General features: G+C 39.6%; 2 protein-coding genes across 5 annotated transcripts; one reads left to right on the top strand and one right to left on the bottom strand.

The window, feature by feature from the left end:
- The first annotated feature begins 25,004 nt into the window (after positions 1-25,004).
- Positions 25,005-165,484, top strand: LOC126281181 (cytoplasmic FMR1-interacting protein). Of its 4 annotated transcripts, none has more exons than XM_049979874.1 (23): positions 25,005-25,142; positions 38,011-38,248; positions 57,673-57,852; positions 57,941-58,122; positions 58,209-58,539; positions 58,647-58,850; positions 65,845-66,036; positions 66,121-66,335; positions 77,529-77,659; positions 79,342-79,512; positions 84,695-84,777; positions 87,581-87,649; positions 113,712-113,785; positions 121,590-121,763; positions 124,015-124,246; positions 129,623-129,822; positions 129,907-130,040; positions 134,271-134,462; positions 148,575-148,778; positions 148,863-148,957; positions 158,907-159,145; positions 162,188-162,335; positions 164,950-165,484. In XM_049979874.1, exons 2-23 carry the CDS (start codon positions 38,039-38,041, stop codon positions 165,157-165,159), a joined length of 3,870 nt encoding a protein of 1,289 aa, XP_049835831.1. In that variant the 5' UTR covers positions 25,005-25,142; positions 38,011-38,038; the 3' UTR covers positions 165,160-165,484. The 4 variants fall into 4 exon arrangements, with proteins under 4 accessions (XP_049835831.1, XP_049835833.1, XP_049835832.1 ...); XM_049979875.1 differs by having other exon boundaries at positions 25,026-25,097; XM_049979876.1 differs by lacking the exon at positions 87,581-87,649 and having other exon boundaries at positions 25,019-25,142.
- Positions 165,485-190,040: 24,556 nt separating this feature from the next.
- Positions 190,041-248,210, bottom strand: LOC126281180 (WD repeat-containing protein 55 homolog). Its single transcript, XM_049979873.1, has 7 exons — positions 248,062-248,210; positions 227,745-228,087; positions 211,348-211,530; positions 211,185-211,258; positions 190,758-190,918; positions 190,458-190,672; positions 190,041-190,377 (listed from the first exon to the last, which is right to left on the bottom strand). The coding sequence occupies exons 1-7, from the start codon at positions 248,069-248,071 to the stop codon at positions 190,119-190,121; spliced, it is 1,245 nt and encodes a 414-aa protein (XP_049835830.1). The 5' UTR covers positions 248,072-248,210; the 3' UTR covers positions 190,041-190,118.
- Positions 248,211-268,233: the final 20,023 nt, after the last annotated feature.

Here is a 268,233-nt window from a genome sequence, read left to right as displayed (position 1 = left end):
GGAGCACTGTACGATTCCAAATAGAACAAGAAGTATTACTGCTGTGAATGCATCCAAAATCCATCTAACACGGAAAACTTAAACTCATATCGCAACTCTTATGCACTGATCCATTTGTAATTACACAAGTCCCTCATTCACAATCATGTAGAGCAGGTTACCCTATAAGTGGAAAGGACAAGGGCCTGTCTTCACACGAGGATCTAAAGGAATCTGCACACTGAATAGGTCTGACAAAAGGCTAAACCAACTCATGAACTTATTGTGCTTAAGAATAGTGAAAACATTTCACTATAAATTTTGAAAGATGTTCACTTAGTTTTAGAATAAGTTTCTCTCTTGTTATTTACATGCATGTAAACAGAAATAATATAAGTCATTGGTTATTTAAGAGTTTGATCAGTGACAAAAGTATGTTGTGAAATAAGTAATAAATTGAATTTAATTTCTGTGATGCAAATTCACTACTAAAATTCATACACCTCCCAACTGCAAACTGACAAATGTTGTGGGGAGAAACAAATAGTGTAGCATTATGACGAGAGCCAAACCACAAGTGCAGTAGAAATTTGCATCATACAACAGTGACTTTGGCACATGTGCAAAGACAAAACAAATCCAACATGTTGCTTAACATGCCCGACACTCTGCTCACGTTAGTATCTATACATCAAATAGAATATACCCAAAAGATTATGAATATAATTGGTTACTAAAATAAGTACTAAGATCTGCACTATAAGAATAAAATTAATATAAAAAAAGAGAAACTACAAGAAGATGTCTACAGACTAGATTACTATTTACAATATATACACAAAAATGCACATTATGGCTATACACAAAATAAACTATGCACTATAGTATAGGAACTCTATGTACACGATGAAAGGGAGAGTAATTCTTGGGATATGCTTATGTTCTGAATAAGCTATGAGACGGGGTAGTGACATTGCACCTAGTCTATAAAGATATCTATTAGTTTCATGTGCTCTCATTGAATCTATATGGAAGAGACAGAAAAGGTAAGTCGAAATGACAGAAAGGCTATTAATATTTGCCTTTTCACAAAAAAGGGTTAAATTCTGAGAACCAACCAGAAAAATAATGAGCGAAAATTATTCGCATACTGAATAGAAATAAATATATGCTGTAAGTGTAAATGCTTTATTGGTTGGCCTTGGAGCAACTACATACTTAGTTTACAAGTTAATATTAAGTTTTTTCCAAGGGAATGATGCAAGGACATGTCCCTATAATGAGAAGAAAGAGAATTTAGGTAGCTGGCTCCAAAAGAAATGGGCCACATCGCAATATGAGTAATTATTTAAATATAAATATGTGTGTTAATGTTACATGTTAATATAATTAAGTGAAATGTTGAAACGAAGTCGAGTTACTGTACTACCACAGGGTAAAAATAAAGGGTCAGACTGTATTTTGAAGAATGCATGCAACAAATATGAATGCTGAATACAAGCCTTCCAGAAACAGCTACACGTGGTCTCGGCTTATCTGAATGTCCTTCCAAGAATATTTCTTTTGACACAACCTTCATGCCAAGTTATTTACACATATACATATTATAGTACATATGAGATATGTCGCACAGAGAAAAGTATAAATGAAATACAATGAAGTACAATCGTTACAGGTACGTTTAAGCAAATGACATTTATAAACTTGTGTGAGACAATGATGTTAGAATTTTATCTATAGCGATGCAAAGTTAAGTAATTAGTTAGTGGCAAAACACAAAGAAGCAATCACAGAGAATCAGTTATTGTGTGATGCATAAACGATGGATTTCAGCAGGAGATGATAAATGCTTCTTTCCATTCCCTATCATAACGCCTCATAGATTTGTAGACTGCCTCCTAGTAGAACTGAGAGAGATGTGATTATGTGTAATTATGCTTGCTTATGTTGGAAAGGCGAATGTGAAGTTCTGTATTCCCTTCGATAGTGATCTGGAATTACAAACGCTTGGGTTAAATGAGATGATGGTAGTTCATGCATATCATTAGACTGCAAATATGCATATTCTTTTTCAGACCTGATATGTAACATGTTTTGCAATTTATTCATGTAAACAAAGTTTATATCATGAGTTTAAAATTTAAAGGAAGTATAAGCTCATTATAAAAGTTATAAATATAAATGATTTATTAATAAAGAGGGTTAATATGAAATAGCTGATCACTGAAATGTTGTCTTATGAATTTTGAAGGTGAAAACGACTTTTTCAATGTTACTTACTTGTATTTAACTGTTGCTATGCAAACCTTGAAAATAATGTGACTAATTTATATATAAACTTGAGTATAAGTGAAAGATATTAGACATTGCATGTCAGCGAATATTAAGGTGACTTTAATGAGTATTTAGAAGGAGCAAATTTACATCATGTTTTAATGTTTTCTGTACATCATGCAAAATTTTATGCTCTTGTACAAATATGTGTAAAGAAAACTGTATGTGAAAACGGTGTTTAACATATGTTAAATGAAAAGGGACTTCAAGAAAAACTGTCCACGTTTCATATACACTGAAGAGCCTAAGAAACTGGGACACCTGCCTAATATCGTGCAGGGCCACTGACAGCATGCAGAAATGCCGCAGCACGATGTGCCATTGACTTGATTAATGTCTGAAGTAATGCTGGAGGGAAATGACACCACTAATCCTGCACGGCTGTCTATAAATCGGTAACAGTACGAGGTTGTGGAGATCTCGTCTGAGGAGCATGTTGGAAGGCATCCATATTTGTTCATGTCTTGGGAGTTTAGTGCCCAGCCAAATTGTTTAAAATCAGAAGAGTGTTCCTAGAGCCATTATGTAGCAATTCAGGACGTGTGGGGTATCGTGTTGTCCTGCTGGAATTACTCAAGTGCGTCAGAATTCTCAATTAACATGAATCAATGCAGGTGATCAGGCAGGATTCTTATGTACTTGTCACCGGTCAGAGTCATATCTAGAAGTATTAGGGCTCCAACTACACACACTCCACACCATTTCATAGTCTCCACCAGCTTCAACAGTCCTCTGCTGACATGAAGGATCCATGGATTAATGAGGTTGTCTTCATACCCATACACGTCCATCCTCCTGATACAATTTGAAACGAGACTCGTCCGATGAGGCAACATGCTTCCAGTCATCAACAGTCCATTGTCAGTGTTGACGGGCCCAGACGAAGCGTAACGCTTTGAGTTGTGCAGTTATCAAGGGTACACGAGTGGCCTTGGGCTTCAAAAGCCCATATCGATGATGTTCGCATTCTGACAATTGTTGGCGTCCCAACATTCAAACCTGCAGCAATTTGCGGAAGGGTTGCACTTCTGTCACATTGAATGATTCTCTTCACTCGTCATTGGCCCATTTCTTGCAGGATCTTTTTCTGGCTGCAGCAATGTCAGAGATTTGATGTTTTACCGGATTCCTGATATTCACAGTACATTCGTTAAGTGGCCACTACTTCTGAGTCAATTATCTCTTCAATTGGCCTCACAAGGGCTGAGTGCTCCACGCTTGCCAACAGCGTTTAGCAGACCCAGTCGGTCACATACCCAAGTGATAGCCCAGCCCGATAACACCTAACTTTGGTGATCTGATGGGAACCAGTGCTATTACTGCGACCAGGCTGTTGACTATAGCACTGAAGTACGATGGTTGGAACTTAAATAGTCGCAACTATTTATTCGCAACCAATACAAAAGAGTTACATGTTTGCACCTGTTACTGTCCTTCAAAGTAGTCACCAGCATTGTGTAGAATCCGTTGCCAGCGATGTGGAAGACGTAGTATACCGTTAGCGGAGCCTGTTCTGTTGATGATGCGAATGGAGAGGTCTACTGCCTGTCGCATCTCTGGAACAGTTCTGAAGCGAAAGCCACGAAGTGGTTCCTTCATCTTAGGAATCAAATCAAAGTTACAAGAACTTAAGTCCGGGGAGTATGGTGGATGGTACAGTACTTCCTAGTCCCATAGACTTAACAGAGCAACGACAGCTTGCACTGTATGCGCCGGCGCATTGTTGTGCAAAATGATGGGTGGGCTGCACAGGAAGTGTCGCCGCTGCTTTCACAAAGCTGGTCGCTGGCAATGTTCCAAAAACGAACAGTAATGCTGTGTCCATTAACAGTCTCCTATGGAGGAATGTAATGCGTGAGGACAACAACATCACAATTGCACACGAGAATCACCATAACTCACACCATACTGGGGCTCTGACGCACTTTTGACTTTCGCGGCGACCCATAATGACAACATTCGTTGGATCGGCGTTTCAGTTTTGGCTTGTACAATGTGGCTCATGTCTCATCCAGTGTTACAATACGGCGTAAGAAAGCCTCTCCTTCGTGCTCATAGCGCTCCAAGTGAGTCTGAGCGGCGTCGTAGTACCCCCATTTCTGCAGTTCCGTCAAGTCATGCAGAACCCATCATGATGCAATTTTTCGCATGCCCAGCCGTTCCTTCAGGATGAGATGCACAGTCGTATGTGCTAATTCGTTTTCATGGGCAAGCTCACGAATCGTATGGGGTCGATCACTGTCCACTAGTGGGGCAACAGCATGCTCTTCTTCTTCAGATACGCTAGGACGACCTGCCCAAAACATGTCTGACACAGTTTACTGACCTTCGTTGAAGACTTTTACCCAATATGCAACTGTTGTGCAAGGCAATACTGATTCCCTGCACGCCTCTTGAAGACCTTGATGACACTGTCGTGCTGTAAGACCTCTGGCACATTCAATCTTGATCCAGCTCTGTTGTTCCTCTTTCGAAATCGTACTGACACCGTTACATTAGACCGCTCACTCACAAGTGACTGTGTTTCCCTCGATTGTGCACACGCTAGTGATGTGGGACAGGCGAGTCCATTTGCTCGGAGGTAAGGTAGGTATGTCAACAACGTGTGCTATCAGCGACAATAGTAGATTCCACTGCATAGTGCATCCACAGCAGAGTTGGTTCTATTTAAGTTCCAACCTATGAATGAAGATTAATATAAGGAAGATACAGTAAAATTTGTCAAATCACAATGAATATGATGGCTAGGACATGTGGGGAGAATGGTGAAAGATACACAAAAAGACAAATGCATGCAGCCTAGACAAAAAGGAAGACCAAGAAAAAGGTGGATCGATGATGTAACTGAAGTTCTCACCAGCATGTGAGTCCAAAGGTGGAAGAGAACAGCAAAAAAGCCAAGAAGTACGGAGGGAAGTAGTCGAAGAAGGAAAGGCTTACCAGGGCTGTAGCACTGCATTAGAAGAAGGTATTGGCTATGTTCTGTTATTTAAAACATAAATATTTTTTCGTTTTCAGCTATCTGGTCTCGTTTATGGGAGTGATGAGCAGAGGGTGATTGGCTGACCTCTTTTCACAGCCTTCTATTCCCTGACGTTACCGACTGGCGTGCCGCCGCTTGACTTTATGCCAATTGCACACTGACTGGACCTCGCTCCAGAACGACAACGCAACAGCAATGGCCTCTATGTGAAGAGGACATAAGCGCCGCGACCGACTGGTGACGGCCCACTTCAGTAGCAGCTTCAAGATTAGCAGCTTGGACAGAAGCGTCAACTCTAGTCACTTTGCTTGTACTCTCTATGCAGCACAGACTTTCGCCCTCTGCTTGCGACACACATGGAATCCTGTTCCCGTTTCGTACCCAGAGCCTGGCTACCACAATTTTATTTTGTCATGGGCTTTTATGTTTTGATGGCGCCTTAATTCTACCTTGTCTTTTCTTTACAGGGGTGTGTTTACATGATTTAACTGTGTCTCTTATAGTGTTTTTTCAATTCAGAGTTTTCAGGTGAGAGTTTAAGAAATTTTCTTTGCTTGTATGCCTATTTTTATTGCTTTTGTTGTCTGTCTATTGCATTTGCCTTTTTCAAAATGATCAACCCACCTCTCCCGCTCCCTGCTCAAGTGCTACAGCTGCAAGCGATAGATGCAATGCAACTAACAACGATGTTTCAGTTTTAGAAACTGCAGATCGCCACTCTTCTAAATACAGTACAGCAATTGCTGGCGAACCAAACACCTAATACAGCGCAACAGGCAACAACTGTAGCTCCGAGTATCATACCGCCTTTTCACCAATGTAACAAAAAAGAAGAGGAATGGCTCGAGTGGTTGCAACAGTATGAAGCCCACATCATTGCTCACAAAGTATCAGGTACTGTGAAACTACATTACTTTTTGTTAGTGGTAGGAAGCTCTGTCTTTCGCCTCATTCAGAAATTGTTCTCTAACGCCACTCTGAGTGAACTTTCCTATGATCAGGTTGTAGATTCTCTAACTAACTATTTTCACCAACAAGTGAATGTGGTGGCAACTAGGTACCAATTCTTTCATTGCAAGAAAATGACAGAGCAAACTCATCGCAAAAGGGTAACATATTTGCAGGATATGACGAGGGAATGCGAATTCAGATGTGTTTGTGGTACTTTATATTCTGATGTGATGTGTGTTACGATCGTGTACAATGTAACTGAATTCAGACTTAGAGAACAGATTTTGAAACAGTCATATCCATCATTTCAGCACGTAGTGCAAATTCTAGTTCAATGAGATTCAGGTGCCATAGTGGGCGATAAATCTGAGCAGCCACCAATTTGTCGGATTGAGTCGGCCCTTTCTTATGACTGGCCCACTAGGCAGCAACAGCACACACGCACCTCGCCACATAAACAGTTCTCTCAACAGGCGAACGGAATTAAGCCATGCCCTTGATGCTATTCACAGCACAAACGCCAAGATTGCCCATCCAGACAAGCACAGTGCTACGCTTGTGGCAAGAACGGTCACGTAGAATCCATTTGTTTGCAATGAACAAACATAAGAATTCTGCACACTCAAAAAATTCTAGTCACAAGGCACATCAAATCAATGTAGGGTATTCAAAACCGGCTGCTGGCATTAGCAAAACTAGCAAGCGAACTGTTTCTTCAGTGCTACGCCAGTCCAACAAAGCTTTTGGTCATTTGCATATTAGTGGGAAAATGTGTGAAATTTCATTTGGACATGGGTGCCTCTGTTACATTGCTGAGTCATAACACATGAACTCATAGGCTCCCCACACCTGTCTAAAATAAGCATATGGTGTCGATTTTAAGTCTACTGCCAACCCACAAACTGTGATTGATACTTATCCATTACCACGTCCAGAGGATCTCATGCTCAGATTAGGCACTGATCGCTGCTGTTCAAAAATTGATTTCTGTGACACGAATCTTCAGATATCACTGGATGAAGAATCTCAAAACAGTGTGTGTTGTGAACACTCATTTGGGTTTATTTAAACATTTGCGTTTGCCTTTTGGCAGTACTTCTGAACCCACCATTTTCCAACAGTATTTGGAACAGCTGACTGCTCAACTACCAAACTGTTCAAACTATTTGACGACATTGTCTTACCAGGATATACACCTGAAGAACACCTTGCAAATTTGCGTGCTTTGTTTCATGTGTTATCTGATGCAGTACTGAAATGTAGACTGGACAAGTGTGATTTTTTAAAACCTCAGTTGTAATACCTTGGTCATGTCATGTTATGTCATAAACATCCTCTAGAATAACATTTGTTAACCATACATGATCTGCCAGTTCCTCGCAGTGTCAAAGAATTGCAGTCAGTCTTAGGGAAAACGAACTACACTCCTGGAAATTGAAATAAGAACACCGTAAATTCATTGTCCCAGGAAGGGGAAACTTTATTGACACATTCCTGGGGTCAGATACATCACATGATCACACTGACAGAACCACAGGCACATAGACACAGGCAACAGAGCATGCAAAATGTCGGCACTAGTACAGTGTATATCCACCTTTCGCAGCAATGCAGGCTGCTATTCTCCCATGGAGACGATCGTAGAGATGCTGGATGTAGTCCTGTGGAACGGCTTGCCATGCCATTTCCACCTCGCGCCTCAGTTGGACCAGCGTTCGTGCTGGACGTGCAGATCGCGTGAGACGACGCTTCATCCAGTCCCAAACATGCTCAATGGGGGACAGATCCGAAGATCTTGCTGGCCAGGGTAGTTGACCTACATCTTCTAGAGCACGTTGGGTGGCACGGGATACATGCGGACGTGCATTGTTCTGTTGGAACAGCAAGTTCCCTTGCCGGTCTAGGAATGGTAGAACGATGGGTTCGATGACGGTTTGGATGTACCGTGCACTATTCAGTGTCCCCTCGACGATCACCAGAGGTGTACGGCCAGTGTAGGAGATCGCTCCCCACACCATGATGCCGGGTGTTGGCCCTGTGTGCCTCGGTCGTATGCAGTCCTGATTGTGGCGCTCACCTGCACGGCGCCAAACACGCATACGACCATCATTGGCACCAAGGCAGAAGCGACTCTCATCGCTGAAGACGACACGTCTCCATTCGTCCCTCCATTCACGCCTGTCGCGACACCACTGTAGCCCAGCTTCATGGAGACGGTTGCGAATGGTCCTCGCCGGTATCCCAGGAGCAACAGTGTCCCTAATTTGCTGGGAAGTGGCGGTGCGGTCCCCTACGGCACTGCGTAGGATCCTACGGTCTTGGCGTGCATCCGTGCGTCGCTGCGGTCCGGTCCCAGGTCGATGGGCACGTGCACCTTCCGCCGACCACTGTCGACAACATCGATGTACTGTGGAGACCTCACGCCCCACGTGTTGAGCAATTCGGCGGTATGTCCACCCGGCCTCCCGCATGCCCACTATACGCCCTCGCTCAAAGTCCGTCAACTGCAATTACGGTTCACGTCCACGCTGTCGCGGCATGCTACCAGTGTTAAAGACTGCGATGGGGCTCCGTATGCCACGGCAAACTGGCTGACACTGACGGCGGCGGTGCACAAATGCTGCGCAGCTAGCGCCATTCGACGGCCAACACCGCGGTTCCTGGTGTGTCCGCTGTGCCATGCGTGTGATCATTGTTTGTACAGCCCTCTCGCAGTGTCCGGAGCAAGTATGGTGGGTCTGACACACTGGTGTCAATGTGTTCTTTTTTCCATTTCCAGGAGTGTATTATATTCGGTTCAAACCGAATGCTGCACAAATTGCAGCTCCATTGTATCGTTTGTGCTGCAAGAATTTCCCCTTTGTTTGAATAGATGAGAGTAAAGTAGCTGTTAAAAACTTAAAGATGCATTTCTCAGTCATCTATGCATAATTCACTTTTATCCTTACAAAGCGGTTGTGTTGCAAGTTGACGATTCTTCTTTCAATTTGGTGCAGTGCTTCCACTCAGAATTGGTTATGAAGACAGGCCTATTGCTTTCGTATCAAAAGTGTTTTCCAAAGCTCAGTGTAACTGTTCGCAAACAGAGAAAGAGGAATTGGCTGTTGTGTATGGTGTCACCAAATTCCACCATTATTTTTATGGAAGAAAATTCTACTTAGTAACGGATCACAAGCCATTGCATCCTTGTTTCATTCGATGAAGTCGGTTATTCTACAAACTACACAAAAATTGCAAAGATGGGCTTTGTTTTTTTTTTTTTCTTCTCAATACCAGTAGAAGATTGAGTACCTCCCGATAGCTCAACATTGTAATGTTAACGCACTTTCGCATCCTCGGATTAGCTCTGATATAGAATTTGACGCTTCTGCTGCATATTGTTGTCACATCGATGCTCAGGATTCTGAACTGCTTCAGTCCTTTCCTCTGAACTATAGGAAAATTACACAGGCCACGGGAGATGATTCAGATTGGAACATTGTGCTAAAATACATCCGCACATCTTGGCCCCGCTCAATGCATAGCGTAAAGAACTCTAAACTGTGCCGATATCTTGGCCGCTGCCATATCCTCACTGTACAGCGAGGTGTGATTCTTGTTGAAAATGACAGTCAGTAGTCACGTGTGTTGATCCCCAAAGCTTTGCAAAAAGAACTGTTGCATTTACTTCACCAAGGACATTGGGGGATTGTTTGCACGAAACAGTTGGCGCGTCGACACTGTCCTTGCCAGGGTATGGACACCCAAAAAGAACAGATGAGGTCACTGTGTCAGGCATGTGCTGAAAATCAGTTCTCTCCGTCACACAAATTCTCTGCTTGGCCTAAGTCGCAGTCACCACGGCAAAATGTGCACATAGACTTTGAGGGAGCTTTTTATAACATTCATTGATTAATTGTGGTAGACTCTTATATCAAGTTTCCTTTTACTGTGCCAATGAATTCGACAATGTCACGTAGCACAGTGCAGGCATTGGCCTCTAGTTTTTGCCTCGAAGGTTTGCCTGAAATCATAGTGTTGGATAACGGCCCTCAGATCATGTCAAATGAATTTGAAACCGTCTGTGAACGCAGTGGTAAACAGCATCTAACTAAAGAAAATTCCTAGCAGATTAAAACTGTGTGCTGAACCGAGACTCGAACTCGGGAAGCATTTAACTAGTACAGCATTCCATCCGTAGTCCAACAGTGAAGCGGAACGTTTTGTCAGAACCTTCATGCAGCAGATCGCTTATCTTCGCACCTCACACACCAGGAATCTAGAAGAAATGCAACTGTTTCTCGCCTCCTATCGTTCGCATCGCTGGCGGAATTGCTTCATGGCCGCCGCCATCGGACACAGCTCCACCAGCTCTACGCTCCTCAGCATCCGGCGTCGAAGGAGGGCCGCAAGTATCGGTTCGCTCCGCATGATATAGTGTTTTTCAAGACGAGACCCTTCGTCGACTTGGTGTATGCATGTACCTTATTTCAGCCCCAGATAGATTGCAGCGCCGACATCACAATCAAATTCGCCGCTGTCATGTGCACGATGATCCTTCTGTATCTCTTCCTCCAGAGTTATGGATCGCGAGGACAGCTACAGCAGCCACAAGAGGGTGTCATCAGCACATTGCGGGACGATCCCATGGAGACGCAGCCTTCGCCTCCTCTCTTCCTATCTATTAAGTTGGACCCGCCCATGCTGCAGCAACCGACACCTTCTACATCTGTGTATGGATCTCAGGAGTTGTACACATACGCTTCTGGGCGTTTTCTGGGGCGCGTTTCCACCAGAAGTCAGGCTGGATGGCGGGGTACAACTGGAAATCCGATGTCCCCTGCAGCAACAGCTTCCAATCCCTAGGAGCATCCACACTCCTGCCTCCCCTCCCGTTGTCATGCTCCTCATGCTCCTTATACAACGGCAGTCCGTCTTTTTTTTGGGGGGGGGGGGAGGGATGTTACGGCATATAGTGAAACGCCAGCATACCAGTTGGGAATGACAGGGAAGAGAAGGCTGTGCGAAGAAGTCAGCCAATTGCACACTGACCAGAACCTCCCTCCAGAATGGCAACGCAACAGCAGCTGCCTCTTTGTGAAGGGGACATAAGTGTCGTGACTGACTGGTGTCGGCCTAGTTCAAAAGCAGCTTCAAGATTAGCAACTTGGATGGAAGAATCAAAGCTAGTCTCTTCACTTGTACTCTCTATGTAGCAAGATTTGGGATTGTTTGTACTGAAGATGACTTATTATTTCAGATGTCACCCTTTGCTTGCACCACATCTGCGTAATTGCAAAAGTTAAGTATTGTAATTTTTTCTAATAAAACTCATTAATATGATTTGTTTGAATGTATTGTCTAACCGAGTATGCAGGCGTCCTAGTCACCACAGGAGTAATGCTAGATGGTGGATAATTTTGTTGCTCTGGAGCATTCACTAAAATAACGAAAGTTGTTGTCCCAATGGGAGATAAGAGTGAGCAATATTTTCTACTACCGATGTGCCTGAGTGAGTTTCAGATATTACTGTACTATGAAAATTTTCTACCCTAAGGAATCATAATAAGCCATCAGTTTCAGAAAAATGGTACTTCACACAAGCACAATGTGAGATAATTCAATTTATGTTATCTTCAGCTAGCTACAATTTGATGAAAAGGATGACACTGAAAATAACTTGATATTCAACTTAAGTTAAAAATATAGCATACTATACACTCCTTCCACATGATACAACTATGTAGATTCAACAACTAGAACTAGATTCCTGTTTTCCTCTTACATCACACATAACACATGTATATATATATATATATATATACACTCCTGAAAATTGAAATAAGAACACCGTGAATTCATTGTCCCAGGAAGGGGAAACTTTATTGACACATTCCTGGGGTCAGATACATCACATGATCACACTGACAGAACCACAGGCATATAGACACAGGCAACAGAGCATGCAAAATGTCGGCACTAGTACAGTGTATATCCACCTTTCGCAGCAATGCAGGCTGCTATTCTCCCATGGAGACGATCGTAGAGATGCTGGATGTAGTCCTGTGGAACGGCTTGCCATGCCATTTCCACCTGGCGCCTCAGTTGGATCAGCGTTCGTGCTGGACGTGCAGACCGCGTGAGACGATGCTTCATCCAGTCCCAAACATGCTCAATGGGGGACAGATCCGGAGATCTTGCTGGCCAGGGTAGTTGACTTACATCTTCTAGAGCACGTTGGGTGGCATGGGATACATGCGGACGTGCATTGTCCTGTTGGAACAGCAAGTTCCCTTGCCGGTCTAGGAATGGTCGAACGATGGGTTCGATGACGGTTTGGATGTACCGTGCACTATTCAGTGTCCCCTCGACGATCACCAGAGGTGTACGGCCAGTGTAGGAGATCGCTCCCCACACCATGATGCCGGGTGTTGGCCCTGTGTGCCTCGGTCGTATGCAGTCCTGATTGTGGCGCTCACCTGCACGGCGCCAAACACGCATACGACCATCATTGGCACCAAGGCAGAAGCGACTCTCATCGCTGAAGACGACACGTCTCTATTCGTCCCTCCATTCACGCCTGTCGCGACACCACTGGAGGCGGGCTGCACGATGTTGGGGCGTGAGCGGAAGACGGCCTAACGGTGTGCAGGACCGTAACCCAGCTTCATGGAGACGGGTTGCGAATGGTCCTCGCCGATACCCCAGGAGCAACAGTGTCCCTAATTTGCTGGGAAGTGGCGGTGCGGTCCCCTACGGCACTGCGTAGGATCCTACGGTCTTGGCGTGCATCCGTGTGTCGCTGCGGTCCGGTCCCAGGTCGATGGGCACGTGCACCTTCCGCCGACCACTGGCGACAACATCGATGTACTGTGGAGACCTCACGCCCCACGTGTTGAGCAATTCGGCGGTACGTCCACCCAGCCTCCCACATGCCCACTATACGCCCTCGCTCAAAGTCCGTCAACTGCACATACGGTTCACGTCCATGCTGTCGCGGCATGCTACCAGTGTTAAAGACTGCGATGGAGCTCCGTATGCCACGGCAAACTGGCTGACACTGACGGCGGCGGTGCACAAATGCTGCGCAGCTAGCGCCATTCGACGGCCAACACCGCGGTTCCTGGTGTGTCCGCTGTGCCATGCGTGTGATCATTGCTTGTACAGCCCTCTCTCAGTGTCCGGAGCAAGTATGGTGGGTCTGACACACCGGTGTCAATGTGTTCTTTTTGCCATTTCCAGGAGTGTGTATATATATATATATATATATATATATATATATATATATATATATATATATATATATATATATAATAGCTTTATTCCACATCGAATGGTACACTGCACATGTACAAAGAAACAGTCATGATTAAAGTTATTTGTACAACACACAAGACACATTCTTCTGAATACATCATTAATTAACAACAAGATTACAATAAGGTGTTTACTTACTTCTATTCACATAATTTCACAAAGCATTTGTTGTTCTTCATATAAGTATGGTACTCTTCTAATGTATAGAAAAGATGTTTTACTAAAAATTTCTTAAGCTGATGTTTAATTGTAGGAAGAGCCATGACTGCTCTAGGCAGTGCATTAGCTAATTTTATACCTGCATACTGAGGCCCCTTTTCGTAAAGTGCTGTTCTGTGTCTGCCAAGGTAAAATCTTTCTTTACTTCTAGTATTGTACTGGTGGAAACCTGAATAAGTTTTGGGTGCAGTCTTTTTACAAGCAGTATGGCTTTTAGAATGTATATCTTTATAACAGTTAACACCTCAAGTTTTTAGAAACAAGTTGCGACGAGATTCCCTATATTTTCCTCCACAGATTATCTAGTTTAGCTTTGGTTGTTGCCCCCTAAATTTCAATACCGTAGTTCTAGTGAGAGGAGAAAAGAGCATGGTATGCAGTCTTTAGACAATGGTGTCTCTACAGAACTTGCTAATAGTACTGATTGCAAATATATTTTTTGACAACTTAGTTGCTACAGAGTCAATATGTGTGTCCCATTTCAGGTTGCTTTGGATTGATACGCCAAGGAATTTTACACTAGACTCTTTCTTTACCAGTTCGTTGCCCATGTACAATTTAATTTTATTATTCAAACTACTTTTGTTAAACTCCATTAAACATGTTTTACTGGTGCTTACATTTAAGTGGCTTTCATTAAAAAACTGAACAATTTCTTTTGTCACATTATTACACTCGGCCTCTAGTTCATTACATGATTCCTTTTTACGTACAATGAACGTGTCATCGGCATACAGAACAATTTTGGAATTTATAGTACAGCATTTAATATCATTTACATAGATCAAGAACAGAAGGGGGCCCAACACCGAGCCCTGGGGCACACCATATTTTTTGCAAGTGATCTCTGATTTGTAGACAGTACTTTCCTTTTCAAGTAGAATAAACTGCTTTCTATTGCTCATATAACACTTTATTAGGTCATAAGGAGGGCCTCTAATGCCCATGTTCCATAGCTTGTCTAATAGGATGTCAACATTCACACAATCAAAGGCTTTTTCCAGGTCTAGGTATACACCTGCCACATGTTCCTTGCTTTTGATACCCCCTAACACCTCTTCAATTAGTTGAGCAGCTACAGTGCTAGTTGATTTACCTTTTAGGAATCCATGTTGATTTTCGAACATCAGGTTGTGTTTGTTAAGAAAGTTTATAATCCTGTTGTATATAACTTTCTCAACTATTTTGGAAAAGACAGGAAGGATTGAGACTGGTCTGTAGTTTTCTATTTTGTTGTTGTCACCTTTCTTAAAAATGGGCATCACCTGTGCTATTTTTAGTCTGTCTGGAAAGGTGCCTGATTCTATTATATTGTTCACTGCTGCAGACAGAGGTACAGAGACATTTTGGCTACAGGCTTTTAAAACATTAGTATTTAGGCCATCATGCGCAGCTGAATTAGAGGGTTTTAGAGAGCTAATGACACCCATTATTTCTGCACAGTTTGTGGGGGCTAGATATATACTATGGTCACATCTGTTACCCTTAAAACTGTAGTGCATGTTTTTATGTTTGTCATTTATTGCTTCCCCTACAGAAGAAAAATATTCATTAAAAATATTTGCAATTTCCAATTGGTCTTTTATGAGCATGACACACACACACACACACACACACACACACACACACACACACACACATATATATATATATATATATATATATATATATATATATAGCTATTATTTAATGATAATATGAGTGTCCTTATGTGAACAATAATAATAACTGAGAAAAACAACAACTATGTTCTATAGCTGGAAAGAATAGCCTTCTTATTAAAAAAGGAAAGAAAAATTCTAGCTTTGCTGTTAATCTTATTGTTTTAATTTTGATAAGTGCAAAGAGTGCACAGGCTTCAATGATTAATGGCAAGTGGGGAAAATGTTTCTCTAAAGCATTAACGGGCCTGTGATATTTTCACTAAAAAGGTGGAATCTTGTTCTGGCACTGCTGTCTGTTTACAAAAAGAGCAGTCCCAATAGAAAACAGAGTGGAACAATATTTTCTGCTACTGATGTAATGTGGATGAGTGAAACTGGAACACTATTGTTTCATCAAAACGTTTTGCAACATGAAGAATTATAATGATTTTGTCTAAAACGAAAACGCAGTTAATACAAATAGTACTCATAACAGGTGTGGTTTTTCGGTTTGGTTAAGTTTGTAGTGACCTATTTCTGACAATCGATCCCTACAAGTGTACAGTGCTTCATAAACAATCTGTGAAGTGTTAATTTATGTGCAGTAATATAGTTATTCGTTGACTTAGCTTTTGTTAGTTATTCCATGCTGTTCGTGTCTACACAATTCAGTCATGTGTGTAGTGTTAAGTAATTGTTAAATATATGTGGGAATAAAGGAATTGGTTTCTCCAACACCCACAAGTCTATTACGGCCCTGTCAGCTAAATAAAACGAAACAGACCTTTCCACTACTGCACCAATTGTAACACATGCCAGGCAAACAAGACTATTTTGGCATGAATAGTCATTTTAATATGCTTAATTTACATAAATAACACGATGGAATTCACGATGTACTGAAGTCAAAGACATATTACTACAAATTATCGCTGGCATTAAAAATAAAAAACAGAAGAATAGTCTCACCTGCGCGTCATATGCTGCAGTTTCTCAAGTGTAAGACTGAAAACACGAAATATGGCTTCCTTTGATTAGCGAAATCTGGATATTCATTTTCTCCTTCGTCATTCTCATGAACAGCTCAGTCAAAATCTTATCATTGCTCTCTGAACCTGTCACTATTCCAGCCACCTTCAAAATTTATTCTCCAGTTAAGTTCACTAAATGGGCAGAAATTGCTGGTGAAGTTATTCTGAGTTAGGCGCTATTCCTGGTTCGTACAACGCGTTTCTCGCTCTATTTCAAGAATAGAGCTTAATCGGCTCAAACTAGATTAACCCCCACTTTTGCTTGTTATCAAACCACAACACCTGTTCCCCCTCCCCCTCGCAAAGTCACCAGCAAAACTTACTTGTTGAGAAACCTTGATGGTCCTGTGATGTGACGTAATTTGACGTTCTGAACCATTGACACCATGTGTGAGTACCCCCATCTGAAAATCATTGTGAAAGGTTTTGACATGACTTATCCACAAGTGTGAACTGACAGGCCTTTATTTGTTTATACTTCGTGGGAAGTACTATGGTTGGCGGCGCCCTCCCTTCAAAGATATCCTTCGACTTTCTCGATGGCCTTGATATATGTCTCAAGCAGACGAATTAAAGCAGAAGCTGTTAATATGTTCAGCTGGTTCGTTCACCGTAAATTTAGAAACTATTGTTGTCTTTTCTTTCTTTTAAAGTGAGAAACTGTCCACTACATTCTCGTTATTTACATATTGGCATATAGTATGAAAAACACTTAAGACGTTTCACCAATGGTAAGTACATGTACTAGTTGTGTGAAATGCTTTGTAATTTCTGCCAAAAATTACAGTTATTACTTATTTCCTAACTTTGAAAGTGAGAGCCTGTCAACCACATCTAATTATTTATATAGTGGTATGTATCACAAAAAGTACTTAGAGAAGCGCCCCCAGCTAAATAAATGTGCTGGTTGTGTGAAGTATATTCTAATTTGTGCGAAAAATTACTGCAGCGAAAGAAAAATCTTCCTTTCCTCTTGAAAGTAACTGAAACAAAGATAAAAAATACCAACAGGAATATGCCTGCACGAGGACCACAATGAATTTCTTGTGCATATTTGGTTTATTAAAAGACTTTCTTGTTTGAAACAGAAATCTCTTAAAAACTAGCTTGTAAGTTTTCTTTTATACTTTGTAGACAGCTGACAGTAAGACTAACTGACCTTTTAACTCTTTATATTTCAGTCCTTTTAATGTTTTTTTCTCTGAAACTGAGTGGTCGTTTGTTTTTAGCAGTTTATCAATATTCGCTTGCATGTCTGTGTTTCACGCCTGATTTGTAAATTATTGACAAGTAAAAGTACTGGAATCTCCCAGAAATGTGAAGATGAATAATAAAATTTTAGGCGATGGCACGATGCGTACCAAAATTGTCCTTTTTAGCAATTCCATCCTTCATTCTGCAGTCTCACTATGTTAAGCCATCGGTCCGCGGAACCAGTTACCTTACGCTGACGTGGCGCTCTGCGACTTTTCTGACGTCACTTCCTGCTATCTCACGTTGATGAACCATTTCATCACGTAAAAGAGAAAATAAGTTCAGCGATATTTCGGTTACGTGCTACGTAACAAAGAAACGAATAGGAATCGAGAGCGCTCTCTACGTCACAAACAGAAAGCAAGACCTCATATTATATTTGTTGTGTTCAGTAGAAGCCTATATAAATATATGCTGTTTCTGAGCACCAGCTCACTGAATGTCTCGAGAACGAAACGTTATTTGTACGATTTGTTACAATAAAATGACGGGAAATGATGGTTGAAGAATTTTTGTATTTAGTTATTTTCGCGTTATAAAACGCCTGTTATGAGAGAAAGCCGTTAAAAGACAGCGACCTGTTAAAGGAAGTTTCATGAAAACATGTTATTCTTACTGGGATTTGTTATAAATAAATATCAATAACATTTTGGAAATTAAAGTTTTTAGAGCACTGTAATATATGATCCAAGAAATCACAAGCTGATTTATGAGCATAGTGTATTTTTTTGAAGCATCTCATTAGGGAACCGAGCTGTGGATTGGTTGTGAGTTCGCCTTCTGTTGTATCGTAATTTTTTTCCTCCCTTGCGTTTTCTGAAAAGTTGTAGGAGTTTCCTAATACTTGATGTTATGTAAATATAAGCGCAATCTTTGTCGCAGATGTTTGTTCGATTTGGTGAACTTTTTAAGGTGATGTCTTTCATGGGTGGTCATTAATCTTTCATTTTTGTCTTATTACGTGTTCTGGGATGTTAAAGTTTATGTTGTAATATTGATAATTTTCGACTCACAAACATTAGTATACGCTCAATAGTAAACGTCTGATGGCCTGAAGTTATCAGACAATTGAAATGTAAAAGAAATGAACTATCACATAGCAGCAACACATTCTATTATTCTGTATCTTTGACACTCCTGCACGGCGGCTGTACATCTCTCTGTACACGTATCAGAATGAGAATTTTTATTATCCCATAATTTTTATTATCCCCCAGTTGTATATAAAGTATTACAAAAACAATATATGTACACTCCATTTTATATGTATTACAAAGTAATATATAACAGAATTTACTTAGTGAACATATTTTTACAATCATTTATTTGACACAAACCTGTTAAGCTTAATTTACAGGTGATGTTTGCTTGCTTAGACTTCCACATCAGTATCCATAAATTCTTCTACGCAGTAATAACTTTTCCCCACTAATAACGCATGCAGCTTTGGTTTCAGTTGCCCTAGCTCCATGCTGTTTATTTGTTTCTTTTTAGCATGTTGTAGATTTTCATGCCCATGTATCCTGGGGTTTATGCATATAACTTTAACCTGTGAGTAGGAAGCATGAAGTTTGTCTTATTCCTAGTGCTGTATTGATGCTTAAAATTGTTGCCTGTGAATAACGTAGGGTTACAGTATACAAAAATAATCAGTTTATAGATGTACAAACAGGGGGCACTTAATATTTTTAGACTTCTTAACAGTGGAAGACAAGATTCTTTTGGTCTTGCGTTACACATATTTCTAACAGATTTTTGTAGTTTTAGTATTCTAATGATTTTGCTTGTATTACCCCAAAAGATAATGCCATACCTTATAACATCTTCAAAGTAGCAGTGATAAACTACTTCTCTTATCTCCATGCTAGTTGAATATGACAGAATCTTCATAGCAAATGTCAGGTTATTCAACTTATTTGCCAAGTATTCTATATGTGAAGACCAGGATAAATTTTGGTCCAAACATATTCCTAAACATTTAACACGATCTGATTCTTTCAGTTCCTGGTTTCTGCAGGTGATATGAATTTCATTTATCTTAGAGTTTTTAGTTTTAAACTGTAGTAAATTTTAACCCCTTTAGTTGGAACCAGTATTCTAAACTGCCTGGTTGATTTGTGACAGTTGAGGGAATTTGTTCTGAATGAATGCCTTCGATGAGGGCAGATGTATCATCAGCGAATAAAACTGAGTGTGAATTTATGTTTAGTGGCAAGAAGCTTATGTAAATTAAGGTTAAAATTGGACTACTCAGAATTGAGGCTTGTGGAACGCCTTGTGAAATAATCATCCATTCAGAGAAGAAATTTCCCTTGCTTGATGATATAACTACTCTTTCTTTTCTCTTTTTGCGGTAACATCTGAACCACTCTAAAACACAACCTCCAATTCCGTATTTTTCCATTTTATACAGGGAGATCATAGAACAATCCTGCAACTTTGCTAGACTTGTCTAAGGCAGACCAATTTTTTTCACAAACTCATTTATGGCGTCTATTGTGTTTTTGCCTTTCTGAAAGCTATATTGAATATCTGACAGTGTGTTTGATTTTTCTATAAACTTTTGATTTGCATTACTACCACTTTTTCAAATATTTTTGAGAAAATTGGGAGAATAGAGATTGAGCGGTACTTCCCCAAACTTCTTTTGAGCCTCTTTTGAACAAAGGTTTTACCTCTGCATGCTTCAGGGCGTCTGTAAAGTGGCCTTCTTCGAATGATTTATTGATTATTGAGCAAAGGGGGTGAGCTATTATCGTGGCAGCTGATTTTACTACTTTAGTAGGTATGTCATCCCACCCTGCAGGAATTTTTGTTTTTGAGCTGTAATATAGTGTTCTCTACATTTTTGGCTGAATTTTTTAAAAACCTGTTAAAGCATTCTTCCGCCTTGTCACCTAATTGTACTTTTTCGGTATAACCATCCACATCTGCAACTGATTTTGATTCATTTAAAAAAATTACTAAAAGATTCGGAAATCAGAGTAGGATTTGTTATAATTTTATTTGCCACCTTAATTTTGGAGATAACTTTGCTGTTAGTTCTCATCCCCAGTTCTGATTTTACGACAGAAAAGGCTGCCTTTGATTTATTTTCATGAACCAAGATGTATTTATTATTTACCACTTCCTTTGTAGATTACACTACTCTTTTAAATAAGCCATTAGACCGTTTGACATAAGTTATGAAAACAGGGTCTTTGTTGTATTTCACCTCCTTGTGCAGTTGTCTTTTCTCCAACTGGATATTTTTATTCCAGTGGTGTTCCAATTTAGCTTATTTGACACCTTTGCATGGAATACTCTAAGTGGAAATAAATAAATTAAATACATGTACGAAACTTTGTAGAAACCAGTTAAATTGTACAGAGATTGAAGTATCATCTTCAACTTGCCACTCCACCTCTTCTAATTTAGAGCAGAACTGTTTTAAATTTTCAACAGTAAAATGTCTTTTGCTATAAGTATTTTTAGTGCTCGGTTCATCTGCATTTGATATGTCAATGAACAGAGCAGAGTGGCCTTAGTGTCCTAATAATAACTTCTTTGCATCACCAAATTTATAATTTGTTAAAGTGTTATCAATAAAGCTACCTGTATTTGCATTTTCTCTTGTGATTTTCATGAAGTTTACCTTGAAACAAAATTTTTGGATTAAGTCCATAAACTTTATTTAGTCATTTGTTTGATTTGAGTAATTTATATTGAAATCAGCTGCTAGTAATACCTTTTTCTTTTTCTCATCGATGAAAGAGTTTTTAATTTTGGTAGAAATAATTCTTTATCTCTACACCTAGGATTATAAACAATAATAATATTTTGTGTATTTGCAAGTATTCATGAGCCCCCATGAGTACTATTTGTTCTACAAAAACTTGAGACTAGATTGAAATTTTTTAGCTTATTTAAAATTATGATACTATTTCTTGTAAGGCAGTGCTCGTTTAAACAAATCGTTTTAACATTTTTACATTTCGAGAGTAAAATTTGGAGTTCATCGATTTCATTCATTTTTTCATTTTGATGGGTTGTAACCCTGCCATTTACATTCAAGTGCATTAAAAAAGAGCTACATTTTGCCTAAGGTTTCAAGAATAGCTTCCTTTATAGGATTTTTACACTTCCTGTTATATTTTTCCTTATTTACAGTTTTTATTGGAAATGTTTGGGAGACGTACAATCATGAATAAAAACGTTTCTTACCTTTGTATTTGCCTTAGGCTCACTGGCAGAAAAAAATACTTTAAGTGCAATGGTTGTTTGATTTTTCTATAAGGGAGTCGAATGGTTGCTGTCAAACTGGCTGTCGTTGGTGGATTGGTGTCTGCTGCTGGGCTGGCCGCTGACGGTGGGATGGTTTCTCCTGCTGCATCAGTACATAATATGCCTTCAAGTTGGCGAGAGTGATCTGCTTCTGCTAACAAGATTGCAGTTTTTGGTTTAAACCAGTCTGTAATTCGTGTTTTCTGGCGATTTTTAAGCTTGATGTATGTGTCCTCATGACACAGGTACTGGTAAATACTAATTCTGCTAAAAATACTTTTCCTAATTTATTTAAATGAGCTATGAAAAACTTTCGAGGTAAGGCATGTATGTCAATAACTACTACATTCGGAAAGTCAAAATATATTTCAGAGATTTGTTTGTCAGCAGCACAAATTTCATGGTTTACACACAACCAGATTGGCAAGTCATGTCGTGGTGGTATGTTTACAATGCAAATAGTGGTCTGTGTTAATTTGTATAAACAGTTCTTTTATTAACTCATTCCGATAAACATTGTCTGAGAGCTAAAAGTACGACAAAATCATCTTTATTTAAGTTGGATATCTGAACAGAATTTGTTTGTTTTGCTATCTCACGAAACTGTGCTCCTGGTTTGACAAAGCCTGATACCTTCAAATTACATTTTTCTGTCAACAGTGCAGAAATTCCACGTCCTTGGCTATCACCTAACACACAAAGATCGTTTTTTACTTTTTTGCACTCGATGTTATGAAAACATTATTTGCCCTGAAACCATGTTATGTTTCTGCACATTTTCTATGGGTAATATCTTCCTTACTTTTGATTCTGTGTTAGACATTATTACTCATTGTGCACTGTTGTTTACACTGGTAGGCCTCATAGTATGTCTATTAGATTTATTTTGGCCGTTATTTTCACTCGGAAGTGTGAGTGTTTTTTTTACGCATTTTTGACTATTATTTCGCATTGATGCATTGTAACCAGATGTGCACATGAGTTTTCGATCTGCTTCAATTTTCTGTATCACGTTTATACCGGGTAATTTTCTTTTGATGTTACTTGAAGCTGCTGCTTGTAGCTCGCGGTTTCCAGCTCGAAGATTACTGATATCTCGCCACAGAATATCGACAACTAGTTGAAGGTTTTGTAATCGTTCGTTCAGCTTGTCGATTTCACTTTTACAGTTATTACAAAGAATTCTGTTGTTCAAGACAAATGAGGCCTTGAGCGGTTTATCTTTTACTGTTTCTATTCCATGAAAGGCGGATACGGACTTGCTGTGTTCCGGAATCGGTGTTTTATAATTTGTGGAAAATATTTTGTAAATGTGCTAATCGTCTTCTCTATCAGAGAACATATGTGTTTATGTTATTAATTACGAGTAGGTACCATCAAGAGGACATTAGTCTCAAGTATAGCCTGTTATGTGCAAAGCTTTTGTTAATGCGCACCTGCTATTGTAACTGTAATATAAAAAGGTTCATATCATTAAAAATGTGTGTTGTATATGACATGTGCTTATTTAGACACATTATCCTTAAGTATCTCCATCTTCTCATTACCTGAATGTTGATCATTTTGTATCAGTTCATCTCCAGAACTTACGATCACGCTGATGGACAGAACGCAGCATTGAGGCAGGAGGCACATTATCGATTTCCTATAATTTCTGAATCAATCCTTTTTTTAATTGTGCAATGTAGTTTTTCTTTATAAGTCAGTAAATCTTTTGGTCCCTTAATGTCGATCCGGGTATGACTGCGCTGAGGTCATGAACACACACAGAAATGATAATGCTGCTTTCTACCAATCTCAAATAAATTAATCTGCTGCTCTATGTCCAAAGAATGTCAGGTGTTTAAAAAATATTTATCAGGTGAAATAATCATTACAGTGACTTGTTACGATAAGACAGAACAATCACCCTCGGTTTCTGTTACCAAGCTACACACAGAATTTCATCATATCTTCAACACTATATTTTTTATAACACTACAATGTGTACCACAGACTGAACGACATGACTAGCATATGGTCGAAGAAAGAAAATGTGCGTTTTAATAAATCTAACGAAGAAACTCTATGCGCATCCATTTTCGTGGACAAATTATATCATTTGCGAATCAAATTAAAGTCAAAATCTGACGCTGGTTAATGCTGAGAGAACAAAATCACGTTGGGTAGCCGACGGTGCTGTGTGTCTTGACATAGGATATCTCGTTTGCGTACACTTTAACATAGCTGCCTCGTCCCGTGTGCCAACGACTTTACCCATTACATAACAGAGGTACCGCAAAACTTTGAATTTTGTCCTGCGTCATATACGTTCTGAAACCTTTACATGCTGATAACTCATTATGTGACATTTAATACCAACCACCTGCATCGTTTCGTGAGTTCCTCAGTGTACCAGTGTGTTGTAACAGCATTTATTTGTTGGACATGATTTATAACGTGGTTGTAATATAAAAAGTCACTGAATACGAGGTTGATGGAATCCAAAATGGCCTCTGCCATGTGCTTCAGTCAAAATATAACTTTGAAAAGAGCTCAGCCACAGTACCTCTCGTAACGTATCCGCAAATAAAGTCAACTGTTTGAATTGGCGTTTACTAAGAAACTGAGTTGAAAGACGGGTTTAGCTTTTCTTCAATGGATAAAACAGTTTTTTTCGATGCACATTCGAAGACACGAAATTTATATTGTACACCCAGCACTCCATCTTGCTTCAGGTAATACGATAGAGATACGTGTCAGTGTCGTATCCCTATGTGAACTGGTTATTCAATTACTTTGCTATGTGTATCATCAATGCGGGTTGCTTCAGCGCCGTATCGTGAGTGGCATCGCGTATCGTATAGCATATCGTAAATCCACAGTGAAACCGTGCTTAAATCACTTTTCTTATTCCACCGATTCGCACAGTTGAAAGTAGTTCAGAAAATCACCGTTCCGGCAGTTCTTGATAACGTAGAAACTGATAGATACTTGTTGCCCAACTGCAGTGTGGCGGCCGATGCAAGCGAATGATCTCAGATGGAAAGCTGAAGATAGGGCCAGTATCTATGGTCGGAGGATATTCACACACGATTAACTTTGGGCTGTATGCTACTGTCAGAGGATTAGCGCAAAGTGGGAGTGGGCGACGCCGTGGAAGATGTGAGCGATTGTTGTGTTGGGTGTGGTTGCTTAGTAATTTTGAAGGTACCAAATTTAGTGAACATTGCAGCCGCCATTATCGGATACACATCTGATGTCCTCCGTTCATAGATCGTTATGCCATTAAAGTCACCTCTGCGCACTGGCTGTTTGCATACAAGAGTTGTCAACTTTTGTTTTGGTTTGCTTTGTTGTGGTAACTGTTGACAATATTGTATTAGATCGAAAATCTACACACGCTGCTGACATTTGAACAACAATACCCATGAAGTCGTCTATTTGCTAACTTTTTTTTTTTAAAAAAGAAATTACTAGTGTGTATACAATCGAGCTGATGCAGTAGTAACAACCGCAACTGATTTCACTCATAGTATTTAACGTTGCAAAGGTATTACACCAGAATTAAATGCGAACAGTGCGATAGGGCATGGTATACCTTGTGATTGACATAAAATGAGTTATATCAATTTTACACATAAATTTTTTTCTACGATACAGGTATAGATAATAAATGAATTTGATATATTACACACTAACAAAATATGCCAAATGGACCAGCGCTGTATGTGGTTATTTCACGGCCAGCACTTGAAACTGGTTACATTGTTTAAGTATAGCATGAGTTTTGAAACTGTGCAGTAGGTACTAACTGCTGCTTTTTTTTAAAAAAAAATCTTCTAATGTGCTTACTGTATTTTATTCGAGTAAACTTTATCCTAATATTAACTTTTCTTGTGCACAATTCATTAACAGTTTCTTCAAAGCTGCTCATTGGTGTATCTTTTCAAATTGTGTACATATTTTACCAGAAAATTTGAATTCCTCATGTTGTGTACATATTTTTGAATTCATCATGTATGTTTATAACCTAGCTGCAACACCTATTAGTCATTTCTTTTGTGTATAATGCTTTCCTTGCATAATGGTGGATTTACATAAGAAATTTAAAAATTTATATTCTCGGTGAACAGTTAAAACTTGAAGGCAGTGATCCATTTTGTTTCTATTTTTTATTGCTTTGAGTTCTTTCTTCTATAACATGAAAGTTGTTTGTGTACTTCGCCAAAAAATTGTAATGAGTTAGGCCTACATCTACACAGTAAGTTATTCGGAGGCAAGCATTGCTACACACCAGATGATAATATATCTGGGCATAGTGTGCAGGTGACATTCATTTTGCCATCATTTCAACGTATTAGTTTGTGTCAACATAAAATGTTTCCAAATAAATAGAAGCCAGGATTGCAATGGCCATGTGACCATGTGGCTCTAGGAAACTGAACCTGTAGCAAGGAACAAACTGGGTCAAGTGTTTTGTGTGCCATGCAGTTTTCTATTGGGCAGGGGGTGGATTTGTTACTCATTTTACAAGGAGTGTGCCAGTAATATAGAGCAACTCAAGTTAATGAATACAATGTATGAATTTCTTTTTTTTCATGTTAGAATTTTAGAATTGGATAGATAGGCTACGACTTTTTTTTCCAAGTTGGAATGGCTCCACATGATTTTACACCTTACAGTTTACTGATACAAATTTAACAAATTAGTGAATAAATAAAACTAAATTGTTTATATTTTCGTGTCATAAATAAATGATAAGTAAGGAAGGTAAACAGAGAGTAGAGATCGTTGAGATTTTGGTATGGAGAAAAGGAAAATCTGAATCTGGACAGCCAGTGTAGGGAAAGAAGTAGTATGTAGAATTCTTGATTGAGGTAGACCTGTATTATGGTATATGGTATTGATAGTAGGAGAAATGCCCAAGAAAACAATGCTTATTAAAAGATCTTTGGAAGAAATGGCAAAAGAAATAAGATGGAGGAAAATATGTAAGTTGATAGGCAAAGTGGATCTTAAGAAAGGTTTTGTCATAGCAAAAAGACTGACAGAGAACAAGGAAAATTTGAGAGCTAATGTTGAGGAAAGATTTGCTTGTAAGAGGTACCTAGTAATCTTTTTAGCTTTCCTTTTTGAATTTTTCATTTTGATGTGCAACGTATTTAAATAATATGCACCAGAATTCCTATTGAAAGTTTGTGTATGATGTATAGTATTTTTGAATTTGCCTTGTGGTTTTAATTATTTATAAACAAAAGTGAGTTAAATATGGAGCAAATGTTGGCCATGAGGGCTTCGTGCTGAAATTAGAAATGACTGAATCAGTTGACAATCAGTGTTCATGTTTTGTTGTAATGATGTTTTAAATATGAAGAAAATGTTATTGATGGTGGATGTTTACCCTGGGTTATGCCACATATCAGTATGTTAGATCAGTTTTCACTTTGTATTCACATTCCTTGACTTCACCAATTCGCAGCCAAATTTTAAGTTTTAAACCTAATCTAGACTTCAGGCAATGTACTGAGCAGGGCACCACAGTGATTAGTACACTAGACTAGCATTTGGAAGGATGACAGTTCAAACCCACGTCCACCCATCCTTAATTACATTTTCGCCCAGCCATTCTTAATTACAAGATCCGTGATTTCCCAAATTTGCTTAAGGCAAGTGCTGGGATGATACCCTCAAGGTGCTGCTTTCCTTCTCCATCCCTCCGTAATCGGAGCTTGGGGCTCAGTCTCTAATGAGCTCGTTGTCGATGAGATGTTAAACACTAATCTCATCCTCCTTAAGCAATGCTATAGATCAGTCTGTCACCAAAGCTGAGGTGGTTGTTATCTTTTTATATGGAGATGGGACACCATTGCATTCTATCCAACTTGCCTATTGGCCAGAACACTAAATAAGAAAATTTGATTGTATCTCTCTAGTAGAAGGCTCTCTATATTCATCACCAAAAATTTGTATTTGTGTGGGGATTAACTGAAACCTTCGATACTGCTTTGCCAACACTTAACCAAGCCGTCACTTTTCAACCTAACCTAAGACTAGGGCTAAGCTACAGATTGAACGCTTAAGCACAACTAAGATTTTGTATGTAGGTTCATTGGCTTTGCCAACTAACAACCAAATTGTTACCTTTCATTATGACTTAAATGTTGGGCTATGCTACAGTGCAATCTGTCACCACAACCTGTATTCTAAAAAATAGTGTAGTCACAAAAAAAAATGTTATCACTGTTCTGTTATTTTCTGATTTGCCCATATGTTACATCACATGATGGAGCAGATATCTGCTATCGGTAGGTTCAGCTAACCTGTGCATGTGTGATTTAGGTTAAGGCTTACTGTGTTTTTCCTGACTGTTTTTGTACACTTTAATTGTGTAAAAGTCTTTGCTTAACTGTAGCAGTGGTAACTTTCGATATTTCACTTGAGCTCATGCCAGTCATCCACAGGTGAGCCATCAAAGACTGACAAAGACATCCTCCATTTTGCAACATGTCGTTCGCTGAGAGTATTCCACTCGTGTAACAAAATCATGGTTACAGACTGAGCACGCTACCCAGCAAAAGTGCTCTCGCTGGTGGAACTCGGCTGTTCACAGTGTTGCCATGGCCATTGGCACATATTCTCTCATCTTTGACTAGAGCAAGTTGTGAAAATGAGGAGATCAGAGGGTTCTATGCATTATTCAACTGGTAGGCACTGTCACGGTCCATAAGATTTTCTGTCATGTACTTTTCCATGGATTCTTTAATAATGGAATACTTAAAAGATGTTGGCATAGCCAAAATTATTGTTTTATCATACTCCGCTGGATTTCCAGTGGAGGTACAATAGCAAGCTTGCTTCATAGCAAAAGGCAAGTACAGCACTGATGTTTGGTGCAGCGTTCTTCTGTGGTGTGTATTCTGGCCTGTATGAGCCATATGACACTGACAAGGTATTTTGTAAATTCCAACCTTCCGTAATAATAAATGGTTCTTCACTGATCCCAACAGGTTGGCAATATTAAACTCAGCAGAAATCCACTTTCACCTAAAAATTGTGGAAGACTCTTGCTATTTTCACAAAATATTGCTGACAAACAGAGGAAAAGCTAGGGATTTTGTTCATGTGCCCTCCTATTTAACTACTTCACAGTTCTTGGTTTTAACTATCAGTGATTTGTTAATCTTGTGGATAGAATATCTGTGTTCCCTGAACCCTATCTTGATGTGAGCGAGCTTTGTGTGCAATCTCTTTGCACCTGGGACTGTGTGAGCTCTGTGTACAAGTGTTTTAAGCACACCCATAGTTTGTGATGGATGATGAGAACTCCATGATGGTAAATACAAATATGAATGGGAGGGATTACGATAAACTGAATGCCCCATAGAGCAGTCTTTCTTGTGCCTAACCAAAACGTCGAGGAAAGGCAGACAACTGTCTTTCTCTAATTCTGTAGTGGACCAGATGTTGAGGTGATGTAAAAACTCCATTAATTCATCTTCTCCATGAGGCCACACTATGAAAGTATCACCAAGTTGGTCTATGGGCTGTTGATTCAAATGCGCTCCTCTCATCGTCCTCCCATAAAAGGGTAAGGCACACAGGGGACTACCCATAGTGAAACCATTAGTCTGTTCAAAATTTTCATGGCTAAACATGAAACTGGTTGAGGAAGGATTGTGCCAAAACAAAGCAGTTTAGTTCACCAGAAACTTGTTACCAATTATAGCCAAAGAATCTGCTGGAAGGACTTTGTAAAAAGAGATACCATGGCCAAGCTATCTAAACAATCTGACGTACTTAGACAGAGAGCCCCAGTCTGTTGATAAAATCAGCAGAGTTTAATTTATAATGTGAAAATTTGCTCACCAACGATCTAGCAAAGGAGTAAGATATTTGGCTACACCAAATACTGGGATACCAATGTTGCTTACTATTGGCTATAAAGGTAGACTTTCTTTATGAATTTTAGGAAGGCCATACAATATTGGTGGTACACAACCATGCATTGATGAAATCTTCTCGGGTTATCAGCCGAGTGGTGGCGTCGTCTTGTCGCAACGTTTCGATGAGTTTCGTACCCATCATCTTCTGGCGAAGTGTCGGGATGCTGTGTTCCACCTATCTATATAGTTGCTGGACCGTTGTCCGTCTCTGTAGGCCGGCCAATCACGCTTCTCCGGAAGGGAGTGCCGCGTCAGTGGTGGGGGAACCCGTCGCGGCCGGTGGTGGGGGGCCGCGGTGCGGCCCTGGCGTCGAGGCCCGGTGGCTATCCATTCTGTCTGCGGGCGCTGCTGCCTTCCGATCGGAGCGTTCCTGACGTATCATGTCAAGTGTGGGGTTCCACGCTGCGCTAAGCTGAAATCCGCTGTCTCTGTTTACTAAATTGTTGTGCAGACGAATCTCCACTGCCTCTTTGAAGATGGAGTCCCAGAAACCATTGGCGCTACACAGCTTCTTCGTGTTTTCGAAACTCGGCTGATAACCCGAGAAGATTTCATCAATGGAATACGCCGAGAAAGACTGCAATCGCATACACAACCATGCAGTCTTGACCTTTTGAAGGTCTCTTGAGGTAACGAGGAAGAACTCAGGAGTGCATGAGTCTTCCATTGCACAGATCCCGTAGGATTGTAATCAATCTTCGTATAGGTAGAATCACTTTTTAGACTATACATTGGGTCAATATACAAACTATGAGGTAACAATGTTGTTGCATAATCTTTATTGGCCTTTATGCCATGATGTTACAAACCTCTTTGAGATTTTGTAGACTCCATGTGTGCGTTAGTTAAGTTGTTGCATTGAGGAAGAGTTTTCACTCTTAAAATTTCTAAAAGTGGGTTGTGCCCTAGATTTAGGTATGAAATTAAGTTCTGTACCTAATACAGGTAGAGTTGGATTGTTCACATTTTTATTCTCTGCAGTTGATAGTGCAATGTTATGTAGTTATTGTCTGTGGTAATGACTGTTGTGATAATAATACTCTTACTGATTCGTATTTATAATCATCGAGTTATCATCACCTGTCACAATAGATGAATGTGCTTGAAAGACTAGTATACGGAGGTCACAATCTTGGATGCAGATAGGTTGTACAGAGAGTTCACCCATCTAAAGACAGTGTTCAGGAAAGATAGATATTCTACTTGGCAGATTAACAGGGCACTAGCAGTTGAAACCAACAATCTGGAAGTGGATAAAGAGAACAGCACACCAGCAAGCTCTCTAGCTTTTCTTCAGTTTGTTGGCAACATTTTGTTTAATATAGCAAGAATCGTCCATTATTGATATGGTGTGCACCAATTGAGGCACAATGAGAACTCTGGCCAGGGAAACAAACAATATAAAACCAGTTTTAGAAGTATTCAAGAACACAAGTCTCCTTTGTGGAGTTTTCAGTTATGTGTAAATGGAAGTTCATTTGGAACTTTAAGTTCCAACAAGGAAGGCAAATAAACATTAAGCGCTCAAAGGCCAAAGTCAGTAATGAAAAGTTTCAAGTCCAGAATCACTTGGAATGTTCTGGAGTCAGAGCACAAGTAGTTGTGGTCTCAGCAGATGGAGGCTGTATGCGCTTAATTGGCTTAAGGCCAAAGTCTGGAGAAGCAAATTCACTGTCCTAAGCTCGGTAGAGTGTAGCAGTTAAACACAGCATGGCAGCTGTCTGCTGATGGCTCTTTAGGGAGAGCTGTGGTGGACCACTACTGTGATTGGTGTGTGGCGCAGAGAACTCGAAGGAACAACTGTTTCAGTAGCTGAGCTTGAACTACTGATCCGTGTTTGTGTGTCGGCATAAGTACTGTCGAGGTGCACGGATATGGTGCAAGCTGCTAGTGGGCACATGACATTTTGTAGGGAAACAGTGTCCACAATCATAATGCCATGGTTGTGGAAGTGTGCTTAGCTGGCAGTGGGCTGGGCACTTCTTGTGGCAGCTGCCAGACACTCACAGGACAAGAAATTGGTGTGTGGTTGTTGTTGTTGTTGCTGTTGTTGTTGTTGTTGTTGTGTGGAACATTTACTAATGTAAGAGACAAGTGCAGATTATTGTTTGGCTTGCAGATGCTTGTGCCTGTTGCGGCAAACAGCACCTGATGTGTGGCCAACTGTGGGATGTGAATATGTTGCAGACTGCTGTCTTGTAGGAGGGACACAGCATCCCCCCACCCTCCCTCCCTCAGAAAACGATGGTGGCACCAACTGGAGGTGTAGAGCGAGGAGCTGTTGCAGCATTGACCCTGAGAAAGTGGAATCAGAGATGTCCAGCTGTTGTGTCCAGAGGCAAGAATGCCATGGAAATGTGCTGACAACACCTGGAGGGCGAAGAGTGGTGTGTGAGCACAGGGAAAGAACATGATACAGTGCACCTGGGGAACAGATGTGGGTGCGAATGCACCAAAAAGATAGTAAAACTGTGCCTGGAGGATGTATGAGAGCACAGATACACCTGAAAATTAAAGGTATTGTGCCAGGAAAGCATGAATGAGTGCGGGAGCAATTTAGAAGTAGAATTGTTGTGCCAAGATGGTATAGAAGGGTGTGGGAACATTTGGGGTGAAAAATGATTGTGCATCGAGGGGTTAAATGGGTGAGGGAATACTTAGGATGTAAGATTATTGTGCTGGAGAGCATAGATTGGTGCGGGAGCACTGGGGATATAAGATCATTGTGCCCGGAGGGCATAGATGGGTGGGGAGCATTTGGGGTGTAAGATTATTGTGCCTGGAGGAAATAGATTGTACAAGGACAGGGCTTGAGAAGTTGTTTCTACATTGAGGAGAAACATACTCATTGCCAGTTGATAGGACACAATGTTGAAAGGTGGTGGTGGTGGTGGTGGTGGAGGAGGAGGATGTTGAGCCTATAAAAAATTCTTCTATCTCGTCACCAGTTGAAAGGATGAAATATTCAAAATGGTGAAGAAGTCAATGGCGGCACTGGGGCTGATGAAAAGTTCTATTTCCTTGTCACCCGTCAGTGGGATGAAACTTTTGAGTTGTGATGCTGGAACCAATGCAAATGTTTACCTCCATCACCAAATGGAGTGAAAAACATAAAATCTGTTGCTAATGGTGGGAGTTTCCTTGGGATTAATGAAAAACTAAGAAAATACTGTGTCGACAAATGTTCTGGGATGATACTTGGGTTAGTGAAGGTGCTGGGGACAGAAAAAATGTTTGTCACTGACTAATGTGGGACAAAACTTGGAGGGTGGGGAGTACTGGGGCCAGGAGGAATCCTCGTCACCTCTCGTTCTCTGTATGCGGATGACGTCTGCATTTTGTACTGCTCCTCCAGTACTGGTGTTTCTGAGCGGCACCTACGGGGAGCCATTCACAAGGCGCAGTCATGGGCTCTAGCTGACAGCTTCCAGTTTTCAGCTGCGATGTCGTGTGTCATGCATTTCTGTCGGTGTCGCACCGTTCATCCGGAACCAGAACTTTACCTTAATGACGATCCACTCACTGTAGTGGAGACATATCGATTCCTAGAACTGCTTTTCGACGCCCGATTGACTTGGCTAATTCACCTTCGTCAGCTTAAGCGGAAGTGCTGGCAGCACCTCAATGCCCTCCACTGCCTGAGCAACACCAACTGGGATGCTGATCGCTCTATGCTGCTGCAGCTTTACAGAGCCCTTGTTCAATATCGCCTTTACTATTGAAGTCTGGTTTATGGTTCAGCAGCGCACTCAGCATTGCATTTACTTGACCCAGTGCACCACTGTGGCGCATGCCTAGGGACGGGAGATTTTAGAACGAGTCCGGTGACCAGTAACCTGGTGGAGGCCGGAGTCCCTCCATTGAAGGTTAGGATGCACAACCGTTCTCCAGTTATGTTGCACACATTAGTAGTTCTCCTGTGCATCCGAATTACCATCTTCTTTTCCCAACCACAGCGGTTCATCTCGCACATTGGTGGCCCAAGTCAGGGCTTACGATTGTAGTTTGCGCCCGGTCCCCTCTGTCTGAACTGAAGTGTACCTCTTCTCGAGGTCCGTTCATGTTCACCTCCATGGTGTACCCCTAGGCCGCAGATTCTTCTGGACCATTTGCATGGCCCTAAGGACTCCGTTAACCCTGCGGCTCTCCACTATCACTTCCTCTCGATTCTCAAATTGTACTGGGTCCATGGAGTGGTTTAGAACGATGGCTGGGTGGCTGATGGTCATGTAGGCTTTGCATATGCTCATGGAGGAAGTAATGAACAGCACTCCTTGTCAGATGCCTGCAGTGTTTTCACTGCAGAGCAGGAGGCCATATCTCGTGCTCTTGAGTTCATCTGCTCATGCCCTGACGAGTCATTTCTCCTGTGTACTGATTCCTTGAGCAACCTATAAGCGATTGACCAGTGCTACCCTCGCCAGGACACATCGGAATCCCAGGCAATGAACTTGCCGACTGGCTGGCCAAACAGGCTATGCGGAAACCGCTTCTGGAGATGGGCATCCCCGTAACTGACCTGCATTCTTTCTTATGCCGCAGGGTTTTTCGGCTGTGGGAGATGGAGTGGCAGAACACTATGCACAACAAACTGTGTGTCATGAAGGAGACTACGAATGTGTGGAAGCCTTCCATGCAGTCGTCTCGCAAGGAATCAGTTGTCCTCTGCCGGCTCTGCATTGGCCATATGTGGCTGACGCATTGTTACCTCCTCTGTCACGAGGACCCACCTCGGTGTAGCTGTAGCTCACAAAAGATGGTCATCAACCTCTTGCTGGACTGCCCACTTTCCGCCACTCTTGCTGCGGACTTTTAACTTTCCCAGCACCCTATCTTTAGTGGTGTGCGACAATGCCTCAACAGCAGCTTTAGTTTTATGTTTTATTTGTGAGGGTGGGTTTTATCATCTGACCTAAGTTTTAGTACATGTCCTTTGTCCCTCTGTGTCCTCCACTGTATGGTTTTTAGGGTGGAAGTTTTAATATGATGCAGAGTGGCTGTCCTCTCCTTTTTATTCTCATTATCACCCTGCCATGGTAATCTGCTCTCTTGTTTTGATCTCCTCTACATGTGTCCTGCGTCTCTCTGTGGTTTTCTTGGCTGATTTTGTCCATTTTACTGTTTGTTGGCATTGTGTCATTCTTGTGGTTTTCTCCTTTCTTCCGGCTATGTTTTGTATGTCTCGATTATTTTACTCCCACCCTTATAGAATTATTTTAATCGGAACGAGGGACCGATGATCTAGCAGTTCCAGCCCCCCCCCCCCCCCTGTCCCCTTGTCTCCCCCTCTTTTAAACCAACCAACCAATCTGGAAAAGTAAAGACACTGACCTAAGCTTGATAAGGATTAGAAATTAGAGACGACACCAACTGTCGAGCAATGTTTCGTTAGGGAGAGCTCTGATGGACAACTCATGTGGTTGGCACCTGGTATAGAGAACTCACAGGAATCACTGGTGAGCTAGCTAAGAATTTACTGACGTTCCATGCTTGTGCACTGGCATAAATACCATTATAGTGCATGGATACAGTGCGATATGCTAGCGGCCATGTGACATCATGTAGGAAAATAGTGCCCGCAATTACGGCGTATTGGTCATGGAAGCACATGTGGTTGGCAGCAGCCAGGGTGCCCTTTGTGCAGGGTGGCATAGAATCTGAAGACAACAAGTCTGCATGTTGTCACCTTGGGATATGAGTTAGTTGCAGGTCGCAGTCTTGTAGAAGGGGGGGGCAGCAGTAATTTTTAGGTGAAAGTGGTTTTCTGGCCACCATCTAAGTATGCTGACCGGTTGAAGGACAGTGTACTGTGAGAATCTGGAATTCACAAGATACCCTGCCAGTGTGATATCTATACTACTATATAAAGACAAGTCCATCTTTAATGTTGTTACCAAAAAATCTTGAAATGTGATTGAGTAATTTACTTCAAATTTTTATATGATGCTCTAATAAACATTTTATTTACTTCAGATCTTTACACAAGTCAATAATTAGGATTCAGACAGACATATTACTTTAAATGGCAGTGTAGAGGTTTTCTGTTAAAACCAATTGTGAGAAAGAAATTGCTATGCTATGCTATGCTGTGCTGTGAAAATGTACAGTTTCATTTTCTTTCTTATATCAGTTTTAATTACAGTAGCAGTGCATGTAAACCATTCGACAAACTGTTTCTCCCATGTTTATATTTCGTCCTTATATATAAATTTTAAAAATATTTTACATACAACAGTGTGGTGTTTTGTTTTCTTCTTTGATATTGGTTTTACAGAAAACAGGCAACTTTAATTTATGGCTTTGATTAAAATACTGCTAAAGAATATGGATTGTCCAAAAGTTTGTAATCCTAACCATTTGCTTATTAAAACTATGTGGAATAATGTCATTGAAGCTACTACCCCCACAGATCTAACTGATGGAAAGGCCCCTCTCATACTCTTATATACCAATAATTCCAACCAATTCACTCATTCATTTTAAGTGATTTCAATTCCCAATCAAGGTTTCATTATGAACAAAGGTTAGAGAGGGGGAAGAAGTGGAGCTGGATAAGGGGGGGGGGGGGAGGAAATGGACATAGAGAGGGGAAGGAGGAACTGGACGGAAAGAGGGGAAAGGTGCAGATGGATCGAGATAGGGTGGAAGAGTTAATGTACAGAGGAAGGGGGGGGGGGGGGGAGACGACAAACAGAGAGGAAGGGGGGACAGGAGTAGGAGTTAAGGATGTGTACCCAATTTCCATACATATTCAGCAATTTCAGAGCATTGCTGGGTTTGCTAGCGTCTTACATAGGCCAGACCACATGTTTTGCCTAAGAACACTGCACTGCACTTGTCTTTTGAAACCAAGCAAATCGGCTATTCTGAAACATTGGAATGTGATAAAACAATAATTACGGCCACAGCAATGTCTTTTTGGTGGTGGTGGGATGATGAGGTGGTCCCATACTCCAAGCAGTATAGGGGACGATGCGGGAGAACCCCACCAACTACTAGGCAAGGTCCTAGTGGAGGTGGTTTGCCATTGCCTTCCTCTAACCATAATGGGTATGATTGATGATGATGAAGACGATACAACAACACCCACTCATCTCGATGCAGGGAAAATCCCTGACCCCACCGGGAATCATACCTGGGATCCCGTGCGCAGGAAGCGAGAATGCTACCACAAGACCAAGAGCTGCGGATGTCTTTTTGGAACTCCATTACTAAAGAGTTCATGGAAATACAAAGCAGAAAACTTAATGAACCGCAACAGTAGCTACCAGCTGGATAATGAGTGGAATCCTATCCTCTCAATGAACTGCTCTAATCAAAGATGACAGAGCATGCCTATCACCAAAGCAACTTTATTGGACTATCAAGTCCCGCAGTTCCACCAAATAGGGTGCTTCCACCATGCAGTGTGGTCAGTACATCAACATGATCTTCACACATGCTTGGAATACCTCATAAGCATGTTATATATTGCAGAATAGTGGATGTCTCTGTCAGTCTTCAAAGGCTCGTCTGAGAATGGTTGGTAAGTGCGCAAAAAAATCTCTGGACTGTAGCAGACGACTGGCTTCAACCCTTAATTATTAAAATTCACAAAATAATTTAGTCTCCTAGTTCGACGTTTTCTGGATAGTCATTTATATAAACAGTAAAATAAAAGGAAGTACCAGTCAGGCCCATAATACTCCCATGTGGAACTTTCACAGCTGACATTTTTCTCTACTGCACATTTGTTTTCTTTCAGCATGTTAAGTTCTAACTCTTCATAATTCACTTGTAATATAAAATTGGAACCAACTGTTTTCTGTTTCCCATATACCTAGTGTGTCTAGGTAATGGTCAAGTATTTTGTTGTTTATTGTGTCAGACACTATTCAAATTAATTCTGAAGATATTTACATAACAATGTTCTATGTAATTATCATATAAACATCTTTGACAACTTGTTTCATTAGTAACACAGTTATTAGATAATAATTGTAAGATCATTAAATGTATTTCTTGTTAAGATGAAGCTGTCAGTCCCAGTGTTCAGTTCTGTATATATGATGAGTCTGGTTTCTGTACCAGATACTGCAGTTAATTAGTAGTTAATGAAACTTTTTACACAGCTATTTGAATTTTTATTTCAGGTGAACATACTCAAATTTTAGGACGAAAATGGCAACTGAGAAAGTGACCCTTGCAGATGCTCTGTCTAATGTGGACGTTCTTGATGAATTGACATTGCCTGATGAGCAACCGTGCATCGAAGCTCAACCATGCTCTGTTTTATACCAAGCAAATTTTGATACAAACTTTGAAGATCGTAATGGATTTGTTACAGGAATAGCAAAATACATCGAAGAAGCAACAGTTCATGCAAGTCTTGTAAGTCAAGAAATGCTTAAAGAAATATTTATTTTATCATTTCAATAGTGAATAATTTGTAACCTATATATAAATACAACTGAAAGTAGAATGTAGCTAAACTAGTTGAACCAGTATTCACTGGAGGAATGGATTTCAAATGCCCAGCTGGCTATTCAGATTTAGATTTTTTACAAAGCCCTATGACCTTAAAAGGTGACTACTGGGGCAATTACCCAGCGTTCAGCGCACATTGGTCTATTGATTACTCATATGGTTTTGATTCACGTCCCTATTGGTTTTTGAACACTCTCTGTAAGTTGATTTCTGAATAAATCATTAGACGCGCGGGGTAGCTGTGCAGTCTGAGGCAACTTGTGATGGTTTGCATGGCTCCCCCCATCGGAGGTTCAAATCCTCCCTCGGGCATGGGTCTATGTGTTGTCCTTAGTGTAAGTTAAGTTAGATTAAGTAGTGTGTAAGCTTAGGGACTGGTGACATCAGCAGTTTGGTCCCATAGGAAAAAAAAGGAAAAAACCACCCAAGTTGATTTTTGAATGCGTGCATAGTGTTCGTGATGTGTCTGTCAGGGGAATCCCCGTTGCATCTACAAATAAACTTTCCTGCAGGCAAAAGGGGACCGGGCTACACAAGCTGAGTGGAATAAAGCTGAACGAGTGAATGCCAATCGCTGTCTGATTATGTTGTTGTTTGGGTTTGCAAATGATTAGCATTGTTATAATTACCAGGGAAACCCGTAGATTCAGACTACCAGAGTGGAAATAAACAACTAACATGAATAACAGGTAAGGAAGATTATGTATTATCTTCTCGGTGTACCCAGAAAAATTAAATTTTGTCAGAAAATTTTTGGCCAGATCGCTACACTAGTAAGGGTCAGTTTTACAGTCACCATCTAGCAGCCACTTAAGTTCTATTCTGGAAGTAGTGCAGAAAATGGTTTATACGAACATTCTAACAATGCCTAACCAGAGAATAATCAGGGATAACTAAACCGGTGGTTCTGGCACGGCTAGTGAAATTAACCGTCAAATAAGTTTTGACAAAGACAGGAATAGTTTCAGAATTAGTCATGACAAGATTGTTATAACGAGGAAGGAGAAGAAATGGGGACATCAGACACATTAGGAAAGAATATGACGATTCCAAATTTATATAAAAATCTCATACTATAACATCCACTATGGATAAAATTCATTTATACAACTATTTTTCGATCTCATGTTCTAGAAACTGGAGCATATGAATGAAATGTTAAACTATTTTCTAACATAAAGCTTTTTGCTTGTAGTAGGCCTAATAGGCATTCTATGTTGGTCTTTGTGGATTATATTCTGTCATGTTATAAAAATGACCATTTGTGCCAAAACAGTCTAGTTTATTTGGTGTGTGTTATGATTTCTGCAGTGTTAGAAAGGTCTATTTTGTTTTATCTAGCAGACAGTGACAAAATATACATAATCAGATCGGGAAACCTCACCAATCTTGGGTACTATTTGTATTAACAGCTTACGCAGTATTAGACAATGATATTTTGATTTTTCATGTTGCATAATGTTTGACGAACTTTGATGAACTTTGCAGAAAGGAAAGCACACCATGTAAAGCTGTAGCAAGATTAGAGAGGGGGAAAAAAAAAAAAAAAAACAACAACAACAACAATGCTAGGAGTTAAGAATTGAAGAAATGTGTGCTCTATTGCTTGTTTCTTGTCTTTACTGGTTTAATGTATCCTATGTTTAATTTTATGTCACCCAAAACAGAAAGTTATTAACTAACAGGCAATGAAGAGTCAAATTTTCTGAAGATTTCTTGTTCTCCCGATTACAAATAATCCCATCCAGTAATAATTGCAAGTTTTATTTATTTTTTATTTTTAAAAAAGAGGGGGCGAACGTCAAACCGGGCGACTGGAAGCAGGAAAGGCACCACAGCACATTTTAATTTACACTGTCCTGAATATAGTTTGATGGCATCCAGTACAAAATATACATGTTTAAATTCCACGGAGTGACATACAGTGGTGTGTGATACAAGAATGCTATGTGAAGCGGGGTGGCACTACACTCTGGCACACTTAATACCAAATAACATGTCTTACATTTCCTCAAACATATAATATATGTTTTATGCATCAGATTCTTCAGAAAGATGTACGCTACAAAATGGACATATTTTTGAAAATTTGATTTTTTAAAATTTTTTATGTCATATCTCAAACGCTTGACGGAGGGGGGCTGGTGCTGGGGGGCCTTAGTATTGCCCCGGTTCGGAAATATCGCAGATCCAAGGCTGATGAGCAGAGCAGTCTGATTTATAGTGAGGAATTGTGTAGTCTCCACGTGACCCGTGTTTACATTTAGTCATTGTACTGTTTTCTCTTTGTTTACTGCTCTCATGTCAAATGAAAACAAAATGGATTTCTGTGGCCAAGAGCTATCAACTGAATTAAAATACATTCACATAATTACGGAAGGCTAATATACGTTATTAATTTCAGATTTTATTTTATTTCCACTTTTCTGACAGCCAAGCATTAATCGCCTTGTAGAACAATGAAGTTACTTTTGTCGGGTTGCTAAAGAAATTGGGTTTTTATTAATCTCTTATGCTGAGGCAGTCAGTGTGTTAGAAACGAAGTGTTTAGTTCCACACTATTGCCAAATTTCAACTGCTCACTGCATTTCAAGTGCACTTTTCCAAAGCTTAATATCAGGTTGAGGCCTACTTCATTGGGAATCTGGACATACCAATGAGCTCTTTTAAGTATGCACTTAAAGAGCACATGCACATGCCATTGTAGTATGGTTCACGAAATTCCGATGCTCTTGGAGTTTCTTCTAATGTCTTTTTTCTTTTATGACATAATGTAAAGTAAATTTCCTTTTACGCAAGTTGAACTATGTGCGAGAATGTTTGATGAATTTCTTAAATCACAGAGCATTTGATGACGAACTGCTTAGAAGTTAGATCAGACATTCATGTCGTTATTATTAGCAAATTCATGTAGCGCTACGGGAAGCTCTCTCCTCTACAGTAGCTAATTTGTGGAAAACTTTGAGGACAAGTTACTGGACTCGGCTAAAAATTTTACTGGTACATTTGTGTTATATATCTTAAAATGTAACACGTGCAAAAAATATCAACATTATATGTGAAAGCTTAGCTTCTCTTGCAGCTTATTAACCTTAGAGACCACTGTTATATGTGAAAGCTTTGCTTTTCTTGTAGCAACACTATGTACATTAATTTAAGACATTAACTTTTCCTGTTTGTGTATCTGCACTACTTAACAGTGATGTTGCTATTAGCTGACTACATCACGTGTCCTGTGGCCGGAATATCTGCTGTCATCAGCTGGCGGGATCACGTGACATGAGTTATGACTGGCTTTCAAAAGTGCATCGCAAACTCGATTACAATGGTTCAGAAAGTAACATGTGGTGTTTGGTGGAATTTGAATTTATACTTTCATAATACGAAAATATGCTGCGTACATGTTGCAACACACCAAAAATCTTTCCAAAAGGAGTTTTCTTCCCTGAGTTTCATTTTCTAAAGTTCTGGGAAATTCTACACCCATGTATAAAAATGTACCCATTCAAAGGATTGCTAAGTTTTACAGTTCCAAGGGAAAATATACTGTCACTTAAGAACAAGGGAAATAGTGTGTTTTCATCTGTGAGAAAGTGTATTTTTAACTGGGAAACCCGGGAAAACTCCAGGAATTTTTTTCCCTTGTCTACGTATACACCCTGTAAATATTTAATGAGAGTGGTGTTGGTTAACGATGTGATAAGCACACAGATTGACTGATGATGTCATTAATGTGAAGGTGATAGGTGGCTTACAAAACGGCTGATGGTTGGTATCACAAATAACATGAAAACATTAGCAAAATAAAATCTGAAAAGTCATTGGATCTTCTGCAGACCAGGGGGCTTTGGGTTGGCTTGTTCTTGTTATTAACACTGTCATATACATTAGAAAACTTGACAAGATCAGGCCACAGTGGAAAGATAGGGGATTTTTGATCAGGGGTGTAAATGTAGCCATGAAATACATATTGTATTTAAGACAAGGCATACTGGCTGCTGCACCGCGGTTATTGTTGCAGGTACCAGTGACTTTTCTAAGACAGGTGAGAAATAAGTGCACCTTCTTCATTTGAATGTAGTTGTACCTAGCAGTGTCTGATGCTGATGAAATTTGGCAGACATTTCGTTTGATGTTCTAATATTCTTGAAGGGTAGTATTCTGGAAACACACACAATACTTCATAAAATTGGCAGTAGTATCTTGTTTCACTTCTTTTATGATGTGTTGCGCAAACTCTGCTAGGTTGTGCTGGATATTTTTTTTCTTCCACTTCCCACAATAGTCGGAATAGTATATTCTTTCATGTTCCCTGACAATCAACAGGGTGGATCCTTAGCAGATGCTGATTTTGTCGGCCGAACTGCTTCAGTTTCCGCCATAGTTGCTGCGTCAGGTTGTTGATCAATAGTCCAGACTCTTGCAACTTCTTTTATGAATGTTTTGATAGTTTTTTAATGTCTGGATTTAGTTTTTTATACACTTTGTATGCAAGCAAAGCACGATTTATTAGAAACAAAACTACTTTCTTTGTCCATTTATTGATTTTTTGCATTTTTCTGTCCTACGTGTGGATGCATTGTGAACTGTTATCATTCTCACCTCCCTTTTATCTTTCTATACCTGCAGCAACATGTCACCTTGTCTTCGAAATGTAGTCACCTTTCTTTACAGATTTGGCATCTGTTTGTAGACACTTAGGGGGACCTCAATTTATTCATATTGTATCACAAGCTCTTGTTTTCCTTTCTAGAAGTAGGGTAGTGTACACCTTGAGCCGTGGCCACAGTGGCATGTCGAGTAGTCCCCTGTTCAAAATGTTGGAGGAATACAACATTGCATATGGTGTTTCCAGTTAGGAGATACAAAATACTGGCCTGTTCTACCCTTGCAGCATGGGGGTGGGATGCCACATGCCATTGGATATTCAAGGGCTATTGAGTAGTATATCGTAAATTATGATTGTGTATCCATTTCTATTTCTCTGATTACATTGCAGTCTGTGGTAAAACAAAGAAAATGCTTCAGACAAAATGTATGTAGAGTTTGCCATGGAATTGTAATCTGCAGTAAATAATGGGGCTTCCCATTGAAGATTTCAAGGTTACCCCTGCTACCACCTGCATGGGGTGGTGTGGTGGATTGAGTTTGGTATCAGTAGATGTCCCCTTCTTAAACAAACAGATTGGAACTATAACTTTTTTTGATCCAATTTGTAGTTGTCAAGATATTTCATTGTCTTCAGTTAAAATGAACATCCTGTCTATTGAAACTCTGTTCACATTAAAAAATAATGTACTTACATTTGAAACAGGAAACATGGTATGAGCGCTTGGGATAATGTAGTTTAAGTGTAATTAACATTATTTATTCATGTCATTTCACTTTTTTTCTATGAAATCAAGAGATACTTAATCATCTTTGTACCACATTCCATGTGTTTCAAATTGCAACCACCAGGTGATAATGTTTTTTGTAATTATAAATGAATTCCTTTATTTTATTTAGTGAATTTACTTTACGCAACAATACACAGTTGTTAGCAAGAGTGTGTAAGACCTGCGAGGAATTGTGTGGGAGGCCCAGTACGATGTAAGATCGTGAGCCTCACTCTGTGATGTAATAAATTGTACACCTGAAATAACAGACTTTTCCTGTTATGTGAGAGCCGTGTTGTTATCTGCCCCGTTTTCACGCAAGAAACTGAGTAGGAAACATCAACCGCAACATCTGGTCAACACTTGTTATTTTGAACAATCTGTGTTACACCCACCAAATTTCAAGAACAATTATTTAAGCTACTATTGACAGAATTAATATTTACTTAGAATTATTTTCTGTTGACAACATTTATCTCCAGCAGGGTGGTTACATGGCAACCTGTCTGTGACTCAACACTTCCTCTATGTGGTGAGCAGCATTCTGTTCTTACCATGTATTTGTTATTCCATCCTGTTTTGATTTAGTTGTGTTTCTCAGTTAGCTTTTCTGAGGTTATTTATCTATTTATAGTCATCTGATAGCTATTTACAGCATTCTGAAACTGTAAGATGTTGAGCCCTTGTCGCCAAATGTGCGGTCTTGCCCACTCATCTTGTATATGGTGCTTAAAGGATGCTGCATTCTCGGAATGCTATTCAACAGTTCAAGCAAATAACATTAGTGGTTTTATTTCAATAAAGCAGGTTTACAATACTTAACTTAAATGTACAATGGTGTCGCAAGCAATGGGTGACATGCAACATAAATCCAAGTTCTTGCTATACACAATATTTAAACAAGCAGTGGGTATGAATCACTACAATCTGATATCATGGCACTCTCTGCTAGTCCATGTGAATGCTCTGCAAATATTGTCCACTAATGTCCGGCCGAGGCTGGCAGGAGCGGTGCTTATATTCTCTTCGGCTGGGTGCTGCTGCTATCATCGTGACGTCCTGGTCAGTGGACTGTTGGCCGATATCGTTTCACCGCCTTCACGGGTCTTGCGTTCTTCTTCTTCGTTCCAGCACTTTTGATTATGCCAGAACATTCCTCCCCCCCCCCAACCCCCCCTCCCCCCAAAGCGACAGACCGTCATCGTGTTGGGAGTGTAACCACAGCGGAAGGTGCAGGAGTGTGGGCGCAATGTTGGACCAGAAGCTGTGACTGCAGGGTACATCAAGCTTCCGGCCTTACCCCACCTTCTGGCCTGCACTCTAGCAGAAACATCCCCCAGAAGACGACCAGAAGGGTACGCGTCCACCTCCTTCTGCCATGAACCAGACGAAGAAGGCGCTGACTCCTGTGGTGTAGGTGGGTCCAGCTCCGTCGGTGGTATAGAAGAGGTGAAGGCTCCGTCTCCATGGTGTCGCCCCATGGTGATGTGATGACACCCTCTGGCGGCTGCTGTGGCTGCGCTGTCCTCTGGACCCATGAATCTGGGGGAAGAGAGACTGAAAGATCGTCGGGTACATGAGATAGGCGAAGTAGAAGATACATGCAAGCATCAAGCCGACAGGCGATCTCGCCTTACGCCTACCTTCTGCTGCCGCTAGAAACCCTGTAAAAAAAATATCGTGCAGCCCGAAATGTTACTTGCGGCCTTCCTTTGGCACCGGATGCTGAGGAGGATGGAGCAGTGTCCGATGGTGGTGGCTGTGAAGCAATTCCGCCGGTGATGGTCCATCTCAAGGATGTGATCAATATGAGGTGAGAAACAGCTGCAATGCTTGATACCTGGTGTGTGCAGAGTGAAATTTGGCTATCTGCTGCTTCTGTCAGAACGTTCCACTTCACCATTTGACTGTGGGTGGAACGGTGCACTAGTTAGATACTATATGCCATTATGTTCACAGAATGTTCAAATTCATTTGTCTTGAACTGAGATCCATTGTCTGACACTATTACTTCAGGTAAGCCTTCTAGGCAAAAAATCCATTACAACACCTCAATTGTGTAATGTGATTTTGTCGAGTTCATTGACACAGCAAATGGAAACTTGCTATACGAGTCAATCACAATTAACCAACGAATGTTCCAAAAAGGTCCCGCTAAGTCTATGTGCAAACTTTGCCATGGCGATTGTGACTTAGCCCAGGCAGAGAATTTTTGTGTTATAGCGGACTGATTTTCTGCACATGCGTGACACTGTGACATTGTCTGTTCTGTTTGAGTGTCCATACCCGACCAAATACAGTGTTGACGTGCTAACTGTTGCATACAAACAATCCCCCAGTGTCCTTGGTGAAGTAAGTGCAACACTTCTTTTAGTAAAGCTTTAGGGATCAACACATGTGACTGTCCACTATCATTCTGAACAAGAATTACACCTTTCTATACAGCGAAGTTATGCCAGCGTGCAAAGTATCGGAGCACTACAGAGTTTTTTATGCTATTCACTGAGTGAGGCCAAGATGTGCGAATGTATGTTGGCAAAATGTTCAAATCTGGATGAGCTTCTGTGGCCTGTGCAGTTTTTGTATAGTTCAGTGGAAAAGATTAAAGCAATTCAGAATCGTGAGCATCAGTGTTACAACAAGATGCACAGAAATGTCAAGAGTCTGTGTCAGAGCCAATCGGAAGACGTGAAAGTGCGATCGCATTACCATGTTGAGCTGTTGGATGATACACAATCTCGTACTTGTATTATTGAGAAAACAACAAAGCCTGAAATAAGTTCTGCAGAAATTATTACGAAGTCTCAGACGGTGTTCAGGAAAGATAGATTAGGCGGAATTGGTGGTGGAGTGTTTGTGTCTGTCAGTAGTGGTTTATCTTGTAGTGAAGTCGAAGTAGATACTCTGTGCGAATTGGTGTGGGTGGAGGTTATACTTAACAGCCGAATTAAGTTAATAATTGGCTCCTTCTACCGACCCCCAGACTCCGATGATACAGTTGCGGAACAGTTCAGAGAAAGTTTGAGTCTCGTAACAAATAAATACCCCACTCATACGGTTATAGTTGGTGGGGACTTCAACCTACCCTCGGTATGTTGGCAAAAATACTTGTTCAAAACCGGTGGTAGGCAGAAAACGTCTTCCGAGATTGTCCTAAATGCTTTCTCCGAAAATTATTTCGAGCAGTTAGTTCACGAACCCACGCGAATTGTAAATGGTTGCGAAAACACACTTGACCTCTTGGCCACAAACAATCCAGAGCTGATAGAGAGCATCATGACTGATACAGGGATTAGTGATCACAAGGTCGTTGTAGCTAGGCTCAATACCATTTCTTCCAAATCCATCAGAAACAAACGCAAAATAATTTTATTTAAAAAAGCGGATGAAGTGCCACTAGAAGCCTTCCTAAAAGACAATTTCCATTCCTTCCGAACTGACTATGCGAATGTAGACGAGATGTGGCTCAAATTCAAAGATATAGTAGCAACAGTAATTGAGAGATTCATACCTCATAAATTGGTAAGAGATGGAACGGATCCCCCGTGGTACACAAAAAAGGTCCGAACGCTGTTGCAGAGGCAACGGAAAAAGCATGCGAAGTTCAGAAGAACGCGAAATCCCGAAGATGGGCTAAAATTTACAGACGCGCGAAATTTGGCACGTACTTCGATGCGAGATGCCTTTAATAGGTTCCACAACGAAACATTGTCTCGAAATTTGGTAGAAAATCCGAAGAAATTCTGGTCGTATGTAAAGTACACAAGCGGCAAGACGCAGTCAATACCTTCGCTACGCAGTGCCGATGGTACTGTTATCGACGACTGTGCCGCTAAAGCAGAGTTATTGAACGCAGTTTTCCGAAATTCCTTCACCAGGGAAGACGAATGGAATATTCCAGAATTTGAAACACGAACATCTGCTAGCACGAGTTTCTTAGAAGTAGATACCTTAGGGGTTGCGAAGCAACTCAAATCGCTTGATATGGGCAAGTCTTCAGGTCCAGATTGTATACCGATTAGGTTCCTTTCAGATTACGCTGATACTATAGCTCCCTACTTAGCACTCGTATACAACCGCTCGCTCACCGATAGATCTGTACCTACAGATTGGAAAATTGCGCAGGTCGCACCAGTGTTCAAGAAGGGTAGTAGGAGTAATCCATTTAACTACAGACCTATATCATTGACGTCGGTTTGCAGTAGGGTTTTGGAGCATATACTGTATTCAAACATTATGAATCACCTCGAAGGGAACGATCTATTGACACGTAATCAGCATGGCTTCAGAAAACATCGCTCTTGTGCAACGCAGCTAGCTCTTTATTCGCACGAAGTAATGGCCGCTATCGACAGGGGATCTCAAGTTGATTCCGTATTTCTAGATTTCCGGAAAGCTTTTGACACCGTTCCTCACAAGCGACTTCTAATCAAGCTGCGGAGCTATGGGGTATCGTCTCAGTTGTGCGACTGGATTCGTGATTTCCTGTCGGGAAGGTCGCAGTTCGTAGTAATAGACGGCAAATCATCGAGTAAAACTGAAATGATATCAGGTGTTCCCCAGGGAAGCGTCCTGGGACCTCTACTGTTCCTGATCTATATAAATGACCTGGGTGACAATCTGAGCAGTTTTCTTAGACTGTTCGCAGATGAGTCTGTAATTTACTGTCTAGTAAGGTCATCCGAAGACCAGTATCAGCTGCAAAGCGATTTAGAAAAGATTGCTGTATGGTGTGTCAGGTGGCAGTTGACGCTAAATAACAAAAAGTGTGAGATGATCCACATGAGTTCCAAACGAAATCCGTTGGAATTCGATTACTCGATAAATAGTACAATTCTCAAGGCTGTCAATTCAACTAAGTACCTGGGTGTTAAAATTACGAACAACTTCAGTTGGAAGGACCACATAGATAATATTGTCGGGAGTGCGAGCCAAAGGTTGCGTTTCATTGGCAGGACACTTAGAAGATGCAACAAGTCTGCTAAAGAGACAGCTTACACTACACTCGTTCGTCCTCTGTTAGAATATTGCTGCGCGGTGTGGGATCCTTACCAGGTGGGATTGACGGAGGACATCGAAAGGGTGCAAAAAAGGGCAGCTTGTTTTGTATTATCGCGTTATAGGGGAGAGAGAGTGGCAGATATGATACACGAGTTGTGATGGAAGTCATTACAGCATAGACGTTTTTCGTCGCGGCGAGACCTTTTTACGAAATTTCAGTCACCAACTTTCTCTTCCGAATGCGAAAAAATTTTGTTGAGCCCAACCTACATAGGTAGGAATGATCATCAAAATAAAATAAGAGAAATCAGAGCTCAAACAGAAAGGTTTAGGTGTTCGTTTTTCCCGCTCGCTGTTCGGGAGTGGAATAGTAGAGAGATAGTATGATGGTGGTTCGATGAACCCTCTGCCAAGCACTTAAATGTGAATTGCAGAGTAGTCATGTAGATGTAGATGATGTAGTGTGCACTGATATGAATCTTCCTGGCAGATTAAAACTGTGTGCCCGACTGAGACTCGAACTCGGGACCTTTGCAAAGGTCCCGAGTTGGAGTCTTGGTCGGGCACACAGGAAGTTTCAATTTTTGGGCAGTTCCTACTGGAACCAGTTTTGTTGGATGAAACAAGGACTGCAAAGGCTTGTGATCCGTTATTAAGTAGAATTTTCTGCCATACAAATAGTGGTCGAATTTGGTGACATCATACACAGTAGCCAAAACCTCTTTTTCAGTTTTCACTGAATAGTTAAACTGAGCTTTGGACAACACTTTTGAGGCAAAAGCAATAGTGAAGTGTCAACTTTCACTACAACTGAGCAGTGCTTCAAAGTTTTGAAAAGCTTCCTGGCACTTTTCTGTCCAAAACAAGGGGACATTCTTGCAATGCAAGTGATGCAATGGAGCTGCAATTTGCGCAGCATTAGGTATAAAATGAATATAATAGTTCATTTTCCCTAAAACCGACTGCAATTCTGTGACATTCAGAGGAACTGGCAAATCTCGTATGACTAACAAATGCAACTGAAGAGAATGTACACCTTGACTGTTTATGACATAACCAAGATACTGCAACTCAGGTTTTAAAAAATCACACTTGTCCACTCAACAATTTAGTCCTGCGCCCGATTAACACGTAAAACAAAGCACGTAAACTTGAATATTTTCTTCAGGTGTACGACCTGCTACTACAATATTGTTCAAATAGTTGAACAGTTTGTGCAGTCACCTGTTCCAAATACCATTGGAAAATAGCAGGTGTGGAAGCACTGCCAAAAGGCAAATGCAAATATTTAAAGTAGCCCAAATGAGTATTTAGTACACACACTTTTTGAGATTCTTCATCAAGTGGTATTTGAAGATATGCATCGTGCAAATCAATTTTCATAAAGTAGTGCCCAGTGCCTAATTTGTCCATGAGATCCTCTGGTTGTGGCAGTGGACAAGTATCAATGACAGTTTGTGGGATGACTGAAGACTTAAAGTCAACACAGAGGCGAATGCGACCTGAGAGTTTGGAGAGCAAAACCAATGGACTTACCCATTGACTAGCATGTATGGGCACAAAAACTCTGCTACCTTGCAATTCTTTAAGTTCAGCAGTGACTTTGTCCCATAAAGCAATGGGAACAGTTCTGGCCTGCAAAATTCCGTCTGAGCATTGTCTTTCAGTGTAAAACATACAACAAAATTGTTAGCTTTGCCTAAACCTTCAGAAAAGAGTTCCAAGAAGTAATTTAGAAAGTTAGCTGGACTGTATTTTGCACTGAATGTAGACACTGACAACACATTGTTGTGAATGTTAAAGCCAAACAAATCAAATGAATTAAGACTAAATATGTCCTGACACTTGCATGATTGTAGCGCTGTAAAAGTCACTGTTCGCTTATGCGAGCAGTACATGGTGGGCAAAGTCCATTTTCTGAGAACGGGAATGTCTTGTCCATTATAAGTTGTCAGTTGCGCGCTAGTTTTAGACAGGCGTGGGGAGCCTGACAGTTCATATGTGTACGATTTAGCAATGTGACAGAGGCACCCGTGTCCAACTGAAATTTTACATATTTCTCACAAGTAAATAAATGAACAAAAAGTTTGTTTGACTGGTGTATCACTGACGCAACTGCGCTCTTGCTAGTTGCAGACTTGGAATATACTGAATTTAATGACATGGGCCTTGTGACTAGATTTTTGGGAGTGGGTCAAATTCTTATGTTTGTTCTGTTGCAAACATACAGATTGCATATTGCATATGTCCTTTCCTATTACAAGCGTTGCACTGAGCCTGTCGGGAGGGGCCACCTGGGTGTTTGTACCGTGAATAACACCTAGGGCAAGACTTAATTCTGTTTGTCTGTGTAGCTGCCTGTTTAACTAACTGCTTACGCGGTGGCATGGAATGTTGTTTACTCGGTATGGCTAGTGCACGCCGTCGGTGTGGAATGGGGCGATTGCAACTATGGAACTCAACCCGGCAAATATCTGGGTGCTCAAATGTATGAGCCAACAAGGCACCGAAATCGTACTGATCTAATACTTGCACTACCTGCTGAAATGATGGATTAGACTGTTTTAAAATTTGTTCTCCGAGTTTGACATCAGGTGCATTGTACATGATCACATCACACAACATAGCATCTGAATACAAAGCATTGCAAGCACATTCGAATTTGCATTTACTTGTCATACCCTGCAAATCTGTTACCCACTAGCTATAAGTTTGTTCTGACCATTTTTTGCAATTAAAGAATTGATACCCAGCTGCTACCACATTCACTTGTTGGTAATAATAGTTAGTTAGTGAAGCAATAATCTGTTTGTAACTAAGTTCACTCTAAGTGGCATTAGGAAAAAGTTTTTGAACGAGGCGGAGCACTGCACTTGCTATTGTGGATAATAGATAAGGAAGTTTCACAGTACCTGAAACATTATGGGCTAGTATATGGGCCTCATACTGGGCCAACCACTTGAACCATTCGTCTTCCTGTTTACAAAACTGTTGAAAAGGTGGTATAGCAGCTTTAGTAGGCAGTGCCTGTTCCATCGGGCACACAGCGTTGGTCAGTAGGTGCTGCACCTTGTTGAGTAGTGCTGATATTTGCTGCGTGTGAAACTGAACATCTGCATTAGCTGTGTGGCGCCTAACACTTGCGGGTGTGGTGCCTGAGCAGGGGGCGGGACAGGTGGGATGGTCATGTTGGAAGATACAAATGCAACAAACAGACAAACATATGTACAAAGAAATTTTCTGCAACACCCACCTGAAAACACGAATTAGCAAAAACCACAACAAACTGTTAAAGCAATATGCGCCCCTGCAAAATAAAGACAAGAGAGAATTAATAAGCCAGCAAAAAAACGGGAAGGAGAATGCCATGGCTGCAAGGCACAGAGTTCGGTTGGATACTCGTCGCCAGTAATGTTGAGTCCTTGTCGGTAAATGTGGCGTCTTGCCCATTTGTCTCATATAGGGTACCTAAAGGCTACTGCATTCTTGGAATGCAATGATGTCTGAAGTGATGGGTGACATGCAACATAAATCCAAGTCCTTGCTATACACAGTGTTTAAACAAGCAATGGATATGGATCACTACAATCTGATATAGTAGCACTCTCTACTAGGCCATGCTAATGGTCTGCAAATACAGTCCACTAATGTCCTCCCGAGGCTGGCAGGAGTGATGCTTATATTCATTTCGGCTATATGTCACTCCTATGGTTGTCGCGTCCTGGTTAGCACAGTATTGGCTGACGTCTTTTCACCGCCTTCTCTGGTCTTGCATTCATCTTCTTCATTCCAGTGCCTCTGGTTACGCCAGAACATAAGGTACCTACTAACTAGTCTTCTGTGTGTCATTCATAGTGGCCATATGCCAGTGTGAGAGGCAGTATGTATTCCATACATTCAACTTACGTCACTAAAGCAGCAATAGTTGCCCATCAGTAACAATAAAAAATATATATCCCTTTGGTAACTACGTTTTGGCTTACTTTTGCCTTCAGACAGTTGCCCTCTTGCAATTTACTCTTGGATAATGGACTTCGGTTTTGGTGTCAGTTGAAGTATCTGAATAGAGGATCTTCATCTGTTTTTTTTTTTTCCCTTTAATGAGAATGAGTCCTTACACTAATGTACATCAGCTCGTATTTATCAGCTCAGTTTAAATCAAGAAAGGCACTAGCCATTTATTCTGTTTGTTTGTGAAAATGCCTTAAGGATAGTTTAATGAGTTCTGTGATTAAACGGAAGTGGGTTATTATAAATTCACTCATTGTATGAATCAAGGCAATATAAATCAGAAATTAGATTAGTCAGCTGTTGGACAAATGATGACTACTTTCAAAATTCTCATAATACATATAATGCTCAGAGTATCATTAACACAGAACTTGGTAGAACATGTGACAAAATGCTACAGATGATGTTAATGTTACTGCAGATGACTTTTTTTTTTTTTTTAAATGATCAAAGGCTAAGGTCGGTTCCCAACTTCTGATATTCAAAGCCCACACCTGACTCTAACTCTGCTTATGTTAATGAGTTTCTACAAAAATTTGCAAACACTGTAATAATTTGTATCTGGACGGAAGTAGAGGTACACGGTTTTAAAAATCAGTGACAAAACTGAGCAGAGCTGTTTAGAAGTGCATTTTAAAGCCAGTGGTTACTAGACAATTTTTTCTTTTGGTCCATTCTTTTTCCTCCCAAAACATGGAAGGCAAATAGACAGTGGTAGAAGAGATTTGTTTCATAGTATCAAAGATGAAGTAATGCTTATAGCTCTTAAGGTTGGTATTTTAGGCTTTTTGTGCTTCAAATAATCATTCCTGTCATATCCATGAATTTTGACCGTTCCTCCTGGACACCTAGTATATGCATTTGTTTATTTGATTGCGTAGTTTGGAATATAGCACAGTAAGTAGTCTCCTTTTCTCTAACATGTTAATATCTAATGTAGAAGTTATTTTTAAAATGAGACCCGATAGCAAATGCATGGAAATGCTTAAAGATGGATTATAAATACCTTAACATATAAAACAATAAAAATTTCAACAAATATGCTCCACATCAATTTGGATGTCAGCAGTGTTTTAATGTTATTTGTTATTATTTATGGATTTGCTCATTTCCCCAAACATTCTCTCTTGTGGTTTTTACATGGCAGTGGTAATAACAGCCAGTCTTGGTTGCACCATTTCCTTCCGATGTTTCACTGTCTCATGTTATTTATTAGGTACCTATCTCACAGTGGAGGTTGTAGAGACTGCAGTACTGCTCTCTCTCTCTCTCTCTCTCTCTCTCTCTCTCTCTCTCTCACTCACTCACTCACACACACACACACACACACACACACACACACACACACACACACACACACACACACACACACACACTCTCTCTCTCTCTCTCTCATCTTTTTGCTAGAAAATGAATGAAAGGAATAATATCAGTAATTGTGGTGAGTATTCTCACCTTTAGATGGGTTATTTATAAATTGACTCTGCAGTTATAAATAATGAAAGTCACTGTGAATTACTAATACTGCCTTGTAACATACAGTGACATAACAACTGACTAATCACATCACAGTATTGGACTATAATAACAAAATTCTTAAGCATTTGTGCTGTGGACTAAACCATGGTGGTCTGGCAAACTAAGCCAAACCAAAGAAGCACACAGTCCTGTGTTGATGTATAGATAAAGCGTAATATTTTATTAATTTTGGAAATAATACGTATTAGTATCTACTTCTGTGTGTGAAACAACTTAGGAAATGATACCTATTAGTATCTACTTCTGTGTGTGAAACAACTTAGCCATAAAGAACACGTGGTATAGAAGAGGGAAAGTCATAAAATGACGAGATAAAGCTGGGATGGTAAGTTCAGGACTATGATAGACTTCATCTCTGGTAGCAAAGCTGGTCAGTATGGTATGAATGTTAAAGTCATACCCAGTGAGTGCCTAGATAGCGACCACCAGCTATTAACTGCTGACCTAAAAGGTGTTCAAGTGACAAAGTTTAAGACTTGGCTGTTGAAGGGCATGGAGAAGAATATAAAGTATAAAGCACAAATAGCAGCCAAATTATCCAAAATTGAGAAAGGGGAATAGAAGAAGAATGGTCCTTATTCAAAGAAACCTTTGTTAGAGAAGCCACGGACATCTGTGGAAAAACAAGTGCCACAACAAAAGAGAAGGAAGCTTCTTGGTGGAATGATTGGTTAAAGATAGCAGTAAAAGATAGGAACATACTGAAAAGAAAATTAGACCATGAAAAATAGATGATAGACGAAATGAATTAGCATTTGACCATCTAGCTCAGGAATACTGCAAAGAGACTCTAGCTGTAAAAAGACTGATCCAGGAAGAAAAGTGCTGGGAAGACTTTACTACAAGGATAGAGGAAGAATCTCAGGGAAGTAGGAAGTAGGAAATTACAATACAGAGTACTAAAGAGCAAATGAAATGAATATGTAAAAATCCTTGTCCTGGAAATAGATGACGGTAACTTAATATGAGCAGAGGAAGGAATCAGGGATGAAATGGAAAAGTACTTAAACATGCTGCTAAATGGAGATGGGGGCAACACAACTATCAACGACTGTAGAGTAATTAGTGAAGTCCAAACTAGTGGACACCCATTAACATGGCGGAGATAGAAACAGCATTGAAGAGTGTGTGGAATGGAAAGTTGATTCAGACATGAGAAAGGCAGCTGATATAGTAGGCATAAATTAGCTATATAGAGTTTTATCAGTGGTTTGGAAAGAAAACAAAATCCCAGAAGACTGGAGTAAAGGAGTCATTGTCAATATGCTCAAAAAGGGCAAACGACGAAATTGTGGAAATTACAGAGGCATCACACTGCTGTCACACACCTTGAAGCTGTTAGAAAAGATCATAGAAATGAGAATTAGAAAGATAGTAGAACCTTCACTTGGGGTAGAACAATGTGGATTCAGGAAAGCCAGAGTTACAATGGATCTTATTTTTGCAATAAGAATGTTGACAGAAAAGTACTGGGAATATGGAAGAAATCTTGTGATTGTATTTGTGGACATTGAAAAAGCAAATGACAGCAAAGTCAAGATACTATACCAAAAGTGTCACAGCTGTCTCCAGATAGGCAATGGATGATCAGAATGGTTTGAAACAAAGAGAGGTGTCTAACAAGGAAGTGGCCTATCACCACTCCTGTTTGTAACAGTAACGGACAAGATCATAAAATCTGTCAAGAAAATAGACAGTGAACCAATTGCCCTAATTTTTGCTGATGATTTGATAGTATGGGGAGAGAGAGAAGCTGAAACACAGAGGAAACATAGTGATTGGAACAACACAATCAAAAATTTTGGGCTAAAAATAAAAAAAAGACGGTAGAAATGACCATCGACAGGCAAGGAACAACCTCAAATATATTTCTAGAAGGAGTCAAAGTAAAATCCGTTTCACATTTCAAGTACCTAGGAAGCATGATCTCAAAAGACAACATCATTAAGCAGGAAATACTCAGTAGGCCACAGAAAGCACCCAATTTTTACATTCAAGTCAGAAATCTTCTCTGTGATGATAAAATGCCACGAAAAGCAAAAGCGACCAGTACCACATCTGTTTTGTACTTGTCCTAACATATGGTTTAGAAACACGTACTCCACTAAACAAAGACCTCAGCAGAATTTAGGCAACAAAAGTGAGATTCAGTAGAACTCTGAATCAAACAACTAGAAAGAACAAATTCAAGAATGAGGTGAACAAATAAGTACCTGGTATAGAGGTTCCAGTTACCCATGTCCTAAAGAAACGCAGGCTTCAGTGGTATGGGCACATAATGAGAATAAACAGCCAAAGCCCTGCCAAAAGTATTTCAAACTGAGCCTCGTAGGAAGAAGACCATGGGGAAGACCAAGAAAATGCTGGATAGAGACTGTAAGATCAGATGTGGAGGAGAAAGGACACAAATGGAAAGCTCTCTTGGAATAGAAGATCTATGAAGACAGAACTAGATGGCGAGCACTTGTATACCACACCCTGGAACCTAGAGTTGAAAAATGAAGATTATGATGATGATGATGATGATGATGATGATGGCCTTCATGGAAGTGAGTGTCTTTCACGTCCTCTCAACTGTAGGGATGATTTGTGTTTGTGCACTGTTCCTTTCCTTTCCTTTATCGTTAAAAATGGCTACCATAACCAGTACACCAGTATCAGCAAGCACAGTAGCTAGAAAAAAAATGAACTATTGTCCTTGGTGATTAGATGATTGATTGAAGTAGCTACTCCCTTTGCTAATACAGACATATATGAATAAACAAAGAGATTTCATTTTGCTTATAAAATCTTGACCTCTACCGACTGTTGCCTTTACTGCTGTTGATAATGCAACGGGAACGTTGTCGCCACTAACAGTATGTGCCTTTAAAATAATTTTATTGTTCTTTTATCATTGTGCAGATAGTTACTTGGAAGATTTTATGTATTCCTTAATAATTCTTTGTCTCCTCATTCTATTGTCAGTCTGAAGAAGAGGACAATAGGCTCACAGAAACAGGCTATGTTATCATGAAATGGTCATGTGCTTGTGTCATAAAAAAATAGTTGAGGTGGATGTAGAAAAACTTTTTTCTATTTTTACGTACTAGTATTCTTAGCATAGGAATAGTACTGTTTCTTCTGTGGCCCAGACAATATCTTCTGGCCAGAGTCTCCTGCATAGATGCCCTGTGCTGGAAGCAGATTCTTCTACAAAGGCAGCCTTCTAAATTTCTTGGCTCTACAATCAGATACTGCTTTTGCTGCTGCCTTGAAGGCAACCTCACAGAATCCAGTATTTTGTTACTTTTCATTGTATCTATTCTGAAATTTCCATCAGCTTAATGATTAGTCAGTTTGAATTTCTGCAGACTGAGTTTACAGTATGAAATTCATCAACAAATTTTGTTTTTGCAGAACGAACTGCTTGAGGAAGGTTTAGTGCACGCTGTAATGCTGTACACGTGGAGGTGCTGTTCTCGTGCTATTCCACAGCCAAAATCGAATGAACAACCAAATAGGGTTGAAATATATGAGAAAACTGTAGAAGTTCTTGCACCGGAAGTGAATAAACTCTTAAATTTTATGTATTTTCAGGTAAACCACTTTTATTAACTTCAAAGCCCCCTTGTGTACATACAAATGCTGATTGTGTAAATTTGCTCATTAATTGTGTTCTTTGCAGAGGAAAGCTATAGAAAGATTTTCTGCTGAAGTGAAGAGATTATGCCATCAAGAAAAAAGAAAAGATTTTGTTTCAGAAGCATACCTTCTTACACTTGGAAAATTTATTAATATGTTTGCTGTTCTTGATGAATTAAAGAACATGAAATCAAGTGTGAAAAATGACTATTCTACTTACAGAAGGTAACACTGTTTGAAAACAAGTTGTTTATTTTATTCTCAGTTGAGCTATTAATAACCTGCAAAATGTGTATTTGTTTGTTTTGTAGGGCAGCCCAGTTTCTAAAAGTAATGGCTGATTCACAGACACTTCAGGAATCTCAAAACCTTTCAATGTTCCTTGCAACTCAGAATAAAATCAGAGATACAGTTAAAGAAAACTTGGAAAAGATTCCTGGGTATGAGGAACTTTTAGCAGATGTAGTTAATATATGTGTTCACATGTTTGAGACAAAAATGTACTTGACACCTCATGAGAAGCATATGCTTGTTAAGGTGATGGGATTTGGACTGTTTCTCATGGATAGTGATCTGTGTAATATCAATAAACTTGATCAAAAGAAGAAGCTGAAGCTAGAGAAGATTGACAGGATATTTAAGGTAAAGAAATTTGAGGTTAAAATTCCATGTTTTTACAATTATTCTTTTATTGACCAAATACATTCTCTCTTAATATCTGTAGCTATACACCTTGTGAATGATTTCAGAATCTGGAAGTTGTGCCACTGTTTGGAGATATGCAGATAGCGCCATTCAATTATATAAAGCGTAGCAAGCATTTTGATCCGTCCAAGTGGCCTCTGTCCAGTTCCAACAGCATAAGTCCTCAAGCTGATTTAATGGTGCACCTGCCCCAGATACGAGAAGACCATGTTAAATACATCAGTGAACTTGCAAGATATAGCAATGAAGTAAGAGTAATTATCACAAGATCTTAATTGGATTATTGATGTGTAGATGCCTCATTTTGCTTGTTATATTAATGATCAGAATTAACATAAAATTAATTCTTCTATACTCATTATAGCAGGGCCAGTTGCTATACATTGTACAGAATATTGACAGAAATAATGCTGTATTGACAATGAAGTATATTATGAATGGTAAGACAAACCTTTCATAGGCTTTTCTGCTATGATTAAGGTGCCATCTGAGGGAGACTTTTTTGCCAAAACTTATTATCTGCTACGTGTTGATTTTGTGTGTGTGTGTTTTTTACAAATGGTACACACTTATTAAAGGAATGAGGAGTGTTGTATACATACACGTAACAGAAGACTGTTCACTGGCTTTCAAGCTCTGGCTCTTTTTCTAATAGGAAATACATGAATTCACACAAATTCTAGCAGCTGCAGCATCATTTTTTTCTGCTAGGAAAAGAGCCAGAGCTTAAAAGCAAGTGAACACTTGTTTTCTGTTATGTGTGTCTATGCGCCACACATCAGTCTGCCATAGGTGTGTGGTTACCTTTCCCTTTTCTTACATATCATTTCATCTAGGAATTTCCATTACTGCTACATGCTTCTTAAACTGCACAGGATGATTGCTAAGTATCTGATGATATCACAGGCTATGAAGTTTGTGCCCTAACTGGAGAGGCATTACATTTAATTTCTGTACAAAGTGTAAATGTGACAGACAAGCAGATAGTAGTCCTGTTTCAGCTAACATTCTCAAGAAGATGGTGTTAAATTTTTGGTGTCTACAATAATGTGCCTTCTCAGTTGTAATATTTTTAGTGTAAGAGGAATGATGAGCCATTTTTCCTTGCCAAAACACTGTGAATAGAAATCACATGCTGAAATATGGGGATAGTGGGTTGTCAAGGTGCAGCATATATTCTCTCTTTTCACAGCCAATTCACCAGCGTGGTATGTGTTAATTCAGAACATCCATATGCCCATGTGGTGGACAGTAGAGACACATTTTCTTTCACCATGAACTGTGGTACAAACTGCATTTATTGACTGTTCTGTTGGTTCTTGGCAGAATATTTAATACATTATGAATGAAAAATGCATAACACTGGTGTCACATTCCACTATATTTATTATTTTACAGACATATTTTCAGCTTGAAGATTTTAAACTTGGTTTGTTTACAGAGAGTCTCATTTAATGTTCAAAGATGACAATTCTGTTTGATTTAGGACTAAAACAAGAAGAAAAATGTGATGTAAAACTATTTAGCTTAGATACAGTATGTGGCACATTAAATAATGAACTATGTGGCAAATTACAACAATGTTCTGAGAACAAAAATACGTTGAACAATACATAGCATACTTTGGTAACATGTTCCAACTGGGTGACTGAACAAGATAACTTGTCCTTAACAGCTCCAGTGTTAGAAACAGGTAAAACATTACATGTGAGACTAAACAGGCAAGTGAATTGACTGTAATTATACAACGTAAAATTTTAACCCAGCAAGTGAAGCTACAGAAACTGAAATAAAGGAAAAATGGGGAACTTGAGTAGAAGGGGAAAATTACAAAGCAATTTGGAAGGCATTATTAGCAGTATCCACAGTTAGAAGTTGCAGGTAAGGTAACTGTGTCTAATCATTCAGTACTGATGTGACCTGGGGATTTGAGGTTGCATTGTGACCAGGAGGCCGATCCCGGACTGTGGGTGAGTGCTCCAGTTTGACCCAGAGACGTCAGTGAAACGTTGATATCTTCAGTAACATTTATTTATAATTTTCAGTCTACAGAGTTATAAGGTTGTTCAGAGTGATCAGCAGCCAGACATAAGTGCACTTGTCGCAAAGAATTGCAGATGCCTCATAGGCTAGCTGTGACGTTGCACTGCAGGTCAGTGCCACAGTCACATGCTGTGCTGGCAACAGCGTAGGGGCAAGGAGGTGTCACCTGTCAGATGTTCAGTGATACAGATCAGCTCCCACCACAGAACTTTTGAAGTCAGTCCATCTCGCGCTTTGGTTGAGGCTGCTGACTGTGGTCCAGGACGTCAGTAGTTATGACGACTAGAAACCGTTCATCCACCATTGGTTGACCAAGACTACAATAGATGCTCATGAGTCAGCCAGGGTCCTGTGCAAAGGTGCCATGCCTGATTGGTCTGGAGATAATAGCTTGCACATCATCTGTGATAACTAGTAACCATCAACAGCAGACCACAGCTGTCATACACATCAGGTTGGCTCTGTCTTGGTACTGAAGTTCACTCACAGGTAGCTTACAGACTCATCATCAGTCAACTTGTCGTAGTGTCACTGAAACCCATCATTCTGTCATTCCCTCTTGTTCTAGTGACACTGAGCTTCTGTTTACGTGTGACTTTGCAGTGGCGCACTGGCATTGAAGTTTGGAAGTTACGTAGTGTTACTTTACAGTGCCTTGTTATGCAGCACTGCAATGTTTGCATTTCTTCCTCCCTCAGTGTGTTACATTGGCGGTATGCCTTGTTGACGTTACAACTGGCACACTGCCGCATAGCTACCCTTCTTTGTTCTGAGCTCACTTGGTAGAACTTTGAAAAATTTAGATATGTGGCAAGTAGGCACATGTTAATTGATTTCCATTATTCCAAGGTACACTGAATAGCCAAAGAAACTGGTACACTTGCCTAATATCGTGCAGGGACCCTGCGAGCTCGCAGAAGTGCCGCAACACGACATGATGTGGACTCAGCTAATGTCTGAAGTAGTGCTGGAGAGCACTGACACCATGAATCCTGCAGGTCGGTCCATAAATCTGTAAGCATATGAGGGGTTGGAGATGTCTTCTGAATAGCGCGTTGCAAGGCATCCCAGATATGCACAATAATGTTCATTTCTGGGGAGCTTGGTGGCCAATGAAAGTGTTTAAACTCAGAAGAGTGTTTCTGGAGCCACTCTGTAGAAATTCTGATGTTTAGGGTGTTGCATTGTCCCACTTTAATTGCCCAAGCCTGTCGAAATGCACAATAGACATGAATGGATGGAGGTGACCAGACAGGATGCTTACGTACATGTCACCTGTCGCAGCCGTATCTAGACATATCAGGCGTCCCATATCACTCCAACTGCACGCACCGCCCCACTGCAGAATCTCCACCGGCTTGAACAGTCCCCTGATGACGTGCAGGGTTCATGGATTCATAAGGTTGTCTCTCTAACTGTACACATCCATCAGCTTGATTCAATTTGAAACAAGACTTGTCCGACCACGCAACATGTTTCCAGTCATCAGCAGTCCAATGTCAGTGTCGATGGGCCCAGGCGAAGTGTAAAGTTATGTGTCGTGCAGTCATCAAGGGTACACTAACAGGCCTTTGGCTCTGATAGGCCCATACTGATGGCCCAGTGTTGAAATGTGCAGCAATTTGCAGATGGGTTGCACTTTTGTCACATTAACCGATTCTCTTCAGTCATTGGTCCCGTTATTGCAGAATCTTTTCCCAGCTGCAGCAGTATTGGAGATCTGATGTTTTATCAGATTCCTGATATTCTTGGTACACTCATGAAATGGTTGTATGGGAAAAATCCCCACTTCATCGCTACCTCAGAGATGCTTTGTCCTGTCGCTCGTGCGCCGACTGTATCATCATATTCAAACTCTCTTAAATCTTGATAACCGGCCATTGTAGCAGCAGTTAACCAATCTAACAACTGCACAACACACTAATCGTATATTGACATTGCTGACTGCAATATTTGAATGCACATGCCTATACCAGTTTCTTTGGTGCTCCAGTGTAGTTATTCATCCCTTTGTGGATGTTATGTAAGACTTTGTAACTGAGGTGTTCTTTAAGCAGGTCTCCTGCAAAAGTAGAATGTCCTTTTGTAAGCCTCTACCTTCTGTGGATTTAAGTGGTGATAGTCCAACACAAGTGTCATGACTCGTAGCTGCCATGTGATTGTCAAGGTGCATATGACACTCAACGTGCATATGAAACTCAACGTGCTGTGTATTTCCCTACTTGAAAGGTAAATCACATCCACATGTGTGGAATGAAGGGGGTATCATGGTCAGATTGCTTGCTGAAATAAAAAAGTCTAGCTAAAAATATTGGATATTTAGTGTCACACAGTCTAATAATGCTACATTAATACCAAACTGAGCATGATGACGAGTAAATCACTACTTGGAATGTTTTTACATGTTGAAAGCTGTAGTTCACAGCAATATTAATAATTGGCATTTATGCTAATTTCCTTCACAAATTAATTGTTCGAGAACTTGTGCTGTGAATTCAAATGAGGTAGCAACAGAAATGTCCTTTTTTTGTAGTATAACCTGTGAGCACCATGCTTTAATACCGTAAGTAGTTTAAACCCAAACAGTTATACAACTAAAGTAAGCTAGAATATGTGGTTTTTCACAGTAACCGGTGTTAGGATATCAGCACAGCTTAGACCCATCTGTTACCTGTTTCCTGTCATTTTACAATATTCAGTATTTTTAATAGTAATATTAAATTTATTTAAATAGGCTATTAATAAAGGCTTTTGCCCTTTGATTAGTGTGCATATATTGTAAATTCTGTGGGCACTAGGTGAAAGGTTGTTAAAAGGCAATTCGGAATAACTGACCACTTAATTTTTGTGTTAATTTGTAAATGGGATTTCATTGTGTAAACCATTGTTGCAGAAAGGTTTCAATATGTATTTTGTATATGTGTAGACTGCAGCAACAAATGAAAATTTGTACCAAGGCCGGGATTAGAATCCGAATCTCCTGCTCCCTAGGCAGATGCACTAACCACTAGGCCAATCTAGCACAGTGACTTTGCACAACTGCATGTACTATGCTAGCATGCCTTCCTCCTCAATTCAAATTCCCGTTCATCTCTCAGCTCACTTGGTATTTGCCCTGAACTTGAATAGTATTGCAGAGGCACTCTAACTAAACTGGAAAAGTAACTCAGAATCAAATGAAATGCCCAGGCATAAGTGCTTTAATAAAATGAAATTATATGGTTCCAGAGAACTTTTCAAGTCTCAAACATTAATGATGTATCTATTTTACAATTACTTGAGACTTGAAAAGATCTCGGGAACTAGGTCCTATATAGTTTTATATGAATACATATTTTATCAATAACTAGAGAAGCAATAGACTTATACTATAGTTGTGGGTGGCAAATGACTGCAAGAAAGGGGATTGTCATTATACATATATAGTTCTAAAGTTTTATTGGTGATGATTTTGATTGAACGGACAGGGCAGTGTGACATCAGTGACTCTTCATAAGTAAGATGTGAAAGTTTTGTGTCACAGTCTGTGCAGTGAGTTTGACGATAGGCAGTGCTGGAGAGAGAATTTTTTGTGGCATATTGGCTTCGTCGATTGTGAAAGACTTTAAATTTTACGCAATGTGTGTGTATCTTAATTTGTCATTGGCTGGTGACAACTGTTTTAACTTTTGATGGATATCAGACATTGAAGCCAGGTGAAATGTTACAGTTTGCAGTCACTAAAGTCAGTTGAAATTAATGTCTTGTGAAGCAGTAGCACTAATGGGAAGCTAAATATAGTACGAACGCATGTTCTTACAACGATATCCATTAATAAGCCATGGGTTTCAAGCTGCATCAAGTGGTTAACTGTCCACACATTTTCGGTAGAGATCTCCCTGCCATTGTCAAGTGGCTGACTATCATGTGAATGCCTCTTCCATTCTTATATAGCTGCGCTGCCTCCAGTGTTGTCACTGGTGCCCAGTCTTTCATCATTAATGGCAGTGTTTGGGTAGTGCGACCACTGCACTTACTTCAACTCCTCAATCACAGGATCCCAGGCCGTACTCAGCTTTGTCATCTTTATTGGGGTGTTGTCTGATATTTTGGTCTCTATTGCATCAATTATTACACTATCCCGGAGGCCCTTGATCCATTTAATAATAGAAGTATCATCAGATGCAGTTCGGTGCCGTTTTCCAGCGCATGCTCCACTGCAGCCGATTTTTTTGGGGTAGCATAAGACAAAACCCCTTTCATGTTCTATGCAGCACTGTTCAACAGTGCGGAAAGTCTGACCAACATAAAACTGCCCACATTCACACGGTATTTTGTTACATTCCAGGTGTTCTGAGGCCTACATAGTCTTTCACAGGCTTCATAGCTGCAAGATCCTTGGGGGGGGGGGGGGCTGAAGACTGTGTCAATTTCATGTTTTTTCTGTAGCTGGCTGCTTGCAAGTGCGAATGAAAGTATATCAGGCTGGAACTCAGACCTGTTTCTTTTCCACTATCGTAAATAGTGGCATAGATGTACTCTTATTGACACTCATTCTAAACTCTGTTAGAGGTTCTCTTTTTTTCCTTGCAAAAGTAGCCTCATCTTGAAATAATATGATGGAGAATGGCTTTGTGAAAATTTTGATATGCTCAGGGGAAAGCACATTCATTTCGTTGTATTCTCTCTCTACAGTTTTGTCATTGAACCAATATATAATTTGTGACTAAGTTATTATTTGCTGTGTTCTTTTCTCAATCAGAATTTTTACTGTTCAGTATACCAGAGTCTCTCTTTGGCAAGTGGAGAATATCAGGGATTCAAACCAGGATGGCTTGTGTAGAAAGTCAAGTCCGATTTCATTACCTTTGTTCCTCGCCCCCACCCTCACCCCCTTCCCTCCGTCTGAACTTGTGCATTATCACTAATGATCTAGTGGTCAGGTAGGGCATTAAACGCTAATCTGCAAACCTTCAGACATTCTGTAAGGCTGAAGCTTTGAAAATAGATCAAGAAATGTACATTAATAGTAATGTATTGCCCATGAAAGGCACATGTTCAGATTTAAGTCTCAGACTGCGAGATACTTTCCATGTATCAGGAAGCACCGCTTGTGTTTTATCAATTATGTTCAGGCTTTGATCTTTCTCATCTGAATTTAATTTCTCCTGCTATGTCGTATCTGCAGTTTCTAGGTAACAAAGAACTTTTTCATTATAGGTAACAACAACATACAAAGAAACGAGGAGTGATGCAGAAAATAAGGAAACAGCAGACTTAGCATTAAGGGGTTTGCAGCTGTTATCAGAGTGGACTAGCGTTGTAACTGAATTGTATTCGTGGAAACTTCTTCATCCAACCGACCACCATCAAAATAAAGAATGCCCACCAGAAGCAGAAGAATATGAGAGGGTAAGTAGCCCCCTCCCCCTCCCATAAAAAGCTTTCCTTCATATGCTAGTAAAATAACTCACTTGCAACAAATTTATGCCTTAGGCAACACGTTACAATTATACAGATGAAGAGAAATTTGCACTTATTGAAGTAATAGCAATGATAAAAGGACTGCAGGTGCTAATGGCCCGAATGGAGACAGTATTCACTGATGCAATACGACGTAATATATATGCAGAATTACAAGACTTTGTTCAACTTGTTTTGAGAGAACCATTAAGGAAAGCAATAAAAAACAAGAAAGATCTCATCAGGAGGTAAGAATATGACATGGCAGTTAAGTGACTACTTTTTTATGATTGTTACTTCTGGGATTTTGATGAAGTGGTTTATGCTCTGCTGTTATTTTTTGCCATTTGTTTTTCAAAGGATAGCTCTTTAAAACAATATTCAAACGATTTCTGCCATAACTAACAAATATTTCTGAGCAAACTGTATTATATTTGGCCATTGCAACTGTGTGCCATCATCAGTTATGGTGGTAGCTGATTATACTAAAATATTATACATTTTTGAGTTTTAAAAAAATATTGTTTGACAGTTGTGATATTGCAATAAGTCCATTGAATATAATTTTGAAATGGAATTAAAACAAATCATGTTTTACAAGTGACACACACACACACACACACACACACACACACACACACACACACACACACACACACAAATTAAGCATTCCAGATCACAGACTTGACCTTCAAAAATTCCGAATTTTGTGCTCTATTCTTTCTGTCATTTGGAACATTTGAAATACTAGATTTTGATTCAGATTTCTTAGCTTCCTTAATTCATCCTATTGTGGTCCTCTTTTTCCATAGATACGTGGCTGTCTGTCCGGTCAGTGTCATGTCTTAGGAACATCTTCCGCCTCCTCATCCTCATGGTCTTCAAACTTCTGCATATGTTGTGGCAGACTCTTGTGATCTTTTGAATTTTCCACCTGTCCTCATGCTGGATCATGCCCACAAATTTTCTTAAGATTCTCCTTCCCAAGACCTCTCACTTCTCCATGTTAAAAGGTATTCACTGATATATAAGCATTTTGTTTTGATAATAATATTAAGCTGTATTGAAAATACACTTATTGTGAACAGGTTTTCCCAGACCAAGTAATCTTTCCATTTTTGATATTGTATTGCTGGTAACATCTGTTTTCAATCCATTCTTGCTTTCACTCTTCCAAGTACTTGAATTTCTTGACCCTTTTAATCCTTTTCTGATGATATCTTTTGCTTTGTTCGTGGTGATCTCCAAGAGTTTGACTTGTATTGTCATGTCTGCTGAGCTGTGTTAAAGGATTTTGCAAGAATTTAATTTTAATCACTTCTGACTTTCTTCCTAAGCATATTTCATTGTTTCTTGACTTTAAAATTCTGCATCTACATTAATACTCTACAGCCACCATTAAATGATGGCAGTGTGTCCCTTCCATAGTACCACATGTGGAGTGCAGGAAGAATGATTGTTTAAATGCACATGTGTGTGCTGCTGTTAGTCTAATCTTATTTCCCAATCCCTATGCCAGTGACATGTAGTGGTTTGTAGTAATAACCAACATTCTTAGTTGGTTCTTGTGCTTTGTAAGTTGGCTTTCGTGGGATAGTTAAATCATCTTCAAACATCTTCCAGTTCTGTTTTTTCAGTGTCTCCATGGGTCAAACAAACATGTGACCATTCTTGTTGCCCTCCTTCCTGTCTGTTTTTAGGATGACGGAATGTGGAGTGTGGTGAGGCAAGCCAGTCGGTGTGCTGAACAGTAATGATACAGCATTAGTGGAACAAGAATTTATTCATCAAAGTTTACAATCATGTATTCTCCTCTTTCTCTGTGCCCAGGCCGGCAGTGATGCAGCATATGGCCTTGGAACTCAGAACTTTCTGACGTTGTGTTAGCAAACTTCGGAGGATGTGGCTCTCGGCGTCTGGCTCACGTAATCATGGTCTTGGATGAGAGACAGGCCTCATGGGCAAATGGCCAATGATGTTGCCTGTATGGCAGGTGTCACTGGCCAGAATGGAGACATCACAGGTTTGGCCTTGTAGCTGATGTACTGCAATATGATTGACACTAAGGCTCAAAAGTGTATGGTTTTATTATTACTAGTTTGAGACAGTAACGTTATGTCGAGCTGACGACAGAATGTGGCCTACCTTTTCGTGCTCATCAGTGGTCTTCACCACCCCTCTGTTTCATAAGAATGGCATTCAGGACTTGAGCTTGTTGCTTTTCCACCATATCTGCAAGCTGATAGCTGCTCTTGTGAAACTTTTGCTCTCGTATGAAATCCAGCTGTTCGGTTAAGTAATGAGATATCTTTTCTTCACTGAGATCTTGTTGCTGAGTTTCGTTCAACCTCCTCACTCTTGAGGTGAGTCTGTGTGATCTCTTCCAGGTTTGTTCTGCTTTCCAGTGTGTTGGCTTTCTACCTGTTTGTCATTTTGATTCTGACATGGGGTATTGGCTGGCTTGCCCCTGGCTGGAGAGGACTACAGGAAAATTTCACATTTCTCCGGAATACGTTTCTGCTGTGTGAGATTTCTCTACATTCAATATCCCTTCTCAATCATATCTGGTGTGGGTCCCACATATGTGGATGATGATCTAGAGTTGGTCACACAAGTGTTTTGTAAGCAGTCTCCTTTTTAGACTGATTACATTTCCCTAATATTCTACTAATGCATTGAAGCCTGCCACCTGCTTTACCTATGACAGAGTGCATGTGATTATTCCATTTCATAACCCTACAAATAGCGACACCCTGTTGTTACTTGTGAGATTTGACTGATACTCATAGGATCCTAAGCTTTTAATTTTGAGAACTTTACAGTTTTCTATTTCTGAACATTTAAAACAAATTGTCAGTCTTTGCACCTCTTTGAAATCTAATCAGTATGTCACTAAATATTTTTTCAATTTTTTTCAGACAATACTTTATTATAGAAATCACATTTTATGCAGGAACTCTGAGGTTACTATTGTCTGCAATGTTATTAATATACAACATGATCTGTAATGGTCACAACATGAAGTTACTTCTATGTATTGCGATAACTCTTCATCCAAGACCCTCCCTACCAAGAAATCTTCAATCCAGTCACAAATTTTGTTTGATACCCCATATAATAATACTTTTGTTAATAAGTGAAGGTGTGGCACAGAGTCAAACACAATTTGGAAGTGAAGAAATACTGCATCTCCCTAACGGCCTTGATCTACAACTTTCAGGATATCAAATGAGAACTGCTTGAGTTGCATTTTATGTGGTCTATATTTCAGAATCAGTGCTGGTTGGCATGGGGAGGTTTGAGATACCTCATTACTTTTGAGCTCAGAATATGTTCTAAGACTGCACAACAAATGAATGTCAAGTTTGATGGACTGTAGTTTTGTGGATCACTTCTGCTATCCTTGTAGTGGATGTGACATGTGTTTTGTACCGAGGCTTGGTAGTTATGGTTAAAACAGCAGTCAAGAAGACTGGAAGTAGTAACAAGTTTATTCAGGACACAGTTACAGGAAGAAATAAAACTATCAAGCAACTGTACGGTGTTCGTGGGTTACAGGAAGTCATAGCACTGAGGAAGTAAGCACTTAGGATGTTACTAGAGGAGATAGCACCAGTCTGGTAACTGCGTTGAAGTGTGCAATGGAGCCCTAACACTGAGGTATAATCCATGGCCTAGGCCTGTAAGTAGGAGGGAAGGATATGTCAAATTGGTGGACGTCAGCACTGGTCAGGAGTTATTCTGGACAAAGAACTGCGGAGCAGTTGGCACAATTGCCTGGTGTAACTCCCAGTGGTGACTGACTTCTTGGAGGCCGCGCACTGGCCTAAGTGCTGCTGAGGTGGAAGTATACTGTGTGGACTACCTTTGTGCATGTGACTTATTGATGGAAATAGTTCTTCGCTGGCTGTGCCTCCTGTCATCAATTGGAGTATTGCCAAAAGGCAAGAGTAGTGCCTGCAGTGGTGGTGGTCTGAATTCTCACCAATAACAAACCACATTGTTGTTGTTGAGATGGCTTGCTACATGGAACTCTTGTTTTCATAGTTGGCTTGCATACACATCTTCTGATAGCAGACAGTGCTTGAGGCTTCCATGGGACATGGGTGTGCTTGTAGTTGCAGTCCAATCAGAGTGTGGGTTTGGATATCCCACTGTACTTTCTTCAGCCATTGAGCACAGTTTTTTGTTAGAGGTCTACAGTATATTATGATTGAAAGAAGGGCGAATTTGGCCAAAAAAATTGTATATAATCTGATAGGGATTCCACTGGGCACTGAAGTTCGGTTTAATTTTAGTGACTTCAGCTGTTTCTCAATTCCACTGACACTTAACTTTTCTTTGCAGTGGTGTGAGAATTAATACTCATTGCCTTTCCAATGGGAAGGTAATTTGAAAATGGAGTGCTAGCATTTTTGCTTTGGCACCTGTCTCAGTGCCTGGACCCTAACTTTGGTGCCTTAAAAAATGACTTGAATTTCTGCGGGTTTTGTGAGGAATCTTTTGGTAATACTCTACTATGGTAGTCATTGATGTCATGCTGCCTTGCCCTCTTTGGCCAAATGCTTTTCATTCATCACCTCTCTGTCTGTAGCCCTATGCTGTAGTTTATGCCTATTATGCCATTTAAAGAACTTCCGAGAGCTACTGATAAAATTTATTTTTTGAAGAATCAGTTGTGGTTCACGAACAGTTGTTGTTGTTGTGGTCTTCAGTCCTGAGACTGGTTTGATGCAGCTCTCCATGATACTCTATCCTGTGGAAGCTTGTTCATCTTCCAATACCTACTGCAGCCTACATCCTTCTGAATCTGCCTAGTGTATTCATCTCTTTGTCTCCCTCTACGATTTTTAGATCCACGCTGCCCTCCAATGCTAAATTTCTGATCCATTGATGCCTCAAAACATGTCCTACCAACCGGTCCCTTCTTTTTGTCAAGTTGTGCCACAAACTCCTCTTCTCCCCAATTCTATTCAATACCTCCTCATTAGTTACGTGATCTACCCATCTAATCTTCAGAATTCTTCTGTAGCACCACATTTCGAAAGCTTCTATTCTCTTCTTGTCCAAACTATTTATCATCCATGTTTCACTTCCATACATGGCTACAGTCCATACAAATACTTTCAGAAACGGTTTCCTGACACTTAAAGCTATACTCGATGTTAACAAATTTCTCTTCTTCAGAAATGCTTTCCTTGCCATTGAAAGTCTACATTTTATATCCTCTCTACTTCGACCATCATCAGTTATTTTACTTCCTAAATAGCAAAACTCCTTTACTACTTTAAGTGTGTCATTTTCTAATCTAATTCCCTCAGCATCATCCGATTTAATTTGACTACATTCCATTATCCTCGTTTTGCTTTTGTTGATTTTCATCTTATACCCTCCTTTCAAGACACTGTCCATTCTGTTCAACTGCCCTTCCCAAGTCCTTTGCTGTCTCTGACAGAATTACAGTGTCATCGGCGAACCTCAAAGTTTTTATTTCTTCTCCATGGATTTTAATACCTACTCCGAACTTTTCTTTTGTTTCCTTTACTGCTTGCTCAATATACAGATTGAATAGCATTGGGGAGAGGCTACAACCCTGTCTCACTCCCTTCCCAACCACTGCTTCCCTTTCATGTCCCTCGACTCTTATAACTGCCATCTGGTTTCTGTACAAATAATAAATAGCCTTTCGCTCCCTGTATTTTACCCCTGCCACCTTTAGAATTTGAAAGAGAGTATTCCAGTTAATATTGTCAAAAGCTTTCTCTAAGTCTACAAATGCTAGAAACGTAGATTTGCCTTTCCTTAATGTTTCTTCTAAGATAAATCGTAGAGTCAGTATTGCCTCACGTGTTCCAACATTTCTACGGAATCCAAACTGATCTTCCCTGAGGTCAGCTTCTACCAGTTTTTAGATTCGTCTGTAAAGAATTCATGTTAGTATTTTGCAGCTGTGACTTATTAAACTGATAGTTCGGAAATTTTCACATCTGTCAACACCTGCTTTCTTTGGGATTGAAATTACTATATTCTTCTTGAAGTCTGAGGAAATTTCGCCTGTCTCATACATCTTACTCACCAGATGGTAGAGTTTTGTCAGGACTGGCTCTCCCAAGGCTGTCAGTAGTTCTAATGGAATGTTGTCTACTCCTGGGGCCTTGTTTCGACTTAGGTGTTTCAGTGCTCTGTCAAACTCTTCACGCAATATCATATCTCCCATTTCATCTTCCATTTCCATAATATAGTCCTCAAGTACATCACCCTTGTATAGACCCTCGATTTACTCCTTCTACCTTTCTGCTTTCCCTTTTTTGCTTAGAACTGGGTTTCCATCTGAGCTCTTGATATTCGTGCAAGTGGTTCTCTTTTTCTCCAATGGTCTCTTTAATTTTCCTGTAGGCAGTATCTATCCTACCCCTTGTGAGATAAGCATCTATATCCTTACATTTGTCCTCTAGCCATCCCTGCTTAGCCATTTTGCACTTCCCGTCGAACTCATTTTTGAGACGTTTGTATTCCTTTTTGCCTGCTTCACTTACTGCACTTTTGTGTTTTCTCCTTTCATCAATTAAATTCAGTATCTTTTCTGTTACCCAAGGATATCTACTAGCCCACGTCTTTTTACTTACTTGATCCTCTGCTGCCTTCACTACTTCATCCATCAGAGCTACCAATTCTTCTACTATACTTCTTCCCCTCATTCCTGTCAATTGTTCCCTTATGCTCTCCCTGAAACTCTGTACAACCTCTGGTTCTTTCAGTTTATCCAGGTCCCATCTCCTTAAATTCCCACTTTTTTTTGCAGTTTCTTCAGTTTTAATCTACAGTTCATAACCAATAGATTGTGGTCAGAGTCCACATCTGCCCCTGGAAATGTCTTACAATTTAAAATCTGATTCCTAAATCTCTGTCTTACCATTATATAATCTATCTGAAACCTTCTAGTATCACCATGGTTCTTCCATGTATACAAACTTCTTTCATGATTCTTGAACCAATTGTTAGCTATGATTAAGTTATGCTCTGTCCATAATTCTACCAGGTGGCTTCTTCTTTCATTTCTTAGCCCCAATCTATATCCACCTTCTACATTTCCTTCTCTTCCTTTTCCTACTGTCGAATTCCAGTGACCCATGACTATTAAATTTTTGTCACCCTTCACTACCTGAATAATTTCTTTTATCTCATACATTTCATCAATTTCTTCATCATCTGCAGAGCTAGTTGGCATATAAACTTCTACTACACGAACAGTTATCTGCTTCATAAAAACATTTACACCTTTACACTTGCTGATAAAAGCAGTGGTGCCAAATAATGAAAGCCATGAATTAATCACTGTTGTCAGTTACTAAGAAATTACATCTACATCTACAAATATTCTCCGCTAGCCACCAAGCAGTGTGTGGTGAAGGACACAATTCATGCCAAAGTCATATTTCCCCACCTTTGTTCCACTTGCTGATCATGTGATGGAAAAACGACTGTCTCAGTGCCTTAGTACGAGCTCTAATTTCCCTTATCTTTAAATGGTGATCATTGCGTGATTTGAAAGTTGATGGTAGTAATATATGCTCTACATCCTTGGTGAAGATCGGATTTCAGAATTTAGTGAGCAGCCCCTTCCGTTTAGTGCTCCATCTATCTGCAAGTGTGTCCCACTTCAAACTTTCTATGAGATTTGTAATGCTATATAGCTAAATGTTCCAGTCACGAATCTTGCCACTCTTCTTTGGACCTTCTCAATCTATTGAATCAGACCCAACTGGTAAGGGTGCCATACAGACGAACAATACTCTAAGACTGGGTGAACTAAAATATTGTAAGCTATTTCATTTGTTGAAGTACTGCTGTGAATCCACCTGTTGGATCTGATCTGAGTCTGGTTCACTTGCCTGAATTCCAGAAGCAGCATGCTAACACAGTGGCTATCCAGGTGGTTACAATGTTTCTGGCCAAGTTAATATTCTATAACAGCCCTTTCTATGCCCCCTTAATGATGAAATGTTCAGTATGGCACAGCCTTATTTGTATGTGGTAAATAGATTATTCTTGGTTTTCCAAATGCTACTAGAAAATTCTGGTGCAATATAATAAAAAGAAAACCAAACTCACCAACTTGTAACAGTTACTTAACTAGTTACATATGGCAACTCTTGACTATTGTCTTCATTGTCTTGCCTGTTTTGATGCTGAGAAGCCATTTCATTTAGTAGGAGAGGGAAGAAAAAGGGTTGGAATAAATGTGATCGTAAGGAAACTCACCCAAGACTCTAGATCAAGGGAAAGACTGGGGATAAGATGTGAGGAAAATGACAGAGAAATTCTTTTAATAGAGACATTGGCAGTGGCTGAGAAGTTACTGGACATGGACAGAAAAGAATGGAACTCTACAAAGTTGATGAATGTCAAGGTAAACAAGTGAGACTACACAAGAAGATAGCAAATTAAAAACACAAAGAAAAAAAAAAAAAAACATTGGGGTGCTGTATGTGGAAGCTGATCTGCAGTCAGTCATATTTTTTCCAAACAAGTATCAAGTTGGAGTCTCTCCTTTGTGTTACATGATTGATGTCGATATAGAGAAAGTGTTGTACAAAACCAAATTCTCATGAAAATGGTTACTTTCCAACATTACTGTTGTGGAGAGTGCATGATTTACAAAATTCCCACTGTCAGTTACAATTCGCTATTCTCCACAAGATCCTGATGGAAATATGTTAGATCTAATGGCAACAAACAGACCTGTCATCTTTGAGGACGTCCGCATTAAAACTGCTGTCAGTGAACAGTAGGCTATTACAGCGATAGTGAGTATCAAAGTAAAAAGGACAACTAAAACAAGCAGAAAGATTTATATGTTCAGCAAATTAGACAAAGAAGCAGTAGTGTCATATCTCGATAAGGAAGAAACTTTTAGCTCACGAGAGGAGTAAGTAGAAGAACTATGGCTGAAGTTCAGAAGAATAGCTGACTGTCTGCTGTCTGGGTATGTACCCAGTAGAACAGTTTGTGGTGAGAGATACCCTCCATAGTATACAGTCACTGTAAAGGAACTTCTAAACAGAGACTACTGCATAATCGATATAAAACAATATGTAGGACTATAGGTAAAGAAATGGTGAATAAAACGTGTTTGGCTGTCAAAGAGAACAATGCAGAAAAGCAAAAGCAAAAATGCGTTCCTCTGTTTCCAAATATTTCTTTGCAACGGGAAAGCCAGGAGTATTGCCCCAGTTTAATCCACATAGCACTGAAAAGATGAGAAAAATAAACATTAGTGTCAGTGCCATTGAGAAAAAACTGAAATCATTAAAACTGAACATAGCACCAGGGCCCAATGGAATTCCTATCGGATTCTGTACCCAACTAGTGGATAACTTAGCCTATGGTTAACCACAATCTGGCAGAGATCCCTCTAACAAAAAACCATTAACAGTCATTGGAAGAAAGCACATGGCACAACTGTGTACAAGAAGAGTAATAGAAATGATCCAGAAAACTACTGTCCAATATCCTTGACAGCCCTTTGTTGCGAATCATAGAACATACATACAACGTATTCAGAGCTCAAAACATAATGAGATATATTGAAAAGAATAACCTCCTTCTTGCCAACCAGCATGGATTCCGAAAACAGGGATGATGTAAAACCCAACTCTCACTTTTCTCACATGAAATTGTGAAAACCATGGATGAAAGCAATGAGGTAGATGGAGTATTTTTTTTTTTTATTTCCGCAAAGCACGTGACTCAGTATCACACGTATGCATATAATCAAAAGTATTTTCATATGGGATATCAGCCAAAATTTAGGACTCGACTGCTGATTTCTTGGTAGGGAACATGCAATGTATTAACTTGGATGGAGAGTCATCAACGAGTGTATAAGTAACTTCAAGTGTATTCCAGGAAAGTAGTTGGATTCTTTGCTGTTAATTTGTATATTAATGACCTTGTGAACAATATTAGTATTAACCTCAGACTCGCATATGAAGCAGTTATCTACGCTTAAGAACAGTCTGAGTGGAGCTGCACGGATATTCAGTCATACTTTGATAAGATTTCAATGTAGTTTGGACATGAAGTGGAATGGTCACAATCGATCTACAAAGGAGATTGCGTACAAATCACTAGTGCGCACCATTGGAACTGGCTGTCTCTTGAAGATAGGCACAAACTATCCTGGGAAAGCCTACTTACAAAGTTTCAAGAACAGACTTTAAATGATGACTGTAAGAATGTACTATAACCCCCTACATATTGCTTCGATGGGGATCATGAGAACAAGATTAGATTAATTACAGTGCGCACAGAGGCATTTAAACAATTACTCTTCCTATGCTCTGTATGGTAAATAGAATGGGAAAAAACTTAATACGTGGTACAATAAGACATACCCTCTTCCATGCACTTCACAGTGGTTTGCAGAGTATAGATGTGGATGTAGATAAGGCTCTGTTTATTTCTTTAGCTCTCATCGAGGGAAAATAAACATGAACCTGAAATAAAGTGTTTCATGTTAGGATTCAGCAAAGACATCACAAGGTGCAAGCTGCACTGTTTTCTTTGGGTGTATGTTGTCCCACAAAGGTCTGCCTCCATAGCGCAGCGGTAGCATTACCACCTACCATGCAAGGGGGTCTGGGTTCGATTCTCGGCAGGAGACTGGGTGTTGTGTGTCCATCATCATCATTGACAAGCAAGTCGCCGAAGTGGCGTCAACAAAAAAGACTTGCAATATGGCAGCCGCACCCCGAAGGAAATATTCTGGCCAATAAATGCCATACAATCATTTCATTTCTTTTGTCCTACACAACCTGTTTTGTTCTTTTAAGAACTCCTGCAAGGTAATATGTCAATGGCCTTGGCAAGGTGGATACCCTGGCTCCCATTGGACCACTGAAGTCAAGAGCTATCTGGCGTGGCCAGTACTTGGACACGTGACCATTCAGGTATGCTGCACTATGTTGACAATTTTCCCTTTGAGTTGATGGCAGAGAGGACAGTAGGGTGGTGGTGTAAAGTTCCTGATCACAAGTCTTCGCATCGATGTCCTGAATTAAATTCCAAACATCTCTCCAGTGTCTCGTGGAGTGAGGACATGCTACACTGTTGATGGTGATTCTTTCATCTGGCTGTTAAGCTCAGCAGGCCCCATGGCGTTCTTCAAGAGGAGTAGGATATGTACAGGCACCAGGTTTCATTCTCTTCCTTCCCTCATGATGTCCAACAGGACACACACACACACACACACACACACACACACACACACACACACACACACACACACACACACACCGTGGTTCAATTCTGTTTTCACCTGTAAGTATTCTGTAAACTGTAGTAAATTCCCTTTAAATAAAATCCATTTACTCTTAGTTTTCTTTAATTTGGTTTTATTGATCGAAGAAGGTCCTGAATGTGAGATATTCCATGCACAGCATAATAGTGTCTGTACGGGAGACATGCGCTGACTGGCAACGAGGAGTGGAACCTCAGCAGGACCCAGCTTTAAAAGGCAAGAAAGATCCCGACAATGGCTTTGGAATAAAAGTACCAAGAAGAAATGTTGGTGAGTATCGTTGTAGTTAAGTGCTTATCATTAAAACTTTGTGAGAAGCAGGATGCAACATAAATCACATTTGTCTTCTGTTTTAGACGTATAACAATGATAATACTAACAATTTTATTATTCGTGTTAATGAAAATTGTGACAAAAACATAATTGAAGAGTAGGGTGCCTGAGTGGGGGGGAGGGTTGAGGGGGTGGGGGGAGGTAAATGATGCAAATTTGGTCATAATATGTTGTAGAAAGAAAATGAAGTGTAAATGTTTTCAAAATGTGCAGCTATCATATGAAGTTTCCAAATGCTTTGAATGTACTGCATTAGTAATTGCTTTAATAAGATCACAATCACTATAATGTGGGATTACAAAAGAAAATTTAGTGTTTCTTATATATTAAAACAAAAATTCTGTTGCTCCCCAACTGCAGCTACATATAATTTTTAGTTGGGCACACAGGATAATTAATGATATTTTCTCTGCTATATTACTAATTGAAACCACTAAATCAGGCAATGCTGAGGGAATTAGATTAGAAAATGAGACACTTAAAGTAGTAGATGAGTTTTGCTGTTTGGGAGCAAAATAAAAGTAGTAAATGAGTTTTGCTATTTGGGGAGCAAAATAACTGATGATGGTCGAGTAGAGAGGATATAAAATGTATACTGGCAATGGCAAGGAAAGCGTTTCTGAAGAAGAGGAATTTGTTAACATCGATTATAGATTTAAGTGTCAGGCAGTCATTTCTGAAAGTATTTGTATGGAGTGTAGCCATGTATGGAAGCAAAACATGGGCGATAAATAGTTTGGACAGGAAGAGAATAGAAGCTTTCGAAATGTGGTGCTACTGAAGAATGCTGAAGATTAGATGGGTAGATCACGTAACTACTGAGGAGTTATTGAATAGAATAGGGAAGAAGAGGAGTATGTGGCACAACTTGACAAGAAGAAGGGACCGGTTGGTAGGGCATGTTCTGAGACATCAAGTGATCACAAATTTAGCATTAGAGGGTAGTGTGGAGGGTAAAAATTGTATAGGGAGACCAAGAGATGAATACATTAAGCAGATTCAGAAGAATGTAGGTTGCAGTAAGTACTGGGAGATGAAAAAGCTTGCACAGGATAGAGTAGCATGGAGAGCTGCATCAAACCAGTCTCAGGAGTGAACACTACAACAACAACAACAACAACAACATGTATCAGGTAACATAAAAACAATGTTCCTTTTCAGTATTGAAGAAAAAAAAAAGAAAAAAAAAGTGTCACAATTCACAGCAGCTGCTTGTCGTGTCAGGTTGAGGGGGAAGTACCAATGGTATCCAAGTGAAAGTGTATTTGTAGTACTCAAACGCACTACTATTGAGTACTTTATGTTCTTATAAAATGCAGAAAATACCTCAATTATCCAGAGGAGGGAGAAGTTCAGAAAGAGATTAAGTTTAAAAAGATGATTTTTTTGTGGGGACGGAGGAGGGTTTGTGTGTGTGTGTGTGTGTGTGTGTGTGTGTGTGTGTGTGTGTGTGTGTGTGTGTGTGCGTGTGTGTGTGTGTGTATGTGTGGTTTTTTTTTTTTTTTGGGAGACTGCCTCTTTGTGTAAGTAGTGACACTTGTTCTTGTTATATTACTAATTTATCTTATTTTATGTATAGAATAATCGTATGTCAGTGAGATTTCTTCATCTTTTTTCAGGTCCTTCTTCTACACAGCTGTATATGGTTCGAACAATGCTCGAGTCACTAATTGCCGATAAATCGGGTGGTAAAAGAACATTGAGAAAGGACATTGATGGACAGTACCTTGTTCAGATTGATCAATTTCATAAAACATCATTTTATTGGAACTATTTGCTTGGATTTAGTGGTAAGTCGTGTCCGTACTCTGAGACCTTTTGTAAACTAATTATGCCTCTTGTAATACACACTTCATTTTAAAAGAAAGGTTAAACACTCAATACTCTGACAGAAATAAAAAAAAAAAATCACAACACCAAGGCAGAGCTGTGCTACATAACCGAAAATTGATAGACATGTTTCTACATCTGAAAGATGATGCCTATTCAGACTTCGCACCAGTTGCACAAGAGTGGCACTAGTAGTGCCTCTATGAGTATGCAAATGCTGGAACAGTCATGGGTGCTAGTTGCCTTTGAGAATGGACGTGGTGAATGTATGTTAGTCAAGATTGCCCTTAAGGCAAAAAAGACGCCATTATCAATGTGTCACTAAGTTTGAATGGAGTCGTGTAATAGGGCTGCGGGAAGCTGAATGTTCCATCATCAATATTGCAGAAAGACTTAGCAGGAATGTCACCAGTGTAAATGGTTTTTGGCAATGGTGGTGAGAAGAAGGTATGGTCACAGGAACACCAGGTTCCGGACGGTCATGTGGCACTACTGAGAGTGAAGACTGTCATGGTTGGCGTATGACTCTGATGCATCAAACTACATCTGCAGCAGCAAATTGAGCAACAGCTGGCACCACAGTGACACAATGATCTGTTATAAATGGATTAATTCAAGGACAGCTCCAAGCCTGACAACCAGTAGCACGCATTCCACTGACCCCAAACCACCACCATTTGTGACTTTAGTGGTGTCAAGCGAGAACTCATTGGAGGGCAAGGTGGAGGTCTGTTGTGTTTTCTGATGAAAGTTGGTTCTGCCTCAGTGCCAGTGATGACCGTGTATTGTTTGGAGGAAGGGCCGTTGAGCACCTGCAACCAGCCTATCTGCGTGGTAGACACACTGGACCTACATGCGGTGTTATGGGCCGGCTTGCGATTTCATATGACCCCGTGATCATACTCGTGGTTATTCCACACACCTTGACGGCAAATTTTATGTCAGTCTGGTTATTCGACCTGTTGTGCTGCCATTCATGAACAGAATTCCAGGGGGAATGTTCCAACAGGATAATGCTCCTTCACATACTACTTTTGTAGTTCTACATGTTCTACTGAGGTTGACATGTTGCTGTGGCCTGCTTGATCATCAGGTCGGTCTCCAGTAGAGCACGTATTGGACATCATCAGATGAAAGCTCCAGCGTCATCCACAACCAGCATTAACCGCCACTGTATTGAACAACCATGTGCATAAGGCATGGAACTCCACCCCACAAACTGACATTGGGCACCTGTACAACATAATGCATGCATATTTTCATGCTTGCATTCAATATTCTGGTGGTTACATCGTTTATTAATTTAATAGCATTTCACATTTGCAATGGCTTGTCTTGCACTTACATTAACCTGTTATCTTGGAATGTTAATCGCTTAAATATGTTAGCTAGACAAGTGTATTCCTGAAATTTCGTTACTCTGTATTAATTACTTTTTGGTGTTGCAACTTTTTCTTGTCTGTGTATCTGCCTGTTATTTCAATGAACTGTAGTCTGGATGTACTCATATTTTAAAGACCAGCAATATACTTTTTCTATGTAACATGAACATGATACAAAGAAGTGGCTCCCCTATGGGGCAGATGTTTGTTATTGGCCAATTTAAAGGTATTGCAAGACTATTATGGACATTAACTGTGTGATGAAACTGATTGTGGCTGCAAGACAACTGTCTTCCAAGGTTACAACCACATCACATGTTTGAATTTTCCAAAATGTGAGCCAGTATATGTAGCCAGTTCAGTATGCGAGATATTGAAATGAGTTGAGATCTCATTGCCTTTCCATACGGGAGCATGAATTTGCAGTGCAATACACTCCATTGGATCCTTAATAAGCTGAGAAGTGTTCTCACAGAGTAAAAATCAGCCTCCACTTGGATTTAGCCCAGATTTGGATTTAAATTTAAGAGGAGAATTATGTTTAAAAAGTCTTCAGAAAGCTGCCCACAGGTGTAAGGGAGGGAACGAGGATTCCATAACAGTTCAGATGCAATTTAAGAGTTTAGTGCACTGGTTGTATATTGTTTAACTTACCTGAATGTTTGGGTTCTGCTTTTACATGCTTATTTTAATGCTAAGGGTTATTGTAAGTAGTAAATATATCTCCACAGTTATAGTACATAAAAATTATTTTCCAGCACTTTTCCTGTTCTTCGGTAGACGTACCTTGTGACAGGCACTGACAGGAATCTCTTGACTACCTTCTATCCTGTGCCTCTTCCTTAGTCTACTGGTAAATTTATCCATTTTTCCTGCCATCCAGCATTCCAATCCTCCTTCCTACTCCTCCCCTTCCTCCTCCCCCTCCCCTCCCCCTCTTCTTCTTCTTCTTCTTCTTCTTCTTCTTCTTCACAACCTTCTCCACCTCCTTCTGTTCCTCTTCCTCTCTTCTTTGCAATCTTTCCTTCAATGCTCTTTCCCACGTCTGCCGTAGATGCTTTCTTCATTGTTACCATTTCCACCGACCATTCTTCATATTTTTTAAAGTATTTCATTATTTGTTGTTCCTTCAATGCATTTCACTTTAAGTGTCCTTCTCACCAATAATTCAAAATTAACCAAATGTGTGTTTTTTCTTTCTGTTTGACTGACCATGGTTCATTGGCACATAATAATACACGTCAGTTTTTACATTTCTTTGTTAGCTGTATTTAATTTATTTGTGCCAAAAAGAAATAACTTTTTCCTTTTCAAAAACTATTTTTACCCATGCACATTCTTCTTGTTTTCTTGACACAACTCCCATTTTCCATCACCAGACTTCTTTAGGATCTAAAAAATTTTACTTATTCCAAGTACATTCCTTCTGATTCATTCAGTTTGTTTGATGATTCTCATCAGTTTCTTTGTTGTGCATTTATCTTCATTCCATATTTTTTCCTCACTTTTTCAACCCTCTCCATCATAAATAGTAGTTCTTCCCTTATTTTGACAACAATACTTGATCCTCTGCATACTTAATTGTGTTTACCCTTTCTCCTCCTACCATTATGCTTTTATGGGTAACCTAACACATTTCTTTATCTATAGTACATCCTAAGAGACTCTTCCATGACGGGGAGGGTGAAGAGAGAGAATCAGGTGACAAACTCTGGGTTCACTTGTGCCCAAGTGTAAGCACAGCCAGTTTCCGCTTCATAGTTTTTTGTAGAGTATAAAATTTTCTTGTATAATGTGTTTTCCGCAACTTCAGTAATTTATACTTTTTTTATAAAAATTCTAGATAGTAGAGAGATAACAAAAGAACATTGCTTGCCAAGTAATATAGCTCGATGAAACTTGGAGCCATTCACAGAAGTGCTACAGTATAGTAACTGAAAGAAATAAGTAATGAGGCAAACAGAAATGACACTTTCATTCAAAGTGAACTCACCACAATTTATGTTGTTCCCCTGAACATTGCAAAAGGGAAACATCAGCTTTAGTGGGATGTATGATCACCACAGATGGCAAAGCATGCTCTGTAAACTGCTCTCATGCTGGCCACAAGTTTGGTAAGGCATTACTTTTACATCCACCAGCACAGTTGACAACTGCCGGATGGTTGCCATTGGCGTAGAAGAATGCAAAATCAATGTGGCTGACAAATTCCTGATTGCAAGCGTAAGAGTGTGCTGCTGCTTGAGGAGAGATTTGAGCACTACCTCAATAGACAGGAGAACCTAAGGAACAACCAGATGGAATAAGTACGTGGATGTGAACACCATACTCGTCACCAATTGTGTCATAATGCAAGACACAACCAGTAGTGCAATCACTAAGAACAAGGGTTTATTGTTCCACATTCAAGTAAACTACAAACATAAAACAGTACAATAAGCAGTAGAACACAAACTCAGAAGGAGCAAAGGCTTCACTTTCTTTACATAGAGGAGGGCTCCAGTCGGTGGTGTGGCAGATGTCATGCTGTACACACTAATCTTGTGACCCAGCGCGGATGTCCTCTGGTGGCCGGCGTAGGCAGCTTAGCTGGTTGGCGGCGTGGTGTCGCAGCACGAATCCAGGTGTTGGGTACAGAGTTATAGCAATATTCTTGAAGCTATTTAACAAGTCTCTCATGTTAGTACAAGCCTCAAATGCTATAAATATAAACTATGTTACAGTGATATATTGGAGTTTCGGATTTACTATTATATAAACATGATATTTTATCAGTAGTCCCAATTGAGGTATGGTTTGTCTCGTTAAATCCAACAAGTGTTTCATTGTGTAACTGTTAGGTGAAAAATTGAACTGTATTTAAAGCCCATTATAGATATCCAGTCCTTGAAAATGGAGCCGTAGCTTCGAAACATGTTGGGCAGCAGTTAAAAAGTAAAAATTTGTAACTGATGGTGAAATATTACTAATTAGTAATCCCTAACCTGCTAGTTGTTGGTTCTTGGTATCATGGGCTTTGTTTGGCCCATATAGGTCAAGTGCAATTTGCGGTACTGGTTTTTATGGTTGTGTTAGGCATTTTTCGGTATAAACTGTCTTCTTATTAGCTATATAGTTCAAGTGAAATTTGGGTATCACTGTTTTAATTTCAGCTGTTTAGATTAACTTAAACATTTGAGTCCAGTTGTTGTTTTTTTATTGTTTATTCAGTTTATTCTCAGTAATGTGTTATTTTTTGCTTGGTGTATGGCGGTCATTTCGTTGTGTCTGTCTGCGACCTAACATCTACTCTACACAGCGAATAGCAATCTTTCCTTTTCATAATATTGTCGTTATTCCATCCTGAACTTTCCATTGTTTGGTTTTTCAGTCTTGTATGTTTTGGAATGATGCCATTATTCTCATTGTTGCTGCATATTTAGCTTGTTCTAGTCCTAAAACTCCTACTTTTTTGCAGTGTCCTCTTTCATTTTATTGCTGAAGTGAAATATTTCACATTGGTTATACTTTGTTTGTGGGTATATTTAGTGATGTTATGGTCACTATATTGTATGAGCTGGAAATGGGGGTATCCGCCATCTCGATGATGTCACAGGTCGAAGCAGAAATACATACTTCCATATTGCCTTTCTTCTTTTTTGTTCCATTCGTGTTTCACACTGGTCAGTCTGGAGAACATTCTGTTTGTGTGATTGTAATATGATTTTGTGCGATGCTGTTTTGGCTCAATCTTTTAACTGATAACTCTCAATATTTTCAGCTTCTCTTCAAGAGTGCTGTGATTTGTCCCAGCTGTGGTATAGAGAATTCTATTTAGAAATGACAATGGGAAGAAGAATTCAGGTGAGAATAGTATACAGTAATATTTAATATCCAGTATGATTTCTAAGTTGTGTTGGGTAAAAATATTGCACTGCCTTTGAATTACTGAAAATTGGACTTTGTACATGCTAAAGTTTCCAGTGATGATATTCAAATAAAGTCTAGAACATTTTTGCTTATACTGAGATATTTGCAAATATGCATTTTCTTTTCACAATCTATTCTGTATAGTTGTAAATTTTGCCCTTTAGGACAGTGCATATATTTTGTACTAACATTGACTTAATGAACCTCAAGCAACTGTATTTTTTATTTGTTTTGGACCATGTCTAGGTAGACTGCCAATGTGAGGCTGGGAGACTCTTTCCAGCTCATATTTGCATTCCAGTTATCTACATTGCATTGAGAAGTGTATTACATTGTTGCCCTTTTCAAGTATCAACCAACATTAGGTGATGTTGATGGTCAGGTTATGTCTATGACAATTGGTACTTGGAACTTTCCCTCCTGTCTGTGCTAGTATTTGCAAGTCTTCAATTACTTAATCTCATGAATTTGTTGCACATTGTATATTCCATTGATCTTTAAGTTGGCTTAACTTTTATATAAAATAGCTGTCACGTAGCTGTCATCTACCTGTCACTTTCCTCTCCAGGGAAACCCTGCTCAAACACTTTCTGTATGTTTCCAGTCGTAAGAAAACTGGGAAGGAGCTTCATCAGTTTACCTTGTAATTAAACAAATACCTTTGTGTGGTGAAAATCTTTCTTCATTTTAGAAAAGTTAATCATTTGTCTTTTTTTTTTAATTTGACAGCTGTTTCTTGAGATTTTTTGAGCATTGTTATAAAACATATACATTTTCCTCTCCAGCTAAAATAATGCTTCCATTTAGGTGTACAGTATTTAAATGAAGCCAGGTATTGAAGTACATTGTGTGTCCTAGCTCTGCTGTGGTTGCTTGTGTGAAATTCCAAACTGCAATATTACCTTGTAGCAAGCTACGGCAATGAGATCCGTAGAAGCTTCAGCAACAACCGTGTAAAAGGTCAACACAGTAGTCTAAATGCAAGAAGCATTCTGGCCAGGAATGTAAGATTATATGTCTCATGCTCAATGGAAATTGGTGGTGGAGCAGTGTCACAGCATCAGATTTTGTTTGAATTAGGCGTATCAGCCAGTGAATTTATCTCATTTGGTTTGTGTCATTTGACCTGAACACTTGAGAGGCAAATTCCTAGTTGTTCCTTCACGGCGATGCTCCAATCCGCAAAGTGAAGATCATGCACGATTTTTTCACCAGTAAATGTATTAACAGTCCTTGACCACCTGCCATATTCACCGAATTTGTCACCAGCCAACTTCCAATTGTTCCCCAAATTGAAAGGATACCATTAAGATGGAATTAAGGACATGCAAGACAATTGTACTGCTGTACCTCCTGCAGTTCCAAAAAAAGGACTGCAGTGATTGTTTCAAAACATTTTTAAAATGATTTCATCTTTGTATTGGTTCAGGGGGAGACTATTTAGTATGAATACAGTGGTTTTGTGAACAAAATCCATGACTTTTATATTTCATAGTTACAGTTCTAATGGAACTGGGGCACACTGTGTATTATATATAAAAATGCAGTCATCCTCCAAACTAGACACCGGTAAATATATGTCATATCAATTTCTTAATTGGTGGTCTGTAATGGTATCCTTCCTTGTTATACTGTCTGTGTTGCAAATGTGAATTGATCTTGTGAACATTTTCTAATTCATGGTTCATGAGAATTGTAGTGTTTCCAAAAAAATATTTTGTTTCAGACAGTGGTCTATTTAATAATTTTGCATAAAAAAGTAGTGATATTGTACTGCAGTTTATATTAAGAATTTGTTTGTCAGTAATTGTTTGCACATACTTATTACACTTTGAAATACAATCTTTATAATTTCTTCATATACTTTAATTTATTTTTAATGTATCCATTGTATTTGAAATTGGAGTAGATCTTCTCCTTGAAACCACTGTATTAAAATGCGGTTGTAGATTCACCTTAGATGGATAGCAGTGGCACAGAAATGTATCAGGATTGAGGCCAGCTATTTAACCCACTTGAATGACATGGGCACTTAGATGTTCATATAATCATTATTGATACCATAAGATTACTGATATTGGTCTCTTTTAGTAGAATCCTTCTTTTTTAACTGCAGTAGCCTATACACCATATTTGCACTAGTGGCAACTTGTATTAAGTCCTTTGGGCATAATACAGTCTCAGATTCTGAGAGCTGTAGGTCTTACTCGGGCGAAAGATTAATAAATTGTAAATTTCCCAAGCGCTTATTGTCACTCTTTACCCCACTACTAATTGTAGTTTGAATGACCATCTAATGTATCCAGAACTTATTTCTGGTTATTGTGTATCTTCTGTTACATACTGATAGCAAATCAAGGAAATACTTAGTCAGTACTTGTGTGAATTCTTTGTGGAGATATACATTGTCGGAAATTCTTATATACTGTGTGATAGTGGATTTTGATGTAGATAGCATGAAATCTCAAGCCAATATAAGAAAGAAAACATGAAAAGTACTTCATCTAGAAGCAACGTATGCATTGGTCTTTCCATGTGTTCTCTTTCCAATTGAAAAGTATTGAATTTTGTTTAAAAACCAATTTGCTGTACCTCATTAAATTTTGTATTCTTCTGTGAGACAAGTTTGCTGCTTTGCTACACATGTTAGAATTGCATATGTGCAGGCACATTGAAACTACTTTAGACTTAATTGTATTGTGTAATGGTGTTGGTGTCCTATTCCATTCTTGTTTAGAAATGTACCGTGAGACACCAACACAATGAAGAATGCAGTGACCTCATCACCATGGAGAAGCGCATACAGGTAGAAAAACCCTACCAAACTTGCTGAGACTAGAACATAGTCCTGTGTAAAATGTGACCTTCCTTTGCCAAACACAGTTTGAAGCAAGTTTTGATACACTACTACACTCCATGAACATAAATTGTTGCACTTTTATGAAGGCACTTAATGGCAAAACTTAATTGGATTTGGTTAAATGCACAATCTACTCACTCAAATGTGCATAACTTTTCTTTTAATTTTTTTTGTTTTGTCTGAACTAGTTATCAGACAGCTTTAAAAACTTTAAGTACTGCACAATCAGGACTGTGATCTGTCACCAGCTGTTTACTGTGTGGTTTGTGGTTTTTCTGGCATGTTGAGGAATTATTTGCTAGGTTCTTAGTTCTTTTACAGTTTGTTGTTACTGGAATGCTGATTTCCTTCTTCCTTTGAGATATGAAATATCAACTAAGTAATAAAACCAGAGTTTCCTGTAATGGCATAATTTAGAGCTCTCATAAGTTTGTAGCTATTTTTTCTAGAATGTAGAAAATTTACGAAGTTATCATGAATGATAGCAGAGATGCATGGTTGGTAGGGTATGAAATGCATGCTTGTACAGTAAGATCGTAACTAAATTAGTTTTGTTCTTTTTATTTCTAAATCAGTAAGTAAGTTTTAAAAAAAAAATCTTATGGTTAATAAGCATTGAATCCTAATGACTCACAAAAACTAGTTGCATACAGATTACAAAATTGTTGTGTTTGGTAAAAGATGGCCATTTTCCATGGTAGCCACCACTAGATGATACTAGATTCACAATATAACACTGTAAAAACATAGAGTTTTAGATGTTTGCTTACAAGTGTGAACTAAGATGCCCAATAAATTCAGCACAACTGAAATGTATGCATGTCATTAAGAAGAAAAAGGGTACAGATATTTTTGACGGTGAATTCAGCGTGTTGCGAACAATTTCCATTTCATACGCTCTTAGGTCAACAGCTGTTAAAGGAGTTTGATTGGTAATATATGTGGAGAACATTTTCAGGTAGCTAAGGACCAATATGGAAAAAGTGATTTGGAGGGAAAGGTAAGTAAAGTGAATATAACCAAAGAGCAAAATATGGTCTGCAGATGTGACTTTAGTTCTTTTGTGTTATGGTCAAAAGTATGAGCAGGCTAAAAACATGACTTCCTAGTAATTAAACAATGAATTTTTGTCCAAATGGCCTATCAAATTGCCCAGTGTGAAGTCTATAAACATGCAAAAAAGAAAAGAAATCACTGTAATACAGGAAAACTTAAATAGTGATTTGAGAGAAAACTGAAAATTTCTCAAATGGTTGCTGAAAGGTTAAAAAAAATATCAAATCATAGCATAAATGTAAAGTGCTTTGATTTATTGAGACCTATTTACTCTTAATAGTAACAAAATACTGATCAATAGTTAAATATTTTCATGCTTTCTGAACAAAACCTGAAAATAAAATAAAAAAATCTTGGAAAAAAATGGCCAGTTATTCTATGAAATTTTTGTTTAAAAGTAAGAAACAAAATAGAATAGAGAAACATATGACACACCTCTGAATCATGTTCGCCAACTGAAAATTTGAAGTTCAGTGTTTAATTTAGAATATTAGGATGGAATTTGTCTCATAGAATTTCATTCAGTGGTCTATTTACGTCAGTAATGTATGAGCATCTTAGCTTCTGTCTTGATTTGGAGCATCATTCAAAGGCGCATCAAATGTTTCTGTAATCTGTTTTATTTCTTACTTTTAGGCAAGTGATTCCACAAAACATTTAATTGATTTTTTTCCAGCTGTTCATGAGAAATGTATTGTAGAAAACAGCAAATTGATTTTATCTTGGAATATGCAATTATTCAGATTGTCTAATCCTTACTTCTACTATTCCATGTTGACAGTTTTAATACGCACTTTTTGCTTATTCAGTTGAATTCAGTTTATTATTAGCTGTTGACCTCTTACAGTGGAATAGGTTCAAACATTAAAATTAAAAACACTTGTTACACAAACCTTTTTACACTTTAATTCCACTTTTCATAATTTTTTAAAAACTAGTATTGACAATGTCTTATTTCAAATAGTTGTGTTACCTAATAGAATGAGTGTTTTGGTCATAAATCTTTACTCTGAAAATATTATAGGGCAAGAAGTGAACATATTTGGAAGTTTTTTATAGAATTTTAAGCATATTTCTATTAATGAGTCTGTGGTTTCTGTCTTGGTATATTAGAGTCCAGTTTACCTCTATTGTTGTGATGGGATATATTCTCCCTGGTGTCGAACTGCCGAACTACTTAAGTTGCTTTTGATGTACATCAATGCTGCAAAGAGATGTATATTGATGTGTAGGCTTACAATAGTCCATTTCTTGATAAAAGTATTGTTATTATTATTATTATTATTATTATTATTGTTATTGTTATTGGAAGCAAATAAAGCTGTGGTAATACAGGATTCCACACAACTTTATTTCAGTTGGTGTGTGTGTGTGTGTGTGTGTGTGTGTGTGTGTGTGTGTGTGAACACACTCGTGCTCAAGCTCATGCTTACATCCTTAAAGTCACTTCCTTGGCTGTAGGATGTTACTTGTTGACTGGTGCAAGTAGCTAATTAGCTGCTGATTATGGCCACATCCATTTTTACATAGATTGTTCATTATTTGTGGAAAACTGTATGGAAGTAATTCTTCGGCTAGAGTGAAAAGATTTTCTGAATATTATTTGCATATACATATCATCTAGAAAGAATTAATGGATCAGGACTAATGAAAATTTCTGCTATATTCATTATGGGGGGGATTTAATATTTCTGTTTGGTTTTAGTGTAGTATAATAACCTACTCATATGAGGATCTTTTATGATTATATAACATAAATCAGGATTGCCAGACAGAGCATAATCATCCATCCTCCAAGACCTGAGCTCAGTGACTTAACAAACACACTGCCTCACTCATTTTGTACTCAGTGTACAGTACTTTTATATTTGTATATGCTTGGAATAATTTAGTTTTGTAAGATGGCATACGCCTAAACAGTGTATCAAAGTCAAATCGCTACATTTATTGCATACACTTCCAGATTAATTCGGAAACACGGCCAGGCTGCTGTGGTGCTTACTGGGCTTTTTTCTTGATATAGTGGATTTACTGTAGCAAAAAATGTGCAACTAAAGTTTGACCAGTTTATTTTTAGCATTAAAATTTAATTTAAAAACACACTTAGTTGCAACGAATTTTGTGTAACCTTTAAAGTTCTGTCCTGAATGGACAATTTTCTTTTAGTTTTATGAAATTTCACAACTGATTTGTTAACTAATGCTTTCCCCTTGCTGACTACAGAAAACAGCTAATCATAAAAGCTATTTTACAGTTACAACAGTCCCTTGCTAATTAAAACACAGCCACACACAGTTAGCCAAAATTTACATTTTACTGAATTCTTAAATGGAAATTTTCTAGTAACTATTACTTTGTTAACTAACGTCAGCCACTAGCTGGCTCAGCAAAACTAACAGCCTAACATCTTCCTTTAACGTAAATAATAGCAACACTCAAGACAACAGATAATTTACCCAGTTGTGTTTCTGTCATTTAACAGGTAACACTTCCTGGCTCAGGTATGGTAATATAAATACAATGCCTATGTCAGACTGAGCAATTCATTAACCCATTACAAATAACATTTGCCTCGAGCCATTATTAAAAAACTAGACAACATACTCAGTCCAGTGCAACATTACCTTTTCTGTTACCCAGCTTGATAGCCAAGCAGCCATCCCCAACTGCTGCTATATCTCAGTTTGGCAGTCCACTTTTCTTACACATGCATTCATCAGGACTATGGATTGTTCTGAGGATTATTGGAAGGTACCTTTGGTAATAACTGCCCTGGATTTCACACAGAGCAGTGCAAGCTTTGATGCTGCTTATAGCAACCTTCACAAACTGTAAACAAACACTGCACAAGGTGAGTGTTCAAATCTTCACGTCACTGGCCATTTTACTGGTGCACAGTCCCAGTCCACAACATTGCCACCTGGCACCTACTCCAGCTGACCATCCAGATGTTACTGCCATTCCTATTGACCCTACATACATTGGCTGGAAGAAATAACAATTTCTGCCAACACTTCGGTGAAGCAAAAACCTTCTACCTATATCGTAGTGCCAACATTCAATCAGAGTGCCACAACTGGCACACTGCCACATATCTGTTACAGCTATCTTCCATTCTTCCTGTCTGAAAAACTAAGTCAGCATTCCCTCTCTATGAGCCAATTGTTGTCAGACGATAGACAATTCTGTTCTGCACAGCAGATATTGGTTGAAGCACTACAGACATTGGTTGAATCATTTTACTATAAAACATTACATCGTGATTGTATATTATATTGTGACACAGGTGTTTTACAGAGTGTTTCGAAAATGACCGGTATATTTGAAACGGCAATAAAAACTAAACGAGCAGCGATAGAAATACACCGTTTGTTGCAATATGCTTGGGACAACAGTACATTTTCAGGCAGACAAACTTTCGAAATTACAGTAGTTACAATTTTCAACAACAGATGGTGCTGCAAGTGATGTGAAAGATATAGAGGACAACACAGTCTGTGGGTGCGCCATTCTGTACGTCATCTTTCTGCTGTAAGCGTGTGCTGTTCACAACGTGCAAGTGTGCTGTGGACAACATGGTTTATTCCTTAGAACAGAGGATTTTTCTGGTGTTGGAATTCCACCGCCTAGAACACAGTGTTGTTGCAACAAGACGAAGTTTTCAACGGAGGTTTAATGTAAACAAAGGACCGTAAAGCGATACAATAAAGGATCTGTTTGAAAAATTTCAACAGACTGGGAACGTGACGGATGAACGTGCTGGAAAGGTAGGGCGACCGCGTACGGCAACCACAGAGGGCAACGCGCAGCTAGTGCAGCAAGTGATCCAACAGCGGCCTCGGGTTTCCGTTCGCCGTGTTGCAGCTGCGGTCCAAATGACGCCAATGTCCACGTATCGTCTCATGCGCCAGAGTTTACACCTCTATCCATACAAAATTCAAACGTGGCAACCCTCAGCACCGCTACCATTGCTGCACGAGAGACATTCGCTAACGATATAGTACACAGGATTGATGATGGCGATACGCATGTGGGCAGCATTTGGTTTACTGACGAAGCTTATTTTCACCTGGACGGCTTTGTCAATAAACAGAACTGGCGCTTATGGGGAACCTAAAAGCCCCATGTTGCAGTCCCATCGTCCCTGCATCCTCAAAAAGTACTGGTCTGGGCCGCCATTTCTTCCAAAGGAATCATTGGCCCATTTTTCAGATCCGAAACGATTACTGCATCATGCTATCTGGACATTCTTCGTGAATTTGTGGCGGTACTAACTGCCTTAGACGACACTGCGAACACCTCGTGGTTTATGCAAGATGGTGCCCGGCCACATCGCACGGCCGACGTCTTTAATTTCCTGAATGAATATTTTGATGATCGTGTGATTGCTTTGGGCTCTCCGAAACATACAGGAGGCGGCGTGGATTGGCCTCCCTATTCACCAGACATGAACCCCTGTGACTTCTTTCTGTGGGGACACTTGAAAGACCAGGTGTACTGCCAGAATCCAGAAACAATTGAACAGCTGAAGCAGTACATCTCATCTGCATGTGAAGCCAGACACGTTGTCAAAGGTTTCGGGTAATTTCATTCAGAGACTACACCATATTATTGCTATGCATGGTGGATATGTGGAAAATATCGTACTATAGAGTTTCCCAGACCGCAGCGCCATCTGTTGTTGACAATTGTAACTACTGTAATTTCGAAAGTTTGTCTGACTGAAAATGTACTGTTGTCCCAAGCATATTGCAACAAACGGTGTATTTCTCTCGCTGCTTGTTTAGTTTGTATTGCCGTTTCAAATATACCGGTCATTTTTGAAACATCCTGTAGATATCATCTTTTTTATCAAGCTCTAGTCTTAACTCTTTGCTTAACCCTTAATTGCATAGTAAATATTATTTAAGAGGTATATTTTGACTACTGTTTGAAATAAATGTATTTTAATTGTCTCCCAAATAGTAGTAGTGTTGAATTGTTGACAGGAACACAGAAAGAATGAAAGCTTCACTAGCTTTCAGACAAATCCTTTAATGAGAGATTGTGTAGTGTGTGGTGGGTAGAGGGAGAAAAAAGGCAGGAAGTGGGATGGAAGGTTGGAAAAGTGGGGAGGGAGGCAGCAGGCGCACAGGTTAGAAGTGAAGGGGAGAGAGAGGCAGCAAGTGTTTGAGATAGGAAGGGACATATGGACACAGGAGCTGATGATTAAGTGTAGCACATGGTGATGGTGATGGGTATGGTAGTGATGTGGTAGAGTGGCTTTGGGAGGGGATGAGAGGACAGAGGAAGAGGAGACTGATGGATAATGGTGTGGGGCAGTGGTTTCACAGAGATTGAGGCCAGGAGGATCACAAGAATGGACAAGTTGCAAGAATAATTCCCATCTACTTAGAAACTCCAGTTGGCATATCAATAATATTAGGAAAACAACAGACTGCTACTCATCACAAAGACGACCCATTGTGTTGCAAATAGACACAATAAAAAGACTGTTATACATTAATAAACCTTACTCAACAAAGGAAAACACACACACACACACACACACACGCACGACTGCTCCCACCGGCAGCTCTGAACAGAATGTGACTGTCACGTCAAGAGCAATTTGGAATCTGGAGTAGGGAATACAGTAGTGTATGGGCTGGAGCGGGGGAGAGAAGAGCGCTGTCTGGCGGGGCAAACAGGGATTAGAGACTGCCAGCAATAGTGCCAGGAGGTAGTGTGTGTATGTGTGGAAGGGGGAGCAGGGAAGGGGAAAGGACGGTTGGATGCATTGGCAGAGGACAACACACAAAGAGGATGAGGGAATATTAAAAGATAGGAGATGATAGATTAGGGGGCAGAAACTTGAGTGGAAGGTGTAGGGGACATTAGGTTACTGTAGGTTGAGATAGAGATAATTTCGGGAGCGGAGTAAGAATAACTTCCATCTGTACAGCTCAGGAAGACTGGTGGTGGAGGGAAGAATCCAGATGGCCCAGGTTATGAAGCAGCCATTGAAATTTAGCATGTTATGATCAGCTGCATGTTGTGCTTTTGTGCTTCAAGTGGTCTGCTCTGCTCTCGGCCAGTTTGGCAGTGGCCATTATTCCTGATGGACAGCTCCTTGGTAATCGTATCAATATAAAAGGCTGTGCAGTGGCTGTAGCATAGTTTGTATACAACATGACTGCTTTCAGAGGTGGGCTACCCTTTGGTGGGGTAAGATAAGCCCATGACAGGATTGAAATAGGAAGTGCTAGGTGGGTGGATTGGACAGGTCTTGCAGCTGGGTCTTCCACAGGGACACCACATTAGGAGGGGCAGAAGGGATTTCGGGTAAGGTGGCCCTCATTTCAGGGTGTGATGATTGATGGTCAAAGCCCCGATGAAAGATGTGATTCTTTTGTTCCAGTCCATTGTGGTATTGGATGATGAAGAGGGTTACATTTTTGTAGCTGGCTCATGGGAGTGGAGGGAGGATTGGGAGTGTGTGGGGGAAATGGCAAGAGAAATATGTTTGTGGACCAGGTGCAGGGGTAGTGCCTGTCTTTGAAGGCCTGGGTGAGATTTTCAGCATATTGGGAAAGGGAGATCTTGTCACTACAGATTTGCCATCCACATGTGGCAAGGCTGTATGGGAGGGATTTTTTTTTTATGTGGAAGGGATGGCAGCTGTCAAAATGCAGGTACTGTTGATGGCTGTAATACAGACAGAGGTATAGATGGAGCCATCAGAGCATCTAAGAATATGTCACACTGGATTGGAGTGGATCAGGTGAAGCAGATAGAGTGAAGGTGTTGAGCTGAGCTTGTGAAGGAATCAGTATAGGATGTCTTTGTCCTGAGCCCAGATCATAAACATATCATCAATGAACATGTACTGGATCAGAGGTCTGGGGTTTTGGGAGGCTAGGAAGGTCCTGAGCTAATCATCCTTCCAGCAAACACGTGATCCACCACTCTATTGATGAGTCGCAATGAGTATCTAGTGGAAGGCCTATTCCAATCATCTGACCTCTCCACCTATAAACTCTGCCCAAGCAATACCTTTCCAGAAGTCCACCATAACCTCCAGTCCCTGCTTAAAGTCTAAGGCCCTTCCCAAAACCACTTCCCTGACTCCATTTCCCTCCTCAGCCCTACGGCATGCCGCACTCCCATCTTCTAAATGCTCCCCAAAATTCACAAACCCAACAATCCTGGACATCTCATTGTAGCTTTTTATTGTGTCCCTACTGAAAGGATTTTGGCCATCATTGATCAACGCCGCCAACCAGTTGCCCGTAATGTAGCCACCCATGTCAAAGATACCAACTGCTTCCTTCAGTGACTCTGCACCATCCCCACCGCTTTACCTCCTGGTTCCCTGCTGGTCACTGATGATGCTGCTTTCCTAAACACCAATATTATTCATGCCTATCGTCTTGCTGTAGTTGAACACTACCTTTCCCAATGTCCTTCTGACACCTAACCTGCTACCTCATTTGCCAAACTAACTTTACCCTAACACATAACTACTTCCCCTTTGTTGGGAAGGTATACAAACAGATTTGTGGCACAATCCTGGGCACCTGCATGACACCCTCCTGTGCCAACCTGTTTATGGGCCATCTAGAGGAAACCTTCCTAGACTCCCAAAACCAGACCTCTGGTCCCAAAACCAAACCCCTGGCCTGGTTCAGGCTCATTTATGATATCTTCATGATCTGAACTTGGGACCAAGACACTTTATCCCCATTTCTTCACAATCTGAACACCTTCTCTCCCAGCCACTTCACCTGCTCCTCTTCAACCCAGTATGACATCTTCCTAGATACTGACTTCCTACCCTTGATAGCTCCATCCACACCTCTGTCCACATTAAAGCCACCAACCATCAACAGCATCTCAACACCTGCGTTTTGACAGCTACCACCCTTCCACATCAGCTTGCATACAGCCTTGCCACTGGAGGACAGTGTATCTGCAGTGACGAGAACTCACTTTCACAGTATGTTGAAGGTCTCGCCAAAGCCTGCAGTGACAGACACTATCCCCTGTCCTAGTCTGCAAACAGATTTCCTTTGCCATTTCCCCACAATCCCCAGTCCTCCCACCGCCCCCAAGAGCCAGTGACAAAAGAGTGCAACCTTCGCCACCCAGTGCTACCTTAGACTGGAACTACATCCTTGATTATGGCTTTCATTGTGAATCATCATGCCTTAAAAAAGGGACATCTATAGGTCCTTCCCAAACTTCCTAAAGTGGTTTTCTGTCTCCCACACAATTTTCACAATGTCCTATTCCATCCATATGGCACTCCTAATCACAGTCCCTTGCCACAGTGATCATATCCCCGTGGAAGACCTATGTGCAAGACCTGCCCAATCCATCCACCCAGCACTTCCTATTCTAGTCCTGTGACAGGCTTATCCTACACCCATCAGAGTCTGAGCCACCTGTGGAAGCAGCCATGTCGTATACCAACTCTGCTGCAACCATTGCACAGCACTTTAATTGGTATGACTACCAACCAGCTGTCCACAAGGATGAGCGGCCACTGTCCAACTGTGGCCAAATGCAAAGTAAACCACCCTGGGCCACAATATACAGCTGAAGATAACATGCTAGATTTCAATGGCTGCTTCACGACCTGGGCGATACGGATCCTTCCCTCCACCAACAGTTTTTCCAAACTGTGCAGATAGGTGTTATCATTACAACACATTCTCCACTTCCAAAATTATACTGCACTCAATCTATGGTAACCTACTGTCCCCTCCACCCAACTGTTTCTGCCTCTCATCCTATCACCCCTCCATTTTTAGATTCCCTCACCCTATTAGAGTGCTGCCCTCTGCCAATGTAGTCACCTGTCCTTTCCCCTTCCCTGCTCCTCTCCTTTTCCATTCCCCATTTTTCCTTCCCACACTGCACTTCCTGATGCTGCACCTGGAAGTTGCTAGTGCTTGCCAGACAACACCCTTCCCGCACCCCCCCCCCCCCCCCTTCCCTCCCTTCTTCCCAATGATACCCTTCTACCCCACCTCACTCCAGATTCCTAATCAGTGACAGTAGCATTCCATAAGGAGCTGCCGGTGGAAGTGGTCATGTGTGTTTCAGGTGTCCTTCCTTGTGTGAATGAGTGTGTGCATGTTTTCTTTGCTAAAGGAGGGTTGGGTTGGGTTGTTTTGGGGAAGGAGACCAGACAGCTAGGTCATCGGTCTCATCGGATTAGGAAAGGACGGGGAAGGAAGTCGGCCGTGCCCTTTGAAAGGAACCATCCCGGCATTTGCCTGGAGCGATTTAGGGAAATCACGGAAAACCTAAATCAGGATGGCCGGACGCGGGATTGAACCGTCGTCCTCCCGAATGCGAGTCCAGTGTTTAACCACTGCGCCACCTCGCTTGGTGCTAAAGGAGGCCATGTAACAGTCTTTTCGTGTCTTTCTATAACTCAAGGGGCCATCTTTATGGTGAGTAGCAATCTGTCCTTTTTGTTGATATTCCCATCTACTTTGTTTAGAAAAGCTGGTGAAGGATCCAGATGGCACAATTGTGAAGCAGCCTTTGATATTGAGCTGCTTGTACTCAACAGTGTGGTCTACCACTGGGTGGTCAACTCTGTGCTCTTGGCCACAGTTTAGCAGGGCCCTTCATTTTGGTGGTCAGTTGTTTAGTGGTGATGCTCGCATAAAATCCTGTGCAGAACTTGTAGCAACACTGGTACATGGCATGGTTATTTTCACAGGTGGCCCTGCCTTTGATGGGATAGGATAAGCCTGTCACAGGACTAGAGTGGGCTTTGCTGTGTGGCTGAATCTGGAACCTGTCCGCAGAATGGGTTTGGGGGTTAGTGCCTGTCTGTAAAGGCTTTTATGAGACCTTTAGGTACTGGATAAAGGAATTTTTGTCACCTTAATACTGTTCACAGGTGGCCAGATTATGTGGGAGTCATTTTTCGGTTTAGACGGGATGACAACTGTCAAAATGCAGGTACTGTTAATGTTCAGTGGGTTTGGTATGGACAGAAGTAAGGATGGGGCCATCAAAGGTGAAGGTCAACATTCAGGATGGTGACATATTGGGCCAATGAGAACCAGGCAGAGTGAACGGGAGGGAAGGTGCTGTGGAGAAATGAGGATAGGGTGTGTTGGCCCTGGCTCTAGATAATGCAGGTATCATCTGTGTATCTGAACAAGACAAGGAAGTTGGTATTTTGAGAGGTTTGGAAGGTTTCCTTTGTAGTGTCTAGAAAGCCTGTTCACTCGATTTGCTAGACAAATATTCAAATAAGTCGCATTAATGAGTTTTATTTAAAAAGGAAAATCACAATACTTAGCTTTGGCAATTACACAGATGTGTCGCAAGCAAATGGCAACACACAAAATAACCAGCCTGCATTAGTACAAACAATCCCAAGTCTGTGCTACATAGAGAATACAAGTGAAGTGACTAGAGTTAACACTGCTATTGAACTGGGCCATCACCAGTTGGTCGTGGTGCTTATGTCCTCTTCACAAAGGGGCTGCTGCTGTCCCGTTGTTGTTCTGGAGAGAGGTCCAGTCAGCATGCGATTAGCTGACTACTTCTCACAGCCTTCTCTTCTTTGTCACTCCTGGCTGGCATGCCAGTGCTTGACTTTATGTTGTAACATCATCTAGATAGCTCATAAATAGATTGACATAGGACTGTGCCATGCAGGGGCATGTGGTCAGGCCAAAGATTTGTTTATATATCTTTTCCTCAAAGGAGAGGTAGTTAAGTGTGAAGATATAATTGGTTACGTTTGTAAGTATTGTGGTAGCCAGTTTGGAGTGGAAAGGGCATTGGTAAGTTGTTGGTCCATAGCAGTAAGGCCATGGGCATGGTGAATGTTGGTGTTGAGGAAATGGCATCAACAGTGACAAATAGGGATTGAGGCATTAATGGGATGTTGGTAGCAGAGAGCTGGAGAAGAAAGTGGTTTGTATCTTTAGTATGAGTAGGTGGGCTAAAGAGCAGAGACTCTTTTTGTGGGAGAACAGTAACTAGTTATAATTGGGCATCTATGAGTGTTTGGCTTATGGATTTTGTGCTATTTTTGTGAACATATAAAGATGATGTGTACCATGCTGATAAGTGTGGAAAATTGGAGCAGCAACAAGCAGAATAGAAAGTACTTGCATTTAATTAGTAGTATATTGTAAACATACACTATGTGATCAAAAGTACCCGGACATCTCGCTGAAAATGACTTACAAGTTCGTGACGCCCTCCATCGGTAATGCTGGAATTCAATTTATTGTTGGCCCACCCTTAGCCTTGATGACAGCTTCCACTCTCGCAGGCGTACGTTCAGTCAGGTGCTGGAAGGTTTCTTGGGGACTGGCAGCCCATTCTTCACAGAGTGCCGCACTGAGGAGAGGTATCGATGTCGGTCAGCTAGGCCTGGCACGAAGTCTGTATTCCAAAAGATCCCAAAGGTGTCTGTAGGATTCAGTTCAGGACTCCGTGGAGGCCAGTCCATTACAGGGATGTTATTGTTGTACAACCACTTCGACACAGGCCGTGCATTATGAACAGGTGCTTGATAGTGTTGAAAGATGCAATTGCCATCCCCAAATTTGTCTTCAGCAGTGGGAAGCAAGAAGGTGCTTAAAACACCAATGTAGGCCTGTGCTGTGATAGTGCCACGCAAAACAACAAGGGGTACAAGCCCCTTCCATGAAAACCATAGCCACACCGTAACACCACCGCCTCCGAATTTTACTGTTGGCACTACACAAGCTGGCAAATGACGTTCACCGGGCTTTTGCTATACCCGCACCCTGCCATCAGATTGCCACATTGTGTACCGTGATTCGTCACTTCACCCAATGTTCTTTCACTGTTCAGTCGTCCAATGTTTACGCTCCTTACACCAAGTGAGGCGTCATTTGGCATTTATCAGTGTGATGTGTGGTGTATGAGCAGCTTGACAATGAAATCTAAGTTTCCTCACCTCCCACGTAACTGTCATAGTACTTGCAGTGGATCCTGATGCAGTTTGGAATTCCTATATGATGGTCTGGATAGATGATGGCCTATTACGACCCTCTTCTACTGTCAGAGGTCTCTCTCGGTTGGCCTGTACGCTTTTGTGCTGTATGTGCCCCTTCACATTTCCACTTCACTATCACACTGGAAACAGTGGACCGAGGGATATGTAGGAGTGTGGAAATCTCATGTATCAGACATATGACACAAGTGACACCCAATCAGCTGACCATGTTCAAAGTCAGTGAGTTCCGTGGAGTACCCATTCTGCTCTCTCATGATGTTTAATTACTACTGAGGTCGCTGATGTGAAGTACCTGGCAGCAGGTGGCAGCACAATGCACCTAATATGAAAAACTTATGTTTTTTTTAGGGGGGGGGGGGGGGGTGGATACTTTTGATCATAGTGTACAACTCATGAAGTGTAATAGTTAAACAGGATCATTATTTTGCACAGGGCAGCTGCAGCATAGAAACTGCTTTTGGTTTTTTTAACAATGTGCTAGTGGAAGATTTAAGATGGGGAAAAAGGCTTAAAGCTTGTGTTGGTATAAATAAAAAAGTGACTGTCTTTCTAGTCCACAGCCAAAGAGTTCAGTAACTAGTAAAATTGATAAATTAATGTAGGGTGCATTATCATTATAATACAAACACTTGTCATCTCTGAATTGTTCCTGTGCAGTATGCAGTACACAGTGTTGTAAAATGTGTTCATATACTTCTGCATTTATCGTTTTCTTAAGTGCAATAAAGGGACCACACCCTAACCATGAAGAACACCCATGTACCTAACAACACCTCGTCCATTGTTCACTGTTGGAACAACACATGATGGCATGTAACATTGTCTAGGCATTTGCCGCCCTCGAAACGTTCCATTGGATTGCCACAGGCTATAATGTGATTCGTCACTCATTTCAAATGTTACTCTTTACACCACGTAAACTGTTGCTTAGCAGTGACTACGGAAATGTGAAGCTTATAAGGAGCCGTGGTTGTCCCCCATGCTTTGTAACTTACTATGCACAATAATTGTGCTAACTGGATGGTTGGTAGCACTTAGGAACTCAAGAGTGATTCCTTCCACTGATTCGTGCAATTTTTTGCAACCACCCTCTGCAATGCTCAGTGGTTCTTGTCCATTCTGTGAACACAATCTCGTTTTGGCTTAGCTGTCCTTCATTCTTCAAATTTCCACTACACAGTCACATCACCAGAAGTTGAGTTGGGCAGCTTGAGAATTGTTGAAATGCCTCTTGTGGATTTGTTAGTCCGATGACATCTAGTGAGTAGTCCATGTTCGAAGTCACTGAGCTCTGCTGACTGACCCAGTATGCTGTTACTGCTCCTCTGCTACTAATACACTACTCTCCGCCTCTTCATGATATATAGTGGTCAAGTCCACATTCTGTAGTGGTGTCCAGATATTTTATTTATCGGGTGTTATACATTAACAGTTTCTGAAACAGTTTCAGATGTAGCAGGATAGTGCATGGTTAAAAAAAAAAAAAAAAAAAAAAAAAGGTTGAATTTTCAGACCATGGAATTAAATATTTTAAACTAGAGCTGCTGTTGTATTATTTTTCTCTGCTTTTGTATATCTCATATGGTGTGTGAACTCTTAAGGTTGGGAGGTGGGTAGTTCAATATGTTAAGCAACGTATCATCAATTTTTTCTGTAGTTTTTAACTAGCCTCATGTATTGGTAGTTTCCATGTAGTTATTTTATTTTGGCCTTTGTTTCCTCTTTTATGATATGTGTTTTTATTTTATGGTTTATTGCCGTGTGTGTGTGTGTGTGTGTGTGTGTGTGTGTGTGTGTGTGTGCGTGTGTGTGTGTGAGTAGAAAAATATAAATTATTTATAATTTCCTAGATATGTTCTTTGTACAAATTATAAAACCATATTTCTACCCTGGCCTGACGTAATATTGTGTGTATATCAAATATCGGTCATTAAGGATCTAATGTATGCTGAGTAATAGACTGAGCCAAGGAATTAGTCATAAACATCTTTAGTAGGTGCTGAAAAACTCACAAATCTCAATGTTTAGTGTTCTAAATCCAGTCAACTAGAACTACAGAATTTCTGCTTCAGTGAGGTCAGTTATGTGGTGTGACAGACTTATCTGTCATCACAGTTTTCAGAATAAAGCTGAAACAGAAATGTTGTTTTCATATCACATCTGCACAAGAGGGACAGATTACTTATAATAATGAACATGCACCCCTTTAAATATCAAGATTGCTGAATATGGGCAAATTGCAGTATATCGCAGGCAAGATGAAAGTGTAGTTTTGTTAAATATTTGGCTAAAGCCTCTATTACACGATGTGCATAAACCGTACACCTATGCACCAGCACCCCAAGTGTGCATATCTGTGACTACGAGCTGGTTCACGTAGACCTATTATACCATCCACGCAGGATATACCTGACACACATGCGAAGTGGATGGTAATAACAAGTGAAACACAAATAGAACCGTCTGATCTCTAGTAAAGTCGTTTGTCCTACCATGCGAGGCACAAGTGCTCCGCATGACACATTGGAACATCATTCATTCAAATTATTTATGTGATATGAAAGTTCCTATTTAATAAGAAATTGTTTTTATCATTATTTGTTAAGTAATTGTTATTCTATTATGTAGGTTACTACTGAACTGAATTACAGACTCAACAGTTAGTTTTATATTACAACACTTGATTACACAGATACATCTATACCTAAATTTACATTTTGCGCGTGGAGGACCCACTTGTTTTTTAAGCTATTGCTCTGGCAGTGACAGTAAATTTTTGGATTAGAGTAGAACGACGACAAAAACGAAAAACCAGATGTTGTTGAGTTCGACATTGGCTGAAAAGAAGGAACGAAGGCAGGGGATTATATTGCTTATGAGAGAACTGAGGCTTCAAGATCTGCAAGAATTGCGGAACTTTGTGAGGATGGACATGGCCTGTTTTGAGAAGCTGCTCTCTATGATAGAAGATGGAATGAGCAAGTGTGACAGTCATGAAGGAGGCTATCTCACGTTCTCGAAAATAAGAATTAAGTCATATATTTAAATGTTTTGTGATCGTACCAACCTAGGTGCCCGATAAAATACCAGGACATGTCCATGTTGCAGGCTGGTTGTGACATTACATTTCCTGGTGATAGGGGAATCGAAAGAGTAGGTTTTTGGTCATAGAATAGCACAGCCTACCATTTCAAAAGTTGTTGTGGGTGTATGTACTGCAATTTGCACTTTAAAGGACCAATACTTGAAGGTGCACGTGTGCTATTTTTCCGAGTTTGGAAAATGGAATGAAATGTGCTACTAAGAGTTTTGGAGTCATTGTCTGTTGCACTGGGCGAAACTGCACGGACTTTCTCACCATCACTGCTAGTTTCTCTTTTCTGGCACGCTGAAATAAAGCAAGGGATGCAATTAAAGCAAACAAGAACTTTCGTAAGCTAAGGCATTACGATACAGATAAAAAAATCACCATGTAACGTTATACACATATTACTCAGAAATAAACGATTGCCAACATACTGTATTATGATACAGCAGGTCATATAGACACCTTCCAGCGCTGTATGCCTGAAGTAAGAAGCTTAATGCATCTTTGCTCCATTTCATTTCTATAATACGAAGTAATCAAAATAAAAAATGCTTGCACAAACAACTAGCATTAAAGAAAGTTTTTTTTTCACATTTATGAAAACCTGTTTACTGACAAAAATGCAGAAAATCCCCAACACAAAAATTGAAATTAGCTACTAACCACCGAACAATAAGCAAATAACAAATGGAAAACACTGAGGTACTCCCTTTGTGCATGTGTGAGTTATTGCTGCCTAGGGTGCATGCACCGATTGATGGCATTGTAGAACTGCTGTCTGTTCTGGCGCACAGATAATATGTCTGCTAATTTTTGTAGTTTCAACCGCTCTACCTCTAGATGGCTGTCGTGCTGGACCAGTACCATTCGCGGTGGATTGTTGTGTAATAACCACTTAACCTGTAGGGGGGAGAACTGATAACACTAACAGTAGATCTCAGTGGGATGTGTTCCTTGTGGATTTTGATTAAGCTATGCCGATAGACCAGAATTCTTCAGCAGTTCTGCTGTTTTTCTGCTGTATGACAGAGTAGGATCATATTTTAGGGATTTGCATGTATTATCCTCCAACAGTGATGATACTTTGCTACAATACTCTATAGCATTAAGGACCACTGTGATATTTCCCTCGTCAGCCAGAAGTACTACTAGATCTTCATCTCTCCGCAAAGCATAGAATCCCTCTCTGTATGCTCTGCTGCTGTTTGATTGAGGAAGCTTGGCTGCGATAAAATGTGACTTGTGGCAAGCCTCACATAATCAGTAATGTCCTGTGAGATCATTGAATACAAGGTTAAAACTTAATCCATCCAGAACTCTCCTTGTTTGAATCTTAGGTCCTCCATAAATTTTTGCCAGAGAGATATGTTGCTGTCTTCAGATGCCTGATGAATGCCGGGTTGGTTCAGTTACCCAACAATCATCTTGATTCTGGGTCAGTGTACATACAGAACCAGGGTGGTTTAATCTCAGATCATTCAGGACAACAGTAATGTGTCACATCACAATTTCAGATTTTGCTAAATAAAATATATGTTGAAGTTCCACATGATACGTCTCAAATACTACAATATTTTGATTTTATGATGATCCTTTAAGACACTACAGATCTCCCGAAACGAGAGTATTTGTGAAAATGTCATAACAAAAGGAAAGATGGTAATAAAGAAACCAAAGGTGATAGAGATCTGATTTCATTTTCAATAAATACCCTGTTCCCAGTACTATGACATGTGATTAGTACATACACACTCCTGAGTGTTTTTTTTTTTTTTTTTTTTTTTTTTTGGGTGGGGGAGGGGCATGTTAAATGTCTTGAAAAATGATGAAATGGAAAGAACTGTCAACCATGACATCAATGCATGAAATTCTTAAATTGTCAAAATATTTGCACATAAATATGAAATGATCTGTTTTTTGTTATTTAGAGATTATTTTTTCTAAAACCCCCAGCCTAAATGTTCTGAAATTTCATGCTACGTTGGTTGGTCATTGTACGTTGGGAATGTGCAATCAGTGTGGGCAATACTTGGCTGTATAAAATGTGAGAATTTTTTTTAAGTAGACCTAGTTCTACTCTCAAGATCAAAACATTATAGGCACTTAAATATTTAAATTGATCTGTTATTTTAAGTAAATGTCATGCAAAACTGATATTTATGAATCAAAATAATTACTTATATAATAGAGGGAAACATTCCACGTGGGAAAAATATATCTAAAAACAAAGATGATGTGACTTACCAAACGAAAGTGCTGACTGACAAGCCGATAGACACACAAACAAACACAAACATTACACACAAAATTCAAGCTTTCACAACCAACGGTTGCTTCATGAGGAAAGAGGGAGGGAGAGGGAAAGATGAAATCATGTGGGTTTTAAGGGAGAGGGTAAGGAGTCATTCCAATCCCGGGAGCAGAAAGACTTACCTTAGGGGGAAAAAAGGACAGGTATACAGTCACGCATGTGCGCCCCCCCCCCCCCTCTCCCCCACACACACACACATATCCATCCACACATACACAGACACTGGCTGCCTTTACAAATGTCTGCTTGTGTCTGTGTATGTGCGGATGGTTGTGTGTGTGTGTGTGTGTGTGTGTGTGTGTGTGTGTGTGTGTGTGTGTGTGTGTGTGTGCACGCGCACAAGTGTATACCTGTCCTTTTTCCCCCTAAGGTAAGTCTTTCTGCTCCCGGGATTGGAATGACTCCTTACCCTCTCCCTTAAAACCCACATCATTTCATCTTTCCCTCTCCTTCCCTCTTTCCTGATGAAGCAACTGTTGGTTGCGAAAGCTTGAATTTTGTGTGTGTGTGTGTGTGTGTGTGTGTGTGTGTGTTTGTTTGTGTGTCTATCGACCTGCCAGCATTTTCGTTTGGTAAGTCACGTCATCTTTGTTTTTATATATAAAATAATTACTTAACATTATAAGTGTGTGTGAAAACAATTAATAATTTTGTTAGAGAGCATTTTATAACAAATATGAGATACAGAATATACACACACCATTTTTCTTTTTATGATATTATTCACAAATTATTGTAGTCTTCTGTCATGATTTTACTTCTTTATGACTTTCTATGAATTATAATTGCCTACAATCAACACTGCACTGTTGAAAAGGGTTCATTTGTTTTTTTTCATCTGCTTCTCATTTAACTTGTATAGACGAGCTGAATTTGCACACAGAGAAGGATGGTCCAGCAAGAACAGTACTTGGGAAATGGAAACTGCATGGTGATCTTTTGATGGTGACCATTTGATAGCATTAGCAGGACTATCAGGAGTCATAAAGGAGATAGTTATATCTTGCAGCTCATGAGAGACACTTATTATCTGCCCCACCCAACATTGATTGTCATACACACAAGAAATGAAGTCGCTCACTACAAAGTCTTCTAATGTATACCATGGTCTCTGCATTTCACATATAGTAACAGGCTGCATTTTGTGGAGAACCGTTCTTGAAATGTATGTGCCATTCTGGGGTGCAATCCAGGAGTGACTTGATTGAATTCCTACCACAGGCTTCATAGCAGACCACTCCTCTCTCTTTTTTTAAATGGAATTCCATTAATGTACTTTCATTTAAAATTAAGAGTTTCGTGCTTGTTACTAATGTTGATAAGGTGTGTACAGATCCAATAGCATCTCTTATAGCTTCAACAGCTTCATGCTGGTTATTAAATCTTGCTGCAAGATGTTTACAGAGAACTTCTACCTCATCACGTGTACTTTTTCCATGACCTATCACTGAAAATATCCATTTTTTGGTCTTAATTCCTTTACCACAATGTTGAACAAGCTCATAAAGTTGAAAGCAGTTTCTATAATGAGGTGCTGCACCATCAGTCACCTACACATCTTTAGGAAGTAGAAAATGCATGGCCTCTAGATGCCATGTCATCAATTTACAGGCTGACAGCGTAACATGTATGTGCATTGTCATGGATGAGATTATCACTGACAGCAGCAAAACAGTGTGATGTTCCAAGGAAGTGAACAACACATGTGAATAATGATACCTGTGATGTGTGCCAGTGGTAACTTTAAATTTTATTTTGCAAAGCAACAGACTAGTTCTTTGCAAAGTCGAAATAAAGAACTAATGTATCTGGGATGTGGCTGATTTTACTTCTGCTATAACCTGTCTCTGAATCCTCCGGATATGATGGTGAGCTATTCCTTTCACAACCCAATGCCTAACCTCTGTAAGAAACTTCTCTGGCTCTACTGTGTTCTTCACCAACTATCCTCCCTCCCACAGTGCATAGGTAGTGTCATTGTCAGCATCCTGGAAGTGTAACGCTTCAACAGTCATCACTTGAGCACCAGGACACATTGCTCAGTCCTGCAACCAACATTTATCTTGCAACTCTTGGCATATACACAAAAGCATCAGGCCCATCTCTGTGTACTTCAGGCAAGTTTCAAAGTAGTGCAGTAAATACACGTGCATACTTCCTTCACTTGGTGATATTTTACCAATTTTGGTCATATTATGAGAAAATACAAGAACTCATCGAGAAAGAAAATAGAAATGCCTGCATTATCATCATGGGGGACTGGAATGCAGTGGTGGGTGAAGGAAGAGCTGAAGATACAATAGGAAAATTTGGATTAGGAATAAGAAATGAGAGAGGTGAACAACTAATTACTTTCTGTAAAGAAAATTCATTAGCAATGGGTAACACATTATTTGAACACCACAAAAGGAGGCATTACACATGGATATCAAATTTGAATAGGGAAATATATCAGCTGGACTACATACTGATACAAAAAAAGGTTTAGGAACTGTTTGAAGAATGCTAAAGCTTATCCAGTAGCGGGTATAAATTCAGACCACAACCTAGTGATGGGAGAAATACAAGTGTAGTTGAAAAGAGTCTGGAGAGGTAAAGCAAAGGAAAGACTAAACATAGAAAGACTCAAAGAGGTAGGAAAGGCATCAGATTTGGAGAACAGATTTATTGAAAAAATGGCAAAGAGGTAGTGTTGATGAAAGTGTTAATGACAAGTGGATAAAAGTGAGGGAAGGACTCATGGACTCTGCCAAAGAAGTACTAGAAATTAGAGTATCCCAAAGCACCAGAAAGAATGGATAACAGAAAACGTGTTGAAAAAGATGGAAGAGCGCAGAAAGTGGAAAAGTGTAGAAACTGAAGAAGGCAAAAAGAGGTACAGGAAACTGAATAATGAATTAAGAAGAGAAACTGAAGAAGCAAGAGAAAAATGGATGAAACAGAAATGCGACGAAATAGAGAAAATGGAGAGAGAGGGAAAATATGAAATGATGTATAGACTGGCTAGTGAGAGAGTTTTTGAACATAAAAGAAAGAGGAATAACATGGAAATAGAAAGAGGGAATGGTACTCTAGCAGAAGAACAACAGGAGATTTTGAACAGATGGCAAGAATATATTGAATGTCTGTATAAGGGGGATGAAATGCAAAGCGAAATTAAGTTTGAAGAAGAGCAATATGTGCCGGAAGATGGAAAGGGATTTACCATCTTGGAAGCAGAAGTAGAAAAGGTGCTGAAGGAGATGAAGGATAGAAAGGCATGTGGAATAGATGATTTGCCAGCAGAACTGTTGAAGAGTCTGAGAAACAAGGCAAGGAAAGAAATAGTCTACCTCTGTAACGAGGTATATGACAAAGGGGAGTGGCCTGAGGACTTCGCTACAACAGTTATGATACCAGTAGAGAAAAAGAGAAATACTAAAAAATGTGAAGAGCATCAGACCACCAGTCTAATTTTTCATGCAGCTAAAATCTTTCTGAGAGTTTTGAACAGAAGGTTATATGGCAAGCTAGATGAGGAATTGCAGAGGAGCAGTTTGGATTTAGAAGCGGAAAAGGAACAAGAGATGCTATTGGCCAGCTAAGAACAATAGGGGAAAGATATATGGAAAAGGGTAGATAAATCTTTGCTGTCTTTATAGATTTAGAAAAGGCTTTTGACAGAGTTCAGTGGAACAAGCTGATGGATATCTTGAAGAGGAAAGGAGTAGATTGGAAAGAGAGAGAACTGATACAGAATCTATATTTACTTCAGAAAGTACGGATAAGGATTGGAAATGAAATGTCAGAAGGAAGCAGCATTGGACGAGGCGTTAGACAAGGTTGTTACATTTACCCACTGTTGTTTAACGTATACCTTGAAGAGATTATTGCGGAAAGTTTAGATGGGAAAAGAGGAATATGTATTGGTGGAAAGAGAATAGAATGTATAAGATTTGCTGATGAAATGGTATTAGTGGCAGAAAGTGAACGGACAGTGAATAACATGCTCAAAGATCTGAATGAAGCTTGTGTGGAATATGGGATGCAAAAAAACACAGCAAAAACAAAGAGTACGGTCATCAGTACAAGACGTAGACTGTCCAATATTAAAATAGGACAATGTAGCATTAGCCAAGTAAGTCAATTTAAATATCTCGGAATCACAGTAACTGAAGACTTGAGATGTCACCAGGAGGTGAAAACTCGAATTGCCATAGCAAAGGAGGCATTCAACAGAAAGGGGAGACTCTTAGGTGTCAATATAGATAAAGGACTAAGGAAAAGGCTTGGCAAATGTTTTGTCTGGAGTGTGGCACTATATGGGGCAGAAACATGGACATTGAGACGAGAGGATGAAAAAAGGTTAGAAGCATTTGAGATGTGGATGTGGAGGAGAATGTAGAGAATAAGCTGGATGGAAAGAGTAAGTAATGAAAGAGTATTGGAAAGGGTTGGTGAGAGATGATGTCTGCTGAAGGTTGTAAGAGAAAGGAAAAAGAACTGGTTGGGACATTCATTGAGAAGGAAGTGCTTGCTAGTAGATGCTTTGGAAGGATTGGTTTGTGGGAGAAGACTGAGAGGAAGAAGGAGATACGAGGTGATAGATGACATAAAGGGAAGAGGAAATTATGCGGACCTGAAGAGGATGGCAGAAGACCGGACAGCCTGGAGAACTACCATGTGAAAACCTGCCTTTTGGCAGAATAGTGATGATGATGATGATGATGATGATGATGATGATGGTCATAAGGAGTAGAATTTTGTAAGACCAGTTTTTAAATTCAGGTTCTCCTTTTTCATCAGGAGATATGCTTTTCTTATTGATCTTGTCACATTTCTTTGTATCTTTTTTAACTTTTTTACCATGACAAAGATAACATCAGCCTGGTTAGGACTTTGCCTGCTGCAATCTTTGTCACCACTTAGATGCCCACAGTAAGAGTCTGAGCATGTCCAAATACCCTTCTCATCATTATTTTATTAGTTTTTGAAATCAAAATATGTGAGGAAGTGGGTATGTATTGCGGTATCTGCTGCTTAGAGTAGCTACCTGTTATCAGTATCAGTAACAGTACCGTCTCAGTATAGGTTGCTGTTGGGATAGCATTATTTAGGTTTTGAAACCACACATCACATTCCATGCACATATCACTATCTTCAGGTTATACACCAAGTGCATCTACATTATACACTTCACGAAATTTTGAGAAGATGTTGCTAGTCTAAAACTTCCTTCTTGTGGTTCTTGCCTTTCCTGGACGTTTAATGGGGGATGTAGTAGGCACTACAGCAGAATTGCTAACATGCATCGTTCAGCAACTTTGCACCCAGGAATATCAACATCTACACTGTCTTCTTCCATTTCAGATTTGTGTTACGGTGATTGTTCAGGTGGGTTGTCACTAAATTTATTCTTGTAGTGAGTTCCTTGCACAATGGATGTGGCGCTAATACCGTTACTTGAGAACCAAGATATTTCTGCAATACCTCCGACAGATGTCCAACAAAAGTGATGTGTTTTTCACTTTTCTTAAACACCACCTTCTTGTGTCTTCTTCTCACAGTCCACACACCTCACTTTTGCTACTGTATTTCCTCACTGACATAGTGTCTAACAAAACTAAACACAAAGCTTATTGCAGAATGGTTTATGAGCAAGTTTTCTCTCATTTGTTGTAAACAGAAGAGCACGGGAAACAGTGTTGCCTACAAGCATATTTTACACTAGAAATTCAGTGATGCGAAGTAAGTAGAATGTTGAAAAATTTTTAACACTTTGCGCAGAAAAATATTGCCCACTATGTTTCCAGTCAGTGCTACATATTAACCAAACAATAATTTGTGTAATTCTCAAAAATTTTTGGATGGGGGTTTTCGAGTAAATAATTTGTAAAAATGTGTAAAAATGCAATTTTTTTACTTTTTAGTAAAAAATATATACAGAATACAGGTGGCTGGAGCAGAGAAGATACTGTTTATAATTACATCAGTAGTGTCTGGTAATAGGACAGAAAAGATAGCATTCGTGTCTTCCAAATTACAAAAAAATTCATTTTAAGTGGAAACATTAACTTAAATTTTGTATTTTCATCTTAAATTTGTAAGTTAAATGAAGCCTATAAGAGTGCAGGTGTCAACTAAATTTCAACACACTGAGAGGGAACTTTAATGCAAAACATCTGCCAGGTCTCCAGTACTTTGGTTTATTAGTTATATCTTTTTGTTGTACACTGGTTTAAGAGTTATTTACAAAATATATATTTTTCAAAGGGCAGTACCATTTACAGAAATTAAGATGAAACGAAAATACTTTATTTCTTAACATTTATGATATAGAGGTCTAATATATATTTTTCCGGATAAATTCATGACCATGAGTTGACATGATCTGTATGATTTGAGATGAAATCACCCAGCAGTAGAAATCAAACTTGACAGGAACATAGTAAACAGAGATAGTAGATTCTTTCTTAGAAAGGCCAAGGAGCCTGCACTTTTATTATTAAAGATGCAGTGTAAAGTGAGATGTGAACACTGTAATAGCACTAGAACATGGCTCTATCCCTCAACCCAATTACAACACCCTGCTGCCTGACTGAGGAAGTCTCGGTGAGAGCCCAGCCAAGCATTGATAAATAGTAAGTTGAAGATGAAGATGACAGTGAGTGCCATTGCTGAAAATTTGCAGAGAATCCATGTATCAACATGGAAGAGCACTTCAGATTAATTAAAATAATATGTAATGTCGAGTAGTCTTCTGTTCAGTAGTCTTCTACTGCAGTAGTTTAATAGAACATGAAATTTAAAAATTAGATCAGTAGGTAGGTAAAAAGCTTTTGAAGTGTCATTAGTAGCTCTAGTTAGTTACTGGCTTTTTCTTATCATATTCCTACTTTAATTCAGAGATATTAATTTAATATATTTTTGTAGCAAATATATGTGATGAGAAAATTTGAATGTTGGTTTTGGCTTGTACAAAACTGTAAAAATAACCTTTGATAATTAATCTAACACGAATATCCTCCTCAGTGCACGAATTATTGTTTGACAAAAAGAAGATAACAATCAGGCAAGTGCAATGCATTTTACAGATGTTAGCTAATATGGTGCCTGTACTCATTCATCATTGCAGTTTTATTACAATTTCTGTAATGTTGATAACCTATCTGGTACACTGGTTGTTAGTAACATCAAATTAATTATTTTATGATTATGTCTATGTGCACTTGAATAAGTGCCATTCATATTTTGCAATAACAATGACATAACCTCAAAAACATTTATATACTTTATAAATAGTACAGAAAAAATTATTTTTCCTTTTATTAAATAAGTATGTTCTTGCATGATTTTGTTTTAGGGTTTGTCATTTTAACATGCGAAAAACTAACTGACTTGGCTTGTACCTTAGGCCCTCTGTTCATGTGTTACTTTCTTTGTTTTACCTATATTGTGTGGTTATGGATATGTATATTGTAGGTTGGAACTGTTTGTAAGATGGACATTCTTAGTATGGATTGTGACGTAATTAAGCAGTCATAATGATTTCTCTTTTTTCCAGTTTCCTATTGAAATGTCAATGCCATGGATACTCACAGATCACATTTTGAAGACTAAGGAGCCTTCTATGATGGAGTGAGTAATTTATGTATCATATGAGAAGGGAATGGGGCAGTGTTGTAGCCTCTTCCTGGTGTTATTCAGTCTGTATATGGGGCAAACAGTAAAGTAAGCCAAGGAAATATTTTTAAAATCAATTATATTTCATGCATAAGAAGTAAAAACATTGTGGTTTGCCAGTGTCATTGTAATTCTGTCGGAGATTGGAAAATGATGTGGAAGAGCAGTTGATCAGAATGGATAGTGTCGTAAAAGAGGTTTTATAAGGTGAACAACACAAAAGCAAAACAAGCATAGTGGAATGTAGTTTGATTAAACTAGGTGATGCTGGGGGAATTGGATTGGGGAATTGAACCACTACAGGAAGTCAGTGAGTTTTGGTTTTTGGGCACCAAAAAACCGACAGTAGTTGTGAAGTAGAGAGGATATAAAATGGTGACCGCCAATAGCAAGAAAAACATTTATGAATAGGAGAAATTTATTATCACTGTATACAAATTTAAATGTTAGGAAGAATTTTCTGAAGGTGTTTCTGAAGAGTGTAGCCTTGTACAGAAGCGAAATGTGGAATATAACAATTAAGACAATAAGAGAATAGAACCTTTTGAAGTATGATGCTACAGAATAATGCTGACGTTTAGGTGAATAAATTCAATAACTAATGAGGTGGTTTGAATCTTTAGTGCATGCTTGTTAGATTTCAGAAAGTTTTAAGTCCTTACAAAGCCATTATCAGCAGAGCAATTAACATTCTGTGTAGCATTGCATAGTCCACTCCAGTAGTGGTGGCCAGATTCCAGAAGGTCCATAGTCTTTACTTGGTTAGCAGTATGTCTGTGGAGTTCGTGGCCACTGCTTATAAAGGCATTCTGGTCTCTAGATGGCAAGACTGAGTGAGTCACCATGAACACTGCCTATCCTGAGTCACCACAGTCACTTTGATTCGATAATGTCCGTGTACAGTGTGTCAGAACTGATGTTGCTATCTGGGCAGGACACAAGATCCCTTACTTCCGCAATTTAAATAATTTACGCGAGATGGGAAAAATGGTAACAATAATACATTGTTTTTTATGAAAATGGGCAAAGTTGTTGTAAGCTCGGTTGGTTCATAGAATTGATGCTCACTCACTGGCCAAAAATTAATGACAAGAATGCATTATGTGTGTGTGTGTGGGGGGGGGGGGGGGGGACACATTTGAATTGCTTTTAAAAAGATGAAAAAACGATGGACATGACTTTTTGCATTTTGTGTCAGCCAGTGTTTCAATGTCTTGTGTGATGTCAGAGACTGACGTTTATCCGATTAGTGCACCCATGGCCAGCACAGCAGTCACCTCTACTTGTTCAACGTAAGCCACTTGTCCTGCATATGAACTTATACTCACAGCCAGATTTACAGTTGCAAGGTATAATGTGAAGCACTAGCTCTGGTGCTGGTTTGTCTTTAGTCAGAATTGGTTTACACTGACTAGTATTTGTGACTCATACCCATTTTTTCCCTCTACATACTTGAACCTGTAGGTAATGAATAAAATCAGTTAAAGGTGTAGTGCCTTTCTCACCTGGTGGTGAAGTCAATACAAATACTGTTTAGCCACTGCAGATGTTGGCAGAAGTGAGACTCAATAAAATGCTAGAATTATACATTAATACCTTCAGCTGCTGACGGGTGTTGATATATATCAATGGGGACAGGTGAAAATGTGTGCCCGACCTGGACGTGAACCTGGGATCTCCTGCTTACGTGGCAGACGGTCTATCCATCTTGAGTCGCCGGGGGCACAGAGGATAGTGCGACTGCAGGGACTATCTCGCACATGCCTCACACGAGATCCACATTCTCACTTTATATGTCCACACACTACGTTCTTAGTGTCCATACCCACACACTCATTACTTGTGAAGACATTCTTACCAAATCCCGTAAGAGTTCGGGTAAATATGTGTGCATCCACACAGAAGAAGATGGTCATGGTCAGTATTGCCAGAACTATATACTTATATGGATATGGTGTCTGTTCTTTCAAACATGTCCGAAAGAACAGACACCTGTAATGACCATCAGCCATCTAGAACGAAATTAGAATAATATATTAATACCTTCAGCTGCTGTCGGGCGTTAATATATATCAACAGGGACAGGTGAAAATGTGTGCCTTGAACGGGACTCGAACGTCTGAAAGAACACATGCCATATCCATGTAAGTATATAGTTCAGGCGATACTAGCCATAACCTTCTTCCTCTGTGCGGATGCACGCATATTTATCCAAACTCTTACGGGACTTGGTAAGAATGTCTTACACGAGTAATGAGTGTGTTGGGCAGGGACACTAGGAATGTAGTGTGTGGACATATAAGGTGAGAATGGGGTCTCACAGGAGGCGTGTGCGAGATAGTCCCTTCTGTCGCACTATCCTCTGTGCCCATGGTGACTCAGATGGATAGAGCGTCTGCCATGTAAGCAGGCGATCCCGGGTTCGGGTCCCGGTCGGGGCACACATTTTCACCTGTCCCTATTGATACATATTAACGCCCATTAGCAGCTGAAGGTATTAATATATAATTCTAATTTCATTCTAGATGGCTGCAGGTCATTAATGGTGTCTGTTCTTTCAGACATGTACGAAAGAATGAGACACCATATCCATATAAGTATACAATAAAATGTTGTTTTGAAGGATTGCTTTGCGACAGTCCTGCTGTACAGCTGATGTCTGGCACTGTTTAGGTTGTCTTAGACACCACAGCCATACAAATCTGAAAGAAAATATTCTCCAGCTTCTGTGATTCCTTGGTGTGTAGCATCTGGTTTGTTGAAGACAGAAAGTCATTCCATTAAGCAGGTGCCTTCTTTGAGCTTCTTAAATGATCCCTTTTTGCCCTTTCTGAACATGGCACAAGTTGTTGCATGGGAAAAAAGAAGGTTGTTGCAAAGATCTGTTCACTGCTGAAAACATAGCATTCAGCATTTTCTTTCTTGGTATTTGCATTTGGGGGTTAACTCCAGGGTTGGATATAGGGGCTGTTAGGGCAAGAAGGTCGGTGTCTTTGCCTACTATCACTGATGCTGCACTACTCTTGGCAGTATGCACAGCAGTCATTACTGTCATAATATTCATGTTGCCAGGAGCTTGAATTACCTCGATCCTACCTCATGTCAGATGTCACGATAACAGAATGGTGAAGCGCACTTTGTTTTTAAAATAAATCAAAAAGGCTTCTTGATGAGATGTTGAGGGTGTGTTCATCATTTTGGTACTTGGAGAGTTGTAGCCATTGAAGACCAAAGTGACATCCAGACTACAGTGATTATTGATGTAGTTGACATAATGGAGGCAGAATTGATTGTAATTTGCTGGTGATGACCGCATGACCCAATGCAGCAGGAACTCACCAACTTCTATAAACACTGCATTGGATGGAAAAAAGTCATTTTTGGGTGACGCCAGCTCTACAAGGATGTCATTTAATATTGACTTAATGCCTTTCTGCATCAACATCCTGTTGAACACTGCAGGAATCCTTGCTGCTATTTCATATTTCAAATATTCTCGCAGGTCATCAGTTTGCATACAGCACACTGCTGTCGTTCTTAGTGCAGGAACAAAACATGAATGAGAGAAAAAAAATAATGAAAATAAAACTTAAGTATCAAAGGAAATGCATCGTATACAACAAAACACAGCGCTCATACAAGCGTCTGCCAACAGAAAAGTGTTTCATAGGCTTTAGGAAGACTATGCAGTGCTTCTTAACAACAAATTGCCTCCGATGAGCGTGAAATGACAAGCTGTTTACATTAGATTCGTTTTAATGCGTGATCTTTTAATGTTTTACACATATGAACATACAGGCTTCCTGCGTCATCATAGCTGAAACGAACCTATTTCTAATAGGGCACGGGAAAATATTGTGAATGGTGGTTTTGAAAAGCTTTACTTTCAAAGTTAATGTCCTTTTATACAAGATGAACTATTGCAAGAATGTAAGATGAATTACTTAAATCACAAAGCGTTTGACTCTCATTTAAAAATCAACTCTTTGCGGTTGAACATCTAGAAAAATTTCGAGCCCTGAAGATCAGACATTTACATCGTTATTAAAAATTTTACTGACACATTTATGTGATGTATCTTAAAGTATAACACACACAAAAGAGATGAACATTGTATGTGGAAGCTTAGCTTCTCTTGCAGCTTATTAATCTTAGAGACCAATATTATATGTGAAAGCTTTTCTTTTCTTGTAGCAACAATATGTATATTAAATTAAACCATTAACTTTTCTTATTTGTGTGTTTGCGCTACTTGAGAGTAATCTCGCTATTGGCTGACTACATCACATGTCCTGTGCTGTCAGCAGCTGGCGATATCACGTGATATGAGCTGTGACTGGCTTACGAAAGCGCGTTGCAATCTCGATTTCAATGCTTCAGAAAGTAACATGTGGTGTTTGGTAGAATTTGAATTTATACTTTCATAACACGAAAATATGCAGCATACATGTTGCTGCACATCAAAGATCTTTACGAAGCATGTTTTTTTCCCCCTGAGTTTCATTTTCTAAAGTGCCGGTAATTCTACGTCAGTGTAAGAAACCATAAACCATCAAAGGATTGATAAGTTTTGCAGTGCCAAGGAAAAGTGTACTGTCACTTAACACTGAAAAAGTGTATTTTCATCTGGGAGAAAGTGTATTTTTAACTGGGAAATCCAGGATTTTTTTCTCTTTGTCCATGTATACACCCTGAGTGTCTTTGATCTTGACCATTTTAGACACACAGGAAAGAGTTGTGACTTCCATTTTTTCTATGTAATTGGATGTCATTGGATCGCTGACACTCAGTCAGTTTCATAGCACACAGACCAAGTGAAAGAGCTTCATCACAGGAAACACTGTCATTGGCTACCAACCCAGAAGACACAGTCAATAGAAGGTTGTTTGGACTGTCAAAAGGATTGTGTCATCCCTAAATATGCCATATCCCGAACTTTTGTGAGACACTTGTAGCTCCACATGTTGGTCAGAGGTTTCGGAGGACACTCCACAGAAACATTACATGACATTGATACATGTGTACGTGCATGCATGAGCCCGCCCGCCATGTTCGTATTTCTCATCAACACTTGCTCTATAGTCATGTCTGTCCATGTGCTTGACCATTACTTTTCAGATTGTCGAACAGTGAAGTAGCCTCCTTGGCGAATTGATGGTACTCCAAGAGAGTCATAATGTTTTCAACCTGCAACATTTGCTGTAGATGATTGTGAGGATATTTTGCATAGTTAAAGTCTCAAGCAGTGTGGAAAAATGGAATCGTGCCTTGGATGTAGAACAGGTGAAGGACCAAATCAATCTGAATGTCCTGCTCTGACAACCAGTCGCATGATTCCATTTCAGAGTATTGCAGTGCGCTGTCCAGATGACTACAGCACCTAGCCACTTCTAATATAGCTTTATTTTTGGTAAGGTGCATTGGGTTTTAGTTTTGCATCAAATAAATCGGCTGTGTGATCGATGAACTCTGATGAAAGAATCTCATAAACAAATATTCTGCCAAAGTATATGGAATATTAAATCTTTCTGACTTTTTTAAATATTTAAAACAACATTTTAAAGGAGTACAATTGATTATTTTAATGTTTAAATTTTTATCTTTATTTTTGGTTGACATAGATGGCAAAACAAACAATTTGGCTCAGAAATGAAGCCAATTGGATCCTTGTCCAGTTATGATGATTGAAACTGAAAAATTCCAAGAGGGTACATTTTCCTCAGAGTGAATTTTTGGGGTCTTACATGATTTTGATTTGGACATCATCACATTTTGGCCAATTTTAAGCTTTTTTCAGATGTCTGGGATAGTGTGAATTTTTTTTTTCTTTTTTTTCTATATATGTTTTTTAAATCTCTCTGCTAGGGAATAAGTGATTCAATTCCTGGTTCTGAATGGATGGAAATGGGATAACCTTTAATGGTGCTATCACTACTAGAAGTTGAGTAGTCTGAGTCCTAGTTCTGCAATTTTCTGTTGGAGCCGGTTGAGCTATCGATATAAAACACATATTATTCCTTGAATAAGCATTGTGCCTGACATGCAGTCTTACGAGCTGCAGCAAGTTTAAGAACCTTTTTCTAGTGGTGGTTTGCCCAACTGTCGAGCTTGTGAACACACGTCTTGGTCTGAAGCAAACCATATGATTACACCTCATGCAAAAGAATCTCCATATGATTGGTGGCAACTAGAGTTAGTGGGTGTTAAGTGGCATTTGTAGGAAAGACCTTTGAAGTTCAGCTGTGTACAATTTATTAGAATGTATGACTTTTGTTCATAATACGAAGAAAATAACTTACAAATATTTGAAAATTCTGAAGTTTGTGTGTCTGCTATAGCTTTAAGTTTGCAAAACAAATTCAACAATTTAGAATTAGTAGACAGAAGGCATGCATGTTTGAATGCTGCATCAGAAATGTTAACTGCCTGGAAGTGCAGGGGGAGGTGCCAGTTACAGCTGCTCCATTACTCAGCTTCTGGCTGAAAAAGGTGGAAATGGCTCTGCTAGTCAAAGCAGGAGTTGCTGCTTAAGCTTGGCTTGCAGTGCTAGCCATTGTTTCAAGTGGGACTGTTACTGTTGACGTTGTTGCTGTCGATGTTTTGCTGTTTCAGCATTAACTGCTGCTGCCAAAGTTTAAGAAACTCTGGGTCCATGTGCACCTTCACTCAGTGAGTACTGAGTTAGGGTTGTGTGCCCCTGAACTGTGGCTAGAATCCTCTTATCACTTTTGTACACATTTGTTTGTTTCCAGGAAAATCTGGAAACCCTCGCGAAGTCATTATCAGCACAGCAATTATGAGTCTGTACAGCAATCTGTAATCCAGTGCAGTAAAGAGTGGCACATTATGAGGATGAAGTCAACCCTCTTCACTCAGCAACTTATATACCCACGGAGCTCCTGGCCATTGCTTATAAGGCAGTCTGACCTCTAGGTGATGGAATGATATAGATCAGCAGTGCACCACCTATCCTGAATTCCCATGTCCCACAACTTCTTTGATTCTATATGTTCAGTGGCTGGATTGATGTTATCTGGGCAAAATACAAGAGAATTGAATTGAAGTGAAAAGAAATCTTTGGCGCAGCTTGACTAGAAACAGAGGTTGATTGATAGAACACTTCCTGTGGCATTAAAAAATTGGCAATGTGGTAATGTGAGGAATTGTAAGATTTGGGGGGGGGGGGGGGGTGGACCACCTTGAGAGTGAGACTACAGCTGACTAAGCAGGTTCACATGGCTGTAGGTTCCAGTGGTTATGCAAAGATGATTAGGCTTGCTCAGTATAGACTACCATGGAGAGCTGCATTAAACCAGTCTTTTGGCATAAGACTGATGCAGCAACAGCAACAACTACTATAATGTTCCTGTTAATTTATCCATGTTAATGGTGGTTGAGCGCGTGACTGGGGATCAAATTACTTGAAGGACTACAGCACCTATCCACTTCTAATATAGCTTTATTTTTGGTAAGGTGCTTTGGGTTTCCACCCATCTTCAATTGGTGTGATAAATTGATATCTTCATAAATACAATGTTTTTGTTGAGTGCATTTTTGATGCTGCAGGTGATCTGTGTAAAACAACAATTTTTTTTTTGCTACCACGCTTCCTGTGTTGTATATTCATGTTTAATTAATAAGTAGGTGAATTTACTTTTATTCTGTATTTGTGTTTCTTCAAGTGATAATGTTTTTATACTTTATGTAGCATTTCACATTCACATTCAGTCCAGGAATCTAGTAATTTTTTTTGTTTCAGGTATGTTCTGTACCCATTGGATCTGTATAATGATAGTGCTGTTTATGCACTGACAGTATTTCGTAAGCAGTTCCTCTATGATGAGGTAGAAGCTGAAGTGAATCTGTGTTTTGATCAGTTCGTGTACAAACTGAGTGAACAGATTTTTGCTCACTATAAGCAGCTTGCAGCAAGGTGCGTCAATATGCTATTTATAATATACAGTGTGTTCATTATTTTAATGAACACATTGAAATATTTCAAACTACACATCGGATCAAAAAATGTTATAATTCCGATTTGTTTGTCTTGGAGGGGGACATTTAGTGATGCCCCACTCAACTCCCCCCTACACGGGTGGCATAGGACAAATTTGAAATCTTCAGTGGGAACATCCATTTTTTATTGCAAATTACAATTCTATGGCAAATTGACATATGTTTTGTCTAGAACATTTTCTTCGTTTCAACATAAATGGCACTGTAATTGGAGGAATGGAAATGGGTATACATTCGTAATTTATGACATGCTACTCAATGGCCCTTGAGTATTCAATGGCATGTGGGACACCACCTCCATGCTGCATGGACTGGACATGCCGGTATTTCATATCTTCTAATTGGAAACTCCATTACAACATATTGAACAGGGGATTACTTGACGCACCACTGTGGCCGTGGCTCGAGGCGATTGCTACTTTACCTTTCCAATTTGAGTGTTTGGTCAAATATAGTACTGCCAACTTCAATACCGTTAGTGATCTGCCTTTCAAATGACTGAATGCAGTACAGAAGTATATCTGTGGGAATGTCAGACAGGTGTTTCTGATGCTGTCGACCATGTCTTCTCAGCCTGTTGGCGCACATTATCTTTTAAATATCCCCACCAAAAGAAATCTGGCGACATCAAATGTAGTTAATAGGACAACCTCTGCTGATCCACCAGCCCATGTTAATGCAGTCTAATACCTTTCGTGCTTCAATTGTGTAATGTGCTGGGCAGCCATCATGATTAAATTACAAATGTTTTGGAATGTCCAGGGCAACATCCTGCAGTAGTAACAGTAGTTCCTGTTCTAAAAACATCGATATTTGTGTCCATTCAGTGTGCCATTGATAAAATACCTACCAATGAGTTTGCTCCCCCAGATGCCAACCCATACATTAGCTGAGCGACGTTGATAGCCAACTTGCTGTTGCCAGTTGGGATTGTCTGAACTCCAGTAATGCATTTTATGCCAGTTAATGCTACCATGGCTTGTGAATGTAGACTCATTGGAAAATAGTACCTTGTCAAAGAACATGGGAGTTGTTTGTTGATGTGCCCATTCACAAAACACTACCTGGTTGTACTGGTTGTGGAAATCGGCACCATGAAGTTCTTAATGCAGTGACACTTGGTAAGGATGATACTTATGACAATGCAGTATTGTGACAATACTACCTGCAGACATACTGGAATTGCAGTGTAATTGCCAGATGCTTATCTGTGTTTTGGTGCACTGCCACTGGTACAGCTATTTCTTTAGCTTTTCCTGTAACACATTTACTTCGTTCATTTTTGCTGGCGTGTATGCGCCATGGGACATAAAGGCAGAATGAGTGAGAGTGAGCTTTCTGAGGAAAATGCTCAGCGTACAAGTCAACAGCAGCTTTAACATTTCTCCTACGTTCTCTGTAAATCAGTATCTTTTCAATTTTTTCTTTTGTGCTTACAACATTCTTCATCCACTTGCATGTCTATTCTCCAGATGGTAGGTAGGTGTGCAGGCAATAAACACTTCACAAGTTTTATAATGTTTAGAGTCGCTATCTGCTCTACATCTGCACAATATGTGAGCTCCAGTCACAGTGTACCGCCTTTTATGATACGCGTAGTTTGCTACTCGGCCACAGTGGCACATCGAGTAGTCCCCTGTTTAAAATGATGATATGTTGGAGGAAGACAACAAATGGGGTTTCCAATTAGAAGTTATGAAATACTGGCCTGTCCTACCCTTGCAGCATGAAGGTGGGGTCCTATGTGCCATTGGATATTCAAGGGCCATTGAGTAGCATCTTGTAAATTATGATTGTGTACCCATTTCTGTTCCTCTGATAACAGTGCCACCTGTGGTAAAACAAAAAAATTGTTTCAGTCAAAACATATGCAGATTTTGCCATAGAATTGTAATGTGCAATAAAAAACTGGGGTTTCAATTGAGGATTTCAAAGTTGCACCTGCCACACACACTCGGGATGGGGTGGCTTCTCAAGCATGGTAATGTTGGATGTCCCCCTCCGAGACAAAAAAAAAAAAATTGGAATTATAACTTTTTTTGGCCAGATATGTAGTTTTTAATACATTTCAGTGTCTTCAGTTAAAGTCAACACCCTGTATATAAAATTGCGTGCTTGCAAACCGTGTGCAACAGCTCATTTTTTTTTTTTTTTGTTCTAATTTTCAGCATATTGTTGGATAAGAGGTTCCGTGTTGAATGTGTTGCCCAGGGCACATATCTCTTGCCATATCCTCGTGCTAATCGTTATGAGACACTCTTAAAGCAGAGACACGTGCAACTATTGGGCCGCTCCATTGATCTTAATAAACTTATAACACAAAGGATAAATGCAGATATGCAAAAATCACTTGATCTTGCTATTAGTAAGTTTGAAGCAGGTGATATTACAGGAGTAGTGGTGAGTACATGTACATTCCTTGATGCTGTAAGAGTTTGTGCCTAGAAATGCGAAACATTGTTCTTGTTGAATAGTTTGCAAATAATTTATAATGGTCATCATCATCATCATCATCATCATCATCATCATCATCATCTGTATAAAGGCCTCCTCTAGACTTCCCTGTGCATTAAAGTCTTATGCTGTACACATCCCCATTGTGCTGAATGTTTTATTTAATTGTCTTGACTTTATGTCTTGGAAGCTACATGTCATTTTCATTGCAGTCTTCATTACATCTTCCAGTTCCCTTTACTTAATTTCAGGTTTTGAATGCTTTTCACATTCAAGTTCTGTCTCTCTGCTGTAATATGAAAATGGAATATGCACAGTTTATAAACTTTCCTTTTCAGACAGACTACAGATTAAATTTTGATGACTCTGTATAGCTTACCAAAAACATCCCAGGCAATTTCTACCCTTCTGTTTATTGACTTCATTTCCCATCCAGTCATTGTTGTCAACTGCCTTAAATACAAAATCTCATCAATTGCTTGTATGATTTTATGCACTACTTGTATGTTTATCTATCATTATATATTATTTCCCCACAAATTCTTTGTGACCGTATGAGCAAAAGGTAACCATTAATAGAACAGTTCATTGCCTACTTCTCAATACACTGATTATAAATCTTAAAATTAAAGTTAAGTTCAATAACAATAAAACAAAAGATTTATGATATTATGTGCAAATAAATAAATAACACAGTGAAAGGCTTTAAGCTATCGCAATAAACTCCTGTAGACAATAAAGGGTGTTTCAGTTTTGTTTGATGTCTTTTGAAAATTGAATCTGCAGGTAGTACACACTTTTCTGTATAATGGTCAGAGAAATGGCTCGCAAATGCAAATTGTTTTCTGTTGAGTCTTGTTTGAGTGAATGTTTAATTCCTTTTGAATGAGAACATATTATTAACTACTAATCCTAAGAGGGAACTGAGCAGAGTGGTACTGTGATTAACACATTCAATGTGCTTCCAGAAGGTCTGGTGTTCAGTCCTCTGACCACCCACTTTTAGGATTTTCCTAAATCAGTTACAGCAAATACCAAGTCGGTTCTGACCAATTTCCTTTCCCGTCCTTGTCCTACCTAAGCATATTCTCTCTCTCATGTGACCTCATTGCTGATGGTATGTTATACCCAAATCTTTGTTCCTAAGTGAGAATTAAGTACAAGGATTACAAGGCCCCACAATTCTGAAATGCTTATCCAATGGGGTTTCCTAAGTTTGCGAAGTAACATGTTTTTGTGAATGCACCTAATTCTTCTAAAATAAAATGCTGTGGGAAATAATAGAGTAAAACAAGATTTTGCATTTGTGTGTCAGTGATTATTCTTATAGTCAAGATAGCAGCATTCAGTTTTGTACAAGACCCTGAAAAGTAAACTTCCCATTACACTTGTAATGTGTTTTCAGTGCTAAGTATTAAAAATTTCGGATTTATGATTATTTGGTTATACTCTCTGTTGACTGTGTTTTGTTGCTGTTCAACAATAATTTTCTCTTTGTGTTACTATTGGGTGCCCAGCCAGGTCAGCCATTTATGTAACACAATATTTTGTCCGCATACTTTATCACCATCTTCATGCGATGCCTGTAGAATGAGTTGTCTTCACTACATTGCACCTCCTTCATACTCTTTATCGCTCCCCTCCCCTTCTGTCACTACCCAGACAAATACCACATTGGGCGGAGTGGTGGAGAGAAGTAATTGATGCTGGGCCTGAGCTGCGTCCCCTCAGTGCTTCTGCCACCCCCACCCCCATTGGACGTGGAAGTCGCTCTTAGCCAATGTTGTGACTTCAGTTGGCCGAGTGCTGAGTCCCACACTTTACTGAGAGGTCTCTGTCCTGATTGATTAAACTCAGCCACTTGTATTTCAATAGCCTCCGTGAGAACACAGTCCCAAAACAACTTCAGTTCTCAGTTAAGCATGGCCCCAACTCTGTCAGCTGAAGTCACAACCTTGGGTGAGACCAGTTCCCACACTTGACAGGTCGGCAGAAGCACTGAAGGACCAGAGTTAGCGCCCAGCATTAAGAAATTGCATCCCATCACCAGTCCACCTGATGCACGAGCAACTGAGTAGTGAGGGAACGGGAGGGGAGTGATAAGAGTATAAAGGAGGTTCGATGTAGTGAAGATTCTCATTCCCCTGGTGTCATCTGAATATGATGGCTAGGTACATTGTCAAAATATCGTGTTATGTAGATGTTTGTGCCCAACTGGACACCAAGATAAACGGTTGATCTGCCAGGAAGGTGTAAGATTACACAACCACCTTCTCTCTATTTGCCACAAGCTTCTGTTACCTACTAGCTTATTGCCTTACCCTCTTACATTGCATACCACATCGTTATAGCATTTGTGATATCTGAAACAATTTTTTTTATCATTTGCAATATTTAGTGACAAATGTGTAGTAAAAAAAGTGATGGACCCAGGATAGAACTCTGTGTGTGTGACCTCCCACTGTGCAGCATCCCAGTCACGTGTTAATTTTGTCCCTGTTCCTTGCACTGGAGGGAAAAAACTTTTGTCTCCTGTTCGCTAGATATTGCCAAATTCTACAAAGATCAAGAAGCATAGAATGCTCCCACAATTGAAAATTTTTGTTATATCAGGGAAGTTACCACTGTCTTTCAACTTACCATTCAAACCTGAAAGTGACTCTTGTGCTAACGAGTAAATTGCATTTTCTGTTGATGCTTCTTTGAGTCAGAGTTACATGTCTGCCAACTTTAATATGTGTTACTACTTTGAAAGCACTGATAGCAAGTGAATTATCCTATAATTGTCTACATTATTATTTTCTCTGTTTGTGTGAGGCAGCTTTACTAATGAGTATTTTAATGTATCTAAAAACTAACTGTACCTGAAAGACATGTTGCTCAATTGACAGGGGTACAGGGCTGTGCATTGGGCACTTATCTCTCTAACTCTGCTTAAATTATTTCATCTTAGTTACTGTCTCCCCTCTAGAGATTTATTAATTTATTGAATATTCTCCTTTCTTGTGGTTGCATGTGACATAATTGTCTTGGAGTACCAGCTTTTTAAAGTTCTGCACACTTACCTGAACCAGTAAAATTTTGATTTAACCTTAAACCATGGAAGTTGTTAAATATCTTGCATAACTCTGGTAGACTACTAACAGTTTCATTCTTCTGTAGAAGAATGTAATTTTTGGGACTGACCTCATACCTTGTTATTTCTTTAACTGAATAATTTTATTTTTGTTTTGAGTGCTACCTTCTTCCCCCCGTAATACGTAGTTTTGGCCTGGTTAATAACATCCTGCAGCATTTTGTAACATTGACTGTAGCAACATTCTATAAGTAGGATGAGTCTGTCTTTCATATTAAACAGATTCCATTTCCCCCGGTACCATCAGTTATCAAAACTGGTTGCTTATTGCTGCCACATTTCTGCTTTGAAGAATGGCTCATACATTATGATGTTTTGTTATATTAACCCAGACTGATCTGGAGATGACCGTTATTGGTCTAATATAGTAATCAAATTAAAAAATACATAAAAACCTCTTGCAGTCAGACACTTATACAAATACTGGTACTACAAATTTTAACATATGGCTCACTGTACTTTCATTGTAACATACATCACACTTACGCAATAAATCTCTCTGATTGTGTTGCTCTGATTTATATGTAAAGAGTGATGTAAACCAGTGTGGTACCAGAATAGACATCCACCAGTGCAACACCATGTGCAAAGGAATGTTACACATCACAAGACACAAACCTTTCAGGACAGGTAGCACACAGAAAATAAACTATATTTTTTAAAAAACATTATTAGTAAATGAACTGCCACCACCTACTCTGTCCATGCCCTTTGGCAACTCCAAAATTTAGGTTACAGTTGGCTACTGAAACACCCATTTTACAATATAATAGAATTTTCTGACTTAGGCAATAGTGGCACTAGTTTTTAAGAATATTATTATAAAATTACCTTCTCTCTTTAAGAAAACTGATGTAAAAATCTTTGGGTTGTGTAATAACAGCATTTTCTGCTTTATGTGGTAAATGGTAACCAATATTTTGTTTATTGCCTTGGGCTATAACTTTGCATTGATTCCTTTCACTGTTAATTTTGTATATTGTGATCTGACAGGGCAACATTAATTTTCCTGAGTGTGCCCCTTCACTATAGAACAATCTATGACGGCATTATCTAGAATTGTCACTGTTTGCGTGTACTGTGATGCGAAACTGCTCTTTTTGAATTAATTTAATGTCTTTCTTATGGACTGGGAATTAAACAGTGTCAGATCTGGAGAGAGAAATCTCTCCTGCAAAGCCCTAAAAATTTTTCTCAGTACAATATAATTACTTTTCAACAAATTGTTATGATTATCATAAATGGCCACTGTCCCGTCCACAGAGAACTTACACAAAAATCAGGTATGATCACTTATATAAAGGGAGCTTTATTATTCCACATCTATATAAGTGATGTTCTGAAATACAGTTAATGCAAAAGTCAAGGATCACAAATAATGCATATGACTTCTGTAGATTCCCTCATATTTTGATGAAACAAGCTCATTGATCCTTCTGATTTTCATTGCCAATTTACTGTACTAACAGATAGTGATAGGACTTCCCTCAAGTATAGGTCGTTCTTAACTGACTTTATCATAATAAAGGTCTAGCCATTGTACAATCTATAACAGGAATTCCATCTTGAGTGAGCCATAGCTACCCACTATACCATCATGTATTAGCTTAACCAATAAACTTTTCACAATCTCTTCATTCTCTTTTGCTATTAGCTCGCACAAATCTTCATGAGAACTGGTACACCAAAGGTTTGAATAGAGGAGCCGTGTTTCGTATTGCAGCTCTAAGAAAATGTTGTGCTTGCCGTTCTCTTCTACATTGCGCTATCTGAACATCTGCTATTAATGTCGGCAAGTTTAGTATTGAAGTAAAATATTCTGCATTGTTTTTGTGGTTTGTGCTATGATTAATTAACATGTTGCAGCCTCAACAGCAGCATTACGATGAACGTTAGTACCGAGAATGTTGTTATTGCTCATACTCAACTGATGATATGTGTGTAGTATTACCATCGCTAAATGCATATCATGAAGTTTTCAGTGTTTACTTTTCGTAACCACAGCCTCTTTTTTTAAGAAATTTCAAGTCTTCCAACAGTGCATCAACCATTAATCTCACTTTGCTGTGACGAACACTAATTCTGAATGCTTAGTAATCTATCATGATCTATTATTTGTTTCAAATATAGTAAATGTTTAACAGACTTTTTGCATCTAATTCTAAGTGTAAATTTATACATTTCAGGAGTTGGATGGTTTACTGCAAGTAAATAGATTATGTCACAAGTTGTTGTCAAAATACTTGGCACTTGATGAATATGATGCAATGTATCGTGAAGCAAATCACAATGTTTTGGCTCCATATGGACGAATTACACTCCACGTATTTTGGGAACTAAATTACGATTTTCTTCCGAATTATTGCTACAATGCAGCAACGAACAGGTAGGAAACATGGTGCATTTTATGGGTCCTTTCAAACCATTCACTTGCAGTTTTGAAATTGTAATACATAATCCCAATTTTTAGGTTTGTGAAATGCAAAGGTTTGGTATTTACACAGCCAGTGCACAGGGACAAACCACCACAAATGGGTCACCATTATCTGTGGGGTAGTAAGCAGCTCAACTTGGCATATAGCACTATATTTGGACAGTACTCAGGTGAGAAATAGATTGTTTTGTTGTAGAATAAAGTGAAAGTAATTTTTATTATTAATTTTCTACTTTTCCGTATTCACGTAATTGTAAGCACGTGTCTGGTACAGGGACGCGCACACGGTGTGTGTGTGTGTGTGTGTGTGTGTGTGTGTGTGAGGCGACCGGGGGGGGGGGGGGGGGGGGCAGGAGTGTCAGTGAAAATCGGAAAATCGTATTGGAGAAGAACCTTGAAAATAGCAGGTAAACAAAAAGGTGGAAGTATTGCTACGTAAGTAAGAATTTGTTGCCCATGGTAGTTACCTGTACTATAGCGAAGCAATGCAGTCAACAAAGAAGCTTCAGCTCTCATTGCTAACTAAACCATCCTTACAGAATATGATTGCAAAATTAAACAGATTTAAACCTTGGGGTGTCTGTATTGCTAATACACTATTACACAAACATGATCAACCAGGAAACTGACTTATAGAGTAGAAGTTAATACAAAATGCAAGTTGTTTTGTTTTATTATTTATTCATCTTTATTTTCTGTTGTCCATTAACATAATGGAATAGGCTTTATGTCTTATACATGATACTGATATTTTTAGTTTTATACATAATTACAGACGTTAACCATACATTCTAAGTTTTAACATATGTTTCATGTATTTTATTACATGCTCAATCATAGTTATTTACACTTAATTATACACACAATTACAAGCATTTATACTGAAATACCTACACGACTACGAACATTTAGTCATATATTTTAAATTTTAAAACATACATTTTTTTTTTCAACAAAAAATTCTGTTACTTTATAAAATGGAATGTCAGCCAGCCAGCGGTACAGTTTTCTTTGAAATACTTTAGAAGGCATGGCCTATCAGGGTGTATACGACCCGGGAAAAACCTGGGAATTTTTCCATCCGGTAGAAAACCGGGAATTGTTTAGAATTCCGGGAATTTTTATTGTTTTAGTTTTCAGTTTATTTTTTGTGATTTTGACTGGTAAGTTGCAAAGGAAATGCGCCGTATACAACAACAAAACAGTGCTCATACAAGTGTGTGCCAACAGTTAAGTGTGTCAAAGGCTTTAGGAACACTATGCAATAACAACAAATTGCCTCCGATGACCGTGATGTGACAATTGTTTAAATTAGATTCGTTTGAGCAGTAGTGGGCGGGCTCTTGCACATGCGCAGTTGAGTCGCGTATGAGTAGTACCTTCTCCCGCTTCTGATTACGGAAGTGTGGCTGGGTGCCACTACTTAATATTGCCCCGGTTCAGAAATACAGGGTGATTCAAAAAGAATACCACAACTTTAGGAATTTAAAACTCTGCAATGACAAAAGGCAGAGCTAAGCAGTACCTGTCGGCGAATTAAGGGAGCTATAAAGTTTCATTTAGTTGTACATTTATTCGCTTGAGGTGCTGCTGACTAGGCGTCAGCGTCAGTTGATGCTAAGATGGCGACCGCTCAACAGAAAGTGTTTAGTGATGAAGCAACTTTCCACACTAACGGGAAAGTCAACCGTCACAATGTCTGTATATGGGGCACTGAGAATCCACGGGAAACAACTCAGTATGAACGTGACTCGCCTAAGGTGAACGTTTTCTGTGCCATTTCAGCCAATAAAGTTTTTGGTCCCTTTTTCTTCGAAGGTGCTACTGTAACTGGACTACAGTATCTGGAGATGTTAGAGAATTGGCTGTTCCCTCAGCTCGAACAAGAAGCACAACAATTCATATTTCAGCAGGATGGAGCGGCACCACATTGGCACTTATCTGTCCGTAACTACCTGAACGTCAACTACCTGAGGCGATGGATCAGCCGCCAGGCAGCCCGTGACAGAGCACTTCATCACTGGCCTCCAAGAAGCCCTGATCTTACCCCCTGCGATTTTTTTAGGGGGGTATGTTAAGGATATGGTGTTTCGGCCACCTCTCCCAGCCACCATTGATGATTTGAAACGAGAAATAACAGCAGCTATCCAAACTGTTACGCTTGATATGCTACAGAGAGTGTGGAACGAGTTGGAGTATCGGGTCGATATTGCTCGAGTGTCTGGAGGGGGCCATATTGAACATCTCTTAACTTGTTTTGAGTGAAAAAAACCTTTTTAAATACTCTTTGTAATGATGTATAACAGAAGGTTATATTATGTTTCTTTCATTAAACACATTTTAAAAGTTGTGGTATTCTTTTTGAATCACCCTGTATTGTAGACCCGGGGCTGATGCACAGAGCAGTCAGAGTTGTGGTGGGGCAGTGGGTCTCCATGTGACCTGTGTTTACGTTCAGTGATTTGGTTGTTTCCTCTTCGTTCATTGCTCTCACGTTAAATAACAAAACGGATTTTTGTGGCCTATCAAATGAATTAAAATACGTTCACATAATTACAGCAGGATAAAATATGTTAATAGTTTCAGATTTTATTTCCACCTTTGACAGTCAAGCATTAATCGCCTTACAGAACAATGAAGTTATTTTTGCTGGTTTGCTAAAGAGATTTGGCTTTTATTAATTCTTTCTACTGAGGCAGTCAATTCATTTGAAACGAAGTGTTTAATTTCACACTATTGGCTAGTTTCAACTGTTGGCTGCATTTCAAGTGCGCATATGGCATTATGCTATAATAAAGAACCAAACATGAGTACTGGTACTCCAAGAAAATTTACATACGGATTTACATATGCATTTTAAGCCGAATTATGAACTTTAGTATGTTTCGCGAAATCCCGACACTCTTGAAGTATCTTTTGATGTCTTGTTTATTTTATGACATAATATAAGATCTTTTAATGTATTACACGTATGAACATATGGGCTTCCTGCGTCATCTTAGCTGTGCAAGCGCGGTGATGCCAGTTATCTGGTGCTTTCTTGCAACTGCTGAAACGAACCTATTTCTAACAGGTCACGGGAAAATATTGCGAATGGTGGTTTGAAAAGCGTTACATTCAAAGCAAATTTCCTTTTACACAAGATGAATTATGTGTGAGAATGTATGATGAATTTCTTAAATCACAAGGCATTTGACTCTCATTTAAAAATCAACTCTTTGAGGACGACTATTTAGAAGTATTTCGAGCCCAGAAGATGAGACATTTGCGTCGTTATTAACAATTTTACTGGCACATTTGTGTGTGTATCTTAAAGTGCAACACGCGCAAAAAAGATGAGCATTACATGTGGAAACTTAGCTTCTCTTCCAACTTATTAATCTTCGAGACCAATATTATATGTCAATGCTAAGTATATTAATTTAAGCCAGTAACTTTTCTTATTTGTGTATTTGCACTACTTAAGAGTGATCTTGGTATTGGCTGACTACATCACGTGTCCTATAGCTGTCATCAGCTGGCGAGATCACGTAAATGAGCTATGACGCTTACAAAAGCGCATTGCTATCTCAATTTCAATGCTTCGAAAAGTGACATGCATTATTTGGTGGAATTCAAATCTGTATCTTCGTAATACGAAAATATGCGGTGTACATGTTGCTGCATATCAAAGGTCTTTCAAAACGTGTTTTTCCCCCTGAGTTTCGTTTTCTAAAGTGCCAGGAAATTCTACGTCAGTATATAAAACCATAAACATTCCAAGGATTGACGACTTTTACAGTGCCGAGGAAGGGTATACTGTCACTTAACATGGAAAAAGTGTATTTTCATCCAGGAGAAAGTGTGTTTTTAACCGGGAAATCCGGGAAAAATCTGGAAATTTTTTTTTCCTTGTCCATGTATACACCCTGACTATGCTGAAGGTGGTGATTTGTTAAAATTTTTTAGGGAGCTGGCCGTGGATGAGTGCGCTGTTTTTACTAGGCTGCGTCTTCGAATATCCATTTTGGCTTTTCCTCTGGTGTTGTGCTGGTGTATATCTCCTCTTATATGAAATTCTTTGATATATGGTTTAATGTATAGTGATGAGACATATATAAACAGATTTACAATTTTAAGTATATTGAGTTTTCTAAACAGAGGTCGACAGTGATCTCTTGGTCCAGCCCTACACATTTCTCTTAAAACTTTTTTTTATCTTAAATATATCATCTTTATGTGTAGAGTGGCCCCATACTAGAAGTCCGTAAGAAGTAAAAAAAATCTACTCACCAAGTGGTGGCAGAATCTAAGTGCTCATATCGTGCAGCATAATTATAGTTGTGAAGGCAACATTTTGTAACCATAAACTTGAGAATTTGGAAAAAAAATATTTTTTATAATTTAAAGTTTGATTCCAGGATTTGTTGGGCCACACCATTTTCGTACCATGTGTGCCTTGCTGGGATATCAAGGAATAGCTGTAGTAATGGAGGAGCTTCTGAAAATTGTTAAGAGCTTAATTCAAGGAAATTTATTGCAGTTCACAAAGACACTGATGGACGCTATGCCGAAAGTATGCAAATTACCTCGATACGATTATGGATCTCCAGGTATGTACTTCATGTTAGTTTGCTGTAATGTTCGGTAGTTGTCATTATTTGGAAAAGATTTGACAAGTATATGAACTTGAAAAAGTATTGAGTTTCAGCTGTAAATATCTGGAAAGATATTAAACATTAAGTCTCCTGATTTAGGGAGCCATATTGTTAAAAGTAAATACTGTATTGAACTTTCATGTCTGGCACTGCAAATACATAAAATAGATAGACAAAGAAGTTAAAGAGAAGGCGTGGTAGTGCTGAGAAGGAGAAGGAGCTGAGAAACACAGGAAAACCCAACAGTTGGGAGGAAGGAGAAATGGAATCATACATAGCTCTGTAACGTTAGTGTAGAATACACATTTAATAACACATACATGGTATTCAGTGTTTCTATAGATATGTATCAGCCTATCATACAGTGTTTCTCCAAATGACCAACCACTGTATAACTATGAAATACTCAGATGAAATAATGACAAAGCAGGGGTATATTTCAAACTGTCAATGCTAGTCCTTCATTATGGCACGGAAAGGGGAAAAACTGGTATCTACCAATCTGCATTACCAGAGTCCATGAAGCCCTCTGTAGTAGTTGAAATCTTAGCATCAGTCAACCCATTGAATTAATCATGTATGTTCAGAATTCACACTAGCAGTGTGTTCTTTGTTGAGTGTAGTGAGTTGTTATATTAACAGCCAAACTCTGCAGTGCTCTAGCTTTGTGAGCTTGCACAGTATCTCAAGTTAACCACATCATGGTCAGCTGTCAACTGGTGTGACTCAGTGTGCTGCCCATTGTTAGGTACAGGACACGCAAGGACTTCGATTAATCTGTATTGATAGTAGAGTCAGTTACCTGCAGGATATGTGTGAGACTGTGATTGAACGTTTGGCATACCCTTGAGATGCTAATAAGATCCAAACCCAGTGGCTCATACATTGAACAGAACGCTTCCCATAAGATCGCGTGAAACGTTATGAAGAGAAAGCCACACAGTGCAAACTACTGAACATCTGAATTCAAACAGGGGTGGTCAGTTAACCATGAAATATGGGTACTGTAGTTCACTTCCATATAATGGTAGGTTTCATCGAACTACAAAATGAAACCAAAGATAGCAGTAAGATCTTGTTTATTACTAAGATGCATTAACTTGATTCCAATCACTGAATAGGCAAAATAAATAATTATAAAATGCACAAGGTCCAAATGAATTACAAAAGCTACATGATAATCACTTGGCACAGATGGATGAAATTGGAAAGTACATGATACAATTACCTATGTTCATGTAAACTGCCAATGATTCATGAAGTAGTCAACATTTTACATTTACATGACTACTCCGCAATTCACAATTAAGTACCTAGCAGGGGATTCACCGAACCACCTTCAAGCTATTTCTCTACCATTCCACTCTTGAACAGCACACAGGAAAAACAAACTGTAAAACCTCTCTGCGCTAGCTCTGGTTTCTGCTATATTATTACAACAATCATTTCTCCATATGTAGGTAGTTGCCAACAATATATTTTCGCATTCAGAGGGTAAGTTGGTTACTGAAATTTTGTGAAAGGATCCTCCTGCAGTGAAAATTGCCAAGCCAGTTCATGTATCATATCTGTAACATTCTAACCCCTATTTCACAATAATACAATACAAGCTGCCCTTCTTTAAACTTTTTCGATATCCTCCATCAATCCTATCTTATACAGATCCAACAATGTGCATCATTACTCTAGAACAGGACAGACATGTGTAGTATAGTCAGTCTCTTTAGTAGACCTGTTGTGTCTTAAAAGTGTTCCACAATATACCACAGTCTTTATTTAGTTAGCCTACCGATATTTATGATGACCACCCTAAATAACTGTTTGTCCAGAAGCAAATTACAAAATGTTTCAAGTAAATGTTCTTTAGCCGTCGGGGGGGGGGGGGGGGGGGGGGGCATCAATCAGCATGATTGCCTTTGTTGTAGCTTTGTTTTTTACAGTGGTATGAACAGCGGTATGACTTTTTTTAATTGGCACCCTCTATTTTTTATTCAGTAATTCATTTCCTCTCCTAAAGACCTATTCGAAAATGTATCACAGTGTATCATTCACTGAAACACAATGTTATTAATTACATAACGCAACATAGACTTTGAGCCCGGGATCACAAACTTGTCCACTTGCTGAAGTTGTCAGAAAACAAATGAAAATCAAGTAAAAAAATTGACTATGACTCTCCTGTACCATTGCCCAGGAGTAGAACATTCAAAGGTGCTCAAGTGGTGACCCTGGACACCGATACACTGGTGCACTCGTTGAATAAAAGAATTATTTACTGCTTCCAGTGGTGCCTGCTGCAGAGAATTACAAGCAAGCAAGATATGTTCCTGTATGTCCTCTGTTATTGGAATATCGCGATAGACAATGTCTTTAACATCCCCAAAGAAAAAAGTCCAGTGGATTTAAATCAGGAGACCTAGCAGGCCAAGTAACTGTTCCTCCTCAACCAGTCCATCTGGCAGGATACCTTTGGTTCAGAACATGACATTCACGCGAGGCATTATGTGCTGAACATCCATTGTGTTGATACCACATAAGAGTCTGGTTCTTAGCAGCACTTCATCGACAAGAGGAGGATTAATTTGTCTGAGGAAGTTGGCATACTCTGTGCTGTTTATACTACCACTGATGAAATAAGGGCCAATAATTATAGTACCAAGCTTCCCACACAAGACGTTAACTCTCCATTGGCACTGATGTTCCGCATGTCTAAGCCATTGTGGGTTGTCACTGGGCCAATAATGCATGTTCCGTGTATTTACCTGTCCTTTGTTTGAGAAGGAACATTCATTCGTAAATAGAACATTGGAGAAGTAGTTCATGTTGGCGAGATTTTGTTGCTGTGCCCACTGACAGAACTGTACACGATTCTGGAAATCATTCCCATGCAATTCTTAATGTAGGTGTACATGGTAAGGATGGAACCGGTGACATGTAAGAATACAATGTACACTGGTTTTAGGAGTGCCAATCTCGTGTTCAAGCTGCCGTGTGCTCGCATGTGGATTCATACGAATTTAAGTGAGGATTCATACCAATGGAAGCGAGAACAGTAACTTCGGCAGCTTTGTCTGTGTGAGTGCTACAGTGGTTGTGTTATTGTGGGCTGAAACTTCCCATTTCCTGAAGCGTTGCAACAAGACGAGAAAACTTCCAGTGGGAAGGTAGGTTCTTGTCAGAATATCGCTCTCTGTACAGTTCCACTGCCTGCGTAACATTTCGCCTACCTTCAACAACACCAATAAAAGAAACATTATGTCGATGTAGTTTGTAGGAAGGACAGCCTTTACTGTATGCCTACTCTACGCAACAGTATTTAAAATGACTAAACTACTGTACTAAATGTACCTATACATAAGAAAACAGTACTGCAAATTAACTTAAATTCCCCATTTTTCCACAACAATGTTCTCAGCCCTGTTTTGTGTACTATGGGGGATCAACACAATCCCTTATTAATGCATTTGCTTTACATTTCTCAGTAGCTTCCAATACTATTTCTTTGAATTTAAGCCACTTCTTGTCTATGCTTACACAGACAATGTAGAAGAAGAGGAGACTGTCTTTTATGAACACATTAAGTGAATTTTTATCTGCTGTTTTAGATAGCCGTATTTTGAGTTGGGTGTGGCAGTATTCAGTCTTGTTACGATTACCTTGTGACCCTATAGTGCAAGTCGAGGAATCTGCAGCCTACATGGTCACAGAACTATCTGAGCCTGTATCTGTCATGAGCTTTCTATTTGCCCAGACTTATTTGTCATTTCAGCAACCTTTCACACTTTGAGTGGGCTCCTGAACTAATTGCTCAAAGTAATTTGCCTTCAGTAAAATTTTGGGTGATATTTTATGCTTGCCGCCACCTTTGAAGATGTAATTTTGCCTACATGTTGAGGAGACATTGATGTCACCACCAATTATAATTGTATGAGTGGGGTACTTATTTGGAACGAGGCTAAAGTTTTCTTTGAACTGTTCACCTGAGTCTAGGGTTTAGTAAAAGGAACCAATTATTAATTTATCAGGTTATCAAGTTTAACCTTTACACTCACAGGATGTCATTTTCATGACAAATAAACTACTTCTGACAGCAACAAACATGCCAACACCAACTGTATTTAATCTGTCATTTCTGAAATCCATTAGATGCTTTGTAAAAATTTCTGCCCAGTGTTCAGTACCCATAGCGATATGAGCTGCAGTGTTTCCTATTAGCACTTGGAGCTAGTTTTTTCCCAACACAGTTTTGACAGTTTACAACTATAACACTGACTGCTGCTACTTTATGCTCATCCTGTTTTTGCTCTGCGCCCTTCTACACTAATGCCTTTTCTGTAATTTCCTGAGATGCACTAACCTAAAAAGCTGCCCCGTCCCTTCGATGAGGGCCTGGTACCAATGTAGCTACCTCCTGTGTGTAATGGTAGCCATCTTCTGTGTTTAATGGATCCCTGACCTATTAAGTGGAACCTGAAATCCCATCACCATATGGCAGAAGTGGAGGGATCTGTAGCCTACATGGTAACAGAACCATCTGGGCACCTGCTTCAGACCCTCCACTTGGCTCTGTATCAAAGGTCTGCATTCAACAATGTAACAGACGGTGAGCTGTGCCTTCGTCTCACAAGCAAGATTTGCAGTTTTTACCACTTCAGCTAACCACCTGAAGCCAGAGAGAATCTATTCTGATTCAAAGCAACGCACATCGTCAGCACCAACATCAGCCACCATGTGCAGTTGGCTGAATCTTGTGCTCTTCATGGCATTTGGAACCACCTGTTCCACATCTGGGATGACTCCGTCTGGTATGCACATGGAATGTACAATGGACTTCTTCCCCTCCTTGGCAGTCATATCCAGAGGCCCTATTACAAGCCTAACATTGGAGCTCCCATCTACCAGTAATCCCACTCTCTGTAACTCCCCAGATCTTGCAGGGCAAGTGACTGCATCTGGCTGAAGATCTTTATCAGACGCAGATATCACCTGAAACCTGTTTCACAGAAAATCGTGGAGGCCCTCCAATCAGCCCCCTGGAAAGTCTTTCGCTGCCTGTCTTACCTTGGAATGAGTTCCCACTCGACCACAGATGAGGGTTCAATCTCAGTGTGGGCAGTAACCAGGGCGGCCATAGTAGTGGATCGATTGGGCAACAGGTGATAGTGCTGGATATTCCTCACCCACATTCAGCCCCACACAATGACACCTATTGGCAACAGCCTCAAGCTGCGTGATCAAAGCCAGCACCGACTGGGGCTGTGATCAGAGAGTCACCAACTCAGCTCTCATCTGAATTCAACAACCACAGTTCCTATCCACACTAAAGATGATAGAAATATGCACTAGACATTTGTTAAAATGTGAAAACATGCAAATAATTTACAGTATGAATTTAAAAAGGACACTATAAATCAAAGTTAAGTCACTTTTTATTAGAAGCTGTGTCAACTCACAATTGAATCAGTGGGCTTTGCTGCAGTGTCATAAGCTACTACCTAACTCAGATTAAAGAGCAGAACCAAAAATTTAGATGCAAGCAACAGTTCCCTTGCTAAGTACTTGCAGTGTGTAACTAGCTGACTGCGTGAATTAATTTACAAAAGCAAAGCCCTAACTTGTAACAAACATCTTTGCAGTCCCCTTACAAAGACCCATGCAAATGCAGGTCTTACTTCCCATCATTCTAAGCCTTGGGTGCAGAAGATAACTACAGTGATAGCTAAAAGTTATAATTTCAGCCCATGGCATTGTCCGAGACAAAGCAACTCCTCCTAAACAGATCTAAAATGAACTACTCCTTTTCTGGAGATCTAAGGCTTAGTATCCATGTGCTCTGCTTCTCAAAACCCTGCTGGTTCTGCCAACACCATATTCTCTTTAGCCAGTTGTGGTAGACCTTCTGAGGTCTGACCAAGGAAAAATTTATAACATTAGCAACCTGCTGTGATTAACCAGTAACGCACATTGCTCTCTTAGAGTGGGGCAGAAAATAGAGCTTCTCTCCCACCATGAGAGGGGTTTTATGTTGCGCTCAATGATAGTGGCTGCACATACGCACTTGCAAGTCTTCCTCCATGCTACGAAAATAATTCTGGTGAATTTTGCTTCAGTTCTTACAGGAAATTAGCAACTTTTTAGTTATTTATTCACTGTCTTATAATACATTGCACCACAAAATGCAGCTCCACTGTGAATGCTGTTGTCAAACACGGGGTGAGTTGGTTGACATTCACAAGCAACTGGACATGGCTCTGACTACTGTCAAACAAGTGGCAGCTGCTGTGAATCTGTGTGTTGGAAGATCTCCTAAGAGTTGTGTATCTGTGATACCAGTACGAGAGGTACCGCAATACTATCATCTCCTGTGGTTACTGTCTTCTCTGTAGAGAGTACAGGATTTAACATTACTCGTCAACTTGACTATGAGGGGCGAGTCAATGGTAGATCTAGGTGTCCTGTATGGGGTGGACAGGGACTAAGGACGACTCGGGGTGTTGTATTCCCCAACCAACAGATTTGAAGTGCTATCTCTCACTGAAACTAAAACTGAGCCAGTGGGACTCATTTCACCTGTTTCGGGGAAACTTGTTTTGTTTGGTTTCAAGAGGAGTCAAACCCCAAAGAGCAAGGGTCTTTTAATCGCGGGCAGTTCATACATACGGCAAATGATGGTACCTCTTAGGGAAATGGCAGCAAGGGGCAGGAAAGGACACCAGGTGCACTCAATGTGTATGCTTGTGGGTCTCATTCAATACGATGAAGAAGTATCTTCCAGCAGCCATTAAGGGAATAGAGTGCAACCTACTGCAGATTGTGGCACACATTGGAACACATGATGTCTGTTGTCTGGGCTCTTAGGTCATACTCGGGTCAGTCTTTCCAGCAATTGACAGAGAAGGTTTAGAAGACCAACCTTGTGCATGGAGTTTCAACAAAGCTCGCAATTTGCAACATTGTCCCCAGAACTGATTGTGGCCCTTAAGTTCTGACTCGAGTGGAAGGACTGAACCAGAGATTCGAAAGTTCTGTGACAATCTAGGCTGCAACTTCCTGGAATTGCACCATAGGGCTGAGAACTGTAGCATCCCACTGAATAGGTCAGGTGTGCACTACATATCAGAGCCTGCTACTCAGGTAGCTGACTATGTGTGGAATGCACATAAGGTTTTTCTTTAGATTATATGACTCTCCATCCAATCCAGATAATTATTGCTGTAGGAAACCTAGAACTATCAGTGTAACATTGCCTCCCACAGGTGACAGCATTAAAATCCTAATGGTAAACTGCCAAAGCATTCACAACAAAGTGCCAGAGTTCGAAGTGTTCATGAAAAGCAGCTGACATAATATTAGGTACAGAGAGTTGGTTGAAACCTGAAATTGATAGCAGTGAGATTTTTGGAGATAATTGAAGTTTATATTGAAAGTATATGCAAATGGGAAACTGAGGTGGTGTATTTGTTGACTCGAAACTCAGATCCATGGAGATATAAATTGAAGCTGCATGTAAGATTGTTTGGACGAGACTCAGTATCGGGGTCGGGTACAATATGATATCCAGATCCTTCTGTCACCCACCAAACTCATCTCCTGATGTAACTTCCAACTTTAGAGAAAAACTCAGTTCATTTGTATGTAAGTTCCCAATTATTCTGTAATCATTGGCAGAAACTTTAATCATACAACAACTGGAAAAATTACAGTTTTGTTGGTGTTGGGCATGATAAGACATTCTCTGACACATTACTAAATAACTTCTCTGAAAACTACCTAGAACAGATAGTTAGGAGCCCCACTCATGATGTAAGTATATTTGGTGTAACAGAAACAAACAGACTTGGCCTCTTTGAGAATGTCCACATCAAAACTGGTATCAACAACCATGATGCAACTGTGGTGACAATGATGTCCAAAGTACAAAGGACAACTAAAGCAAGCAGAAAGATATCTTGTGTTCAGTAAACTAGATAAAAAATCAGTAGTGTCTATCTGAAGGAGGAACTTGAAACTTTCAGTACTGGCCAGGAGCATGTAGACAAATTACGGCTCGGCTCAAGTTTAAAAGTGGTTCACCTTGCACTGGATAGATATGTGCCCAGAGAACCTCCATGGTCACTGTAAAGAAACTTCTGAAGAAACAGAGACAACTGCATGATAGGTGGAAAACAAAATGTAGGACTAAAGATAGAGACATGCTGAATGAAACACGTTTGGCTGTCAAGAGAGCAATGCATGATGCCTTCAGTGACTACCATAGCAGAATATTGTCAAATGATCTTTTGGAAAAACCCAAAGAAATTTTGGTTGTATATAAAGTGTGTTAGTAGGACCGAAGTTAGTATCCAGTCCCTAGCGAGTGACAGGAACTGAAATTGTGAGCAGCATAGTAAAAGCTGAAATGCTTAACTTTGTTTTCAAATGTTCCTTTTCAAAGAAAAACCCTGGTGAATTGCCTCAGTTTAATCATAATATCACTGGAAAAAGAAAGAAATAAGTATTAGTGTCTGTGATGTTGAGAAACAACTGAATTGGAAAAGCTCCAGAGCCCGATGGAATCCCTGGAATTCTATGCTGAATTTGTGGACTCTCTTCTAAGATTAATCTGTTGTAGATCTCTCAAACAAAGAAACATGCCCAGTTCTTGGAAAAAAGCATGCCACTTCTATCTACAAGAAGGTTAGAAGAACTGATCCACTAAACTACTGTCCAATATCCTTGACATTGATTTTTTGTAGAATATTAGATTATATTCTGAGCTCAAACATTTTGAGGTATCTTGAACAAAATGACCTTAGTGCCAACCAGCACAGATTCCATCAACATCAATCAGTCTTGTGCAACCCAACTTGTATTTTTCTCACATGACATACTGAAAGCTTTGGATCAAGGCAGTCACGTAGATGCAGTATTTTTTGATTTCTGAAAAGCATTTGACTCAATCCCAATTCTACAGTCAATGGCAAATATGACGTCCTTAAAAAAAAATTTTAACATCAAAAGCATCCCTAGTTTTGTTTTTAGTTCATCAGGTTCTATGGTGCCATGCAAGCCAAAGTACTTGGACACGGAACATCTAATGACATAATCTACAGAAAACTGATAGAAAATTTTAAAATTCAAGAAATAAGTCTATAAGAATTTCAAAATAGGCCGGAAAATCTTTGCTTAAGTATGTATGATAAATAATAACATACATGGCTATAAACTAGGGGCAACCAAGATTTCGGCTTGCGGGCCCTGCCCAGGCCCCAGTGCTCAAGCACTCCACCTCACTTCATGTTTCCCCCACCGCCACACAACACTGTCTGAGCGCAAGGAAGAGGAAGGGTGAAAAACTGTGAATTTAAATGGCAGTTTAGCCGCACTGCATATGTTATGGTTTTATATTTCGAATTTATCACCAACATAGATAACAAACAAAACAAATTCTCAGTATTATTTAATTATTTGTGGTCCACTGGAGCCATAATATAATTTTTATCTGGTACAGACTGTCGGCATACGGACAGACGCAGACAACTTCACAGAGATTCACACCCAAGTTGTCATGTAATTATGATGTATTTAGTTTCATAATTAAAAAAAGATCTTTCACCCAAATGTGTCAATCAAAACATTGTATCACTTTTGCACCCTCATTATGGAGACTTGGAAACTCCAACTGAGGAAAGTAAAGTAAATGTACTGGACAGTTTTAACGTAAAAAGATTTGTCAGTAAAACGGGAGTTCCCTTGCAGGTCAATCTGCTACATCGGCCCAGGCACGGTGACCTTTCAACTGAAATGACAAATGGTCTCAAAAATGGCACAGAAACAGATGTAAGACTGACACTGTGCTCAAAATCTTTATAAAACTATCCTCATAATTTTTTCGAGGCCACAATGAATTCTTCAAACCTTGCATTTTCTGTAACGGCAATGAACCGAGGGAAATGGACTGTCTTCATCAGAATGTGTCCATTCTACTGTGCTATTTTCTTTTTAATACATCCCCATCTAATCAGAAAATAAGTTACCTTGCAATGTCTCACTGTGGGCAATTTACAGTCTAGTCTACTTAAAATGCAAAGCCTGCAATCCATTCCATATGTTCTAATTTTCATTCTTGCACTCCTTTTTCCTCATAAATTCAACAATAGAGAGTTATAAACTGAAAAATCATTCCAGCCATGGCCCTTGACTTAACCAACATACTTTGTAGTAATATGTGAGGTCTCCCCACTCTTCGTTCAGTTCCATTAAAAACAGTTGTGACTGACAGTGGAATAACGCATGCGGCTTCAGATATTTTACTGTTCATATGTCTAATTTCTACACATACTCCAGGCCTGCAAATTTGTCACAAAGTGCTTTTTTATATATACAACAATGAATCCTCTCTGTCAATCATTGTAATTTTCTGCTCTTTCATCGTCAACTTCTACATCATACTGTAATGTTGCATAGCAAATGAGCAGTACCTGGTATTATGTGAATTGAGAATTCTCATTCCTCCCTTCTGTCATTCCCATTCATTAAAGTTGTGACGATAGACTTTTGTGCAAACAGTCACAGGGCCAGTGAATGTTCTTCATACCACAAACAAATTGCAGAGGTTAAACAGTGCTGACAGCATGATTCTGCCAAACTCAGAGTTTGCTGACCGAAAAATGGCACACTGCAATACTCAATGGAATATCGCACTGTTCCTGGTACCTCCGAGAAGGACTGAGTGATGGGCCAGGCCTGGGCCCACATGCAGCCCACACACGCTGAACACGTGAAGTTTGGCACACTGTGGCCAGTTTTACTCTAAACTGCTGTCGGGAACTTCTGTACAGAATAGAAGGAATATGCTACAAGGAAGTCTTTTATTAACATAGATTTTAAAATATGGTGTTTCTTGCTCAAAGTTCCATTTCAGTTGAAAGCCCATTAAAATTAAAACTTAAAAAATAGTACAGTCCTTTCTTCTCAGTGGTTAAGGAAGAGTTACCCAAGTAAAAAGTGGTTTATGTCCAGCTTTCACTCAATTAATGTGACATTTCTTTTGTATGAGCCCATACTGTTAACTACAATTCCCACAAGGCAACAGATGTGAAATCATAGCAGAGTTATGATTCCAACGCACTTTAACAGTGAGCTGCATGAACTGAAACTTTAGATTATTATGACAGTTTTACTCTTGGCTTGGCTTTTAATGCACAGGGTTACACAAAATATAGTAGTATGTGGGAATGTAGTGACTTCCAGCCACTCAGGGCATCATGGAAATGCAGTGACATAAGTTGAAAATTTGTGCCAGACTGAGATTTGAATTTGTGTTTACTGCTTTTCATGAGCTGTTGGCTTAAGTGCTTTTGCCATCCAGACACAGCCCCTGACCAATCCAAATTTCCAACTTATCACATGTTGCAATGCAGCATCCCTTGTCCATTTACCCTGTACTCACAAATTATCAATTCCCATAGGAGTTTGAATTCTTTTAGTCCATCCATATTTAAGCAAAGGTCATGAGTCCATCACACTATCACAGAAATGTGTGTATATACAGACACTACCTAGTGTCCGTTCTGTCTGCTGGCTCCATGATATTTGCTTCAGTGCCGATGCACTAAAATCATTCGAACTCCTACGGGAATTGTGAGCAGTGGATTAATGGACGAGAGACACTGCATTGCAGCTTGTGATAAGTTGGAAATTTGAGTTGGTCAGGGCAGTGTCCGGCTGACCGAAGTGGTTAAGGCAACCACTCATAAAAACTAGTAAATCTGGGTTCGAGTCCCAGTCCGGCATGAATTATCAACTTTTTCTATTGCATTTCCACACTGCACTGTGTGGCTGGGAGTCACTAGTTTCCACCCATGCTTTTATTTCCTTCTCATTCCTCTATTTCATATACAAGGTACATTCCTCTTTTTCATATACAAGTTATGCCTGGAGTTATGGCAACCAATTCAGAGGGCCAAGTTCCAATCACCAGCAGCATTGTGGATCGTTCCTCAGTCTCAGACAGTTGGTTTATTGCTCTTAGCCAAACTAGACGAGTCCTAGGAGGCTGTCTGAGGAGTTTCAAGAAAATTGTTGCACCATTTAGCATTTCAGACCGATATGCCAATAGTTTCTGGTCAACTAGCTGTGCACAAAAGCTAACTGAAACTTTACGAAGTAATGATACTGCATCCACCTTTTGTGCCAGTTCTACAATTGACTGTTGCTATCTGTGCATGATGGAGAAGATGAAGCATGGCTGTGTTTGCCAGGATATGTGAAATCACAGAAGAGTTCACACTGGAATTGTGAAAATTCTCATAAGATACAGCAAGAACCCCTGCATTATGTGAAAACAGGACCATGGTATGCATTTAGAGCAACACATAACTTGATCAATCTTTTTCCAAGGAAACATAACTTCTGAAGGGTATATGAATAAAATACTGCAATCTTTTCTCAGATAATTAACTACTAATTTCCTGCAGGACAATGTGGCAATGACAGTATTACAGTGTTTTTAATTATAGGCTAATTCCAACATTGATTGTGTTCCAAGTGCATTTACCCCAGTAAATATAGCCACATCTTTCGAGATAAACCTTGCGATTATGCACAAATTGTACTAGACAGTTGCAAGAGTGACATTGAGCAAGAGTATCTTAATTGATCAGTCAGTGGGCATTTGTACCCAGCTCTGTGGGCAGATGTTAATGACACATTAACGTGAACAGTTATCAAAGAGCTCCTCCCAAGGCTGCTCTGAATTTGTCTGGTTGTGTTAAAACTGATTTCCCATGTCTCGCGAGCCCAAGACACAGACTGCAGCATTACAAATGAACACAGCTTACCCCAGGTATTGGTTGCTGTGTGAATCCAGAGGCAGTGCTTGCATCATATGTGAAACACCCTGTGTAACAAGATATGAAAAGTGATGTAAAGCTCTCATATTTCAGAGTCATAGAGACTTGCATTGCAGATGCACCGTGAAGGAATTATGTGAAATCAGAAGATGTGACTTACATGTACAGACAAAAAATTAATTACAGTTTAGGAAAATTGGATGTTTTAATCAAGAGAAAGAGCTCCACAAATTCAGCTACTCAATAATGTTTTGGTCCACCTCTGGCCCTTATGCAAGCAGTTATTTAGCTTGGTATTGATTGATAGATACGTTGGATGTCTTCCTGGGGGATATCATGCCAAATTCTGTCCAATTTCCTCGTTCGCTGGTAAAAATCCTGAGCTGTTTGGAAGGCCCTGCCCATAATGCTCCCAACATTTTCAATTGGGGAGAGATTTGGTGGCCATGCTGGCCAAAGTAGGGTTTGGGAAGAAAAGCAGTAGAAACTCTCATCATATGTGGAAGTTCACTATTTTGCTGAAAAGTAAGCCCAGAATGTCTTGCAATGAAGGGCAACAAAACAGGGCCTAGGATATCATCGATGTACTGCTGTGTTGTAAGGGTACTGTGGATTACAACCAAACAGGTCCTGCTATGAAATGAAATGGTGTCCCAGACCACCATTACTGGTGGTTTGTCTGTATGGTGGGCGACAGTCAGGTTGGTATCTCATTGCTGACTGGGGTGTCTCCAAACACGTCTTAACTGATAATTAGACCTGGAATCTCGTCGACTGGAACAGCATTATCTTCAGTGATGAGTCCGGCCTGGAATTGAGCATTATGGGCTGGGCTCTCCAACCAGTTTAGATTTTGATGATCTAATGTGCCAGTTGGGCAGCATTTTGATTGATATCCCTCAGGAGGATATTGTACAACTCTGTCAATTAATATCAAGTTGAATAACTGCTTGCATAAGGGCCAGAGGTGGACCAATTCCTTGTTGTTCTTTCTCCTAAATAAATCATTTAATTTTTATGAAGGTTAATAATTTGTTTCTCTGTCATGTATGTTACATCTACCTTTTGCCATCCCATTAAGATAATTCCTTCATGGTGCATCTTTTGTTTGTTTGTTTGTTTGTGTGTGTGTGTGTGTGTGTGTGTGTGTGTGTGTGTGTGTGTGTGTGTGTGACCTACAGTGTTCTTGTTTGGACTGTCTGATCTTTTATTATTATTGTTGTTGTTGTTTTAGGTGTCCTTGGCTACTATCATGCACAGTTGAATGATATTGTGCAATATCCAGATGCAAGGACAGAAATGTTCCATAGCTTTAGGGAATTTGGAAATACTATTCTGTTCTGTTTACTGATGGAACAAGCACTCTCACAAGAAGAAGTCTGTGATCTTTTACATGCTGCAACATTCCAAAATATTTTGCCTCGGCCTTATTGCAAGGGTAACACACCTTAATGATCTATTATTCTTGTTTTATGTTAAATCTGCAGCTTAAAGGATATCTTGAAACTTTTTTTTTGTACAGATGGTGAAAAGCCAGAAACTAAGCAGAAGAGACTGGAAGCAAAGTATGCTTCACTTCAGATAGTACCTTCAGTAGAAAAACTGGGAACACCAAAGGTAATTTATTGATCTCTTTTAACAGAGTTAAATATTATTGCCCTAAGTAACCTGCGGAAGCAAAAGGTTTAACCAAAACTTACATTTTTTCCTGTTTTGAGTTATCAGTGTTATTAAAGTTGTTATAGTGTGAGACTGAACGTTTACCTTGGGGCACCACTGTATCAGATTAATACACCAGTAACAACAATGCCCCACTCCCAATTCTTTAAAGAATCAAACTCCTGTTTATGAAATAACTTCAAAAATCTTTCTCTAAAAATGAGTTACTGTTTATTGTTAAGCAAGTAAAACCTTTATGGATGAAGATGCAAAACTCTAATTTGTATGCTGGTTTTTAGTTTCATATTATTCACTCTTAGGCTAATGAGTATAGGGCCACTCCATATGAAGTGGTCCAATAAGGGTTGCTTGACCATTTTTAAATATTTTGATTTTCTTTTTTTTTTTACATGTGATTAACTTATAGATGGGAAGTTCAAAACAGTTCTGAAAAAAAATTTGCCTTCCACCGTTACTGAAGGGCGGCCATTTTTATTTGTAAACACACGATGGTTTTTCAGTTTGGAGATGTCAGTGTTAATGTGAATATCTGTACACTGGGTTAAGCCACAACATCGCAATTGACATGACTGTTTTTAGAAAAGTCTCCTCTATGACACTGATTATTACCCAAAATAACCAGTCAAAATTACCTCCAAAGTTTGCTATTGAAAACACAGAAAATCCACATTTTACACCCAAAACACACGATGGTTTTTAAGTTTGGAGATGTCAGTGTTAATGTGAATATCTGTACACTGGGTTAAGCCACAACATCGCAATTGACATGACTGTTTTTAGAAAAGTCTCCTCTACGACACTGATTATTACCCAAAATAACCAGTCAAAATTACCTCCAAAGTTTGCTATTGAAAACACAGAAAATCCACATTTTAGACCCACAAATAACAACCTAGTAGTGAATTATCTGAGTGTATTTTTTTACTTTAGTTAGATATCATTAAACTACTAGTCTTATATTGAGCAAGAATACTGAAAAATGTTTCCTTAATTTTTTATAATTTTTTGAAGTTTGACTGTTTTTATTTTTTGTAAAGTTTGGGGCTAGTTATCTCTGGTGGGACTGAATTGAAATAATTGACATTACACAGCAGCTGATCTTATGGTTGTTTCCTGTTTAAATAGTTTAGTGTTTCACTGTTATAAAATTTAGTTGTGACCTATATTTGGATAACACTGTCATCCTACTTTTGTTAGTATTATTTGTTTTAATAATAAAATATTAAACAATAGAAGCATTTCTTTAGTTCTGCGTTTTAAACAATTTCTATTTACCTCTAGGTCTATTCTCAATTAAGTAGCATATTACTACACATTCAAAATGAGCAAAGTGAAATAATAAACACGTGAAATTTCTCTGTTGTTGAGGCGGCTACAGTTTTGTGCATGAGTTTATTCCTCAAGACGAGGGTGTACAGCAGCTCAGTGTACAGAGTTACAAGTCGGCACAGGAGCCCAGTAGTCAGTGACAAGTCTGTTCATGTGCTGTGTACCCCACTACATTTGCTACAGTGGAAGTAAATACTTAGTTGACAGTGTAAAATATTTTATGTGATTTTTGTCTTGAGTGTAATTTTTAATTATCTAAAAAATTTTAAAATTTAATAATAAATAAATTTGAAAGGCTAATTTGGATGCAACAAAATGGATGAACGGTGCTGTATTGGACATGTAGTAAGTGAAGTGTGTCACAAAGCAGTTTATGGTTCAGTTTCAAAAAACTTAAAAAATCTTAATGACTTTGATGAAGGCAGGCAAACTTTGTTTAAATTATGAGAAGAATCTTCTGTATCATCTGTATGCATTATTAGAAAAAATATATTCTGAAGTACAGTCACATTTTTGAAAAAGAAAAGCTTTGATCCACTCAAAGTTTATAAAAAGCCAGTTATTAAAGGTTTGAGGGAAATAAAACTTGAACATTTGTCCTTGTTAGATCCGAGTAAAACAGCTTCCCGTGGGAAACTTAATGTGATTCCTGGAAACTGTTACTCAAAAATATTGTGGAGACATGGCTTAGCCACAGCCTAGGGGATGTTTCCAGAATGAGATTTTCACTCTGCAGCGCAGTGTGCACTGATATGAAACTTCCTGGCAGATTAAAACTGTGCCGGACCGAGACTTGAACTTGGGACCTTTGCCTTTCGCAGGCAAGTGCTCTACCAACTGAGCTACCCAAGCACGACTCACACCCTGTCCTCACAGCTTTACCTCGCCTCCTACCTTCCAAAATTTACAGAAGCCCTCCTGTGAACCTTGCAGAACTAGCACTTCTGAAAGAAAGGATATTGCAGAGACGTGGTAGGAGGTGAAGTACTGGCAGAAGTAAAGCTGTGAGGACGGGGTGAGAGTCGTGCTTGGGTAGCTCAGTTGGTAGAGCACTTGCCCGCGAAAGGCAAAGGTCCCGAGTTCTAGTCTCGGTCCGGCACACAGTTTTAATCTGCCAGGAAGTTTCATATCAGCGCACACTCTGCTGCAGAGTGAAAATCTCATTCTGGAGACATCCCCTAGACTGTGACTAAGCCATGTCTCCGCAATATCCTTTCTTTCAGGAGTGCTAATTCTGCAAGGTTCACAGGAGACTTTCTGTAAAGTTTGGTAGGTAGGAGGTGAGGTACTGGCAGAAGTAAAGCTGTGAGGACGGGGCGTGAGTCGTGCTTGGGTAGCTCAGTTGGTAGAGCACTTGCCCGCGAAAGGCAAAGGTCTCGAGTTCGAGTCTCAGCCCGGCACACAGTTTTAATCTGCCAGGAAGTTTCATATCATCGCACACTACGCTGCAAAGTGAAAATCTCATTCTGTTACTCAAAAATATTTATCATGACTCCAGGACCAGAATACTGTAACCTTGTTAATGACATTTGTATTCCTAATGAGGAAGCTATTAGCAAATTAATTGCATTTTGCATGTTCTAATTTAGAGGTATCACCTGCTTAAGAAAAAAAAAAGCAGCAGCTATTGTAAGCAAGGAACAATGAATTTTGGACAAAATTAGATAAGATTTAGAATCATGCTTTAATAATGCGGATACCAACAGTATTTCTAAAAGGAAGAAAACCTACTTCCAGAATCATCCAACACTGAATACGTGAGCTCAGTTGAGAAATTAAAAAGTAAGTGTTCAGTGACACCTGAAGCGGAAAAAGTTAAAATTGTAAGTTTGTTCCATGACTCTTTGTCAAGAGAAAAAATAGTTCACGAGTTCAATGTTTGTGATTGTTTGGTTAGACTAACCTGAAAATTAGGGGCATTCTATCAGTTTTAGGAAAGAAGAAAGGAGTAGGTGTAAGTGAAGAAACAATTGAAAAGGTCCGGCAGTTTTTTGAAGACAATGGAAACAGTAGAATGTGCCCACATAGCAAAGATAGCAAATGATTTGTTATAAAAATCAGAAACGACTAGTGCTGTAAAATTAAATGAACTTTGCTTTCAAAAATGCTCATCCCGAATGCAAAACCGGAAGATCAACTTTTTGTGACCTTCACACTAAGTGATGTATTTTGGCTGGCTACCCAGGAACACACCCCATATTTGTTTGTTTATATCATCAAAATGTCACACTGATGACTGTGGGTGCGAAACTTGATGATGTTAACTACAAAGAGTTACTAGATTTAATTCTCTGTGACACCAACAATTATGACTGCATGATGAGTTTGCATGATGAATGCCATGGTAAAGAAATCACTCATGAATTGTTTAACAAATCTGAGGAGGAAATGCCTGACAATGTTAGCTTCAAACAGTGGTTCACAACCAACAGGGCCAAAATGATGACTGGTTGAATCTTGGGAGAGAACCTTGAATCTTTAATTGATAACTTAGAAAATCTCAAAAGTCCCCACTATGTTTCTAAAATCCAAAGCAAGCTTGGGTCAATGACCAGGCAGGCAACAATGCATCCATTTTTTCTGCACTTCAAAAATGAGAAACACGAATTGGCAGTTCTTCAATTTGCATTCTAAGCGACTATTTGGAGCACAACGCTTCAGCTGACCGTGTATTTCAAAAGTGTGTAACAAATTACGTAACAGAAAAGTTGGCCAAGGTTGAGAAGCTCATGTACTTTTCAAATGGAAGTGGTAGTCAGTACAAGAACAAAAAATTTTCAAATCTTTGCAACTACAAAGTAGATTTCGGGTTGGAGGCTGAATGGCACTTTTTGGGCTCTTGCCCTGGTAAAAATGCATGTGATGGTTTAGGAGGTACAACAAAACATGAAGTAAGCAAAGCTGGCCTACAAAGAAAGAAACTAGACCAAGTTCTTCCAGTAGAGGACATGGATGCCTTTTGCAAGAATAATATTAAAAGCATCACCTATTCCACAAAATCCGTGGCATTGCAGAAAACTTAGTTTGATGATATGTAACGTCAGAAACCAAACTTTACAAGGGTCACTCTGTCAGTAAAATTACATCTCTGCCTTTAACATTGAATGACATAGTGGCATGAGTGTATGATGGACAATGGTGGATTGCACAGGTTGAAAAAATAAGTTTGGAAATCAATGATGTTTTTGTGCATTTTTACCATCCTGCTGACCCAAGAACATCATTCAAGATATCTATTAGTGGCAAAGTTTGGATACCAATGAAAAACATATTAAGGAAGCTTTCAGTGCTTGAACTTATCACAGTAACAGGGAGATCTTGTTCTGCATCACTAAAGCTGTCTGAAGAAATGAGTGTTCTTAACAATCACAACTTGGATTAGGAAGCACTGCATCTCAAAAGTATGTTAATTGAAAATATTTATTTTAAATTTGTCAGGATAATATAAATGTTGAGTTGAGTAATTTTCTGAGTTTTTGCATATAATTCGGTGCCTTAACTTCAATAATAATTGATTACTTCTAACCAGCATCACACATGAATTAGGCAAGAGCCATATGATCAATTGTAGTTTAATGTGATTTATTTCTTCATTTTTCAAAAATTCATATCATTGGTTCAGTCAAATTTCAAGGCTGAAATTTTTGCAGAACTTTGCCATCATATATGTGTACAAAATGTGCAAACATCAAATTTATATATTCAGTCTCACCACAGATAACTACCAACTAACTTCACAAAAAAATAAATATTTTCAAATTTCAAAAATTTATAAAAAATTAAGGGAATATTTGACAGTGTTCTTGCTCTATATAAGGCTAGTAGTTTATTATATCTAACTAGAGAAAAAAATACACTCTGATAAATCACTCCTCAGTTGTTGTTTTTGGGTCTAAAAAGTGGATTTTCTAAGTTTTCAATACCAAACTTTGGAGGTCATTTTGACTGGTTATATTTGACTGTAGGGTAGTTTGGGTGATAAACGATCATGTTAGTTGCAGTGTTATGACTTAACCCAGTGCAGGGAGAATCAAATTAATGCTAATATCTCTAAAGTGAAAAGTCATTATGTGCTTGCAAATAAAAATAGCTGCCATTCATTAACAGTGTGAGGTAATTTTTTTTAAAAAAAACTGTTTTGAACTTCTCAATTATAGGGTAATCACACACACACAAAAAAAATTAATAATGGTCAAGCAATGAACCTAATTTTTACTGGATCACTTCAGTTCAATTGACCCTATAGTCTGGGTAATATGTGCTCAGTTTTTTCATGCATCTCAATATTTATGACATTGTGTCTCGTGAACTATATTTTGTGCAACATTATAATTTTGTATTCAATGGTATACACTGATACTGTTCGTGAAATCTCTGCAAATAGAGTTAATAATAAAGAAGTAATAAATTAAAGCCTTGTACCAGATGCTGAAGTTTTACTATGTGAACATCGAAAATGTAGTAAGCAATTAACTTTTTCTTTCATTATTATGTTATTATGTGGGCGGGGAAGGGGGGGGGGGGAGGCGCTAGTAAGAAACATTTGGAATTATGTGTAAAGTTTGTTGGAAGTCACCAAACACTTTCATTTGCAAATCATCACCATCTCAGCCTTTTCCCATGTCATGTGGGCTCGGCGTTGCTTTGCTGAATCCTTCTCTTCCATAAATGCCTATCCAGTACTTCTTCTCTGAGCCATCCTGTCTCCCATAGGCCCCCTGCTACCTTGTCTTTCCATCTCAGTTTCAGTTTTCCTCTTCTCCTTGATTTCTAGGTCTTCAACTCTTCTTCCCACATACCACTCCCCTCTTCTCTGCACATGTCCATACCATCTTCGCCTACTTTCTTGGATCTTCTTCCCTATGGGCCCCACTTTCGCTGTTCCCCTGATGTACTCATTCCTTAGTCAATCCTTTCGTGTCACCCCACTCATCCACCTTAACATTCTCGTTTCTTCCACTTCCATCTTTTTCTCTCATTCGCAAATACTGAATGAATATCGTCTGGTTATTGGTGCAACATGTGTACGCTGTCTCAAGACATATCCACAGTTTCTGACTGTGATGTTTTTCTTGTTGTGTTAAACCTTGAACATAAGAATATAATGCTTGATTAGTAGATTACTAAAGCATTTTACATTCTTAAATTCGGTCGGTAATGAAATGAAGCACTGAAAAAACAAATTTTTATTGCTCCTGGATGCTGTTATATAAGCAGCCTAAAACTGGGAGTGTGCACACTTTTAGCTGTTTCTTAGTGGAGATTATTGTTTGTTTGGGATACTGCTTGGGAAAAAGAAAAAAAGATAATGGAGGATCATTCTATGTAAGTGTTTGTTCATAATTTGCTGTCAGAGTAGTTGGAATTACAGTTAAACCTGTAGGATTACATGCACATGGTCCTTTCTCTGGCGAGGAAGTAATGAAATTAATTGAAATGAAATAATGATTTAGCGAAGATGATGACTGTGGCTGCAACATACAGTAGTACTATTGGAATAGAACACACAGCAGTAGAGTCTGAAAATGATGTATATTGGGAGTGTATTGACAGGGCCATACAGAATAGTTCGGTTTTGAAGATACCTGCCAAATCTGTATTGCAGTATTCTTTCATTTTTATTTACAATTTTTTCAATATTCAAGAATGATGTCAAACTTTTTGTAGTTCCTGTTTTGTTTGCTAGATCTTGGGTCTTGTATGTGTTTTTTGTGGAAATTTCTGTTTGTGCATGTGCCTGCTGCTACTTGTTAACAACATGTTTTGTTTTGAAAAATAAAATACAAGGTGATTAACATGTTACACAAGCACTGTCTTCAGCGTTGTGCAGGAAACAGTACCCTCGTAAGTAGTCCAGGCACTACATCCTGCTGGACAGGTGGCACTTTGGTTAACAGAGTGTTGTTGCTCATTTACTGAGCGATTGAGTATACTCAGTTTCCTTTGTTTGTGTAATTTCCATTCATTGAATTATAGACAAAGGTTCAATAAGTACAGGGTGACACACAGGAGATGGACGGTTTTTAATGCAATAATACTCAGCCAACTTTAAAATTAATGCATGTTTACTTACACAAAATCAAAGCTCATTATTTTCATTTTGGTTAAAAAAGCTATTTGTGAAAAGTGAATGTCATCAATGTGATGTCCAACATTTAGAATGCAGGACTCAAGTCTCTTATCAAAATCACAGACTAAAATCTCTGCAGGGATGGCAGCAATTTCTTGAATGATTGCATTCTTGAACTCATCCAAATTTCGTGGTTTGTGGTTATAGTTCCCCACACAGAAAAAAGTCACATACTGACAAGTCGGGAGACATGCGAGGCCAAGGAACATTGCCAAAACGTAAGATAATCTGGCGAGGAAACATGCGTCTAAGGACTGTCATTGAAGTGTTTGCGGTGTGCGATGTTGCTTCATCCTGCTGGAACCAAACACATTTTAAAGGGATTCGTCATCTTCTTAGTTCTGGTTTCAAGAATTTGTTTCAAGCATACGAAAATAACGAACCGAATTAACAGTAACTGTGGCCCCGTTCTCTTCAAAAAAATAAGGTCCAATAATGCCAACAGAGCCAAGAGCACACCAGACTGTTACTTTTTCTGAGTGTAGAGGACGCTGGTGGATGAGGTGTGGATGCTTTGGAGCCCAGTAACATAGGTTTTGCTTATTTACGGTCCCGTTTAAATGAAAATGAGCTTCATCGCACTTCAATAAAATTTCATTTTCATTTTATCCCAAAATCACTTGCATTCTTTAAGCGAAGTCTTCTTGTACAGCGAAATGAGTTTCCTTAAGTTGTTGGACAATGAATTTTAATTCTTTATGCAAAATTCATCTAACCGATTCACAATTGATTCGTAACTCACTAGCATGACATCTAGTTGACGGTCCTCGGCTTCTGACTGCCACTTGCCTTACCCTTTCAACATTTACTGGTGTCGTTACTCTGCGTCTCGGACCAGGATGCTTCTTATCCAGTATGTTTCCAGTTGATCTGAAGTTTACCACCGATCTGAGGACTGTGTTATGGCTCGGAACAGCTCCATGTCGACTGACATTAAACTGCGCACGAAACAATCACTGCATTGCAATAATAGACTCGCCACTTTTCACGAAACTGTTATAGACAAACATTTGATGTTGCAAGTCCCACTGCTCCATAGTGACGGAGTAAATAAAATGGCGTCTTGTGTGGATCAGAACTACCCCCACCAGGGCCATCTCCCACCACCGCGCCCTCAGTACTACGCAGTTCAAAACAGTCCATCTCCCGTGTGTCACCCTGTATTTATTGGAATGAACTATAAAAGAACAATTGTCATTTGATGAATTAAGATTATCTTTATAATGAAATTTCCCATTGTACAAGTTCCCAATGCTTTACTAATACATAGATTAGTAAAGAAATTTTGAGATTGGATCTATGTTAAGATAAACGAAACTCTAAAAAGCCAAGTGTTTCAACCAGGATTAAACTAGATGATTTAGAAGTGGATTCGGAAAGAAGTCCAAGAAAATAGTCGCATCACTTGACTAGTTGATGTTGAGATGCCCTTTTTTCCCAATGAAGCATAGTTGCATTGATCTGGGCACACGAATTCACAGAACAATTAACAACTGAGTTCTGAAAATCCTGATCGGTTGCATTGAGAGCGTCTCCTTGAATCAAGAGCTTCTCCATGACGTGAAAACAGGATTGTTTGTTATTGTTTAATGGTACTAAATGTGAAGGTCAGAAGCACCTTTACTTGAAATAAATCAAGATGGGAAACAGTATTTTTCTGTTTTCTGTACAGTTAGTTCAACACAGGCTATTGGACCTGAGAATTTACAAAAGTACGTAGTTATTTCATGAAGCATAACAGAAGAGCACACATCTCCATTGTGTCTGACAATATTACGAGGTGTTTGTGATGATATTGTGTGTGTGTGTGTGTGTGTGTGTGTGATACATACCCTCGCACAGCCACTGAGATGATATGCAAGAAAATTGAAATCTGCATAGCTGTTATTGGATTACACAGTGATGTCATTACGCAACTGAGATTCCAAATCACTGGCATTTGTGTTTTCTTTTCTACAATTAAAAATTCAATATTTGATCACAGTGGGACCCAAGCTTGTTTGCTCTTAAAAAGGACTCTGTCAGTTCCTCTGCTACCTAGTGAGTGGCGACTTCTCTCTTTTAGATAATTATGCCTGGGCTATTATGTTTGTTAAGGTGAATTAGAAAACAGGAAGCCAATATGAAGATTGTATGCCATTAATAGAATGTACATTTACATACAAACATAATTAGTGTCCTTGAAGTATTAAGATATCTTTTTGCTGTAAAATGGAGGGAGAACTGCAAATAAAACATTTAACAACCCCTTGCTCTATGGCTTCACAACACTATACAATTTCATAACCTAAGAAGTATCCACAAAAAATTCGTCACACAAGTATTAAGCTTTGATGATTTAGAGACACTGTGTTAAACACTTTGAATAATATGTTAACAAATGAGATTGTGGAATCACTGTCAAGTTATCTTATTTCCTTATTTCAGCAAGCACTAATAGCAAGAGAAGGAGACCTTCTGACAAGAGAGCGTCTCTGCTGTGGTTTGTCAATATTTGAAGTGGTTCTGAGTCGTCTCAGAAGCTTTCTTGATGATCCTATTTGGGTGGGACCACCACCAACAAATGGTGTAATGAATGTTGATGAATGCACTGAATTTCATCGTTTGTGGTCTGCTTTGCAGTTTGTGTACTGCATTCCAGTTGGGGAAACAGAATTCACTGTAGAGTAAGTTTTTGAGGAAACTTAACTTTGTTTCTGATATATGGAATTAAAAACAGTCTGTGTTTATTTTTTAAGAATGAACTCTTTTTGCTACTGTGTGAAGAGCCAACTTTTTTTAACTATGCTGCTCATCATTAAAATGCAACACCATAAAGGCAACTGACAAAAAAAATGTCTAATTGGCATGAAGTGTATCATATGCTTAGATATGTAAATGGTTAGCATTTTAGGACAACCACACAAGTAGGTAGGAGTAACTCAGTCTACATTTTGTTGTTGTCTTCAGTCAGAAGTCTGGACTGAACAGCTCTCCACAGGACTTTTTATCCCTACATAACTACTGCAGTGTACTTCCATTTAAGTGTGCTTACTCTATTCAAGCTTTGCTCTCCCCCACAATCTCTTTCTTTGACATATTTCTGCGATGTCCAGGATGTCCTATCAATGGAGTACTTCTTTTAGCATGACTTAGCAATAAATTTCTTTTTCCCCCAGTTTAATTCAGTGCCACTTCATTAGTTATTCAATCTACAAATTATTTTCCCACCATTCTTCTGTAGCACCACATTTCAAAAGGTTCTGTTCACTTCTTGTGTGAACTGTTTATTAACCACTTTTCACTTCCATATAAGGTTAAACTATATACGAACTTTCTGGACATTTAAATTTTTATTTGAGGGCAACAGACATCTCTTTTTCATAAATCCTTTTCTCACTATTGTCGGTATGCATTTTATGCCTTCTCCACTTCAGCCATAATCAGTGTTTTGTGCTACTCAAATAATAATAAAAAAAACTCATTCTACCTTTGTTGTCTTATTTTGTAACCTAATTTTATCAGTCAGCATCACATGATTTAGGTAGACTACATTCCATTGCCTTGTTTTACTTTTGTTCATGGTAATCTTATAACCTCTTTTCAAGATGCTATCTATTCTGTTCAGTTGTTCTCCAAGTTCTTGCCCATATCTGATAGAATTACAATGTTTTCAACAGACTGCAGAGTGTTATTTATTCTTCCTCAACTTTGATTCAGTTCCATATTTCTCATTGGTCTTCTTTATCCCTTGCTCACTGTACAGTTGTAGTGTTGTACAGTTGTATTGTTAGGTATAGGTTACAACCCTGTCTCAATCCCTTCTGAACTATTAATTCCCTTTCGTGCCCCGTGACTCTTAACTACTGTTGCCTGGTTTCTGTGTTAGTTGTAAATAGCCTTTTGCTTCCTGTATTTTATTCCTGCTATCTTAATAATTTCAAAAAGCATTCTACAAATGCGATAAATGTAAGTTTGCCTTCCCTTCACTAATTTTCTAAGAGAAGTTGTAGGGTCAGTATTTCAGTATTGCCTCACGAGTTCTTACATTTCTCTAGAACCCAAACCAGTCTTCTCCAAGATTGGCTCCTACTAGTTATTCCAATCCTCTGTACATAATTTGTGTCAGTATTTTGAAAACATGACATATTAAACTGATGGTTTGGTATTATTCACTCCTGTGAGCACCTGTCTTCTTTGAAGTGTGTATTATTACATTCTTTATGAAATCTGAAGGTATTTTTGTATGTTTCATATCTTGCACACCAGGTAAAATAGTTCTATCTTCAATGACTCTCCCAAGCATTCTGATAATTATGAGGGACTGTCATCTACTGCAAGGACCATGTTTCAAATTAGGTCATCCAGTGCTGTCAGATTTTCTTGCACTATATCTCATCTTTGTCTACTTCATACATTCTGTATATTAGCAAATATTACGTAGTGGGTTTTGTTTGAATATTTGTTGTTTGTGAAAAGATCAGGTTATGTCCCCAGGTAAAAAGATGAAACATCTATCAGCATTTGTCGGAATTCGACAGCAAAAGGATTGTGACTCATCAAGAATTTCATTTTTCATTCAGTATTTTGCAATCAGGAGGGCTATACTCAACACTAGGCAGGATATCAAAAGATGTCCTCAAATAGTGTGCGAGTGGACACAGTTTGCTCACATGGCCATACAGAATCATACAGCCCTGTAACAGGCTTGTTTTTGCAGCAAGATAAGTATTTACACAGGCAGTTCAATAACGATGTCTGGAGCACCAAAAATTGTCAACACGATAATCATTGTTGCGTTTGCCCGTGACACGGCAGCTCAAAGAGGCGTACTGACAGTGATGTCCCCAATGACAACACTGGGCGAAGGAATAGCACAGTATTGTCTTTTAAACAAGTCCTGGTTTTGTGTATGCATCATAAAAGACAAATCATGTGTGGGGGCTCCAAGGAGAACAAATTTTGCTAAATTGCATTTGTCTTTTGTCATTGTCATTCGGGTCCAGCAGTTGGAGAGCTGCTTTGGTTATCACAGCCCTGATTTGGACAGTGGCCATTGCATGTCTGACATGTTAAGACCGCTGACTTTGTCTCTGAGATGTTACCTTTCCACAAGAAAATGCAAGACTGTGCGTTGCCCCTCCTATTGTGCCTTCCCTCAATATAGTGGGAGTTAGACGACTGACCTGGCCAAAATGTTCTCCAGATCTCTCACCCATTGAAAACATCTGGTCACAGGTTAACAAGAGACTGGTGTGCCAATTGCTATGACTGATGAATTCTTGCAAAGACCTGAAGCAGCATGGCATGAAATGCCACTCTATGTTGAGCTGGTTTACAGCCGGTGTTGCTAAAAGTGGCAGCTCTTTGTAGTAAATGTCACAATCTGCACCAATACAAATTTAATGATTTATTCTTCCTACAGAACTGTATATGCTTGATACATAAAATTTTATTTGCTTGCTATCATTTATGGTATTGCAGTTTTAATGCCCAGCAGTGTAGTTAGTTATAAGCACATGACAAGAAAAAGGAGGAGGCAGGAATTACAAAAAGTTACTATTGTTTAAGAAGTATTCAGACACTTTACATTTGTTGGTATCAAAATGTTATGTATTGATGATTACATAGAATGAAGTTCAATTTAATGAAATAATTTGTATTTTTTAGTTTTATTAAGTTGACAGATACATAAATTGTCCACTAAGGCATCTCTCTTGTGCAACTAGGGAGCTGTTTGGAGAAGGTCTGAACTGGGCTGGCTGCACTATGATTGTTCTACTGGGACAACAGCGTCGCTTTGAGGCATTAGATTTTTGTTATCATATATTGAGAGTTCAAAGAGTTGACAACAAGGATGAAAATGTTAAAGGAATTGTAAGTACATTTATTGTTGTCCTATTGTTTTAGAAAACACTTTTTACTGGCATCTGTCTGTTCACCATAGTCTCACAGTACTGAAATTCTGTCTGTAACCAATTAGGACATGTTGGTTATACCGGAATTTGTGAAAAACGAAACACCCAGAAAGAATGGTCTAAGCTCAAAAAGTGTAGAACAATATGTCAGAAATAAGAGATTTAGATTATAGAGAAATGGCAAGTTGTTATCACTGAACATCATTATTACACCAAACTGTGAAATGAAACAGAAATTGTAAAGCAGCAAATGGCGCAGATGAAATATCAGGAAAAGATTCTTGGTTGGAACTATGACGGTTGTCCATAAAATAAGGTTACCAATTATTTTTCACAATGGAAAAACATGTCTGTTAGTACTGAATAATACATGTGCGGAAAGCTTAGACTTCTACCTATTTTTTGACATAATTGCCATTGAGATAGATGTATTTTTGCATTCCGTGTACCATCTTCTGTATGTCTGCATCATAGGACTCTCCTGCCATGTCACAAAGGTAGCTTAAAACTTCTTTTTTTAGCTCCTCTCCAGCTGTGAAATGTGTCCCACCCAGGCATTTCTTAAATTCAGGGAAGAGGTGGAAGTTGCTTGGAGCTATGTCTGTGCAGTAGGGTAGTTGTGTGACAGTATCTCATTCAAATTTGTTAATGAGATTGGTTTTCAGCCGATGAGCAGACAAGTGTTTTCCTGATAGTAAAGCAAACCCTTCATGAGCATGCCGCCTCTTTTGTTTTGGATCACTGTGACATAAGTTCTTCAACAACAAAATCAATCAATTTTTGAAAAAAAAAATAATTGTATAGATAAAAAATCCACTCATAAAGCAGCAACAGAACACACACACAAAAGAAGCTCTGTACCAGTATTTGTGAAAAATGTGTCATCTAGAAAGAACGGTCTAAGCTCAAAAAGTGTTGAACAATATGTCAGAGATAAGTGATTTAGATTCTAGAGAAATGAGAAGTTGTTTTCACTGAACATCATTACTACACTGAACTGTGAAATAAAGCAGAAATTGTAAAGCAAATGGCACAAAGTTCTGCCAGCTATGACAGGTGAAATATCAGGGCTAGATTTCAGAGCTAGTGGCTCCTTGATGCAGAAGGGTTGAAGAGAAAGGAAGAGTGGCGAAGGTTAAGGACTGGAGAGGCTTAGGAATAGATTTTGAGAAAGTCACCCTGAACCAGGAGTCTGGGGAGACTTACCAGACACGATGAGAAGGAAAAACTGATAATTGGGGACTGCACTGGATGAGATTTGAAAACCTGAGAGCTTAAAGGTGGAAGACAGAGTAATGTGCAAGACAGAGATTACTGCTTAAACGTCATGAACGAGTTAATAAGGGTGAAAAGCTAAGTGCATTGTACGTAACAGAGGTGGGAAGGGGCTGTAAAAAATAGGCAGGTAAGAAAATGAAAGATGTAGAAAATTAAAACTGAGTGAGGAAAGGAGTAGTTATTGTGAAAAATGCCGAGACTGAAGAAATTAACGTAAATTAAGGGTAGGTGGGTGGAGGGAACCAAGGACATGTTGTAATACTAGTAAGTCATTTTTTTGCACAAAAAAAGCAAATCACAAAATGTAATTCAAACCAGGCATGAGGCATGAGTGGGAGCTCCATCTTTATTGACTGCCAAGGCAAGACTGAGCATCACACACAGAAGACAATTACTTGGAGGCCATTGGATGCAATAAGCAATCTTGACTCCAGTATGAACACCCCTCATTACTACAGCTATGTACACAATGTTCAGCTGTGGGAAGAATATCCAAATCTTTTCTGAGGAACTGGAAGCAGTGCAACCCTTCTGCATACTTGCCCAACACTGCCTTAGATCATGAGTATGTGGTATACTGTTGCTCTGGAATGCATTCATCAAACCTCCAGTAAGCAGGGTTAATGCTTTGTGAGCTCACATACAGCTACAAAACAAGAGATAAATGTTGATGGTGTTGAGACAGCAACCAATCACAAATTTATTTTCCGTTCCTTTATTCAAAAGGTACCGTTACGGGTTTCGAATCATTGATTCATCTTCAGACGATTTTCATGCTTTCATTACCATCATGTGCATTTTTTTTTTTACACATTAATTGTCCTAAAATATAAATAATGCATAATTATAAGCACGCCACACAGATGGTTGCGTTACAGATTTGCATTGTATAAGACTTACATGAAATGTCGGTTTGGAGTATTTGTTTTCATAATTTATGTCCAACAGATGTGAATACGTTCCCACTGCATTCTTATCATTCCACATGTAAATTTTTCTCACTGAACACTTTAGATTTGTCACAGAATAGATTTCTAACATGCACCACATGTTCTAATACATATGAAGTGCTTATAAAAATATGAGTGTCAAAGGTACTATGATATATCATAACATTATAAAGATGTCCCATGTTTGGAAAAAGATCATGTATTCACTTATGCAACTGAAACACCTTTTATGCTAGCTAATTATTTTCTTTTGTGATAAAACATCTAACTTGTAAGTTTTAGCATTTGAAATATTTGGATGTGCAGAAAATGCTGAGACATTAATTAAAGCAATACATTTTTCAGGCACTGAAGCGAATGGTAGACAGAATTCGGCGGTTCCAAGTTTTGAATTCACAGATATTTGCAGTGCTTAATAAGTTCTTGAAGTCAAGTGATTCAGATGTCATGTCTGTGGAACATGTCCGTTGTTTTCCACCACCAATACATCCTTCTTTGGCAGCACAAGCACATTATTACAGGCCAGAACATCTTCGACAGGCTGTTCAGCATTAAACTTGCTGAGTCCATACCAGAATAAAAAAATATTATGATATTCATCACAGGTCAAGATAACACACATAGTCTGTATGCAGTTAAAACTGACATCTGACAAGCAGACATATGTCATTTGTACTATGTTATAACCAAAATATTTATGTTTAGTTTGGTAGTTTTCAGTGCACTTACATATTTGCACAAGTTCATACTGCTTCCAGAACTGAATTGTGAACACAGTATTAACTATCACCTTGCTTAAAAATATATTCCACTTGCCATTTTCTATCCTGTTATTGTATTTGTATATTTGATAAAATATATTAAAAGTTTTTTAAAAACATTTTGTAAAAATCTTTTGGGAGGATGTAAATAAATGAATGGAAATGGAAAGATGTTTCACAATTAGGCATGAGCAACTTTGATAGGAGAAATTACACTGAAAGGTAAGAATTGTAGCCATTAAGGTGATAGCTGTACTTGGATCAATCATGAAGAAATTAAGCAATCTTTGTATTAATTCAGACAAGAAGAAGATTACGGTATCTCTATCAAGTAACAGTTTATACTCATATTTATGTCTTGTGATAAAGGAGACTAAAATAACAGTACTTTTTAGATTATATTCCACATATTAAGATACAGTATTAATGTGATTAAGCAGATACACTTCGACCCAAACCAGTTATGTTCTGCACACAAGACACTTGTTGGATACTGCTGCGTGGGAACAGAAGACCTGTAAAGGTGATGTACGACTTGTCAGATGTGGTTTGAGAACATTTTTCCACCCAAGCAACATATTTCCCATCCCTCATCCATTAGTTGCCATTCCTTGAGCTCTTGGCAAGACCTTAAAAAATCTAATCAGCGGGTTAATAGGTTGTTTCTCTATTAATTACCATGTCTGTTTAAAAAAAAATCCAGAACTTTGTCCATGAAATTATTCTGCACTTACCTTTTACTTATTGTGCATGGTCTCCTTTGAAATACTCTACTCCACGATTGATGCACTGCTCCCAATGTCATTTCCACTTCCCAAAGCAGTCTCGGTATGCCTCTTGCTGGATTGAACAAAGTGCCATCTGCTGATTTTCTTTAATCTTGTCTATCATTGCAAAGCTTCATCCTTTCAATGAGGTTTTCAGCTTTGGAAAGAAAAAGAAGTCTGGAGAATACAGAGGACAAGGCAGCACAGTGATTTCATAATTTGTGTGTGTGTGTGTGTGTGTGTGTGTGTGTGTGTGTGCGCGCGCGCAATAGTCATGCAACAACAGGCACAAGTGTGCAGGTGCTTTATCATGAAAGAGCCATAAACTGTCTTGTCTTGCCACATTTAAGGCCATTTCCTTCTCATATTTTCTTGCAGGCGTCGCAACAGGTCCCGACAGTACCATTGATTAACAGTTTGTCATGTGGCACAAATTCATGATGAACTAATCTTCCAAACTGAAAGAAAACTCAGAATGGCTTTGATATTTGACCTATCCTGACAAGACTTTTGTGGTCTTGGAGATTGTTTCGTGGCCCACTGAGAAGATTGAACCTCTGTCTCAACATCATAACTCAACACCCACCTCTCAACACCTGTTAACGATTCTCTTAAGGAACATTTCATTCTCATTTGCATGATTGAAAAGCTCTTCACAGAATGAGGTGAAGATCATTCTGGCCGTGACTCACGAGCCATGTGAGAAACTTGACAGCAACACGATTCATTCCAAGATGCTGTGTTAGGATTTCATGACATGATCCAATTACAATGTTACATTATTCTGCAATTTCTCGGAAAGTCAGTCTTCGATTGGCAAGCAAACAATTTCATCAACGTTCCTGCCATGAGGGTTGTTGGTAGATGGCAAAGGGTGTCCTCAACAAGAGTCATCTTTAACTTCCATCTGACCATTTTTAAACCGTGTGTACCATTTGTAACACCAAGTACGGCTTAAGCACTCATCACCGTAGGCTTCCCGCATCATTTGGTGTGTGTCTCTGTAAAGGTTTTATTGAGTTTCACACAGAATTTAATGCAGACACATTGCTCCTGTAACATCTCGAAATTTCCAAACTGTGTGACACATTATATTCAATTCAGCACTGAATAATAACTAACTGACATACAACAATGAAACTTCCAGCGGTTACACATTAAACACAGGCGTGTGCAAGGATGCCAAACACAATTCGCTCCAATAACGAATATTCCAGAATCTTTTGAACAGACGTCATATGATATGTCCTGTGTGTGTGTGTGTGTGTGTGTGTGTGTGTGTGTGTGTTTTGCATTACATGTGCCTCTGGTGTCCCCCCTCAGCTTGGCACCCCTAGCAGCTGCTTGGATCTTACATTGGCCCTGCAATGTGTGTTCACAGTTGCAGATCACTTTCTGCTCAGTATGCTTTGGTGAGGATCTCTCACATCTATTTCAAAATGTTTATTTCTAGCGATAAAAGTTTTATTAATGGATCAATTAAAGAAATTGTTTATCATTAGAACTGAGATAACTGTCAAATTAACCACAGTGAAATTTTGTGATATGAAAGATTGCACTCTAGAAATATATATACTTTCATTACAGCTTATCTAAAACTGCAGGACCAGGTCATATTGATCACTTAAGGTAACATTTTGCATCTTTGTTACCAGCAAGTATTGCAAATGCTTGTGACATGATGCTACAAAGTATGCCGAAACTTTCGAGGTGATAATTGACTCTCGCCATGTGTGAGTTGCCAGATGAGGAGCAATGGAACATTTAGGAGTTTCAGACTGAGCCAAAAGTTAGTGAAGTTGAAAGAGATGTAGAAACTAGTAGTGATGACATTACAGGCAGTGATGTAACTAAACAAGTTAAATCTGCAAGACAGACACCACCAGCATATCATTCAGGAAGAAATGACATTCGATAAAGCAGTGAAAGGGAGTAAGAGGTAGATGGCAGTTACCTTTACTATTGTTTGTGCACAATTCAGAATTTTGAAAAGATGAAACAAAATGGGAGATTTTGGATTGTATCTCGCTTGCACTGGGAAGAATACATAAGCAAATATTTTTACACCAGATGGCAGGACCAACAACAACTTAAGCAGGGAAACATCAAAACACAGAACATTGCTAGTTTTGATGGCTATTTGTAAATGACACAATGCTGAAACATACAAACCTGTGCAGAGAGACAGAAGCCAACAGGAAACTTGGAAAAAAGTTAGTGTATCTCGTTCTGGGCTACAAGCATTTATTGCAGTTCATGTCTGCAGCTTATTCTTGCAAGAGTATCAAAATTGATAGCTTTTTGATCAGAAAATGGCTGTCTACAGTTCTTTCGCAATACATTGTCAAGAAATATTTAGACAGATTATGAATTTTTTTTTACATTTAGATATCAGGCAACAAGGGTCATTAATGCTTAAAACAGAGAAGTTTACTTTGGATCAGTAGTTTACATCTATTTGGGAATGCAAGCTTTCTCGTGAAGTCTTCTTTGGTTATCAGCCAAGTTAAGGCGTCCTTCTGTGGCAATGTTTTGAAAAGTTTCCTACTTGTTATCTTCAGGTGAAGTGTCAGATTTGTATCTATAGAAGTGTCGAATTTCTATCTACATAGACACTGGACTGCAGCGTCCTGTGCCTCGTCAGCAACAGCTGGGTCACTAGTGGTTTCCGGAAGGCGGATCCAGCCACTGAATACGAGGCAGAGGAGCCTGCGGTCCAGCATCTGTAAAGTTATGAAATGGACATGAACCCGGCACTTAGCCTGAAGATGATGAATAGGAAACTTGTCAAAACATGATCACAGAATGATGACTCGACTCAGATGATAATTTGAGAAGACTTTCTCACAGTTTGGAATTGTTTTGGTGAATATTGTCCCCTGCTTTAAAATCCAGTACAGAACACCACAACTGATGAACAAGTCTTTCATACTAAGGCCAGATGCATATTTACACAATACATGACTATTAACCCAAAGAATCTTGGCACTCAATTTTGATTAGCACCAGATGTAGGACCAAACATCTTCAAATAGCTTTCCATACCTGGGAAAGAATGAATGTTAAACAGTATCAAACCCATTTAGAATATGTTCTCATAAAGATCATCTTGGCACCATTTCATAGTGCCCATTGCCACATTTCTCAAAGTGAACAGGGAAAGTTCTGTGTAGTTAAACACCACAAACTATACATCAGTACTGGATGCACAGAGAGGAAGCAATCATAGTGTCGAAAACTTCAAGGAACTAGGGAATTTTTGCTTTCTCTGTGGCCACTGCATTATATACCAATATGAAAAGAAGAAAATTGTAATTATAGAAGACACAAGCAGAGATGAAGCTTGACATTTCTCTGAAAAATGAAAACTTCTTTTAGAAGACAAATATTTATTTGAAAATTATTTGATGATGATAGACAATAATTACTAATTCCTATTGAATCTTTTCCAACAAAAATTAACACATAGCAAGGGACTGTGAGGAGAAAATCAATTACGCCTTCTGAGAAGTTGTCAGCTACATTGAGATTCCATGCTACTGATGACTTGTAGAGAAAAAAAAAAAAACTACTGCCCAATCACTTCTTCCTAAGGTCTCAATGACAAGTCTTTCTCAGTAATTCTGTGAACACGGAGTTTTTATTTTGTTTTTCATTTCCTCCACTTATCTGAGGCCTACATTCTTAATATACAGCAAATTTCATTTAATACTGTATCACATTTGGTCTTGTTATGTTCTTTTGTTCTGTTAAATCAAGTTACCATATTAGACTTCTCTGTTCTCAAAAATGTGGTCAGCATGTTGCTGAAATTCATAGCAGTAGTCCTCTTCAATGCTTGAAATAACATTTGAGTGGATGTGTCGACTTTTATCCACAGTGTTTTTGTAACATTGTATCAGCATTCACACACAAACTTGCCCTTGGTTCCATGCAACATGTGATGGCAAGATAGGTTTATAGAATTTATGTATTCTGTGGACTCTTGCTGTTCTCTAAAAGGAACATAACAGGCGCTTACAAGTGGCAAGCATGGAAAACAGATTTTTTTTTTCCCCACATCTTTCCACCAGGAAAAATCTTGAATAGGAAATGTGCAGTCCTACTGGGTACAATGAATCAGTTAGAAAGAGATATGCTGTAACATTACAAGTATGTAGGTGAGTTATTTCGCTACCTGTGGTTGGTACTGATGAGAGATGGATTTGTTTGCTTGGCTGGAAATGTAAAAATCCCGCAATAGGGGAATTTGGACGGCTGTTGCTCACATAGAGTGTGCAGGAGATGTACAACAAATGGCACTGTGTAAGCATGTCTGAAATAGGGATCCTTATAACTCTTAGGAATTTTATAATAAAGCAAATCAAATACATCTGCAGCCTTAGAAAACTGAAGCAATATTTTCAATATCTTTAAAGTTACAAAAGTTAATCATTGTCACGCAAACCTTAGAATTAACTTTTAAACGCTTCATGAGATTTCAACAACTGATATCTCACATGATATGACAGCACTATAATTACCATCCATGAAATCAATGTATCTGTGCCTATTTTGTTTATTGATTTATTATGTTTTTACATCTTTTTCAATGGATTTAATAAGGTCATCACAGACCACTTCCTGTTTATTTAAGATACACTATCATGTATAAACAGTATTCAACAGAATACTCTTATGGTGTCTATATCAGTTACTGGGGTTGAACAGAACCCTTTTTATTAATTCTCCTTGCCCAATGCATAGACTTAACTGGAGGATCACAGCTCCAGGTTAACTGCTGGGCATGAAAGCAGATTGGCACTATGACATTATCTAGCTGTTCTTTATTTAAAAAAAGACCAGTTATGTAAGGGACAACCAACATCAGGTAAAGTCTCAGTTGGTTTGCTCATGTCGAATGTTGGTTAGAGAAGCTACTACTCAGCATAAACTCACCTATGTAACATCACAATTGGAGGCTTGTCTACGATATGAATCTAATTCCTTTAGAACTAAAATCATAATTCCAACACATTACAATATTCTGTGATCCAAATCCCAAATCTATTACACAACAGATAGTTTGCACAGGGGTTCGAGCATAAGATTATGCAGCAGTTGTGTGCATAATGATTGGTAGCAGAAATTAGGTGTGGGGAAGTTGGAATTTCTAGAGAGAAGATGCTGAGTTCAGTCTACAGCAGCCATCACCAGTGGAGACTTCAATTGAGATGCGAGCACCAACAGGAGCCACGGCAATGGGGCTACCAGTAGCGAACTTTGGCGAGTTCATCAGTGTCAGGAATGACTTCGGCAGCATCTACACTTTGGCAGCAATAACACAGCAATAGCAGCCAGCAGAACCGATAAGCTGAGTACATGTGCTAACAGTGTTAATATGTGCAAATCCAAAGGATCATCATCAGTGATGGAGCTTACAACGATTAAGCAGTCACCCAGTCTGTGTGGTTTGGACAATGTTAGTGGGCCCATCAGTCCTAAATATGAACATGGCAGTGTTAATAGAACAATATTAATGAGGCAAACAGTCCAAAATCAGAGGAGGGAAGTAAGCTTGCAGACAAGGAGGGAAGTAAGCTTGCAGACAATTCAAAGTCAGAGAAGATGCAAATTTTGTTAGACTATGATCTAATATGGGGACAATGAACTCCGTTATGGTTCAGAAATTGAGAATGTAGATAGAAATGTAGAAAGGGTAAAAGCTGTGGCGCGAAAAATTAAATCAGATACTGATGGGATGATTGATTCAAGATTAGAGGTCAGAAGGGCAGATGTGGGTGTAATTTGTGAGAAGGTTGTCCTGGTTAACATCCGAGTCGATACAATAGAAAAAGATTCAGTCCATAGACTCAAAAAATGAGATGATTCTCGTGGGTGTATAATATGGCAGAAAGTATGCCATAAAAAACATAAAAAATTTGAATATACGAGGGCTATCCACAAAGTACATTACGTTTTGGAATTAAAAATAAATAAAGTACTGGAATTTTTTTTATTATATACAGATGAAAGCCACACTTAAATACTACTTTTCTACATAGTTGCCATTTAAATTAAGGCACTTATCGTAGCAATGGACGAGCTTGGAAATTCCTTCATCATAAAATTCGGCCGCCTGCGCGTGGTTACCTCTTCTTGAAGCTGTGCGTCGTCATCAAAACGCTGCATAGCCAACCACTTCTTCATTGCTGGGAATAAGTGGTAGTCGCTCAGTGCCAGGTCGGGACTGTACGGCAGATGGGGAAACAACTCCCACTTAAAAGATTCGAGAACTTCACGAGTGGCATTTTCCGTGTGAGCCCGGGAGTTGTCGTGAATCAGCAAGATCTTTGAGCCCAACTTTCCCCTGCGCTTGTTTTGTATTGCTCTTTTGAGGCTGTGCAGAGTTTGGCAATACCTTTGAGAGTTTATTGTAGTGCCTCTTTCCAGGAAATCCACAAAAATTGCACCTTTTCTGTCCCAAAAGAAGAGGTAACCACGTGGTTGAAGGTGCAGGTGGCCAAATTTTACGACAAAGGAATTTCCAAGCTCGTCCATTGCTATGATAAGTGCCTTAATTTAAATGGCAACTATGTAGAAAGGTAGTATTTAAGTTTGGCTTTCATCTGTATATAATTAAAAAAAATTCCGATACTTTATTTATTTTTAATTCCAAAACGTAATGTACTATGTGGATAGCCCTCGTAATACTTACAACCCTGACCATCTGTCAGGAGATTGTCAAAATACGTGAAAATGTTACAGTAAACTGGAACTGCTAATATTTACAGAATTAATACACTGTCAGAATGAAACATTTTTATGCACTTTTAATAAATTTATCAATGCAGAAAATACTGAATCTTGACTGTTGTCACCAAGTGTTTTCAAAGCTGAAAACTAACAGACATTTTTACTTAGACTGGTCAAACAGTCCCTGTAAAGACATTGATCTATAGAGTAGGAGCAGTTGCATATAAAAAGTCTTTCACACTCTGTTTAAACCATGCTTTATCTGAAACCAAGCTTTTAATGGCTGCTGGCAATTTATTGAAAGTGTGTGTTCCTGAATATTGGATCCCTTTTTGGACCAAGCTAAGTGATTTTAGGTCTTATATATAGATTGTTATTGTTCTTATTCCTAGCTTTGAACTACGTATTGAGCTACTGGTTGGAAAAGATATATTACTTGCAACAAATTTCATTGAGGAATAAATATACTGAGAAGCAGCAGTTAAAATACAAAGTTCCTTGAACAGGTTTTTGAATTTACACCACAAATTATTCTTATTACACACTTTTGCTCGATTTGATGAGTTTGTGCCATCCGAGCGACAGTTGTGTAGTAAAGACATTTTTTCGAAAAATTCTTGGAATGAGAAGTGAATCTTTTGACAAAATAAATGCACACAAACCTTAAATGTTTCACCAACTGCGTACATTTTTCCTGTTTTATTGTAAATATTAAATTTAATCTTATAATCAAGGAGTAAACTCATTAAATGTAATAACTTCTAAGCTATTAATAAGGGAGAAGAAAGCTCCTAGATTGTTCTTTTCTTCTTCTTTCTTCGATTGTTTCTAGTAACATGAAGCAGATATCTTGTACCGTGAAAGTAATTTAAGCATTTATACTGTTAACCTTGTTGACATAGTACATTAAAGTTTATATGCGAGTTATTTCGATGCACAGTGAGCCCTCTGTCATGTTCCTTGCATTGAATTAATTTTTCTTAAGACATTTATACAGCTCCACAGTTTTAGTGGCCGCTGCTACAACAGACGCCATTGCGGTTGACCAAAAAAGTGAAATCATACTGGAAGTGCAGAGGTTGCCTGCTTTAACATTTAACAAACATTTTTTCACAGCAGAGCGCCAACATTAGTTTTAAGGTTTTACTTTTCAGCTTACAATGAGAGGCAGGATTCGATTACCACAGCCTGAATATGACGGTAAGAGGAGTATTGTGTGGGACCACAATAATTTCAATATTTGAGTCCATGCTCCTAAAGTACAAATACGCAGAGGCTAATTATAATACTGTTATATTTTCATTCTCAAGTAATATTGTTGGAAGCAAGTCAGTTAGTTATGTTTGACGATTTTACTGCTCAGTTGTGAGTTACATAAAAGTAAAAAAATAAGAGTGTGTATTTAAACCTCTTTGAATGACAGATTTCAAGTAAAAATCATTTAATAATTTTTGCATATTGGACCACACAACTACATTCACACGTGTTTTTAGACACCGAACAAATGAAAGCAATAAATAGACAAATATACTCCTCTTGAAGAGCCACTTCTGTTACTGCAGAATATGATCCCATATGATATAATAGAATGAAGTATGCAAGTTTTTTATGTTTATATCTCCAACATCTGACATCATTCTCACTGCAAATACAGACTTGTTTAGGCACTTCAGTAATTCTGTGGTTTGCCATTCCCAACTGAATGTATTATCGAGTTGTAATCCTAGAAATTGAACCCTGTCAATCTCTTAGATCTGCATGCCTTCATATATTATACACATGCCGGAAGGAAATCTCTTACAGGTTCTGAACTGCATATAGTGGATCTTTTCAAAGTTTAATGACAGTGAATTACTTTTAAATCAGTTGATTAGCTGCTGTTCTAAATCTGTACTTTACTTGCTGCTTATTGCAATGTTTGTATCATCTACAAACAAAACAAACTTAGCATCTGGCAATGTAACAGATGAGAAGTCATTAATGTACACAACAAAAAGCAATGGACCAAAGATGGAACCTTGAGGAACACCATATGTAATTAAGTCCAAATCGGATGAAGACACACTGCTTGCTGCACAGATATTTCGCAATGACACCCTTTAATTCCTGTTAGTTAGATAAGTCTCAAACCATTTGGCAGCTGTTCCGGTGTATCAGCAAGTGCTGGCACAAAGACAAAGATCGCAAGAGCAGAGAATGAGGTGAGACATCAGCCAAAAGCAAATAGCCCACTGACAAGGACCACACACACCATAGCCCACTGACAAGGACCACACACACCACGCCAGGAGCGCCCTCTAGCCAAAGATAATGTAAGTGCCGTTCCTGTCAGCCTCAGTCGGATGGTATTAGTGCAGTACTAGGAGAGCACTACGATATCAGTGATGTGTGATCCATACCAATTGCTTACATGGACATTGTATACAGCACAGGACTTTGATTTTTTTGCATGTTGCCCATCGCTTATGACACCATTGTAAATTCAAAGTTAAGTATTTTCTCTCTTCTTTATTTTATTAAAAACTATTAATGTGATTTGCTTGAATTGTTGTAGACCATTCCAAGAACGCAGCATCCTATATGAGATGAGTGGGCAGGACCTTACATTTGGTGACAAGTATCCGCCGAATTCCACGTCTGATGGCCACGGAATTTTATTTTTTGCTGGCGCCTTAATTCTCTCTCATCTTTACTTTGCTTTCACAGTTTCTTGTAGTTTCTGTTAATCAGTGTTTTCAGGCGGGCATTGCAGAATTTTTCTTTGCCTTTATTTAGCTTGCTTGCTTTGTCTGTTAGTTAAATTTGTGTCTTCCAAAATGCCCATCGTTCCTGTCTCCCCCCCCCCCCCCCCCCTCCCCCTGCTCAGGCACCACAGATGCAAGCATTAGAAGCCACACAGCTAATGCAAATGTTTCAGTTCGATAGGCAACAGATCTCCACGTTACTCAACTCGGTGCAGCATCCTTTCCGACAGCTTTGTGAACAAGAAGAGGAATGGCTCGAGTGGTTGTCCCAGTTCGAAGCCCATACCCTCACTCAAAATGTACCAGGTATTGTGAAACTTCCATATCTAATATCAACAGTAGAAACTGCAGTGTTTAGGCTCTTACAAAAACTTTTCCCTAACACCACTCTGAGTGAACTTAGTTATGAACAGATGGTACAGCCATTAACTGACTATTCTGACCAACAAACGAATGTGTAAAAAATGGTCAGAACTAACTTATGACAAGTGGGTAACAGATTTGTAGGGTACTACAATTAAATGCAAATTCAAATGTGCATGTGGTACTTTATATTCAGATGTTGTGTGATGCGATCGTGAACAATGTACCTGATGTCAAACTCAGATATCAGATTTTGAAACAATCTGATCCATCATTTCAGTGCAAATACTAGATCAGTACAATTCCGATACCTTGTTTGCTCATAAATTTGAGCAGAAAGCTATTCGTCAGGTTAGATCCCTTGCTTGCGATTGTCCCATTCTGTGGTGGCTTGCACTAGCCAAGCTGAGTAAACAGTGTTACACGCTGCATAGGCAGTTCGCTAAACAGGCAGCTACACAGGTGAACAGAATTAAGTCCTGCCCTCGGTGTTATTACGGAACAAATGCCAAGACTGTCCCTCCCAACAAGCTCAGTGCTACACTTAAGATAGCAAAGGACATGTACAATCCATATGTTTGCAACAGAACAAAGATAAGAATTCGGCCCACTCACAAAACTCTTAGCCACAAGGCCCATGTCATTAATGCAGTATATTCAAAGACTGCAAACAGGCATTCGTAAAACTGGCATGCAAGCAGTTTCTTCAGTAATACGCCAGTCAAACAAACTTTTTGTTCATTTACTTCTTTGAGGAAAATGTGTGAAATTTCAGTTGGACACTTTGCTGAATTATCACAAATATGAACTGTTGGGCTCCCCACGCCTGTCTAGGACTGTGTGTTGTCACTGTCTGCATTCAATGCAAAAGACAGTGTAGCTAGCATGCTAGAAGAATTCCCAGAACTCTTTTCTGCATCATCATCATCAGGTCCCATACTCCAAGGAGCGTAGGGGACCCACACCGACATATCAGGCAAGATCCTAGTGGAGGTGGTTTGCCATTGTCTTCCTCTGACTGTAATGGGGATGAATGATGAAGACGACACAACACCCAGTCATCTCAAGGCAGGAAAAATCCCAGATCCCGCCGGGAATCGAACCCGGGGCCCCGTGCACAGGAAGCGAGAATGCTACAGCAAGACCATGAGCTTTTCTGAAGGTTTGGAAAAAGCTAACAATTTTGTTGTCCATATTACTCTGAAAGGCAACGTTCAGCCGAAATTTTGCAGAGCCAGAACTGTTCCCATTGCATTGCAGTACAAAGTTGCTGCTGAACTTAAAGAATAGCAAGATAGCAGAGTTATTGCGCCCATATCTGCTAGTCAATGGATAAGTCCACTGGTTTTTCTCCCCAACCCTTCAGGTCGAATTCACCTTTGTGTTGACTTAGGTATATAGTCAACCACCACACTTTAATTGATAAGTAGCCTTTGCCACACCCGGAGGAGCTCATGGACAGATTAGGCACTGGAAACTAATTTTCAAAAATTGATTTTCGCGATCCATGCCTTCAAATACTGCTCGCTGAACAACCTCAAAAAGTGCTTGTAGTAAACACTTGTTTAAATTTTTGCCTTTTGACAGTGCTTCCACACCCACCATTTTCCAACTGTATTTGGAACAGCTGACAGAAAGTACCAAACTGCTCAAACTATTTGGACGATATGGTAGTAGCAGGTCATACATCTGAAGAACATATTGCAAATTTACATGCTTTGTTTCATGTGTTGTCTGTTGCAGAACTAAAGTGTAGACTGGACAAGTGTGATTTTTTTAAACCTGAGTTGCAGTAGCTTGGGTCATGTCACAAACAGTCAAGGTGTACATCCTCTTCAGTCACACTTATTAGCCATATGAGAATTGCCAGTTTCTCACAATATCACAGAATAGCAATCAGTTTTAGGGAAAATGAACTATTATATAAGGTTCATACCTATGATATCACACCTCCATTGCATTGTTTGCATCGCAAGAATGTCCCCTTTGTTTGGAAAGGAGAGTGCCAAGTAGCTTTTCAAAAACTTAGATGCACTGCTCACTTACATTGAAAGTTGACACTTCCTCTTACGGAATCAGTGCAGTGCTTTCACACAGAATTGGTGATGAAACAGAACTATTGCTTTTGCCTCAAAAGTTTTGTCCAAAGCTCAGTGTAACTATTTACAAATTGAGAAAGAGGCTTTGGCTATTGTGTAAGGCATCACCAAATTCCACCACCATTTGTATGGCAGAAAATTCTACTTAATAACGGATCATAGGCCTTTGCAGTCCTTGTTTCATCTGACGAAACCGGTTACTGTACAAACAGCCAAAAAATTGCAAAGGTGGACTTTGTTGTTGTATCAATACCAGTATGAGATTGTGTATCATCCGACAGCTTAACATGGTAATGTGGACACACTTTAATGTCTTCTGATTGGCCCTGATATAGACTTTGATGCTTCTGCTGCATCTTGTCACATCGATGTTCAGGATTCTGAATTGCTTCCGTCATTTCCACTGAACTATAGGAAAATTGTACAGGCCATGGAAGCTGATTCAGATTTGAAAATTTGCTAACATACATTCACACATCTCGGCCACGTTCCTTGCATAGCATAAAAAACTAAGTACTGTGCCGACACTGAACGTCGGCATAGACTCGCCGTACAGAAAGGAGTAATTCTTGTTCGAACTGACAGTGGAAAGTCATGTGTGTTGATCCCTAAACCTTCTCAAAAAGAAGTGTTGCAGTTACTTCACCAAGAACACTGGGGAATTGTTCATATGAAACAGTTAGCGCGTCGACACTGTACTTGGCAGGGTATGGACAACCAAATAGAACAGATGACATCACAGTGTCACGCACATGTGGAAAATCAGTCCTCTCCGCCACAAAAGTTCTTTGCTTGGCCTAAGTCGCAATCGCCATGGCAACGTGTATATATAGATTTTGCAGTACCTTTTTGGAACACTCGCTGGTTGATTGTGATTGACTCGCATGGCAAGTTTGCTTTTACAGTGCCAATGAACTCGACAACATCGCGTAGCACAATTCAGGTGCTGTCATCAATTTTTTTGCCTCAAAGTTTTACCTGAAGTAATAGTGTCAGACAATGGCCCTCAGTTAATGTCAAGTGTATTTGAAACATTCTGTGAATACAATGGTATACAGCATTTTACTAGTGCACTGTTCCATCCACAGTCAAACGGTGAAGCAGCAAGTTTTGTCAGAACCTTCAAGCAGCTGATGGCCAAACTGTTTGTCGCCTCATATCGTTCGCACCCACAAGATGGACAATCGCTGGTGGAATTGCTTTACGGCCACTGCCATCAGACACTGATCCTCCCTCCTCAGCATCCGGCGCTGAAAGAAGGTCACAAGTATCGCTTCACGCCGCATGATATTGTCTTTTACAGGGTTTTTAGCGGCAGCAGATGGTGGGCACGGGCCAGATTGTCTGTCGACTTGGAACTTGCATGTATCTTATTTCAGGTCCTGATGGCTTGCAGTGCAGACATCAAAATCACTTCGCCTCTCTTATGTGCACCATGATCTTTCAGTGTTTCTTCCCCCAGATTCACGGGTCCAGAGAAAAGCGCGGCCACAGCAGCTGCCAGAGGGTGTCCTCATGACACCGCAGGATGACCCAATGGAGACAGAACCTTCACCTCCCCTCATCCTACCAATGGAGCTGGATCTGCCAAAACCACAGCAGTCGCCTTCTTCATCTGGTTCATGGCAGTAGGCGGTGGACATGTACCTTTCTGTTTGTTTTCCGGGGGACATTTCCACAAAAGTGCGGGCTGGATGGCGGGATCCGGCCGGAAGCTTGACATCACTTGCAGCCACAGCTTCAGGCCCGGCGATCTGCCCACGCTCCTGCCTCCCCCACGATGATGGTCTGTCGCTTCGGTGAGGGGGGGAAATGTTCTGGTGTACTGACAAGCGCCAGCACGAAGATGAAGATCGCAAGAGCAAAGAAGGCAGTGAAATGACAACAGCCCATAGCCCGCTGACAAGGACTGCATCACGACAGGAGCGCCCTCTAGCCAAAGAGAATATATGCGCTGCTCCTGCCGGCCTCGGCTGGGCAGTATTAGCACAGTACTAAGTGAGCCCTACAATAACAGTGATGTGTGATCCATATCAATGGCTTACAAGGACCTTGTATATGGCAAAGGACTTTGATTGTCTGCATGTCGCCCATGGCTTGCAACACCATTGAAAATTCAAAGTTAAGTAGTCTATCTTCTTTACTGTGATGAAAACTTTTAATGTGATTTGCTTGAATTGTTGTATAGCATTCCGAGATGAGTGGGCAGGACCCCACAGCAGCATTGCCGGTGACACCGTAATATCTTAATTTACTTAAGAGAATGCTGTGGTTCCACAGACAAAGGCTTTTGACGGCTCACAGAAAGTGCCAGTAGCCTCTAATTTATTACCCAGTGAATTAAGTTAAGTGTAAATAGCTTTCTCTATATCAGAACTCTCAAGAAACCCAAACTGTGACTTGGACAATATATTATATACAATCAGACGCTTACGGGGATGCTTGAACACAACCTTTTCAAATATTTTTTTCAAAAATATGGCAAAAAAGAATTTGGTCGATAGTTTGATGGTATCTCTTTATCCCCCTCTTGTAAAGAGGCTTAACTTCACCATATTTTAGCCAGTCTGGAAACAAACTGAGCCTGCTGAGGCAAAATACGCTTGAAGCAGTGGCCATTAAATCTGTCGGTAATTTGTTGGGTCGTGTGGTAGAATATGAAGAAGAGGTAGTCAAAAAGAGACAACAATTGGAATCCGGATTTAATTAAGAAGCTTTGCAGTGAGAACAGCAGGTTGAAGACGTACAAGCAGAATTCAATTCTATAGCATCGAATCGGGTTGCAACTGTGATAGGTGTTCCATGGGCTAATTCATTTTGCTAATGATAGAAAACACCATCCAGTTGATTTCATTGCTGCATGTAGAGACAGTTTTGTGCAAGGGCTGTTGGAAAAGGTTAAAATTAAGTACATGAAAAGACTTCTTGCGAGCAATCAAGAATGAATTTAATGAGTGCTTCATTCACTACCTATAAAGTGTTCGACAGTTCTTTCCTGGCCAAATTCTGTAGTAAAGCAAAACAAATGCAAATTCAGAATGAATTCCTAAATGGACCAAGTTTCAAACATGGAAGTGGGTAGATGCGGCATTTTTGTGTGTGTGAAGTGACTAAGTTAGTGCATATGTTGAAGGTGCACTATCACCAGTGATGGTGCACTTCCCTGAAACTTCCACTTCCACTATAACACATGTAAATGATCCTCTGAGAGTGTTAATGGAAATCACAATGCTCAAGAGAGGCTCACCAGAATTTTTACTATGGGATCTGGTCCACTGACCGAAAAATTCCATTGATGAATTTTTAGAGTCTGTAGAAAAACTAGAAAAGGCACTGAAATGTAAACTGCATATTGGGAACAGTAGACAGGGAAATTGGTACGAGAAATATAATAACCATCAAAATAATTATCATGATCATAACAAAAATTATCAGCGGGGAAACAGAAACGTTCACAACAGGAAACAGATCCAGGAACTAAGATTTGAGGAACCTCTTTAAATGCAACACCAACCAGAATAAGAGGTTGGAAAACTGGTGATAACCACATCTCAGGTCCAGAGGTGGCAAAATAATCGGCACTAAAAGGGTGCATTATTTTAAAAATTCTATGGTTCTTGAAAATTTGGCAAAAAAGTCAGAAATGTTGGAAGTGGAGGTAGTAAAAAGTAACAGTAATATGAGGAATAACATTAAGCACCACAAGCTGATGCAAGAAATATTGTACAATGTGTTGAGGAATTTGATAAGGATGATAAAGGGCTGAAAATTTTATTTTGTGAAAGGGACATGAATGAGGGAAATAATGCATATTTGATGGAACATTCTGTGATCAGAAGAGAGGCTGGGGATCATCTGAATTTGGTGGAGGTGGAATGTGTGATGAATTCTGGTGAGGCACTAGTCAGTAGCAACAATTATAGTAAACTAGGTGAAAGTAATTTACGTGATACTGAATCCACAAAAATATGTGATGATACTGAATCCATAAAAATATGTGAAGATCTGTACAGACAGTGTAGCTAAAGCCTCATCAGCTTGAGATGAATTCTGTGGTATATCGATTGCAATATGTGGCGATAATTGTGAGAGCAGTGTAACAGAAGTCACATCAGCTGGTAACGAATTTCATTATGCATCGACAGAAGTGGGTGTTATATTGTTAAAAGGAGATAAAAGTGTCATTTTAGGTACTGAAGGTTGAAGCTATTGATTTAGATATCTTCGAGAAAGGAATATGTGCATTTATTGATGAAAGTGAAAAGAAGGTTCTTGATGAGAACATAATTGGGAGTAGAAAGAAAAATAATGTGATAGACAGTAGGTCAGAATGTAAAGGGACAGTGGTGTCTGAGAGGAGCAAAAATTTTACGGAGACAGAGGCAGATCTGAATTTGACACTTCAAGTGTACATCAGTGCTGATGTGGTGTGATGCAGTAGTGGCAATTTGTGTGGTGTGCTGGCAGAGGTTGATGCAGTTATTAGTGGTGATTTTTATAATGTATCAATTAACGTAAAGAAAATTTTAAGTAATAAAGTTTATGGGATATCAGCAGATGTTAATACAGCTAATTGTGATAAATTTAGGAGTGATTCAGTGAGAATAAGTGAGATTATGTTTAAGGGACAGGAAGTAAGTTGTGTCGTTAGTTTGAGGGGGTTGCAGCTACTGAAATCATTACTTCAGAGGAAGGAAACATGCTAATGAGAATGTTGAAATGCCGAATTTAGAGGGTGATTTAAATGCTACAGATAATTCAGAGGCAGATCAGGAGAGTCAGGGAATAGATGATGAGAGTCAGAGTTGATCAGAAGTTATAATGTACATCAAGGAGGAAAAAGGAAGGGACGTTGAAAATGGTATTCTGAGAGAGACGTGTTTGGAGGGGGGGGGAGGGGGGGGGGGGTGAAATTACCTGTAACTGGAATTATCGATGTTCATGAAGAAAGTAAGTATGCTTTTGTGGAACCAAAAAAGTGGTGTTCCAGCAGAAGTCACAAATTTTGTATATTAACGTAAGATTCCATTTGTGAACAAGGAACTAGGCCTTAAAAAAAAATTCAAAAGGAACTCACACTGGGAGATAAACATTATAAGAGGCAATGGTGACAGAGCTGCACCTTTAAAATGAAGAACGTGGCATGTATGTTAATTTACAAAATGGGCGAGAAAAGTAATGAGACTCACAAGGCTTTGAGCGATCTGGCAACGCTGTGTTGTTGTTGTTCTGTAGACCAGTGCTCTGTACAGCTGTCCCATGATTTTTGAGAGTGCCACCAGTGAAGTTGTATTTTTGTTGTGTGTTACAAAAAAAACAGGCCTATGGGGAACACTCCTTATCAAGAGCACAAGTCTTTCGCTGGCACAAACCTTTTTATGAAGTCCGAGAATGCACAGAAGACGAATCTCGCTCAGGGAGACCTTCACTTTCAAACAAACGAAAATGTCAAATGTGCATGTGCTCTTGTGAGATTAGACCGATGTTTAACAATAAGGATGGTGGGTGACCTGTTACACTTAAACATTTTGACCATACATCAAATCTTGACCAAAGTTTTGCACGTGGGAAGGTCTGTGCTAAAATGGCAGTAAGAAATCTCACAACTAAGTAGAAGCACAATTAAACTAATGTGTGCTCTGTAAAATCTTGACAGGACTGCCAATGCCCATGAATGATTCAGTTGTGTGATCACTGCATTTTTTTGTATAGTTCTCAGTCACAGCAGCAAAGTGAGGAGTGGCACACTGAGACATCTCCTTGTTCTTTAAAGTCAGCACACCGACACAAGATAGGTAGCTTATTTACTTATGAACAAACTTTATTTATATTTATTGTGAATGTTCTGAGTGTGTTTATAACATTTATTTATTTAAATATTGCTGTAATATATTAGTTAATGTGGAAAGAGGTCAAATTGAGTACAAAAACCATTTCTGTAGAACAATTTATGTTTTGGTGGGACAATCTTCAGACAGTGGTAAAACACTGCTGGAGTCAAGTGGTGATGAACCCTTCTTGAGTAGTATTTCACGGTGAGTTCTTGAAGAAGGAAGACCTGCCTGTTGTAACATGTATCATCCAGTTGTGGGTGTAATAGATTCTGCATGATGAATGGTTGCTAAAATACTTTATCTGTTCCAACGTCTGAACATGCTACAAAACAGAAATATTAACTTTTTCCCCATTACATTACAGAATTGAGCACTGACAGAGTATGAGTTCCTACTCATTATCCCACATGTGTTAATTTGTAAATCATCATACTGAACTCTTTAGCTAGCAAATATTTCATGTATTATGATCACGAAATGGACTTAGTTTCTTGTGAATCTTTAATGACTATTTAGCTCAGGGATTTTATCATCATTCTGTCTACAATATAACTAGTTATCATTGAAGCATTTTCTATTTATATGGGATATACTTTCATGGATCAACACTATTCAACAAAATTCACTGATATCATCTACATCTATTATTGACTTTAGAAAAGAACCCATTTTATTAATTCTTCTTGTGGCTTTTATTTGATATTTCCATTGATTTTGTTAATTCGCAATTCTAGCCAATGCGTAGACCATTTGCAGCAAGTTAGCTATTGGGCACAGAAGGAGATGTTTGTGGCTCGACCCACCCCATTATCGAGATATTGTTTTTAAAAAGTGCCGTGCATAGCTCAATTAGCTAAGGTAAATAAGATAGGTCTCTGTTGGTTGCTCACATTGAATGGTAGTAAGAGAAGCTACAACTCATCAGAAACTCCTTTAGGTATCATTGCTATACCAGCATTATATATACAATAAAGGAGTAAAGGAGGACACTCATTGAATAGCAGAATGGTTGAATTATTGACAGGCACACACAAAATGGAATGAAAACTTGCTACCTTTTGGAGTGGGGTGGGGTGGGGTGGGGGTGGGGGGAGAGAGAGAGAGAGAGAGAGAGAGAGAGAGAGAGAGAGAGAGAGAGAGAGAGAGAGAGAAACACGCGAGTGTCCCTACACTGTGCAGCTAAACACACAATGCTGGGTTTGCAGTCTGGCAGGGGGTTATGTTGGGTGGGAGAAAGAGGCAGGAAGTACGAAGAGAGATTGGGGAGGCAGAAGGTGTGCTGGCTAGGAATGCAGGAGAGAGGGGTGGCACTCAGGTACATGGGCTAATTCATGTGATACACACATCCAGTGCCAGTGATATGCAGCAAATGGTGAGAATGATGTGGAGGCATGAATTTGGAGAGGTAGACTAGACGTAAGAAGGGGGAACCATTGGGAACAAGGTGTAGCGACAGGGTTAAGCAGAGACTGTGGACAGAAGAATTGTGTAAACAAAGGATGTTTTGTAAGGATGACTCCCATTTATGTAGTTCAGAAAAGCTGGTGCTGGAAGGAAGGATTCATATAGCACACGTTGTGAAGCACTGAACTCTAACATGTCGCGTTCAGCAGCATAGCGTGGTCAATTTTTTTTTTTGGCCACAGTTTGGCAGTTGCCATTCATTCTGGTTGTTAGTTTGTTGGTTGCCATGATGACACAAAAAGCAGTGATTGCAGCAAAGTTATATGACAAGGCTGCTTTGCAAGTGGTCCTGCATGGAATGATATAGGATAAACCTATGACAGGACTGGAGTTTCACAGACTTGTCCCATCTCAGAGGCAGAGCCACCTGAGAGAGCAGCCATGTCATCACAGTGTACTGCTGCAACCACTGCACAGCTTTTTATGTCAGCATGCCAACCGACCAGCTGTCCACAAGAATAAATGGCCACTGCTAAACTGTGGCCAAGAAAAATGTTGACCTCCCTGTGGCACAACACAATATGCTGGATTTCAATGGCTTCTTCACAACCTGTGCCATCTGGATCCTTCCTTCCAGCACCAGCTTTTCTGAACCTCGTAAATATGAGTTATTCTTACAACATATTCTCCTATGTCCTATCATCCCCTCCCAGTCCAAACTTCCATGCCATCCTCATGGTGTACCACAAGTCACCAGTTCCTGACCCATTTATCAAATGCCTAGCCCACATATCTGCCATCCCTTCCCACCTGGATTCATCTACTCAGACCACGACACAACCTTCCCCCTTCCCTAGACCACTTGACAAACTGCAAGCCCGGCCCTGTGTGTGTGTGTGTGTGTGTGTGTGTGTGTGTGTGTGTGTGTGTGTGTGTGTGGATTTTTCAGGATGTCAGCAAGCTTTACATTCTCTTTCATGTGACTCTTGGCAACTCAATGCTTCTGCAACTTTGTGAGTGCCTCCTTTACACCTAAATTATTTACATTCTGCCAGCACTTTCCTTACTATAAAGACAACTAACATCAGTTAGAATGTAAAAAGCATCACTATTTGATTACCATGATAAGTTTATTAAGATAAGAAAAATGAAAAGCGACACTGATATATTGGACCACATAACTGGAAAATGTTCAGCAAAAGCAGCATCATGGAGTCGCCAGTAGATGTGTTTTACAATACGTTGTAATGAGCCGGAATATATGTGTGATAGCATACCACTTCTGGGATTGGGGCAGGCAAGTCGGCCCTGGATCGACTCCACCCAGAAGATTAACAATGAGGGCTGGTGTGCTGGCCAGTCTGAGGCAGTTTCTCCACTCTGAGTAGGTGAATACCAGGCCTATACTCTTGTCCTGCCTCAATTATGAGGCACTATAACATTAACAATGCCAAATCTGATAAGAACCATGCTGACCCAGTGTAAGTATCGGATGATGGCAAAATAGCAGCGAAGAAGAACTGCAATGATTCTTTACACAGCAGCTACAGGGACAGTCAACCGTTATGAGCAGTTTCTGCTGTGTCCTGGCAAAGAACTATGACATGAACTGGTGAAAAATAGATGCTGAAAAGTATTTCCCGTAATCAGTGTTGTGTCAGATCACAAGAACAAGGCAACTAATATATGTATCACCAGTAAAAATGTACAAAAGTAAGCTAAAGCAATGCACTGTTTCCATTTAGGACTTGTGATTATAACAAAAAACAATTTTATTTTTATCTCAAAATGAATCCTGACACAAATAAAAATGATAACTATAAATGAAAATAAAACAATACATCCTTTAAATTAACAAGCTTTAAATGAAAAAACAGCACTGCCAATTTAAGAACTACCATGGTGTGAGACATTCAAAAAGTCCTGCAGCTCTAATGTTAAAGCTTTGCCACATGATCTTATTGAGATGTTCTGGGAGAGGGGATGCAAACAATTAATAGCACATTTCAATCACTTTTTGTCTCTTGGGAATCCTGTTTTGTGATTGTTTCATAATTAGCTTAATAAAAGAAATGAGCTTAATTTATAACTACACATTGTTCAGATTATTTATTTCAACCTTTAACAACTGAACTATTAATTTTTCAGTAGCTTCATTCGAATATCAAGAGTGTTTATGTATGGAACATAAAAGTAAATTAAGCTGCCCTTACATATTGGTTTATATCCATTATTTTTTCCACAATGAGTGATATAACTAGCAGTGTGAGGACTGAATACAACAGATTAAAAACTGGCCAGGTACGAGCACGAGTCACGTTCTCAGGGTTCTGCACAAACTTACTTATGTATGTTGACAGTTCACCAATCCTGGGAATTGAGAATCTCAATGATTTCTGCCTGTTATTGACACTGATACTGGCAACATATAGGTCCCAGGAATTCCATGACATTCAAGAATGTTTGAAGTTTGAAGTTGGATAATAAATGACAAAAGAAATATTATTTTATGAGATATAATTACAAATTAACAATTTTCTGATTTTTCCTTTACTTTTATTATGAAACCCTGCTCTTTCCAAATGTCATGATTCTCGGTCAACATGAAATAATCTAGTTTTCAAGAGTCAAAATATGGGACATAAATGATGGTTTCTTTTGATTGCATTGACTTAAGAGGCTTTTATTTTCTACACTGCCAAGAAACCATAGACCTGAGTGTGTGACAAATTTCAACTTCATGTGTCTACCTGTTCCGAAGAAAAAGGGTCTTTGACAGACATACAAAAAAGTGATCCTACACTGAAGAGCCAAAGAAACTGGTACGCCTGCCTAATATCTTGTAGGGTCCCTGCAAGCACCCAGAAGTGCCACAACACGACATGGCATGGCCTCAACTAATGTCTGAAGTAGTGCTGGAGAGAATTGACAGCATGAATCCTGCAGGGCTGTCCACAAAACCATAAGAGTACGAGTGGGTGGAGATCTTTCCTGAACAGCACGTTGCAAAGCATCCCATATTGGCTCAATAATGTTCATGTCTGGGGAGTTTGGTGGCCATCGGTGATGTTTAAACTCAATTTAAACTCAGAAGAGTGTTCCTGGAGCCACTCTGTATCAATTCTGAATGTGTGGGGTGCCACATTGTCCTGCTGGAATTGACCAAGTCTGTCGGAATGCACAATGGACATGAATGGATGCAGGTGATCAGACAGGATGCTTACATATGTGTCACCTGCAAGTGTTGCATCCAGAAGCATCAAGGGTGCCACACCATTACAGAGCTTCCACCAGCTTGAACAGTCTCCTGCTGACATGCAGGGTCCATGGATTCATAAGGTTGTCTCCAGACCCATACATGTCCACCCGCTCGATATAATTTGAAACGAGATTCATCCGACCAGGCAACATGTTTCCAGTCATCAACAGTCCAATGTTGGTGCTGATAGGCCCAGGTGAGGCGTAAAGCTTTGTGTCCTGCAGTCATTAATGATACACGAGTCGGTCTTTGGCTCCGAAAGCCCATATTAATTATGTTTCGTTGAACGGTTCATACACTGACACTTGTTGATGACCCAACATTGAAATCTGCAGCAATTTATGGAAAGGTTGCACTTGTGTCACGTTGAATGATTCTCTTCAGTTGTCGTTGGTCCCAATCTTGCGGAATCTTTTTCCAGCCACAGGAGATTTGATGTTTCACTGGATCCTGATATTCACAGTACATTCATGAAATGGTCATATGGGAAAATCCCCACTTCATCGTTACCTTGGAGATGCTGTGTCCCACCGCTCATGCATTGACTATAACACTAAGCTCAAACTCACTTAAATCTTGATAACCTGCCATTGTAGAAGCAGTAACTGATTCAACAACTGCGGCAGACATTAGCTGTCTTATATAGGCGTTGCCAACCGCAGCACCGTATTCTGCATGTTTACATATCTCTGTATTTGAATACGCCTGCCTATACCAGTTTCTTTGGTGCTTCATTGTATAAGGGGTCAACTTTTACCAAATGACATACAGTATCCTAGAAATCACACTATGAGGTGAATATTGTATAGAACACTATTTGGGAAATAACAGGAATTGAAATCATGCCAAACAAGACAAATTTTAGCTTTCCGAGTCAAGAGTATCTTTAAACTGGATAAAAATATGAAGTTGAGAAACCAAACCTAAGGGCTTAGAAAGGGAAATGACAGAGACTGTTTCAAGCATATTGTACCTAGCAAGTGCAAGCTACTGATTTACAACAAAAAATTGTTCGATAGAGTGGGTAAAGAACAGTTTCTGTTATCCTCATACAAGACATCTGTTTACACATTTTTTCCCATCTTTGGAAACAAACATTATTGGCTGCTGATATTACTTGCCCTTTTCCATATTACTGCAGCTTTAAACACAAAGGCTAGTGTTAAAAGATGTCTAATTTATTAAAGGCTCTCTCTCTCTCTCTCTCTCTCTCTCTCTCTCTCTCTCTCTCTCTCTCTCTCTCTCTCTCAGAAAAGCAACATTTAATATACCTAATGAATAATTTAAACTAAACTCATCTTTGGGATTCTTGCCAATTCCTTTTCAATTTTTATAACTTGAGACATCTAAACAGAGGCTGGGTTGCTGGAATCAGTTCAAAGAGTAAAGCTTACAGTTTTAAAAAAAAATTAAAACATTGATCTTAAAGACTGCACACTGTTTTCCAATAATTTAATTAAAACAAACCTCAAGAATAAATAAACTTTACTCATGAATTGTACACCTGTAAAAAATCACAATATTTACAATGTGCAAATCTCACATTTTTTATGCCAGACCAGCAAAAAAATCCGATGAATTCCTAAATTTTGATGATGGTAGATTGTGATTCATTTCCTTCTTTCTTGCTTTCTTTTTTTCATCTACCTGCACATCTTCAAAATATTTTATATTCCAGAACTTGATTGTGTGATCAAGGGAGCTCGAGGCCAGAAGTTCTCCATTCCCTGATATGTCAGCTGCCTCAATATTTAGCTTATGCTGGCCAACTATGCCCAAATGACGATGAGGAAACAAATGTGTAGCTCTGAAAGTCAATAAAAGCTTGATTAGATACAGAGTTAAGTAATACAGCAACCTTTCAGACTGTATTAAAATTTCATCTACCTCAGAAGACCATCTTCACCAGCTGTCACCACAATGTTCTCACTTACAGGAATTAGGCAGTTTATTGCCTGCTTAGGGCCGGGAAACTCATCACTATGATAACCAAACTCTCCCCAGTTAAATATGTAAATCTTGCCTTTAGAGGTGCCAGTAATAAGTTTTGTTTCACTTCTCATAAGCCCAACACAATTTAGTTCCTCTTCATATGGTTCTGACTGAAAAGCCATTAAATATATGTATATACATATTACTAATTCTGCTTTAATTAATTACCATCTTAATTTGTTGCTTCATAAATACCTGTAAGTGCAATTTTCTGCTTCGTAGGTTCACTGATGTGATAGTACCCTCACCGCTTGAATAAACTAAGAATTGTTTATCTTCATTTGTAATCATACTTGTGACATAGTCATCTGTTTCTTTTATTGAGAATACTGGATCAGATCTTCGTACATCCCACACTGAAAAATAAAGACTTCTGTTGTATAAGCAGAATAAATCAGTTATATCCCACATACTATGTTTGTCACAAAGTTCAATACTTGGAGAGTCTGAAAGTTTCAAGATTTATTGAAGTGCCCCCCCCCCCTCCCCCCCCCCCAAAAAAAAAGTCCAAAATCAGGTCTGAGCTAGATATTGGCCCCATCATACGCACACAGCAGCACCAGATGGTAAAAATCACCTCTCTCGTTGATAACTGGCCCAGAACTTCTTCAACCACATTAAAGCCCTAATCTAAGTTAGTTCAATTTCTTCCTGTTCCTCAATCTGAAAGAAACCATTCAGAACCATCAATTTCAGTACTGAGAGGAGGAGGAGGAGGAGGAGGTGTGTGCTCAACATACCATCAACAACGAGGTCATTATAGACAAAGTACAAAATCAGATCAGGAAAAGATGGGGAAGGAAGGAAAACTGCCATTGCCCTTTCACAGGAACCATCCCAGCATTTGCAAGAAGTGATTTAGGAAAATTACAGAAAGCCTAAATCAGAATGGCTGGACGCGGGCCTGAACTGTCATCTTCCCGAATACAAGTCCAGTGTGCTAATGAGTATTGCGAATCACCTGTCTGTGTATGATATGTGCCAAAGTACCTCACATGAGATGCCTACCATAAAGCTTTCACCTCATGGTTTGAAGGGATGCAGAGGTGGATAAAACATCAGCAAGAATACTTTGAAAATATATCATTTTTTTAAAAAAAATAGTAATTAAGAGAAATCTCCACACTTCATCTCCCTCAGCAAACATGCTTGAATACTTGGAGGTTACATCAATTTTTCCAAGAACAGTGCTCCCTTATTATTATTATTATTATTATTATTATTATTATTATTATTATTACTATTTGTAAATACAATACACTACACCAGCTGTCACTTGCTCTATCATTGACTTTTACATCAATACATTTAGTCAGACAGTTTCCATACTTATCAATTCTTTTTCCCTCCCAAATACTTCAGCTGCTGGTTCACAGTAGTATCCAGAAGGCACAATTCGCAAAAGTTTATTGTGGTGTTCTACAGCCATTTGCATGTATTCTGTTTGTGCCCCACACTCAATAAGTTCCAATTCTTGTTTTGGCCAAGTACCCTCTATCTGAGCAATGGACTGCTTCCTTCAGTTGCCAGTCCATTTCCACCAAACATCATCTTTGTGAACACTTCCTTTCCTTGGACCCTCTGTTTGTTTTATGTTGCTGGTGGTGGTGGCCTTCAGTTTGAAAACTGGTTTGATGCAGTTCTCCACATTAGTCTGTCCTGTGAGAGCCCCTTCATATCTCCATAACGATTACTACTTACATCCACCTGAACCCGCTTACTTTCACGAAGCCTTCTTCGCTCTCTACAATTTGTATCCTACATATGGCCCAGGATGTAACCCATTAGACCAATCCTTTCTTTCACTCAATTTCTATCGCAATTTCTTTTTTATCCAGTTTAATTCCATACTTGTTCATTAGTTATCCAATACACCCATCTAACCTTAAGCATTAAGCACCATACTTCTAGAGCTCCTATTCCCTTGGTACCTGTACTGTTTAGTGACCACATTTTGTTTCCAGACCAATGCTACACTACAAACAAATACTTTGAGAAAAGTTCTTCTAACACTGCTTTATACTCAATGTCAGCAAATTTTGTCTTTTCAGAAATGCTTTTCTTGCAATTGTCAGTTTCTATTCTCTCTACTTCAGCCATCCTCAGTTGTTTACTGCTCAATTTACGAAACTCATCTATTGCTTGTAGATGTCTCAGTGCCTCATAATCGCCTGATTTAATTTGCCTTCATTCCATTATTTTTTTTTTTTTCATCTTATAGCCTGCTTCTAAGACATTATCCATTCAGTTCAACAAATCTTCCAGGCCCTTTGCTGCTGTCTCTAGCAGCATTACAATGTCATCAACAAATTGAGTTTTATTTCTTCTCCCTGAAATTCAATTCCTTTTCCATTATTCTTCTTGGTTTCTTTCACTGATTCCCCAATGTACATGTTGAATAACAGATGAGTTACAAAGCTAAGGTTGATTTCCTCCAGTTTTTACATCCTTCTATAAATAATCTGTGCCAGTATTTGCACCCATGACTTAGTAAACTGATGGTCAATAACATTCATATATGCCAGCATGAGCTTTCTTTCAAATTGGGATTATTACATTCTTCCTGAAGTCTGAGGGTATTCAACCTATCTTATATCATGCTTATCAGATAGAATAGTTTTACCATAACTGATTCTCCCAAAGAGGTTGACACTTCTGAGGGAATATTATGTACTCCAGATACCCTTCTTCATGACCATTCAGGTTTTCTTGGTGCAATTGATTAATACTAGTGTTCTGGATGTTCTGCTGAGTTGTTACTTCCATTTTAAGTGCAACATTTCAATGAACTGACCCAGCCATCTTCTTCAGTTGCTGTGAGTTTTTCTGTTATGTGCACTTGCTGCCTGGACTACAATCAGACTGAACTACTGCTGGTCTCACAGCACTATTTATAGCCAAGTTCAGTTCCCAATGCCCACTACACCCTTTGATGCTCTTTCGATTTCAAAGCTCACACTGATACTCTGTGAAAAACAAATTCATTCAGTGTTTTTCAACTGTAATGGATATAATGGCCAACAAGATTTTAATAACTGAGTGCCAGACCTCAAGCATTATTTAAATTGAAACCTTTATTACGTTTCCTGATATTTTTATTTTGGTAAAACTCTTTCATTATGCTGTCCCAGAAACTTGGCATTTGCACTATGCTAGCACTCTCATTGTATTTCATATCATGATTACATTTGAGGCAGAGCTCGTTGTCAGCTGATTTGCTTCATTGTTTTAGTTGGGTTTGTCACTGATGTTCCTTGAATCTCTCCCAGATTGTTATGATAGTCTGCCTACACAAGACATGCCACATTCGCATGAATTGCAATACACTCCCAGCTTTCAGAGCCCTACATCGTTTTTAACTTTTTATCTTAGCTGAAAGGAGCAAAATACACAGGATGCTTTTTTACTGCAGGAGTCTGCTAATCTTTCTGGATATTGGGCAAGCATAAGGTAGATAAGCGATTTTTGGCTTCTCTTCCTCATTCTTGGTCATAACCTCTTTCCCAAGCATTCTTGATTTTTTTCTGCATCGTCCATTCTGTTTGATAATCTGAGTACCCATTCCTTCAGAACACTATTCATAGGTGCCATAAATCTTCGGCGAGGCTCCTCTTATCTGCAAGTGTTAAAGTATGCAGAGAGGTCAGTGTTTATACGTTTTTTATATACACTCAGACCCAGGAATCCGTTTGTTATTCTCTAACTAATATGTTGTGAAAAGATAGGTTTTCAAGTCCCATCACATATTTTATATAACAATGGATAGAGTTTAAATGTTCCAGGAACTCTTGAAGCTTATATCTTCCTTGTGGCCACACTACAAATGGGTCACTGACTTACTGATAGAAACATGTGGTTTCAACTTGGCAGATTCTAGTCTCTTCATTTCAAAGTGTTCCATGTATAAATTTGCCATAACTGACTATCCATAGTCACATCATTGATTTGTAGATAATATTTTCCCTCAAAATACAAAATGAGTAGATGTCAGAATATACGTGAAAAATTCTGTGAATCAATCATCAAACTTTTCTATAATAAGTTCAAAGAAATCAGAAAGTGGAACTCACGTAAAGCAGGAGACGACATCAAAACTGACCATAATATCTGTATCCTGACTGAGGTGGTGGAGTTGTGGGTGTGATGTTTGAACTTCCCCATATATTTGTTGAGAATGCACTTCAGGTATTTGCTAGCAGGTGTGTAGGTTTGCCAACATTACTAACTATTGGTCTTAGAGGACTTCTTTCCTTGTGTACCTTAAGAAAGCCATATAGTCATGGTGGCACTGCTGATCGTGTTTTAAGACCCTTAATGATGATACATGGCAAACTTGTCTCGTTGAGAAAAGTCTTCACCTTCATCTCAGTTTTATTTGTAGTTCTGAAGTTAATGAAAATACAGGTGTCAAAAAACCTGGTGGTTTCAATTTAAATAGTGATTGGGTTCTGGCACTCAACTTATTACAATCTTGTCGACCAGAACATCCAACAGCATTGGGAAACGCTGAGAGAATTTGCATTTAGCAGAATATCAGTGCAAGCTCTGCAAAACAAAAGTGGATCAAAGGCATAGCAGGCGTCAGGAATGAAACTCTGCTTTTTAATAGTAGTGAGAGACCAACAATAGTACAGGCAGCAAGTACACATAACAACAAAATTCGTACCACCTGAAGAAGAGGGCTGCATCATTCATCAAAATACTGTGCATAAAATAGGAACAACTTGACAGAATACCCAAAATCCCAGCACTACCGTTTTTTGACTTTGATCTTTCACTGCTCAGTCAAATTCTTCTCACAATGCCACATCTCCCAATTCCTTTCCATAATATTGTATTAAGTCATTTCCTTTGTATTGCCATTCAACATAGTCCTTCCACCTTCCTTCCACCTTTTAGTCCCAACTTATGTCAGAGCTCTTGATTCGCACAGCTGATTCTCCTTTCTCAAAAGGTTTCTTTTGTTTTTTATATGTGACACTCATTTTTCCCATAGCCATTTATATATTTCCACTCCAGCTGTTCCTCATAATTTCATTTTTTTAGGCGTCTGTATTCCCTTTCTCATGCTTTATTTGCTTAATTTTTTATATTTTCTCTTTTTATCAGTTATATCCAATATCCTGGGTGTTCTCCAATGATTTTTACTGGGTCTTGTCAATTTGCCTATTTTATTTGCTCGTGACTTCACTACTGCATTTTTCACCGCTACCCATTTGCCTTCTACTGCACTCCTTTCCACCATTTTCCGTCAATTGTTGCCTAATGTTCCCTTTGACACTCTGAGCCATCCTTGATTCTTTCCATTTACCCACGTCACATCTCCTTGATTTCCAACCTTTCTGCAGTTTCAATCTGTAAATTACAAATGAATTATGGTCAGAGCTATCATCTGCCCCTAAAAATGTTTTGCAGTTTAAATCTGGTTTACCATTACATCATATCTATCTGGAAACCTTCCAATATCTCCTGGTCTCTTCCACACACACAACCTATTTTCACGATTCATGAACCAAGTATTTGGCATAACTGCACTTTGTTCAAAGTATTACAAGGTGATTTCCCCTTTCATTCCTTTCTCCCAGTCCTTGACTTCCTACTGTTTTTCTTTCTGTTCCTTTTCCTACATTAAGCTCTAGTCCCCCACCAGAATTATATTTTTATCACCCTTAACCAACTGAATAATTTCTTTAATTTTATCATACCTTTTTTTTTTCAGCTTCATCATCTGCTAGAGTTGGAAGGTGTATACACTTGCACCACTGTGGCAAGAGCTGACTGGATTTATGTTGACCATGATAACTTGTTTACTATGCTGTTCATAGTAGTTCACCTGTATTCCTATTTTCCTATACAATATCAGTTCTTCAACTATTTTACCCTATTTGATTATTCACTGATAATACTGAATTTGCTTAACCAGGGACTTACAGGGAGTGATGTATATCAATCCATTCTCTCCTCCTCTTTGCTACATTCCTAAATTGAGTGGAAGCTATAATTAATTAGTACAGAAGGATCAGACTCATTTGAAAGAATTTCTTACAGACAAGGTAGGATTTCCCTAGTTCCCTGCACATGCATTCTAAAACAATTAAATTTCCCATCTTTAGTACAGGAATCATTTTATCAGTGAAGTTTTTTCTACGTTTCCCTTCCTTTTGAATTTTACTGCACAGCCCTTGGGTTTCAGCAGAGTGACTTGATTGCAATGGCACAACGTATTTATAGCAATGGCAAATGTTGAGATGGTGTCTTTGTTATCCTTACATAGATACTGCAGTGCAGTGCGTCACATAGAGTATATCTTTCTGCCCACACTATTACTGTAAACTTCGCTGGCAAAGAGCCTTCACTTCACATCAACTTCAAGAAGCATGCCAAAATGAGAGCAGTAGTAGTACAGAACAGACCATTCGAGGTCTGCCTGCCTGTGGAGGTAGTAGAAGAGATATGGTGGGAAATGTAGTAAATGAAATCACAAAGTACTTTGCAACTGCAGCAGTTTAATTATAAGGCAGCAGACATCAGAAAATCTCTGCACTGCTGCAGGATCCAGCACACATGGACCTCACAAAGCAGCAACAAAGAAGACTGTCATTCTTTTGAAGAACTCTGACTTGCCAATGGGGAGGGTAAAACATCTATAACCTTGGAAGCATCATCAGCACTTTCTTGCTTGTATGGGCTTCTGCCAGTAAACATTTCACCTATGTATGAACTGGACAAATATCTGGCAGGATTACCAAATCCTTTAGCAGGCTACTGTATCAACCATGTGAAGAACTCTTCCAAGAGTTTGTGAAACAAGGATTTTAAACTTCAAACTTACAATCTGCTAGTCAGCATTGATGTTATGACATGCTCATACATGTAGTGCTAAAAGTTTCTTTGGAACTGATGGCATAAAATTTTAAGCCACAGACAATGAGACTTTTTTCTACAAGCTCTCTCTACCACTGACTTTCAGAGCAATGCATATTTTTACAAGCAGGTGGACAGTGTGATTGGGGGAGGAGGGGGGGGGCATCTCTCCTGGCAGCAGCTATAACCAATCTAAATACAGAATATTAGTGTGATTGGGGGAGGAGGGGGGGGGGGGGGGGCATCTCTCCTGGCAGCAGCTATAACCAATCTAAATACAGAATATTTGGAGGAAATGACTTCAGAGACTGCAAGCCTAAAACACAGAGGCTTCTACAGATGCATGGGTGACACTTTCTTTGTGTTGCCACATGACAGGAAAACACTTGAAAAGTTTCTCAGAAACATATCAATACCACTCATGGGAACATAAAATTCACCATGGCTGTAGAGAAAGACAGCTGTCTTCCATTCCTGAATATTTGAGTATGGAAGAAGTAAAATGGAACACTATGTCACTCTGTACACAGGAAACTGACAGGCACTGATCGGGACCAAACAAACACCTGAGGGAAGACTTGGAAAGACATTGCTACAGTGACACAAAAATTAAGAGGGCATTGTATACAATGCGCTGCCCTGAAATGGCAGGAAGAAGACATGCAACTGGCTTTTTCCCCTACATGTGGGACCACCAACAGCAAAGATTCTGATGAAAGATGATCTTACAACTGTCTTCTGGGCGAAGCAGAAGGTTAAAGATATAGTTTACTTAGCCAGGGATTCAGTGGGACTGCCCTTGCGTTATCTATAGCATTCAATGTGAGTGTGGGCTCTGGTACACCGGGCAGATACAATGCTGCATTCAGCAGCAATCCACGTGCATACGGATGAGGCAGAAAGACAAATCAGTGGTCACTGAACACAGCTTGAAAAATTTTGGATTCTTGTGAATATTGGGACAGCATAATAAATGTCAACATCAAAATAAGGACCAATGTTGGCTTCGTAGACAGAGCCGATTATCAATTAAGTTCCGTAGGTTATATGAGGTAGGGTCTACCTGACACCACACTGGGTCTTGAACATGGCCACTACCCTGTAGTATTCCTTAAATTTTTGTCACTTTTTATTATTTTGGATTCTTCTGAGACTTTCTCTACATTATTTGTTCCATATAAAATATGCATCGTGTGGTCTCTGACTTGGGACAAGGAATAATATAACAGCAAAACATTTTGTTGATCCTCTGTGGATATGGTTATGAAAACATACGATTCTTTTGTATTAATGACATACACAAGACACAGAATAACTTTTCAAATTTGCGTGGTGTTTTTATTTTCCTTTCGATTCATAACACTACACCGGGTATGCACTTGCCTTTAAAAATGTTGTTTATATTATGACAATGGAAAATCCAGGATGGAACGTAACAATGTTTGAAGTAGCGTCTCGGCATCTCTGCTATATGGTGAGTAGCAACTTTCCTTTTCATGATATTGTTTATATTATGATGATGTTAAATATGTCACTTTAGTGTGATAATTACACTGCACTGTAATGGTGGATATCTGATAGTGGCACACCAGTTAACAAAGCACATCTTGCTGCTCTCACTTACAAACTAGAACCAACTCGTCTGGCATCTCTCAGTCTTCCAAACAAGGGGAGACTAAAGCAGACATACAGAATAATGCAAATCGTTATCCTGCTTTATCATAAAATAAGAAGAAAAAAAGAAGAAAAACATCCCCGCACCACCAGCTGTCCTGGGGTGAGGCGCAGGAGTGTGTGTGGCCCACCACACTGCAGTGCCCGTACAAGACAAGGGTAACCAAGAAAAAAAGACACTGGCTTGTCATATTGAGGGCTCACTCAGATGGAAATCAGAGCTTTACATTAGTTTGGATAAACTCAGGTACAGCCAACAAATTTAAAGCTGTTTTCCTTATGCTTATGTTAATTTAGCTGAAGAATGAATCATTTCCTCTGGAAACAATTGTCTACCAACGTATCATTTATTGAGCGAAAGAAAATGAAAAAGAGGAGAGATGGTAGATTAAACAACAATATAATATGAATCAAGTAAGCAGTCAAAAAAACTGAAACAGCATTTTAAATGTTTCTGTACACAAGACAATACATGAAAAGCTATAGACCTACCAGTCCCCTCCCCACTACATACAAGACATCCACCAAAATTACCACCATCTGATACTGAATTTTAATAAAGCAAAGGAAGAAACTTGTTTTTAAAAACACATTTTTATGCAACTTGCAACTTATGAATGGAATTATAGAAGAATGCCATGATTATGAATCACCAATTTGTTTAGAATCAAATACGAAAGACTTTGCCTCAGTTTAAACAGACTCTTTTCTTACTATTACAACGATATTTGGCAACAGGAGAAATTCTAAAATGTGAAGTTACACAAGAATGCTGAAGATTGGATTGTAGGATGGATAACTAACGATGTACTGCTTCAACCTGAACACCAAGAAGCACATGATTAAAACTGATATTGTTTTTAAATCTCTCTCTTTTCGACATAACTGGGATATACCTATTTTTAATTCTTCTGTGATACCCCCACCCCCCCTCCATCTTCGTAGGGAACAAACAAGGTCCAATATTATCTTTGATTTTGAGTATTTCAGTAGTTCTGTTTTTAATCAGGTTTAATCACTTTATTTGTTGCTTTTAAGAAGTTTCCCAAATTTCTAGTTCAGTAGGTGTAGAATCATCTTTTGAGTTTTTGAGATATTAATACTGATTTGTTAATGACACTATAGTGGCATACTGCTACTTTTGTGATGCAATGCTGACATGTAATGCTAAAAAATTGTTGTTTATTTTTCAAATTATGTTCACAGAAATGTTTTTAAGATACACCTATAGACATAACTGAACAGTGCACCCACATCTGCTACCCATGTATAAATGTTGAGTAAGCAGATGCTTAGATTGGTGTATACCGGTAATGCATGTCATTTTATCAACATTTTATTTTCTTCGATTTTACAGTGATGCAGAAACCAGTAAATAGTAGATAAACAGTGGGTACATAGTAAAAGTGGAAAAGCAGAAAAAATTTTCATAGTAACTGCTTTTCTGACAATGTATAAGATATTCACGTGTAACCTTTCAAACAAAATATTTATGCATCAGATTATTGGCAATTATTATTAATTTCTTACACAACCTCCAGAAATAGTTTTCTCCCTGCTAATGTACTAACTTGACACAAAAGAAGAGAGACTTGGGTCAGCAAGAACTATTTGTTGTGGTGTATTAGCATGCAAATGTATTATTACATCATGACACATGAATCACCACTGTAACACTGGATTAGCAGTTTCTACAGTCTTTTCTTATGCTTTACCAGAAGGCAAAAATGATGGACCCTGAGCACCATCACAGAAGATAACATGTAAAAATGTTTTGAGGAATAGGTACAGAATTGTGTGGAATGAATTGTACTTGAAGAAAATTGCCACTAATTGAACATACTTTCTAAGTACACGATTTTCAAACAACAGTCTTGTCTCTGTTCCAAAACATGTTGTCTTCTGGGTGAGACAGTTCAAGGCCATAAGCTGTCCACACTTATAAGGTACTCAAAGACCCTTAGTAACGTGAGCAGCAAACTCACTTCTGTGTTGCTCAGCTTAGCTTACTCCACATCTCCGAAAATTATCCTTTTACTCATAGGACACAAGTGTATGGGTTAATGGGTGCTGAAAAATCAGTATCTCATTCACACAGTGAAACTCTATTGCTGTCATAGTTGAAAAGACACCTATTTACTATATAGAGGAAGGAATGAGCAGTAGATACATATGTAATCAAGGAGTTATTTCCTTCCAAATTGAAAGCTAGCTGCCTCACATTTAGAGACAACTTGTGGAAGGCATTTGCAAAAGAATGTAGAAATCCATTCTGAAAGGGGGCAGTTAAGAAATTATTGGCAAAGAAAGCAAAGTGCAGCACACAGAAATATTTAAAAATCTAGAATGAATGGAGCAGTTAATTGCTACCTTCTAAACAGGAGGGCTATGTATAAGGTGATGCTCGTAACCAACTCTCAGCACAATTGAAACACTTGTAAAACGGGCAAGAAATAGTGTGAAGTGCTTATGAGGGGTAGTAATAAAGTTTTAATTATTGATTTATTTTTTCAAAGTTACATAATTAATGTTTTGCATGTTTCCTAGCATACATTCTTTGCTACCGTGACGGGTGAGAGGTACACTGATATGTTACAGAATTGCATCCTCCACAGCCTGGCTGATAAACACCTGCTGGAACGTACGATGTTTATGCAGGATGGCGCTCCACCCCATATTGCTAGACGCGTGAAAGATGTCTTGCGCACGTCGTTTGGTGATGATCGTGTGCTCAGCTGCTACTTTCGTCATACTTGGCCTCCCAGGTCCCCAGACCTCAGTTTGTGCGATTATTGGCTTTGGGGTTACCTGAAGTCGCAAGTGTATCGTGATTGGCCAGCATTTCTAGGGATGCTGAAAGACAACATCCAACGCCAATGCCTCACCATAGCTCTGGACATGCTATACAGTGCTGATCACAACATTATTCCTCAACTACAGCTACTGTCGAGGAATGATAGTGGACATATTGAGCATTTTCTGTAAAGAACATTATGTTTGCTTTTACTTACTTTCTTATGCTAATTATTGCTGTTCTGATCAGAAGAAGCGTCACCTGTAGGACATTTTTTGAACTTTTGTATTTTTTTGGTTCTAATAAAACCCCATGTCATTCAAAGCATGTGTGTCAATCTGTACCTCTGTATCTACACTATTCCGTGATTTATTCAGCTTTCAAATTTATACTGACTTTTTGATCACCCGGTACATAGTAGTGTCGAGGAAATGATGATGCTGGATGTCTGGTAAAAAGAGTATAAAATGGCAAGAAATCGGTCCCAAGAATGGGATGCCCCCATATCCCACTATCAACTCCCACTCAAAGCTGGAGTATCATCACATAGCAGCCAAATTATCCTTAATGTCCACTAAAGGCATATCTTCTGGCAGGGAAGGCAGGGTCTCCGACAGTATTTTGTGTAGCTAAACCTCACTTGTGAGGCACCGTAGAAGGACGACTGATTCCACGAGTTGGTCATCAATAATCCCTGCCCACATACTGAGGCTGAACCAGTGCTAACACTTCACCCCACTATATACTGGGTATTCTCTGTAGCCCACAGGTGGGCACTGAGAAAGTTTCAATACTGCCCCTCACATAAGGTGGTGTCCCCTAGTACCAATGTGTGAGTGCACCACTATCATGGACATCACTGCCCTCGAGTGTGGAGCGCAAAAGCTAGTACTGACAGAACATTTCCATTTGCCTGGTGTGGTCTCCAGTGTTCTTTTAATCAGCGAGACCTACGCTCTCACAGATCTTATACCTCTACCTGTACGCAGGTGTAGCTTCAGAGGAATACATTTCTGGTTATATGTCCAAATAACAGCTTTATCCTTTCAGGAATAATTTCCTGCAGTGTGACTACATTTAGCAAAATCATCTTGCATATTATACGCTCCTCCTTTTCCCATACTAGTTCTACAGGAGTTAAGATGCTAGAGTGCAATCTTTTATACAAAGGGTGTTCAAAAAGTTTTGCACAGTCGTCTCTAATTTATTTTATTTTATTTTATTTTATTTTATTTTTTTTTTTTTTGCAGGAGGAGAATGAATTTTTTTGTGAACATACTTGGGACATTTAGCTATAAGTTGGTATATAAAAGTATTTTCTTTTATTTACAGGTGAGCCATAATGGACCGTGAAGTAGATGTCAGGTTGCGACAACAGTCGGTGATGGAGTTCCTCTTCAACACTACCAGTGACTCTGCCACATCGACTGGACAAGCTGCGACATGCCATCAACACCAACAGACCACAGTTTCAGGGTCAGCCCATCAGACTACACCACGTCAATGCCAAATACCATACAGTTGTTATGACACAGGAGAAAATCGGGAAAATAGGTTGGAAAATTGTTTCTCGGCCTCCCTACAGTCTGACTTGGCTCTGTCTGATTTTTATCTCTTTGGTCGTCTGAAGGCCCACCTGCATGGTAAAACATTTGATAGTGAGAAAGACCTTATTTCCTATGTCAAGTGATGGTGCAAAAGTCAATCCCCAGAATTTTACCAAAGTGCATTTACATCATGGAAAGAACGTTGGGCCAGATGTGTCACAGCTGATGGAGGCTACACTGAGTAGGCTCAATGTATAGCTAAATGTTCAAAGTATGCTCACAAAAAAAAATCATTCTCCTCCCACAAAAAATAAAAAAAATAGTGTCGACTGTGCTAAACTTTTTGAACACCCTTTGTATTTAACTTTCTAACCCTATTGTTATGTGGTGCTCATGTAGACACAGGGTGTTGTGTCTTTTCAGAGCTCTGTAAGTTTTCCAGACAAGAAGTGCTTCTACATCATCATTCAGTCTTCTAATATGAAATGGACTAACCTTACTTTTTTGGGAATTCTTAAGCATTCTGTAGGTCTTTTCCATGAGTTTTAACTTCTTTCACAAGAGGGTGCCCAAATCCTGATTCAAATTAAAATAATGGCACTTCTAAATTCCAGAGATCTTGCTTTATGTGACAATGTCACCCCCCACCCCCTTCCTTTCCTCGTCCCATACATTTTCTGCAATAAGCTCAGCCAACATATCTTGCCCTCTCTTATCCTATCAAGAGCTTTCCCCAGAGAACCTATCACAGGTGGCAACATCAATGAGCATAAGAATATTTAAGTGCTATCCTGCAATTCCTGCCCAAATTCTTCATCAAGTGATGTTGTATAGGGTTCTAAAACAAAAATACTTTCCGCAAAATGTAGTATAATCCGTCATGGTGAGAAAGCAAGTAATAAAGTACATGATGTAACAAAACTGCAGAATGGGAAGAGTACTTTAAGCCAGTTCATGACTCAATACCAGTATCAACAATAAAGTGTGTATGGAAAGTCGCTGTGCTTTGGAATACAGACTATGGATGTAGATTACGTTGGAAGTTCGAAACAAAGATGTCAAAACTGTTTTTCCATAGATGTGCGATGGTTTTTTTAATTCATTCTGCTGTTTCATATTGTTTACCTATTGGGTTCACTTGATGAAAGCTACTGAGTGTGATGTGTGGTGTTTATATGCTCATTTTGTATTTAAATTATGGTGTTTCCAATCAAGGAACTACTTTTCTTCCTTGTTGTTGTTGTTGTTGTTGTTGTGGTCTTCAGTCCTGAGACTGGTTTGATGCAGCTCTCCATGCTACTCTATCCTGTGCAAGTTTCTTCACCTCCCAGTACTTACTGCAACCTACATCCTTCTGAATCTGCTTAGTGTGTTCATCTCTCTACGATTTTTACCCTCCACGCTGCCCTCCAATGCTAAATTAGTGATCCCTTGATGCCTCAAAACATGTCCCACCAACCGGTCCCTTCTTTTTGTCAAGTTGTGCCACAAACTCCGCTTCTCCCCAATTCTAGTCAATACCTCCTCATTAGTTATGTGATCTACACATCTAATCTTCAGCATTCTTCTGTAGCACCACATTTCGAAAGCTTCTATTCTCTTCTTGTCCAAACTAGTTATCGTTCATGTTTCACTTCCATACAAGGCTACACTCCATACAAATACTTTCAGAAACGACTTCCTGACACTTAAATCTATACTCAACGTTAATAAATTTCTCTTCTTCAAAAACCCTTTCCTTGCCATTGCCAGTCTACATTTTATATCCTCTCTACTTCGACCATCATCAGTTATTTTACTCCCTAAATAGCAAAACTCTTTTAGTACTTTAAGTGGCTCATTCCCTAATCTAATTCTCTCAGCATCACCCGATTTAATTTGACTGCATTCCATCATCCTCGTTTTGCTTTTTTTAATGTTCATCTTATATCCTCCTTTCAAGACACTGTCCATTCCGTTCAACTGCTCTTCCAAGTCCTTTGCTGTCTCTGACAGAATTACAATGTCATCAGCGAACCTCGAAGTTTTTATTTCTTCTCCATGAATTTTAATACCTACTCCGAAATTTTCTTTTGTTTCCTTTACTGCTTGTTCAATATACAAATTGAATAACATCGGGGAGAGGCTACAACCCTGTCTCACTCCCTTCCCAATCGCTGCTTCCCTTTCATGCCCCTTGACTCTTATAACTGCCATCTGGTTTCTGTACAAATTGTAAATAGCCTTACGCTCCCTGTATTTTACCCCTGCCACCTTCAGAATTTGAAAGAGAGTATTCCAGTCAACATTGTCAAAAGCTTTCTCTAAGTCTACAAATGCTAGAAACGTAGGTTTGCCTTTTCTTAATCTTTCTTCTAAGATAAGTCGTAAGGTTAGTATTGCCTCACGTGTTCCAACATTTTTACGGAATCCAAACTGATCTTCCCCGAGGTCCGCTTCTACCAGTTTTTCCATTCATCTGTAAAGAATTTGCGTTAGTATTTTGCAGCTGTGACTTATTAAACTGATAGTTCGGTAATTTTCACATCTGTCAACACCTGGTTTCTTTGGGATTGGAATTATTATATTCTTCCTGAAGTCTGAGAGTATTTCGCCTGTCTCATACATCTTACTCACCAGATGGTCGAGTTTTGTCATGACTGGCTCTCCCTAGCCCGTCAGTAGTTCTAATGGAGTGTTGTCTACTCCGGGGGCCTTGTTTCGACTCAGGTCTTTCAGTGCCCGGCCAAACTCTTCACGCAGTATCTTATCTCCCATTTCGTCTTCATCTACATCCTCTTCCATTTCCATAATATTGTCCTCAAGTACATCGCCCTTGTATAAATCCTCTATATACTCCTTCCACCTTTCCGCCTTCCCTTCTTTGCTTAGAACTGGGTTTCCATCTGAGCTCTTGATATTCATACAAGTGGTTCTCTTCTCTCCGAAGGTCTCTTTAATTTCCCTGTAGGCAGTATCTATCTTACCCCTAGTGAGATAAGCCTCTACATCCTTACATTTGTCCTCTAGCCATCCCTGCTTAGCCATTGTGCACTTCCTGTCGATCTCATTTTTGAGATGTTTGTATTCTTTTTTGCCTGCTTTGTTTACTGCGTTTTTATATTTTCTCTTTCATCAATTAAATTCAATGTTTCTTCTGTTACCCAAGGATTTCTATTAACACTCGTCTTTTTACCTACTTGATCGAATGCTGCCTTCACTACTTCATCCCTCAAAGCTACCCATTCTTCTTCTACTGTATTTCTTTTCCTCATTCCTGTCAATTGTTCCCTTATGCTCTCCCTGAAACACTCTACAACCTATGGTTCTTTCAGTATATCCAGGTCCCATCTCCTTAATTTAGCACCTTTTCGTAGTTTCTTCAGTTTTAATCTACAGTTCATAACCAATAGATTGTGGTCAGAGTCCACATCTGCCCCTGGAAATGTCTTACAATTTAAAACTTGATTCCTAAATCTCTGTCTTACCATTATGTAATCTATCTGATACCTTTTAGTATCTCCAGGATTCTTCCATGTATACAACCTTCTTTTATGATTCTTGAACCAGCTAGATTAAGTTATGCTCTGTGCAAAATTTTACCAGACGGCTTCCTCTTTCATTTCTTCCCCCCAATCCATATTCACCTACTATGTTTCCTTCTCTCCCATTTCCTATTGACGAATTCCAGTCACCCATGACTATTAAATTTTCGTCTCGCTTCACTACCTGAATAATTTCTTTTATCCCATCATACATTTCATCAATTTCTTCGTCATCTGCAGAGCTAGTTGGCATATAAACTTGTACTACTGTAGTAGGTGTGGGCTTCGTGTCTATCTTGGCCACAATAATGCGTTCACTATGCTGTTTGTAGTACCTTACCCGCATTCCAATTTTCCTATTCATTATTAAACCTACACCTGCATTGCCCCTATTTGATTTTGTGTTTATAACCCTGTAGTCACCTGACCAGAAGTCTTGTTCCTTCTGCCACCGAACTTCACTAATTCCCACTATATCTAACTTCAACCTATCCATTTCTCTTTTTAAATTTTCTAACCTACCTGCCCGATTAAGGGATCTGACATTCCACGCTCCGATCCGTAGAACGCCAGTTTGCTTTCTCCTGATAACGACGTCCTCTTGAGTAGTCCCCGCCCGGAGATCCAAATGGGGGACTATTTTACCCAAGAGGACGCCATCATCATTTAATCATACAGTAAAGCTGCATGCACTCGGGAAAAATTACGGATGTAGTTTCCCCTTGCTTTCAACCGTTCGCAATACCAGCACAGCAAGGCCATTTTGGTTAATGTTACAAGGGCAGATCAGTCAATCATCCAGATTGTTGCCCCTGCAACTACTGAAGAGGCTGCTGCCCTCTTCAGGAACCACATGTTTGTCTGGCCTCTCAACAGATACCCCTCCGTTGTGGTTGCACCTACAGTACGGCCATCTGTATCGCTGAGGCACGCAAGCCTCCTCACCAACGGCAAGGTCCATGGTTCATGGGGAAGGTTTTCTTCCTTAACAAGTGTTAATATAAAGCTATAACTATGGAGATTTAGTGCAGGAGGTATTTGCTGAAAATTTACCTGGAAACAGCTGTAACTCATCATAATGCAGTTCGTCAACTTACTGAGAATTTTTGAAAAATGGGCTGCATCTTACATGTCAAACGAACTGGAAGACCAATTAAGTGCCGGCCGGAGTGGCCGAGCGGTTCTAGGCGCTACAGTCTGGAACCGCGCGACGGCTACGGTCACAGGTTTCAATCCTGCGTCGGGCATGGATGTGTGTGATGTCCTTAGGTTAGTTAGGTTTAAGTTGTTCTAAGTTCTAAGGGACTGATGACCTCAGAAGTTGAGTCCCATAGTGCTCAGAGCCATTTGAACCATTTTTTTTTTTTTCTTTTTGGAACCAATTAAGTTAAACAAACCAAAGTTTTTAGGTATCTCTGACTCTATGAAGGAGAATCTAGCAAAATAATTGTGTGAGTTTGCACAAAAAACAGATATCAGGCTTGCAACTGTACATAAAGTGGTTAATCAAAAACAAAATTTTTATTGTATAAAGTGACAGCACTGCTTGAATTGAAAGATGCAGATCATGAAAACCGAATGCGTTGCTGCAAATGCTTTACATCTTTTATTGAGAAGACTATCACTGATATTCTTGATGTCACCTTCTATACAGACACGGACAGGTTCTACCTCTATGGTAATGTACATATAAAACAAAAACGTAAAACACACTTCCACATTCAACGTGCTGTGCTTGGAATGCCACTCCATGCTCAGAAAAATGAAGAGTGGGTAGCAATTACCGCACACTGTATTACTGACCCTTCAGTTTTTGAAAACCTGTTAACAATGAAAGTTATCATTTAATGATCCATGATTTCACTGGCCAGCTAAAGGAACGTGAAATCATCTACTCGTAGTAACAAAATAGTGCTACTGCACACGCAGCTAACAACACTATGCACTTTCTGGCAGAGTTTTTTGGAAAATGTGTCACCTCAAAAAACCTATGGCCTCCTCACTCACTGGACCTTACCCACCAGACTTTTTTTTTTTTGGAAGCAGCAAAATCTGTAGTGTATCACAATCACCCACACACAGTCTGTGACTTACAAAGCGTATCACAATCGGATCTGCAGAAAGTGTTTTCAAATAGAATTAAGCAGGTTCAGGCTTTTATTACTGCCAGTGGACATCACTTCCAACATATGTTGTAACTGCACAACTTTCTGAACAGCATGTATGAAACAGAAAATTCAACTGAAGAAACTTAAAATCACAAAGAGGCCTTCACGAGACAAAATGCTGAGTACTGGCACCAGGAACATTTACAGTATAAAAGTGATACATTGTCCAGAATTTCAGATGAAAAAAGTGTGTATGTTTGTGAATAAAACACAATTATAACCAAATACACATAAGTAAAAGTAAGTAAAATGGACAAGGTCAGAAACTTAAATACCTTAGAACAATACTGCAAGAAACTCTTGGAGCAATAACACATGAAAATAAATTATAAAGATCTGCAATAAATGAGCAAACAGGCAAAATGCAAAGAGCATATGAGTTAAATCAGAATATTTACAGAGTCCGCCAGAAAAATGTATACATACTTTAAGTAACGAAAAGTATTATTTGTGTGTTTATTTTACATTTAATATTTGATCACATATGTTGTACAACATTCAGTTTAGCACATGGTTACTTGACATGTTCAAAATGTTCACTGTTGACGGCTATACAGATAACAGAATGCCAAGCGGTTGCAGCAACTGCGTCAGTCAATGTTGCAGTGGAGACCGCTGCGCATGTCATTGTAATCTCCTGGCGAAGTTCCTGCAGCGTGTGTGGCTTATGTCGACAGACATTACCTTTAGCAGTTTACCACAAGTAAAAGTCCATAGGAGTTAGATCTGGCGACTGTGGAGGGAAGTCAATGGGCCCTCTTCGTCCAATCCAATGCCCCCGGAAATTGTAATCCAGGAAAGGTCATACTGCTAGGTGGTAGTGTAATGGCGCCCTGTCCTGTTTGTAGATGATCTCTTCATCAGATCCATAAAGCACACATATATCTGGCAAAACTGACGTGCATAATATTTACAGGTACACTTCTCAAGTGACAATAGCATCAAAGAAAAAGGGTCCTACTAAACCCTAGATGATAGTTCACACTGCACATGAACCCCTGGTAGATTGACCGCTTTATCCACATAAACATACGGATTTTCCAGTGCCCAGTACACACTGTTATGCCGATTCACAGTTCCATCATGTTCACATTGTGCCTCATCACTTCACACTACCTTCATCACAAATTGTTCATCATCACTTACCATTTGCTTATACCATTCGCAAAATTACATTCAGCGATCAGGATCATCATCATTAATTGTGTTCAGTAATTGTGGAATATAAACTTTCCACTTTGCAGCTTTCAGAATGCCTCGTACATTTGTACTGCTAACCCCCCCTTCACGTGCACATTGCTTAGTAGACTTCTGTGGAGAATTAACTAATGTTTCCAACACACAAGCTGACAAAGCAGGACTTGTAGCTGCACCCTGTCTTCCTGATCTTCCTTTGTGAATATCACAAATCGTTCCATGCAATTCAAACTTCTCAATGATGCATTTAATTGCTAGGCGGGTTGGCAATTCTGTTTCAAACTCACGCCTCCACTGATGTGGCATTTCAATGGCATTATCAAACTTGAAAAACCACTTTCATTGCTTGAATGTCAAGCGTACCCCAGCCATCTTGTTTTCTCAATACCGAGATGAAAGTACTAACATCTGTTGAGCCAAAGAATGTACTACAACACACTCGTAACTCAAATCGAACAACAATATTGATATCTCGATAGAGCCTGACAAAGAGTGTATACATTTTTCTGGAGGACTCTGTATAATGATAAATGCTTTTCTAGGAACATGAAAGTAAGTCATCACAATACAGTGGTTAGAACAGAATGAAGCATCTGCAAAACAAGGTGGAGCTATGTTTTGAACACTGAGAAGTGTCTGGGAGAGCTGAGGAGCAAATTCATGTCCAATCATCCAAATTTTGGTTTCTCTAGATCACTTCATGTGGACTTTGGTGCATATGATTTTCACTCCCATCCTTGACCTATTTAACACATCTCTTAACAATCTCTACAGTTCCTCTTTCAAAACAAACATTAAACTGAAAGTATGTCATAAAACACCAAATTTCAAATGTTTAATGTAACTGTACTCACCCTTCACTGTACCACTTTCATCTCCTGAAGCAAATAAGTTTTCATCCATCACATATAAACAATATGGTGCATCTCTGAAAAACAGTACATTAACATAAATATTAGAAATTGTACAACTATATTTCATGATGCATGCTCATAATACCACCATAAGACTACTTACTCATGAGCATTGTCATAAAATTTTTTCATTTTTGCACTTTTCACATCAGTAAGTACTATAGACTTGTCTTTGGAACAAGAAAATATTGTGTTTCCATCTTCACTAAACTGAATACTTCTGCATCCTTTAGTATGCAATTCACATGTCTCAGATACTTCAACATTCTCATTGGTGTACTTGTACCTATGGAAAAAATATCATTCCATGGAAATATGTCCAAAGTAATAACTAAAAGTCATCAAACATTACATTAAAAGAGTCTTCAACAACAAGCATAATAAATGTTATAAGTGTGAAAAAATTGACATTTACACTTCACAAGCCACTGTGTTGCAAACAGATGATATCTTAAACCTTTGCTGTATATAAAAATGAGAGCTGAAAACCACTCACCACCAAAAGTATATTTAAAAAGATGATATATACATAATCTCTTAGTTTTTGAGCTTCCACACCCTTCTAAGCAAAAGTTACATTATGGCTCCCTCCAGTATCGAACGAAAACAATGGTTTGAACACTGGTGATGGTTGGGCTCCCTCCAGTATTGAATGGAAACAATGGTTTGAACACTGGTGATGGTTCAATGAAGATAGCATGAATTCCTCCTAAACTAGAAAAATGTTTTATAGTGTACAACAGAACCCAGCAATGCTTCACTGCTAAACTTGTTTGGGAATTGGAGATATGTTCCAATTTTCTCCTCCCCCTCTATTTCTCAATCTCCTCCTTCCTCTCTTTTTGTCCATTTCCTCATCCTCCTTTTTACCTCTGACCATCACCACCTACACCAACTCTGTTCATCTACCAACCGACTCTCATCTCTGTTCAACTCCTTGCCCATACACTCTCTGTCCATCTTTTCCCCACACATTCTCTATTCATCTCCTTCCCCACACACTCTCTGTCCATCTAGTTACCCTCTCTGTCCACCTCTTCCTTCCCCATCTCAGTCCATTCTCCCCCCCCCCCCCCCAACCTGTATCTATCTACCCCTCCCCCACACTTTCTGACCTTGAGCCTCGGTTATTGTTTCTGGAAATTCAGATTCCATAATAATATTCTAATAATAAGCCAATAAGCAACAACTAGAACTTTCCTCTTTTCTGTGAAAATCGACTGCAAGGAAGAAAACATAACAGCACATTGTTGCATATACAATTTTTGTTTAAAAATATATATGATGAGGAACAATATGTATGGGAGAAACAAGCTCTCTAATGGTTGAAATGCCCTACTATCTTCATTAAAACTGCAGGAAAGACAAAAAGAAAGAAGCAAAACCACGCATATTCACGGCAGAGCACAGCATAGTATTTCATTTCCCACAGTTGGTTTTATCAGAAAACCTGTACATTGTTGTCTAATGAAATATATAGCTTATGTCTATATGAATGTTTATTACAGTATGCTCTAAAAATTGCATGTAACTGATGAAGAACTTTTCAAGATTTTTGAGAACAACATTTCTCCTTAATATATTACGTATATACTAATACAATATATACAGGGTGCTTACAATTAAAGTTAAACTTTCAAAGCGCTGTAGAAATAACACCACTGGTCAGAATGACGTCAAATTGCAACAGAATATTATCGAAGAAGGGGGAAAACGTACAGCAGAAGAAGAAAAAAATTAGTATGAAAATTCATCAATAGATTGGCACTGTATGTGTCAGAATACATAAATGAAAACACTTGTCAAGCACACGGCCCATTGAAGTTGGTATAAACACGCAGACTACACGGTTTTTCTTCCTTTCGCGTAGGCGACGCTTGGCGTGACTGTCTCAATGCAGAATCAAACTCTCTTGTAAAGCTGTATTACAAGAATGATGACTGTGTACATGTCACTCTGCGGAAGTTCCCAACACTGAAGCGTTGGGAAAAAGGCATTGGTCTGATGACTCCCGTGGGTCTGGAGAAAATGATTCGGAAATTCGAAAAGATGGGTTCTTTTGGTGTGCAACCTGGTAGAGGGACGAAACAAATTGATTCAACATCAGTGGAAGCAGTAGCCACAGCAATGCAGGAGAAGACGAGTGGTGGTGTACAAACATGTAGTGCTCAGAGAATTGCCTGAACACTGGAGATACCTGTGAGCACGGTGCATAAAATCCTATGAAACATACTTCTTTGCTACTCATTCAAAATAACCTATGTGCACGAGTTGCTTCCTATTGATCTGCCAACAAGAGAGAACTTTGTTTTAGAATTTCTTGCTCGCATGGAAGGTTTTGTGGACAGATGAAGCCCACTTCCACCTGACAGGATATGTCAATACACAGAATTGTTGAACATGGGCAACAAAAAATCCACACACAACTCAACCAGTTCCACATTATCTTGAAAACTTCACTGTGTGGTGCAGGTTTACGTCATCATTTGTCATAGGGCCATATTTTTTCGAAGAGACAGGTGCTTTCGGTCCTGTTACCTGCACTGTCACTGTTAAGTGCTATGAGTGTTTTTTGCACAACCATGTCATTCCAGCTCTCCAACAGCATGCATGTGTGGATGGGACCATTTTTATGCAAGATGGCGCACCTCTGCACATTGCAAATCCAGTTAAGCAGCTGCTAAAGCGCCATTTCAGAAATGCTAGGATTGTCAGCCACCATTTCCCTACAGCCTGGCCATCCCAATCACCTGATCCGTGTGACATCTGGCTGTGGAGCAATCTGATAGATGTTGTGTTCAGTGTTCTGACTGCAAACTTAGCTGCATTGAAGGCACACATTGCACAACACATTCTGAACGTGACCCCGGAAACACTTCAATCAGTTGTGGAGCATGCTGTTTCTCAATTTCAACTTGTTGCAGAAAACGGTGGATAGCATATTGAACATGTTTTGCATCAGTGCGGTTGGTGGCCACAGGACAATTAAGAACCGATGTCATTGAGACTTTTTATGTTGTTTTTGGCCTTAGGACAATTAAACACCGATGTGACTGATGCTTTTTATGTGGTTTTTAGCCTCGTCGTTGTTGCGGTCTTCAGTCCTGAGACTGGTTTCATGCAGCTCTCCATGATACTCTATCCTGTGCAAGCTTCTTCGTCTCCCAGTACCTACTGCAGCCTAAATCCTTCTGAATCTGCTTAGTGTATTCATCTCTTGGTCTCTCTCTACGATTTTTACCCTCCACGCTGCCCTCCAATACCAAATTGGTGATCCCTTGATGCCTCAGAACATGTCCTACCAACCGATCCCTTCTTCTGGTCAAGTTGTGCCACAAACTTCTCTTCCCCCCCAATCCTATTCAATACTTCCTCATTAGTTATGTGATCTACCCAACTAATCTTCAGCATTCTTCTGTAGCACCACATTTCAAAAGCTTCTATTCTCTTCTTGTCCAAATTATTTATCGTCCACGTTTCACTTCCATACATGGCTACACTCCATACCAATACTTTCAGAAACAACTTCCAAACACTTAAACCAATGCTTGATGTTAACAAATTTCTCTTCTTCAGAAATGCTTTCCTTGCCATTGCCGGTCTACATTTTATATCCTCACTGCTTCAACCATCATCAGTTATTTTGCTCCCCAAATAGCAAAACTCCTTTACTACTTTAAGCATCTCATTTCCTAATCTAATTCCCGCAGCATCACCCGATTCAATTCGGCACAGTTCCATTATCCTCGTTTTGCTTTTCTTGATGTTCATAATATATCCTCCTTTCAAGACACTTTCCATTCCGTTCAGCTGCTCTTGCACGTCCTTTGCTGTCTCTGACAGAATTACAATATCATCGGCGAACCTCTAAGTTTTTATTTCTTCTCCATTGATTTTAATTCCAACTCCAAATTTTTCTTTTGTTTCCTTTACTGCTTGCTAAATATACAATTGAATAACATCAGGGATAGGCTACAATCTCTTTCACTCCCTTCCCAACCACTGCTTCCCTTCATGCCCCTCAACTCTTATAAATGCCATCTGGTTTCTGTACAAATTGTAAATAGCCTTTCGCTCCATGTATTTTAACCCTCCTACCTTAAGAATTTGAAAGAGAGTATTCCAGTCAACACTGTCAAAAGCTTTCTCTAAGTCTACAAATGCTAGAAACGTAGGTTTGCCTTTCCTTAATCCATTTTCTAAATAAGTCGTAGGGTCAGTATTGCCTCACATGTTCCAACATTTCTCCGGAATCCAAACTGATCTTCCCTGAGGTTGGCTTCTTTTTCCATTCGTCTGTAAATAATCCGTGTTAGTATTTTGCAACTTTGTCTTATTAAACTGATAGTTCAGTAATTTTCAAATCTGATAACACCTGATTTCTTTGGGATTGGAATTATTATATTCTTCTTTAAGTCTGAGGGTGTTTCGCCTGTCTCCTACATCTTGCTCACCAGATGGTAGAATTTTGTCAGTGCTGGCTCTCCCAAGGCTATCTGTAGTTCTAATAGAATGTTGTCTACTCCCTGGGCCTTGTTTCGACTTAGGTCTTTCAGTGCTCTGTCAAACTCTTCACGCAGTATCATATCTCCCATTTCATCTTCATCTACCTACTCTCTTCTATTTCCATAATATTGCCCTCAAGAACATTGCCCTTGTATAGACCCTGTATATACTCCTTCCACCTTTCTTGCTTTCCCTTCTTTGTTTAGAATTGTGTTTCCATCTGAGCTCTTGATATTCATGCAAGTGGTTCTCTTTTCTACAAAGGTTTCTGTAGCCAGTATCTATCTTACCCCTAGTGATATACGCCTCTACATCCTTACATTCGTCCTCTAGCCATCCCTTCTTAGCCATTTTGCACATAGTTACAAAGTAGCAACTATTTATTCACAACCATTGCAAAAAGAGTTATATGTTTGCACCTGTTACTGTCCTTCAATGTAGTCACCAGCGTTGTGTAGAATCTGTTGTCAACGATGTGGAAGGCGTAGTATACGATTAGCAGAGCCTGTTCTGTTGCTGGTGCGAATGGAGCAGTATACTGTCTGTCGAATCTCTGGAACAGTTCTGAAGCAAATGCCACGAAGTGGTTCCTTCATCTTCAGAATCAAATCAAAGTCTCAAGGATTAAGTCCGGCGAGTATGGTGGATGGTACAGTACTTCCCAGTCCCATCAACCGAACAGAGCTGCAATAGTTTGCGCTGTATGTGTCTGCGCATTGTCGTGCAAAATGATGTGTGGGTTGTGCAGAAAGTGTTGCCGCTTTATTCGCAAAGCTTGTTGCATGTGATGTTCCAAAAACGAACAGTAATATGTGCACTGATGGTCTGCCGTGGAGGAATGTAATGTGTTAGGATAACACCATCAAAGTCGTACACGAGAGTAACCATAACTTTAGACCACTCCATTCGCACCATTAACAGTACAGTCTCTGCAAACGGTATAGTAAGCCTTCCACAATGCTGGCAACAGGTTCTACACAACACTGGTGACTGCTTTGCAGGACAGTAACAGGTGCAAACATCTAACTCTTTGGTATTGGTTGTGAATAAATAGTTGGCACTATTCAAGTTACAACACTCGTATATAGCCTATGTCTGTGTGAATATTCATTACAGTATGATGTAAATATCTGAAGCACACTGGCCACGAACTTTTGAGATTTTTTTATAATAATGTTTCCCCCCTACATATTACATACATATATTTACATTAAAAGTCTATAAGCCTATGTCCTTCCGTATGTTCATTAGAGTATCATTTAAAACTAAATAAATTGTCATCTACACGCATGGCATATGTACAAAATATACATCACAATACGTGTAGATTTCTCTGTTACATAATTTACCTTCACTTTCAGATATTTATAATGAAAACGGTGTTAAATATGGAGTCAGCATTGGCAACAACAGATTTGCCTGAATTTAAGAAAGGCTAAACCAATCAACAATCAAAGTTCATGGGTTCCCATTATGATGTGTATTAAATATAATGCAAATGTCACCAGCACTAAACCTACATCTCTCACTATTCAAAAGATTAATCTGATACCAAAACCAATAGTTTGTATTCACATTCAGTTGCTCTGACAACTAATAAGCAAAATGTCATCTTCCAATAAAACTGAAATCCTTAAGACTATGCTATTGATAAGTCTGCCACCACAACTATGATACTGAGGGAAGGGATGGAATGAAGAAAAACCACCATTACTCTAGTCTTTCCGCTCCCGGGATTGGAATGATTCCTTACCCTCTCCCTTAAAACCCACATCCTTTCGTCTTTCCCTCTCCTTCCTGAAGAAGCAACCATCGGTTGCGAAAGCTAGTAATTCTGTGTGTGTGTTTGTGTGTTTTGTTCATTGTGCCTGTCTGCCGGCGCTAGAAAGAAACTTCCACATGGGAAAAATATATTAAAAACAAAGATTCCAAGACTTACAAAGCGGGAAAGCGCCGGCAGACAGGCACATGAACAAAACACACAAACACACACACAGAATTACGAGCTTTCGCAACTGGCAGTTGCTTCGTCAGGAAAGAGGGAAGGAGAGGGAAAAATGAAAGGATGTGGGTTTTAAGGGAGAGGGTAAGGAGTCATTCCAATCCCGGGAGCGGAAAGACTTCCCTTAGGGGAAAGAAAGGACAGGTGTACACTCGCGCACACACACACACATATCCATCCGCACATACACAGACACAAGCAGACATATTTAAAGGCAAAGAGTAAGGGCAGAGATATCAGTCGAGGCGGAAGTACAGAGGCAAAGAAGTTGTTGAAAGACAGGTGAGGTATAAGCGGCGGCAACTTGAAATTAGCGGAGGTTGAGGCCTGGCGGATGTCGAGAAGAGAGGATATACTGAAGGGCGAGTTCCCATCTCCGGAGTTCGGATAGGTTGGTGTTGGTGGGAAGTATCCAGATAACTCGGACGGTGTAACACTGTGCCAAGATGTGCTGGCTGTGCATCAAGGCTATATATATATATATATATATATATATATATATATATATATATATATATATATATATATATATATATATATATATATATATATATATATCAGATTCATTAGGATGCCGACAGTCAATGCATTTAATGATGATATACTGTGGAATATTAGTCAGTTGTGCTTTCCTGTTGATGCACAGAAAACACTCCCAGTTCGCACTGGTGACCTTGACACTCTCAAACAAACTGCTGATAGAATAGCTGAGATGAATGTACAGTGTGTAAACTTTTAGATGGCAGACCTCTCCCTAGTCCTGAATCGGTATAAGTTGTTAAACGTCAGGAGGCTTCGTTAGGCACGCAGTTTCAACTGCTGCCAACATTATATAGCTGGCACTGTTGTACAAGGTAACCATTGTCGTCTGCTTCGTTATTGTTTTGCACTGTACTGTTCTGCGTGTTTTTATTGTGCAGTTGTGCTAAACATTATCAAAATGAGTGAAGAGGCAGTTGCTGGCCCATCTCGGGAGTCGCCAACAACCCCTACCGGTACGCCTACGGTTAGAAGGAAACAAGTATTATGTAGCGATGCTCACAAAATTATATTGCGTGTGATTGAATGCAGCGAAAGGCAAAGGGAGCAGAAAAAATTGCTTTACCCCATTTACAAGTCTTCAGTGAGAGCTGCTACATACACAAGCTGCTACATACACAAGACAAAGCATGCATAGCATTGGAAGATTCAAACAGTTTTCCAAGAATCATCCTGCCGTATCACCACAAATGCCTGGCAAGAAAAGGTGAGTTTCCATTTCAGATATTGTGTTCGCGATCACTTTGAAGGAGCCCCCTATTTCGTCCGCATTACCTTATATTTTATTTTTCCTTGCTACTGTATTGCTTTGTATGGAAACACGACTGGTTACTGTATTATTTCGAAACACACTCATTGCAGTACATTTCCAAATGGTTTGTGAGCGTAACTTCCACATGGGAAAAATATATTAAAAACAAAGATTCCAAGACTTACCAAGCGGGAAAGCGCCGGCAGACAGGCACATGAACAAAACACACAAACACACACACAGAATTACGAGCTTTCGCAACTGGCAGTTGCTTCGTCAGGAAAGAGGGAGGGAGAGGGAAAAATGAAAGGATGTGGGTTTTAAGGGAGAGGGTAAGGAGTCATTCCAATCCCGGGAGCGGAAAGACTTCCCTTAGGGGAAAAAAAAGGACAGGTGTGTGTGTGTGCGAGTGTACACCTGTCCTTTTTTTTTTCCCCTAAGGGAAGTCTTTCCGCTCCCGGGATTGGAATGACTCCTTACCCTCTCCCTTAAAACCCACATCCTTTCATTTTTCCCTCTCCCTCCCACTTTCCTGACGAAGCAACTGCCAGTTGCGAAAGCTCGTAATTCTGTGTGTGTGTTTGTGTGTTTTGTTCATGTGCCTGTCTGCCGGCGCTTTCCCGCTTGGTAAGTCTTGGAATCTTATATATATATATATATATATATATATATATATATATATATATATATATATACGACGATTTCAGTTTCGCTTACGAACAACATTTAAAGCGAGTTTTACTTCCAAGCCTTTCGTCTGCTTTCGTGTAAGCATGACGCGCAATTATTAGAGCCAGCACTGCAAATGGTAGACATGCCTTGTCTCCCCCCCCCCCCCCCCCCAACGGCTCCTCTCCCCACGCCAGCAAATGCTTGCTTCCTCCTCTCCCCGCACTCCCCTCACAACTCTGCCGTATTACAGTTAACACACAGTATGGAAGACTGTCACAACCGTCTCTGTCAAAACAGACTTCTCTTGAACCACATTAAAGCGCAAATAGCTGAACTGTCTAAGCAAGCCACAGCACTACGGCATTCCACAATTGTGCCGTGACAGTGACACACTTGCAGCAGAAACAAGCATTCGTCATCAGGGAGACAGCCACTGACTGTTTATAATAGAGAATTCTACTAAGCTGCAGTGACACAGGTGCTGATCTCTCTTTATCCTTCTTCTAGCCTTTGGAATACCAATGGCCATCACCTGTTTACTGTGAATCAATTTTCCATTAACACTTACGGTTCTACATCTACATCTATACTCTGCAAACTACCGTGAAGTGTAGGCAGAGGGTACATCTCATTGTGCCAGTTTTGGGATTTCTTCCCATTCCATTCAGGTATGGAGCACAGGAAGAATGATTGATTGGATGTCTCTGAGGATGCTGTAATTATTCTAATCTTATCCTCACAATCCCTATGTAACTGATACAGATTGGCCATAAGGATAAAAAACCATTTCGAAGTCCAATACAGAAAGGAATTGGAGTCACCAGGTAGAAATCAAATCTCTTTTGTCAAATTACAGCTTTTTAAAAAACTTAACACGTGAGCCACAGCTTGCACATCATCCGCTAAAATGTCCGGCAAAGTGGACGGCAGCCCGACCCTGAGATATAAGTGGCTAAAATAGGGGCAGAGGATCAGGAAATGTCTGACTGTTAATGGCTGGCTACATAACGGACAGCTGGGTGTAGGGTCGCCACTCAACAAGTGGCGGTGACTAAAGTGGCAGTACCCTATTCACAACCGAGCTAACATTACTTCCTCATGGCGAGACGGCCAGTAGGAAGTCGACCAGGCTGTTGGGAGAGGTTTGACTTCTCTGAGTTTCTTCCCATGAATGGAGCACCAACGGTCATGCCAAAGTGGCGCGATATGCTGATATAGGAAAGTACAAATATCTCGCGAGGGAACAGAGTAAGAGGCGGGCCAAGAGAGATGGACTGCGGCCTTGGCTGTAGCATCAGCAGCATCATTCACAGGCACAACTACATGGCCAGGAACCCACATGAACGTCACTTGGGCTCCCCCATCCGGGAACAAATGGAGGCAGTTCTGGATCCGTCGAACAATGGGGTGGACTGGATCCAGACTCTGAAGGGCACTGAGGGAGTCAGAGCAGATAACACAGCAACTGAGGTGGTGACTCCGGATGTAGTGAACAGCCTGATAGAGGGCAAAAAGCTCTGCAGTAAAAATTGTGCACTGGTCGAGAAGTCGGTATTGAAACTTATCATCCCCGATGATAAAAGCACAGCAAACACCGGGGACAGACTTCGAACCACCAGTGAACAAAAATATGCTATTGGCAAGTTGTGAGCAAAGTTCGAGAAATTTGCAGCGATAGGTCAGCTCAGGAGTGAAATCTTTCGGGAATAAGCTGAGGCCAAAATGAACACAATCCTGTGCTTGAAGCCAAGGTGGTGAAGGGCTCTTGCCCATTCGGAAAATGGCAGGAAGTGTGAACTGCAGCTGCTGAAGCAAGTGATGAAAGCAGATGCTGGGAGGCCAAAGAAAAGAAACATACATCTCGTATTGGCAGTGAAGAACATCACAAAAAAAAGGGTCAAAGGTTGGGTGACCTGGCATGAAAGAAAGCTGACACACATACCTACTGAGTAGGATGTCGCGCCGGTATGACAGTGGTAGTTTACCGGCTTCTGCATAGAGACTATCAACTGGGCTAGTACAGAAGGCACCAGTGGCGAGACAGATCCCCAAACAGTGTATTGTATTTACAGGGCGTAATATAGACAGACGTGCAGAGGAGTAGACAATGCATCCATAATCCAACTTGGAGTGATCGATAGAGACGGAGGAGGACAGTCCGGTCAGCTCCCCAATACACGAACGACACTGAGGGACCGGGTGCAGTGTGCAGCCAGGTAGGACATGTGGGGAGACCAACTGAGTTTCCTATCGAACATAAGCCCTAAGAACTTCACTGCATCCACAAACGGGAGAGCATTTTGGCCCATTCACAAGGGCAGTGGAAGAAAAGTCTTATTCTGCCACAAGTTGACGCAAACAAATTTGGTAGCAGAAAAGTGGAAACCATTTGTGACACTCCATGAATAGAGACGGTCCAGACAACGCTGAAGACAGTGTTGCAGGAGTCACACCTGCTGGGAGCTGCAATAAATAGCAAAGTCGTCAACGAAAATAGAGCCAGAAATGCCAGGTGGAAGGCAGTCCATAATTGGACTGATAGCTATGGCGAAGAGGATGACACTCAGTATGGAGCCCTGAGGCACCCCACTCTCCTGGGAAAAGGTGCGAGATAAGGAGGAATCCACACGTCCTCAGAAAACTCGGTCTGTGCAAAATTCCTGGATGAAAGTGGGAAGACGATCGCGAAGGCCCAATGCTTGCATAGTACGTAGAATGTCTCTCTGCCAACAGGTATCATAGACTTTCTAAACAATCAAAGAATACAGCCACTGTTTGTCGCTTCTGCAGAAAATTATTCATGATGAATGTCGACAGGGTGACGAGATGATCAACCGCTCAGCGGCGCTTTCGACCCACACTGAGCATTAGTGAGAAGATGGTGTGACTCCAGCCACCACACTAACAGACCATTGATCATGCATTCCATCACCTTACAAATGCTGCTGGTAAGGGAAATTGGACGATAGCTGGAAGGAAGAGATTTATCTTTACCAGGCTTAGGTAGGGGAACAATAACAGCTTCACACCAAAGCGTGGGAAATACGCCATCAATCCAAATACGGTTGTAGGTATCAAGGAGAAAGTGTCTTCCCACAGGAGGAAGATTCTGCAGCATAAGGACGTGGATTGTATCAGGCTCAGGGGCAGAAGACCTGGATGAGGAGAGAACATGTTCGAGATCCCTCACAGTAAAAGGAGTATTGTAGCATTCTGCCCTGTTAGACCGAAGGCCATGGATATTCCACTGTAAAACGACCATAAAATTTAGGAACACTGGAGAAGAAGAAGAAAGTCACCTAAATGGCCGTTAGGGCGAGCTGTCGAGGGAGGACGGCCACCAGAATCCACAGGTGGAGGATCTACGCCCATCAACTCAGTGGGATCAACGGAGCTTCCTCTCAGTGTTGGTCAGTTGAAAAGGACTGACGAGTCAAAGAAGTTCAACGAGTCGGAGAGGGAGAGGACTGTCTGCATTTGGATGATTGTTTTGACTTGACGATTGGCAGAATAGACAGACAGCTGCGAACTCAAGGTACGCAAGAAATCTTCCTGGGAATAATCCTTTTTGAACTGACGGTTCGCTGGCTGTTTTTCAACCGTCTTCACCGGTGAGGGCGAAGAACAGGTAGCAGAATCCACTGCCCAGGAAGTGGGAGACGGAGGGTCAGCTCGAAGGCGAGGCGACTTTGCCGGCAACAAACTGAACTGACACTGCCGGCATCAAACTGAACTGTAATACCAATGCCCAACATCCTCTTTGGAGCTCGGCTGCCGCCTGCCTGAGAGGTTCTCTTTTGGGAGATGTTCTTAATCATCTTAATCTTGTGTGCCTTAACACCAGCGAAGCCATGTTTCTCTCTGATTCCACGCACACTTATTCCCAATTAGACTTCTCGATCTGCTCTGCCCAGCTCGCTTGACGTCTCGAGCGGTGTGCTCTTTCAGATACTTACTCGAGTGAGCACTTCCCTTGTGTCACTCACCTGTACAATCATACCCCACCACAGCAGCCCACTCATTAGAAATTCTCTCTTGTTGACTGGAGGCTATATTCCTCCTTGACAATCTTTGACAAACGGCCGTTTCTATCCCTCGTACTACTACTTCTCCCCATCCAGTGCCGGTCCCTTGGTGGACCGTGGAGTGCGGCAATGCAATTTGTGCTTGACGACATGTGCTTTGCGTCTTTCACAGTCATCCTATGTTAATGAACTGCATCTGCTACAAGTAACTATGTGCGCAGTGCCGTCGCACTACTAAGGAAAGCAAGAAAGCATGTTGGGTTTCCTTCACCCTCTCTCATTTGGGGTGGCCTGCGCTGGCTTTCTGGGACTACCGCCCACTCCCAATCCCTGGTCTGACTGTGGCGGGAAACCTCATAGTCGACCCTGTAGATGTTTCCAACACTTTGGGCCAGTACTTTGCGGAGGTTTCAAGCTCCACCCACTATCATCCTGCCTTCTTTCCTCGGAAACTGGTGGAGGAAGCTCGTGCAATTTCTTTTCTATTTTGAATCGAGAATGCTACAATCCTCCTTTTACTATGAGGGATCTCGAACGTGCTTTCCCGTCATCCTGGGCCCGATACAATCCACGTCCTCATGCTGCAGAATCTTCCTCCTGTAGGAAGATGCTTTCTCCTCATTACCTACAAGCGTATTTGGGCTGATGGTGTATTTCCCACGCTTTGGAGTGAAGCTATTATTGTTCCCCTACCTAAGCCTGGTAAAGATAAATCTCACACAAGTTTACGTAGCCCTGTTTTTTGTGGGACGGGGAGAGGCTAACATGGTGCTGTAGCTTCCAGACGAAGGGACATTCGGTTTGCTCACTTATCTAGATAGATGGGACATGAATGAGAAGAAGCAGCATGTTTTCCATGACAATTAATGCAGCGGAGGGAAGGAGGTGGACAGGTGCCCTCGTGTGCATCCCTGCCACAAGTGACACATTTGGCCGCATTTTTACATGATGTGCTAGTATGATTGAACTGGTGGCATTTGTAATACCTCAACAGATTGGGAATGTAAGGGCACACAGAGATGACTTCATAGCCTGCCTTTATCTTCCTTCTTCATAACTCGAACAGCAGCAACGCCCTGTTCCGATAGATAATTAGTTCTTTAATCCTCTGTCAAGCCATCCAACAGCCGGGTGTAGATAACACTGCAGGACGAGTTAAGTGTCTTGTGTGCCTCCACTTTTATAGGATATTCATGGAGGATTTAGGCCTTGAGTTGTTTCTTGGCGTGGAGAGCACTATCAGAAAGAGACATTCAGGCAGGATCCTCATTCCACTTTCTTTTATGTGAAAGACTCAGAGAAAGAGAAGGAAAATTAGTCATTGGGAAGAAGTGCCCCATGATTGCCAGGTGTCCAATGGCGCGCTCTTTCCAGCAAGGGCCCTCCAAAGGGGAACCGCCTGCCTTAGGTGACTGTCCACACCTCAAGTCACACCTCCAAAAAGACAGACAGAGGGACCAAACCACAGAGGAGGAAGGTAACAGCTCAGGTAATCACCCCTCCCTGGGCCTGGCCTGTACCAGGGGGTACGTGCGGGCCCTACATGCCAACTAGGGGCTGGGTAATACGTTACCCAGTCTCCTGCTACGTGTTAAACGCGTGGGTGGCCGTCAGGCACACAAAGGGAGGAGAAGAAGAGATAAGAAAGAAAGGATGGCCTCAAACGCCACAGCGGAGGAAAAGGAGGGCAGTACAGGAGAGAAGAGTCCTGCAAGTAAACCAACACAAATGAGCTTCAAGAGCCCATGGAGGCATGAGACATCTCCCCAAGAGGAGAGAAAAAAATGACAGAAGAAGAGGAGACAAGCAGCACTGAAAGAAAAGTGGTGCTGTGAGGGCTGGGGCCCCGTGGTCACCAAGCACATACTCACCAAAGAGCGATGAGACCCCTGGGGGGAAAATCGAGTCCTGTTTGATTCTACAATACAGCTAGTAATGGGTACCTATGTCATACCAACCATGCTGACATCAAAGTGATTGCAGATGATTCACCATACAAAAAAATTGCTTAATCAGTATCCTGAAGTCACGAGTCCATTGCCTACTCCAGTACCAGTAAGACACACAACACTACTACATCCAGGACAGCCAGTGCATTCACAGCTTTATCATCTGCATCTGGAAAAACTAATGGTCACAAAACAAGACTTCTATGTTAGCACAAGGGATATATCACCCTTGAAATAGTAGCATGGCCTCTACTGTATACAGTTCCTCAGAAGAAAATGGAAGAGCATATAGCAGATCTACAGCAACTATTCACTATACTACAAGAACTTGGTTTAGTGATTAATCAGCAAAAATGTTTCTTCAAAGCAATGGAAGTAAAATTCCTACAGTACCTTATCAGTGCACCAGGAAAACTGCCACCTTAAGCCAGAGTGGAAGGTATTCTTCAGCTTCCTCAGCCCACTACAGTATGAGAATTATGTCATTTCTTGGGCTTAAAATACTTTCATAGACTTTTGTGTGTAATCAAGCATTGTTGGCAGCACCTCTCAATGAAATTTTAGAAGGTTCACCTAAACTTGGAGACATGCTAAACCACTTTAACATGTCTCCGAGTTCTCAACAAAGTAACTCAGCCCGTAACGGCTCTGCTCGGTACCCCTGCCTCTCCAAGTCAACGCTTTGGACATGTTCACATCAACATCATTGGACCTTTGCCAGCATCAGTAGGTTCCCAATATTGTTCCACAGCAGCTGACCATTTTCCTGTTGGCCTGAACTCTAGCCTCCAAAAGACACAACAGTAACTGTAGCCACAATTTTCTTCCAGGAGTTAATCCTACGCTTCACTGTTCCTCCCTGTGTCATTACCAATCAGGGCAAGCAAATCAAGTAACACCTCTTTAAAGCACTCAGCATTGTTCAGCATGAACCGTATTTAACCCTGCATCTACCATATTGCTGCTAATGGTTTTGCAGAATGGCTTCGTCAGCAGTTTAAGTCCTCCATCAGATACCATGCCACAGATCACTGGGCTGAAGGTCCACCTATTTTCTACTGGGCCTTCAAAGGAGATCCAAATGTAACAACAGTTGAATTTCAGTCCCATCAGGTTAGGGAAGGGTAGGTAAGGAAGTCAGCTGTGGCCTTTCAAAAAAACCACCCCAGCATTTGCCTGAAGTGATTTAGGGAAACCACGGAAAACCTAAATCAGGATGGCCGGACGTGGGTTTCAACCTTATTCCTCCCTAATGAGAGTCCAGTGTGCTAAGCACTGTGCGACATCACTTGGTGAGAGCTGTTTACCAACAATGTAATTGAAGGCTCAAATTACGTGCAACATCTTCATTCACAGACCTACAAGCTCTGTCGTGTGATTTCAAAACACATTTTACCCAGTGACTATTCATGTTATGTGCCTTAAAGTCATGCACACATGCTTTCATCGAGCATGATGCTATTCGAAAACCTCTCTGATCACCAGACGATGGTCCACAGAGTATTATTAGCATGTCACAACAAATGTTTTGACGTTGATATCAATGTCTCCTCTGTCACAATATCCATTAACTGACTCAAGCTGTCCTTCACCTGAGCTAACACCAAGATGCTATCTATGTCTAGCTCTACGAGGACACTGGGCCCACCTAGTCTTCCACTGCCACCGTCTACACATTTTGGGTGCATCATACGTTTCAGCCCCAAAGACTGTTGACACATGGGGTGAGGGTGGCGGATGGGGAGGGGGGGGGGGGGGGGGAGTGGGGAGTGATGTGAACAGTGAATCATCTGCTAAATAATTCATGTGTGCTGTGTAAACTCTTTGTTTCTCCTCACTGTCTCTGAACTAAAAACGAGGTATTGATGTAGACAATTTTAGCAGTCTTGCGATTATGATTACTTGTAATTAACTGTTATGTTGTGTGCGCAAATAAATTTATTTTTACATAACAAGTCCACGAATAGTACATATCACTATCTTATCCAGCATAAAAGTGTGAATTCTGGACAGAATACAATCATTATCTAACAGTAATGCTGAAATATTACTTACAGTAGAACATCACCCGTTATACTTCCTGCAGCTAATATGTTTTCTTGAGGGTGAAACGAAATATCAACTATATAATCCTCACATTGTATGTCTGGAGGATGTTCTCTAACTTTTTCCTTTTCACGTTTTATAGCTTTCACAAGATCATCTTCCTCTTCTTCATCTTCATCTGCAGCTTCTTCAGGATTATATGCATTTACAGCCATTCCTGAGGAACTCCCCCTGTTCTGTTCATCTTCACTGCTATGTCCACTGCCCATACTTGAATCACCTGCTGAGCTTTCAGAATAATCACTGTCATAGTCATCACTTGAGTCACTAGAATCTGACTCCATTCTTCTCTCTGTAAAAATCAACAAATTTTTGATTATTTATGCACTGTATAACAGGTACTAATCAACATAGTGTTGTGAGATCTGTGTGAAAGTACAACCACAACCTGAAAAACATACAGATTGTACAGGACAAGATGAGAAACATATAGTCCTACTACAACACTAACATTTTCTAAAAATATTATCTAGACAGCAGGCTTAAATTATTATATGATGCACAAAATTCTACATCTTATCTTATACTGTTAATCAAATAAGCAGAAAAATAAGCATTCATCCACTTTTTCAGATGGTTCTCTGAGCCACAGTTGATGCTGGTTTTTTTCATAACTTTATCAATGACATTTGCATGGCAGTCATGAAGATTTCTAGCACTCAATGAGAAGTGACAGAAATCTTCTGAGAAGTGACAGAAATCTTCACAACTATCTTCTATGAGAGTAAGTCAATATTATCCTCAATTTAGTTGTATTTTTGTTTATTTTGGTAGTACTGCAATTTTACATTGATGACACATGCTTTATTTGTTGATATATCTTTGCAATTTTCAAGCTGCTAGGTTAGTTTTGTTATTGCTGTCGTGCTGTTAACCATGGCTGCTCCGCTGTCTACTTGCACCAAAGAAGAGCACTGTTCAGTGATCCATTTTCTGTGGTCGGAAAGCATATCAGGGACCAAAATTCATCGAAGACTTTAGGTACAGTACGGGAACAGTGTTTTGCCATAACGGAGTGTCTATGAATGGACTGAAAAATTCCGAAATGGTCGCACTAGTGTAGCGCACGATGGAGGAACCGAACGACCGTTTACCACCACAAATGAAGAAACCATTGAGCATTCATGTGAAATGGTTCTCTTAGACGATTAACTATTGACAAAGTGGCGAATCGTCTGCAAATCAGTCAAGGTTATGCCTACGAAATCATCCACAACGGACTTGGATTTCATAAAGTTTGTGCAAGATGGGTCCCAAAACAACTCACACAGTTGCATATACAAATGTGCTTGGACATCTGCAACAACATTTGGATCGCAATGGTAATGAAGGGGACAACTTTTTAGACAGGATCAATACTGGTGACTAAACACGGATCCATCATTACGAGCCAGAGAGTAAACAGCAGACTATGGAATGGAAACGTCCACATTCGCCGCCGTGCAAGAAAAAGTTCAAGACCCAACCGTTCGCAGGAAAATTGATGCTTACAATTTTTTGGGACGCACAATGTCCAGTACTGGAACATTATGGAGAAAGGGGCACAACAATAAACAGTGTACATTACAGCGAGATGCTACTGCCAGGCTAAAGCCTGCAATACGAAGCAAACAATGAGGATTCCTGTCAGAAGGTGTTGTGTTGTTCCACGGCAATGCTCGTCCGCATACTGCTGCCCATACTATTAAAACGCTCCAGAAACTCAAATTTGAAGTACTGGGTTATCCTCCATACAGTCCCAATCTTGCCTCTTCTGACTATCACTTGTTTGTTCCACTCAAACAGGCACTAAAGGGCCGTCGATTTGCCTTGGACAAAACAGTGAAAGAAGCAGTGAACTCCTGGCTCGTAGCTCAACCGAGAACCTTCTCTTATGAGGGCATCAGGGAGCTTGTACAATGATGGACCATGTATGTTGAAATGCAAGGAGACTATGTCAAAAAATGACGTCCTTGTAAGTTTCCTATTTGACTGCAATAAAATTTTATAACTGCTTTGCGGATAATAATTGAGTTACCTTCATAATGACATTTATAAAATTATGAAAAAAGCCTAGCATTAGCAGTGGCTCAGAGAAGATTACATCAAATTCAGTTTTCATTCCATACACCCAAAAATGAGATGAATGTATAACATAAAAAGAAACATACAGTATTTGAATATAATACACACTTCCCTGTCCATTTGTCAGGGTATTATCACAGTATGTGAATACATTAATGTAAGCTAGAACTGCTAAGAATTAACACACTGTCAGAAAGAAACAGTGATGCACTGTTAACAAATTTATCATACACAAAATACCTAATCTTGACTGGTGAGACCAAGTGCTGTCAGAACTGAAATCTAATAGACATTTTTACTTAACGGGCTGTTCCATGAGAACACGGACACAAACCTTAAAAATTAAAAATATTCTTTTACGAATCTGCTTATCAGTTCTGTTGGATGAAACACAAAATCTTTTAATTTTAAGTTTCATTTTCATCTTAAGAAGTGCTCAAACTGAACAAATGGTTTTTTTAATTGTCTCCTAGCTCACTCATTTGTTAAATAGTTTAATTCTTAATTTCTTTGCGTACAGAGCCGAGCGGAGGTTCTGAATCAGAGGCTGAGACGGTTCTGAGACGGTGTGGGCTGCAGATTCCTCGACTTGCGCCATAGGGTGGTGGGGTTTCGGGTTCCGCTGGATAGGTCAGGAGTCCACTACATGCAACAAGCGGCTACACAGGTAGCAGGGGTTGTGTGGCGTGGGCTGGGCGGTTTTTTAGGTTAGATGGCCTTGGGCAAGTACAGAAAGGGCAACAGCCTCAACGGATGCGGGGCAAAGTCAGGACATGTGGGGACCAAGCAGCAATCGGTCTTGTAATTGTAAACTGTCGAAGCTGCGTTGGTAAAGTACCAGAACTTCAAGCGTTGATGGAAAGCACCGAAGCTGAAATCGTTATAGGTACAGAAAGCTGGCTGAAGCCAGAGATAAATTTTGCCGAAATTTTTACAAAGGTACAGATGGTGTTTAGAAAGGATAGACTGCATGCAACTGGTGGTGGAGTGTTCGTCGCTGTTAGTAGTAGTAGTAGTAGTAGTAGTAGTAGTAGTAGTTTATCCTGTAGTGAAGTAGAAGTGGATAGTTCTTGTGAATTATTATGGGTGGAGGTTACACTCAACAACCGAGCTAGGTTAGTAATTGGTTCCTTTTACCGACCTCCCGACTCAGCAGCATTAGTGGCAGAACAACTGAGAGAAAATTTGGAATACATTTCACATAAATTGTCTCAGCATGTTATAGTCTTAGGTGGAGATTTCAATTTACCAGATATAGACTGGGACACTCAGATGTTTAGGACGGGTGGTAGGGACAGAGCATCGAGTGACATTATACCGAGTGCACTATCCGAAAATTACCTCGAGCAATTAAACAGAGAACCGACTCGTGGATTTAACATCTTGGACCTACTGATAACAAACAGACCCAAACTTTCCGACTCTGTATGTGCAGAACAGGGAATCAGTGATCATAAGGCCGTTGCAGCATCCCTGAATATGGAAGTTAATAGAAATATAAAAAAAGGGAGGAAGGTTTATCTGTTTAGCAACAGTAATAGAAGGCAGATTTCAGACTACCTAACAGATCAAAACGAAAATTTCTGTTCCGACACTGACAATGTTGAGTGTTTATGGAAAAAGTTCACGGCAATCGTAAAATGTGTTTTAGACAGTAACGTGCCGGGTAAAACTGTGAGGGACGGGAAAAACCCACCGTGGTACAACAACAAAGTTAGGAAACTACCGTGAAAGCAAAAAGAGCTTCATTCCAAATTGAAACGCACCCAAAACCTCTCAGAAAAACAGAAGCTAAACAATGTCAAAGTTAGTGTAAGGAGGGCTATGCGTGAAGCGTTCAGTGAATTCAAAAGTAAAATTCTATGTACCGACTTGACAGAAAATCCTAGGAAGTTCTGGTCTTACTGATTTAACGTAAGTGGCTCGAAACAGCATATCCAGACACTCTGGGATGATGATGGCATTGAAACAGAGGATGACATGTGTAAAGCTGAAATACTAAACACCTTTTTCCAAAGCTGTTTCACAGAGGAAGACCGCACTGCAGTTCCTTCTCTAAATCCTCGCACAAACGAAAAAATGGCTGACATCGAAATAAGTGTCCAAGGAATAGAAAAGCAACAGAAATCACTCAACACAGGAAAGTCCTCTGGACCTGACGGGATACCAATTCGATTCTACACAGAGTACACGAAAGAACTTGCCCCCCTTCTAACAGCCGTGTACTGCAAGTCTCTAGAGGAACGGAAGGTTCCAAATGATTGGGAAAGAGCACAGATAGTCCCAGTCTTCAAGAAGGGTTATCGAGCAGATGCGCAAAACTATAAACCTATATCTCTGACGTCGATCTGTAGTAGAATTTTAGAACATCTTTTTTGGTCGAGTATCATGTCGCTTTTGGAAACCCAGAATCTACTCTGTAGGAATCAACATGGATTCCGGAAACAGCGATCGTGTGAGACCCAACTCGCTTTATTTGTTCATGAGACCCAGAAAATATTAGATACAAGCTCCCAGGTAGATGCTATTTTCCTTGACTTCCGGAAGGCATTCGATACAGTTCCACACTGATGCCTGATAAACAAAGTAAGAGCCTACGGAATATCAGACCAGCTGTGTGGCTGGATTGAAGAGTTTTTAGCAAACACAACACAGTATGTTGTTATCAATGGAGAGACGTCTACAGACGTTAAAGTAACCTCTGCCGTGCCTCAGGGGAGTGTTATGGGACCATTGCTTTTCGCAAAAAAAAAAAAAATATATATATATATATATATTAAAAACAAAGATTCCAAGACTTACCAAGCGGGAAAGCGCCGGCAGACAGGCACATGAACAAAACACACAAACACACACACAGAATTACGAGCTTTCGCAACTGGCAGTTGCTTCGTCAGGAAAGAGGGAAGGAGAGGGAAAAATGAAAGGATGTGGGTTTTAAGGGAGAGGGTAAGGAGTCATTCCAATCCCGGGAGCGGAAAGACTTCCCTTAGGGGAAAAAAAGGACAGGTGTACACTCGCGCGCGCACACACACACACACACACATATCCATCCGCACATACACAGACACAAGCAGACATATTTAAAGGCAAAGAGTATATATATATATATATATATATATATATATATATATATATATATATATATATATATATATGACCTAGTAGATAGTGTCAGAAGTTCCATGTGTCTTTTCGCGGATGATGCTGTGGTATACAGAGAAGTTGCAGCATTAGAAAATTCTAGCGAAATGCTGGAAGATCTGCAGCGGATAGGCACTTGGTGCAGGGAGTGGCAACTGACCCTTAACATAGACAAATGTAATGTATTGTGAATACATAGAAAGAAGGATCCTTTATTGTATGATTATACGATAGCGGAACAAACACTGGTAGCAGTTACTTCTGTAAAATATCTGGGAGTATGCGTGCGGAACGATTTGAAGTGGAATGATCATATAAAATTAATTGTTGGTAAGGCGGGTACCAGGTTGCGATTCATTGGGAGAGTCCTTAGAAAATGTAGTTCATCAACAAAGGAGGTGGCTTACAAAACACTCGTTCAACCTACACTTGAGTATTGCTCATCAGTGTGGGAACCATACCAGATCGGGTTAACGGAGGAGATAGAGAAGATCCAAAGAAGAGCGGTGCGTTTCGTCACAGGGTTATTTGGTAACCGTGATAGCATTACGGAGATGTTTAACAAACTCAAATGGCAGACTCTGCAAGAGAGGCGCTATGCATCGCGGTGTAGCTTGCTTGCCATGTTTCGAGAGGGTGCGTTTCTGGATGAGGTATCGAATATATTGCTTCCCCCTACTTATACCTCCCGAGGAGATTACGAATGTAAAATTAGAGAGATTAGAGCGCGCATGGAGGCTTTCAGACAGTCGTTCTTCCCGCGAACCATACGCGACTGGAACAGGAAAGGGAGGTGTAATGACAGTGGTACGTAAAGTGCCCTCCGCCACACACCGTTGGATGGCTTGCAGAGTATAAATGTAGATGTAGAATGCTATTTTACAGAAAGCTTGAAACAGGCATGCAAATACAGATTTATGAGATAGAAAAAAGCCTCACAGCAAAGAAAAAAATATTCATTATAAACAATATTTTTAGTGGTAATGGAATAACAATAATTTTATAACTGAATTTGACTGACATTCCTTAAGCTGGTGTAGGTCAAATAAATTTATATGTTGGCTATACTGCAATTCTGAAATTTACATTCAGTGAGTCTGAAGGATAACTGCTGAAAGGTAAGTTAATAAGCTTCTTTAGTAAAGATTACAATGAAATGTCTAAATGGCTGCATACAACATGAAGAATGGAGTTAATTATTTTGATAAACAGTTTTTATTGTTCCATAACCTATTATTTATTTGGGAAGCAATAGCAATGCCAAATTATAAGAAAACCTCAATAATGCCTATAAAAAAAGAAGTTATTGACTTCCTATGTACTGCAACAGGATGTCGACTATCTTTGAAGGTAACCATGTATTACGCCTAAATAACAGACATTTTTATGTAGGCGTATTGTGTTGTTATAAGATCACTATACTGAATAGAATTTTTTATTTAAAACAGATGTTGGGTTATCATTAGCAATTTCACTGTTTCCACATTAATTCTCAAACAAAATATTTCATTTTTACAGTTGTTATCATGCCTCTCACATCAGCTGAGATAATGAGAGAATATCAGAAGCGACTCAATGAGAAAGGGTTAATGATGAGATTAAGGGGAAGGATAAGGAAAAGTTGGTTTAAAAGGGGGTGAGGGAGAGGGTAGGGGAGGGACCAAACTGCAAGGTCATCGGTCCCTCGTTCCCAGTAGAGCAATTACACAAGGGAAATAAGAAAACAAAGAAGACATACGGCACAATAACAGGAGAAAGGAAGAACAGAAGAATGACAAGGGCAATGAACACTACAATGGGCAAAACAGTACAAAAAAAAAAAAAAACAAAAAAAAACAATAAAGCAGATTACCATGGCTGGCTGACCATGAGAATAAAAAAAGGGAAGCCAGACACTTTGTAACACATTAAAGGCTCCGTCCTAAAAGCCGTATGGTGGAGGACAGAGGGGGACAAAGAACATGCACTAAAACTCAGATCAAATGATAAAATCTACCCTCATAAATAAAACGCAAAACTAAAGCTGCTGTTGAGGCATTGTCGCCCAACACCGAAGGTAGTGTGCTGGGAAAGTGAAAAGTTCGCCACAGAATGGTTAAAAGTGGGCAGTCCCGGAAGAGGTGGCCGACTGTCATTTGGGAGTCACAGCAACACTGAGTTGGATCCTCGCGACGGAGGCCAATGGGGAGCCGACAAAGGACAAATGATTCCCTGTGAGAAGCCCACAGGGAAGACTTCCACACATTCGCAGTCTCCTTAATGACATGTAGTTTGTTGTGCATACTGTTATGCCACTCCGTCTCCCAAAGTCAAAAAACTTGCGCCGTAACACAGAATGGAGGTCAGTTTCAGAGATGCCCATCGCCAGGAGCGGTTTCTGCATAGCCTGTTTGACCAGCCTGTCGGCAAGTTCGTTGTCTGGGATTCCGATGTGCCCTGAGGACCACACAAACATTACTGAATGACTGGACCGCTCCGGGGCAGAAATGGACTCCTGGATGTTCGCTGCCAAAGGATGGCGAGGTTAGCACTCGTTGATAGCTTGTAAGCTGGTCAGGGAATCAGAACAGAGAAGAAAAGACTCACCAGAACAGGAACAGATGTACTGAAGTGCACAAGATATGGCCACAACCTCTGCAGCCAGCGGGCATAGGCAAAGCCAACATTATCATCAGCCATCAAGCTGTCGGTGTAAACAACTTCAGAACCCCAGAACATGTCAAGAATTAAGACGAAGTGACAGCGGAGAGAAGCTTTGGCTGAGGTGTACACCATGGAGGTGTACTTGAAGGGGCCTCAAGTAGAGGTGGTGAAGGGAAAGACTCCAGTTCGGAGACAAGGGACCGCATGCAAACCGCAATAGTGAGCCCTGACTTGGGCTGCTGATGCGAGAGATAAACTCCCACAGGTGGGAAAAGGAGACGGTAATTTGGACGCTCAGAAGAGCTATGAATGTGTGCAACATAACTGACGAGCAGTTGTGCACATTGGGTCCACAATGAAGGGACTCTGGCCTCCACCAGGACACTGGTCACCGGACTCATTCTAAAACCTCCCGTAGCTACGCAAACGCCAGTGGTGCACTGGGTCGAGTAAACGCAACACTGAGGGTGCCACAGAACAGTAAACCAGACTACCATAGTCAAGGCGGGATTGAAAAAGGGCTCTGTAGAGCTGCAGCAGCATAGAGCGATCTGCACCCCAGTTGGTGTTACTCAGGCAATGGAGAGCATTCGGGTGCTGCCAGCACTCCCATTTAAGCTGACGAAGGTGAGGTAGCCAAGTCAACCGGACATCGAAAACCAGTCCTAAGAATCGATACGTCTCTACTACAGTGAGTGGATCATCATTAAGATAAAGTTCAGGTTCAGGATGAATGGTACAATGCCAACATAAGTGAATGACAAACAATTTCACGGCTGAAAATTGGAAGCCGTGGGCTACAGCCCATGACTGCGCCTTGTGAATGGCTCCCTGTATGTGTCACTCAGCAACACTAGTACTGGAGGAGCAGACAGACACTAGTACTGGAGGAGCAGACAGAAGTCATCAGCATACAGAGAAGGGGAGACCGACGGCCCTACTACTGTTGCTAGGCTGTTAATAGCCACTGAAAATAGAGATACACTCAATACGGAGACCTGCGGAATGCCACTCTCCTGAATACGAGAGGAACTATGAGAGGTACCAATCTGGACATGGAAAGTATGGAGCGATAGGAAGTTTTTGTAATATTTGGGAGGGGGCCACAGAGGCCCCACTCATACACGTGGCAAGGATGTGATGTCGCCAAATCATGTCGTACACTGTAAGTCAAAAAAGATGGCAAACAGGTGTTAGCATCAGGAAAAGCCTGTTCAGATGGCAGACCGAGGGACACAAGATTATCAGTGTTAGAGTGACCCTGACGGAAGCTGCTCTGACATGGAGCCAGTAGTCCACGTGACTCCAGGACCCAACCCAACTGCCTACACACCATATGTTCCAGCACCTTACAGAGAATGTTGGTGAGGCTGATGGGCCGACAGCTATCCACATCATGTGAATTAGGAGCGCATTTTAGCACCGGAATGATGGTGCTCTCCCGCCATTGCAATGGAAGGACGCATCACACCATATCTGGTTGAAGATGATGAGGAGATACCGCTTGTAGTCAGATGAGAAATGTTCAATCATCTGTGGATCCGATCCAGCCTAGGAGCTGTATCGGGGCAATGTGCAAGGGTGCTGAGGAGCTCCCACTCTGTAAATGGGGCGTTATAGGGCTCACTGTGGCATGCAGTGAACGAGAGGACTTTCCTTTCCATCTGCCATTTGAGGGTGCAAAAGGCTGGGGGGGGGGGGGGGGGGGGGGGGGGGGGGTAGTTCTCTGACACAGAGGCTCAAGCATAGTGCTCGGCAATCGCGCTTGCACTGGTAGAGAGCACGCCACTGATGTTAAATCCAAGGACACCTGTTGGGGTCTGGCACCCAAAAAGACGTATGATCTTCGTCCAGACTTCGGAAGGTGACATACAGCACCCAATGGTCGACACGAACCTCTCCCAACACTCCTGTTTCCATCGATATATAAGCAAGCGAACGTGGGCACAGAACCACTTAAAGACTATTAGGAAGGGTGCCGCTTACGTCACTGTAGAGCTCGCAGATGTTCTTTAATTGCCTCAATGACTTCCGGCAACCACCAAGAGACTGTCTTTTGCCGGGGGCACCCAAAAGAACGAGGGACCACGTTTGCCACCACAGAAATTATCGTTGTAGTGAGCTGCTCAATCACAAAAACGATGGCACCATGTGGGGGAAATTCAACAGTGACAGCAGAGGTGAAGCTTACCCAGTCTGCCTTGTTTAAAGCCCATCATAGGCATCCATGGGCATGATGACGGGGAGCAACAGAAAAATGTGGAAATTGTCACTACCACACAGGTCATCATGTCTACATCTACATGGATACTCTGCAAATCACATTTAAGTGCCTGGCAGAGGGTTCATCAAACCAGCTTCACAATTCTCTGTTATTCCAAATTCGTACAGCATGTGGAAAGAATGAACACCTATATCTTTCCGTACGAGCTCTGATTTCCCATATTTTATCATGGTGATCGTTCTGCCCTACGTAGGTCGAGGCCAACGAAATATATTTGCATTCGGAGGAGAAATTTCGTGATTGGAATTTCGTGAGGAGATTCCATCGCAACGAAAAACATCTTTCTTTTAATGATTTCCATCCCAAATCCTGTTATCATTTCTGTAACACTCTCTCCCGTATTTCGTAATAATACAAAAAGGGCTACCGTTCTTTGAACTTTTTCGATGGACTTCGTCAGTCCTATCTGGTAAGGATCCCACACCGCGCAGCAGTATTCTAAAAGAGGACGGACAAGTGTACTGTAGACAGTCTACTTGGTAGGTCTGTTACATTTTCTAAGTGTCCTGCCAATAAAACGCAGCCTCTGGTTAGGCTTCCCCACAACATTTTCTATGTGTTCTTTCCAAATTAAGTTGTTCATAATTGTAATACCTAGGTATTTAGTTGAATTTGTGGCTTTTAGATTAGACTGATTTATCGTGTAACCAAAGTTTAACGAGTTCCTTTAGCACTCATGTGGATGATCTCACACTTTTTGTTATTTAGGGTCAACTGCCACTTTTCACATCAATCAGAAATTTTTTCTAAATCATTTTGCAATTTGTTTCAATCTTCTGGCGACTTTATTAGTAGATAAACGACAGCCTCATCTGCAAACAACTGAATACGGCTGCTCAGATTGTCTCCCAAATCATTTATATAGATAAGGAACAGCAAAGGGCCTATAACACTAACTTGGGGAACACCAGAAATCACTTATTTTCCATCAATTACTACAAACTGTGACCTCTCTGACAGGAATTGGAAATCCAGTCACATAACTGAGATGATATTTCGTAAGCATGCAATTTTACTACAAGCTGTTTGTGTGGTACAGTGTCAAAAGCCTTCCGAAAATCCAGAAATATGGAATCAATCTGAAATCCCTTGTCAATAGCACTCAACACTTCATGAGAATAAAGAGCTAGTTGTGTTTCACAGGAACGATGTTTTCTAAACCCATGTTGACTGTGTGTCAATAGACCGCTTCCTCCGAGGTAATTCATAATGTTCGAACACAATATATGTTCTAAAAACGTGCTGCATATTGACGTTAACGGTATGGGCCTGTAATTTAGTGGATTACTCTTATTACCTTTCTTGAATAGTGGTGTGACCTGTGCTACTTTCCAGTCTTTGGGTACGGATCTTTCGTCGAACGAATGGTTGTATATGATTGATAAGTATGGTGCTAATGCATCAGCATACTCAGAAAGGAGCTTAACTGGTATACGGTCTGGACCAGAAGACTTGCTTTTATAAAGTGATTTAAGTTGCTTCACTACACCAAGGATATTTACTTCTACGTTACTTATGTTGGCAGCTGTTCTCGATTTGAATTCTGGAATCTTTACTTTGTCTTCTTTTGTGAAGGCATTTCAGAAAGCTGTGTTTAGTAAATCTGCTTTGGCAGCACTGTCTTTGATAATATCTCCATTGTTATCGCGCAGAGAAGGCATTGATTGTTTCTTGCTGCTAACATACTTCACATACGATCAGAATCTCTTTGGATTTTCTGCCAGGCTTCGAGACAAATTTTCGTTGTGGAAACTGTTATAGGCATCTCGCATTGAACTCCGTGCTATGTTTCGAGCTTCTGTAAAGGATCGCCAAACTTGGGGATTTTGCGTCTGTTTAAATTTGGCATGTTTGTTTGGGTGTTTCAGCATCAGTGTTCTAACCCGTTTTGTGCACCAAAGAGGATTAGTCAGCTCCATTGTTTGTTAGTTTATTTGGTATAAACCTCTCAATTGCTGCCGAAACTATTTTTTTTAAATTTAAGCCACATCTGGTCTACACTTATATTATTAATTTGGAAGGAGCGGAGACTGTCTCTCAGGAAGGCATCTCAAGTGAATTTTTATCTGCTTTTTGGGTAGGTATATTTTTCGCTTATTTTTCGAGGATTTGGGGATTACAATATTCAATCTCGCTATGACAACCCTGTGTTCACTAATCCCTACAATGGTTTTGATGCTGGTTATTAACTCAGGATTATTTGTTGCTAAGAGGTCAAGTGTGTTTTCACAACCATTTACTATTCGCGTGGGCTCATAAACTAACTGCTCGAAATAATTTTCAAAGAATGCGCTTAGCTCAATTTTGGATCATATTTTATGCATACCTCCGGAATTAAACATGTATTTTTACCAACATATCGAGGGTAAATTAAAGTGACCACCAACTATTATCGTATGAGTCGGGTACGTGTTTGAAATCAAACTCAAGTTTTCTTTGAAAATTTCAGCAACTGTATCATCTGAACTGGGAGGTCAGTAAAAGGATCCAATTATTATTTTATTCCGGTTGCCAACAATGACCTCTCCAGTCGATAGATGAGAGAACTCCTGGCCTGCAAATTGATAAATCAATGGATGAGTAACTACCATGAGCCACACTGAAATGTGTGGCAGCCCCAGTATTTAAGAGGCAAAGGTCGAGTTGGGACAGTAAATTTTTGACATCTCTGCCACAGCCAGTAAGCATGGTGCTACCCCATGAGGTTTATGGGCATTAAAATCTCCCCAAAGTAGGAAAGTTTTACGGAGTTGATCAATCAGTTCAGCCAGGCTGAACTGCAAACAAGAAGAACATCTTAGTGCAAGTAGATTTTGCAGAAAATTATACTGTTCAACTGCAGAAAGAAGTCCAGAGTGCCCACTGGTCAAAACAATAAATCACTTTGTTTATAGCATATGTTTGGGACTCACAAAATGATGGATATTCTTGTGCCGTTGTTAATGATGAACTTGACCATAATAAATACCCAGTGCCTGCTTTCCAAAGTAAGATTGTAGAGCACATTATATCCACAAACCAAGAGGTAGAATCTGTCACATTCATGAGTGATGGTGCAGCCAGTCAATTTAAGCAGTGTTTCTCCTGTTTGCCAAGTTGAAATTTTTCAGAAAACACAATGGAATAAATATTTCATGGAACCTCTTTGCTACATCACATGGCAAAGGTGTTGTGGATAGGATTGGTGGAACTGTAAAGTGTGCAGCCTGGAATATCCGCAAAGCTGGGACTTTGCAAAAGTTGCACGTGAAAGATGTAATGGCATTAACATTTTTTATATCCCTGCCTTGCAAATTGCAGGGAATAAAGAGGAATTAGATCAAATGCGGATAGGAATAGTTCCAATAGAGCAGACCAAAACCATCTAGGCTCTTACATCTATTGTTCCATATATTATTGAGTACCAGAATTACTATCTCCCCAGAGGTTTGTGCACAATTTCAAAAAGTGATCTTCAGCCAAAGAAAATTCACAAGACCTGATCAATCATACAGCCTTGCATCAAGGGGATTTTGCTCTGGCTTCCTATGCTGGAAGAAACAGATCAAGATTTTTTGTGGGGCACTGGTTTATGTTGAAGATGGTTACAAATGGAAAGATATTTACATTTCCTGCAAAGGAAGATAAATTTTGGGTAGAAAAAGACCAAATTGTAGAGAAACTAGCTGCACCTACCGTAGATCAGAGGAATAAGTATCATTTTCACTACTCAATCAGCAATGCAGAATAAAACTGCTAATTTTCAAGTGGAAGTGTCATTCCATTATCAGTGATTTTTTTTTATTTTGCTAGTAAAATATTAGTTTTGTGCATTTATCTTCTTGCTATTTTGTTTCCCATTTATACCCCTTCACAATATAATTTTCGTGAATTTTTATAGCAAATAGGCAAGCAGAATTATTGTAAAATTATAAATGAGAACAATATGCATGTCTGAAATATGTCATTCTGTTACATTAGTCTCATTATATGAATGAACCTTAAACTGTTAAATTAAATAAATTGTGTTCCTTTGCTTATGTACGAAATAAAATATTAAATTTTTCATCTTTTATCGTGATTCTTGGTCTTTCCTTTGCTTAAAGTACAAAAACAATCACTGAGCGTCATTCCATCACCCATGTAACTACCCTAAGCTCGTCTAGCAGTCCTTATTCAGATACTCACCTATAGAGTAGAAGAAGGAAGTCTTTCAAGCGCAGTTTAAACTGTGCTTTATCGGAAACCAAATTTTTAATGGTTACTGGCAATTTATTGAAAATGGAAGTTCACAAATACTGGGCCCTTTTTGGACCAAGGGAAGTGATTTTTAGGTCTTTATGTAGTATGTTCTTCTTCTCAGTATTGATAACCTGTACTGAGCTACTGGTTGGAAACAGACATATTTGCAACAAATTTCATTAAGGAATAAATATACTGAGAAGCAGTGTTTAAAATATCCAATTTCTCGAACAAGTTTCTACATTATGTTCTTGAATTTACACCTTCAGCTTCTTGTCTGTTTGAAAATTTAGAGTGTTCTGAAAAAATAGGCATGCTACGTCTGTATAAGCACAATATAACCACAGGGTTATATAAGTGACATATAAAAAATGACACCACAGCAGCTTATGCATGCAGAACTAGTAATGGGAAAAGGAGTATTCATTACATATATTAAGCAAGAGCAAAAGTTCAAAAACACAGAGACGTAGATTCTGTAGTTATCAGCACATGGAAATGAGTGCTTGTGAATTAATCTACATCTACATGCTCTGCTAGCCCCCAAGCGGTGTGTGGCAAAGGGCACTACTTGCGCCAAAGTCATCAACCCCCCCCCCCCCCCTCCGTTTCAGTCATGGATCGCGAGAGGCAAAATTGACTGTTGGAATGCCGCAGTATGAGCTCTAATTTCCCTTGTCTTTGAATGGCGATCATTGCACGATATGAAAGTTGGTGGCAATAATATATGCGCTAAATCCTCGGCGGAGATCGTGAACAGCCCCTTCCGTTTAGCGCGTCATCTATTTGGAAGTGTGTCCCACTTCAAACTTTCTATGAGATTTGTAATGCTTTCACGATGGCTAAATGTACCAGTCATGAATCTTGCCACTCGTATTTGGACATTCTCAATCTCCTGAATCAGACCCAACTGGTAAGAGCCCCATATAGAATAACAATGCTCTAAGACTGGATTGTAAGCAATTACCTTTGTTGAAGGACTGCATCACTTCAGGATTCAGCCTACAAACCACAATCTAGAGGTCACCTTACCTGTTACTTGTGTAATTTGATCGTTCCATTTGAGATCATTTCGAATAGCCACACCCAGATACTTGACGGATGTTATTGCTTCCAAAGACTGGGCATTTATTTTGTACTCTTACATTAATGGGGATTTTCACTTTGTTATATGCAGTAGGTTACACTTACTAATATTGAGAGATAACTGCCAGTCACTACACCAAGAATTTATTTTCGCAAATCCTCATTGACTTGGTCGCAACTTTCGTGTGACACTACTTACCTGTAGACTACAGCAACATCAGCAAACAGTCTAATACTGCTGTCAATACCATCAACCAGATCATTGACGAAAATCGTAAAAAGCAGCGGACCTATTACGCTGCCCTGGGGCACACCTGATGTTACGCTTGTTTCTGTTGAAGTCTCCCCATTCAGGACGACATTGTTCTCTGTCTGTCAGAAAACTTTCTATCCAACCGCAAATCCCTTTCGAAAGTCGTGGAATATGGCATCAACCTGGGAGCCAGTATCTAAGAGCCTGTTGTATATCATACACAAAGAGGGCGAGCTATGTCTCGCATGACCACTGTTTCCTAAAACCATGTTAGTTTCTGCAGATGAGCTTCTCAGAGTCTAGAAAGGTTATAATGTCTGAACACAAAATATGTTCCATGGTTCTACAACAAATCGATGTCAGTGAAATTGGCTGGTAATTACATGCATCCGATTTTCTACCCTTTTCATAGATTGCTAATGACCTGGGCCTTCTTCCAGTCCCGTGGAACTTTCCGCTGTTCCAATGATCTCTGATAGATGATGGATAAGAAGGGTGCTATATTTGTGGCATAGTCAAAAAAAAATCTTACGGGGATACTGTCTGGGCCAGATCCCCTCCTGGCATCAAAGGATCTTAAATGTTTTACAATCCCTGATACACTAAACTCTATGATAGCAATCCTTACGTTTGTTTGATAATTGAAAGGGGGAATGGTGCTGCAGTCCTCTACAGTAAACTAGCTTTTGAAAGCCAGGTTTAGAATTTCTGCCTTCTGTTTATCATCAGCTGTTATATTATCCGTACTGTCAACAAGTGAAGGTATTGAATTATTTGTAGCGTTCACAGACTTTACGTATGACCAAAATTTTTGGGGGTTATTTTTAGAATCTGCTGATAAAGTACTGCTTTCAAATTCGTTAAATGAATCTCTCATTGACCTTTTTGGCAGCTGCTATCATTTCACATAATTTCTGTTTATAAGTGAGGCAGTGACTATGTTTAAAACAACTGTGCAAAATTCTCTGTTTTCTCAGCAACTTCCTAATACGTTTGTTGAATAAAGGTGGATCCTTTTCCTCCCCTATATTTTTGCTAGGCACATATTTCTCTAGCATGTGACGGACAATACCTTTAAATTCCGACGAGAGATGCTCAATATCTTTGAGTACTGTGATGAATGCTTGGAGCTGACTATGAAGATAATCATTAATGACACTTACTTGCTTTCCCAAACAAGAAAACTCTACTAAATTAACTTCCTCAAAAAGATCAGGTCAGTCTGTCACCAAGATATCGCATATGTCCCATGTTGGGTTGGTTTTTTGCTAACCAATTGCACAAAGTTGTATGTTGAGAGCACTCTTAGAATAACTCCACATGTTTTTGCTTCTGCCCCCTGTGATGAACATGTAATTTTCGCAGACAATGGACACCAGAGTAAAGTCTCCACCTATAACTAATGGCTAATTTGGATATTTATTTCCTATGTACACAAGACTTTCCCTGAAATGTTTGTTGCAGATACTGGTAGTCTATAAAAATATCCTAATATAATGGTCACTCCTTGTTTGATTGACAGCTTTATGCAGACTATTTCACAGTCTGACCCAGTCAAGATCTCAACTGCAATGAGCATACCACCTCTCATAGCATCAATCCTATCCTTCTTGTCTAATCTGAGTTCAAAATTTCGTTCCTATTTCTTTCTGGTTTCAACCAGCTTTCGGTACCTAATAGAATATTGGCCCTCACTTAATTGTAACTGTATACTGAGCATCACTGAGAAATTTTGAATTGTTTTTGAGGAATCTGTCAGACAACAGCAAGCAATTAATGGCGACTACAATGTAGATTTTCTAAAGGATTCCGATAGGAAAACGATCTGGAAACCTTATTTGGATCCTTAAAGTTGATCTCAGTAATTAACTTTCTAACACAGATGGATACAGACAAAAAGACCCTAACTGATAATATTTCTTTGGTGGAGCTCAAGAATAATTTAAATGATATGATCTGGGATGAAATTTACAATGAACCAAATAAATGATTAAATCTATTCCATGATAAATTCAGATCATTACTTGAAAACAGCTCCCTACAGAATCTAATCAAAAAAGGACACTAAACAGCTATGTAAAAAACTTTGGATCACCAGGATTATTGTATATTGTGAAAGGAAAAAGGACATATAGCCTTTAGCAAGAAGAAATAGGGATCCTACAGTAGTTTCACATGAGAAAACCTACTCAAAATTACTAAGAAAGGTTAGCAAATTAAAAATAAAAATAAAAAAATCAAGAAACATGCACATAATCTCAGAAATCATTCCGACAACAGACTTAAGCCTACAACGATATCAAATGTAGTGAAACAAGAGCACGGCAATCAGCCACAGAGCAGAATAATGTCACTTTTGAACGTAATGGAAGGGCTATAAATGATGAGTCACAGGTAGCATATGTATTTCCTAATCATTTCTTATACATAGTAGAAAGCCATATATACTTGAAGTTCATGAGAAAAATCTCAGCAGTAGGTTGAAATTAAGTAACTCTCTTAAAATTCAATCATATGAATGTATCACTAAATTCTCCTTCTGGAATTAAGAAAATAATACATTCTTTCAAAAATAAAAGCTCATCTAGTTTTGATGGTGTTTCTAGAAGAGTACTAAAGCTTTGTTCCCATATAATAAGCCCAGCCGTATCCGAAATCCACAATGCGCCATTAACTCAAGGCATTTTTCAAGAGAGACTAAAATATGCTGCTGTTAAACACCTATTTAAGAAAGGTGACAAGAGATGTCAATAACTACTGACCTATTTCACTGCTGACATCATTTTCCAAAATTATTAAGAGGGGAATGTATTCTCAAATAGTATCTATCCTTAGCAACAATAATACCCTCAACAAATCACAGTTTGTGTTTCAGAGAAGTATTGCTCATAGAGAATACATGTTCACTCAACAGATTTTACAAGCATTAAATAATAAAATAGCGGCAGACACTTTTTCTGAGACCTAGTTTTATGGAACTAATGGTACAGCCAACCAATGGATAATGGCATATCTAACCAAAAGAATGCAGAAAGTTGTACTTAGTAATTCAACCAATATAATCTGGACACACAATTCTGACAGGGGAGAAATCATGTACGGGGTTCTCCACAGCTCAATCTTAGGTCCATTATTATTCCTCATATATGAAAATGATTTTCCATATAATATACAACACGAACAATTGGTTCTTTTTGCCGATGACACTAGTATTGTAATCAACCAAGCATTTGTGCATAAATAGTAGAAATGGTAAACAAATTCTTAACCCTGTGGTGCATAGTGTCCACTACAGTGGACAGCTGTTAATGGTCGCTTCTTTGACATTTTCAATCAGTCCTTGGACTGCAAATGCACACAGTTCACTGCAGTGGGCACTCCCTACTGTTGTTGTGTTCTGCATGCACTTGCAGCCTCATGACTGATTGAAACCACCAGAGAATTGACCATTAAAAGTTTTCCACTGCAGTGAAGTTCATGCACCATAGGGTGAAACATATCACTGAGAAACTGCCTGCAAATGGTCTCGCCTTCAGTTTTAAAATGACAACACAATCAGATGAGCCAATCTATGGGTACTACACCAATGATAAGAGTTAACATAAAGGAAATAATTATTTCAATATTCATAAGTGTCCATATCATTGAATTGGAAAAAGCACATTTTGAAATACCTAAAACATCTTACTTCATCCACATTTGAACTTAAAATAGTTGAAAATCTTGGGGACAGACAAATCTGTTAAATTAACATATTTTCATCCAATAATGTCACACGGAATAATGATCTGGGGTAACTCTTTTTTAAGAAAGAAAGTCTTCATTGCTCAAAAAAGTGAGCTGTAACAACAATACCGCGCGATCACCCACTACTGTCTTGCAGACATCTGTTTAAGGAGTGTGCCCTTCTGAATACTGCTTCACAGTATATTTACTCCATCGTGAAGTTTGTTGTAAATAGTCGACTAAAGTTCAAAAGTAACAATCACGTAAACAATTACAATACCAGAAGGAAAGATAAATTCATTACGCTACATTAAGGTAGTCTTTAGCACAAAACAATGTGCACAATGCTGCAACAAAATTTTTCGATCATTTACACAGTGATGTACAAATGCCTAGCAGACAGCAAAGTAATATTTGATACCTGATAAAGTTGCCCTTTGACAACACCTCCTATTCCGTGGAAGAATTTTTAGCATTGTTGAGTCTAAAAAGTGATGGGTATGACTTACTACCTCACAACATTCATATATCTTTAACTATTTTTGAAAAAAATATATATATGTTCAGAATGTAACCATATGAATTTGCGATGTGACTGTAAAATTACTCATTCCACATTATATATTGTGCAAAATGATCCACGAAACATGAAACCATCCTACGGCAAATATGAGTATGTGGAGGCATTGGCACACTTTAAACATTTTAGTTATTTCGTGACATACGTGGTAATATTTTTAGGGAAATGCAACTGAAGTTCATTACATATTTATGCTATCAAAAAAACCATGAGACATAAACAAGCTTTTTATATTCAGTCTCGTCAAATTCCAACATATACTCACTGCGACACATTACCACTGACCGCCTTAAGAAATATTTATTACACAACAACAAGTACAGTCCACAACAATCACGTTACCACAAGCTATTTCATAAACAAACAGACGTCGAATATACACGCGTGCCGAAGCAGTTCCACCAACGTCTGAATAATGAAATAATCCTTGGTTTATACAGAGGGTACATCTTTTAAGTAATTATTTAAAAGGAAACCTCACGAATGAAAATAGTAGGATAAGAGAGTCAAAGAAAGCGTTTTATTTTTTTATTGCAGGGACAACCATTTCCAGTAATGTAATGTTAGACGACCCATACGTAAAAATTTCTGATCATTATTTGTATCTTTTCAACCTCTGTATCCTCAACTAGTTTTGGCGTGTGAATTCTTGATGCTACTTCTACTAGTTTTTTTGCTCACCTTTTCTTCTCTTCTTTGCAGCATTACTATATTGATCGTCCAACATTTGGAACCAGGCTAAACATTGCATAGCATCATTGATCAGTCTAGGAAGAACTTCGATAATATTGCACAATATTTTTATTGTACTGTGATACTAACCGTCTAGGGGCTACTTACATTTAAGACAGTTGAGAAATGAGGACATGAGGTAATTCGAAATAGTAAACCAAGGTCTGGAAAGCTAGTTCACTCGTGAAGCGCAAGACTGAAGAACGAGGCGGACGGACGAACAAACACACTAAACTGTTGTATAATAAATAGAAACAATCGGCACTCAGCGATACGCGAAGTAGGAGAGTTAAAATTCTACAGGCCGAGCTAGCAGATTTACATCTACACCCACATCTTTACTCTACGAGCCACTTTGAAGTGCATGTCAGATTCCTGATAATCACGGTACATTAGTGAAATGGTCGTATGGGAAAATCCCCACTTCATCGCTACATTGGAGATGCTGCGTCCCACCGATCATGCGCCGACTGTAACACCACTTTAATCTTTATAATCTTCCACTGTAGCAGCAGTCACCGATCTAACACCTCCGCCAGATATTTGTTGACTTATACAGGCATTGCTGACCGCAGAGCCGTATTCTGCCTGTTTACATCTCTCTGTACTTGAATACGCATGCCTATAACAATTTTTTGGTGCTTCACTGTATACATTCCGGCAAGTTACGGCACCACTACCATTTTTGTAATTGCCAGTGTTATTTTGTTTTTATCTCTGGTCGTAGTTTCATAGTTGTGGAAACTCTCGATACCGTGAGATAAATTGTAATAAAACTTTTTCTCACTAAACATATCAAGCGAAACATAGAAACATACAACGCTCATCAACTTGTCAAATTTTTCGTCAATCAAAATTTCTTGTAAACACATCAGATAGCCTACGTGCTACATTTGACAAACATGTCGAACAACACTCACTGTCAAATATTTGACCACGATAGAAAAGTTTGTCAAATGGATTGATCTTGTACGAGAGCGTTTCCTATAAATATCCTGGATCAAGAGAAAGCTTTAACAACAATGCACACTGCCGCGCGGGATTAGCTAAGCGGTCTCAGGCGCTGCAGTGATGGACTGTGCGGCTGATCCCAGCGGAGGTTCGAGTCCTCCCTCGGGCATGGGTGTGTGTGTGTTTGTCTTTAGCATAATTTAGGTTAAGTAGTGTGTAAGCTTAGGGACTGATGATCTTAGCAGTTAAGTCCCATAAGCTTTCACATACATTTGATTTTGACAACAATGCACACTCATAACTTTTCTCATCCTATAGCTATACAGATTTGTCCAGCAGATAATAATAGATTGACACAAGCAGCGACCTTTAAGAAATTTCTTGAGTGAACGAGATGTTGAAAACAATGTTCACTGTCAAACGTAAACAAGTGATTTTAACAGCCAATTTAACCTGTTGCTGGAACTGCAGTAACGTATGCATGTTAGCCCCTATTCACATGGGGATGCTCAAATCTGGTCTCCAGCTACCTGTAAACCAAGAGACTGGAGACTGGATGACTCGAATAGCCGATCACCTTCAAACAGGCACGACATGAGTCTTCTGTGCTGCTACGTCACTTGCAGTGTGAATAGAAAATGAAACCAGTTTCATTGTCTGTGGGCAAAGGACCTATGTAGCGTGCTTTTTGTATGCCATGGCTCCAGTACTACAAAGTTCAGTGAATCTATTACTGAGGATAAAAAATGAAATGTCATATGGATCTACATCTACACAGATACTCTGCAAATCACATTTAAGTGCCTGGCAGAGGGTTCATCGAACCACCTTCACAATTCTCTATTATTCCAAACTTGTATAGCGCGCGGAAAGAATGAACACCTATGTCTTTCCGTACAAACTATGATTTCCCTTATTTTATCGTGGTGATCGTTTCCCCCTACGTAGGTTGGTGTCCATAAAATATTTTCGCATTCGGACGAGAAAGTTGGTGATTGGAATTTCGTGAGAAGATTCCGTCGCAACGAAAAACATCTTTCTTTTAATGATGTCCAGCCCAAATCCTGTATCATTTCTGTGACACCCTCTCTCATTTTTCGCGATAATAAAAAACTTGCTGCCTTTCTTTGAACTTGTTCGATGTACTCTGTCAGTCCTATCTGGCAAGGATCCCACACCGCGCAGCAGTATCCTAAAAGAGGACGGAGAAGCATAGTGCAGACATTCTCCTTAGTAGGTCTGTTACGTTTTCTAAGTGTCCTGCCAATAAAACGCAGCCTTTGGTTAGGCTTCCCCACGACATTTTCTATGTGTTCTTTCCAATTTAAGTTGTTCGTAATTGTAATGCCTAGGTATTTAGTTGAATTTGCAGGTTTTAGATTAGACTGATTTATCGTGTAACCGAATTTTAACGAGTTCCTTTCAGCACTCAGGTGGATGATCTCACAGTTTTCGTTATTTAGGGTCAACTGCCACTTTTCGCACCATTCACATATTTTTTCTAAATCGTTTTGCAGTTTGTTTTGATCTTCTGATGACTTTACTATTAGTCAATAAACGATAGTGTCATCTGCAAACAACCGAAGACGGCTGCTCAGATTGTCTCCCAAAGGAACAGCGAAGGGCCTATAACACTACCTTGGGGAACGCCAGAAATCACTTTTGTTTTACTCGATGACTTTCCGTCAGTTACTACGAACGGTGATCTCTCTGTCAGAAAATCAAAAATCCTGTCATATAGCTGAGACGATATTCCATAAGCACGCAATTTCACTACAGGCCGCTTGTGTTTTACAGTGTCAAAAGCCTTTCGGAAATCCAGAAGTATGGAAACGATCTGAAATCCCTGGTCAATAGCACTCAACAATTCATGTGAATAAAGAGCTAGTTGTGTTTCACAGGAACGATGTTTTCTAAACCCATGTTGACTATGTGTCAATAGACCGTTTTCTTCGGTGTGATTCATAATGTTCGAACACAATATATGTTCCAAAATCCTGCTGCATATCGATGTCAACGATATGGGCCTATAATTTAGTGGATTACTCCTACTACCTTTCTTGAATAGTGGTGTGACCTACTTTCCAGTCATTGGGTATGGATCTTTCGTCGAACGAACGGTTGTATATGACTATTAGGTATGGTGCTAATGCATCAGAATACTCTGAAATGAACTTAAATGGTATACAGTCTGTACCTGAAGACTTGCTTTTATTAAGTGATTTAAGTTGCTTCACTACTCCGAGGATATTTACTTCTACCTTACTCATGTTGTCAGCTGTTCTCTGTTCGAATACTGGAATATTAGATTAGATTAGATTAATACTTGTTCCATAGATCATGAATACGACACTTCGTAATGATGTGGAACGTGTCAGGTTAATAAAAGATGTCTGTACAAGAAATTACATTACACAAAATATTGCATGACACTAATGATTAAGTTTTTTTTTTATATATATATATACTTACTTTATATCTAAAAATTCAGCCAATGAGTAGAAGGAGTTGTCATCTAGAAATTCTTTTAATTTATTTTTAAATGTTAGTTGGCTATCTGTCAGGCTTTTGATGCTGTTTGGTAGGTGCCCAAAGACTTTTGTGGCAGCATAATTTACCCCTTTCTGTGCCAAAGTCAGATTTAACCCTGCATAGTGAAGATCATCCTTTCTCCTGGTGTTATAGGTATGCACACTGCTATTACTTTTGAATTGGGTTGGATTATTATCAACAAATTTCATAAGGGAATATATATACTGTGAGGTTACTGTGAGGATCCCTAGATCCTTAAATAGATGTCTGCAGGATGACCGTGGGTGGGCTCCAGCAATTATTCTGATTACACGTTTTTGTGCAATGAATACTTTTCTACTCAACGATGAATTACCCCAGAATATGATGCCATACGAAAGCAGTGAATGAAAGTAGGCATAGTAAGCTAATTTACTGAGATTCTTATCACCAAAATTTGCAATAACCCTAATAGCATACGTAGCTGAACTCAGACGTTTCAGCAGACCATCAATGTGTTGCTTCCAGTTTAACCTCTCATCAATGGACACACCTAAAAATTTTGAAAATTCTACCTTAGCTACAGACTTCTGTTCAAATTCTATATTTATTACTGGAGTTGTGCCATTTACTGTACAGAACTGTATATACTGTGTTTTATCAAAATTTAAAGAGAGTCCGTTTGCTGAGAACCACTTAATAATTTTGTGAAAAACATCATTTACAATTACATCACTTAGTTCTTGGCTTTTGGATGTTATTACTACACTTGTATCATCAGCAAAAAGAACTAACTTTGCATCTTCATCAATGTGGAATGGTAAGTCATTAATGTATATCAAGAACAGTAAAGGACCTAAGACCGAACCCTGTGGGACCCCGTGCTTGATAGCACCCCAGTTTGAGGAATCAGCTGTTTTAACATTACACGAACCACTTATTTCAACTTTCTGCATTCTTCCAGTTAAGTATGAATTAAACCATTTGTGCACTGCCCCACTCAAACCATAATGATTTAGCTTATCTAAAAGAATTCCATGATTTACACAATCAAAGGCCTTTGAGAGATCACAAAAAATACCAATGGGTGATGTCCGGTTATTCAGAGCATTTAATATTTGATCAGTGAAAGCATATATAGCATTTTCTGTTGAAAAGCCTTTCTGAAAACCAAACTGACATTTTGTTAGTACTTTATTTTTACAAATATGGGAGGCTACTCTTGAATACATTACTTTCTCAAAAATTTTTGATAGAGCTGTCAGAAGAGAGATTGGGCGGTAGTTGTTGACATCCGACATATCCCCCTTTTTATGCAATGGTTTTACAATGGCATATTTCAGTCTATCAGGGAAAACACCCTGCTCCAAAGAGCTATTACATACGTGGCTGAGAATTCTACTTATCTGTGGGGAACAAGCTTTAAGTACTTTGCTGGAAATGCCATCAATTCCGTAAGAGCTTTTACTTTTCAGTGAGTTTATTATTTTACTGATTTCAGAGGGAGAGGTTGGTGGAATTACAGCTGTTTCAAACTGTGCAGGTATGGCCTCTTCTATTAATAGCCTTGCCTCTTCTAGTGAAGATCTAGATCCTATTTTCTCCACAACATTTAAAAAATGATTATTCAAAATATTTTCAATTTCTGATTGTTTGTTAGTGCACTTGTCATTCAATTTTATTGCACTAAAGTCTTCCTGTGCTCTTGGTTGCCCTGTTTCCCTTTCAATAATATTCCAAATTGCTTTAATTTTATTATCAGAGTTACTGATCTCAGACATGATACACATGCTTCTGGACTTTTTAATAACTTTTCTTAGTACCGCACAATAGTTTTTATAATATTGAACAATTTCGGGGTCAGTACTCCATCTTGCTGTTAGATACAGTTCTCTTTTGCGGTTGCAAGATATTCTTATTCCTTTAGTTAGCCAAGGTTTTTTATATGTTTTCTTGGAATTATGTTTAACTATTTTCTTGGGAAAACAATTTTCAAATACCCTTAAAAATGTATTGTGAAATAAGTTATATTTCAAGTTTGCATCGGGTTCCTTATACACTTCATCCCAGTCTAGCTGCTGTAGGCTTTCCCTAAAGTTTGCAATATTTATATTGTTAATTGAACGCACTGCTTTGAAAGTCTGATTTATTGTACTGCATGGAGCTATGTCATGTACTGTAACAAGCTGTGCACTATGATCTGAAAGACCATTCTCAACAGGATAAGCATTTATGTCCCTAAACTTATCTTGGTCTATAAAAAAGTTATCTATCAATGTACTGCTGTTCTTTGTTATCCGAGTAGGAAAATCAATGACGGAGCTCAAATTGAAAGAACTGAGTAATACTAAAAGGTCATTCTTCCTATTACACTCTTTCAGGGAATCAACATTGAAATCCCCACAAATGATAATTTGCTTCCCCCTGTCTGACAGATAGCACAACAAAGCATCCAAGTTTTCCAGAAATAGCTGGAAATTCCCTGAGGGGGACCTATACACTGTTACAATTATGAAAGTGCCATCCTTTAGTTTAAGTTCAGTGGCACATGCTTCCATATGTTGCTCTACACAAAATTTTTTAGTTTCTAAATTTTTTGCACTGTGGAAGCTTTTGACATATATGGCAACTCCTCCTCTCATCATATTATCTCTACTTACATGTGCAGCTAATTTGTACCCATTGATGCTAACCTTTTGCATATCAGTGACAATGTGATGCTCAGACAGGCATAGTATATCTATTACATTCTTGGTTTCTATATCTTCTAAACAAAGCAGAAGCTCATCAATTTTATTCTTCAAGCCCCCAATATTTTGATGAAATATACTAACAGTATTTTTCACTTTACTTTTGTGAGTATCTTGAACTTTTTTAACATCTTTAGTACTTTTATTCTTCAATCCCCCAATATTTTGATGAAATATACTAACATTATTTTTCACTTTACTTTTGTGAGTATCTTGAACTTTTTTAACATCTTGAGTACTTGCCTGGCTGAGTTTCCCACTGGACACTGATCTTACACTAAAAAAGAGTTTCCACCATGAGATGTAGTTCCTCCCCCCTTTAAATTTCCTGCTATCAGCCCAGCCAGTTTACCCTTCCCTTTCCTGTTGAGGTGTAGGCCATGTCTAGTATAGTCCCACCTACAGAGTGAATCAACAGGAACCACACCAATGTGTGACCCTGCACCAGATCCAAGTAGCCGTTCCAACTCCAAATTAACTCTCCTGACAGAAGAGGTCAAATGAGGTCGGTCGTGGCGCTCCAGAACCGACACAAACCCAACACTGGTATGATTCGATGCCGATGCAATCTTTGCCAGGTCACACTTTATGCTGTACCCCGGATCTCTGTCAATACTGTTGCCCGGCCCAACCACAATAACCACGGTGTCTTCCTTAGTAAAACCTTTACATAGTGAACCTAAATCCTCTGTAACCTGCCCAAGTTCAGCACTAGGTTTGAAAAAACTTGTGACCTGGTAATCCAACCCTAATTCATCCTGCAGAAGTTGGCCCACACCCCTAGCATGCGAACTACCTAGCAACAAGACTTTCTTTCTCTTTGCAGACTTCCCTACATTCTTAATCAATTTGCTGCTGAAAGCTTGTTGAGCCCTGTGTACATCTACTTCTGTGAGAGGCTCATCAGTTTCTGACTGAGGCAACAGGTCAAACCTATTTTGTACATTAATAACAAAGCGGTCAGAAGAATTTCTTGGCCTGTTCCTCATGCCTGTTGCCACTTCCCACCCCTGTTTACCCTTCTCCCCCCTTAACCTGCCCAGTTCTCGCCTAGCCTCATCTAACTCAGCCTGAAGGGCAGCAATTTTCCCCTCCTGTTCCACAATCTTCCTATCTCTACTGCATAGCCTACAGAACCACTGATGAGTCTCGCTCATTTTCCCAATTCCCACGCCACTACAGTCGCCCCAATGAAAAAAGTTACTACATCCATCACACCAGACCCCGGAGCTAATGATCCTACGGCACGTCAGGCACTTTACACTCATGGTACAAATCTATTTTAGTGACAGAAAGACAATTAAGTTACCGGAAAACAATGAAAATACATGTACGAAAAATTAGGCCTACTCGCGACTATGTAAACAGTGGTTCAGAAGTTTTTTACTGGAAATTACTTAAGAGATGACGATACTCTACAGATATAAAGGGGCAGCAAACGTATTTAGCACACTAAACTATCAGTAAATGCACTTAAGATTGCGGTATGAAGCAGTTCACATTAGCAAATTTGCCCCTGTCCGTGGTGTATAAACTGTTGTCAGCTGTTATGAACGCAGCAAAAACGCAGGAATATTTACTTCATCTCCCTCTGTGAAGGCATTTCGGAAGGCTGTCATAGACTTACTAAATAAAAACATTGCTATCGCGCAGAGAAGGCATTGATTGTTTATTGCCGCTAACATACTTCACATACGACCACAGAATGTCTTTGGAGTGCCTCCCATCGGGTATGCCAGTCGCCTGGTGCAAGTCTTTTGAGTTGGCGCCACTTCGGCGAATTGCGAGTCGATGCGGGTATGATGATGAAGAGAACACAGCACCCAGGTCCCAGTCCTTGAGCAGAGAAAAATCTCCGACCCAGTTGGGAATCGAACCCAGGCCCCTTTGTACAGCGTTCGGATGAGTTACGTATAGGTTCCTCGTTGATCAGTTCGCTCAGTTTTCTGTTACAGAGGGTAGCTAACCCTCTGACCGAGCTCGCTGAGCTACGATGCTGGCATATCACTCAGCCATCGTCGTGGACGTTACTGATGATGATATTATAACACAGTAGTATAATTAGCGCCGGTAAAGAAGGAAAAAAGTGAGAAAGTTGTGAGCTCATCCTTGCGTTGAGAATATTATAAATTGTGGATTACAAGTTGCCCAATTGCTTGGATGCACAGGACAAGAAACATACCACAATCCACATTGAAAAATTACCTGGGACAGATTCAACTAACTTCAGTTATAAACAGTACAACTCCACAGTATTGTACAGTAATGCTGAAGGCTCACTCATTAATCATTAAAAATGATTATGCAGTTTGAAATAGGGATGAAGGGATATTTTGTGCTTCAGCAACCAAACACAGGGTTACGAATGGAAGGTTAAATGTCCATTGCCTCCGAGATTACCAGATGGTGAAAATGTATATAATTTCTCTTATTACTTTGTAGGAGATGAGGCATTTTCATTAACACGCTACTTGATGAGACTGTACCCACAAAGAACACTCGATAATATGAAGAGAATTTATCATAGATTAAGTAGAGGAATGGAGTGCACATTTGGAATGCTGGTACAGAAGTTCCAAGTCCTTAGCATTCCTATTCGTTCTTTGAGTAAAGAAAGAGTGGTAACATAATGAAATCTGCGTGCATAGTGTATAATTTCATTTTTTAAAAAAAGTTTTGGAGCAACTTGTAACCTACAATTTATATTATTACCAATGTATAGATGAACTCACAACTTTCTATCTTTTCTCCTTCTTTTCCGGCAGTATAATAATACTGAATTAGAACATTGTTATCACTACTAGAGTCATCAAATGAGGTGGCATAGTGTTCAGCACACAGGACTCAAATTCGGGAGGCCAACCTCATTTAGGTTTTCCGTGATTTTCCTAAATTGCTTCAGGGAAATGGCAGTATGGTCTCTTTGAAAGGGCACAGCTGACTTCTTTCCACAATCCAATGGGATCGATGACCTCTCTGTTTGGTCCCTCCCCCAAATCAACCAACTGACTACTAGAGTCACCAGACACTGTACTACTGGGACAGACACTGTACTACTGGGGCTACGGTACACAAAATAGTGTACTACTTACTTCCTTTGCCCACAGCCAATGAAACTGATTTAATTTCCTGTTTACACCACCAGTACTTGGCAGTACGGGAGATTTGTGTCATGCTTCTGTGAATGTGACCGGCTACTCGAGTCCTCCAGTCTCTCAGTCTCTTGGTTGCCAGGTAGCTGGAGACCTGATTTGTGAACTTCACCTTACTGTCCTCACAAACTATAACTTGGAATGAGTTGAGCAGGGCTGTGGAGAACTGGAAGAGTGCAAATGGCTTGCTGCTGGGTGGGGTGTGGTATGGGAGACAATGCAGTCGACACTGGCTGATAATAAGCTGCATAGAAACCCTGAAAGGCTTCACATTGTCAGTTTCTTCAGGTTTTTCTTATGTCTGCTAATGAGTTCAGATGAAAGCTTGGTCACACAGTGACGATTTTTAAGGTAGAAGGGTCTGAATTGGTGTCAGCTCACTGAGCGATTGCATTTGGCACTTATTCCTTCAATACCCTCTATCTTTCATAAGCTCACCAAATCACTGTGTTTGTTGCATGAAGCGTGTTGTGTCCAAAGATACGTTTCTGAGAAAACTAAATTGCGGAAAATAAATATTAAAATGAAATATTCCAATTATCAAACTTATATTTCATTTTATTCTTACAATGCTGTTCAGCTTCACTTTCATCGTGTATTTATTTAATTAGCCAAACAAAAGAAATGCACATGACAGTTTCAATTTAACACATGTTATGCAGAAAACATAGCAGTTGTCTTGGAGACTGAAGGTGGAAGACATGCTGAGGGCACAGCAACAGCCATGTGTACCATTCAGAGAACTTTTGAGGAAGATTCCCAATAATTTATCCACAGAATCAGCATATTCACGATATAGGGTCAGTGCGTGACTAAGCTCAGATAAGAGATCTATAGGGTCTAAAGTTCGTATATTTATGTCAACACAAGTACAGAAATGTGAGCATTAGTAGTTTTTTCAGCAGATACTTAGCAAGTATAATTCTGGCAGAAACAAATGTACCATTTTCAGCTGCTGAAATGTTATGGTGTCATACAGACTGGAGCGAAATTGGTAGTTGTCTCTGTGTATCCAAAGTGAAGAGAGGGGGATGTTATGCATGTCATATCTGGTGACACAGATGCCAGAGCTGCAAAATAACAGGCTTCTTGGGCAGTGATGATCGGTATGAAAGATTTGGGTACTATTCCATATATGGTACTGAATGCTGACACTCATGATTTAAAAAGAAAGCTGACAGTAGAGGTCTTACTCATGTTTAAGAGATCCAAGCTGATCCAAATGGCATCCAAGTGATTCTATGTAGTGATCAGAAACCTGAGCTGTGTCTAGACTTGCGTGTTCCATCTCTAATGACCACAATTTCGACATGACTTTAAACCCTAATCTACCTTCTTTCCTTTTTAATATGTGTGAACAAAACTTTGTATTTAAATGATAAATGAAATCATTGTGAACAGAGAGAGAGTGAACAGAAAAATTCCATGTACCGGTATGGGACCAGTCTCAGCAAAAGAAAAAGAAGCATCCTCAAAAGCAGTAGAATAGTCAGTGGCGGAACCAACGGCTAAAACAACATATTCAGTGGTAACTATTACCCGTCCCACAAGCAAAAGAAAACAAACTCAGCTTTTTTATGGTAAGTAATATGAGAGATGAGGATTCAAAGTTGCGTGAAGCATCTCTCTTGTGTGTTCAATATGAGTTTTCCACACCTCAAGCTATACTATCAACTAATGTACTGAAAAAAGCCACTCCTAGCAAACATCACACAAATGCAGAGGTGAGAAAAAAATCAAACTTTGTCTTTATTCCACCTAAATATATGTAGCCTCAAGAATAAAATAGAACAGTTGTCAATAAATTTAAAAGACGAGTGTGAAAGTGAGCCTGATATACTGTGTTTCTCAGAACATCGCGTTATGAGTGGAATCCACATGCTACAGATTGAGAACTTTAGTTTAGCTTCTTATTACTGTAGATCTGTTATGGAAAAAGGTGGTGTTGCAATATTTATAAAAAAAATAATATAGTGTATAAATCCCTAGATTTAAGCAAATACTGTGATGAACAACATTTTGAGGTGTGCGGCATCGAGTTGACAGCAGACAGTGCAACTGTTATTGTTTTGGCTGTTTACAGGGCACCTACTGGAAATCTAAATGTATTTCTAATATGAACTGAATCACTTCTGTCAGTGGTGCAGCAGGAAATGGCTTGACTCATATCTGTCAAACAGGAAGCAAGAAGTTGCAGTCGATAGTCAAGATGGTGTCCCATTATCTTCAGAATGAGGTACCATCACATGTGGAGTGCCGCAGGGCTCCGTTCTGGGCCCCCTACTTTTTATTACATTTATAAGTGATCATCCCCCTGTACGGAATATTGTAGATTCACCATTTTTGCTGATGACACTACACTACTTATTGATAATTCAGCAGATAAACTTGAGGTAACAGCAAATAAGGTTTTAAATGAAATGGTGAACTGTTTTAACATTAATGGTCTTTCTTTAAATTACTGTAAAACAAACTACATTTAGTTCCACACAACATCCAAAGATGAGGAAATAGTAATAAAAATAGATGAGCAGACAATAACCAGGGTAGATTCCTCAAAATACCTAGGCTTGCATATTGATTACAAACTGAATTGGTCAAACTACATCCTGGATCTATGCAAAAGACTAAGTTCAGCAACATACGCATTGCGCGTTGTTTCTTCTTATAGCAATATGGAAACCATGAAGTCTTCGTATTATGGTTACTTTCATGCAATTGTGGCATTTGGAATTATATTTTGGGGAAATCAGCCACAGACTAAAAAAGTACTGCATGTACAAAAAAGAGCCATAAGACTCATGTGTGTAGTCCATCCTAGAGCCACATGCAGGAATCTTTTTAAGAAGTTTGAAATACTTACATCCACTGCACAATATATATTCTCTTTGATGTGCTTCATAAGGAAAGAAAAATCCATCTTTAAGCTGAATAGTGCATATCACAGTCACAATACTAGAAGGAAACATGATATCCACTATGAGCAGCCATATCTAAGTATGATGCAGAAAGGAGTCCATTTCAGTGGCTGTAAGATTTTTAATGCCCTCCCTTCAAGAATTAAGTGTTTGGTAGATGATGATCTCTTGTTAAAAAAAACCTTAAGGCAGTTCCTATTGCAATGATCATTTTATACAATATAAGAGTTACTGAACTACAGTGTTTAACATTTCTTGTATTGTAAATTGCAAACGTATGCCCAAATTTGTATTTGTAATACCGAATATTTTTATTGTAAACATATATTTTGCAATATTTATTTCTCTGTAACACTTACTATTTTGTAATCTTTATCTATCTCTAAAATGTACTTTTTGTAGTGGGACCTAAGTTACTGTTTTTGTTTTGTTTTATGTATTACCATAAATTCTATCCAAAAGCTTGTAAAATTGACACGTTCCATATCCTGTGATAGTGCCACAAAATGGATCACTGGAACAAGAGATAAATAAAGAAATAAAATAAAGTATCACCATGAGCCCAGATGGGTTTGGAACAAACAAGAATTTAGAAAATCTTTTTGGTACCTTATGCAGACTACACATCTACGTCTACATTCCAAAAGTCTTTTTACCATGTGTGGCACACAGTAAATAGTGCATCAGGATCATTTTCTTCCTTCCTATTCTACTCATGGCTAGTGTCTGAAAATAATGGTTCTCAGAAAATACCCAGATTTTGCTCTTGCAGAATTTTGCAATATGTAGCTTTGAGACAGCAAAATGTTGTTTGATTTGGGTGCTCTAACGATTTTGAAAAAAAATCAGTCTTGAAATGTACTGCATCTTTCTCTCAATACCTACTTTTGAAGATTGTCAAGCATTGCTGTGACTTGTGCTGACTAAATCAACCCACGAGAAAGATCACATTACAGCTCCTCTTTGAATTCTCTCTTTCTGTTTCACTGCAACACCATGAAGGCGCCTGACATGAAGTATACTACATGCTTCAGTACACAGATTATTAAAATTTCAGTTAAAAACTCTAAAGCTCTGTCTACTGGCCCTGTTGGGTTACTCTGTACTGACTGACCATGAGTCATCCTCTGTCTATAGTGTCAATTCGGTGCAGTCTGCTGGTGACCACCTGTTTGGAGAAATTCAGAAGCATTTTTGTTAGTGATTTTGAGTTCTTAAATTTTCTTTCTCTAATGCTCCAAGCTGGTGTCTGTTCATAGACCATTCTCAACTTGTGCACCAGAACTGGTATGTGTTGCAGTCCAAGGGCATTCTGTACCAGTTAGATCCTGCCAGCTAGGCTCTCTTTACAAATGTGGGAAGATACTCATGTGAGCTTACAGGGAATGTAGCAACAGCATTGGTTCCAGAAGGGACTTTAACTCTGCTCTCAACTTCCGGCCTGACAGTATGCAAACTTCCTACATGCTCCTAACACCCCAGACTTTGGTCTGCTGTAACTTATTGTGTGTTTAAAATTAGTTGTGACTTTTGACGTATGGCTGACAGGAGGGGTATGTGATGCCATTGCCTGGGTAACACCAATGGCGAGCTGACTTCCCCTGCCACCCTGGTGGTAAAGTGCCCCTGTTGCCACACTATGAATAAACAGTACCACTTGATGTTATACATTAGATGCATCAATATTCCAGTCGTATTTTCTGGTGTTAAAGTGTTCTGTAGTTGTCAGGTATTGTGAATAAGTGTTTTGTCTTGGCACTGCAGTACATCTGGATACATGATTTACAGTAAAAGTGTCATCCAAGGACACATTCACTGGCTGGGAAGATAATGTTCTGCTGCAAAACATTCCTTGTAATTCAACAATAGTAATGTAGAAAACACCATACAACTTTGATGTGATGTACAAACCATGCAGTGGAGGAAAGTGGATATTTTGCTCTGTGCACAAAGAAATGTTTCACGAGATAAAGTTGAACCTACCATGTATAAGGTGAAATTAATGGAACTTGTACTACTGTACAAGACAAAACTCCATACTACCTGGTCTATGAACAGACTAATGGTAAAAGGAGTTGTTTAATCAGGTTTCCTCTGTATCATGCTCATTTAAATCCGACATAGAATATATGGGCCTAGGTGAAAATCAGTGTGGCAAAAAACAGCAGGAAATTGAGGCTCAATGAGGTAGGAATGCTGACAAAAGAAGCGACTGCAAATTTTACACGACAGGAGAACACACTGATTCATGAAGGACTGTGATGAGTTTTGAGGAATACATAGCTTCTGTTGCTGCCATGTTAAAATCAACTTCTTTTGTCGAAACACAGCAGAGTATAGAAAAATTCATCTCAATAACACTCTACTGCAGCTGAAATTACGACAGAGTCCATAAATAGTGTATTATTAAACTAGCAACTGGGTGCAAGTCAGGCCAATAGTTAATGAAATGGCCTATTCTCAGTATAAAAACAAATGTGTAACTTCTTCATTTATATTGTTACAAAACCAAAAGCAGTTCTCATTTCACAAGCATCGATTGCCCTCAATAATTACAGTATTTCTTTCAAAAAATCTGTAGTAGCTACAATACTGCATATTAATCATATGGCAAAACACTTTTGTGTTTGCGCACTACCATTTGCCAAAATCTTGTTTGGATATCCAACACCATTTATGAGATACGAGAAGAATTTATGAATATGTCTTTCTATTTTTTTTCCCACTGATCATGAGTTTGTGACAGGGCACATTACAATCTCAAGACTGGAAACCGACAGTGATATCACTCCATATTTAAAGAATGATTCAATATATTATTTCATTTAATACACAGCAACATGTAACCTGACATGCACCAAGCACAAATTCTTAGCGACACCTATTTTTCACTTCAAACTAAGAATTTCTAGCAGTAGTGACCTACTAATGAAATATCACAGTAACTGTGGTCATTAACAAAATGGTAGGCTTTTCATCATGAAGCTGACTATTATTAAACTTTAAGATGTGCAACCTCCCCCCATGAACCATGGACCTTGCCGTTGGTGGGGAGGTTTGCGTGCCTGAACGGCACAGATGGCTCTACCATAGGTGCAACTATAACGGAGGGGTATCTGTTGAGAGGCCAGACAAATGTGTGGTTCCTGAAGAGGGGCAGCAGTCTTTTCAGTAGTTGCAGGGGCAACAGTCTGGATGATTGACTGATCTGGCCTTGTAACACTAGCCAAAATGGCCTTGCTGTGCTGGTACTGCGAACGGCTGAAAGCAAGGGGAAACTACAGGCATAATTTTTCCTGAGGACATGCAGCTTTACTGTATGATTAAATGATGATGTATTCCTCTTGGGTAAAATATTCTGGGGGTAAAATAGTCCCCCATTCGGATCTCCTGGCGGAGACTACTCAGGAGGAAATCGTTATCAGGAGAAAGAAAACTGGCGTACTACGCATCGGAGCGTGGAATGTCAGCTCCCTTAATCGGGCAGGTAGGTTAGAAAATTTAAAAAGGGAAATGGATAGGTTAAAGTTAGATATAGCGGGAATTAGTAAAGTTCGGTGGCAGGAGAAACAAGACTTTTGGTCAGGTGAATGCAAGGCTATAAATACAAAATCAAATAGGGAGTAATGCAGGAGTAGGTGTTATAATGAATAAAAAAAAAAAAAAAAAAAAAAATAGGAGTGCGGGTAAGCTACTATGAACAGCATAGTGAATCCATTATTGTGGCCAAGACAGACAAGAAGCCCACGCCTACTACAGTAGTACAAGTTTATATGCCAACTAGCTCTGCAGATGATGAAGAAATTGATGAAGTGTATGATGAGATAAAAGAAATTATTCAGGTAGTGAAGGGAGACGAAAATTTAATAGTCATGGGTGACTGGAATTCGACAGTAGGAACAGGAAGAGAAGGAAACATAGTAGGTGAATATGGATTGGGGCTAAGAAATGAAAGAGGAAGTTGCCTGGTAGAATTTTGCACAGAGCATAACTTAATCATAGCTAACACTTGGTTCAAGTATCATGAAAGAAGGTTGCATACATGGAAGAACCCTGGAGATACTAAAAGGTATCAGATAGATGATATAATGGTAAGACAGAGATTTAGGAACCAGATTTTAAATTGTAAGACATTTCCAGGGGCAGATGTGGACTCTGACCACAATCTACTGTTTATGAACTGTAGATTAAAACTGAAAAAATGTGGAAATTTAAGGAGATGGGACTTGGATAAACTGAAAGAACCAGAGGTTGTACAGAGTTGCAGGGAGAGCATAAGGGAACAATTGACAGGAATGGGGGAAAGAAATACAGTAGAAGAAGAATGGGTAGCTTTGAGGGATGAAATAGTGAAGGCAGCAGAGTATAAAATAGGTAAAAAGATGAGGGCTAGTAGAAATCCTTGGGTAACAGAAGAGATACTGAATTTAATTGATGAAAGGAGAAAATACAAAAATGCAGTAAATGAAGCAGGCAAAAAGGAATACAAATGTCTCAAAAATGAGATCGACAGGAAGTGCAAAATGGCTAAGCAGGAATGGCTAGAGCACAAATGTAAGGATGTAGAGGCTTATCTCATGAGGGGTAAGATAGATACTACGTATAGGAAAATTAAAGAGACCTTTGGGGAAAGGAGAACCACTTACATGAATATCAAGAGCTTTGATGGAAACCCAGTTCTAAGCAAAGAAGGGAAAGCAGAAAGGTGGAAGGAGTATATAGAGGGTCCACACAGGGGCGATGTTTTGAGAACAATATCATGGAAATGGATGGTTCAAATGGCTGTGAGCAGTATGGGACTTAACATCTATGGTCATCAGTCCCCTATAACTTAGAACTACTTAAACCTAACTAACCTAAGAACAGCACACAACACCCAGCCATCACAAGGCAGAGAAAATCCCTGACCCCGCCGGGAATCGAACCCGGGCGTCGGAAGCAAGAATGCTACCGCATGACCACGAGATGCGGGCTCATGGAAATGGAAGAGGATGTAGATAAAGATGGAATGGGAGATATGATACTGCGTGAAGAGTTTGACAGAGCACTGAAAGACCTAAGTCGAAACAAGGCCCCCGGAGTAGACAACATAACATTAGAACTACTGACAGCCCTGGGAGAGCCAGTCCTGACAAAACTCTACCATCTGGTGAGCAAGATGTGTGAGACAGGCGAAATACCCTCAGACTTCAAGAAGAATATAATAATTCCAATCCCAAAGAAAGCAGGTGTTGACAGATGTGAAAATTACCGAACTATCAGTTTAATAAGTCACAGCTGCAAAATACTAACGTGAATTCTTTACAGACGAATGGAAAAACTGATAGAAATCGACCTCAGGGAAGATCAGTTTGGATTCTGTGGAAATGTTGGAACATGTGAGGCAAAACTGACCCTACGACTTATCTTAGAAGAAAGATTAAGGAAAGGCAAACCTACATTTCTAGCATTTGTAGACTTAGAGAAAGCTTTTGACAATGTTGACTGGAATACTCTCTTTCAAATTCTGAAGGTGGCAGGGGTAAAATACAGGGAGCGAAAGGCTATTTACAATTTGTACAGAAACCAAATGGCAGTTATAAGAGTCGAGGGACATGAAAAGGAAGTAGTGGTTGGGAAGGGAGTGAGACAGGGTTGTAGCCTCTCCCCGATGGTATTCAATCTGTGTATTGAGCAATCAGTAAAGGAAACCATTGAAAAGTTTGGAGTAGGTATTAAAATCCATGGAGAAGAAATAAAAACTTTGAAGTTTGCCGATGACATTGCAATTCTGTCAGAAATAGAAAAGGGCTTGGAAGAGCAGTTGGACAGAGTGGACAGTGTCTTGAAAGGAGGGTATAAGATGAACATCAACAAAAGCAAAACAAGGATAATGGAACATAGTTGAATTAAGTCGGGTGATGCTGAGGGAATTAGATTAGGAAATGAGACACTTAAAGTAGTGAAGGAGTTTTGCTATTTGGGGAGCAAAATAACTGATGATGGTTTAAGTAGAGAGGATATAAAATGTAGACTGTCAATGGCAAGGAAAGCATTTCTGAAGAAGAGAAATTTGTTAACATCAAGCATTGATTTAAGTGTTAGGAAGTCGTTTCTGAAAGTATTGGTATGGAGTGTAGTCATGTATGGAAGTGAAATGTGGACAATAAATAGTTTAGACAAGAAGAGAATAGAAGCTTTCAAAATGTGGTGCTACAGGAGAATGCTTAAGATTAGATGGGTAGATCACATAACTAATGAGGTGGTATTGAATAGAATTGGGGAAGTGAGGAGTTTGTGGCACAACTTGACTAGAAGAAGGGATCGGTTGGTAGGACATGTTCTGTGGCATCAAGGCATCATCAATTTAGTGCTGGAGGGCAGTGTGGAGGGTAAAAATCGTAGAGGGATACCAAGAGAAGCAGATTCAGAAGGATGTAGGCTGCAGTAGGTGCTGGGAGATGAAGAAGCTTGCACAGGATAGAGTAGCATGGAGAGCTACATCAAACTAGTCTCAGGACTGAAGACCACAACAACAACAACAACAAGATGTGCAAGTATAAGAGTTTATTACTGATTGGGTTCTTTAAAAAGCATTTGAGAAAGATTCTAGCATGCAGCCAAGTGAGCGTGCCATTATACTGTGGTCACCTGTTGACGCACCTAGCACAAGCTGGCAAGTATGCTTCCCTCCATTCGCTCCGCACTGAACTGTCAAAAGTTGCAACTAATTTTAAATGCACTATTGCAGTGATTACTTTATCAAAGCAGCTATTTGCATGCTCGCTTTCCCTAGGTGCATCCCTGAGTACTGAATTAAAGCAGGCGTATTACCTGCTCAGTTCTCCTGTTGTCACTTGAAGCTACTTTCACTGGATGCCAACTCCCTAGTCATACCCTGAGAACTGCACAAAACTGCTGTCAATCCAGTGGTATCGCCCACCTTACGATCCACAAATGACTATATTTTCACGGGTGGATGCTGGAGGCATATTGTCTTTGATATGGGTACACTTCATGCCAGTGTATGGCCTGGCTTTATCTAGCTTCTGTTATTTCACACTATAGGCTTCACTGATAGATGGCTGAGTGATCATCAGATGTTTGCACAATTGGCATGCCTGCATACACTGAGTCCAAGACCAGTCTGCTTCATACCACACTGAGAGGCAGCCATTACCTTAGGGGCACTCTGTATTCCAGCTGGCCATGTGTCTTGTGACGTGCACTCCCCACTGGGCAGTCCACCACCGGACAGCCTCCTGCCACCTTTGCAAGGCTCTGAGTTCCTTTGCAGGGGGATGTCTACGCTTCACCATTGCAGTATTGCTCCCTTGAGAATCATTGATTCCTCACTGCATAATGCCACAATGCCCCATGTCACTGTCAACATGTGCTACATGTAAAGTAAGTGTTGCTAGCCACGTCTTTCAGCCTCCTGCCA

This window comes from Schistocerca gregaria, chromosome 7, assembly GCF_023897955.1.
Source record: "Schistocerca gregaria isolate iqSchGreg1 chromosome 7, iqSchGreg1.2, whole genome shotgun sequence".
NCBI classification, from domain to species: domain Eukaryota; kingdom Metazoa; phylum Arthropoda; class Insecta; order Orthoptera; family Acrididae; genus Schistocerca; species Schistocerca gregaria.
Note: the sequence above shows the minus strand (reverse complement) of the source record. Positions and strands in the feature narration are given on the sequence as shown.

Coding starts and splice junctions, on each gene's coding strand:
- LOC126281180 (XM_049979873.1), bottom strand. Junction 211,259..211,347: donor TTTTATGACAATGCTCATGA/GTAAGTAGTCTT, acceptor ACTGTTTTTCAG/AGATGCACCATATTGTTTAT. Junction 190,673..190,757: donor GCAGAAAATTGCACTTACAG/GTATTTATGAAG, acceptor ATGGCTTTTCAG/TCAGAACCATATGAAGAGGA.
- LOC126281181 (XM_049979874.1), top strand. CDS start 38,039: ATGGCAACTGAGAAAGTGACCCTTGCAGATGCTCTGTCTAATGTGGAC. Junction 58,851..65,844: donor TTGCAAGATATAGCAATGAA/GTAAGAGTAATT, acceptor TTTTCATTATAG/GTAACAACAACATACAAAGA. Junction 159,146..162,187: donor GAAACAGAATTCACTGTAGA/GTAAGTTTTTGA, acceptor TTGTGCAACTAG/GGAGCTGTTTGGAGAAGGTC.